General features: G+C 39.0%; 1 protein-coding gene, 3 long non-coding RNA genes and 1 pseudogene across 6 annotated transcripts; 2 read left to right on the top strand and 3 right to left on the bottom strand.

Annotated features, from left to right (window-relative positions):
* Positions 1 to 58,101: 58,101 nt before the first annotated feature.
* Positions 58,102 to 86,785, bottom strand: LOC105468510 (hyaluronan synthase 2). The gene is made up of 4 exons (XM_011718730.3): positions 86,160 to 86,785; positions 74,039 to 74,665; positions 63,086 to 63,187; positions 58,102 to 61,012 (listed from the first exon to the last, which is right to left on the bottom strand). The coding sequence occupies exons 2-4, from the start codon at positions 74,663 to 74,665 to the stop codon at positions 60,083 to 60,085; spliced, it is 1,659 nt and encodes a 552-aa protein (XP_011717032.1). The 5' UTR covers positions 86,160 to 86,785; the 3' UTR covers positions 58,102 to 60,082.
* Positions 86,786 to 114,472: 27,687 nt separating this feature from the next.
* Positions 114,473 to 142,884, bottom strand: LOC139355760 (uncharacterized). 2 transcript variants are annotated; one of them, XR_011606780.1, is made up of 5 exons: positions 142,833 to 142,884; positions 141,295 to 141,440; positions 128,925 to 129,044; positions 126,004 to 126,168; positions 114,473 to 114,750 (listed from the first exon to the last, which is right to left on the bottom strand). It is a non-coding gene; the product is annotated as an uncharacterized lncRNA (long non-coding RNA). The 2 variants fall into 2 exon arrangements; XR_011606781.1 differs by lacking the exon at positions 114,473 to 114,750 and adding an exon at positions 117,274 to 117,444.
* Positions 117,301 to 257,218, top strand: LOC139355759 (uncharacterized). The gene is made up of 3 exons (XR_011606779.1): positions 117,301 to 117,384; positions 152,770 to 152,899; positions 256,104 to 257,218. It is a non-coding gene; the product is annotated as an uncharacterized lncRNA (long non-coding RNA).
* Positions 195,480 to 196,071, top strand: LOC139355647 (interferon-induced transmembrane protein 3 pseudogene; annotated as a pseudogene).
* A 1,416-nt stretch (positions 257,219 to 258,634) lies between the features above and the next one.
* Positions 258,635 to 283,725, bottom strand: LOC105468512 (uncharacterized). 2 transcript variants are annotated; one of them, XR_011606460.1, is made up of 4 exons: positions 283,627 to 283,725; positions 278,045 to 278,092; positions 271,243 to 271,390; positions 258,635 to 260,152 (listed from the first exon to the last, which is right to left on the bottom strand). It is a non-coding gene; the product is annotated as an uncharacterized lncRNA (long non-coding RNA). The 2 variants fall into 2 exon arrangements; XR_011606461.1 differs by having other exon boundaries at positions 258,635 to 259,611.
* Positions 283,726 to 288,358: the final 4,633 nt, after the last annotated feature.

Raw genomic sequence — 288,358 nt, 5'->3', positions numbered from 1 at the left:
CTAAGTGCACAGTGGACAAAAGCTGGAGTTTGTATTAACCTTTGGCCAACGGTATTCCTGGCCTTTTGGCATTACTCATTTCAGGATATTTTAAGAAAGAGGACTGTGTTTTCTGACTGTAAATATGAGTGCAGCAGGTTGAACCAGGATACACCAAATATTTTTCTAACTGAGGGAGACCAATGTAGAATTTAGATGCCAACAAGATGACTAAACAGCCATTTGTCTCATATTTACTCATTTAAGGCTGATGGGAGTGGAAAGAAACAGCTGGTGTGAGCTATTTCTATTGGGAAGCAATAAGATACAGCATACCATAGGAGATTATTTTAAACCCAAGGTATATTATTGACACAGGTCTTTTATAGAAACGTCACATTCTGTCTATTCTGTCAGCTTTGTCAATAATGTACATGCACAAAACAGTTTAAACTGGATCTCCTTGGTGAAGAATTTGTTTGTTTGTTTGCTTGCTTGCTTGTTTTTCGTCAGCACACTTTACCTTTCAACCATGAAGTAATTTGTATGATAAAACAGAAGAGTTTGGCCAGCACGGTGCTTTACGCCTGTAATCCCAGCACTTTGGGAGGCCACGGCAGGCAGATCACCTGAGGTCAGGAGTTTGAGACCAGCCTGGCCAACATGGTGAAACCCCATCTCTACTAAAAATACAAAAATTAGCTAGGCATGGTGGTACACGTCTGTAGTCCCAGCTACTCGGTAGGCTGAGGCAGGAGAATCACTTGAACCCAGGAGGTGGAGGTTGCAGTGAGCCGAGACTGCACCGTTGCACTCCAGCCTGGGGAACAAGAGCAAAACTCTGTCAAAACAACAACAACAACAACAAATAAACAAACAGAAGAGTTTGTATCCAAAGTTAGAACTTAAGTTACTTTAAGAAGAGCAATGAAAACTTTTTTTAAAAAAGAGAAAAATGACAGATTATGTGATATTAGTCCTTAATGGTGACAAGAGCTCCCCCTGTTAGTTATAAAGTAACACCTTTACTTTTCATGTATGATGTAGAACTGTTACAGGAAAGAGGTCCCTATCCAGACCCCAAGAGAGGGTTCTTGGATCTCATGCAAGAAAGAATTCAGGGCAGGTCCGCAGCGCAAAGTAAAAGCAAGTTTATTAAGAGAGTAAAGTAGTGAAAGAAAAGCTACTCCACAGACAGAGTAGGACGTTCCCAAAAGTAAGAGGAGGAGCACATCCTCCCTAGGTACCATACTCATATGTGTGGGGAGATGTGCTCTGTCACAAGGGTTTGTGATAAAGGATCAATTTTTTTAATTACTATATTTTTCAAGAATCAATGTTATTATCTTTAAAGCAAAATTAGGAATGCCTTTGTTTTCCAGATTTCAGGATATCTGGATACTCCCAAGTCTGCATCTGTTTAGTAAACATTATTAATTTGTTCCCTTAACCGTAAACATCTAGAGGCTAAGGAATACCTTGTTTCTTGGAATGCAACCCAACAAGTCCCTGCCTCATTTTCCTAGTCCTCACTTGAGATAGAGTGGCTCTGGTTCGAAAGCCTCTGACAGAACTAGCAAGATGCCCTAATCTTTTGTTCACAAGTAGTTGGTAACCACCTCACAAAAACCTCCACGGACTGAATTCTTGAGTACATTTATTTTCTATTATTAACATTTCCAACGCACCTTCCAAGGCTAACTTTCTAGTCTCCCTCCATAGCAAATAACCCAATCTAGATAATCTGGAGTAATATATTTACATTTTATTTACCATTTTAGAAAACTCAATCCAGAAATGCCATTCTAAGGAAAGCTCTCTGTTCCCATAGCATAGCAGAGCCAAAAGAAAATTTTGGAGCACTTAAAGTTCAGCATTCCTTTTCATGGATATACCCTCAGCACCAAGCAAATTGTCTAACACATAATAAGTGCTCAATTAATGTTTTGTTGGTTGATTGATACTGATGACCTTTTATTCAGACTCTTATAACCTTTGTTCCCAGTGTGGGTTGTCATTATTCAAAATTTTTGCTATAGACATGGAAGGTCATTGTGAGGATAGTGAAATAAATAGGTACCACATATCTGACTTTTTTGTTGTTTGTTTGTTTGCAAAATCCCTGGCAGTTATCTTTTGTTGTAGTTATTGTAGTGGTTGTTCTGTTTGTTTGTTTGTTTTGTTTTGTGTTATCTGTTTCTTTCTCCAAAAAAGTGGCATGCAAAACACACTAGATACCCTTGCTTAATGGTTCCATTCTGAGTCCGCTTATTGCCAAGACACACACACACACGAGAGAGAGAGTGGGAGACCGAGAGAGAGAGAGACCGAGAGAGAGAGAGACAGAGAGAGAGAGAGAGAGAGACAGAGATTTGAAACTCATTTAGGAGAGTTCTCTCAGGATCTCAATCATCCTCAGAAGTTCAATCATCTGCTTTTATCTTCTACTACATTTTTCTCAAGGAAAAATTTGCTTTTTAAGTTAATTCATAAAAGCTGAAGTTTCTAGTCATCCCATCCTAACTTCCAACATGTCTTTAATGGTAGTATTTCAGTCCCGTGCTTGAAGCAATTTTATAGAGAGCCCATTCTGACCACTTACACACTACAACCTAGGGGAAATGTTTTAAAGTTTGAACAGGTCTCACATAAATTAGTTGCAGAAATAAGATGAGGATACATGTTTCCTGTTTTCCAGTTCAGTCTTTTTCACTATAGCCAGTCAAAGACTTTTATCCAGAAGACATTGTATTCTCATAGATAACATTAAAAATATATATAAGCAACAATAATCACATTGTGAAATGATTCCTCTAGTGTTATAAACCCACTATGCTTCTCAATGAAGCAGAATGGTGCCAAGTTAAACAGAATTAACTTGTGCCTAGAAGAATAAGAAGGTAATGATATAAATGATGCAATCTCAGGTAAACTGTAGAACAAGAAGGAAATTGATCAGGGGGCCCAGGAAATGCTAGAATCCTGAGAATTTCTAGTGGGAGAGTTTAATGAGAACTTAACAACTATTAGTTCTCAAAAAAAAAAAAAAAAACCCTACTCCAGCTGACAAATAGCTAATACTTTCCCATAAATACCATTATTTTTGTATCATAGCTGCTGTCAAAAATGTCCTTCCCTTTCTATCATGAGTCTTAAGTTCATTCAAGATTATGTCCTGCCCTCTGTAGCCTCTTCTGAGCCTCTTGGTCTGCAATTTTCTTACTTCATTTTTTTGGAGGGGTTGTTTAGTTTTGAGATAGAGTCTCACTCTTGTCACCCTGACTGGAGTGCAGTGGTGTGATCATGGCTCACTGCAACCTCCACCTCCCAGGTTCAAGTGATTCTCCTGCCTCAGCCTCTCTAGTAGCTGGGATTACAGGTGCCCACCACCACACCTGGCTAATTTTTGTACTTTTAGTAGAGATAGGGTTTCATCATGTTGGCCAGGCTGGTCTCAAACTCATGACCTCAGGTGATCTGCCTGCCTTGGCTTCCCAAAGTACTGGGATTATAGGCATGAGCCACCACACCCGGCCTTTTCTTATTTTGGAATCTTAGTCCGGGCTTTGTCTCCGCTGAAAGTCTTTTCTTAAAAAATATTCTGCATCTTGTTTCTTCAGATAAATGGAAAGTCTCTGCATCTTCCACTTATTTGTATTTCCCAAGCAGTTAAATATAAGTCAAATTATTCCTTTTAATTATTTAATTTTATTTTCAATTTACAAATAATTGTACATAGTATGGGGTATGTGATGTTTTGATATATATTTACAATGTTGAATGATTACATTACATTAGTTAACAAATCTATTACCTCATAGACTAATTTTTCTGTGATAAAAACATTTCAATACATTTCTAATAATAGACTGACTCCGTGGCGAGGAAACACATCTAGCAGTTACAGGAAGAGGCATGGGGAGTGATAGCAACAAGATGACTGACTAGAAGCTCCTAGCATTCTTCCCACCCCCACAACAACAACAACAACAACAACAACAACAACAAACAATGAATAAAGAGCTTCATTTCAATCAAAAACTAAAAGAAAGTTCCTGAAGACAGCAAACAAGCAGCAGAACTCCTGTAGAACACAGAAACTCAGGAAGGCCACATAGAGAAGGCAAGAAAATACCTTGCAGCTACCACCCTATTCCCCCAGTCAAGACCAGCTTGGAACTAAGGGGGACTCCTTCCTGCAGGAAAAAAGTAAGTAACAGAACCGCAGCAACTTCTCATCATTACTGCGGACACCTGTATCCTGCCACCAAAGACTCCGGCAGTCTTTGCAGGCTCTGAGCCCAGCTAAGGGAGCTCCCAGAGTTCACACAATGAGCTTCCCCCAGAGAAGGACACTGTGCCTCAACTCCTGTGGCCCATGCTGCTACTGCTCTGCACCTTCTTGGACTCAGAACTTAGATTAGATTATGTCCTGCTCTGAGAAGGCACAATCATTTTACTCCTTCATCCCTGAAGCTTTATCATCACCGCAATACATCCACTTGTTAGTGGACCATCCCTGAGTCAAGCTGCTGCTATACCAAACCCCCTAGGGCAGAGTTACCATGGAGCTTCTCCATCGCTTCCATTCCAGTCACTGATGCACCCGCCCCTCAGGACTGAGCTGAAGTGGAGTGCCCTTTGGAGTTCTCAGGCCTCCAGCACATTGGAGCAGTCAAGCCTCCTACATGTGACATAGGTGAGGCATCATCCTGTCCTCTGGGGACTTCAGTCCTCCAGGACACTGGAGCAGATGCACCTCCTTGTACCCCTACTGATGCATTGCCCTGCCTCAGGGGATTTGGAGGCTCTGCTGACCCATGTAGCCATGCTTTCTAGGAAATAGGGGAACTGTCCCAGGTCTTGACTGAGATGTGCCACCCAGCCTGCCAGGCCAAACAACTACAGTGCTGCACCTATGTGAAACTGGACAAGCCCCTAGTCTGAGCAGCTGAGATGACCCACCTCTCCAGGAAGTAGAAGTATTGCTGTGTTTCTCCTCTCTTCCTGTAGTCTAAGCCACAGCAACATCTCATCATTCTCGTGTTCTTGCTGCTTCTGCATCTGGCCCCACAGAACCTGGGCTACTGCCATGTTCCACCATCCTAAGGTCCAGAGTAATCACCATATGGCTCCTAATTCCCCCATGCCCAAACTGCTGCTGTATCCTGTTGGTTTTAGGTCCTGAATTGGAGCAGTGCCCTTCTTGCTGGGACCCAAGCATCCACAGGATGCTTCTTCCCCAGTGACATGCCAGTGCCGCACACTCTCTCCCAGGTTAATATTCACAGCTATATTGCAGGCCCCTGGGTCCAAGATGCTGGGGTGTGCCTTAGAGCAAAGAGCTCCAGCTTAGTGGGAGAACTATAACCACTCATGACTTGAAAAGTTAACCCATACCTCAAGTCCCAGGCATTACAGTAGTTCCACAAGACCTTGAGCCCAGGAACCTGGCTCTACAGCTTCTCTGGGCACCTGTTCCCTGAATCCCAGTTCCTCTGCAGCTGCCTATGGGTCATGTCAGATTTAACACCAAGAAATATCCCCCTCAGCTCAGATCCCCAGTGTGAGGAAGACATGAACAGAAAAATCCCTAGAACCCTTTCCCTAATAACCTATGTAGCATGTCACTGCCACAAATTCCTGCAGATGAGCCCAATGTGGGACCACTGTTGGCATTAGTCACAACTGAAGAAACTGCATGGAGACTACATCACTTCACCCAACAGAACAAGAGCCACCACAACCTAAGCAACTGGCACCCTCAGATCCATCTTCAGGTTAAAGCCTTCCCCTACAAAAGCCACTCTAAAGTTGTGACTGACCAGCAAATGTACAGACATCAATGCAGAGACATAAGACAAAAGAAAAATCGAGGAAACACCACCACCAAAGGAACACAATGATTCTCCAGTGACTGACCCAAAAGAAAGAAAAATCTATAAATTTCCTAAAAAGGAATTCAAAATAATGCTTTTAAGGAAACTCAGTGAGATACAACAAAATGCAAATAGACAATTTAATAGAATCAGGATAACAATTCATGATCTGAATAAGAAATCCAATAGTCAAGGACATCATAATAAAGAATCAAACAGGAATCTTGGAGCAGAAGAATTCAATCAGTGAAATTAATGATATAATAGAAAGCTTCAGTAGTACATTAGATCAAGCAGAAGAAAGAATCTGTGAACTTGAATAGAGGTCTTTTAAAATGACTCATAGGGAAGAAGAAAAAGTAAACAATGAGAAAAAGGAAAGACAGTCCATTGGACTTATAGAACACTGTTAAGGGAATAAATTTTTGCAATATGGGTGTTCCAATAGGAGAAGAAACAGAGAAAGAACTGAAAGTTTATTTATGAAATAATTGCTAAAACTTCCCAAACCCCAAACTTTCACAGAGATATGGACATCCAGATTCATGAAGTTCAGAGATCACAACACAAAGAGGTCCTCTCCAAGGCACATTATAATCAAATTGGCAAAAGTCAAAGAAAAAAACAATTTTTAAAGCAGAAAAAGAAAAGTATCAAGTCACATATAAAGGAATATGCATTATATTGTTAGTGGATTTCTCCTGGACCTTCCAGTACAGGAGAGAAGGAGATGATATAGTCAAAGTACTTAAAGGAAAAAAAAAAAAAAAGCTGATAGACAAGAATACTATACCCAGAAAAGCTGTCCTTCAGAAATGAAAGAGAAATAAAGTCTTTCCCAGACAAGCAAAAGCCAAAGAAATTCATCACCACTAGACCCACCCAACATGAAATATTTAAAGTGGTTCTTTAAGTGGAAATGAAATGGAAAAATTACCATTATGAATACATATGACAGTATAAAACTCACTGGTGGAAATAAATACATAGTCAAATCCAGAATACTCCAATACTGTAATGGTAGTATATAAATCATGTATGTACCTAGTATGAAAGTTACAAGTCAAAATGATCAAAAATAACTAAAGCTACAGTAAGTAGTTAAGGACTGCATAACAGAAAAAGATGTGAATTGTTACATCAAAAATATAAATTGTGGTCAGGCGCAGTGGCTCATGCCTGTAATCCTAGCACTTTGGGAGGCCAAGGTGGGCAGATCACAAGGCCAGGAGAATTAGCTGGGCATGGTGATGCACACCTTAGTCCCAGCTACTCGGGAGGCTGAGGCAGGGGAATAGCTTGAACCCAGGAGATGGAGGTTGCAGTGAGCCAAGATCACACCACTGCACTCCAACCTGGCGACAGAGCAAGACTCCATCTCTAAATAAATAAATAAATAAATAAATAAATAAATAAATAATAGTAGAAAGGAGAGTAAAAGTTTACAGCTTTTTTATGCTGTGGAAGTTAGATCTTTATCAGCTTAAAATCATTTACTATAACTATAAGATGTTTTATGTCTCATGATAAACACGAAACAAAAAACTAGAGCAAATCTTCAAACAATAAAAAAAGAATCAAAGCTTAGCACTACAGAAAATTGTCAAAGTACAAAGGTAGGCCATAGGAGAGGAATAAATAAACAAAGGAGCTGAAAAACAACAGAAACGAATAACAGTATTGCAATAGGAAGTTCTATCAATAATAAACTTAAATGTAAATGTATCAAATTATCCAATCAAAACATACAGAAGGGCTGAACAGATCTGAGAATGACTATACTCATAACTGACAAATTTCAAGTCAAAAACTGTCACAGGACACAAAGAAAGTTGTGATGCAGGGCTCAATTCATCAAGAATACATAATTTTAAATATACATGTACTCAACAATGGAGAATCTAAGTACATAAAGAAAATTTTACTGGACATGAATAAAGAAATAAACAGTAGGCAGGACTCAGTGGCTCACGCCTGTAATCCCAACACTTTGGGAGGCCAAGGCAGGCGGATCACCTGAGGTCAGGAGTTTGAGACCAACCCGGCCAACGTGGTGAAACCCCATCTCTACTAAAAATACAAAAATTAGCCAGGCGTGGTGGCAGGCGCCTGTAATCCCAGCTACTCCGGAGGCTGGGGCAGGAAAATCGCTTGAATCTGGGAGGCCATGGTTGCAGTGAGCCGATATCGCGCCATTGCACTCCAGCCTGGGCTACAAGAGCGAGACTCTGCCTAAAATAAACAAGCAAACAAAACCCCATAGGCATTTTGGCATTTCTAGAATAGCTTAAAGTGATTTATATCCAGTTTTTTTTCTTTTCTTTTTTTTTTTTTTGAGACGGAGTTTTGTTCGAGTTGCCTAGGCTGGAGTGCAATGGTGCGATCTCGGCTCACCACAACCTCCGCCTCCCAGGTTCAAGCGATTCTCTTGCCTCAGCCTCCCTAGCAGCTGGAATTACAGGCATGCACCACCATGCCCAGCTAATTTTTGCCCAGCTAATTTTTTTTGTATTTTTGGTAGAGATGGGGTTTCTCCATGTTGGTCAGGCTGGTCTTCAACTCCCAACCTCAGGTGACCTGCCCACCTCGGCCTCTCAAAGTGCTGTGATTACAGGTGTGAGCCACCGTGCCCGGCTATATCCACTTTTAAATTCAAAGGGCTAGATGAACACTTAATACTTTAGAATAAAAAGGTTTTGAAGGTCCTGCAGATTCCATTCCTGATGCAATGTTAAGCCCAAGTCATATGGAATTTAGAACTATACAATCTGGAAAGGAAAAAAAAATGAAAGTTCCGTTGGGAAGGGAGGGAGGGAGGGAAAGAGAGAAAGAGAGAAAGAGAGAAAGAAAGAAAAGAAGAGAAGAAGAAAGGAAGGAAAGAAGGAAGGAAGGAAGGAGAAAAGGAGAAAAAGAAAGAAAGGGAAAGAAAGAAAGAAAAGAAAAGAAAGAAAAAAAAGAAAAGAGAAAAGAAAAGAAAAGAAAAAAGAGCAGGTAATACAATGATAGTAGGTGACTTCAATACCCACTTTTAACAATGGATAGCTCAGGCAGACAGAAAATTAATAAGGAAATACTGTACTTGAACAACACATTTGACCTAATGGACATAATAGACATATACAGAACATTCTTTCTAACAACAACAGAAACCACATTTTTTTCTAGCACACATAGAACATTCTCCAAGATAGACCACATGTTAGGCCACAAAACAAGTCTTGACAAATTTGAGAAGATTGAAATCATATGGTTTCAGATTACAATTATATGAAACTAGAAATTAATAACAGAAAGAATATTGAAAAATTCACAAATTTGTGGAACTTAAGCAACATTCTACTGAACAACCAATGTATCAAAGAAAAATCCAAAGGTAAATTAAATGATATATTGAGAAAAATGGCAATGGAAACACAATAGACTAAAACCTATGGAATACAGCAAAGACAGTTCTAAAAGTGAAGTTTATAGTTATAAAAACCTACATTTAAGAAGATGAAAGATGTCAAATAAATAATCTAACATTGTATCGCAAGAAATTAGAAAAAGAACAAACTAAATCCAAAATTTGCAGAAGGGAAGAAATAATAAAAATCAGAACAGAAACAAATCAGAGAATAGAAAAATGAAAGAAATAATCAATAAAACTAAGTTGCTTTTTTGAACAAACAAAATTGACAAACCCTTAGCTAGTCTAAGGAAAAAAGAAAAAAGACTAAATTTTTAAAAAAACAGATAGTGAAGAAAATACAGGTGCCTCAGAAATAAAAAGAATCATAAGGGTCTATTATGAGTAAATTTATTTATTTATTTATTTATTTTTGAGATAGAGTCTCACTCTGTCGCCCAGGCTGGATGGAGTGCAGTGGCACGATCTCAGCTGACTGCAAGCTCAGCCTCCTGGGTTTGCACCATCCTCCCGCCTCAGCCTCCCAAGTAACTGGGACACAGGCGTCCGCCAGCAAGCCTGGCTAATTTTTTTTTTTTTGTATTTTTAATAGAGATGGGGTTTCACCGTGTTAGCCAGGATGGTCGCGATCTCCTGACCTCATCATCTGCCCGCCTCAGCCTCCCAAAGTGCTGGGATTAAAGGCGTGAGCCACCGCGCCCAGCCTTATTATGAATAATTTCATGATAAAAAATTAGATAACCTGGAGGAAATGGATAAATTCCTAAAAAAATACAACCTACTGAGTCAGGAAGAAGTAGAAAACTTTAACAGACAAGTAACAAATAAAAAGGTTGAGGAAATAATTTTTAAAAACTTCCCAATAAGGAAAAACTCAAGTTGAGATGGCTACCCAGCTGTATTCTACCAAACACTCAAAGAAGAATTAATACCAATACTTCTTAAAATCTACCAAAAAATAGAGCTAGAGGAAATACTTCCAAGCACATTTTATGAGGCCAGCATCATCTTGATACTTAAGTTAGACAAAGACATTACAAGAAAAGAAAGCTACAGACTAATCTCTCTAATGCACATTGATGCAAGAATTCTCAATAAAATATTAGGAAACCAGATCCACTAATATGTCAAAAATATTATATATGATCAAATAGGATTTAGCCCTGGCATGAAATGCTGGCTTAACATATACAAATTAATCAATATGATACATCACATTTAATAGAATGAAAGATAAAAACCACATGATTAGCTCCATTGACACAAAACAGCATTGACAAAATCCAACATCCTTTCTTGAAAAATCTCTCAACAGTTTAGATACAGAAGAAAAGATTTTCAACATAATAAATGCCGTTTATGAAATACCCATGGCTCACATTATAATCAATGGAGAAAAAGCTCTAAAAGCTAAGAGCCTGTAAAAGGTAAGGATGCTCACTCTCACCACTTCTGTTCAACATAGTACTGGAAGTATTAGCAAGAAAAATCAAACAAGAAAAAAGAAAAATCCAAATTGGAAAGGAAGAAGTAAAATTATCTCTATTTGCAGATGTCATGATCCTCCATGTAAAAAAAATTCCCGACAATTATACACATACACGAGTTAGAACTAATAAAATCATCAAAGTTGCAGGATTCAAAACCAACATACAAAAATCAGTAGGATTTCTATACATAAATAATGACCTAACTAAAAAGAAATTTTTTAAAATCTCATTTATAATAGTTTAAAGAAAATAAAATACTTAGGAATAAATGTACCTAAAAAGGTAAAAGATCTGTACATTGAAAATAATAAAATATTGATGAAAGAAATTAAAGAAGACACAAACAAGTTGAAAGATATCCCATGCTTATGGACCAGAAGAAATAATATTGTTAAAATATCCATCCTGCCCAGAACAATATACAGATCCAATACAATCCCTATCAAAATCCCAATAGCATTCTTCACAGAATTTTCTAATCCTAAAATTCCTGTGACATCGTGAAAGATCCTGAATAGCCAAAAGAATTTTGAGAAAGAAAAGCAAAGTTGGAAGCACCACACTCCCTGATTTCAAATCATGTTCTAAACCTGCAATAATGAAAACAGTATGGTACTGGCATAAAAACAAACACATAGACCAGTGGAACAGAACAGAGGGCCCAGAAATAAATCCAAACATATATGATCAACTAACTTTTGACATGGGCACTAAGACAACAAAATGGGAAAAGCATAATCTCTTCAATAAATTGTGCTGGGAAAACTGGATTTCTATATCCAGAAGAATGAAATCGGACCCTTATTTTACACCATACACAAAAATAAAGTAAAAATAGATTTTAAAAAACTTAAATGTAAGAACAGAAACTATAAAACTCTTAGAAGAGAAGAAAGTAAGAGCACCTGGACACTGGCCTTGGCAATGATTCTTTTGAACACTGTACCAAAAACTCAAGCCAAGAAAGCAAAATCAAATAAGTGAGACTACATCCTTGCACAGCAAGGAGAACAACCAACAAAACAAAATAGCAAACTATAGATTGGGAAAAATATTTGCAAACCGTACCTCTGATAAGAGGTTAATATCCAAAATTTATAAAGAACTCACCAAACTCAACAGTAGAAAAACAACCTGAATAAAAACTGAGCAAAAAACCTGAATAGACATTTCTTCAAAGAAGATATGAAAATGGCCGACAGGCATATGAGAAGGTGCTCAACATTATTAATCATCAATAAAACACAGTCAAAACCACTATGAGATGCTACCTCATACCTACTAGGATGGTTATTTTCAAAGTTAAAAGAGAAATTTTGGTGAAGATGTGGAGAAAAGAGAACTCTTGTATACTGTTGGTGAGAATGTAGATTGATACAGCCATTATGAAAAACTGTATGGAGGGCCAGGTGCAGTGGCTCACACCTGTAATCCCAGCACTTTGGGAGGCCGAGGTGGGAGGATCATGAGGTCAAGAGATCAAGACCATCCTGGCCAACATGGTGAAACCCTGTCTCTACTAAAAATACGCAAATTAGCTGGGCATGGTGGCAGGCACCTGTAGTCCCAGCTACTTGAGAGGCTGACGCAGGAGGATTGCTTGAACGCAGGAGGTGGAGGTGGTAGTGAGCTGAGGCACTCTAGCCTGGTGACACAGTGAGACTCTGTCTCAAAAAAAAAAAAAAAAAAAAAAAAAAAGAAAGAAAACAAAGAAAAACAGTATGGACGTTTTTAAATAGATTAGAAATAGAACACACATACACATACACACACACACATATGCTCAATGGAATATCATTCAACCCCCAAAAATAATGAGAACTCACCTTTTGCCACAATGTACATGAAGGTGGAGGACATTCATTATACTAGGTAAAATAAGCCAGACACAGAAAGAAAAACATTGCATGATCTTACTTATATGTAGAATATTTTTAAAAATTGAATATATAGAGAGAACAAAACAGTGACAGGCCTGGAGAAAGGGAGTGGAGAGGAAATGGGGAGATGTAGGACAGAGGATAAAAAGTAGTAAATATTTGAGATAAACAAATCTAAAGATCTAATGTACAACATGAGACTATAGGTAATAAAGTTGTACTATATTTGGAATTCATGCTAAATAAGTAGATTTTAGCTGCTCTTGTCACAAAGATAATCGAAAAAAATGGGTAACTGTGAGATTATAGCTACATTAATTTGCTTCCCTAAAGTAACATTTTTTTACTATTTATATGTACCCCATAATATCATGTTGTGTATCTTAACTATACACAAAAAAACTTATTTTTAAAATAAGAGACGTGGGGTCTGGTCTGGGCTGGGCACGGTGACTCATGCCTTTAATCCCAGCACTTTGGGAGGCTGAGGTGGGTGGATCACGAGGTCAGGAGATCAAGACCATCTGGCTAACACAGTGAAATCCCCATCTCTACTAAAAATACAAAAAATTAGCCAGGCATGGTGGCGGGTGCCTGTAGTCCCAGCTACTCAGGAGGCTGAGGCAGAGGAATGGTGTGAATCCAGCAGGCAGAGCTTGCAGTAAGCTGAGATCATGCCACTGCACTCCAGCCTGGGTGATAGAGTGAGACTCCATCTCAAAAAAATTAAAAAATAAAAAAATAAAATAAGAGACTTGGGGTCTGGATTTATTGTCTGGTTTTCCCCTTGTATTCCTCACCATTGTGATGAGTCTTTTTGAATAACTGTATTAGTCTGTTCTTACACTGCTGATAAAGACTTACGCAAAACTCAGTAATTTACAAAGGAAAGAGGTTTGACTCACAGTTCCACATGGTTGAGAACTCACAATCATGATGAAAGGTGAATGAGGAGCAAAGTCACGTCTTACATGGCAGCAGGCAAGAGAGCATGTACACAGGAAGTCCCCTTTATAAAGCCATCAGATCTCATGAGATGTGTTCACTATCACAAGAATAGCATAGAAAGACCCACCCCCATGATTCAATTACCTCCCACCATGTCCCTTCCATGACACGTGGGAATTATGGGAGCTACAATTCAAGGTGAGATTTGGGTGGGGACACAACTAAACCATATTGCTAACCTAGAAACTCATTCTACTATACAGATAAGGAGTTATTTTAATTCAGGTGTATGGATCTCAGTCAATACTGGGAAGCAAAAAAGTATTTACAATTATAATATTTAATGAGTCTGAAATTAGAATACAAGGTCAGGAAACCAATTTTTCTCCTAATTTTTAAGCATATGTTTTAGAGGAAGGATGCATTATTTTTTAAAGTTTTTTCTATTATAAATGCAATATATATTTATAGAAAAATTAGATGATATTGGAAAGGTAGAAAAGTAAAAAATACATATTTTTCTCGGTTTTTTCTATGCATAATTTTTTTCTTGTTTGTTTCACATAGTTGAACATGACTATGTTTAACAATATTTATCATTTTTCTCATTACAAAAGCAATAAATTGTCACTGTAGAAATTTAGAGAATATGAAAAACACTAAGGACCAATAAAAGTCAGCTATGGCTCCACACCCACATGCAACCACTTAAATTTTTATTTTTGTAGAAAAGCAAACAAAGATACAAACCTTAAATCATGCAAATCAGACCTGATGAAAAATAACTTAGAAAAACTTTCTCGGCCAGGCACAGTGGCTCACGCCTGTAATCCCAGCACTTTGGGAGGCCAAGGTGGGCAGATCACCTGAGGTCAAGAGATCAAGACCATCCTGGCCAACGAAACCCCCTCTACTAAAAATACAAAAATTAGCTGGGCATGGTGGTGAATGCCTGCAGTCTTAACTACTCGGGAGGCTGAGGCAGGAGAATTGCTTGAACCTGGCAGGCGGAGGTTGCAGTGAGCCAAGATTGTGCCACTGCACTTCAGCCTGGTGACAGAGTGACACTACGTCTTGAAAAAAAAAATAAACCAAGTAAATTTCTCAATTTCAGGTTTCTCTATTTAGACACAGGCACTCCTACTGAAGAAATACTTTTTCTCTCTCCTTGCTTTTGTCCATCATCCTACACGAGTTTTCTCTGGGTTCTCCTAGCGATAGAGAAGGCATCACCTCTCAGCTGTTGCCTGGAACGATCTCTGCTCAGGTTGGTCATCACCCCTCTTTGAAATAGTAGCTTTAAATTTAACCTGATTGGAGGCTCTTACAAAGCAGTCTCCTCAGTGGTGTTCCCCTCTCACCTATGTAGAGTGTCTCTCTCCTGAGTGGAATCACAGCTATGATGTGTAAAAGCAGTGCAATCTGGGCAAGTTTCTTACTTCAACTTCCTCAATCCTCGAGTAGAAACAATAATAGCATGTACATGAAATTGTGGCAAAGATTACATGATTCAACATACGCAAGGCTCTTACAATAGTGCTTGGCATACAGTAAACCCTAGATACACGTTACTGTCATATGGGGTTGCCCTTGACCTTCCAAGTGAATTTCTCCTTTTATCTGTTTTATTAATAATTCTGTGCTATTTTTTAGTTATTAGTGTAAAATGAGATGATGTTTTGAAATATCTGTGTGTACTATAAGACCTTGGTGTTGGCATTTATCTCCAGACTTTTTTTTTTTTCTCCAGACTTTTCAGAAGGAAAAATCCTGCCTTGGGGCTACAAGGGTCCCACACACCTGGACCCCACCTTCTCTCTCTAACCTTATCTTTTTATCTCTGTGGGCCCCCAGTTCCATCAATGTCTGCTCAGCCTGACGTTGTTCTCCAGTAAGTAAATCAGACCTTGCTAAAATCCCAAGCCTTCTTTCAAATTCTGCCCTTGCTAATCCCTCTAAAAACTTTCTGGTGGCATTGCTGATTTGTGGATGTTACTTTTTATACATAACTCTCTCTTTTTCTTCTACATTTGCCTTTTCTTGACTCAACTGAACTATAACTTGTTGAAGATAAACACCTAACACAAAAGGACCGATTTTTGTACATTTTGTTTTTGTTAGTATTTTTAGAGCCAAATTCATCTTGCGCAGAATCTATGAAGATGTATATACTGGTAATGTTTGGGGTTTAGTGAGGAAGAATTTTCCAGAAAAATTATAGTAAAGCTTGAAGTGTGAAAAGATGTTAAGTAAACAGAAAAAAAATGTAAATATCGTAAGTTGTCTAACCTTGTAGGTTAGTAAAGCTACCACAGCTTTTTTTTTTTTTTTGGTCCGTATTTCACTTGCTCCTGTGATAAATCACTTCAAAGAGCTGTTGCATTCTCCAGGGTTCCTGACGTCACTACTTTCTAGTCCTGTGCTAAAAACCATGTCCTACATAGGACAAATACTCTTCAAAATATCTATTCTTCCTAATAAAGTTGATTTACACATCTAATTTAGGTTTATTGAAGGCATTTTAGAAAATAAATTTTTTACTCAATAAATAAGTTATTTACTCAATAAATAATTATTGAGTAAATAATACAGGCAAATATCTTTGCTATATTAAATCCATTTTGATTTTGCTATTAACTTGATTCGTGTTGTGTTGTAAAATATGAAGTATACAATTTAAACGCAGTAAAATGCATCCATCAAACATATACACATTCATGAGCTTTGACAAATGCGCAAATTCATGTAACCACCACCTCGATTAAAATATGGAACTTTTCCATCACTACAAATGCTTTCTTAGCACCCTTTGCAGTCAGTTTCTCTCTACTCCCAGCCTCTAAAATCACTGATTTGCTTTCTATCACTCAAGACCTTAAATAGTACTAAACCCTAAATATACAGTTGACCCTTGACCAACTCAGGGGTTAGTGGCACTGATCTCACAGTAAATAATCTAGGTATAACTTTAAACTCCCCCAGAATTTAATAACTAACAGCCTATAGTTGGCTGGAAACCTTACCAATAACATTAAGACTCAATTAACACATATTTTGTATGCTATGTATATTAAGTACTGTATTCTTACAGTTAAGTAAGCTAGAGAAAAGAAAATATTATAAAAATCATAAGGAAGAGAAAATAAAAAAGAGAAAATGCATGCACTTCCAGCATCAATAGTGGCACTTTGTATGGGCCCGATGGTGTTACTCAAGGTTTACAGTATTGCACTAAACACCACGAAAAATAAAATTTGAGTACCACAGGATATCAATTTGTACTGGGATACGCAATTTACTGGAGAGAGACACTGCTCACACAGAGATGATTAGCGTCACATGCTGTTTTCAGCAGATACTCACAACACTTAAGCTCACCACAATAGTAACAGGAGGTGGCTACAAAATTGTTAAACAGTATTATAGTACATACTACGAGTTAATTGTAAGCATTTATGATTTAATACTGCATCTTTATGTTTGTTTATATTTCTCTGGACTACAGATGGTGCCATATACAATCTGTCAGTGTTTGTGTGCTAAGTTTGGAGAAATTTTAAGTTTTTGTAATAGACTTGTTTATATTTTATAGTAGTAAATAATAAAATAGACTAACATCTACATGCATTTCTTGAAGTCATGACCTACCTAACATTTTCTTAATTTTTTCTTGATACTTCTAGGCTGTGTGGTTTGTGAGTTTTTCACAAATTGTCACACATCTACAAAAGAATTTTTCAATATATGTATTGAAAAACATCTCTATATAAATGAACTCACAGTTCAAATCCATGTTGTGAAAAGGTCAACTGCACTGTTTTTTCCTGTACATAGGTACCTATAGTAAAGCATAATTTATAAATCAGACACAGGAGCAGGGTAACAAAAATAATTAATAATAAAATTAAATAATTATAGCAATATACTGTATTAAAAGCTATGTGAATGTGGTCTCTCTGTCTCTCAAAATACCCTATTATACTGTACTCAGCTATTTTCAGACTGCTGTTGATCTCAGGTAACTGAAACTGAGGAAAGTGAAACCATGGATATGCAGAGACTATTGTAAAAAGAATACAGTATACGTAAGTATTTTTAAAAGAAGGCATATGGTGTTGTGGAAACTGTAAGTGTATTCGACTCAGTCAGGGTGTTCAAGTAGGTTCAAGTAATGCATCTCTAGACAAGCTCCTCTCCCATTCCTCCCAGGAGGAATTTCAAATTTTTCTCCGCTTTCCTCAAGCATGTGAGTCTACTACCAACCTCCTCATTTTTGGTAGAGTTTTTCCACAGACTTCATTTTTTGTAGTCAACATTCCAAACATATATAACCAATAACACAATCCAAGTTCTCTCTCTTTTTTTTTGAGATGGAGTCTCTCTCTGTCGCCCAGGCTGGAGTGCAGTGGTGCAATCTCTGCTCACTATAACCTCTGCCTCCCGGGTTCAAGCAATTCTCCTGCCTCAGCCTCCTGAATAAGCAGGATTACAGGTACGTGCCACTATACCAGGCTACTTTTTGTATTTTTAGTAGAGATGGGGTTTCACCATGTTGGCCAGACTGGTCTCAAACTCCTGACCTCGTGATCTGCCCGCCTTGGCTTCCCAATGTGCTGGGGTTACAGGTGTGAGCCACCACGCCTGGCCTTTTTTTCTTTTTTTTAAATTTGTAGTCACTTTATTAACCTGCCTACACAGATATAAACAGCATGTAATCAGAAAGTTACAAGTAAACAAAGATAATACATAAAAATTTCTGTTCACAAAACTCACATATGCAAGTACATGAATTATTTTAAGTGTAGAATTATGGAAACTATTTTTAAAATGCAGAAATGTAAAATTACCTTTTGAGGATCTCCACCGACTTTTTTTTTTATGTTAAGTGTGCATATTTATTTTGTTTCATCCTTAGATATCACAGGTAGACTTTTGGCTCAGAAACATTATGCCCTGATTCCTGGGATATCTGGGATATCATTATGACACACATTCTCTGGCTGGTCACAAGCAGCACTTACTTTCTAGTGCGTAGCTTGTAAGTCTTGAAATGTTCTTGATGTTTTAATACCCAAAAATTATTATTAAAATACCATTTAAGAAATAGGGAAAAAACTGTTTACAGCAGATGTTACCTTTTGTTATATCATTTCTTAATTTGTTAAGGACTAGTCAACAATCTTCCTTTTTTTTTTTAAATTTATTTATTATTATTATACTTTAAGTTGTAGGGTACATGTGCATAACGTGCAGGTTTGTTACATATGTATACTTGTGCCATGTTGGTGTGCTGCACCCATCAACTCGTCATTTACATCAGGTATAACTCCCAATGCAATCCCTCCCCCCTCCCCCCCCGACTTTTAACAATATGTTTTTTTCTGAGAAGTCTTCCCTCAACCTAATGTTCTATTGACTGATAACATTATTTCTCTTTATCTTGGAGATGTGAAAGCTTGTTTAGGAGGTATATATGTGAGGATCTTTTAAAATTACTTTCTCTTAGAATATGATGATCTCTTTCAAACTGGTTATCAGCAAAGAAGTTTTTCTTCAATTATGTCATTGATTATTTCAACTCATCTAAAATCATTTTATTATTTTCAATGTTAATACCTGTAATTCTTAGGCTAGTTCTGTTTTCTCTGTCCTCCATAGCCATCATGTTCACCCCCACTTTCATCTTTTTTTGCCTTTTTTTTTCTTTTTTCCATGAGCTTTTCTCCATTTGTCCTGCTCATCACTGATTCATCCTGGTCAGAGACTCCTCATATATCCATATTACAAAATTGCACTTGTATATGCAGTGACTGGATGAGATTGGAGACTATTATTCTAAGTAAAGTAACTCAGGAATGGAAACCAAACATCGTAACTTCCTCCTGATACGTGGGAGCTAAGCTATGAGGACGCAAAGTCATAAGAAGGATACAGTGGACTTTGGGGACTTGGAAGAGTGGGAGGGGGCAAGGAATAAAAGACTACAAATATGGGGCAGTGTATACTGCTTGGCTGATGGGTACACCAAAATCTCACAAATCACCACTAAAGAACTTACTCATGTAACCAAATACCGCCTGTACCCTAATAACTTATGGAAAAATAAAACTTTAAAAAAATTACACTTGTACCCCATAAACTTAGATGAACAAAATAAAATTTTTTAAAAAAACCTCTCCAATGTTTATTTTACTCTCTACTGTTTCTGCTATGCATTTTAATGTAACTATATATATATATTTTTTTGTATATTTCACCTCCTTTCCTTATTATCTAATTTTGGAGGTTTTTTTTCCCTATTTTGTTACTTCTTTCTCTCAGGTGTCATTTCCCTAGAATCTTTGCTCCTATTTTATAAAAGCCCTCTTGTATTCTTGTAAAATTTTATGTCAAAATTTCCTTTTGCCTGCTATATAAAATATATTTCAGAAGTGGGTTCTTCCTGTGAGTCTTCAGAATAGCAGAACTTTTCCTTTTCTGCATATTTATTGGTCGTGTGATTTCTGATGTTGGAACTGTTGTCTTATTTTGTTGATACTAATTTTGAAAGAAGGAAAGATCTATCCAGACATGGTGTTTGACAAAAAATCTCTGCAAATTGCCCTTGGCTTTTCTCACTGTCCATTTGGCTGTTAGTTCAATCCTGTGTTCAGATTAATTGCTGGGTCAAGGAGGGAGGGTAGGAGTGAGAGTGTGATGTGTTTTATACGGACCCCATTTCTAAGCACGCACTCATTTGTTTTAACTCTTCTGACTTGAAATGGGATTCTCTCTAATTCCTAGGGTGTAATTCTTTATTTATCTAAACCTAAATTCCCCAGTGTTTTCACTAATCAGAGATCAGGGCTTGTCCTATCTCCGCCTTGCTCTGTTCCTTTCTTAGCCCACTTCCAAAACTGTTTTATTATGGAAACATAACTCCCACAATGTAATGCTTACTGCTTTGTGAGAAAGGGAGATAAGGATGTTACAGGTTCATAGTTATGTGTCTGGTAGCCGCCTATCTACCCCAATAGGGTAGACAAAAGTTTTTGGTTTGTTTGTTTGTTTGTTTGTCTTTGAGATAGAGTCTTGCACTGTCGCCTGGGCTGATGTGCAGTGGCACGATCGCAGCTCACTGCAACCTCCGCCTCACAGGTTCAAGCTATTCTCCTGCCTCAGCCTCCTGAGTAGCTAACATTACAGGCACCTGCTACCACACCCAGCTAATTTTTTGTATATTTAGTGGAGACGAGGTTTCACTATGTTGGCCAGGCTGGTCTCAAACTCCTGACCTTGTGGTCTGCCGGCCTCGGCCTCCCAAAGTGCTGGGATTACAGGTGTAAGCCACCGCACCTGGCTGAGAGAAGCAGTAGGAATTACTCTAACTCACAAACACAGGACTAAGCATTAGAGGGGAAATTGATGAATTTTCTTGTTCATAATAGCTTAATCAATATTTGAATTGAGGTCTGTTTGATTACATTGTCCAAGTTAATATAGTAGATACTGCTTCTTGAAGCCAATATATTACCTTAAAAAGATAGACCAGAACATTTTCTATCCCATGTATACTACCAGATACACAAAAGAGGACACTTTTCTAGCCCTCAGAGATGCAAACATCCACTCATAAAATAACATAGTCAGGTGGGTGCAGTGATGCACACCTGTCGTCCCAGCTACTAGGCTGGGGCAGGAGAATCACATGAGTGTAGGAGTTTGAGACCATTCTGAGAAACATAGGGAGGCCCTGTCTCTTGACATAAAAAATAGCAACACGACTTCTGTGCTAAATTCTACGGTAGCGATAAGGTAAAGGACAAAGCTTTCTAACACAAGTATTAGACAGTTGTTCCTATAAGACAATCACTTCCTGTTTGTATAGAACACTAAAAGAAATGGGGTATTTGAGGTAAACAAGAACTGCGGGACATTAGGTGTGGTCTGATTCGTGCCGAAACAGCAGGAGTATCACTCCCTTTGGTCTGGATACTACAGTCCTGTTAATTCAGCACCAGATCAAATTATTCTCTTGGCAGTCTCTACACTCTAGTGACTCATGTTGGGCTGGCAGTCAACTGAAATCACTAATCCCTCTCACACGTGCAGCTGTTCAGCTACGTCTCCCCATCCTGGCCTGTGCAGCTCTTCTGAGAGCCTGAATACTGTGTCTTCATATTGCATAAAATCATTTCATTTACTAGTATGGAAGATCCATACACTGCAAAATCATCATAACACAGGGATGAACTAAATTTCAACATTATTAATTTGCCCTTTAAGTCTACAGGACTAAATACATAAGAAAGAGATGCAAAGAATTAGGAATAAGATCACTTTTTTCCAAACTCTCACATCTAATAAATCAACAGTTTTCTTCTGTCCTCCTCCTGAATGGAGAAGAGATCCCACAAATTCTCTGAATTCATATATTCTCTGGAAAGGTCCCAGTGAGGAAGTTGGGGAAATTCTTAAAAGGCACAGAGGGGCCAGGTGCAGTGGCTCATGCCTGCAATCCCAGCACTTTGGGAGGCTGAGGTGGGAGGATCACCTGAGGTCGGGAGTTCGAGACCAGCCTCGAGACCAGCCTGGCCAACATGATGAAACCCCATCTCTACTAAAAACACAAAAATTAGCCAGGTGTGATGGCAGGCACCTGTAATCCCAGCTACTCGGGAGGCAGAGGCAGGAGAATCGTTTGGACCTGGCAGGTGGATGTTGCAGTGAGCCAAGATTGTACCACTGCACTCCAGCCTGGGCAACAGAGCAAGACTCCACCTCAAAAAAAAAAAAAAAAAAACGGGCACAGAAGGACTACAGCTCCCCTAGGATGGTTACCTATTTCACCTCAGACTTCTCTCCAAATGTCTGTATGTTCCTTTGGGAAGGTGGCTTCCCCCTTCCAAATGACTGGGCCATGCTAAAAGGAAAATAACATTTTCTGAACATTTGCTCTATTTATTTAGGTTTAGGCATTTTGTGTGTGTTATTTTATCATTGTGACAACCTTGTAAGTTATATATTAGTCCTTCTTTTATTGTGACAGAACCAGAAGTACAGAAAGAGTAAGGATATTATCCCAGGTTACACAGAAAGAAATTGAGAGAACCAGGATTTGAGCCTCAAAGTGCCTGGATTTAAGGCCTAATGTATTCAATGTACCTCACACACACTCCTTGTCGATGCATAGAAAGCAGCCAACCCTAGGAGAAAAGCTCTAGGGTGGAAAAATTAAATGAAAAACTATCCCAAAGGGAAGATAAGGAAGTAGTACAGTTACTTTGGTCTTAGTTTCCAGAGCAATGCCAAAGTCATAATAGGTACTCAACAAATCTTTGCAAAGTAATGAATGGCCAGGCAATGGTCAGATATTTTCAGTTTTGCTCATTAAACCTGTAACATTCAATTAATCAGCAGGAATTTATTAAGCTCTTGCTGCATGAGCAATACTTGATGGGGTATCACTGGATATGTGATAAATTAAGACAATCTAATTTTGGTGAAGCCCAATATACATAACCAACAGTGTTCAATTTAATCAAGGACCAAATTGCATGATACCAATTGTCTATGTCATATATTTGGAAACAATGCTCTAGGAGATTTTGGGGGGAGGTATCATGGAGCACATAATTCTCATAAGATATCATCCTTGAAGGATTCATAGAAGGTTAGTGCCTTCCATAGGAGGGAAGAGTCATGAGTAAGGAAGGCATACATACAGAATGTTTTTAGGAAAGGAAGAAAAAGAGATGTAGGAGTAATAGCGAATTATAAGGGTTATAGCAATGTTGGCTGCTGTAATAAATAAACTCAACGTTTATAATGTATGGAAAATCTACTGAGAAGCTCTCTAGAACTAGATCCAGTAGTGCCAAACATTTCCACTCACATTCCACTGACTAGAACTCAAATACATGATCACACCTCACTGGAAAGGAAGATGCCCATCTGTGTACACAGGAGAAGAGGAAGAGTTTTTGGTGAGTAGCTAATCAGTCTCCAACTGAAATGAACTAATTTGGCAAAAAACAAAAACACATAGAGCTGAAGGTTGAGACCTGCTGTCTTTCTGATCTCTTTGTGCTTCCGTTTTCTTATTTGTAAAATGGAGCTAATGGCCCTTGATGGCATACAAACAGGGATGTTCTTAGGAAGCCCAAATGAGATAATGAATATAACATTTCTTGGAAAATTTGAATGGTTTCTGATAATTTCTATGATATTGAGGTGACTTCTCAGACAGTAGGAAATTGCTATACTTTAGCTATATAAAAAGAATCGAGAATAGAAAATAAGTTCAAGGATCAATTTTAGCAAGAAAGTTGGACTGGGAAAAAAAAATAAGACACTGGCTGGGTGCAGTGGCTCACAAGTGTAATCCCAGCACTCTGGGAGGCCGAGGCGGGCGGATCAGGAAGTCAGGAGATGGAGACCATCCTGGCTAACATGATGAAACCCTATCTCTACTAAAAATACAAAAAAAAAAAATTAGCCAGTTATGGTGGCGGAGCCTGCAGTTCCAGCTACTTGGGAGGCTGAGGCAGGAGAATGGCGTGAACCAGGGAGGTGGAGCTCGCAGTGAGCCAAGATCGTGCCACTGCACTCCAGCCTGGGCGACAGAGAGAGGCCCTCAAAAAAAAATAAAAAATAAAATAAAAATAAAAAGACACTATCCTTTCAAGATTAATTATTGATCCAAAAATTCTACCTAAAATTTAGGCAAATTTTTGCCTAGTATTTAGTATCACGTCATACTAAATATAATGGTACCACATTTTTCTTAGTATCAGAAAATACATATCCAGGTCATACTTATGAAAGATAATTCTGGGAGCGAGCATGTAGGACAAAAGGAAGGAAAGGAGGAAGATAGAACAAAATAGGAAGATCCACTGTAGAAGGGTTGGAGCAGGCTATTTACACCAGTCCATTTTGTATGTTATGGTATTTAATTATGAAAAAACTTATGAGGTGGCCAGGCACAGTGGCTCAACCTATAATCCCAGCACTTTGGAAGGCCAAGGCGGGTGGATCACTTGAGGTCAGGAGTTCAAGACCAACATGGCCAACATGGTGAAACCCTGTCTGTACTAAAAATACAAAAAATTAGCCGGGCATGGTGGCACATGCCTGTAATCCCAGTTGCTTGGGAGGCTGAGGCAGGAGAATCACTTGAATCCAGGAGGCAGAGGTTGCCGTGAGCCAAAATCATGCCACTCTACTCCAGCTGGGACAACAGAGTGAGATTCCATCTCAAAACAAAACAAAACAAAAGAGAAAAGGGAAAAAATATGAGGTATTGTTTTACACATTTAGTAAAGTAGAAAGCAAAAGTTCATAAAAGTATATCAGTTGGACAATATTTCATTACCAGTGGCTAGCAGAACCAGAGTTTGAACCTGAATCACATTCTGAATTCATTTGTTTCTCCCTACTCCTCATTTCTGCCATTAATTAGTGAGAAAGGGGAACACTGGGGGACTTAACCTTTTTTGAATCTCTTTAGTAAAATCAGACTCAGAACCCTAGAGCTTACAGGATCATTAGAAACCAGCTAGTCAAATATCCTACTCTAACAGATGAAAAAATGAGGAACAGAAAGGGAAGGTGCCTTGCCCAGGATCAGACAGTATTTTAATGGCAGAGCCAGACCTAGAAAAACCCAGATCTCCTGATTTATGGTACATTACAAAAGTTTTGACTAGGGAACTATTTTTTTAAAATAGTGTGTGATGCTATAAAGTCACACACTGGACACAGAAATATACATCTGAAAATTTTCCCAGATTAATGTTTCCCCTGTGGGTTTTTGAGACAGGATTATACTGCAAAGTAGAGCTAAGTTAGTGGGTAGTTTCTGATTTAGGGTTCAGCAAGAGGGGTGGTACGAGAACTGAGCTGGCTGGAATTACAAGCAGCCTCAGTTGTATAAACGAGTCAGAATTATTTTTTCTTTTAACTTTTATTTTAGGTTCAGCGTATATGTGCAGGTTTCTTCTATAGGTAAACTCATTTCATGGGAGTTTGTTGTACAGATTATCTTGTCACCCAGCCTGGTACCCAATAGTTATTTTTGTCTGATCCCCTCCCTCTTCCCACCCTAAATTATGCCCCAGTGTGTGTTTTTCCCCTCCAAGTGTCCATGTGTTCTCATCATTTAGCCCCCACTTAGAAGTGAGAACATGGGGTGTTTAGTTTCCTGTTTGTTCCTGCATTAGTTGCTAAGGATGATGGCCTCCAGCTACATCCACGTTCCTGCAAAGGACATGATCTCATTCTTTTTTATGGCTGCATAGTATTCCATGATGTATATGTATCACATTTTCTTTATCCAGTCTACCATTGATGGGCATTTAGGTTGATTCCATATCTTTGCTATTGTGAACAATGCTGCAATGAACATACAAGTGCATGTGTCTTTATGGTATAATGATTTATATTCCTTTGGGTATATGCCCAGTAATGGGATTACTGATCAAATGGTAGTTCTATTTTTAGCTCTTTGAAGAATTACCACACTGTTTTCCACAATGATTGAACTAATTTACACTCCCACCAATGGTGTATAAGCATTCTAGAAAAAGCATTCCCGAATAAGCATTCCCTTTTCTCTGCAACCTCCATAACATGTTATTTTTTGGCTAGTCAGGGTTCTTTTTATTTCTTCAAATTTTATTTTAAATTCTGGGGTACATGTGCGGGATGTGCAGGTTTGTTACATTGGCAAACCACGTGTGCCATGGTGGTTTGCTGCACAGATCAACCCATCACCTAGGTATGAAGCCCAGCATCTATTAGCTATTCTTCCTGATGCTCTCCCTACCCCCACCCCAACAGGCCCCAGTGTGTGTTGTTCCCATACATGTGTCTGTTTTCTCATTATTCAGCTCTGACTTACAAGTGAGAATGTTTGGTTTTTGGTTTCCATTCCTGCATCAGTTTGCTGGGGATAATGGCTTCCAGCTCTGTCCTTGTCCCTGCAAAGGACATGAATAGCTGCATAATATTCCATGGTGTATATGTACCACATTTTTTTTAGTCCAGTCTATTATTGATGGGCATTTGGATTGATTCCAAGTCTTTGCTATTGTGAATAGTGTTGCAGTGAACATATGCGTGCATGTATCTCTATGACAGAATGATTTATATTCTTTTGGGTATATACCCAGTAATGGGATTTCTGGGTCAAATGGCATTTCTGCTTCTAGAACTTCGAGGAATTTCCATGCTGTCTTTCCACAATGGTTGAACTAAATTACAGTCCCACCAACAAGGTAAAAGTGTTCCTTTTTCTCTACAACTATATCAGTCCATTTTTACGCTGCTAATAAAGACACACCCGAGACTGGGCAATTTACAAAAGAAAGAGGTTTAATTGTACTTACAGTTCCACGTGGCTGAGAAAGCCTCACAATCATGGCAGAAGGTGAGGAAAAGCAAGTCACATCTTACATGGATGGCAGCAGGCAAAGAGAGAGAACTTGTGCAGGGGAACTCCTCTTTTTAAAACCATCTCATCTCATGAGACTCGTTCACCATCAAGAGAACAGCACAGGAAAGCCCCACCCCCATGGTTCAGCCACTTCCCACTGGCTCCCTCCCACAACATGTGGGAATTCAAGATGAGATTTGGGTGGGAACACAGCCAAACCATATCAGCAACCTTGCCAGCATATGTTGTTTCTTGACTTTTTTTTTTTTTTTTTTTTAGACCTGCTTTGTCTCCAGACTGGAGTGCAGTGGCGTGATCTTGGCTAGCTGCAACTTTGGCTAGCTGCAACCTCGGCTCGCTGCAACCTCTGCCTTCTGGGTTCAAGCAATTCCCCTGCCTCAGTCTCTAGAGCAGCTGGGACTACAGACACACACCACCACGCCTGGCTAATTTTTTGTATTTTAGTGGAGATGGTGTTGGCCAGGCTGGTCTCGAACTCCTGACCTCGTGATCTGCCCACCTTGGCCTCCCAAAGTGCTGGGATTACAGGCATGAGCCACAATGCCCGGCCTGTTTCTTGATTTTTTAAATCATCATTCTGACTGGCATGAGATGGTATCTCACTGTTGTTTTGATTTGCATAAGTGATGTTGAGCTTTTTTTCATGTTTGTTGGCCACATTAATGTCTTCTTTTGAAAAGTGTCTGTTCATGTCGTTTGCCCACTGTTGAATGGGGTTGTTTGGTTTTTTTCATGTAAATGTGTTTAAGTTCCTTGTAGACCAGATATGACCTATGTCAGATAAATGGATTTCAAAAATGTTCTCCCATTCTGTAGATTGTCTGTTCACTCTGATGATGGCTTCTTTTGCTGTATAGAAGCTCTTTACCTTAATTAGGTCCTATTTGTCAATTTTTGCTTTTGCTTTGTTGCAAAAGCTTTCGGAATTTCAAGATTCCATCATGAAATCTTGCCCATGCCTACGTCCTGAATGATATTGTCTAGATTTTCTTCCAGGGTTTTTATGTTGGGTTAAGAATGTAATCCATCTTTAATTAATTTTTGTATAAGATATAAGGAAGGTGTCCAGTTTCAATATGCTGATCAAGATTCTCAAGGGAGTTACAGAATAGACTACCTGGTGTGTTGAAAGGGACCCTGGGTTGAGAGCTAGGAGATATGATTCTCATGCTTGATTGCCCTTGACTACCTGTATGACCTTAGCCCTCATTTCATTTTTCTGTGCCACAGCCTCCATTACTATTCACTTTGTAAAGTAATCCTAGATAGTAACTGATCTATGCGCTGTCTTCCAGGCTACTTGTATTATCTAGAAAATTAATTAATGCACTGAAGCAAACACCCTATCTTTTATTACCACCACTACTTTCTAAAGTGTACACAAACACACATGCACACACAAAAAAATATGAAAGAATATTTACCTGTTTCAGACAGTTATACTTATAATGCAAATGTGCATTTTGGATGTGCTAACATTTTTTATTGTGAGAGATACACTAACAGATTTCATACGTGCTAAAGTGACTTTCCAAACAAGCTAGTAATAACAAAAATGATAAGAATGAGCTACAGTGTATTTCATGCTTTATCTCATTTCCTTCACAATAATCCTATGAGCTGAGTAGCTTACATTTTAGAAAACCAAGGCTCAGAGAGGTTATGTGTCTTGATGAATATCACACAGAGTGGAGACTAGGTTTGATCTTAACTATCAGCAAATATGCAAAACACTATGTGCATTTCCCCTCAGCATCCTAAGAGCTACCTAAGAGCTTATTAGAAATGTAAATTACTAGGCCGTGGGCAGTGGCTCACTCCTATAATCCCAGCACTTTGGGAGACCAAAGTGGGTGGATCACCTGAGATCAGGAGTTTGAGAACAGCCTGACTAACATGGTGAAACCTCATCTCTACTAAAAATACAAAATTAGCCAGGCATGGTGGTGCACGCCTGTAATCCCAGCTACTTGGGAGACTGAGACAGGAGAATTGCTTGAACCTGGGAGATGGAGGTTGCAGTGAGCCAAGATCATGTCATTGCTCTGTCTCAAAAAAAAAAGAAAGAAAGAAAGGAAGGAAGGAAGGAGGGAGGGAGGGAAGGAAGGAAGGAAGGAGAGAGAGAGAGAAAGGAAAGAAAGAAAGAGACAGAAAGACAGAAAAAGAGAAAAAAGAAAGAAAGAGAAAGAAGAAAGAAAAGAAAGAAAAAAGAAAAAGAAAGAAAAAAGAAAGAGAAAGAAAGAAAAAGAAAAAAGAAAGAAAGAAAAAGAAAGAGAAAGAAAGAAAGAAAAAGAAAGAAAGAAAGAAAGAAAGAAAGAAAGAAAGAAAGAAAGAAAGAAAGAAAGAAAGAAAGAAAGAAAGAAAGAAAGAAAAAGAAAGGAAGGAAGAAAAGAAAATTACTGGTCTTTTCATGGCTTTCCTAATCAGAATTTCTGGTCAGAGACTTGCATCCTGTGTTTTAAGAAGCCTTCTAGGTCATTCTGATTTGAGAGATGCTATGCCATAGTGATTGTGGCATGAATATAATCATTTGTTAAATTCTGTAAAGAAGGGAACTGAATAAATAGGCTAGTCTGAAAGGAAAACTTGAGGAAAAAACTAAATCAAAAAGATTTCTGTGATTGTGAGCCCAGGGTATGATGATGTGTGCAATAACAGATTCCAGAAACCCATTTTTAAAATTAATATTTAACTTTTTATTTTAAATAAGTATAGATGTATAGGTAGATGCAAAGATAGTATAGACAAGTCTCACTCAATTATTCCAATGGTTGCATCTCACATAACTATAGTAAAATGTGAAAACCAGGAAATTGACATTGATACAATGTGTATATATAGTTCTATGTCATATTTATTGCAAGTATAGATATATGTAACCATCTATGCAGTTAAGATACCAAACTATTCTATCTTACAAAGATCTCCTCAAGTTGCCCCTTAATAATCAAACCTACTCCCCAACAACACACACCTGGCAACCACTACTTTCTTGTCTAACCCCTGGCAATCACTACTCTGTTCTCCATCTCTCTAATTTTGTCATTTAGAGAACGTTATACGAATGAAATCACACTGCATGTGACCTTTTGAAAATGGCTTTTTTTCTACTCAGTGTAAGTCTCCCAAGTCATAGTGTTTATCAATTGTTCTTTTTTTTTTTTTTTTTTTTTTTTTTACTGCTTAGTAATATTCCATGGTATAGATATGTCATCCTTTGTTTAATCATTTACCCATTGAAAAAAACTTGGAGGGCTTCCAATTTTTGGCTATTGCTAATAAGGCTGTTATGAACATTCATACACAGGCTTTGATATGAACATGATTTTCCATTTTGGGGAGACAAAAGACCAGAAGTATAAGTGGTGTGTTTTATGTTAAGTGTATGTTTGGTTTTTGTTAAGAAACCGACAAATGTAATCCCAGCCCTTTGGGAGGCCGAGGTGGGCAGATCCCAAGGTCAGGAGATCGACACCATCCTGGCTAACACGGTGAAACCCTGTCTCTCTAAAAATACAAAAAATTAGCTGAGCATGGTGGTGGGCACCTGTCCCAGCTACTCAGGAAGCTAAGGAAGGAGAATGGCGTGAACCCAGGAGGCGGAGCTGGAAGTGAGCCGAGATCGAGCCACTGCACTCCCGCCTGGGCGACAGAGTGAGACTCCATCTCAAAAAAGAAAGAGAAAAGAAAGAAAAGAAACTGACAAATGTTTTGTCAAAGTAGTTGTGCCACTTTATGTTCCCACCAGCCATATATGAGAGATCAGTTTCTCTGCATCCTCACCAGCACTTGGTATTGTCATTGTTTTATTCTAGCTCTCCTTATAGGTGTGTAGTAATATCTCATGATGTTCTTAGTTTGCATTTTCTTAATAGCAAGTGAATTCATGTCCTTTGTAGGGAGGTGGATGAAGCTGGAAACCATCATTCTCAGGAAACTAACACAAGAACAGAAAACCAAACACCGCATGTTCTCACTCATACGTGGGAGTTGAGCAATGAGAACACATGGACACAGGGAGGGGAACATCACACACCGGGGCCTGCTGGGGGTGGGGGGGCTAGGGGAGGAATAGCATTAGGAGAAATACCTAATGTAGATGACCAGTTGATGGGTGTACCAAACCACCATGGGACATGCATACCTATTTAACAAACCTGCATGTTCTGCACATGTATCCCAGAACTTAAAGTATAATAAAAAATAAAAATAAATAAAAATAATGCTTATTTGCCATCTGAATATCCTTTTTGGTGAAATATATTGTCTTCTATTCATGTCTTTTGCCCATTTTCTAACTGGATTGTTTTCTTCTGTTGAGTATTGAGTGTTCTTTATCTATTCTAGATACAAGCCCTTTGTTGGATATGTATTTTGCAAAAGTTTGTCATCGTCTTAATAGGGTCTTTTCCAGAGCAAAATGTTTTATTTTGATGAAATCCAACTTATCAATTTGTCTTTTTAAGGACAATGATTTTGGTGTCATGTCTAAGAACTCTTCACCAAGCTCTAGGTTCCACATATTTTCTCCTATATTATCTTATACAAGTGGATCTCACTTTTGCCCAGGCTGGAGAGCAATAGCATGATCATAGCTCATTGCTGCTTTGAGCTTCTGGGCTCAAGTGATCCTCCTGTTCAGCCTACCAAGTAGCTAGGTCAAATTATATAATTTATAATTTTTATTATAATCTCCCAGGTGCACGTCACTGCACTTGCCTAATTTTAAAAATTTATGTTTTGTAGAGACAGGGTCTTGCTCTGTTGCCCAGGCTGGCCTTGAACTCCTAACCTCAAATGACCCTCCTGCCCTGGCCTCCCAGAGTGCTGGAATTACAGGCATGAAAGTTTTCTTCCTTAATGACATTATTATTACAACCAATAAAATTTACTATAATTATATCAACATCGTATAATACTGTCCTAGTTCATATTCAGCTTTCCCTCACCATCTCAAAAATATTTTTTCACAGTTCCTTTCTTTAAATTAGGATCCAAGTAGATGCTACTCATTGCATTTGATAGTTTGATGTTTACAGTATCTTTTAAATTGTCCCATCGCCCTGCCTTCTTTCACACCGTGATCTTCAAAGGGTGGCATAAAAGCTCAGTGATCAGATGAGATCGGGTGCGTTCAGGGTGTTATGGCCATGGACAAGGCACGGTTATCAAGTGAATTACGAGCCAAAGCTTGGGACAGACATGATTGAGAAAGTTAAAATGAAGCTAGCAGTGAAAGTCAGAGGAATTGAACTCCATCTAATGGATACTTACTAACTGATCACTTACTTCACACAGGGCACTGCTAACAGTACAGAAAGTACAAAGTAACAGTACAAAAGCACTATTAGTCATTTTGGAGAATCCAAAGATTAGTAAAGAATTACCTCCTCTTCGCCGGGTGCGGTGGCTCAGGCCTATACTCCCATTACTTTGGGAGACCAAAGTGGGCGGCTCACCTGAGGTCAGAAGTTCGAGACCAGCCTGGCCAACATGGTGAAACCACGTCTCTACTAAAAATGCAAACATTAGTTGGGAGTTGTGGCACATGCCTGTCATCCCAGCTATTTGGGAGGCTGAGGCAGTGAGCCAAGATCAAGCCACTGCACTCCAGCCTGGGCGGCAGAGTAAGAGAGACTCTGTCTCAAAACAAAACAAACAAACAAAAAAATACCTCCTCTCAAGGAGAAAACATGACGCTTTGAAAAAGTTACAAAATCATTGTAGAAAGGATCAGGAGAGATCTCTTGGGTGAAAAGGACCAGGATTTGAGCTGTGCCTTGAAAAACAGTTTATTTGTTTATTATCTATTTATTGTTGGATTATTATTATTGTTGGATGCTGACAAATTATATAATTTCTGTGTTTATGAGTTACAAAGTGATGCTATAGGTACACAGTGTGAAATGGCTGAATCATGTTAATTAATATATTTATCACCTCAAATACTTACCATTTATTCCTCCTGTCTAACTGAAAAATTGTGCTTTTTCACCATCATCTCCCCGAACCCTTCACTCTCTCTCCTCTGGTAACCACCATTCTACTCACTGCTTCTATGTGTTCATTGTTTGAGATTCCACGTATAGTGAAAATGTGAGGTATTTGTCTTTCTAGCCTCGCTTATTTCACTTAATTTAATGCCTTCCAGATTTATCCCTGTTGTCAAAAATGACAGGGTTTTCCTCTTTGTAAAGACTGAATAGTATTCCATTGTGTGCGCATACATCTGTATCTAGATAGATATCACATTTTCTTTATGCACTCATTGAGTGATGGACACTTGGTTACATAACTTGGCCATTACCTTCACTGAACTCTGATTTAGTACTGGGGATGCAAGACAAGTAGATGAGACATGTTACTTAGGTTAATAAAGTATATAATCTCTGACTCTGAGATCTGTTTTCTGTCTTAAATTAAGTCAGGCTTTATTCTGAGACTGACCAATGTAGTAGCTTCCTAGGGATGCTGTAACAAAGTATGAAAAACTGGGTAGTTTAAAACAACAGGAATTCAGTTTTGAACAGTTCTGGAGGCTAGAAGTGTGAAATCATGGTGTTGGCAAGGCTGTGTACTATCTGATGGATCTGGGGGAGAATACTCCCTTGTCTCTTCCTAGCTCTTGTGGTTGCTGGCAATCCTTGGCTTATAGACTGCAATCCCTGCCTCCGTCATCACATGGCCATCTTCTCCCTGCTTCCCTCACCTCTTCCTATAAGGATCCCAGTTATACAGAATTAAGGGCCCAGTCTGCTTGGGAATGACCTCATCTTTTATTTTTTTTGAGATGGAGTCTCACTCTTTCTCCCAGGCTCGGCTCACTGCAACCTCCACCTTCCAGGTTCAAGCGATTCTCCTGCCTCAGCCTCCCAAGCAGCTGGGATTACAGGCATGCACCACCACACCTGGCTAATTTTTGTATTTTTAGTAGAGACGGGGTTTCACCATGTTGGTCAGGCTGACCTCGAACTCCTGACCTTGTGATCCACCCGCTTCAGCCTCCCAAAGTGCTGGGATTATAAGCATGAGCCACAGTGCCCGGCCAGGGAATGACCTCATCTTAATTAGATCTGCAAGGACCTTATTTCCAAATAAGGTGCACATTCTGAAGTACTGATCATTAGGACTTCAACACTTTAGCTCATCTCTTGGGAGAAACGCAATTCAACCCGTAACAAACTGTGAATGTAAAGTCATTTACCTCTATACAAGTGTGCGTTGGCCTTAGCTCACTTAGGACTATTGATGGCCTTGCGTCAAAATCAATTTTCTCAACCTATGTTGAACTATACAATCTCTGGGGGAACATGGGATGCCATGACTCTGTGACGAGATTGATAGAGACAGTATTTAGTCCCTGAGTTTCTGTGACCAGTGTGTTATTCTCTTAATATTTATTATTAATAAATGTAATATTATTTAAACATAAAAATATAGTTTTCATACATGGTATTATGATGGGCCCATCTTATATTGTACAAACATAAGCTGAAGCTTTGAAGAGCAATCTTTCAGATTTTCGTTGAATTATAAATTTGTACATCTGTTTAGTAAGAGAGAACTTATTACTAGTTACAGGTTTCTTGGCAACTGAGCTATTTTTACCTAGAGGAGACTAAAGAGGAGGTGAGGGGTATTTAAATGACAGAGTCCCAACTGTTTGGAATTATGAGTCCGTGTCCTTGTTTAATGTCCTCCTGGACAGCTGCCTCCTGCTGTAATGGCTCTGGAGCTCTGCTTTTAACCCACCAGATGCTTTCTGAATGCCTGATACGCAAGGCCTGCGGAAGCTGTTGGGCAACCCGTGCCTTGTATATATAAGATGCTCAATAAATGTTTATCAGCCCAGGCGAGTTGCCTCACGCCTGTAATCCCAGCACTTTGGGAGGCCAGGGCAGGCAGATCATTTAAGGTCAGGAGTTCGACACCAGCCTGACCAAAATGGTGAAACCCTGTCTCCACTAAAAAATACAAAAATTAGCCGAGTGAGATGGCACGTGCCTGTAATCCTAGAGAGGCTGAGGCAGGAGAATCACTTGAACCTGGGAGGCGTAAGTTGCAGTGAGCCAAGATGGCACCACTGCACTCCAGCCTGGGCAGCAGAACGAGACTCTTTCTGTAAATAAATAAATAAATAAATAAATAAATAAATAAGTGTTTATCAAATAAGAGAATGCTTTGGAGAGGCAGGGGTGACTCTTTCCTTGAGGGCTCTGTAAAAGGAAAATAAATCACCAAGCCAAGGGAAAAGTCAAGCTGAGAACTGCATTAGGCAATGCCTCCCATTTCATTCCTAAATAAAATATGCTACAAAGAAGCTATATACCTCCCTCACAATTTGCCCACAAGGAAATTCCTTGTGAACAAAGGACAGACAGAACTCAAAGTCATTCCTCTGAGGTTCACCTGAGACAAACGCATATCTGATGGCTTCCTTTGCCCTGTTTATGTAGAAATGCAGATTCACTGAGCCAGACTGAATTGTGTATTCAGTGGAAGGCTGATCAAGGACTCAAAAGAATGCAACCTTTTGTCTTTTATCTACTTCCTACCTGGAAGCCCCCACTTCCAGGTCCTGCCTTATAGGACTGAACCAATGTATATCTACACATAATAATTGATGTCTCATGTCTCTCTGAAACTGTACCCTGACCACCTTGGGCATCTATCCTAAGGACCTCCTGAGGCTGTGTCACGGGCTGTCCTTCACAGTGGCAAAATAAACTTTCTAAATTGACTGAGACCTGTCTCAGATATTTTGGATTCACAACTCTGTGCAGTTTATTTCAGTTATTTTCCACAAACAAGGACTGAGTACCACCTTTGGTAGGGCACCATGGGCCTGGATTCCACTTTGGCTCAGTCAGGTAATCCTTTGATAGTGTTACCTCTGTAGTTATCTCAGCCTTTTTAATGCTGAGTTTCTTAGTTGGTAAAATTATAAAATAATACCCATCCAGCAAGTGTGTTGTGGAAATCACATGGTACAGGTCCTGAGGTTTGAGTCGTATTTGGGAAATGAGGGTAGAGATTTATTTTTTTATTATTTATTTATTTTGTTTTGAGGAGTCTCACTCTGTCTCTCAGGTTGGAGTGCAGTAGTACAATCTGGGGTCACTGCAACCTCCACCTCCTGGGTTCAAGCGATTCTCCTGCCTCAGCCTCCTGAGTAGCTGGGACTACAGGCGCACACCCCTATGTCCCACTAACTTTTGTATTTTTAGTAGAGACGGGGTTTTGCCATGTTGACCAGGCTGGTCTCGAACTCCTGACCTCAGGAGATCTGCCCGCCTCAGCCTCCCAAAGTGCTGGGATTACAGGCGTGAGCCACCGCACCCGGCCACGGTAGAGATATTCTTGGTTGGACTCTTTTCCGTTTTGTTTTTTCTTCTTTTCTTGCTTTCACACAGTCGCCCAAAAACTGTAAGGCCCTACATAGGGTTTTATGTTTAAAGAGGTGAGAGTTTCATTCTATTATCATCAGCTCAAAGTGATGAGATACCCCACTGTCCTGGCTCCTAGATTTCTGCCCTCAAGAAAATGACATACACTTGAGAAGGCTAGATAAACTTCATCATTATTATCATCATCACAGTCTTATAATTACAAAGTGGCATGACTCTTATCGGTAATAATTATAGCTAAGCTTTATTCAATGATGATGATGATCCAGGCATTGTGCTAAAAACATTTTATTTAGAGCTTATTTAAGCATCATTATAACCCTTTGAGTTAGGAACTATTCTTTTCTACCCACGTGGAAGAAGCAATAAAATATAGCAGTTAAATCCTAGACATAGTGGTTAGTCACTAGAACTGAACTTGCTGGGTTTAAGTCCTTGCTGCATTGTGTACTAGTTGCGTCATTTGGGGCATATTATTAAATCACTCTGTGTTCTATTATTCTCAATAAGATGGGGTGGTGATTATCATAAGATTACCCATTTCATAGGAATATTATGAAGATTAAATAAATTGAAAGGGTATAGGGCTTTGAACACATTTCACAGAGTAAGAACTCAACAAATGTCTCCTCTTTTATCTCCATCTTTTAGATAGCTCGGGGGAGTTAGCTGACTAGATTTAGGTTATGCAATCTTTAAACAGAGAGACTGAGATTTAACCGTAGGCAATTCAGTTCTAAAGCTTGCGTTCGGAACCTCTATACTCTACATTTAAATAGAGTTTAATCACTAAACCCATCAACTATAGGAGACCTGGCACAATATCATCTAAATCTAAGGGGATGGGTGGCACACTTGATAGGGGCTCACAGGACATCTCTATGGGATGGAGAGAAAGTGAAATACAACTCTGGAGATTTCCAAGACACTCTTCAAACAGGGTGGAGATACACTGATTTAAAGCCCTTCAAATCCTAGGGATTGAATTGCAGAAAAGGTCAAGAGCAGGGATATGGGAATCTCTCATTTTCCTTTTGAAGCGTGGGCTCAGCTGGAGTTTTAAAGGAAAGAAAAAAATGACGCTTTGTCTTCTCTTTTCTCTTGGGTTTGGTGGACCGGACCCGAGGACAGTTTGTTCTGAGTGTGGGTTGGGAGTAGAAGTTAGACACCCAGGGTGGTTTAAGTTGCTAAACTGAATGTGGAATCTATCTCTCTGTCAGAGACAGCCAGTGGATGGGCTGCCCTGCCTGGGTAATTAGCCAGGTTGTTGAAATAAAAAGCTACGTCAAGCAGCAATTCATATAATCCCAACCCAGATACTCACCTCCCAGGTATCTCTCAAATGCATATAGCAACAGCTGTGACTGAGTTTTGATACTGCAGTTTGATGATAAATAAAAACACTGACCCCACATTTTATAAGAACACACTCACACTTTTTTCCTCTTTGTTATTTTTCATTACGTGCATAGGCTTGAGCCAAGCTTTTCTGGCCTTCAAGAGTGTTTCTTGTTTTGCTTTTCTTTTTTTCTTTCCGCCCCTCCTCCCCCAAACCTGGCACTCTGAGTATTGCATGACAGAGTTGATTCAGAAGCAATCTCCAAGCCTTCTACTTGTGGGGCCTCACCAGGCCTAAATGAAAACAATCATGGCAAGCCCTGGGGGAAGCCGAAAGTTTGGGAACAAGCTTTGTAATGAGGGCAGGCCTCCAGGGAGCCTCCTCTTTGTCATAAGGAGCTTTGGGTACTCAATTAGGTGTCCCAGAATGCCATTTTCCCTGCTAAACCTCCAGAAAGCTATAGATGCTACATATGGCTTCTTGATTCTTCTTTTTTTTTTTTAATCCAGAGCTTTATTTTTATTCCAAAAATGAAGACAGTTAGATATCTTTAAGAAACCTCCTTTACCTGAGCAGTGAGCGCTGAACAAATGGAACTCTTGACTGCGGGAGCTAAGACAGACAGCGTTACTTCCTTCCTCAGATCATGCCTCACTCACTTCCACTGGCTCCTTTTTCCACAACTCCTTGGCAGGGACCAGCCTATTTGGCTCTCTATTCAGAGACCTGGCTTAGCGCTGATGTTTGTGTACTGCTTCTAGCCTTTTGACACGCAACTCATTTTCAGGATGCTTCGACCGTGTCTCAGGCCCACAAAACAGCTTGGCATTAATGAGAATTGGTTTAAGAAGACTCTCATAAAGATTTTATAGATTACCTCATTCATTTAACCTTGTATTCCCAAAACTCTCTATGTAATTGATAAAGACCTATGATTACAAAATGTCCTTTACAAGCCCCTTTTCTTGTCTGTTTCAGTTTTTCTTTTCTTTTTTTTCCCTCAAACACAGGTATTAGAGTCAATATTTCCAATGTTTCAATGTTTCTTTTTTGTTTTTGTTTTCGTTATTTTGTTTGGTTTGTTTTGTTTTTTTGAGATGGAGTTTTGCTCTTGTTGCCTAGGCTGGAGTGCAATAGTGCAATCTCGGCTCACTGCAACCTCCAACTCCCGTGTTCAAGTGATTCTCCTGCCTCAGCCCCACAAGTAGCTGGGATTACAGGCTCCAGCCACCATGCCCGGCTAATTTTTGTATTTTTGGTAGAGATGGGGTTTCACCATGTTGGCCACACTGGTCTCTTAACTCCTGACCTCAGGTGATCTGCCCGCCTCAGCCTCCCAAAATTCTGGGATTACAGGCGTGAGCCACTGTACCCAGCCTCAGTGTTCCTTTGAACCCTGAAATAACGTTTTTATGATTGATATTTTAGTGCCTCTGTCCTACAAAGGAGCTGATGAACAGAGGAAAATTCTGCCTGAGAATAGGAATAGAAAGAGAGAAAAAAATATTAAGAGAAGGTATCCTTCAGGTGAGAGCAATCTTTACCAAAATATAGATATGATACAAGCTATATATGAGAATATACGAGATGAAATATGTGAGAATCACGTGGGCCACTGTTAAGATGCACAGTTGCCTGAGCCCCATCTGGGATCTATTGACTAAAAAACTCTAAACACTGGAGAATTTGCACTTTTTTTTCTTTTTTGAGATGGAGTCTCACAGTGTCGCCTGGACTGGAGTGCAGTGGTGCTATCTTGGCTCACTGCAACCTCCGCCTCTCGGGTTCAAGCAAGTTTGCACTTTTGATGGGGACAGTATATTAGATGCAATGTCTATTTCACTGCTTTAGGACAGAGATGCTCACTCCTCTGGCTGCTAAGAGTTTGACTGTTTTTGAAGGACAGTTGAATGACTCCCCAGGAATTTCCCTGGTCTGATGAGAACTGTGTTGTTCACGGCTGAGTTTTTTCCCCTGCCCTCCACCTCAGAACAGCCTTTGTCTAATTACTGGTTGTTACAACAGGTGGGTACAAAGACATAGCACCCTTGTCTAAATTTAAGACAACTCTAGAGGGTGATTTCATCTCTAGGACCCCCGAGGGATAGGCTGAGGTCTCAGTTGCAACTGTGTTGTAGCTCAACTTTTTCCTCTGCCTGTTACTGCTTCTCTCACTATCTTAAAGGTGTTTTTCCTAAAAGCAATTCACAGTAAACCATCTGCAAGAGTCTCCATCTCAAAGTCTGTTTCCTGGGATACTGAATGCAAGGTACACTATAAATATTTACTACTATTGCAAGTGCTCATGTCTAGACTTCAGGAAAAAAAAAAAAAAAGCAATGACAACAAAAGGCCTTAGTTCTGGACTGCGTTATAAAAGGCATTTTTAAGCTACTTGGGCTGCCACCTACACTCTTGGGTTATAAAAAGGGAGCAGCAGCAGAGCAAGTAGAAAAGACCACAAGGAGCATGGTGCCTGCGCCTGTGACAGCCGAATGATTGGCTACAGGAAGCATCAGCAAGAGCAAAGCGACTGAGAAGGATGCTGAGATGGCAGCCTTAATTGAGCAAGAGCACAGCATCAGAGGTAGTCCAAGGGGCTGCCCTGCATAGCATCCACCTGACATAGGAGGAAGGGATTTGGGGAAAACCTGCAGGGCTAGAGTGCTATAAGGAGTAGAGTTAACGGAAGACAGGGGGAGTTGGCTTTCTAGACGTCACACTCACCGCTTTACCAAGAGACTCTTGTTCTTTTATTTCTGACTGTGGGTTTACCCATTGAGTCTGTGATAATATCTGAAATTGACATATATGCAATTGTCTGCTCATCCTACCTCATCTTCTATAATACACTCTGTTCTCCCATGGGGAAGAGGGTAATGCTACATCATAGGCTACATCTACCCAGATGGGGAGGGTTATTGAGCTGGGCCAATCACACTTTCCTCTTCAATGTCTTTAAAATAAATTTCCCTCTGTTGTGCTGAACCCCTGTTAACCTCAATAGGAAAGGCATCAGGTTTAACAGGCCAAAGAAGAGGTGCAGAGCCAGCAAACAAGACGTAGGGTTTCATTAGGGGCTTACATACAGAAAAGAGAGTCCAGTGGCAGCAGCTGGACAGGAGGACCACATTATGCACAGAAATTGTCTAGTGGCAACAGGCTGGACCACACATCTGTCTCCCTACAGTTCAGTGATGGCAGGCTGGACAGTATGATCGCATGGCCCAGTGGCGGCAGGCTGGGCAGGGAAACTGCAGTCACTTGCAAACAGCATGCAGTTTATATCATATTTTCACTTGATACCCTCCCTTTAACAACCTCCACCTGGCAACCTTCACTCATCCCAGCACTCAGGGCCCCAGTCCGCTGTATGGCCCATGTTCCACGAGAAGAAACAGCAGCTCAGGTGTTCCTCTTGGACAAGGAATGAATCGAATCCCCGGGTTAGCCCCGCCTGGATTCCCTAGATCAGAACACACATTCAAATACCTCTGCCATACAGAGTCATTTTCAGGGTATGTTCAAGCTATTGCTATCAGGTGCATTTACCCAACACTCTATATAAATTATTTGTGCTTTGTTTCCTCTAACTTGAAACCAAAGGAATTCTGATAATATGTTGGGGTCGAGATACAGAAGGAACATAATATTCATGGAGTACTACTGTGTGCCAGACATTCAAAAGGGATTAAATTTGCTAGCTAATTATAGTCTAAAGTAATACTAAGACATCTGACACTGAAAATAATCATATTTGGAAAACATGGTGAATGAGCAATACTAAATAATCCCAGCTCAGATAAACTCAACAGGGGAGTAAGCTTTCCGGATTTGTCATCCTCACTCATTAGGATGCATTTCAAAGCTCCAGCAAAGCTCCTCACTGAGGTTCTTTAATGATCCAAATGAATGATTGTAAACACCTGCTCTTAAGATTATTCAGACCCCAAACATCCTTTTAGTTCTTTGTAAAGTGAAACTTCGAACCTCAGTCTAATTGCCATTCACTTCTTTGAACAGATCTGCAGCACATTAAATGAGAAAGCTTTTGGTCCTACAGTGTGGCTCCTGCAGCTTGTTTTCTTATGGAAATGAAATTGTTGAAGTAACAAGTCTTATAAAATGTTAGCCTTGCCATTTAAATATCTGCTGTCTAAAATGTACTGAGCCCTTAACCAACAAGGCAGAATATTGTCATTTTGGGCACTCAATAGAAAAACACAGCCGAGAGGCTGGGTGCGGCTGCTCACACCTATAATCCCAGCACTTTGGGAGGCCGAGGCGGGTGGATCACAAGGTCAGGAGTTCAAGATCAGCCCGGCCAAGATGGTGAAACCCCATCTCTACTAAAAATACAAAAAATTAGCCAGGCGTGGTGGTGGGCACCTGTAATCCCAGCTATCGGGAAGCTGAGGCAGAGAATTGCTTGAACCCAGGAGGCGAAGGTTGCAGTGAGCCGAGATGGCATCACTGCACTCCAGCCTGGGTTACAGAGCAAAACTCCATCTCAAAAAAAAAAAAAAAAAAGAAAGAAAGAAAGAAAAAAGAAAAAGAAAAACACAGCCGAGAAATCCCTATGATCAAGACTTGACTAAATTTTATTTAAAATATTTAACAACAGTAACAAATCTTTATTTTTTGCTCTTTTGTAAAATAAAGGGTTCGGACCATTAGCTGACATTTACTGAGCACTGTTTACAAATCTCATGTAATTATTGTGGTAGACTGTTGAACATGTCAATAAACTACTGTACCCCAAACTATGCATATCCTGGGTGTAGTCCTTGCACATCAGTTCTGAACTTGGTCATATTAATGTATTTGGCTAGCTATACATGAGCAAGCCTGAGACACGCAGAGGCTTGATAATTCCTTGTGCACTAGGTCTTTTTCTCTTAAAATTTTCTGTCCCCCTCTGAGAGTCCCTCAAAGCAACCCTGTAAAGAAATTTGGCTACTGTGGTGTTATTATATGTTTGGAGGTTTTTGTCCACAGTTCCTGGCTCATAGCTCCCATAGCCCTTGTTACATTTGTTTGTTATAATGTTGGGTGTCTTAGGCCTCAAAAAACAGGATTACTCTGACCTTCCTCTATTTTCCTTTTACCTGCCCCAAGACAGGACTCTCAACTTCTCCCACTTTTCTGAGTATGGATCTTTTGAGTATGTTGATGACGCCTGGCTAAGAAATCACTGTGATCAAGACTTGGCTTGATTTGTTGTGAGAAATAATAAATTGTTTTTGTTTTAAGCCTCTACGTTTTGGCACAATTTATTATACACAATAAAGGACTCTCCTTAGAGAGAGTCCCGCCCCTATACACTGGAAGAAGGAATGCTGACATCATGAAATTTCCTTAAAAATCCAAGAAGACGGCTGGGCATAGTGGCTCACGCCTGTAATCCCAGCACTTTGGGAGGCCAAGGCGGGTAGATCACGAGGTCAGGAGTTCAAGACCAGCCTGGCCAAGATGGTGAAACCCCCATCTCTACTAAAACTACAAAAATTAGCCAGGTGCGGCGGCAGGCGCCTGTAATCCCAGCTACTCAGGAGGCTGAGCCAGGAGAATCGCTTGAACCCGGGAGGCGGAGGTTGCCATGAGCCGAGATCATGCCACAGCACTCCAGCCTGGGTAACAGAGTGAGACTCCGTCTCAAAAAACAAAACAAAACAAAACAATCCAAAAAGACTGGATTCAGAGAGCGTCTGGATAGCTGAGCACATGGAGGTTTCTGGAGGCTGGTATCCAGGGAGGGCATGGCAGATCTGTGCCCCTTGCCTCATACCTCACCCTACATATCTCTTTATCTGTAGCCTTTACAATATCCTTTGTAATACACCGATAAACATAATTGTTTCCCTGAGTTCTGTGGGCAGCTCCAGCAAATTAATAGAAGACAAAGAGGGGAGGAAGGCATGAGAACCCCAACTCAAAGCTGGTAGGTCAGAAGTTCTGGAGGCCTGGACTTTTGACAGGTGTCTGGGGGAGGGGAGGGCAGTCATGGGGACTGAGTCTTCCACCTGTCGGATCTGACACTATCTCCTGGTAGAAAAGTGTTGGAATGAATTCGAGAACACCCAGCTGGTGTCCACCGCTTGGTGTGTGCGGGAAAGCCCCCACACATTTGGTCACAGAAGTCTACTGTGTTGATTGTCGTCGTGTGAGAGCAGAGGAAAAACAGTTTGGATAGTTTTTCTCCAAACCAGCTACTCTGCTGGAAAGAGCACATCGAGGGGAGAGAGAGAAATGATGATGATGCCTGGCTAAGAAATCACTGTGATCAAGACTTGGCTTGACTTGTTGTGAGAAATAATAAATTGTTTTTGTTTTAAGCCGCTACATTTTGGCACAATTTATTATACACAATAGACACTTAAAATAACCTTCATCTTCCTTGAAACTAATACTTTTATGGTACCTTTGACAAATGCAGAAAGTGTAGCAGAGAGCTTACTTAGCTCGCCAGGGATAACACAGGCCATAGGTGAAACGACCAAATTTCACACACAGGCATTCTGCTCCAATCAGTGTGCTATATATTATTGATCTAAAATAAAGATATTTCTATTCATACTATTTAAAAAATTAGACATTTGTGAATACTTAACTATTAGCCAACGCTGTCATACATTTTCTAAAACACACTTAATCTTCACACTAACCCTGTAAGGGAGTCTTTTATAGACGTTTGTTGTTTTGAGACTCCCATTTTTTGAAAGCTTTTTTTTTTGGTAAGAGGACTCCTATTATCTTTTGGAGAATTGCTTCCTTTTTACTGTATACAGAATTGACAGCAATGGCTATTAAAGAGTCCCGCCCTCCCTTAGTCAAAGGTTGGTCACGTGACCTAAGCTGAACCAATCAGAATCTCCCTTGTAAGAATTTGAATCATGAGTGCACAACAGCACAAAGACAAGCATAGCTGAAGCTCATTCAGGGTAGGAGGCAGACATGGGAAAGCCCCCACATCAGAACACGAATCCTCTTTTAATTACCCACAGCTACAATGTTTCCAACCCTCTTAGATTTCTGCCTGGTTCTCTGATCTTTGCTCTTCAATACAACCCTTCTCTGCCTTAGCTAGTCAGTCTTGCCCTCTTACATTCAAGAAATAAATTACTTAAAGATGAGGAAAATTAGTCTCATTGAGCCTACATAACTTGCTCAGGGTCACACGTCTTATAAATGGCAGAGTTGGGATCATAATTCATATCTTAGCTCAAAGCCTGTGTGTTTAACCACGCTAATTTAGATGCAGCATCAGTCTTTCAGATTTTCCAAGCCACATATTGTTAGATATATAGATCTCTATGTTGTTTGATAATTGAAAAGTAACATAAATGAATTTCATTATTTTAATACCCTGTAAAAATATGTTTTTTGAGATATTATTTAATTTAATGTTAGTAGCATTTATTGAAGAAAACATTTGTTTTTTGGGGGGGGTGTGTGTGTGTGTTTGTTTTGAAATGGAGTCTTGCTCTGTCACCCAGGCTGTGCAGTCGTGCGATCTGGGCTCACTGCAACCTCTGCCTCCCAGGTTCAAGCGATTCTCCTGTGTCAGCCTCCTAAGTAGCTGGGATAATAGGCACCCACCACCGCACCCAGCTAATGTTTGTATTTTTAGTAGAGACAGGGTTTCCTCATATTGGCCAGGCTGGTTTCAAACTCCTGACCTCAGGTGATCTGCCTGTCTCAGCCTCCCAAAGTGCTGGGATTACAGGTGTGAGCCACCGCTCCCAGCCTGAAGAAAGCATTTGTAAAGATGGTTATGGGAGATTGGAAAAAGTGTCAGAATGAAAAGAATAAATCTTTTTTGAATTCTACCTTTATGTGTTAATGGACTTTGGGAAAATCTAATACTTCCAAATGTCAATTCCCTCATCTTAAAATGAGGTTATTTATACTTAACTTATAAGATCGATGGGATTAAATGAAGTCATGTATTTAAAATTACTTGTCATTTGGCAATCACCCAGCCTACCTGATATTTGCTTACTATTGACTCAGAGAGCATTTTTCTATTGTTTTGCTAATCATCATAAATGATAAGATCACTTATTCATTCAGTTGATCAACAAATATAGTCTTCACTCCATGAAAAAGCATTTCATGTTGATAAAATATGTTTACAAAAATGAATAAGACATAGACTTCTGCATTGAGCAGATCACAGTCTATCAGGGAACATGAGAAAGTTTTGAATAATTAAATATAATGTATTAAATGCATTACTGGAAAATACAAGTGATGTCTGGAAATAAAGAATGGAGTTACTGACTCTTAGTGTCCACCAGAAAAGCTTCTCTCAGAAGAGGTTGATGTTTCACCTGGGCTTTGTAGGATAATACGATAAGGTAAGTGAATCTTAAATAAATGAATTAACCAAAATCACATGAGTAGGAAGTGCTTGGATTAGCGTGATCAGCTACTAGCTAATGTTGACTCCAAATCTAAGCCTCCCTTCACTCTGCCATTCACATCTGTTGACTTAAACAGGAAATAAAAAAAACAACCAACTAATGTTTTATCAGTGGGTTTAGAGTGAAAAAATAAAAATAAAAATAAAAAGATACGTTCCTATTCACAATGGTAGAAGGGAAGAGGGAATAAGGCTATAGTTGTGAGGACCAGTATTTATCTAACTTCAGAAGTTCAGCTGGGTTAGATCAATTCTGGAGAAATATTTTAACCTTTACACATAGATTCTCACAGTCTGTAGACTATCCATTATCTGCTCTAGAAAGGAAATGACTCAAGCATGGGAAGAAAAGATGGAAAATACCTATGGCATCACTGGATTTGTCCCTTGCCAGATAGTATAATTTCTGTGGAGACACTTTCTTAATAAGACCTTGTTTAGGCTGGGCTTTTATCCATATAGTGAGATATGAGCTCTATATGCCCAGAAGTTCTGGACAGTTTGGAAGTTGGCCATCTAATGGGGTCATAGCAACATAAGCAGCCTCTGTCATGGTCCTGGAAGGTCAATGGAAGTTCTCAGCTCTCTTTGTACTTGCTAATCTCTAACTATGTTCCTTCTGCCAAATTCTTCTTAGAAAAGGTTATTGCTGGCTACAAATCACCACCCGGTGCCTAGGTTACTGGCAAAGTGAGGTGGGACTTCTCCCGGGTAGGACTTAAAAATGAGCAAGCAGTAACTGTGGCCATCAGTACACAGAGAATTAGTGTATTTCTTTCTCTCTCTCTCTTTTTTTTTTTTTTTTTTTTTTTGGAGACAGAGTTTCTCTCTTGTTGCCCAGGCTGGAGTGCAATGGCGCATCTTGGTTCTTGGCAACCTCCGCCTCCCAGGTTCAAGCGATTCTCCTGCCTCAGCCTCCTGAGTAGCTGGGATTATGGGCATGCGCTACCATGCCCGGCTAATTTGTTTGTATTTTTAGTAGAGATGCAGTTTCTCCATGTGGGTCAGGCTGGTCTCGAACTCCCGACCTCAGGTGATCCTCCTGCTTCGGTTTCCCAAAGTGCTGGGATTACAGGCGTGAGCCACCGCACCTGGCCCAAAATTAGTGTCTTTCTTTTCCTTACAGTATCTTCTCCCCACCAGATACTCAAACTTGAAAAATATTATCAGATATCAAAGAGAGTTACAACATTTAAAACCCTGGATGTGAGCTTAAATAAACATTCATGTAGTATTGATTAAAACATTTTTTAAAAAGAAGAGACAAAGCTCCAGTTCCACAGTCTGTACATAACTAAGCCATACATTTTTAAGTATTTATTATACTTGGTCTAACTTGTAGGGTAAATTGTTAATTTGTGGAAATGAATACCAGGGGAAAGGGAAAAAAAGGCTTCCTTTGATATCCTCTGTGACCTGTCTTATGATTCAATTTTGTGTAAGCAGAAACAACGCTTATTAAAGTGAGGTATTTGGCACCAATATTTTGTACCTGCATATATTCAGTCATATTCATTTAGTATTTTCTGTATGTGAAACAATGTTCTGGAGCTCTGAGATGTCCCTGTTCTCTGAATTTTATACTCTGGGTGCTCAAAGAGACAACAATCAAGTAAACAAATAAATAAATACACTAATTTCCAACAGCAAATGCTTTGAGAAAAATAATATGATATGGTAGAAAGTGAGTGGGGGACAGGATGTCACGTTAGATAACATGGCCAGCAAATAACTCTCTGAAGAGGTGAGCTCAATAACAAGAAGAAATCAACCGTGCTATGTTCTTGGAGAAGAGCACTTTAGGCAAATAAATAGCAATGGTTAATGGCCCCTGAGGCGGGAACAAGCTTGTCTTGGCTGAGGAACAGAAAGGATGCCAGTGTGTAATGTAATAAGGAAGGAGAGAGGTGCAACAGGAAGTCATGGAAACATACAGAAAGCAGATCATGTTGGACCGTGTGGAATACGGTATTCTAAGATAAGATGTTTGAAGGCTTCTGAGCAGGTGAGTCAGATGCTCTCACCCAGGCTGTTAGAAAGGTGCAAGAGTGGGAGAAAGGATAGACGTCTGACAATACACGTAAGATGCTGGTGGCTTGGCTGAGGGTGGTGACAATGATGAGAAGAGTCCACCAGGACTCAGGCCCTTATCTGACCCTTGTAAGGTAAAAATCTTCATGTGTCCTAATGCTCAGAACATATCAGCATAACTCAAATGTGCAGGGTTTTTCTGAATTCCCAATGGCCTTTTCCTTCTATTATTATTACTGATATTATTATTTAGTCTCAATTAGACTCCCTATGAAGTTTGTAGCAGGGGACCTCTTATGCTTTTCAAATTGAGAAATTGAGATATTCACCAAGAGTCAACCAGAACCCAGTGAATCCAGGACTGAAATTCAACTAATGTCAACATCATGCTTTTCCTACTGACCCACCTACCATATTTTAGACATTCCAAAGCGTTTATTTTATCAGATGTAAAATTTTCTGTATTAAGTGTTATTCTGGATGTCAGAAGATACTAGACAATTAGATGAGTTTACCAGTTCTGTGTCTGAAGAGGGTGGCCACCTATTCGGAAGAAAAAAAAATATCTTAAGTATGTATAGAAGCCTAGAAATGGGTGACTTAACATGCAGTTTTGAGGCATGGGCACGGTGGCTTATGCCTGTAATCCCAGCACTTTGGGAGGCTGAGGCGGGCAAATCACGAGGTCAGGAGTTCGAGACCAGCCTGGCCAACATGGTGAAACCCTGTCTCTACTAAAAATACAAAAAATTAGCTGGGCGTAGTGGCGGGTGCCTGTAATCTCAGCTACTTGGGAGGCTGAGGTAGGAGAATCTCTTGAACCTGGGAGGTGGAGGTTGCAGTGAGCCTAGATCACACCACTGCACTCCAGCCCTGGCAACAGAATTAGAGTCCGTCTCAAAAAAAAAAAGCAGTTTTGAGAGGTAAAATTCCTTAGTATTTGAGTTATATATCCAAGTACTCCGTCTTGTGTTTTGATAGTAAAGAAAGCATAGGAAGAAAGGAATATTAATGAAGTTAGTTGTTTATGAGAGAAGGAAAAAGTAAAATTTTATTAAACTCGTATGATATGGTAAGTATTTTTCTTATGTACTTTTCATAGGATATTTTGATTACACAATAACTCTGAAAGGTGAGTGTCATTTCCTTTATTATTCAGATAAAGAAAATAAGGCTCGAAGTGGTGGTGTAGTTTTCTCAAGTTTATACAGCTGAAAAATAGCAGAGCAGCAGTTTGAATACACGTCAATCTGCAACCAAAGCCCAAGTACACAATGAGTCAGAGCTCCAAACTTGTCTGGCCTTACACACTTCCAAAATGGGTAATATGGCAGCAATTTGTTTTGGAGCAAGAACTTTAGAATCTCCACTTTTTTTATATGTTATGATATTTCCTAATGGAGCTGAACATTTCAGGTACTGTGCTGTACTACTCAGAGTGGGCTTATATTTAAAATCTAAATATCAAAGACCTGTAATCCTGAGAGCTTATAATTTACAACTCCTTTTGAAGGGAATGGACTTGAGCATAGCCTCAATATGTCAGGTTTAAGATTAGAGAAGCTGCCCAGAAATTGCATATTAGAGGTTTTCTGCATTATAAAGCAGGCCTCAAACACTTATCTGGATGAAAGAGAGCCAGATGCTGTCTCCAGGGTATGTAACCCGTTGTGAAGCTAGAACCCAGGAGCTAAAAATCAAATGGATTGCAGTGTACTTACTTGAGATAAGGAGCTTGAACTTTTTCTGCTCTCTCTCTTTCTTTTTTTTTTTTTTTTTTTTTTTTTTTTTTTTTTTTTTTTTTTTTTTTTTTTTTTTTTTTTGAGACGGAGTCTCACTCTGTCACCCAGGCTGGAGTGCAGTGGCCGGATCTCAGCTCACTGCAAGCTCTGCCTCCCGGGTTTACGCCATTCTCCTGCCTCAGCCTCCCGAGTAGCTGGGACTACAGGCGCCTGCCACCTCGCCCGGCTAATTTTTTGTATTTTTTAGTAGAGACGGGGTTTCACCGTGTTAGCCAGGATGGTCTCGATCTCCTGACCTCGTGATCCGCCCGTCTCGGCCTCCCAACCCGTCTCGGCCTCCCAATCTCTCTTTCTTTATACCTTGCTTCATTTCATTCCTGAAACATTTGAAGCAGCTGAATTGGACCAAATGACTTTTAAGTTATCTATCTACGGTGATTCCACTAATAGCTTCATAAAACAGCCATTCATTTTTGATTCCCAGAGATCCTTCTTCCAGGATTTTTATTTTTGTAATACTTGCATCTGTTTTTTAAAATTAGAGACACATTACACTTTGTCTGGAGAGACTAATTGTTACTTATATGACATACCAGTGCCTCCGTTCATTCTGAGAGTAAGGCATATATACTGTGATTCTATCCTCACCTGGTTAAAAAAAAAAAAGACTGCATTTGATTTTGTTACTCAACAATCAACACAATTTAAGAGAATAAAAAGCAAAATTTCCCTTGGTTTATAAAGCAATAGTGCTTCCTTTCCGTCAGTGCTGTCATATATTGCCAGAGTTGTTTCAAAGACTAGCTAACCCACTAATTGTACATTTTCCCAACATATAAGGATTAAACTCCTTGTTGCCCTAAAAAGCAGAATTAAAACAAATCACTTAGATTTGCCTAAACCATAGTGTGGAGAGCTTTCTGACAACAGGTGGGTACATTGAACTCTTTAGAGAAGAGCCTGTTTCTGTAGCTGGTAGGCTAAGCCAAATGAACCTGAAGGTTTCTGTCTCTTAATCCTGTGATCCCCACACCTGGAGCTGATTACTCAAATGAGAAGGCGGTTAAGCTCTGAGTGATGTTTCTAGAGGGTGAGTGAAAACAAATTCAACTTGTGATGTCAGAAAATACATGCCAGTGTCGCCTGAACTATGTTCTGCAGAATAATAATGTTAATCCAGATGTTAACCGACATCCTGGTGGAAAGAGTATCATAGTCAGGGGATTTCTGTATGTGACGGGCCTTTCTTGTAGATTCATAAAGCTCATCAGCACATTAAGAGTTTCTGAGAATTTCTACAGCGAAGAAATACGGTGTTTCTTAAACATGCCTGAGATTAGAACTCTTTTAATTAATGAATGGTCTTTCAATACCTTGGAGCACTGATGTTGCAAGCACTCAGTGAAGCAACAGTTTTTCCTTTTCCAAGCACAAAACATATATAGTAGACACCTAACAAATATTTGTTGAAGATTAAATAACTGCATGAATGAATGAAATCGTATAAAGTAAGGATATATATTTATATGCATACACTTGTAGTGTAAATAATTTTTTTTCCCATAGAAACAAATTTAACATGATCCAACCCATGATTACTGAACTCCTCCTGCTTTTGGGGAGATCCTATGCTAGGTGTGGGGGAGCCCAGGATCTAGGACAAGATGATGATCACACCATGTCATATGTGGAAGAGAGATCACCAGAGGTAAAGAAAACATGCTATGCAATACAGGTGGGACAGGGGGGTCAGGGAAGATTTCTGGTGAAAATGGTATCGAATTGAGTCATAAATGACAAGGTAGAGTTAGCTATGTAAAGAGGTGATTCCATGAATGTATACGATATGCATGTATAAGAAAAGCTTCAGATGTACTGCATTGTAATACAGCTTGATAGCATATAAAATACACATTAGTATTTTATGATTTGAAGGTAAAACATTGTATCAGAAATGCCTTTGTTCAATGAGAAGGCTAGGTATTCCGGGAAACCAGATAATAAGAGAACATGTGTCAACGGTACTTGTCCAAATTACATCAAAGAAAAACATGAACCATTAAACAATATAGGAAATGTAGTACTTAGCATGTAACTTAGTAAGTTAATAAAAACAATTGTTTAGGGAGGGATCTGTGCATCCTCATTATAGGAATTCTAGTGAACTCTACTACTTCACCCTTCTCACAACTGAAGACCAGCCTCCTGCCCGTACATTTTTCTTTCCCAACACTGATGCATTTCTGTTTCTAGCTTCTCTTCGTATCTTAAGTTATAAGTCGACCCAGGGATGAGGGAGTTCCTTATAGCTAAAAAGCTAAGATTTTGACTTAAAAGAAAAAATAACTCTGACTCTGTGGGTGTTTCCCAACCTGTACTGGGAGCTTTATTTCCTCACGCTTTTATTCTGTTCACAAATTTATATTGAGTTCCTAACTTGTGACGTACTATGTGCTCAGATCAGAGCATGCAGTGCTGATACGATTGGACACGGTTCCTTTCTTTCTTTCTTTTTTGGAGACAGAGTCTCGCTCTGTCGCCCAGGCTGGAGTGCAGTGGCGCGATCTCGGCTCACTGCAAGCTCCACCTCCCAGGTTCACGCCATTTCTCCTGCCTCAGCCCCCTGAGTAGCTGGGACTACAGGCGCCCGCCACCACGCTGGGCTAATTTTTTTTTTTTTTTGGTATGTTTAGTGGAGACGGGGTTTCACCGTGTTAGCCAGGATGGTCTCAATCTCCTGACCTCGTGATCCACCCACCTCAGTCTCCCAAAGTGCTGGGATTACAGGCGTGAGCCACTGCACCCGGCCTCACACAGTTCCTTTCATCATCCAGCTTATCCTTTACTGAAAGAGACAGATGTTGAACAAGGAGCCATAGAAACAAAACTAAAAATATAAGCACTAAGAAATTTCATAAGAGAATATAATAGAGAAACAAACCTGGCAATGGTAGTCATGGAAGACTTCCCCGAGGAAGTGAGGATTGAGCTGAGGCTGAAGGGTAGAATAGGAATTCACTACACAAAAGTGGCAGTGGGAGGAAGTGGGGTCAGGAAGAGCTTCTGGAAACGACCACAGTAAAGTAAGAGCATGGCTTACTTTGAGTTCCTTTAAGTAACTTTTTGAAGGAAAGTATAATTTCTTATTTCTGATATCCCAGCAAAGTCTGGCAAATCATCACTACTCAAAAACTGTTTGTCGAATGAATGCTTTAACTTGATAGACAGTGCCAAGGTACTCTTTTTTTTTTTTTTTTGACAAAAGCATCAGCTCTCTGCCCAAAGCAAAAAGAATGTGTAGCCCTCACACCCCAAAGTTCATCCTGCAGCAAAATGCCTGGAATACTATCAACTTTCCTGAAAGAAGATTTATTACTTGAATCCATCCATCCTTCCTGGTTCCTTCATGTGTTCATGTGTTCATTTACTTATTCACCTTTTTTTTTTTTTTTTGGAGACTGAGTTGCTGTGTCACCCAAGCTGGAGTACAGTGGCACGATCTCGGCTCACTACAACCTCCGCCTCCTGGGTTCAAGCCATTTTCCTGCCTCAGCCTCTCAAGTAACTTGGATTACAGGAGCCTGCCACCATGCCCGGCTAATTTATTTTTTTGTATTTTTAGTAGAGATGGGGTTTCACCAGATTGGCCAGCCTGGTCTTGAACTCCTGATCTCAAGTGATCTGCCTGCCTTGGCCTCCCAAAGTGCTGGGATTACAGGCGTGAACCACCACCTGGCCTATTAACCAAATTTTAATGATCACATGATTATGCTAGTTACCATGGAGGATTCAAAAATGATAAAGACGAAGACTTAGCCTCAAAAACCTTTTCATCTACCGGGTTGTTATCATGTGCACTAATATTCATGAAACAAGACAGAAGAAAGCCTGGACTGCATGACAGAGATAAAAATAGAACACTAAGAGCGAAGATAAATAAATCATTTTAAATTGAGGTATTGGGTAAAGGATACACTAGTAAAATGAAGAATATGGAAACATTTTGACAAATATATATGGGAATGGGGGAAAGGTGAAAAGCCATTCAAGATTGAGAGCAAATACTAACAAAGGAGAAGGGCAAAGTGTACTCAAGAGGGAGCAAAAAAATCTAGTTTAGTAGGATATGAAAAATTATAGGAGTAAAGGACTGCAAGTGAGAAAATAGATAATCATCAGCCTTGAATAATTTCTTATATATTTAATGCTTTTATCTTGTTGACAATGTTGTATTCAGAACTGGGCCTTACAATGATAATTTTAACAGAAATGCAAATAATTCATTGGATAAAATAGAAATGGAGAGTAGAAATGTAGTCGGGGGTATTTTCTTTATTTTTTTATTTTTACATTTATTTATTTATTTATTTATTTATTTATTTATTTATTTATTTATTTTGAGACAGAGTCTCACTCTGTGCCAGGCTAGAGTGCAGTGGCATGATCTTGGCTCACTGCAATCTCCTCCTCCCTGGTTCAAGGGATTCTCCTGCCTCAGCCTCCCAAGTAGCTGGGACTACAGACGCCACCATGCCCAGCTAATTTTTGTATTTTTAGTAGAAACTGGGTTTTGCCATGTTGGCCAGGCTGGTCTCGAACTCCTGAGCTCAGGTGATCTGCTCACCTCGTTCTCCCAAAGTGCTGGGATTACAGCGAGAGCCACCGCGTCCCACCATCAGGAGGTGTTTTCAACAGTTCAGCTAAGAGATTTTTAAAAGTCTTAACAAGGATGAGAGACGAATTTGAATGACATGGCAAAGGTAGGATCAAATGACTGTAATAACTAGCTGGTTACTGGCTTCTTATACCAAAACAAAAGTTGAAGAGAGTGCTTGGGTAATTGGCAAGAGGTGATGACCTGAGAATGTAAAGCAAGAGGCAGCCTGGGAAGAAATACAATGAATGTGGTCAGGTGCCTGGGAGAGCAATACCAGTTTATTAGAAGCATGCTTAGGCCAAATTGTAATTATAGACACAATTTTTTTATGTGAGATCTTCGAAACCAAACCATCATAAAGTGCCTTATTTTATGACAATGTTAGAATCCTGTCCAAAAATTCCATGGGTGTGTCATCTATCAAAAGTAATGTAAATACCTCATTCTAGTATTTCTCCCAGTTGTATTATGGTCTTCTATTATCCATCTTCAAATTTACTTGCTTTTTTTTTTTTTTTGAGACAGAGTTTTGCTTTGCTGCCCAGGTTGGAGTGCGATGGCGCAAACTCGGCTCATTGCAACCTCTGCCTCCTGGGTTCAAGCAATTCTCCGGCTTCAGCCTCCCTAGTAGCTGGGACTACAGGTGCCTGCCACCACGCCCAGCTAAGTTTTGTATTTTTAGTAGAGATGGGGTTTCGCCACGTTGGCCAAGCTGGTCTCGAACTCCTGACCTCAGGTGATTCGCCTGCCTTGGCCTCCCAAAGTGCTGGGATTACAGGCATGAGCCACCACACCCGGCCTTCAAATTTACTATCTATAATCACGTCCCACTCTTGGTTAACTACAACCTCCATTTTAATTAAATTTGTTAATTCTGTTTAAAGCACCACATATTAAAATCACACCACTATCGTTGTATTTATGTTATTTCTTTTACCTGAAAAATCCTTAATTCCCATCCAAGTTTGCACATCTTTAAAGAATCAACCTAAATCCCAGGCTGTTTTAAAACCTGCCGTTATGAGGATAATTGTACATGTTCACCTTCACCTTCTTTTTACATCCCATGCCACTCTTTATACCTCTATTATCCTGTTTTGCATCAAATCCCAGTGTAACTACCCTCTTACTTACAGTGTAAATATCCCTCTTACTCAGTTGTAAGCTCTTTGAGTATAGACACAATGTACACCACTTCATTTTTTGCCCATGACAAGAACTTCTTTTTTTTTTTTTTTTTTTTTTTTTGAGACAGAGGCTCACTCTGTTGCCTAGTCTGAAGTGCAATGGCGTCATGTCCACTCACTGGAACCTCCACCTCCTGGGTTCAAATGATTCTCGTGCCTCAGCCTCCAGAGTAGCTGGGATTACAGGTATAAGCCCCCATGCCCGGCTAATTTTTGCATATTTGGTAGAGACGGGGTTTCACCATGTTGGCCAGGCTGGTCTCTAACTCCTGACCTCAGGTGATCTACCCGCCTCGGCCTCCCAAAGTGCTGGGATTACAGGCATGAGCCACAGTGCCCAGCCTATATATAACAGGTACTTAATAAACTTAGTGAAAACCAGGTATCTGCCAACACCCATAAATTATATTCAAGTAGAAAAGTTCAATGGGAGAATACAATATTTGAATGAATAACTATCTTAGAAATGACACGCGGTTTGAAGGGAACAATATAAAATACTAGATTAGGGCAATGCTCCTCAAACTTTAATGTGTGTAAAAGCCACCTGGGTGGGAATCTTATTAAACAGATTCTCCAGAGAATTTGATTCAGTAGGCCTGGGGTAGGGCCGCGAACTTCGATTTCTGATAAATTCCCACATGCTGCTGAGGGACAAAATACTGAGTAGCATTAGTTGAAGGGGCAAGCTTGATGTCATAATGCCTGGATCTAAATTCCACCACTACAATGTGCTGGCTTTATAATATTAAGTTACCAAATTTCTTTAAACCTCACTCAGCTTCCTCGCTTAAAATGGCAATAATAATGGAACTTCTTGGGACTGAAATAATAACTAATCCATAAAGCATGCTTCCCGTAGTGCCTAAAACATAGTATGTGCCCAAAAATTAGGTGTCAGTGTGAGTACTTAATGGTACAAATAAGTCAACAGATTCCTAAAGGGGTCATTAAACTATGGGCCGCAGGATGATCTGGCTTGTTGCCTGTTTTGGGAATGCTGGTGAATTCAGAATAGTTTTATGGTTGTTTTTTGCTTTTTTTGTTTGTTTTTGTTTTTTGAGACAGAGTCTCACTTTGTTGCCCAGGCTGCCGTGCAGTGGTGCAAACACAGCTCATTATAGCCTCCTCGACCTCTGGGGCTAAAGCAATCCTCCCATTTCAGCCTTCTGAGTAGCAACGACACTACATTGGACTAATTTTTAAAAAAAAATTGTTTGTAGAGATGGGGTCTTGCCATGTTGCCCAGGCTAGTCTCAAAATCCTGGCCTCAAGCAATCCTCCCACAGTGCTGGAGTTACAGGCTTCAGCCACCATGCCCAGTCCTAAAATGTATACTTTAAGGCTCTTTACGTCAAAAGATTGTCACCAAGTGACTTCATCAGTGAATTATTAAGATTAGAACCATCAATATTTCTGGCTTATCTGACAGTAATGTTCAGTGGCTGCAGTTTACAACGTAGCAGTACAAAAGTAATGAAGGATTCTTAGAAAACAGATAACACAAAAGAACTGGGAAATAAGATGAATTTGAGGGATAAGAGGTAGAATGAGGTAATTACTATCAAAGCTCCTCTGATCAGAAAATGCTGTTAATGTCCCAACCCACTTTTTAAAAAGTCGGTATTTATTGTCTTTTTTTCTGATTATAAAAACATATTTATAATATTTGGAAAATACAAAAACATACACGGAATATAAATCAGTCATTCCCAGTATTAGAGATAGTCATGTTTAAACATCTTCACTTTTATAAAATTGGGATGTTACTGTACAAAATGGTTATTTTTTTAATGTGACATTTCTCCAAAATCCATGTGTTCTCTGAGAACACTGTCTTCAATAGCCAAGGGTGTCCCATTTTATAGAAATGCCGTGATTTATTTATTTATTGCCCTCATCATTTGATTTTAGGTTAAGGTTTTGTTATTATTTCTGAAGAATGCTGAAATAAACAAGCTTGCTTATAATATTTCTGCATATCTGATTTTTTTTTCCTGCTATACGTTACTATAATAAACAAAATTGTCTAAATTTGTGCTGCTTTCAAGGGAAGCAGAAGAGAAAATTATAGACAAGGGTAATGATAATTAAGCAGTCTCTCTCCTCTCTCTGGTTTTCCAGATTTCCAAACCACACCAATTTTGGGGATTTCTACGTAATAATAAGTAACATTAAATGACGTATTATTTTTTACCAACAATCATTTTTTTAACCCCCCCTTCCTAAATTCATACCATTATAATCAGGAAAACAAAGTTCCCCCTTCCCTTAGAAAAAAAGGCAATTATCTTATCAAAAATATTTTATTTACAAAAAATTAATTATACTATACATCCTATACTGGAAATACATTGAATAATTGCTAAAATAAATACAGGCAATTAATTCAACTTTTTATAAGAATGAGAGAATTTGACATTTGAATGTTATCAAAGCTTAACTTAGAACATAAATAGTTAAAAAGGCAAACTCAAGTTTTCGTCTCATTTATTGGCATGGTGTGATTGTTTCCCACAAGCTCTCCAATCAGTGAGAGTCTTGAGTTTCAGAAGATGTACCTTTTTGTACTCTGAAGGTAGAATGTGCAGCTTTTTCTTAGGCAGGATAGATGTAACATAGATGACTGCAGAAAAAAAGAGGCAGAAAGGCAGGAAGCCCATTTTTTTTTTTTTAACACTTCTCCATGTGTCTCTGCCTCACCATAATGCTGTTTATTCAATTATTCATATATTCTGTTCAACACAGGTCTACACAGCACCAGCTACAATGCAAGGTCAATCGTGTAAAAAAATAAAACTGGATAACGGAGGCCTTGTAGTAACTATATTAGCCAAGTTCAGAGTATTTGGTTCAATAATTTTTATATGTGCCAATCATTGATATACTCATTAAACCTTGATGTCACTTTTACTGTGCAGACATTTTTACACAGGTCCAGAACAGGAAATAGGAAGCGATGATCTGTATAATTTAGAAAAAAAAATTCCTCATTTTAAAGTAAAAGAGGATAGATACTTGGTGATTCTATCTGCCAATTCTGAATTTATGTGTTTTATAATTTATCCAACTCACCTGTGTAAACATTATACTAACATGTAAAGTGAACTGGCAAGTTGAAAAAAAAAAAGACAGGCAAAACATGTTCAATGTATAGGTAGGACCCAGTAAATTCAGGCCACAGAACAAAACCTTTGATAAACTGCATTGTATGTGTCCAAATTATACAGATAATTTCTCCACTTTCCACTTGAGTTGGTCTGGGAAAACAATGCGAGAATCTCCAAAGATTATTCACCTTTGATACCCATGTTTCGTCCAGTGCTGGATGCCTACTGTTTTCTTTCAAAGACTATCATTCCCTTTTTAAAAAAATCTTATGAAAAAATTGCACTGCCTTTGGCCTTGATTTTCAATGATTTTTTTTAACGTACACACGAAAGTGTGTATTTTTACTTCCAAAGTGTGACAGGTATATTGGCCTTTTGTAAAAGAAATAAAAACAAAAAGTTAAAATGTTAAAAGTTTAAATACTTTTTTCACAGAAATAAACTATTCAATTTTAAAAGGTAGAGAGAGAGAAACATTTTATTCTTTCTATCATAAACATCAGTCAACCAAGCTTCACATTTTGGGCAGGATTTTTTAAGTATAAATTTTTTAAGAACTTACTTTATTTTAAAAAAGGAAGAACAGGTTTATTTTGGCAGAGAAGTAAAATATAGAATATGCAAAATTTGTCTTTAAGATTGGCATACAAAATTTAAAAACACAGTACAATTATATCAAAATACAGCACAGCCAACGGCCTTTAAAACTTCCTTTGGCATTTCATTTGGTAAAGTTAAAAAGAAAATTCTTCCTTAAAAAAAAATTATCTATCAAAACAGTCCATAAGTTAGGTTGTATAGGTTGAAAGAACTTTTCCTTGAGTTTCCAAAATCCTTTTCTTCCATGATAACCCACATAAAGCATGGCTAGTGAGGTATATAGGGCAAAACACTTTCAGGCGGATGCACAGTAAAGAAAAAGTGCATAAACAAAGAATTCATCCCATTTTCATAGAAATAACAGGTTAAATCTGAGTTTCTTCTTGTTGATGTATTGTTTTACTTTGGCAGAATGAAAATAAACCCACATAAATGTCTTTGTTCAAGTCCCAGCAGCAGTGATATGTCTCCTTTGGTGGCATTATCTGATGCCACAATACTATACAGCCCCTAGAGGAACTAAGGTGTTGTGTGTGACTGCAAACGTCAAACCATGGAAGATCATACATCAAGCACCATGTCATACTGTTGTCCCTTCTTCCGCCTGCCACACTTGTTGATGAGAACAACATACAGCGTCAAAAGCATGACCCAATAGCATGCATAGAGCAACGTTCCAACAATGAGAACTGTCTGTTTGGATTCTGAAAATGGCCTTTTAGATTCCTTATAAATGGTGAAAATCACACCACCCAGGAGGATTGTAAACCAAACTGACACTGGAATGAGTCCTATGAAATTAACCACAATGGTTTTCCTTCCTGATGTGCCCCACCCAGCTTTGTTTATTGTTGCAATTGCAAACATCTTGGCGGGAAGTAAACTTGACATGTATAACACTGAGTAGAGAGACATGAAGACCATGACGATATTTCCTCTAAGGCAGCTGGCAAAAGATGATTTTATGAGACCTACTAGCTGGACAGTTAACAAGAAGAGGAGAATGTTCCAAATTTTACCCCGGTAGAAGAGCTGGATTACTGTGGCAATGAGAAAGAAAGGAAAGAATCCAGTGATAATCGCTTCATAGGTCATCCACAAGTGATGTTTGTGAAACCACATTGCATTGTACAGCCATTCTCGGAAGTAGGACTTGCTCCAACGGGTCTGCTGGTTCAGCCATCTGAGATATTCTATAGGTGTTTCAGTAAGGCACTTGGATCGAGCTGTGTATTTTGTTGCATAGCCCAGACTCAGCACCCGGTTCGTGAGATGCCTGTCATCACCAAAGCTACACTGGTTGCCCATAAATTCTTGATTGTACCAATCTTCCACAAACTCATGCAACAAGGAGTTTCTGTACATTCCCAGAGGTCCACTAATGCACTGGACACACCCAAAATAAGACTGACAGGCCCTTTCTATATTAAAAGCCATCCAGTATCTCACACTGCTGAGGAATGAGATCCAGGAATCATACTTGTTTAAAATCTGCAAGAAGAAAAACATAAGTAAAAGGTAAGCTTTAGCTAAAAATTCCAGCAAAACCTGTTCCATCCTGAGGTAACTACCTGGAGTAAGATTTGTTATTTTATTCTCCTATTTTGGCATCCTTCCTCTTTTTGGTGTGGTTATTTTATGTTTTCTCTGATTCTCTGATTCTGTTACTAATTTGTTACGTTGTATGCATGTGTTGCGATTCTTTGATGGTGAATATCTTTTTCTATTTCATCCTCTATCCTCTTTCTGCTATTCTTATTCTGTTTGTTGTGTTATCATATTGAGATATTTATTTATTTAGAGATGGAGTCTCTATTTATTTAGAGACTGCACTCCAGTCTGTCACCCAGACTGGAGTGCAGTGGCATGATCTCGGCTCACTGCAACCTCCACCTCCCTGGTTCAAGCGATTCTCCTGCCTCAGCCTCCCCGGTAGCTGGGGACTACAGGTGGGTGCCACCAGGCCTGGCTAATTTTTGTATTTTTAGTAGAGACGGGGTTTTGCCATATTGGCCAGGCTCGTCTTGCTTCTGACCTCAGGTGATCTGCCCACCTTGGCCTCCCAAAGTGCTGGGATTACAGGCGTGAGCCACCGTGCCCGGCCAAATTGAGATTTTTCTTTAGGCTTTAGTTCTCAATTCCTAAACTCTTTTCTCCCAGGCACTCTTTCATAACATCTAAGATATGAAAGTTTTTGGGTCCCAGTTCCTCCTGTGCTGGTTAATTTCAAACTGATCCTATCCTTGGCTATTAATTTTCCTCTCCTTTATCCATGCTTTTTGGCAATACCAGCAATAGGAGAGTTTCCCATGGCCTTCCTGCAAAATTTGAATCGTGAAATAATGCTTTATATAAAGGCTATTGAAAATTATCAGCTTTTTTGGCAATATTTCTAAATTCTCTCCTCTGTCTCAATTTTGTTCAGTTTTCGTCTGGATTTTGTAAGCTTCCTTTTCTTTAAAATCACCAGGCTATTTTTATGTCCCTTCTAATGTAATTTCTTTGCCTTTGCTATCAAACTACATATCTAAAATGGGTTATACAGCCAGATAATATCTAAATTTTAAAGTCTATTTTCCATGTGCTTTCTTACCTTTTGCTAAAGTCTAACCTCATATTTGCAAGGCAATCTTATTTTAATCTTCACATATTTTCACATATTCATTTTTCCAAATGTCAAATTATCTCCATTAATATTTGTTTCATTGTTTCTTCATCAATAACAAATGATGAACAATATTGGAAAACCACTTATCCGTTCTTTGCCTCTCTCACTAGTATAAATTTGAGTCGCTGTTTTTTTTTATTCCTTTTTGACTCAGATTTTTTTTTTTAATCAACCACATATGGATCATCCTTTAGGTATATAGGTATAAGATATATATCAATTTCTTACCATACTTCTGTTTCTTTTTTCTTTTTTTTCCAGACCGAGTCTTACCCTGTCACCCAGGCTGAAGTGCAGGAGCATGATCTCGGCTCATTGCAACCTCCACCTCCCAGGTCCAAGTAATTCTCCTGTCTCAGCCTCCCAAGGAGCTGGGACTACAGTCATACGCCACCATGCCCAGCTAATTTTTGTATTTTTAGTAGGGATAGGGTTTCACCATATTGGTCAGGCTGGTCTCAAACTCCTGACCTCAGGTGATCCACCTGCCTCAGCCTCCCAAAGTGCTGGGATTACAGGTGTGAGCCACTGCATCTGGCTCATACTTCTATTTCTTAATCCTTGTAATGAAATAATTTTTAGCAGAACATGAAATATTAAGTTATGGCCCAAAGATAGATGGTGGAAATCATTACACATTTATTTTAACTTCCATATAACTTATCAGCTACTACAGAAATGGGTTATACCCCAGGACTAAGCAAGAAAGTTCTAAATTATATTTCAATTTACATAGGAAAAGAGGCAGTGAAGCAGATCCAAGGTACATTTCAATGTATCTCAAGCACCAAGAACAACACCTGGCACAGAGTTAGTGTTTAATAAATGTATGTTCAATGAGTAAAAGTGCTCTTAAAAGTGTTTCATGCAAAAAAAAAAAAAATGAAGCCATGTACCTGGACATCTCCCCCAACACCTCCAACCATAGGATCTTCTTCTAAAACTTTTACCATCTCCACAGATGAGGCTGGGTCAAGCATAGTATCTGAATCACAAACCTGCAAAGAAGAAAATGAAAAATGAGTTAAAGAACTATAAATACATGCCCTGTAGTCAAAATTTCGCATACATACTGTGTTCTCATCTTACTGTCACAAGGCCTCAGTAACAGACATATATGATGGTGATAACAGAGGCCTTGTTATATATCATGGCCAACACAAAGAGCCTATTTTTCAGCAAACTCAATATTTAAGTTAATGGTATTGCTGGGTAGAACAGCTGAAGTGATGTGCTAAGTATGACTTGTAGCGTGATCAACTTGTCCCAGTTTGCCATACATGCTCCCCATTTTGTCAATGAAAGTCTCACATCCCAGGTAACCTCCAGTCCTGGCAAACTGTAATGGGTGGTCCCCCTAGAGGTCTGTTTAAGGAAAAAAAAATGTTTTTTAGTTACCTTCAATAAGCCTTTTAGGCTTTTTTGTCTTTCAGGTCTGAATGGTAAGAAAATTCTATGACGTTATTGAAAGGGAGACATATTTAATGATTTTACCTTTCATTTTAATATGGTAAATAAATGACAGGACAGCAATTCTCCTACATAGGATTGTGTAATTCTAAAGCAATAGTATAGCTCTAAAGATTATATAGTTCTAAAGTTTATATGACCTGGGCTTAGCAAATGACACTGCATCAGGAAGGTAATTTGCAGGACCTTCAACACCTTTTTATTCTAAAGTATTAAGTGTTCGTCTAGCCCTCTGAATTTAAAAGTGGATATAAATCACTTTAAGCTATTCTGGAAATGCCCATTGTTGTTTTTAAACACAATCTTTCTATGAGCCAAACAAAAGCAAGTCTGAAACCAGACCAACCACAACTTCAAGAAAATTGTTGGAATTAGTTTATAACTGTGTATTCCTAACAGACATTTCTATTGGAGGCTCAAGGGCACAGGGCTATAAACTCTGCTTTTCTTTCCAGACCGATTTCCAAATCAATTGAAAAATTAAACAGAAGAATAACAAAGCAAATGGAAAACCAGACTATTACCTGTACACTTACAAAGCTGATATGGAGAATAGGGCTTTATATGTGGAAAAGTGGGCTTCATAATTCTATTTCCCAGAATTACTCAGTCCTGGAGACTTTACTCAGTCCCAGAGAAGCTCTCAGTGGGACTAGCCTCCTGCAGATACAGTGTATGGCCCTTCAAAAGGTACAGCTGATACCTGTTCCTGGGGGATTGTCCACTCCCAAAAGCCAGGCAGAAAGAGCTGGGCTTCCCCTTATTCCTTCCACACTCACTAATAAGATTAAGTCATTCCTTTTCTCTTAGGAAAGGAGTGAGACAGCTGGAAAAGGCTGGTGGGTTATACCTGCCAATGGAGCTTCCTCCATATGATCAGAGAAAATCAGAAATAGAAAAAAAGTAGGAAAAAAAAGTCCCCATCTCTCTATCCCTGCAACATTCACTAATTGGACATACTATTTTCTGCTGAATGCTACGAAGTCTTAACAAATATAAATTGATCAGAATTGTCATGTGATTAATCAGCCTGACATCCCCATTCAATGAATGGCATGATTGGCAGAGACTGAGTATTTATTATCTGCAATTCCCATTATTCTGCCATCAAGTCTGACTATACTGGTCAGACTGAATCAAGATTTAGCCAATTTTTAAAATATCAAAATAAATTATTTAACAGTTCTGCAAACTACTCTATAAACATAGTATTTCAGCCTGAGCAACAAAGTGAGACCCTGTCTCACAGAAAATAGTGTTTGATATGCCAGTTTTGAATTAAAAAAAAAAAGAAATTAACCAATTAGTTGAAGCATAAAGTCTCAGAATTAAAGGGGACTCTAGATAATGTAGCATGAGTCCCTCACATTAGTAACTAAGGAATCCCAACATTTTAAAAAGCATCTAGGCTGGGTGCAGTGGCTAACACCTGTGTTATGAAGAGCCGTGGGAAGCCAAGGCAGGGGGATTGTTTGAGCCCAGGAGTTTGAGACCAGCCTGGGCAACACAGCAAGACCCCATCTCAAAAAAATAATAAAATAAAATAAAAAATAAAAGTATCTACCTCAATTTTACTAATAGCTTTTTAATTTTTCTGAAAAGGTTTCATGTTAATGAAGAATGCTGGTGAAAATAGCAATTTAAATGCATTATTGGAAATTATAATGTGTGGAGTATATGGGGCATCAGAAAGTGAACCTATCACCCTTCTAGGTTTAATTACAGCAATTGTGGCGTTAACTTTTTAAAACTTTATTCTCCTTATTTAGAAGCACTCATTTTCTAAATGAAACCCTAATGATTATTTTTGTCACTCCATTTAGGTTCAGCATAGTCTCACTTATTTTAAGAAAAAAAAAAAATCAGGCAGAAGCTAGGCATTCGTTTTTCATTATAAAAAAACAGAATTTTACTGACACTTGGGTTTGTATCCAAGCATCCCAAGTCTCCAGAACCTAGAATAATTCCCCCGAAAGTAATGTTTTGCCTCTCCCATGCCCTGTCTATCCCTGGTTTGTATGTGGCTACGAGCTGGGCAGCAGGTCTGTGATGAGGCTAGAAAAAGGTGAAGGAAGAAAGTCTAACTCATCTTTAACCTCCAGCATCCTGATTTTTATGACCACACCCACCTCTGTTGACTCAAGCTGGAAAAGGTAAAACCAGGCTAAAATAAGACTAAAAACAACAGGAAGGGGGCAATCCAGAGTTAATGTTCAAATAACTCCGTCTGCTTGTGAGCACAAGCAAGCCAGGAGAACTACCTCTTTGAAATGACTACACTGGAACCAAATTTATGAGGTTCTGCATATTTAAATTGGTTCCTGCCCCTCCCAATTTCCAATAGCAGAGTGCCAGAAGTTCTCTGAGAGAGATTGTTCACATGGTGAATGTAGCTGTATCAGAAAGAAAAGCTCAGAAATCTCTTGGGAAAGGGTTTATTATCAAGGGATTGAACAGCTTTAAAATTTTTCAACTTCTGGATGCTGTTTGGTGATAGAATGCCAGCTAGAAAGTCATGGTCTTTGACAGTTTGTGAAAGCATGTGTATTCACGGACACAAGGGAATTTACTCAGTAGGGTGTAAAGAGCATAACTTTTGCCCTTCTTAATTCCATACAGCAAGAAGAGGCTTTCTAGCCATCTCCTCACTCATCAATAACAAGAATGTAGTTTCGTGAATGTCAGCTAGTTATCCCTGGATTAGAATCTGTGGGAGACATGCACCAGTTCAAGGAGAACTGAACCTCGCATAAGGAAAAACTACAGGACAGGATTTGCACACAGGAAAGAGAACAAACTGAAACATCTTTTTGGCCACACTAAGTGCATCAGTGTAATTTGTTGAAACCACATGATCCCTAGTTATAAGATTTCTCACTAGAAGATACGGAAATGAAGCAAGTCACCAACTTTTGAGTAAATGAAACACGTCAAGACGAGAACACATTATTTAGAAGAGCCAGCCACCTCAGTCTTAACCACAGAATCATCCACTAAATTGCATAAGACCATCACTCTTCGTGCCTCACTACTCCAGCCAAGAGTTAATTCCCTCCATTTCCTCCCTATCTAAAACAGGGATTGGCAAACCAAGGCCTACTGGTCAAGTCTAGACTGCCACCGGTCTTCATATGGGTCATGGGCCAAGAATGGTTTTGCATTATTCAATAGTTGAAAAAAAATCAAAAAGAATATTTTGTGACACATGAGAATTATATAAAATTAAAATTTTAGTGTCATAAATAAGCTTTTATTGGAATTCAGCCTTTCCTGCTCATTTACTTACTATTTATGGCTGCTTTTAATCCTGCAACAGCAAAATTGGCTAGTTACAACAGAGATCATACAGCCTGCAAAGCCTAATATTTACTATTTAGCCTTTTATAAGCAAAGTTTGCCAACCCTGGGTTCAAAATAACTGGTTACAGGAGGAAGGTTCTGCTTTCTTAAAAATAACAGTGAAGTTGAGATTAAATATGTTTGAAGCCCAATTTTAATTTAGTAGATTTTGCAAAAGCTGTCTCCATCTCCCTGTGTTAGGAAAAGCCTGAAATATAGGATATTAATAAATTAGATTTTCTTCAGCCAAGATTTTGCCTATTACAAGAGCAAGTACCACATGAACAAACTCAAATTTATCTGGAAGCCATCTATAGCATTCCTGTCTGTTCTAATTTATCTCACTAATCTTAGAGTTAATTTATCTCACAACAATCTAAATAAAAATCTCCTGCAGAAATACTATTATCTATTCCACCAGATGCCTTTCAAATTTTAAGATCCAAGTCTAAAATGCCAAATCTCCATGTTTTACTTTTAATGTCTTCTTTTTTCAGACTGATGGATCTCCTCACTTCCTCCCATACCACTTCAAAGGGCATTGACAGCTAACACAGCAAGAGAGAAATCTTAATTACTCTGGCTGCCTTCAATGAGGAAACAGGTTGAAAATAAATCAAAACTTTTTCTTTGGCTACTGGCTTCACCTTTTTCCTGCTTGTAAGGCTTAACCCTTCATCTTAACCTTCACCCTTCATCTTAACCTTGACCCAGTGAGACTATCTCTAGAATGTGTAGAATTTGTTCTTGGTTCCTCCCACAACTTAATCCAAAAGTAAATAGAAATTCTGCATTCCCCCCCCACCGCAGCCCAATTTCTCTAGTAAAAAGGGGTAATGGCAGGAACAAAAAATTCCACAAATACTTACTTAGTAAATACAAGATGTTACCATTCCCCCTGAACTCCTACCAGTACAACCTCAGAGCAAACATACTACTGAAACAAACAAACAAAAAAAGTACTATATAAGGCCTTGGAATCAAATTCATCTGGATCCCAATCCACCATTAACCAGTTATGTAAACTTGGACTGGTTTCTTCACTACAGACTCCTTACCTCCTGAGCTTCCATTCTGTAGGTGAAAAATATGGTTAATCATACCTACACCTCATAAGTTTGTTGTAATGGTTAGTTAATAAGATAATGATTGTAAAGCTCTTAATAATGGCTAGCTCATATAAATGCTCAATAAATGGAACTCATATATGCTAAAAAGTAGGCCACAATACATGCAAGATTTGGGGGAAACAAAACAGTGAGGACAGAAGTTGACTTTACAATGATGGAATATTATACACAATTTAACATTTCTCATACAACCAAAAAAAAAAAAATCCAAAGCTCTAGTGCATGTTCATTAATTATATTACAACAAACTTCTAAGACTTTATCAAGATTGTATAACTTTATTTTTTAATCTTGATTTTCTATTTATATGAATTCTAGATGAATAGAATTTACATATAAACATAGCTAAGTTAAGCAGCCTCAAATTAAGCAGCAAATGCAAAATCATAAAATCTAAACATTTTAGAGCTATAAATCTTTTTGAAATTAATGAATAAAACCATTCCAGAAAAAAAAAAGTCCTCAATGAAAATATCATCTTTCCTTTGTGAAGGGAACAGGGGATGGGGAGGAGGTTCTTCTCTTGTAGTAATTTGGTTTATGGTACAGGATCTCAAATCTAGCCAACAGAAAGCCTTTACGTCATAGACACCTATGCAGTTTGGTACTTCATTGTGATTCTTCTTAAAAGGAATTAGGAATATACAAGCATTCCTTAGTAGAATGAATTATCCAAATTATTATAAAATAATTCCTGCCTTCCGACAACCAATCTCTTCCAATTATTAAAGTGAAAAAAAAAGGAGTCATTTGGTTATTCTCTTTTCCTTTCTAGGAAAGTTGAAAATGAGCGAAAGTTATAAAAGGTGCAAAACAAAGGTGAGGAGCCAACTGGCAAAGTGAGAAACCAAATGCTGTCACCTCTAAGGCTTAAACCATGAAGGACCCTTATTCCAAATGTTTGAAATTCTCATTCTAAAGAAGAGAATCAGGAAAGCTCATAACGGTGCCCTTAAATCAAGATTTATATTCGAGAAGCAATCTGGGGGAAAAAGGCAGATTAAAAGTGAGAGTGAGAAACATAACAGTAACCGACAAATGAAAATTCTGATATCGCTTTTTCTTTTGATCTTGCTCTAGCAGAGCTTCAGGATGTTGCCAGATAGAATTAAGATGTCAGAAGAATTACACCAATACTGACTTAACAATCTTGAGCTGAAGGAGATCTTAGAGATCATCTGGTCTACTACCTCAATGGATGATTCATTAAGGCCAGGACCACAGCAGGTAAACAACAAAGTTGGGTACAGAATTCAGATTTCCTCATTCCTATTTCAGTGAGCTCTTAGCCTTATCCTCCAAAATGAAAGACACAAATAAACTTACTATTCTCAATACTGGCCCGCAGAATATTTCAGTTGCTCAGGCTTTCTATACAGAACAGAACAGGAACCAGTCAAATGTTATACACAGTTGATTATCATTATTTATGGTAGTTATATTACATAAAGTTGCCAGGAACATTGAACTGGAAAATGCTGAAAATGTGCTTCTAGCAGAAACACAGGGCTAGGTTCCTCCGAACCTCTGGCCACAACATTTTTGACAACACATAATCTTGTTTTACCTATGCTTCTGTTTATATGTACCTTATTTAATATACATATGGTTGGTTCATTAATATTGAACTCATGTCCAACAGCATGGTATCTCATGCCTAAAGGAAATTCATCTGCATGAGGTGTATCAGTCTTCTTGTGCTTAGGAGCGCTAGATAGCATTTCAGCATTACAGTTCGAGGCCATGTTAAACAGCTACACCGCCAAGGAAAAGCACAAAAAAGGGGAAAATGTGGCACTAAAGAGACCATGAAGAGGATAATTGTTTACAGTATAAAAGCTGAAACAAGAAGCCAAAGCATCACCTTGTTTGACCTCAGCTGGAACATGCACACTGGACAAGTCAAATTTTTTGCCATTGTGTGCTTGTTAGCAAATGATCACCTAATGACTGCAATTATTGATTTTAGGGTTACAAGTACATTTTACCAAGTAGACAAATTTACAAATACAGAATCCAGTAATAATCACAGTCAACTCTACTGTTATCAATAATAAAGCCTTACTTTTTTCCAACTCAGAGAATTCTGGATATGTAGAATGCTATGAGATTAAATCAATAATCACATTTCCTCCTATAATCTTCCAGCTTAGAAGATGTTCTTATTTGTTATATATTTTCTACCTAGGAAGTCCCTCATGCACACATCAGGGGATTTTTTTGTTTTCCTTTGTCTCATAGACTGGTGGCCACTTGAATTGTAATATGCATGTTCAGTAAGAGTTAGGAATAAAGCAATTATATAATCAAGACATCAATATATTTTAAGTTTTCTGATACCATTACATTAAAAAAGATAAAAAATTAACATAATCCCAAAGTGTTCTAAAAACAAGGGAAAAATAGAAAAATATACATTGGAAAGTGTCAATTGGTTGGTATTTGTTTAAGATAACTTTAATTTTGCTTATTGTACTTTTTTAATACTTTTGAAACATGCTGCCATAAGCCTGTGTTACTTTTGTAAATAAAAAAGCCAATATAAACACTACTTCAAAGAGGTACACCAAACTTTTGTCCAACACTAAGCCATACGCAGAACAGGTCAGAATCTACCCATTTTTTAAAACAAAGTTTCTCTAGAAAATACACTGACTATGAATTTTAAAAATCTTGCTCATTCTCCTTTAAAAAAAATTCATTCCCTTCAACTCTTTTTTTTTTTTTTTCCTTTTTTTGAGACAGGGCCTTGCTGTGTTACCCAGGCTGGCATGATAATGGCTCAGTATAGCCTCGACCTCCTGGACTCTAATAATCCTTCCACCTCAGCCTCCCAAGTAGCTAGGACCAGAGATGTGTACCACCAAGTCCAGCTAATTTTTTTTTTTTTTTTTTTTTTTTTGTAGAGATGAGGTCTCCCTATGTTGCCTAGGCTGGTCTCGAACTTCTGGGCTCAAGCAATCCTCCCGCCTTGGCCTCTTAAAGCACTGCCCTTATAGGCATGAGCCACCACACTGGCCCTCCTTAACTTCTTTTCTCAATTTATTTTTTCCCTTCCTGTTTTCTATCTTCATCTCTGAAAGCACCCATGAGCATCATCAGATAAATTTGCTACCACACTGGGTTTCTCCTTGACTACTGACTCCCTCACTGCTCTATGTCAGCATTAATTATTTGAACAGCTACAAGGCTGAGAGAGCAGTCAGTAGAGAAGACTAGAGATGAAAGCTGAGACAGATAGAGTTAGAGCTGGTAACTGAGAAAGCTTTATTCCTGAGGAGACAAGAGGAAGCAGGTCCAGTGGTCTCGAGGGCATAGATCAAAAGTATAACCTTGAAACAAGAAGTGAGGTTGGATACTCTTGAAACAGTTTAAGAAGAGAGTAAAGATGATCTTGACAGCATTCAGAATCAGTACTTTTGACTTTCTCCTTAATAAGAGGCAAGGTCATCTGTTAGTAGTTAAGCAGAGAGGAGTTTGGATAGGGTTTTGGGAAAGTGGTGAAGGTATGAAATAATAGGCTATGAAAGCAATAAGCAAGACATCTATTCAAGACCAAGTGAAAAGAGTGCTGAAGAGTGCCAAGGATTCGGCTGCAACTGGAAACCAATCCTTTTGGCCATCTCTCTCCACAGTTAAGCAGAATTCTCCAGCAAGTTTGTGAGCATGGTCACTTTCTTGCCCAGCCCCCATTTTCTCTTGCGTATTACCACCTGACCTTCACTTCCTTCTTTCCCTAACCAGCCTGCACTCCAAGTTCCATCACTTGTAATGCTTAGCAGCCAACATCCTCAAACCCTTTTTCCCTTGTCTTTCTGCGGTTTCTGCTTTGTAATGCTCAAACCCTGGGTCAGTCAGAATAGAAGATGGCAGTGTTTAGTGTTGTGGATTGAACCTTAGGAAATTGCCATTTTTACAGGTCAAATATGGTTAAATATCGGGGGATTTACTGAGGAATGGAAAGATGGAATTACCAGTTTCAGAATGCTAAGACATTTGTACTCCTGTGTGAGTGCTTGGAACTGGCTGAGAGTCCCAGAAGGCATCAGGGCCCAGTTAAGAGCCGCTGGTCGGGTCAGTGTATCTGGAGACTTCCCCTATCTCAGCCTGGAGGAAGAAAAGTTCTCAAGCCTAATTAGGGCCCTAGCAGGAGCCCTACTCTAATATTTCATATTTTGTATTATTTTTTTCCTGGACAGGCACAGCATAAAGTTGTCAAGGATACAAACAAATTCAAAACAAAAATGATGGGAGAAGAGGGTTTGGGAGGAGCAGGTTTAAAGAAAAGTAAGAAAAAACCCATACAATGAGGCCTTGATTAGAAATGACAAATGTGGCAATTGTTTTAACTAAAAGACAAAATATCAAAACAGATGTTTTCTCATTTAAAGCCCAGAACTTCATTTTTCATATCCTCTATAAGTTCTCATCATCCTTTCCCTTTGAAAATAGCCTATTATCCTCTCATCCAAGCCCAAAGTTATACTATGTAAATACCAAATGTCCAAAAATAACTCAAACTACCTTAGCTTGAAAGTTTTACCTTTGAGAAATTAGGAGAAACTTGACAGAGAAATGCTCCCAACTGTCTAGAAGGGAGATTAACATGCAGATTAACATAATGAAGAAATGCCTCTAAACTCTTCAGACATCAACTGAAATTAGTCATATGGTGGCAATTGACAGGTACTATAATTTGAGTAAGGACTAAATGGTAATAAATAACAATAGTAATATAAAAAGCTTTCATTCTATCAATGATAATATCATAAATAACTTTTGCCAAACTCTTGGAATACATTAATTTATTCTATCCAGAAAACTGAGACTCAGAGAGGTGGTCTGGCCCGTGGTCAACCAGCTAGTAATCTCTATGATTAGAACTTTGGTCAATTGACTGTAAAGCCAATGTCCATTCCTATCTCACTACGTGACAACCACTAGGCATGACTCTGTGGCTGTAAAGGACCCTAAAGAATAGGATGGGTTTTCTAAAAACCAGAATTTCACTAGAAATTCTTGAGGAGAGGAAAACCATCCCAGTGCCTTTCTTAAACCAGAGACATTTTTCCCCTCGCAATACCATCATGGCCAAAATCTAATTATTATAAAGTATCTGCAGAAAATTAAAACTAGAAACTCACAGGGACCCTACTAATGTTCTAAAGAAGGAAGCTTCAATGAGAACCAGGAGAGGAGAACCCCTATAGTGAGCTGTCAGGAAATTAATGGGAGACACAGCCTGCCTAATTTTCATGCAGGCAAACACCATCACAAATGCTTTCAAAGGTCAAGTTGCAGTGAGTGAGGTAATGCTGTTTGGAGAGTGAAATAAACATTACTTTGCTTTTGCTCTAAGATTTTTTTCCCCCATTTTTTGTTTTCCTTTTCCTTCTCTCAATTTTAATTTTTTTTTTTTGCTCTTTTAAATCAAAATTGTTCTCACCACCCTTATTTTGCCCAGTCTCTGCAAAAAAACATTTTATAGCCTCCCTTCAGCCTGCAGATTTTCTCAAGACCCTTCTGCTCAGGCAGACACTATATTCTTACAAAGCTGGAGAGTTTTAGAGTGTGGAAAATGACGTTGGATTTGACTTGGCAGAATCAAGGGGGCAAAGAAGGTAAGAGGGGGGAGAGAAGGGAAGGAAGGAAGGGTCTCCTGTCAAAATAATCCTGATTTTTAACCAATAACATGGCACAAATTAAGCATTTTCATAGTCTCAACAGTTTTACAAGATTTTTTTTTCTCTTTTTCAAAATGTGCTTTCAACAGTCATGCTATTTTCAAATGAACTGAAAGAAGTACTGTGTTCAGAAGGGACAAGGATGGGCTATAGCATATGACTGGACAGATACAAAAGCTGCTTTATTTAAATGTATGTTTGCCCTGGCAGTAATTTGGAGACCTACCTGTACATAATCCACACTTCGTCCCAGTGCTCTGAAGGCTGTGTACATGACTTCTCTTTTTCCACCCCATTTTTGCATGATGCAGATACTTTTGTTGGACAAGACCAATTGCGTTACGTGTTGCGAGCTTTCTTTATGTGACTCATCCGTCTCACCGGGACCCTTTTCGTGGAAGTTGTTCTTCCAGATATAAGTGGCTGATTTGTCTCTGCCCATGACTTCACTGAAGATGTCCATCATGTAAAGGTCATCTTCTGAGTTCCCATCTATGACCATGACAACTTTAATCCCAGGGTAGGTTAGCCTTTTCACAGATTGCAAACATTTTCTTAAGTAGTCTGGATCTTCTTGATAGGCAGCGATGCAAAGGGCAACTGTTTTGTTCAACTTTATGGGGGTTTCTAGGGATTTTTTCATTTTCCGGTGCTCCAAAAAGGCAAACAGGCTTTGGATGATGAGGTGTGATGCCAAAAAGGCACCATACAGTCCAAAAGAGAAATAGTAATTATCCGTTTGGATAAACTGGTAGCCAACAATATAAGCAGCTGTGATTCCAAGGAGGAGAGAGACTCCAAAGAGTGTGGTTCCAATTATCCTCAGGATACATAGAAACCTCTCACAATGCATCTGTAATATAATCAAATGATACTTTGGTTAACCATGATTGTCCCACACTTGTTATATACCTAGTATCATGGGGAGAGCATTGGACTAGAAGCATTCAGGAGTTTTAACACTCAGTTTTTCACCCAACTCATTGTGTGACTTTCTGCACTTCAGTTTGCTCATCTGCAAAATAGCAATAAGGATGCCCTTCTAGTATACCTCAGGGAGTTGTTTCAAGGGTCAAATGAGATGATGGTACAGGATACTACTGAAAACCAATGTATTAAACGAATACTGCATACATTGCTTTAATGTGTTAGATCACTTGCCTAAGGCTGTACTCTATATATGTGGTCATAGCCAGGTGTGGACCCTGAAGTTTCTAACACCCAAAGCAGTCATTTTTCTATATAGTCCCCTCACCCCTTGATACTGGCCAGTGAAAAACATCCACTGGAGATTTTGCTAAATTTCTCATGTGTAATTTAATCTCACCTCCAAAGCGTATTCCTCAACTTAAATCCTTTCATGCAGCCAGTTGAGATTGGAGATCAGGATACTGGATTCTAGTACTAGCTCATTAATTAACTGTGTGACCTCGGGTGAGTCCCCATACCTCTCTGGGTCTCAGTTGTTGTTTTGTAAAAATAACTGTTAAATGAGGGATTTTAGAATTGATTATTTCTGAAGTTCCCACTGATACTAAAAATCTTCCATCCCTAAGTACCTTGCATAGATATCTATCAAAGCCCTCATAATTCTGAATTGTACTCCTTTGTTCCAATGTCTATCTCCTCCATCCACCATCACCAATACTAGATGATTAGATCCGGAGCATCACGAACCTTACTAGAACACAGTAAACACAATAAATGTTTATAGAAATAGTGAACACATTAAAGGACATATAACATCATGATTTATTTCAGCAAGTGAGTTTCCATCCTGTTAAAAGCTATAGTACATTAGACCTGAAACACATTTCCATTCAATAATAGTCAGTATTGTAGTCATCCCTAAATTTTGTCTATCTCCTGAAAAATGTTTTAAACAACTCAGGGACCAAAGGACCATTTTTCCTAAAACATTTGTATTTCCCAAAGGATTTATATTTCCCAAAGCATTTCCGATGTTTACATTAAAGGGGTGGTTGGCAACCCTTTTTATTTTATTTTTTTCCTCCTGAAGTTTTATTTTCCTCCTCTTCCAAGGATGAACTATCAAAGAAGATATAATTGGTATAAATGTAACATCCTCATCTTTAGTCATTTGCATCCATTTTTGGCTTTTCTCATATTTGCACATTTTAGTGTTTAATCTTTTTCTTTAATTCAATTGATTTTTAAAAGCTAAGTAAATTTATTTCAAATAGAAACTTAGACTAAGCAATTACCTTTGCAAAATATTTTGCTTGATGTGCTATTTATAATTTCCCAATCCACGTGCCAACTTAACACCGACTGTTCATACAGTATCCTCTAGGCTATTAACAGCTGCATGGCCACCACATTGCTCAGCTCCAAGAGGCACCATTCACACAGTCACTTGCTATTCCCGGCAATTGTACATTGAGACGATCCTGAGGGGATCTGCACTGTACTTTTGGGAAACCTTAGTGTGGCTTCTTACCAATTGTGTTGCCTTTCCTTCCTGAGCGTAGACTTGGCGTGGCCAAGGCATTCCAGGCTTTGGAAATCTGAGATGTGCCACTTCCAGTAAGATCTTTTAAGAAGGATAATATACCCCCTCTCATCTCTCTGGCCCTTCAACAGGCCTGATACACATATCAAAAATGTTTTAGGGAATTGGAAAGCCCCAAGATAGATAGAGATTGGTCCTTGGATTGCCATATGAAAGGGAGCCACCCACCAGACAGGAATACCTGCCATGGACTCTTATGTTAGCACAAAATAATTTCTGGATTTTTGTTTGTCTATTATGCATTTGGGGCTCAGTGTATTCAACTAGCATAACTTAAATAATGCAAAGCACCCTGGAGATCAGGATTCTAGCTCGCAGACGTCACTTTATTGTTGTTAAATGGAAGTAACAGAACTTGTCAAAGACCCCACAGGGCTGTGGTGAGGAGCAAAATGGAACAGTGTTTATGAAAGTGTTTTTAAAAACCAGAAATGCATTGCAGCTTAAAGGATCAGTTAACTAGGAAGCGAAAAAGCAAACATAACAAAAAGAAAATTGGTGTTCCACTTCTAGCAACTATGTGGGACACCATAGCGTGTAATGTTGGAGTCTGATAAATGTAACCTTAACCCAAGTGGAAAGTTTAAACTGTTGGGGAATGGTGAAATGCTGAGTTTTCAGTGAAAGGCAGGCAAGTACAGCATCTCTTGTTAATTAACACAGCTGAGGGGATGCTGAAAACTCCCACGTGATACATTAACCGATGCCTAAAGGTGCTGGGAGCACCAGACTTGGAACTTGTCATTTCCAAGACGTGAGTCATTCTCACAAGAGTGAAAAATTTCAAGGGGACTAAATCACTTTGCCAGGGAGAAGCTTAAGTGTGTATTTAGCTTGTGTTTCAAATCACCATAGCCAGCAAAAGAACTGCCTGCCATTCTTTTCCATTATTCACATTTTCCTTGCTTTTATCAGCACACGTGGACACAGAGAGTGTTGACATAGCATCTGCTGGCCACAGCCGAAGTGGGAACACCCTCTTACATCATAAGACTCTACAGAATGTCCTTTTGAAGCTTGGGAAAAGTACTTTACTAGCATACTACAGCAACGTGGCTAGAAGTGAACCTTTATATTTCTGCGAGATATCTCAGTGTTGTCTAGTATTGCACACACAGCATCTTGGTACAGGCCAAAGGGCAAAAGGCACGTTTTAGAGCCAGCTTTGCTGAGGGAATACATTGATCTCAGGGAATGACACACAGGACGTGTTTCTTTCTAATTTCCCCTGGGCAACTGCACTGATATGGGCACCATATGTGTTAGACTTTCTGAGACAATCCCCAATTCAAATACTGTTTCATAAGCATACTCTCCTTGTCAGACATATGGCTTTATAGTTAAATTGGAAAACAGTTCAATCCTAAATTTTAAGTACTTGCTACTAGGTAGAAAGATGATTTAGAAATCTATACTCTCTGAATATTTAAAATTAAAAACTCAGATGTTTTTCCCCCAGTATGAGACTTTGGCCTATTAATTGATACCAAATATTTACTAACTTGTATTCTCTAGAGAATTAGGCCAAGTATTAAAGAACAGCTTGCTATACTATAATGCATATTATTATATATATCTCCAGAAAGTCAATGGAGATACATAATCTGTTTTCACTAAAGTGTCCCAAGGACATAAAACAGTGCCCTGCTTATAGCTGGTGTTCAGTAAATATTTGTTGAATGCATGAGTGCAAATATATTCATCATCATCTTCATTACTATCATTATTATAATGGCAGCTAACATTTATTCATCATTTATTAGGTTTCAGGCAGTGGGGCAAGTTTTTTTTTTTAAACATAATCTTATTTACTCTTAATGACTTTGGGTGGTAAGCACATTATTAATCTCATGTTACATATAACTATGCATATAATAAAGATACCAAGACTCTGGGTATTTAATTAACTTGTCATAGTCAAAAAACTAGGAGTTGGATCCACGCAGTGGCATAATGCCAGATAATTATTCTCAATAAATTTGCTGACTATATTTGAATCCTCATGACAAAATAGGTGGTATTCTTTTGTTTTTGGCTAATAAAATGTCATCGTGTAAGGAAAGATTAGAAAAAAACTTTGAATGTTGTTTCCCTACTTTTTTTTTTTTTGAGATCAATCTCACTCGTCACCCAGGTTCCCAGACTGGAGTGCAGTGGTGCAATCTCGGCTCACTGAAACCTCCCCTTCGCGAGTTCAGTCGATTCTCCTGCCTCAGCCTCCCGAGTAGCTGGGACTACAGGCATGCACCACCATGCCTGTGTAATTTTTGAATTTTCAGTAGAGATGGGTTTCACCATGTTGGCCAGGCTGGTCTCCAATTCCTGACCTCAGGTGATCTGCCTGCCTCGACCTTCCAAAGTGCTGGGATTACAGGCGTGAGCCACTGCACCCGGCCCAAAAATCGTTTCCCTACTGTGATAGAAAATGGGAAAGTGGCACTCACTCAAGTACAGACACAAGGCTGGCCAACACTGAGATTTCGGCCTCATATATTTTCTATGTGGGAACAACCTAAAGAGATATGAAAAGTGCTTGTTTCAAAGGAAGAGCCTGGTTCCATCTATGCAACGGCAATTCTGCTCCTAATGCCAACAGCCAAAATCCTGTCTTACCATAGAAAAGGCACTGGTGTTGCCACTTCTTCCACCTGTGGAGCAGATATACAGCCTTGCTGTTGGCTCATATACCCCAGTGGGACTCTACAGGTCACTGGACCTCGAAGCCATTTCCTCTCCCTTGACTTTTTTGTATTAAGCAGAGAGTGAAGTGCTGAATGAAAGGAGAATAACATCTACTCTCACTGCCCCAGTGCAACAGTGAGAGTTGAGTTCAATGGAGTTACCCTAGTTTTCTTTTTCTTTTTCTTTTTCTTTTTTGTTGAGATGGCGTTTCGCTCTTGTTGCCCAGGCTGGAGTACAATGGCACGATCTCGGCTCACAGCAACCTCCGCCTCCCAGGTTCAAGTGATTCTCCTACCTCAGCCTCCCGAGTAGCTGGGATTACAGGCATGTGCCACTACACCTGGCTAATTTTGTATTTTTAGTAGAGATGGGGTTTCTCCATGTTGGTCAGGCTGGTCTCAAACTCCCGACCTCAGGTGATCCACCCGTCTTGGCCTCCCAAAGTGCTGGGATTACAGGCATGAGCTACTGTGCCCGGCAGGAGTTACCCTAGTTTTCATAAAATGGTCCTTCCATTTTGGATCTGGGAGAAGCTGAAATGAATTCAAATTTATTGAGTCAACATCTGGGAAAGAATACAGTTAGGTCTGATGATACCTCTTCTGGGAGGCCTTAGCTTATCTGTCCTTCTAAAGCAACTCCTCCACCCTTGCCCTCTCTTCACCCCGCCATGCTCTCTCCCCTTAACCTGCTTGATTTTCTAAGTAGTATATACATATATATATGGGCATAGAGTATATATGTACATACTCTGTGGCCTTGGGGGCTTGTGTAGTTCAATGATTTCATTTGTCCTTGCATGAAAACCAGGGCTTGGCTCATAGCAGGGACTCAATAAATAGATTTTCAATAAATAAATAAGCCCATTTGGACTCAGGCAGTCAATGTAGACTGACAGATACAGGTTCTACCCCAATCTTTACTGCAGAGGCAGTGAATATGTGCTAGAGACAACCAAACCCTTAAGGGTACCCCTCAAATAGTCTTTTTTTTTTTAAAGAAATCATCTCCATAATTTTTCACCCAGATGTCTAAAGGCAATGGTTACAGGGATTCCCAGACCAGGTCTAGAAGGCCTTTGGAAAGCAAAGATAGAAAAGGCAGATGGTCCCCAAGAGCATTTACAGGGATTGTGAGTTGCAATCTGAGCTATCTTATGAGCTCAGGGGTCAAGTTTGGGGCATCAACTTTTATTATCTTGAATTCCAGTACCCTTACAGTGTTTATTGTCCATTAATCCATATGCTGCTCTATATTTTGGCTCTAATGACTTGTGAGCATGTGTGCATGTATGTCTTGTCTCTTCAACTAAATAAATTATCTAGTATTAACCAGATTAGTAAATATTTTGAAATCAGTTATACTAGTATTCAAATCCCAGCTCTGCCATCTACTATCAATTTCAGAGAATTTGACCTCTGGAACCAGACTGAGTTGGGATAGAATCCTGGCTCTTCCTTTTAGTGGCTAGATGACCTCGAGCAAGTTATACAATACTTGTCATCTTCAGTTTCTCCATCTATAAAATGGAGCTAATCATATTGACTCATAAAACAGATGAGATTTTAAAAAGGAATCTAAGTATATATTTTAAAAAGAAATTATCAACAATTAGATCTTGGTGATGTTAGCTTCCTGCCAGTAACTACCTAATAATCTTGACTCTCCTTCCATTTAACTCATTACTTATGGGTTAACAAGTAATAACTATGGCATGATGGAAAGGAGGACTGGGAATCAGAAGAAATGGATTCAAGTCTGCACTCTGCCTTATATTAGCAACCTGGCTCAGACAAACCGCTTGAGGGTTCTGTGAATAAGTCATGTGTCCTTGGACAATTCAATTAGTATCTTTGAACTTAAGTTGTAAAGTACACTTGTGTCTCTTCATCATTATATTTGAAAATCCACTCAAGACTAGGTTCAGTGTCTTTTTAACTTATAGCCAAGTATTTAAACACACAAAGGCACAAAAGATGATGCGACGTTTAAAGAATGTTTCTCTAATGAAGGCGTGAACTGGTTCTAAAACACAGGCTGTCTTTATGCATAAACTCATGTTGTATGGGAGAAGGGGCAATAGGCCTGAAATCATATGCATGATAATTAGAATAGGGAATATTAATCTAGCCTGGTGACACTAGCAGGGATAATAGAGATCTGCTTCTAAGCAGACATACTCAGGTCAGGTGGTAGCTATCTGCTGGCTAAGAGCGGATTAGGAAGGTATGGTGAATAAAAGGTTAAAAAGTAGTGGTTCCCAAATTTTGCTATATATGCAGATTACCCGCAAGTTCATAAAATGTACAGATCTGTGGCTCCCACATTTTGAGTTCATTGATATGGGCTGTGCCCAGGTCATCACAAGTTTTAAAATCTCCTCCGGCAATTCAACTATATAACAAAGTTTGGCAACTACTAGGTTAAAGTAAAATAAGACTTTCATGACCTCATTCACACTGATACCCATCCCTGATGTGTATTCCCTCTGCTACTGTCCCTAAGTAGAAATCTAAGATAGGAGGACCCAAATGAAGTCTCCCCCCAGCAGGCTTCACATTTCAACACATTCCCCCCTGTAACACAAAGGATAAACCCTCCCAACTCCCCCTCCCAACCTCCCTTCTCCCCTTCTGACCTTCTCTTCCTCTCTGGCTTTGAAGTCTGCCTTTTTCTCTCCAGTCCCACTGCAGTTATCCTAGCAAAGACCCTTGAGCCAAGCTTCCAGGGTTATGATACAAGCCTTTGTTACAGGACTTGTCACCCCAGCGGTGTCTGGGTTCAGAACTGTAGGTTTCAGATTTCTTTTCCTTTGCACCATCTATATTAATCAACTCTTTCTAGGATGGGTATTCTTCCAACTGCTCTACTGGTTCCTGAACTTCACCATCCTAAACTTAGCTCACAGTGTAGGGGGAAATAATTACCAAATGGCAAGGAATCTTAGTTTTATATGTACCTACATTGGCTCCTGGGAATTATATCTATAGGTCAAAACCCTACTTACAGAGCCAAATGTAGCACAAATGCCAAGTCTCTTTAAAAAATCTTTACTGATCTCTCTCAATCAGATGTGATTTCTCAATATGAACCCCCATAAAACTTGACTAGTGCAGCTACAGCATAAATTAGCATGAATTCAATTCAAGGGCATTATATTCCAAGAATTCTTGAATTAAATTCCATCCACACGTCTTACTAATTAATTTGAGTGAATTGCTTAACTTTTCTGAGGCAAAGTTCTTTTACTTACAAAACTTTCTTTGCAGATTAGGATCAGACAGATGTATGTAAACCATCTAGTTGAGTGCCTGAAACATACTAGACATGTGATAAACAATAGCTGTTGTTTCTTATGGGCCAGATCATACTTTGTCTTACAGTATATTTTTAAATTTCATTAAATAAACTTTTAACTAATTTTTAAATTATCTGCAGTATAGATGTATTCAGTTAAGAGGCATTCATCAATAAATTTATTTAATTTAAATAAGAAAATATTTAACAGTGTGACCTTGTTATATTTGAGTCTCATCAGTAACATTCTCCTAGATTGTGGGAAAGGCAGCATATATATGAACTCCACATGACTACCATTCAAAATACACTTTTTTTTTTTTTGAGATAGAGCCTCACTCTGTCGCCCAGGCTGGAGTGCAGTGGTGAGATCTCAGCTCACTACAACCTCCACCTCCCGAGTTCAAGAAATTCTCCTGCCTCAGCCTCCCTCAGCTGGGATTACAAGTGGCCACCACCACACCTGGCTAATTTTTGTATTTTTAGTAGAGACAGGTTTCACCATGTTGGCCAGGCTGGTCTCGAACTCCTGACCTCAGGTGATCTGCCCTCCTCAGCCTCCCAAAGTGCTGGGATTACAGGAGTGAGCAAAATATACTTAAATAATTTAAGGCTGTATGCAGTAGGATAATACTCTACATAGATCGCTGCTAGAGGGGAAACGATAAAACAACAAGTTGGGGTGATGGAAATTAGTTTTCTCTACAGGTAGCTGTCCCTCCACTCCGTTGATATACGAGCTGCCACCAACTCTGTCACTGACAGGAACACAGCCTGGGTTTGCATGGATAAAGAGGAGAACCCAGAAGGAGACATGGGGGTTATGCTCTGTCCTCCCGTAACTTCAACTCAGGGCTCACACTTCATACAAGAGCCAGGAAGCTAATAATGCAACAAACTACTTGTTCTTAGACTTTGAAAGTAACTGTGTAATATAACTTTGAAAAAGGGTATGTCTACCTTGATCCATTGACAAAGGACTTCCCCCAGAGTGCTAACAACAGGAAATAAATGAACCAGTGAAAAGTGTTTAAAATTTCAAGAAAAAAAATATTTAAAAAAAAAAATTCTTACCTGGTAAGGAAACCATGTATGGCAAAGTATTTATGAAATTCAATACTATGGGGCTATATTCTACAGACCTAACAAAAACGAGTGGTTCCAACTAACTTACTTTCTAGTAACAGTTTCTTACTCACTTGTTGCACAATTCCCCATTTCCAGGAAGGCAGCTGACTAAATATCTTTGCTCTGTGGAGAGTGACATTAGAACTTAATGCTAGTCACTGATTTGTTAAGTCCTTGAATTTTTATAAACTGCATAACTTTCTTTGATAAAGGGATTCGACTCTGGGTACAGTACAAGTAACTCAGGTAATACGCATTTGTCAGCACAAATGCGTATTACCTGATATATTTTTTTATTTTGCGTATTACACAGTATATTTTTCTATTTACCAGACTCAGGTGATATCTAAGAAAAAAGAAATAGGGGGGATGATACTTTAGCTATAATATTTTATTCTAGAAATGTCCACTAAGAAATCAGAATTATCTTCCCAGAATTGGACACATACAAGACATAATCTATCAATGCAACAGGTACCTTAAAGGGTTAAATTGTCATTGGAAATGTAAAAGAATCCTGAAACTATTGGCAAAACTTTTGGTGGAGAATGATGGTACTCAAAATACAGTACCTCAGCTGTACTGTAATCTTATTAAATCTAGAAAAATGTGGTGAAAACTAATGAATGAGTCAACTTGCACACATTGGAAGGAAATAAAAATTTAGAATTTAAAAGTTCTTCTCAATTCAGTAGTCACAGAACTATAAAACTTAAAATTGTATCTACGAAGAGGTTGACGGACTTGGATCTATAGAAATACATATTTTAATTTTAAATCTAATATCGTGAATGTAAATATGTGTTGACCGTTAAAAACTTTATTCTTAAAATAACCTTTTTAAAAAATAATAACCTGACTTAATACCGCCAAAAGTACTTATCATATGCCTTAACCGCAGTGAGAAATCCGAGTTAAAGTCTTGGAATGTACAATGAGCGGTGAAGTTGTCTCCCTCTTAACAAGCGGCCTCACTCCTCCAGCAAAGGCCATCTACCAACTTCCTTCGCTTTATTCTAACACTGAGCTGATGGTCTATATATACTCAGGCCTCCAGTTGGGGGAAGCCCTTGGTGGCCAATCGGGGCTTCCCTATCTATTGCGTCACACCTCCCCCCTGCGTGTGACGTCAAAGGTAATCCCAGCCCAGACACGTGGGTTGGAGCAGCCTCGCGTTTCTGGGCAATTGCTCCTGAGACCCAACAGGCAGCAACGGTCCCAAGGGTGAGGAAGTGGGCAGGGAGGGGCTGATGGGACTTCTACACGTTCCCTCCCGGAGCGCGGCTGCAGCAGCTCGTTCGTCCCAGAGGCGCGCGGTGTCCCTGAATCTAAGTACTCAGCGCAGGCGTTTCGGGGACGGAGGGAGAGGAACTGGGGGAAACTGGCACCTAAGACTGTGTAATAGGACCCGGGTCTTGCAAGCCCTCCTCCCCAGGCACCGCCCCTGTGCTCCCAGCGCCTCTTTGCAGCCTTAATTATCCTTTTAGCGCCGTTCCCCCGCGGCTGCGTTTCCGTGGTCAGAGGAAGAAGGCTTTCTCGCCTCCCGCTTCTCACCCTCATACAGACCCTCCTTTCAGACCCGCCCTCCTGCTCACAGGGACCCATTTCGGAGCCCTGGCTCACGCTGGGCGGGAACTGGCGTGACGAATTCCGCCCAAGGTGTTGATTATCCATCCCAACCCAGCCTCTGGCTTCCCTCCCACCTCCACCCCAGCTCCCGCAGGCCCCTCGCCCCCTTCCTGGGCTGGGCGCTCGAGATGGCGCCCCCAGATCTCCCACCGGGCAGTGTCCCCAGCTGCAACGGAGGAGAGAGCGCCGGCGTGCGCTGTGCCACGTCGGAATTGGCTCTGGGGACGTTGCAGCTGCCGAAGCGCAGCGCGCGGTCCCCACGCACGCCCTGCCCCCGGGCGGCCGGAGGGTGGCCCGGCGCGGAGAGGAAGGATGCGCGCCCTCCTCCCGCTCCCATCTGCGGGTGCCACTGCCTGAGTCAGGGACCCCTGGCCCGAGTAAAGCTTCCGGAGCCGAGCTGAGCCCAGACTGACGAGCCTGACACTTTAATGGGGTGCGGGAGGTGCAAAGGAGGGGAGGCCCGGGAAAGGGGGGAGTGGCTGAGAGGGGGCCGGTAGCTGCGAGGAGGTAGAGAAGGACCCTCCTTCTCCAGGGTCCCCGCTTGTCGGAGCTGGAAGCCCAGATTGCTTAACCCTTTGCATTCCCAGCAAGAAGCGAGTTTCTCACTTAAAAATAAAACGCTCTGGGCTATTTCAGTTTTTCTCCCCACAGTGTGTGTGGTGGGGGAAAAAAGGAAGGGAAGGGGTGGGGGCGGCTGTGCAGAATGCATTTTCCTTACACATTGGGAATTCTTGTTTCCTAACTCAGGAGCCCCTCTGCTGCTCCGGAAGATGCAAAATGGAAAAGTACATCTGGGGACGTGCAGCCTTCCCCAGGCAGAGAGGTTACCTGTGTCCCCAGAAAGGCAGCGGATTTCTAGCGAGAGCCTCAGAGATGGGAAAAGAGGGCTATGTTGCTAAGCCTGACAGTGACCTGAAATATTCCCTGATCTTCAGTCTGTTGGAAATTTTTAAACTTCCAACTTTTCTATCGAAACTGGCTTCAATTTTTAAAAAACAATTATATGGATAATTTCTTCCTTCTCCCTGGCCTGTTTGAGGACCTTCATCCTTCACCAAAACGCGCCAGTGTAACGTACCTTGTTCAGCTCTTGGTCATAAAGGCGTCCTCAGCCTGTCTGTGTGGTCCCGGAGGGTCGGTGGCGGGCAGTTTCCAAAATTGAGGTAATAAGAGATCAGATGAATTTGAGACGACCGGCCAAAAAAAATAAGAAATTTAAAAACAACATTTAAAAAGGACAGGGGAGTCTTAAATGATTCTCCCCCACTTTAAAAAATAATTTCACTAATATTCTCTTTATTTTTCCGTTGCACTTCAGTCTAATTCTTTAAAAAAAAATTATGCTTTAAAAATATATTAACTTTTTTTTTTTTTTTTTTTTGCTTCAGTCTTTCTGCCCCCGATAACAGAAAATCTCTTTTTCGCCTTACAGAAAAAAAAAAAAAAAAAAAAAAAAAAAAAGACTGTGGAAGACTCAGCAGAACCCAGGAAGCGCAGAATCGGGAGAAAAGTCTTTGGCTGGGGCTGTTTCAAGTCTCTGGTTCAATGGGCTGCTCGAAGCCAGGACTGGGTAATTCTTTCCAGACGTCTTGACTTCTCCTTCCTCGCCGTTGTTGCCTTTCTGCCTCCTCCAACTTAAGGGGGTCTTAACAAGTGAGCTGGTGGGTGTTTTAATAGGGCGGCGGAGGGAGTGGGGGGGTGAGGGAAGTGGAGAGGGAGGTGTGGACTGGGGAACCCTGAGGGGAGGGAACTGGGAGCGCGGGCGGGCGGGCGGGAGGCGGGGAGGGGGAGAGGGAGAGAGAGAAATTGGCCATTCAAAGCCTTCTCTGAGCTAGAGGCCGGTTCTAAACTCCAATGAATTCAATTAACTTGATTGCTAACGTGTGCAGAGAAATGCAAGACACATAGGGGGCCACCACCTGATTCCCTACTCTCCTCTGGCGGCGGCGGTGGGAGCCCTCGCCTCTTGGATTTCCCTGAACTCCCGCGTTACAAGTTCCCTCCAAGCGATAAACTCCCTGTTGCGCTTAAGTAATTTGTTTTAAAGCCAAATGGTGCCCTTCAGCTAAGTAACCGACCCGAGGAGGAACAGTTGGGAGGGGTGTGTGCACGTGTGTGTGTGTGTGTAAGTGTGCATGTGTGTGTGTACCTGGAGCCTTCGACAGCCGGCTGGGACTCTAAAAAGACCGCGCTGGTCCACCACTTGTTAACCCTTTCTTCCCGCCAACTCAAAAGTTTCTGAGCTGACGTCAAGTGTCAAAGCCTTTCTCATAAAGAGGTTTCTGCCGTGGGTGGGCGGAAAAAATAGAAAAATAATTATATGTGTATTTTTGCTCAACCTGGTCCCCTAACGTAAAAGTACTCAAACAGCGCGCATTAAAAATACAATAATAAAAATTGTGTTCTGGATGACTTGTATTTAGCCATCTCGAAGGAAATGGCTTAAATGGCTTTTGGTTCTTGCAAGCCTTCTGCAAAGTTAACGAGTAAAAATATGTCTTGCGTGGAGATGGCCTGTCCTCGTCGTTTTCACAATGCCCCAAGGCTGGGTAGAGTTCGTTTTTTGGTTACTCCTCCCCCCCCCACCCCGCCCCCTTTCTTTCCCTTGGTCCTTGCCAACAAGCCTGCTGATGACTTAAAATGGACAGTAGGTGGCACTGTTTAGGAAAAAATGAGAGTGAGTTTACAAATTAACCAACTTGGTCTTCGGAGATTGCACTGAAACTGTTACAGGATAAAACAGGTTTTTCTTTCTTTCCTTCTTCCCCTTCCAAGGATCTTCCGAGGGTTGGACTTCTTTGGAACTCGACAGGACTTTGAAGACTGGGTTTTTAGTTCTTATCACATATATGGGCTATAATGAATAAGTCGAAACAGAAAAGTCGAATAAACTGGAAATGATGCTTTCAGCACGTCGCACAAGGTGTAGTGTTGGGGCATGTGATTAGAGGTCAAGCATTTTACTGCAATACCAGGTAGTCAGCCATCCCAGTCCCCAGGGGCCGACCTGCAAAGTACTGCGCGTTTCCGCCCCCCTTCCCACCCCCACACACAGCGGTTACACCTCTGGGAAGCATTACCTTGGCCTGATGACTTCACGCTGCTCAGGGGAACCCACTGATTTCCCCCAGCAAACCTTCACGCTTCAGCCTTTGTTTAAACTCTGCCTTAGGTGGTTCAACGCTTCGAGAGACTGGCTTAAATTTCAGAGCACAATTTCATCCCACTTCATCAGACTCGAGCTTCCTGATTCAGTTTGTCGGTAGTTTTCAAATGCTAAATTATAATTTTAAATATATCACCTAACTTCTGTACTCTGGCGTATAACGTGGATTAAACTGATTTAGAGGTAGAGTGGAAATTGTGGGGTGCCAAGTGTCTAGCTGTGAGACCCCAGGGGGACACTTAACCTTCCAGCTCTAAACTTTCATGAATATGATACATAATGCGGGAATACCTATTATTGCTTACTAGCATTTAACTGTGCCTGTGCTAATAGTTCAAGCAAGAAGCACATTTGCTAAAACTGGGTTTCTTTATTATAGAAAAACACATTTGTTGTTTCTCGCCTCTTACTTGTAATTCATTACCCATAAAACAAAAGTAAAATGTTCTCTGACTGCAAATGGATGTAAAAGCTGATTATACAGTGACGCATTTCTGTCGTCCTCCCATCTCCACCCCAAAGAAAGAGGTAAGAGACTAATACAATGTGAAGCCAGAGGTGAAAGTTATTTGAAAGCAAACTTTCAAGTTTGAGAGAGACTTTACATTCAAATCCTATCTTTGATGTTTGCTGTTTGTGAGATCCTAGAAGCCTATTTCACCTCTCTGGATCTTCATTTCCTGGTTGATAAATGGAGAAAATAGCTACAAAGTGGTTTTGATGATATAATGTGTTAAATTATATTAAGAGCTTAGCTCAGTGCCTGCAACATTGTTGGTATTCAGACAAACATTAGTACTGCACTCTTTTCCTGGCCTTATATTCCTTAAATTATTCTTGGTGAGCATTAACCATGGTTTCATTCTAGGTTCCCTTATTTGACCTACTTCAGCTTTGTACTGTCCCCTCACTCTTTTATTTTTGTTTTTTATAGAGATGGAGTCTCACTATGTTGCCCAGACTGGTCTCGAACTCCTGGGCTCAAGCAGTTCTTCCTCTTCTACCTGCCAAAGTGCTGGGATTATAGATGTGAGCTACTTTGCCTGACCTCTTCACTCTTTTAGATTGACTTAGTCAGTGCCCGTGAATATATCCCAGACATTCCCATTTAATGCAACTTCTTTTCTGAGTCTCAGGCCAAACTATCGGTCATGGAGTACTGATTCACAAGCACCAAATTAAGAGACATAAGATCCAGTTTCACAAATAAGCTATGGCACCAACCAATTGAATAACATTGGATAATTCACCCTCAGCTTTCTATCTTACAGGAGCTGTTTGGATCAGAAGATGACATCCTTTCAGCCATCCCTTTCAGGTTTTGACATCCTAAAATATACCTTATGGAACACATACCTGTTGTGCTTTCACCTGTACAAGGCAACAGAGAAAACATGGTAGTCTTTACTTGAGTAGATGTGACTTAGCAGTATATTGTTGCTGACCTCCATCCCACAGCACAAAACGTATGTTTATATATCTGAGAGACAAAGTATCCAGAACAAGGATTTAGTACCTTCGTAATCCTCTGTATATGTGGTTCTAGAACTTTTGGTAAAGAAACTCTTTATACTCTTAATAATTATTGAGAACCTCAAAAACAGTTTATATGTTATGTCTATCAATATTTACCACATTAGACTTTAAAGCTGACTTAAAAAGTTTTAAAATACTTAAGTCATTTAAAGTAATAATAAATGCAGTTATATACCAACTTAATAACATTTTGTGAAAATAGCTATTTTTCAAAACCAAAAGTGAGAAAAGTGTCATTATTTTCCATTTTTGTAAATCTCTTTGCTGTCTAGCTGATAGAAGACAGCTGGATTCTCCTATTTGCTTTTGCATTCAATTGTTGTTCTGATTGAAGTATAAGAAAAAAAATCTTGGGCCGGGTGCGGTGGCTCAAGCCTGTAATCCCAGCACTTTGGGAGGCCGAGACGGGCGGATCACGAGGTCAGGAGATCAAGACCAGCCTGGCTAACACGGTGAAACCCCGTCTCTACCAAAAAAGACAAAAAAAAAACTAGCCGGGCGAGGTGGCGTGCGCCTGTAGTCCCAGCTACCCGGGAGGCTGAGGCAGGAGAATGGCGGGAACCCGGGAGGCGGAGCTTGCAGTGAGCTGAGATCCGGCCACTGCACTCCAGCCTGGGTGACAGAGCGAGACTCCGTCTCAAAAAAAAAAAAAAAAAAAAGAAAAAAAATCTTGTGTCATACACATATATAATTGAAAAATGGAAGCGTATTTACATAGGCTTTTAAAAGTATTCCTCCTTTATACTACATCAAAACTTGGTAAGTTGCAATGTTGTGAATTGGCCCAGGTCTTGGCCCTCTGAAGATTTGCTGAAAATCACTGACATGAAGTAGATTAATAGGAGAAAAGGCATATACATTTATTTAATGTGTATACATACACAGGGGCTTTTAGAATGAAGACCCAAATATACAGAAGAAATTGTCTGTTTTTATGCTTAAGTTTAACAAAGAATGGGCAGCCATGTAGAAATAGGACAAGACAAAAAGGGCATAATCTAATGCTAGCTGACTGAGTGAGGAAGCCCAGCAAGGCCTGTCAGTGTGTACTCAGTATGAGTGAATTTTGTGTACTCTGATAATACATTATCTGTTGTTCTGTCTTACACTGTAAATGCATCTTTTATAATCATTTATGAATTTGTAATATTGTGTATTGATTATCTAAAAAATACAGGTCCAATGAGTTATTTTATTTTTATTTTTTTGAGACAAGAGTCTTGCTCTGTTGCCCAGGCTGGAGTGCAGTGGTGCAATCTCTGCTCACTGCAAGCTCCACCTACTGGGTTCACGCCATTCTCCTGCCTCAGCCTCCCAACTAGCTGGGACTACAGGCGCCCACCACCACACCCGGCTAATATTTTTGTATTTTTAGTTGAGATAGGGTTTCACCGTGTTAGCCAGGATTGCCTCGATCTCCTAACCTCGTGTTCTGCCCGCCTCGGCCTCCCAAAGTGCTGGAATTACAGGCATGAGCCACTGTGCCCAGCCAGGTCCAATGAGTTATGCAGATTTTCTAAATGTTGACACATTTCATTTTTGATAACACAAAAGATCACAATCATTAATATTACCACCAATCCCATCCAGTGTCTTCAAATATTAAGAATCTGTCATGTCCATGGTGGCAAATACAAGTTTCCCAAAATTCTAGTTTTCTCTTGAAAGCTCACATATTATCATTAGCAATAAATACTGTCAGTTGCTTGCATTGTAGTGACAGGTTCACTAAGTTCAATTAAAAAAAAAAGGCTTCCAAATGCCCATACTTGAATAATAGTAGTTTGTCTGTTAATTATTCTTTCAAGTAAAAGTTATGTTCCATGATAAAAGTGGCCAGCGAGGCTTGCAACTCAATCACATGAAAGCTTTTCCTCCAGATAACCAGGGTAGCTTGGTGTGTCCTTTCTATTTCTTCACACAGAATGTTAAAAAGCCAAATACTGAAGGATTAAAATTTAATAAAATTAAAACTATTGGCTGGGCACAGTGGCTCACACCTGTAATCCCAGCATTTTGGGAGGCTGAGGTGGGCTGATCACCTGAGGTCGGGAGTTTGAGACCAGCCTGACCAACATGGAGAAGCCCTGTCTCTACTGAAAATACCAAATTAGCTGGGCATGGTGGCGCATGCCTGTAATCCCAGCTATTCTGGAGGCTGAGGCAGGAGAATCGCTTGAACCTGGGAGGTGGAGGTTGTGATGAGCCAAGATTGTGCCATTGCACTCCAGCCTGGGCAACGAGAATGGAAATCTATCTCAAAAAAAAAAAAAAAAAAAAAAAAAAAAGCAAAAAACAACTATTTAGTGCTTTATCAAGGATCTTCTTAAATGAAACTTGCTATTTATTTCCTAGTGAGGGCTTGGGGGTAAAGCATGTGAGAATGACTGCTGGTACAGTTTGCTCCTACTATTTTCCAGCTAAGGCACTATCAGTTTTGCCCATCATTGCCTCTGCATCATCAGTATAAATGTCAACAAAGTGAAAGATGAAAATGCCTTAGAATTAATATTAAAATCACTTTGATGCCCTGAAAGGGCTTCAGGTTCCCCCAAATATCTACAAACCACATAGAAAATACTGGTTTGTATTAAGCATACCAAATGCGGTAGTGTACAAATCTTTTACTTTGAGAATATAGACAATCTTTTGCACATTGAGAAGATACCTAGCAATAAGAACAGGAATATTGATAGCAACTCTGTTTCATGATGCATGGCTGTAGGAATTAGTAATGCTTAGTGTGACACAGAAGATTCAGAGGACGCAGGAGACACTGGGAAACTTATATGCCTTGGAAACACATACGAGCTTTAGCACATACCCTATGATCCCAAGACTGTCTGTATACCACTGGGGATTAAAACACATCGTATTTCAGTTCCACAAATGATGGAATTTCTTAAGAGTCTGACTGTGTAAAGATGGGAAAGAATTAACCTGAAATTTAGTTTTTTATTTCCAGTTTGCGTGAGGCAAAGGAATTTCCAGCATCTCATAGAAATTGGACTACTTGCCTTTTAATGTTAATTCCAAGCCTGAACTCCCATGGCTCTATAATTAATGCAGAGAAAATGTTGAAGATGGTATGGCTGTGTTAATGATGGTCACTAGATTTTAAAATGTGAAGAGATGGAGATCTAAGCATTTATAAGACACTCAAGAAATTGGAATGAACAGATTGGAAGAGATTAAAATACTCATTGATTGATTGATATAGGTAGAGGAAGATCATTTTATTTATCCTTGTAGTTTTTGAAGGTTTCACTATATCAGAGTAGTAATTTGTCAATCTTTGATCCTTTCAAATTAGACTCTGAATATTATTTGAGTTGTTTGTTTGTTTGTTTTCAATTTGAGATGAGTTTTACTCTTTTTGCCCAGGCTGGAGTGCAATGCCGCGATCTCGGCTCACGGCAACCTCTGCCTCCCAGGTGCAAGTGATTCTCCTGCCTCAGCCTCCCAAGTAGCTGGGATTACAGGCATGTGCCACCACACCTGGCTAATTATGTATTTTTTAGTAGAGACAGGGTTTCTCCATGTTGGCCAGGCTGGTCTTGAACTCCTGACCTAAGGTGATCCACCCACCTCGACCTCCCAAAGTACTGGAATTACAGGGGTGAGCCACCGCGCCTGGCTTGAGTTACTTTTTAAGGATTACCAAAGTGAAAATGAAAGGAACAAAAACCAAAAGTCATAGAAAACTCTTTATAATATCTCTCAATAGGCCTTTCCACAGATGAGGAAATTAGCTTTAAAATATTATATGACTAAAGCTGTACCCTAAACAGTAGGTAGGTATTCAAAAGTATTTAAGGTCAAAAACTGTGATCTGATTGGCAACAAAATCACCAAATATAGCCATCTGGATCACTTATTGAAAAAGAAAGTCCTATATTTTTGAACTTTACATGAGATCACTGAATAATTATGTAGGAGCAAAGTTTCATATTATTGAACTATTTAAAATTTAAGAATTATCTCCAGATTCATGTGTGTTTCCAGATCTAAGGGTAGAAAGTTATTTTACATAGCCTAAATAACATGTTTATTACTTGCATTTTTCTGGACCCAGATTATAGAAAAGGACAAAACTATCCTTAATTTAAATGTTAGCAACTTCTGTCAAGAAAAGTTTGTGCTTTACAGGACAAATCAACAACAGCAGAAAGTGCTACTCAGGGGGAAGGTTTGTAATCTAATCTTCCTTTGATATTTTAATGGCCTTAATTGTAATCCCTAAAGATTAGATTTTAAAATGTGTGTGTGTGTGTCCATAGCAATTGCTAATAATCTTGATGGGAGAAACAGATTAAGTATCTACATTGTAGAAATAATCTTCCTTGGAAACTACATGGCATTTTATCTTATTCCTGAAAAGCTTAACAAACTTACCAGCTTTTTATTTATTTATTTATTCATTTATATTTTTTTGAGATGGAGTTTCACTCTTGTTGCCCAGGCTGAAGTGCAATGGCACGATCTCGGCTCACCACAACCTCCGCCTCCCAGGTTCAAGCGATTCTCCTGCCTCAGCCTCTTGAGTAACTGGGATTACAGGCACCCACCATCATGCCCAGCTATTTTTTTTTTTTTTGGTACTTTTGTTGAGATGGGGTTTCACCATGTTAGACAGGCTGGTCTAGAACTCCTGACCTCAGGTGATCCACCTGCCTCGGCCTCCCAAAGTGCTGGGATTACAGGTGTAAGCCACCGTGGCTGGCCTTCAGCTTTTTCAAACCCCAAAAAGATGTGCTTAATTTCTGGAAACTGATTTGTTTCTTATTAGAAGGTGTAGTTGCTAAGCTTTTCTGGATAAAAGAATCTTTGATAATTTGGGATAAAAAGTGACTCTGTTCCCAAATTAATAAATATGCATTTGAACATTTTCTCACAATTGTGGGGACATTACAAACTGCTATCCCTCAGGCATGTTCATGGACAGATTAAAAAGCCTCTTGTCCGATAGAAATATTGTGTGGTCTTTGGAAAGACTAAAAAATCCAAAATTGTTAATTACAAAGTAAAAAGCTTAGGAAACTTGTATTTTCATCTACAACATCCATAAAGGAGAAGTTCCCAAGCTTCAAAGTACTTACAAATTTAAAAAGAAGACAAAGGGAGAAAGAAGTCAAGCCAACTTTAATTTTTTCTAATGATTTACACTAATTTTCTTTTGATGCATCAATTTGAGGGAGAGAAGATCTCAAACTAAAGAAATCTTAGTCATTTGGGAGAAAGCTAAGAAACTGGGAATATAAGATTTTTAAAGAATCCATTACATTTCCCTTTTCCCAGGTATTGACACCTGATTTTATATTTTTAGGAGAATAAGGAAATCCAAATTCTATTCCAAGTCTTCAAATTAAGAAGCCTGTGTTCACACACACAGGTGGCTGAAATCCTTGTCAGGATGGAGGGGACCTAAAGCAATTCAGTAAATTGAGACTTCCTACCTTTATCCAAGAGAGGTGTTAGCTCCAAGACCCAGTTAGTAGAATTATCATTCCAATTGCAAATCCAGGGCTCGTTCTGTCGCTCTCAGTCCTAATAATGCAATTATTCCAATTCAAGGGCTGGTACTGTCACTAGCAGTCCCAATAATGCCATTAAGAAGTGTGACTCCAGGTATTAGTCACATCCTGCCTACCGTAGTAGCCATAGCAGGGTAACTTGAGGATGAAAGCAAGCGATTGAGAAGCTTACCAAATAAATTATATTTTTGTGAATTATAGGTGTGTTCTCTATCATAGCATTTTCTTTCTAGTATTTTAGGGTTTCCAAGTTCAACCCAGATTAGTGCGGGATTGAGAACTTAGTGCTCAGTGGTTCTAGCTATATATTATGTGTAGGCAGAGAACCAGGACTTAGTTTGATTTTGTTCCTGACTCATCTCTTGCAGACAGCACCTGTTGTTTGTTCACACCAAATTCATCAGGCTTCTAATTAAGCAATTGTTTGTTTTGAAAATCCAGGTGGCCTCAAGAATCAGAGGTGAAAAGGAATGTAAAGCTGTACTTCTCAAAGTGGTCTGAGAGTGGCCTCCATTGCAGTGAGCTGGCTGCTGTTAAAAATATAAATTTTGTGTCCAAACCCCAGACCTAGCTCCTCAGAATTTATAGTAATGGGTTCTGGGCATATGTCTGCTTTGAAAAAACTTCCCCAGGTCATTCTTATATAAACTCTGAAGCTGGGGACTTTTACTTTGGGGGGTGTTGTAGATGAAAACACAAGTTTCCTAAGCTTTTTACACATGACTCTTTACAGTTATATTTGTGTCCTTAACTCTAATTGGATAACAAAAAAGTAACAATGCCTATTTTTGCAGAATAGGATTGTAAATTCCAAATTTTTTTCTCTTTAATGACAGTATGTTTGTCTTGAACACCCTGAGGCTTATATAATCAATAGGTTATCTGCTGGCACATTAATCCAGTGATTTCTATCACAGGTGAGACAATATCAAGTATAAAATAGAGGGTTTTAGACTTGAACTACTGATTGGGGGCACCCTCACACTTCTGTCTGCATGGTCTTGGGAAAATTGCTCAATCTCTCTAAGCCTCAGTTTCTCTGTATTTATATTCTCTGTATATAAAATAGACATGGTAGTAAGATCTTACTTAGAGTTCATTGTGGGGAGTAAATAAAATTATCCTTTGAAAGCTCTGATAAGCAAGAAATAAATGTTTGCATAATCATGGGTGTTGTTGAAAACACTGTTAGGTTGAAAGATGATACGTGTACTCATCCCTAAGAACTTGCTCCTTGGTTGCAATGAAGATTTTCAATTTCCCCTGTTCTGGTAGGCTTCCTGCTATTGCATACTTCTAGATTATGCTCACAATTTAAAAATGTAAAAAGCTGGTCAAGACTTTTTGAAGGCTTAAAAGCTACAAATGTTATTTTTAATTCCTAAAGAAAATCCCTTTAAAGTACTAATTATCAGGCGTAAGTATGTAGTTTAGAAGGAATTTACTATAGGCGTTATTAACCATGTCTACTTAAATAATAGGAAACTCCATGTTCAAAAAGGCTTAAAAGACAAGTTTAAAATACTTCTTTGAAATAGTTGTTTTTGGCTGGGCGCGGTGGCTGACACCTGTAATCCCAGCACTTTGGGAGGCCCAGGCGGGCAGAGCACGAGGTCAGGAGATCGAGACCATCCTGGCTCACACGGTGAAACCCTGTCTCTACTAAAAATACAAAAAATTAGCCGGGCGTGGTGGCGGGCGCCTGTAGTCCCAGCTACTCGGGAGGCTGAGGCAGGAGAATGGTGTGAACCTGGGGGCGGAGCTTGCAGTGAGCTGAGATTGCGCCACTGCACTCCAGCCTGGGCGACAGAGCGAGACTCCGTCTCAAAAAAAAAAAAAAAAAAGAAAAAGAAAGAAATAGTTGTTTTCTTTCTTCCCTATTGTAATTTACCCAGTGAAATTAACAGAGTTCTCATCTGGTTTTCAGCACACCGTTGCTTCATCGCATGCCTCCAGCTGAACGATCTGAGGTGCGAGGAGGTCAAGCGACCCCTCCAGGTAACACACAGTAAGTCCGAGATTCAGGCCAAATTCAATTTTTGTGCCAGGGCTTTTGACAAGTTTCTAGAAGTGTCTGAGAATAAATAGTTAGCTAAAACTGAGTCTTTACACCTTTGTTTTAGAGCAAAGACAAAGGATACCTTTTTTTCTTATTGTTTTCATTCAATTCAAATTTCTAAATAAAATTTTAAAATTTTCTAAATATAATAATTCAGACGTGACTTATTAACTCTCCTCCAAATAACTGAATTTATACTGCTATCACATTAGAACCCTAGCAGAAGACTTTAACTCTTGGAATTTCTGGCCAATTTGATCTACTTTCGGCCGTCTCTCCTTATTTTGAGCCATCATGTTCACTGTTGCTGCATATTCATTCACCAAAAGTTTATTAAGCATCTATTATAGTCCAGGCACAAGTCTTGTCATTAGCATTTGCAGGACTCTGCACAAGGATACTTATAGTGGCTCATATGCCATATGTCTACATGCCTAATAGTTACAAAACAAGTTGGCGAAATATTTGCTAAAATTAGTTCTTTCTACCTTGACAAAAAACTTTGCAAGGCCAATTTGAAATTTAGAATTCTCAAATGCTTCAGCATACTATGCCAGAACCACAGTGCAAAGAGAACATACTAGCAGCCACCAGCACCTAGGTACCAGTCTCCTGCATCTGGCCCTCAGCCCATCCGTCTTTTTTCTCCACTTATGGCCACATCCCATAACATGATGGGCTTTGCACACATGCCTTGAATATCCTGCCTTGCACATTGAAGCTCAGTCACAACTCCATCTATCAGGCCCCCTTGCACCATTCTTTGTGGACCCCTGTCCTCCAAACTCTTTAGTCTGATCTGACCTTAAACTTTCCAACCTAATTGCAAACTTTTTTGTTTACAGTACATTATATTAAACAAGTTAGTGCACATTTTCATTACAATACCTCTCAGTCCCAAACTACTCTTTCTGTCTAAACTACTTTTTTCCATCTCTGTCCACTTCAGTATTCTAACTCATCTGTCTGTCTCTTAGCTGTGACAGTACTCCATGACTTTCACATCATAGTCATCATCTTTTATGTGTATGTACATATGTATATCATTTTGCAATTGTGTGTATGTATATATATGTGACATATATGTGTGTATATATATGTGTCAAGTTTGCAACATATGTGCATATGTGTGTGTATGTGTATACACATATACATATATATACACATGCACACATATATATGTACACACGCACATATATTAAAACATATATATATATGCCATGCACGGTGGCTCATGCCTGTAATCCCAGCACTTCGGGAGGCTGAGGTGGATGGACCACCTGAGGTCAGGAGTTCAAGACCAGCCTGGCCAACATGGCAATACTCTGTCTCTACTAAAAGTACAAAAATTAGCTGGGCATGGTGGCACACACTTGTAATCCCAGCTACTTGGGAGGCTGAGGTGGAAGAATTGCTTGAAACCGGGAGGTGGAGGTTACAGTGAGTCGAGATCGTGCCACTGCACTCCAACTTGGGTGACAGAGTGAGACTCTGTCTCAAAAACATAAAAAATAAAACAAAAAATACATACACACACACACACATTCATACGTACATATATATATATTTAGGGACAGGGTTTCGCTCTGTTGCCCAGGTTGGAGTGCAGTGGTGTGGTCATAGCTCATTGTAATTCCAAATTCCCACAGAGAGGGACCTGAGGGGACAGTACTTGTACAGAGAGGAATGGGATATTTGGTGTAACTTTACTTCATTTATTGTATGGTGCCAACCTTTACTAAGTTTTCCCAGCTGGAGATTAGCTTCTCGTCTGCTACTTCCCTCATTCAATTACCAATCAAATCATTTTAATTTTACCTTTAAATATTTTTCAAATCCAATCTCATTTCAAATATCATTCTTTTGTTTCGGTCCTCAGTATTTATAAACACGTCTTCTGGTCATAAATTCATTTCAAATGAGCCATCAATATGAGGTATGTGAATTGCACAAATCTAAAATGTCATTTTTGTTCCCACAAATATAATTGTATGATAAATAGAATATATGAAACCAGAAGGTAAAAGTAAATCCAATTATAATGACAGTTACAATGAATATAAATGTGTCAAGCTTACTTGGAAACAAGAGACAGAATTTCATTCTGACTAACACAAATACAACACACTCATGAGTCTATTTTTTTTTTTTTTTTTTTGCTAAACAGATTTGTTTTAAGCCAAGCAAAAAATAATGAATTAAGAAAAAACTAGTAGAAATTTGGAAATGATAGGTAATATACACCAAGGGAAATCCAGGATAGTAATTTAATATCAGTGTTACCTTATTCTACCACTGTTACTACATAGTAGATGCTTATGTGTTTCTTATACTTATTGATTTGTTATTCACTTTGCCAATTAGCAACATCTTTTTTTGTCTCATAGGCATATACAGTCGCAAACTAGTAGTAGTAGAATGAAATAGCAACTAGGATTATAAGACCATATATATAAGAAAACCTAAGTTAATAGCTAGGTATTTTTTAAAACTCTCATAGCTTTTTAGACATTTCCCCTTTTCTGATGTAAGTATGTAGCCCAAAAGTTTCCCTCTCAGCACTGTTTTAGCTATATCCCACATATCTTGATATGCTGGGATTTTTGTTTTGTTTAGTATTCATTCAGTTCAGTGTGTTTTTAAGTGTACTTTATTACTTTCTCTTTGACCCATGGATTATTTTAAAATGTAAGTGTTTAATTTCCATATGTGTGGTGACTTTCTGCCCTTTCTGTTACCAATTTCTAGTTTGATTTCATTGTGGCCAGAAAACACATTCTTTATAATTTCAATTCCTTTAAATTTTTTGAGGTTTGTTTTATAAACCATGATATATCTTTCTAGGTGTTTTTTTTTTTTTTTAAACTATGTTGCCCAGGTTGGAGTACAGTGGCCTGACCTTGGCTCACTGCAACCTCCGCCTCCCAGGTTCAAGCGTTTCTCCTGCCTCAGCTTCCAGGGTAGCTGGGATTATAGGCACGCACCACCATGGCCAACTAATTTTTGTATTTTTAGTAGAGATGGGGGTATTGCCATGTTGGCCAGGCTGGTCTTGAACTCCTGACCTCAGGTGATCCACCCGCCTCAGCCTCCCAAAGTGCTGGGATTACAGGCGCGAGCCACCACCCCCGGCTCTAGGTATATGTTCTGTGGGTACTTGAATGTATTCTGCTCCTACTGGATGGAGTGTTCTATAAATGTTGATTAGAGCCTGTTGGTTAATGATGTTTTTAAGTTCTATTGTTTTGATGTCTTTTAGTTCTATTATTTTGCTGATTTTTTTCTCTAATTGTTTTCTCAGTTGTTGAGAGAGATATGTTGAAGTTCTAACTATAATTGTGAATTTGTCTATTTCTCCTTTCAATTCTGCCAGTTTTGCCTTCACAGATTTTACAGTTTTGTTGTTTGATGCATACACATTTAGAATTATTGTTTTCTTGGTACATTGACCTTTTTATTATTATATAATGTACTTCTTGGTGTATGGTAATTTTCATTGCTCTGGAATCTATTTTAGGTAATATTAATACAGTCACTCCTGTTTTCTTTCAATGTTTGCATAGTATATCTTTTTCCATCCTTTTATTTTCAACATGCCTGTATCATTATATTTGAAATGAGTTTCTTATAGACTACATATACTTGTTTCATGTTTTTTATTCAAATGTGCTTATCTGTGTCTTTTAATCATTGTATTTAGACCATTTACATTTAATGTTATTATTATATTAGGGCTTTAGCCTGCCGTTTAAATTTTTGTTTTCTGCTTGTTCTCTCTGACTTCCATTTCTATATTTTTTTCCTTGCTTCTGATGGGATGCTTAAACATTTTTAAAAATTTCATCTATAATTTTTTTCAGTCTATCTCTTGTATATACATATACCTCTTATATATATTTCATTTTATATACCTAACTTATCACAGACTACTAGTGTTGAGAGTCAATCAACTTGAGTAAAATGTAAAAACCTTACCTCCCTTTAACTCCCTTTAGCCTCCACCTTTTATAATTGTCTTAAAAATTTCTTCTCCATATATTTAGAATCATATCATGTAAGTTGTTACTTTTATTTCCACTATCAAACATAATTTAGAAAACCCAAGAAGAAAAAGAAAATGCATTGCACTTGCTCACACCTTTACTCTTTCTCTTGTTCTTTCTTCCTTCCAGATTTTCTAAGATTCCTTCTTTTATTATTAGTTTTCTATTTAGAGAACATCTTTTGCCCATTGTTTTCGGGTGGGTCTGCTTGGTGACAAATTCTCTAAAATATTTTGTTCGGAATGGACTAAGAGTGCTAATATCTTGTCTAACTTCCTTCTTCTTCTTCTTTTTTTTTTTTTTTTGTCTGTTGAGATGGGGTTTTACTCTGTTGCACAGGATGTTGCCCAGGCTGGAGCAGTGGCACAATCACAGTCAGTGCAGCTTCAAACTCCTGGGCTCAAAGGATCCTCCCATCTTGGCCTCCTGAGTACTTGAGACTACAGACATGCATCACCACACCTGTCTAATAAAAAGCAACAAAAACAACAAAAAGCAATTTATAGAGACGGGGTCTCACTGCATTGCCTAGGCTGGTTTCAAATTCCTGGGCTCAAGTGATCCTCCCACCTTGGGTTCCCAGAGTGCTGGGATTATGGGCATGAGCCACTGTGCCTGGCTAAAATTCTGATTTTAATTCTTTTGCATAAATACCCAATAGAAAGATTGTTGAAATACATTAAAGTTTTATTTTTTTTTGGCAAAATCTCTGCATCTATTATACAGAATAGGGGCTTACCCTAGACAGCAAAGACAATTTGTATTCATTTTTGCATTATTCATGGTGCCTAAAAAATGCATAAATAGGAGTTTAATAAACATCTAAATTATATTGAACCATTGTCTCAATAAAAGTTTGTACATAAAAATGTTTTTCTTCTAAATTCCAAAACACATCTGAGTTCCAATAGTTTTGATTAAGGAATGATAGGTCATTATTATCACATCGTTTTATAAAAGCAGAAACCAAAAGTTGGAAATTTTAAGTTACTTGTTTAAAATGACACAGCAGTGACTGAGTGTGGTGACTCATGCCTATAATCCCAGCACTTTGGGAGGCCAAGGTGGGGGACTGGCTGAGCTCAGGAGTTCGAGACCAGCCTGGGCAACATGGCAAAACCTGTATCTACAAAAATACAAAAAGTAGCTGGATGCAGTGGTGTGCGTCTATGGTCCCAGCTACTCAGGAGGCTGAGGTGAGAGGATCTCTTGAGTCCAGGAGGCAGAGGTTGCAGTAAGCCACGACTGCACCACTGCACTACACCCTGGGTGACAGAGTGAGACCCTGTCTCCAAAAGAAAAGAAAAAATAAAAAAATGATGTGGCTATCAAATAGTGGAGCTGATATTTCAATCTATGTCTGGCTGACTTAGAACCCAAAACTTTATCTGCTTGTCTTGAAGATATTTGCAATTGTGAGTACAATATTAACAAATAAGTCATCTTGATTTAAAAAAATTCTCTGTAATAAATTAGTCAATGTTACAGACATGTAAAATTTTCTAATAGAGTTGGAAGTATTTTCAGTTTGGGGGGTCAGAACATTATTTGGTTTACTTTCTTCTCTTCAGAACCTACCTGTTCTAAAGGAATACTCAAAACTATTGAATTTTTATTATTTTTCTTTAACTATTCTCTTTAAACAGTAAGAATTGTGTTATTAATCTGTGAACTAAACAAAACAGTCAGAAATAGATAAGCTAGTAAAGAAAATACACACAAAAGAAAACAAAAGTGTTTATCATCAATTCCGTTCTTCTCTTTTTATAAGGCACTTTAGCAAATTATCTCCCAAAACCTATCTTAGCATGATCCAGTTGGGTCCTTTGCCACAATGAGAAGCCACAAGATGAACCATCAGATTTAAAAGGCAATAAATATACTACAGTCCAGTTTCCTGGGAAAGATAAAATGTTTTGAATTTGACTTCCTCTGTATCCCTAAAATTACTTTGGAAAGAAAATACTGATGAATTCCTCATTGGTCTTTTTCCTTTGTATGTTTTGTTAGTTGTTTTTTTCTGAAAAAGAAACAAAAAAAGGAGGCTGTGAAAAGTTGTTGTTCATTAATGAAACTCAAAAAGTAGTCAAATACCTTTGAAGTTTAAGACAGCATCTGTTCCAGTGTCCAAAGAGACTAGAAAATTAACATCTCTATCACATGGCTTTGAATGTCAAGTTACTGCCACCCAGAAGTTGCAGGTGCAAGGATATAGTTTTGTTTTATAAAGCATATTTGTGTGTGTGTGTGTCTGTGTGTCTGTGTGAGTGCATGTGTACAAAATAAGGACCAGGTCTCAAAAAAATTCATGTTTTTAACTAACTTGCAAATATACTGAGACTTATTAAGCTAAAATTGTCTTCAGGTGGATTTTTCTCAGTTATCTGTCAAAAACCATTTAGAGTTCAGTCAATAATGATCTGGGTCCTATTGTAGAAAATGAAAACTTTCTAGTGGACAACTTCACTTTACCAGTTCAGCTAATTGAAAGAAATATATTTAATAGTGGGAAATCAGATTTAAGCAGCATGTAGAAGATGCTTATATCTCTTCTCTTTCTCAGTCAAGGTTTTTAAAAATTCCATTCGAATATTATAAAAATAATGATAAATACCATATTTTATTTTTATTTATTTATTTTTTTGAGACAGAGTCTCACTGTGTCGCCCAGGCCCAGGATGGAGTGCAATGGCACTGTCTCAGCTCACTGCAACCTCCACCTCCCAGGTTCAAGTGATTCTTGTGCCTCAGCCTCAAGAGTAGCTGGGATTACAGGCATGTGCCACCACACCTGGCTAATTTTGTGTTTTTAGTAGAGATGGGTTTCTTCATGTTGGCCAGGCTGGTCTTGAACTCCTGGCCTCAAGATATGTACCTGCCTTGGCCTCCCAAAGTGCTGGGATTACAGGACTGAGCCACCGCCCCAGCCCCATATTAACTTCAACTTTATATATATATATAATATATATAATATATAATATAATCTATTATATAATATATAATATACAAATATATAATATATAATATAAAACATATATAACTTTATATATTATGTATAAATATATAACACATATAATGTTATGTATATTATATATAATATATAACATATCTTTATATATTATATATAACATATATAACATATGTTATATATAGCACATATAACTATATAATATATAACATATATAACTTTATATATATACAACTTTATATACATACACAACTTTATATATGTTATATGTAGGCATTAATTTGTCAGTAGCTTTTTTTTGTTTTTTTAAGGTATAAGGTTACATCATTTATTTGTGACCTTTATTCTGTTATAATGTAGACATTTATTACTATGAAATTCTCTAGTAGTATTCCTTTTGCTGTATCCCATAAGTTTTGGTAAGTTGTAGTTTCTTTTCATGGGTCTCAAGATATTTTCTAATTTTCTTTTTGATTTCTTATTTGACCCAATGATTATTGTAGACTGTGTTGCTTAATTTATACATATTTGTAAATCTTCCAGTTTTCTTTCTTCTTTTTTTTTTTTTTTTTTTGAGACAGTCTCACTCTGTCACCCAGGCTGGAGTACAATGGTGCATTCTCCACTCACTGCAAGCTCCACCTCCTGGATTCACGCCATTCTCCTGCCTCAGCCTCCCGAGCAGCTGGGACTGCAGGCGCCTGTGACCATGCCGGGCTAATTTTCTGTATTTTTAGTAGAGACGGGGTTTCACCATGTTAGCCAGGATGGCCTCGATCTCCTGACCTCATGATCCGCCCACTTTGGCCTCTCAAAGTGCTGGGATTACAGGCGTGAGCCACTGTGCCCGGCCAAGTTTTCTTTCTTCCATTAATTTCCAATTTCATTCCATTGTATTCATAAATGATATTTGATATGACTTTAGTCTTTTTACATTTATAAAGACTTGTTTTATGACCTAACATGTAGTATATCTTGGTGAAAGATCTGTGAGCACATGAGAAGAATGTGTATTCTGCTGCTATTGGGTGTAATGTTCTGTACAGGTCATTTAGGTCCATTTAATCGATAGTGCTATTTAAGACCTCTATTTCTTTATTAAAAGCCCAGGGCTGGACAGCTCCAGTGATGATTTATTCCAAATATTTAAAGATAGATTAATGCCAATTCTTCTGAAACTCTTCTAAAAAATTGAAGAGAAGGGAACACCTTCAAGCTCAGTTTGTGAGGCATTACTCTGATACCAAACACAAAGGAATCACAAGAAAAACAAGAACAACTATAGACAAATATCCCTGATGAAAATAGATGCTAAAATCTCCAACAAAACATAGCAAACCAGCCAGGCGTGTAATCCCTGCACTTTGGGAGGTCGAGGCGGGCGGAACACCTTAAGTCAGGAGTTTGAGGCCAGCCTGGCCAACATGGCGAAACCTCATCTCTACTAAAACCACAAAAATTAGCCGGGCGTGCTGGCATCCACCTGTGATCCCAGCTACTCGGGAGACTAAGGCAGGAGAATCACTTGAACCTGGGAGGCAGCGTCTTCAGTGAGCCAAAGTCACACCACTGCACTCTAGCCTGGGCGACAGAGTAAGACTCTGTCTCAAAAAAACAAAAACAAAAAAACCACAGCAAACCGAATCCAAAAACAAATTTAAAAGATTATATACCATGATAAAGTAGGATTTATCCCTGGGATTCAAGGATAGCCCAACATACAAAAATCAATTAATGTCATTTACCACATTAACAGAATACAGAAAATAAACCACATGAGACAAATCACATCATCTCAACAGATTCAGAACAAATGTCTGGCAAAATTCAACACCCTTTTCACAATAATAAGTCTCAACAAAGTCGAACCAGGAGGAAATTACTTCAACTTAATAAAGGACATTTATGAAAAACCCAAGCTGTCACCATACTCACAGGTGAAAAATTGAAAACTTTTCTGCTAAGATCATGAGATCAGGAACAAGCCAAGGATGACTGCTCTTACCACTCCTATTTAAAATAGCACTACAAGTCCGAGCCAGAGCAGTTAGGCAACAAAGACACAAATGGCAGCTAAATGATGAGAATTTATGGACACAAAGTGAGGAACAACGGACACTGGGGTCCACCTGAGGGTAGAGGGTGGGAGGAAGGAGGAAACCAGAAAAAATAATATAACTATGGCGTACCAGGCTTGGTATCTGGGTGACAAAATAATTTATACAACAAACCCTCGTGACATGAGTTTTCCTGTATAACAAACCTGCATATATACCCCTGAATCTAAAATAAAATTTTTTTAAAAAAATACAAATCAGAAAAGAAGAAGTAAAATTGTTCCTGTTTGCAGATTATGTGGTCTTATATATACAAACTAAAACCTCCATTAAAAAATCTGTTAAAACTAATACATAAATTTAATATAGTTGCAGGATACAAAATCAACAGCAAAAAATCAGTTGTCCAATATACTACCAATGCATTACGTGAAAAGGAAATTGAGGGGGCTGGGTGCGGTGGCTCACACCTGTAATCCCAGCCCTTCAGGAGGCCACGGTAGGTGGATCATGAGGTCAGGAGTTCAAGACCAGCCTGGCCAAGATGGTGAAACCCCCATCTCTATTAAAAATACCAAAAAAAAAAAAAAAAAAAAAATTTGCCGGGCGAGGTGGCAGGCGCCTGTAATCCCAGCTACTCAGGAGGCTGAGGCAGAGAATTGCTTGGAGGTTGCAGTGAGTTGAGATCGTGCCACTGCACTACAGCCTAGGCGATAGAGTGAGACTCCATCTCAAAAAAAAAAAAAAAAAAAGGAAAAGGAAATAAGGGAAATAATCATATTTCAAATAGTACCAAAAAATAAAATAGCCAGGCATACTGGCTCATGCTTATAATCCCAGGACTTTGGGAGGCTGAGGCAGGAGGATCACTTCAACCCAGGGGTTTGAGACCAGTCTGGGCAACATAGCAAGATCTTGTCTCCACTTAAAAAATGTTTTTTAAATTAGCAGGGAATTGTGGTGTGCCCCTGTGGTTCTAGCTACTTGGGAGGCTGGGGCAGGAAAGTTGCTTGAGCCCAGGAGGTCAAGGCTACCATGATCATGCCACACTGCATTCCAGGCCTGGGCAACAGAGCTAGATGCTATCTCAAAAAAAATGAAACAAAACATAAAAACCAATAAAATATCTAGGAATAAACTTAACTAAAGAGGTGAAAAATCTGTATACTGAAAACTACAAAACATTGATGAAATTGAATTTAAAAGATAACAAACAAATGAGAAGGCATCTTGTATTCTTGGACTGGGAGACTTACTATAATTAAAATGCCCATACTACCTGAAATGTTCTACAGATTTAATGCAATCCAATCAAAATCCCAAATGGCATAGTTACAGAAAGAGAAAAAAAAAGGATCCCAAAATTCATATGGAACCATGAAAGACCACAAGTAGCCAAATCAATCTTGAGGGAAGACAAAGCTGGAGTCATCACACTTCCTTATTTCAAAATATATTACCAAGTTACATAACAAAACTGACATAAAGACAGACATATAGACCAATGGAACAGAATAAAGAGCTCAGAAACAAATTCACACAAACACAGTCAACTGATTTTCAATAAGGGGGTTAAAAATACATAATGGGGAAAAGATAGTTTCTTCAGCAAATGGTACTGGGAAAACTGGATATCCACATATACAAGAAAGAAATTGGACTCTTATACTACACACAAAACTATACTGAAAATGGGTTAAAAATTTAAATGTAAGACCCAAAACTATAAAACTGGAAGGAAATTTAGAGAAAAAGCTTAGTTTTGAGGATATCATGGATATAGCACTGAAAGCACAGGTAAAAATAATAATAAACATATAGAATTACATCAAACTAAAAAGCTTCTTCATAGCAAAGGAAACTAACACAGTGAAAAGGCAACTTGTGGAACAGGAAAAAATATTTCCAAACCAAATATCTGATAACGGGTTAATCTTCAAAATAGAGAGAGAACTTCTACAACTCATTAGTAAAAACCTAAAATGCCAATTAAAATATTAGCTAAGGACTTGAATAGACATTTTTCCAAAGACACACAGGCTAACAAGGATATGAAAAAAATGTTCAACATCACCATTCTCCAGGGAAATGCAAATCAAAACTATACAATAGCATCTCATACCTGTCAGAATGGCTATTATCAAAATAACAAAAAACAAGTATTGCAAAGGTGTGGAGAAATTGGAATCTGTGCACACTGTTGTTGGGAATGAAAAATGTTGCAGCCACTGTGAAAAGTAATATGGATGACTGGAATGAGTTACTCAATTTCATTATAGAGATATACAATTCTGTGTAAGTTCAGAGGGAGAAAATGAATTCTGATGGAGTGGGATAACTCAGGGAAAAGTAGGAAAGAGATGATATTTGGACTTATACCATCTTATGCCATTTTGTTTCTTCAATTTCATTAATTTTTCACGTTCCTTTTACTATTCTTTTTAGAATATTTGTCTTTTCTTCTCTCTTTTGTGAAAATTGTAACAGTAGTCCCATTCATGTCATTATAAATTCAAACCCTGGATGGATGGCATTAAAGTATTTGTATCAGCTAAGCCCTGCTTCAGGCTAAAAACATTAAACATCACAGTCAGTGGTAATATTAAACTTGAAAGGTTACAAGTGTACCTGATTAACCTTATTATTCTTAATAATTATATATGTTTTCCAATTTAATGGTCTCATGAAGATAGCATTATTAAGGTATAGTTTACATACCATAAAATGTATTTGTTTTAAGTTGATCTTTAGTAAATTTACAGATATATAGCTATCAGCACAACCGAGTTATTAAACATTTCCCTCATTCTAAAAAGAGAGAATGTTGAAGTTTTTTTGTTTTTATGTTTGTTTTTGTTTTTTTGTTTTTGAGGCGGAGTCTCGCTCTGTCGCCCAGGCTGGAGTGCAGTGGCGCGATCTCGGCTCACTGCAAGCTCCGCCTCCCGGGTTCACGCCATTCTCCTGCCTCAGCCTCAGAGTAGCTGGGACTACAGGCGCCCGCTGCCAGGCGCGGCTAATTTTTTTTTTTTTTTTTTTTTTTTTTTTTTTTTTTTGAGATGGAGTCTCGCTCTGTCACCCAGGCTGGAGTGCAGTGGCCGGATCTCAGCTCACTGCAAGCTCCGCCTCCCGGGTTCACGCCATTCTCCTGCCTCAGCCTCCCGAGTAGCTGGGATTACAGGCGCCCGCCACCTCGCCCGGCTAAGTTTTTGTATTTTTAGTAGAGACGGGGTTTCACTGTGTTACCCAGGATGGTCTCAATATCTTGACCTCGTGATCCGCCCGCCTCGGCCTCCCAAAGTGCTGGGATTACAGGCGTGAGCCACCGCGTCCGGCCTGAGAATGTAGAAGTTTTGAAAGAAAGTCAATGAGGTGCAAACACTGTATATTATCTGTATCTGTCCATTCTTACATTGCTGAAAAGAAATACCTGAGACTGGGTAATTTATAAAGAAAAGAGGTTTAATTGGCTTATGATTCAGCAGGCTATACAGGAAGCATAATGCTGGCATTTGCTTAGCTTCTGAGGAGACCTCAGGAAACTTACAATCATGGTTGAAGGTAAAGTGGGAGCAGCGACATCACACTGCTGGAGCAGAAGCAAGAGAGAGAGGTGGGGAAGTGCTACACATTTTTCAAAACCCAGATCTCATGAGAGCTCACTCATTATCACAAGAACAGCACCAAAAGGATGGTGCTAAGTCATTCATGTGAAACTGCCTCTGTGATCCAGTTACCTCCTACCAGGCCCTACCTCCAACATTGGGGATTACAACTGAACATGAAATTTGGGTGGGGACACAGATCCAAATCATATAATTATCTAACAATGTAATAATGCGTATTAACATTATCAGGTGATTTGAAACAGTATTGCATTATAAAGGATATTGCTCTCATCTGTAATTCCAGCTACTCCAGAAGCTGGGGAGGTAGGAGGATGGCTTGAGACCAGGAGTTCAAGACCAGCCTGGGTAACATGGCAAGACCCTCTCTCTAAGAAAATTTTAAAAAAGAAATTAGTAGGGCATGGTGACCTGCAGCTGTAGTCCCAGCTACTCAGGAAGCTGAGGCAGGAGGATCGCTTGAGGTGAGGAGTTTGAGCCAGCAGTTATGATTGTGCCACTGCACTCCAGCCTGGGCAACAGAGCGAGGCTCCTATTTCTAAAGAAAGACAACCAAATATATCATTAATAATATTTCTATAGTGAATCAGATAAATATTCACACTAAATGGAATAAAGTATGTCTACAAATAGCTTTATGTCAATCAAGGCAGATTTTGCCTCTAGGGGAGTTCAAGTCATCCAATGAATTTTGAAGTACTTTTGGTGTTTGGAGCTTCTTTGATTTTGAAATTGCACCTAAGGTATCGTGGACCTGTAATATTCACATTAAAATCATTGTGACAGTTAAAGTGCTTAGCACAGTGCTGCATACATAGCAGGCTCAATCTCCCTGTATGTATGTATATGTTTGTAATTAATTAAACCACCATATTGGAGAGCATGTGGTATAGTTTCAAAAGCACTATCTGTGTGGTGAGGAGACTAAGTTCCAGGACCTGCTGTCTTATAAACTGGTGTGAGATATCAGGGTAAGATGAAAGCTAACATTTAATACTTATGAATGAATCAGCACTTTGCATGTGTTAGTTTAATCTTTATATGAAGATCATATGCCATAGATACGCATTATTATTACCATTTTATAGATAACGAAACAGAGGCACAGAAAGTTTAAACAACTTGCCTAAAATCATAGAGCAAGTGATGGAGGAGAAACTCCAGCCTAGGCATTCTGATTCCAGAGCCCATCTCTAAAATGCCAGGCTCTATTTACTAAGGCCTATTAACATCGCTGAAATTCTCTGAGCCCTGGTCTTCTAACTCTTGAAATAAAGAGGTAACAAAAATGCTGATTTTAATTTACTTAATGCTACAAACTCATAGGGTTCTGGAACTGAAAGGGATCACATGGCATATGTAGTCCAAATTAACATTTTAGACGAAACTAAGGTCTAAATATTAAGCAGCCTCCTCATGGTGACACAATTAATGAACAACCTAAATCCTAGGTCCTCCAGTTTCTTGGAAGACAATCTTTATTGAATCTCCGAAACATCATCTAATAAGGACATACATATTAACATGGTCAGATACAATAGTCCTGCTTTCATGTTTAGAAAATAAATAATGAGGCCAGTTGCGGTGGCTCACACCTGTAATCCCAGCACCTTAGGAGGCCGAGGCAGGCGGATCAGCTGAGGTCAGGAGTTCGAGACCAGCCTGGCCAACATGGTGAAACCCCGACTCTACTAAAAATACAAAAATTAGCCAGGCATGGTGGCAAACACCTGTAATACCAGCTACCAGGAGGCTAAGGCATGAGAATTGCTTGAACCCTGGAGGCAGAGGTTGCAGTTAGTTGAGATTGCACCACTGCACTCCAGTCTGGTTGACAGAGTGAGACTCTGTCTCAAAAAAATAAAAAATAAAGAGCACATTAACCTCTATACTAATAGAGGCATATTGTAGATGGAAGTAGGTATAGAATAGATATAGTTGATATATAGTAGATGAAGGTCTAGAGTGCAGGAGGTATGGAGTAGTATATAGTAGGTAGAGAGAGAGTAGGTTCAGAGTAGATAATACAGAAATATTAAGAGAGCGCAGTGGAGACACTGAGACAGGGTCATTCATCCTTCTGAAAGTGTGTGGGGCAAATAGAAAACACAGAGAGGAAGTAACTTTTGAACTCTTGAAAAATAAATAGAAGTGGCTTTGAAGACAAAGAAGCAGATCAATTGAGACAGTGAAAACTGGTTGTTCAAGTTGCAGATCCAGGATAGCCAGCTCAAAGCCACTGTCCACCCTCCTGGTTGATAACCTTTAGGCCACCTGAGCGCCAAGCTGCAAGTTTATGTGATCAATGTAAGACTCCAAACTCCATTTGGGAATTAGAATCGTTAGCCTTTTAAGTGTCAAAATTAATAGAATGTTTTGGTTAACTGCAGTTTCAGAAACATAACAATTTTTATTTGCTTTGAGTGGCCAACTTCCTGCCATCAGTAGTTAGAAGGTATTTTTTAATTCTTCCAGCTCTTTTGGTTTCTTCTAAATAAAGGAGGAGAAAGGATGGCACCCATTTCTTTACATCAAGAAAAGAGTGGAAACTTAACATATTTTTTAGCAATAAAAAGAAATGTTTATTGAGTATTTGTAGGAATCAGGCACTGTGCTAAACCTTTTATGTGCATTTTCTTTTTTTTTTTTTTTTTTTTTTTTTTTTTGAGACTGAGTCTCACTCTGTCACCAAGCTGGAGTGCAGTGGCATGATCTCATCTCACTGCAACCTCCGCTTCCTGGGTTCAAGCGATTCCCCCGCCTCAGCCTCCTGAGAGCTGGGACTACAGGCATGCACCACCACGCCTGGATAATTTTTTGTATTTTGAGACACCTGAGAATGTCTCAATCACCTGAGGATTGTCTCAATCTCCTATCCTCGTGATCTGCTCGCCTTGGCCTCCCAAAGTGCTGGGATTGCAGGCGTAAGCCACTGCACCAGGCCTCATTTTCTATTTTAATTCTCATGTCCACTTTATGAGAGAGGTACCAATAGTATCCCAGTTAACTGGGAAGCACAGAGAGACTGAGAATACATTCAGTTGTGTAACCCTGAGAGGTTGCTTAATTTTTAGACCTCGAAGGAGGCACAGACTCATGCAGTGCACTAGCTGATATGGTTCAGCTGTGTCCTCACCCAACTCTCACCTTGAATTGTAATAATCCCCACATGGCAAGGAAGCAGCCAGGTGGAGATAATTGAATCAGAGGGGTGGTTTCCCCCATACTGCTCTTCTGGTAGTGAGTAAGTCTCATGAGATCTGAGGCTTTTATAAGTGGGAGTTCCTTGTACAGGCTCTCTTGCCTGCCACCATGTGAGACATGACTTTGCCCCTCATTTACCTTCTACCATGATTGTGAGGCCTCCCCAGCCATGTGGAAATGTGAGTCTGTTAAACCTCTTCCCTTTATAAATTACCTAGTCTTAGGTATGTCTTTCTTAGAAGTGTAAGAACAGACTAATACACTGGTCTTCAAAACATGGGGCATTTTCAAAATGTGATGAGTTCATTTACAATTATTCACACAATGTTAATATGGCTCATTATTTTCTCATTGTAACATGTATTTTATGTCAATTGAGGTATTATTTCAAAATACTGCTTTATATGGAATAAGAGTGTTTACTTTCAAGACATTAAAAATCAGAAAGAAGTCCATGTGCTTTTAAAAAAATTAAAATATAATACCAATATGCCTGGAGTTTTGTTTTGCTTTGTTTTGTTTTGAGACAGAATCTCGCTCTGTCACTTGGGCTGGAGTGCAGTGGTACTATATCAGCTCACTGCAACCTCTGCCTCCTGAGTTCAAGGGATCCGTGCCTCAGTCTCCTGAGTAGCTGGGATTACACCTGCATACCACCACACCCTGCTAATTTTTGTATCTTTCCTAGAGACGGGGTTTCACCATGTTGGCCAGGCTGGTCTTGAATTGCCCGCCTTGGCCTCCCAAAGTGCTGGGATTACAGGTGTGAGCCACTTCACCCAGCCCACATGGAGATATTTTAATTGTGCAAATATTTTTTAGAAATGTAATGAGAGGGCCGGGCATGGTGGTTCACACCTATAATCCCAGCACTTTGGGAGGCCGAGGTGGGTGGATCACCAGGTCAGGAGTTTGAGACTACCAACCTGGCCAACATGGTGAAACCCCGTCTCTACTAAAAATACAAAAATTAGCTAGGCATGGTGGTGGGTGCCTGTAATCCAAGCTACTCGGGAGGCTGAGGCAGAGTAATCGCTTGAACCCAGGAGACAGAGCTTGCAGGGAGCCGAGATTGCGCCACTGCACTCCAGCCTGGGTGACAGTGAGACTCCGTCTCGGGAAAAAAAAAAAAAAAGAAAAAGAAATGGGAGGCTCTTTTCTCTAAGATTTTTTTAAATCATTAAACATTTTCTTTTAAGTATTACTTTTACAAAAGAGTTATATTAAAAGGTTTTTTTTAAAAAAGTTCTTTAAAACTTTTAAGTGCACATAAACTAAAGCACATGTGAACAACACAGACTTATTTCCATTCTGCTTGCTTTCAAATCCATACTTATGGAAAAGGCTAAGCTCTCCCAGAAGATGCTTTCAGAATTAAAGGCATCCATAAAATTAGGGGAGTTCATGCATATTCCAGGCAGCTTGTTAATTACACCAAAACTTGTGTTCAGTTCATCAGCTCCTAAAAAAGAATAGAGACTTTACAAGGTGAGGTGGAATCTTAGTACTGATTTGCATGTCTCTACAATACTGCTTTTAAATCCCTTTATAATCACTCTTAAGTCAGCCCCACCCCATTCAATCCTATTTATTGTTTTAATTACGAATTTCTAGAAATGAAACTGACAATACACTTCCAGTAAGATGTAATCAGAGTAAATTGTCAAATTAACAAGGCAATGAGACACAGCAGAGGCCAATGATTTCACAAACTGCTGTCAATTCCAACTAAATCAATCCAATGTATCCAATGGAATGGAACAGAGGCCTGCTGTGTTCTCTACTCTGGGAGATAAACAATGAAGATGACTTGGCTGGCAGGAAGTCTCTAATCTAATAGAGATAAGTCATAGAAGCCAGCCAAGTAGTTATGTTCAGCGCTGCCAGGGAGGTGTGAGCAGGTTGTCACAGAATAGTGGAAGTTGGGGAGATGGGGAGACTTGCGTATTTTGAAGGGAGAGAAGGGGACTGTGGGAGGCAGGTGGCTGGAGAATCCAGGAAGACATGATGATGATCTTTGTATTCAGTTTGAATCTTGAAAGGAAGATAGGATTTCTGAAAGTTGAAAAGGAAGTGGCATTCAAAATGAAATAAAGTGCCTGTACAAACGCATTGTTATAACAGGAAAGTGTGGTTTGCCTGGGGTGCCCTTTTGTAAAGGGTCAGAGGAGGGAGCTGTCCATCTAACCCTCTTTGTAAAAGCCTTGAGCTAGCTGTTCATCTAATCCTTGATCTAGAGGGTAAGTAATATGAAATTACCTGTGCATTTTCTGCCAATTATGTGTGATACTTTAATAGTTATTTAGTTATAATGACTGTAAATATGTAAAATTTTTACATATGCAACCTGCTAAGCATTTTGTATTTTATCTTATTTAAAAAAAAATGTGACTGGGCATGGTGGCTCATGCCTTTAATCCCAGCACTTTGGGAGGCCGAAGTGGGAGGATCACTTGAGCCCAGGAGGTTGAGACCAGCTTGGGCAACACAACGAGACCTATCTCTACAAAAAATTTAAAAATTAGCCAGGCATGGTGGCATGTTCCTGTAGCCCCAGGTAATTTTGAGGCTGAGGTTGGAGGATTAGTTGAGCCTGGGAGCTAGTGGCTGCAATGAGTAGTGATCATGCCACTACACTCCAGCCTGGGTGACAGAGTAAGACCCCATCTCAAAAAAAGAAAAAAAGTAAGAAAGAGAGAAGGAAAAAAAACTACACACATAAAATTTCAACAAATTGAATTTAAAGATCTAGTTGGCCTTTGTTAGCTATTTATGCACTGGGCAGCATTTCATCTAAGATTTAGATAAGGAACTCCTATGGCCATGGCAGAATGGTTGGTTTTTATCAGATAGCTTGAGCAGGAATAAAGAAATGCATAATACAAAAAGCAGATTGGCTGACATCAGGTTGTTTCTGGTAATTTTCCTTATTAGTGTTAAAGCAGAGGGGATTTCCTCATTCATACTGGCTAAAACTGGCCTGTGTGGGAATTTGACTATGATCTGTCTCCTGATTTCTCAGAAGATCAGATAAACACTGTGGTTTTGGTTTGGTGATGTGGAATCTTAGCATAAGTGGCTCCATTTTGATTTTGTCCGTTCTGTTGGGGCTCAGCCCAAAATAATGACCTCCCATAAATTTCAGTTCACAATCCTCAACACAGCAGGGAGGAAAGTTCCATCCTTATCTCTATTGTCCACATAAGGAAGTCGAGATGAAAAAGGTTAAGTAACTTGTCTGAAGTTCAAAGCTGGCAAGAAGATTTCAGATTCTAAAGTCACATGCCTAACTCTTGATACGCACTGAATGCCTATTACATGTCTGGTTTTTTGCTCAACGGTGGAATTATGTAAATGACTAAGACTGACAGTCTGTCCTCTCTGGGATCTTTTCTTGCGTACCTAATGATTTAGCAGTTTAGTTCAGGTGGTGTAATAAAGAGAAATAAAACCAGTAACAAAAAGCCAATAATAAAAGGAATCTTACTGTTTGCTAATTACAACTGATTAAGTAGTTAAAAAGGAGAGGGGGAAAAAAACCTGCCTGGAAAGACAGCAGAGAAAAGAGAGGTAAAAATATCTGTGTCTATGATAGGATGAGTTAACCAGACTAATGGTAATGTAGTGTTTATGATAGGACATCCTGGGGAATAAAGAATAATCATATGTATTAAATACCTGATACACTGAAAGCTACATGTTATAACATGTATTAGTTTTTGTAATTCTCATGACAAACATATGAAGTGGGCATATAATGGTCCTATTTTATAAATATGAAGAACATGAGGTGGGTATATAATGATTCCATTTTATAAATAAGAAAAATATAAGGTTTGATTGGTAATTTGTGACCAAATATAAAACAGTAAAATCTGTCATGATCATGTCTCTTCCCTCCCTTTAACTAGCAAACTTAGTTCAAACTTTCTGCTGCAGATTAGAAATAAGTATTTGAAACCATGGCAACCCCAGAAACATTTAGAACACAATAAATGTATGTGGGATGCAAGTGTATCCAAGAACACAGTGTAATTCAGGACAAGAAGGCTTGAGCAGCATTTCGTTGGAGGATTCAAGAGCTTAAGTGAAGGCTTGAATATGAGCTCCCAGGTAGACAAGCTAGGGTTTCTTCAAAAATGGAAAAAACAGTTTCTCTGTAAAGTTGGCAATCTGTAGAGAAAGGATTCAGCGAGTTACCCTCTCAACTTCAATTTGGCAATTTGTCTTTCTGGTGCTTAACAACAACAACAACAATTACTATTTATTGAGCACAAACAGGGCGAAACGCTATGTTGACTTCTTTTCATACCTCATCTGGAATCCTTTCAGTTCAGGTGCGAATTATCTTCTGTTTTGTAGGTGAAAAAGCTGTGACTCAGAGGCTTTATGTGGCTTGCCCAATTTGCTAAAGGTTAATAGAGCCAAGATTAAAGTCATATTTTTTCTTCCATCAGACCATCTTATATTCATCTGATTCTTATTTCGTCTTACCATGAGAAACTAATGGACCATGCTGAGCTGATGTGATTCCAGTCAAAAGCAGATAAACTGTGTGTCAGTTGACAGGTAGCCTTGTTTATGCTAAAAGTGGCAATAAATAGCTGGGTTTCCTGAGGTACTGAAATTGGTGTTGGATCTCTGTCCTTCTCCATTAGCGATTTATATTGGGACTAGATTTTAAACATTTCTCTGTGTCCTGATTTCATCATCTGTAACACAAGAATGTTGGATTAGAAATCTAAAATCCGTGACAGCTCTGTGATGGTTTGACGGTTAGCTTCTGTCTTCTGTTTCCTACAGGACTCAACACCTCAACAGCCTAGGTGTTACAGATTTTAAGTTCTGGGCTGGTGATTTTTGGAGACCTACCTAAAGAAAAGAGTATCTTCTGTTCTTAAGGGCAGCTTGTCTCTTTCCTCTCTCAAGATGTTGTGCTTTAAGTGTTTCTCATGCTGCAGAGATGAATGAGCAACTCCTAGTTATCTTTAGGTTACCTGACTTTGTGAGCTTATCAGTTTGTCCTGTTTGATAGTTCCACTGTCCTAAACAGTAAGTTGGACTTCGTGACTTTGTAGCTTCCTCACAAATCATCACATTTGACAACCGGAAATATAATAGAAAAAAATTATCTCTTATTCCCAAGAGACAAGAAAAAGCTCTAAGAAGCTTGTTTGTTGAAAAGCACTTAAGAACACATTTTAGGGATCCTCAGAAATCCACATTCCAGCCTGACTCCCCACGTCTACCAAGCAGAATCTGAAGGAGTTCAGTCTGCTTTCTCTCCTCCACACTCAACTGATAATGCAGAAATGTCGGAGTTGAAGCAGCTGGTGGCATGCCTCTATCAAGCTGTCTCGGAATTAGAAAGTGGGAAGAGGCATTTCAGAGAGTCAAGATATAATCTAAGGTTCAAACTGAACCAGGTCTCCAGCCAGATCCCGACTTGGTCAGTGTCTGAACATGGCAGCCAAGTTTCCATCAGCTTCACTATAATTAACATCTGTATGGAGAATCATTTCTTAGTCACAGAAAATGAAACAAAATAGGAAGTTAACTAGCTGTTAGAGCTTGGATTTCATTTCTGGGTAAATCAGTAGTCATCTCAAAGATTCTTTTTGTGTATAATCTGAAACCAGCTAAAAGAAATAGGATGAAATAAGAGAAGGTCTGCTAGCAGCTGCTCTTAAATTTCCCCGTGTTGTCAGGACTTGTCTTAGTTTGGGTTTTGAACTCTTTTAACTAGTGGTTGCCATTTTCAACTTTAGATAACCCCATAAATCTGGAAATAGTTAATGTGATTCATCTGGGAATCAGTTATTATAATGACCTGTGTCCAAATGTTGGTTTTATAGTCATACCTATTCCAAGAGCTGTGTTCTGTGAAAGGATGGCAAGTCATGGTTTCTGCAAACCTGAGTCACTATTTCTACCCACATAAAGCCTATGATTTCACCTGAGTTTGAATTTGGCTTTTCTTTAAGGCTCCAGGCTACGTTAGGACTGCTGGGGTGGAGATTAGGGTTACAGTGGGGGAGGAAGGACTTTTGCTCATTGAGATGAGTAAAAAGTGGATCAACCATTAGTAAGAAGACATTTTAATTGTTACAAGGTTACAAATGTTTCCAAGAATTATTTTTGTAAGCTCCCTTTGTGATATGAAACCTGAGGCATTTTTTTTCCCTGAAGATAAAAGACAGTAAGAGTTTTAGCAAAGCTGACATACCTTCTCCTCTTCCTCTTCAAAAACTTCATCACCTTCATCTCAGTTCATCAAAAATAAATTGAGGCTCTGTTTTGTAAAAAGCTCCCCTCTGAGAGGTTATAGATATGAAGAGGATATAGTGCCTGCTCTCAGGGCTCACGGTCTTGTGGGGAAGACAGACATGTATACATGTAATTCTCAGAGTGAACTAGGACGAGTGCAGAAATCATATCCTCTTGGAATCCTTCTCTGGCTTCCCAAATGTGAGTTTTTGACCCCATAACACTATGCTTGTGGCCAAGAATGCCTATTGCCAATGGGTATCCATTCTTCCCTTTTTTTAAGAACCAGAACTTCAATTTTATTTGTGGTCACTTTGTACATACTACAGTAATACATCTGCCAGTATCTTTTGCAACTAGATGTGGCCATGTGACTAATTTTTGGCCAATAAAATGTAAGTGTAAGTACCGTATGGGAGCCACCAAAGGGACCTGGCTCAGCGAGGAGGACTACCCCTTTTGTGTTCCTCCTTGTGATGGCCTATCCTGTAAGATGTGTTGGCTAGGTATCCACGAGCTATTATAGCTTGGACTATGAGATGACCTTAAGCATGGAAGCCATGTATTGAGGATATCAGAGCAGAAAAACAGGAATGTCATCTGTAACACAGAATGTTGGATTAGAAATCTAAAGTCCATCATAGCTCTGTGATGCTTTGACTCTTAGCTTCTATCTTCTATTTCCTATGGGACTAAACACCTCAACAGCCTGTGTTATGGATTCCTGAGAACTTAGTGGAGATGCCCTATCAGACCAGAACTATTCTACTGGCCATAATTTTTTACATGGGAGAGAAATGTATTTATAGGTTTTATAAGCTATGTTGGGTTTTCTTTTCACTGCAGCTGTGAACCCCAAATATCTGACAGATCTCAATCAGTTTAGGAAGTTTATTTTGCCAGGGTTAAGGATGGGCCCATGGCAGAGCTTCAGGTGGTCCTGATGACATGTGTCCAACATGGTTGGGGCACAGCTTGGTTTTATACATTTTAGGGAGACATGAGACATCAATAAATATGGGTAAAATGTACATTGGTTCTGTCTGGAAAGGCAAGACAACTCGAGGCGGGGAGGGGGCTTCCAGGTCATAGGTAAATGAGTGACAAATAGTTGCGTTCTTTGGAGTTTCTGATTAGCTTTTCTAAAGGAAGCAATCAGATATTCATTTATCTCAGCAGAAGGATGATGAGAGTTCTGTCTGTCCTCTCTCTGTCTACAAGAAATTTCCTTGTGGGCAAATTGTGAGAAAGGTATGTGGCTATCTTTATTAGGCACAGAATGGGAGGCAGGTTTGCCCTAAGCAGGTCCCAGCTTGACTTTTCCTCTTCATTTAGTGATTTTGAGATCCTGAGATTTATTTTCCACTCACATGGCCAAACCTAATCATAACTCATACCTCTGACATAAAACTGAAGACACTGTATTTGCTTATTTGGTTTTCTAATTCTCCACATAGAAGGACTTTATTTTTACATTTATTTATTTATTTTCAGACAAAGTCTCACTCTTTTGCCCAGGCTGCAGTGCAGTGGCATGATCTCAGCTCACTGCAACCTCCACCTCCCGGTTTCAAACAATTCTCATGCCTCAGTCTCCCCAGTAGCTACATCACCACGTCCAGCTAATTTTTTATATTTTTAGAAGAGATGGGGTTTTACCATGGTGCCCCGACGGGTCTCAAACCCCTGAGCTGAGGCAATTCACCTACCTGGGCCTCCCAAAGTGCTAAGATTACAGGCATGAACCACCAGGCCAGCTGGGACTTCAATCTCATTCAAAGAATAGGCCTTATTTTTTTAGTCCTCTTTGTGAAGGTTTATAGATTAAATTAGCATGTACAAGAGTTCACTCTGAAAGTATAGTGGGTGAACAGGGCCAGGAAAGATGATCTTCAAAATTGGGAGGACCGTGTTACGTACAGAACATTATCTGAATGGGGACTTGAAGGGTACACTGGATTGTAGGAAGTCGCCGGCAGAAGGCTAAGGACTCCTAAAAGGAAGAAACTGCACCAACAGTGGCTGAGAGGCAGGGTCAAGTAATCAGTTAAATTTGAGGAATAAAGAATGATAAGAACTTGCTTTAAGAGAGTATGCAAATTATTTATTAATTTGCTCTCAGCTTGATTCCCTTTATTCTGTTCTCTGCTACATATTTTAGGGAAGTTTGGATCCTGTAAGCTGTATTTTCAAAGTGCTTTTTCTGGAAAGCACCGGAAAAAGATTGAAAGTCAGAAGGAGGAAATAAGAAACTCTCCTCTTTATTCTGGTTTCTGGCCACAACTCTTACAGTAGTGGCAGTGGCAAAGCAAAGAGTGGTGAAAGAGTTGGTGCACGCAACAGAGGTGAAGGTGCCCCTGCAGAGGCAGTGCCACCGTGGTGGTGACTCCGGTGTCAGCAGCAGCCAGAGAGAAAGATTCTGGGTCCCCACTCTGGAAGCTCAGAAAAAAAACAAGAGGCCGGGTGCGGTGGCTCACGCCTGTAATCCCAGCACTTTGGGAGGCCAAGGTGGGCGGATCACGAGGTCAGGAGATCGAGATTATCCTGGCTCACATGGTGAAACCCCGTCTGGACTAAAAACACAAAAATAACTAGCCGGGTGCGGTGGCTCACGCTTGTAGTCCCAGCTACTCTGGAGGCTGAGGCAGGAGAATGGCGTGAACCCGGGAGGCGGAGCTTGCAGTGAGCTGAGATCCGGTCACTGCACTCCAGCCTGGGCGACAGAGCGAGACTCAGTCTTTTAAAAAAAAAAAAAAAAAAAAAAAAGCAGACTCAGCAGCCCAGAGCCCTTTGGCTCTGGGTTATGTACTTTTTCTGCAGCCAGGGTAGTAGCACTTTCACCAAAAGTCTAACTCATGAGTGCCCTAACCTTTTTTGCTTTTCTTTCTTTTTTCGAGACAGGGTCTTACTCTGTCACCCAGGCTGCAGTGCAATGGTGCAGACATGGCTCTCTGCAGCCTCCCTCTCCTGGGCTCAAGCAAACCTCCCACCGCAGGCTCAAAAGTAGCTGGGACTACGGTGTGTGCCACCATGCCCAACTCACTTTTATTTCATCTTATTTATTTATTTTTAGTAGAAATAGAGTCTCCCTATGTTGCCCAGTCTGGTCTCAAATTCCCAGGCTCAAGCCATCCTTCTGCCTTGGCCTCCCAAAGTGCTGGAATTACAGGAGTGAGCCACTGTGCCTGGCCATTTCTTCACTTTTAAAAATGGAGTTTATGATGACTGAGATCCTTAGTTTTAACGTAATCAACTTTATCATTCTTTTACCCTTCAATAAAAGTCTTTTGATAATTTTTTGTGAAATAATTTTCTACACCAAGATGGTAAAGATAGTCTTCCATATTTCTTTCTAAAAGTTTTATAGGACTGTCTTTTACATTTGGCAATAAGTTATGAACGCTGACTAAATTGATTTTAGTTAAATTCAAAATTGATTTTTTGATTGGATGAGATAGGAATTCAATGTCATTTTCAGCCATATAAGTTTAAACTTGCTCCAGCATACTTACTAAAAAGTCTTTTCTTTCCCATGATTCTATAATTTCATCTCTGTCATATATTTAGTATCCATGCATGTATGGGTTTACTTTTGAATTATCTGTTCTACTTGATATTCTTTATCTGTGCTAATACCACACAATCTTAAATATCATAGTTTTATAATAAGTCTTGTGTATTAGAGCTTTCCAGAGAAATAGAAGCAACTGTGTGTGTGTGTGTGTGTGTGTGTGTGTGTGTGTGTGTGTGTGTGTGTATCGAGAGATTTTAAGAAATTGTGAGAGCTGACAAGTTTAAAATATGCAGGGCAGGCTAGAGATTCACGATCCTGGGAAGAGCTGATGCAGCAGTCTCAAGTAGGAAGGCAGTCTGAAGGCAGAATTTCTTCTTCCTTGGGAGTCCTCAGTCCTTTTAACTTAAGGCCTTCAACTGATTAGATGAGGTTTACAAACATTATGGAGAGTAATCTGCTTCATTCAAAGTCTACAAATGTAAATGTTAATAATGTCTAAGAAAATACCTTCACAACAAAATCGAGACTCATGTTTCTTTGACCAATCATCTGGGCACCACAGCCAAACCAAGCTGATACAAAATTAACCATCACAATCAATCTGTGGTAGAAAATTCTCCTCACATTGTTCTTCTTCTTTGAGAATCTTGGCTACCCTTAAACTTTTACATGTTCATAAATAATTTAAAATCAACTTGCCAATCCCAGAAAATACCTTAGAAATATTTTGGAAGAGATTGTCCTGAATCTGTAGTTCAATTCAGATTTATTGAAAAGCAGATGTGGGATACGAGAGGACAAGGGGAGTCAAGTAGGACTTTAACGTGTTTATCCTGAGCAAGTGAAAGGTTTAGGAAAGAAGACCTACAGTTTGGTTCTGAACATACTGAGTTTCAGTGAGACATATAAATTTGGAAGTTGTTAGCAAAAAATGGCAGTGAAAGTCAGTCATGAAATTGGATGGGATCTTCCAGAAATGGATGCAGTAGGGATAGGATTAAGCCTTCAGCATTCAATATTTAGAGATCTGCAAGATAAGGAGGACCTAAAAAAAGAAAACCAAGAACAGTTACTGAGTTAAGAAAACCAAGAAAGTGTGATTTCCTAAAAAGCTGTGCTAGAAAAATATTTCAAAGAGGGGAGAGTGACCATTGATTCAAAGCCTACTGATAAATCAAATAGGCTAAATACAACATCATTGATTAGGTTCAGGGCAGTGCAGATCATTGCATATTTTGGTCACGTGGTTGGGGCTGTATCATCTGACTAGAGTGAATTTTAGGAAAAGTGGATTGAAGGGAATTATAGACTACATTTTCTATAAATTTTACACTATAAAATCACAAAGTGGTGCTTCAGGAGATAGCAATATCCTGGAAGAATGGTTGTTTTGATATTTGTTTAGATGAAAAAAAAATTACTTTATATTTCTAGACAGACAATAGCTGATAATTCACGAGAGAGGGAAGAATTGATAAAGCATGTCTACAGGTAGTCTTGTAGCTTTTAATATTTGCCCTATTTATTTTACTCTCATAAAGGAATTTTTATAGCAATAGCTTTCTATGTAATTTATTATCTGCATTTACACTGTAAACTCTTTGTAGGCACAAATGAGGATTGAACTTTATGCTTGGTGGTCAGTAATAGGAGTTTGTAGTTGATTGATTACTATCATAAAGTGTTAATGATTATGGGATGCCTAATGAATTAATGACTCCCAAGGGCTTTGTAAAGCTGAAGCTAGGAGCAGGGCTAACTTATTCTTAAATACGAAGGGATGGTGCTTTTTTTTTTTTTTTTTTTTTTTTGAGACGGGGTCTCATTCTGTCACCCAGACTGGAGTGCAATGGCATGATCTCAGCTCACTGCAGCCTCCACCTCCCAGGCTCAAGTGATTCTCCTGCCTCAGCCTCCCGAGTAGCCGGGACTACAGGCAAGCTACCACCCAGCTAATTTTTGTATTTTTAATAGAGATGGGGGTTCACCATGTTGGCCAGGCTGGTCTTGAACTCCTGATCTCAAATGCTCCACTCGCCCCAGCCTCCCAAAGTGCTGGGATTACAGGCATAAGTCACCCAGCCTGGCCCAAAGGGATAGCTCTCTAATGATGGGATTTTAGAAACCTGTAGCAAGGGATTAGGAGAATAGGACAGGAATTCATCCTAGTCTTTACCATACATTCTGACTAAAATAACATGTTTCCTGTCATTAATTCAAATAACTACTAAGTTCCCTTGTGAATCATTGAATGATAAAACTTCGCATTGCTATTCATGAGCATAAATAAGCAGGCATGCAGTATACCAGAGCTTCAATGACAGATTTGTCAAGCCTACTTGCACATTAAGAAAGCAACATCCACACCTCTATGCCCTGGGATGATTCATTTCCTAAACAAAGTTGCCCTGAAATGCTTTCTTGAAGAACAGAGCTTTGTCACTGACTTACAATTGAAGAGGTAGGCCCTGGGTAGTCAGAAATTCCTTCAGTTTACCCATGACTAAAGGAGAGGTCATGATAGTAGCAAGGCTCTCTTCCACTCCCTTCTAAAATAAATTTTCTTCTTACGGGGTCTCCATTGATTGAGAACTGACACATTCAATCTAAAAATAATCTGAGTAAAACCATCATCTAGTCACTTTCCTTTGAGACCCATTTTTTTTTTTTTTTCCTCATCCACATCCTACCTGTAAGGTAACAACCATCTTTAAACAGTCTGTTTTGCAGCTTGTTAGGAAACAAAGTGAAATATTGCTAAGGCGGAAGGGAAAGTTAAAAACTAAAAAGAAAGTCTAAGATTTTGTGAAAATGTACACATTTCATTTCTGCTCTAAACATGAAATGTCCTGTGAGAATATTCTGTGTAGGATATTGAGCCATGTACTGTGGAGTGCTTCAGACATTATTTCTTCCAAGGTTTATTTAATAAGCATGTCTTGATTACCTACTTTTATGAGTTTATGCATGGGTGAATAAATATTTGCCTTCCTTTTCCCACCGCCATTGCCTCAACAGAAATGCTGATAACTGCTCCTGTGACTGAGAGTAGTAACCATTCAATTAAACTTCCTTCTTTAAATCCAGTGCCATTCACACAGATTTGCTGGCATGACCTACAAAAGAATTTTGGAAAAACTTTTTTATCCCTTCATAAATTTCTAAACTGACACCTAGACATTTTCATTTTAAGTTTGTATAATTGCAAAACATGTAATATCTCACCTTATAAAATGGACATTAAAGATTGTTATATTGCTTTAAAGAATACCTTATGGAGAATACTTCTGGGAAGTTTATGTTCAATCTTTGGAGAAACCAAAAATAATGCTGTTTTTCAAAGCAGCCGCACCATTTTATATTTCCATCTGCAAAGTACAAGGGTTCTAATTTCTCCATATCTTTTCTAATATTTATCTGTCTTTTTGATTAGAGGCAGTTCAACGAATGTGGAAAAGTAACTCAACTCATTGTGGTTTGGATTATGTGAAAACTAATGATGTTGAGCATTTTTTCATGCATATGTGGCTCACTTGTATATCTTTAGAGATATGTCTATTCAGATCCTTTGCCAACTTTTAAAAATTGGGCTACTTGTCATTTTATTACTGAGTTACAAGTCATTTATACATTCTGGATACCAGTTCCTTATCAAATATATGCTTTGCTAGTGTTTTCTCCCATTTTGTTGTCTTTTCAATATCCTGATGATACAGTGTGCAACACAAAATTTTTGTTTTAACCAAATGTATCTATTTTTTCTTTTGTTGCTAACGTTTTTGGTATAGCATGCAAAAATATATTGCCAAACCCAAGGTCATAAAGATTTTACTCCTACGGTGGCTTCTAAAGTTTAATAAATTTTAGCTTTTACATTTAAATCCATGATCAATATTAATTCTTGTGTATGTGTGGCGTAGAGGCTCCCTTCCATTCTTTTGCATGTGGATATACAGGTGTCCCAGCACCATTTGTTGCAAAGACTTTGTTTCCTATTGAATTATCTTATAATCCATTGTTAAAAGTCAACTAACAAAAATGTAACCAAATGTGAGGTTTTTTTCTTTTTTACTAGACTTTTAATTCATTCTATTTAAATAGCTATTCTTGTGCCAGTACCACTATTCTTGATTAGTATAGCTTTGTAGTAAATTTTGAAATTGGGAAGTGTGAGTCCTTCAATTTGACCTTCTTAGTAAACATGCTTGTGGCTATTCTGGGTCCTTTGGATTTCCATATACATTTTAGGATCAGTTTATCAATTTCTGAAGAAATCCAGCTGGGATTTTGATAGGGATTATGTTAAATCTGTAAATAAACATGTGGAGTATTGCTATATTTTCAATATTAAATGTTACAATACATAAACATAGGATGTCCTTCCATTTATTTAAAAGTTTAATTTCTTGCAACACAATGTTTTGTTGCTTTAAGTATACAAGTCTTACACTACTTTAAGGTCTTTTCCTAATTATTTTTTATGCTATTATGAAAGAATTTTTTCTTTAATTTCATTTTTTATTCATTGGTAGCCCAGAGAAATACAGGTAATTATTATATATTGATTTTATATACTACAACCCTTCTGGTTATTAGTTCATTAGTTTGAATAATTTTTAGTGGATTCTTTAGAATATTCTATATACAAGATCAAGTCATATTCAAATAGAGATAGTTTTCTTTCTTTCTTTTCATTTGGGATGCTGTATATTGCTTTTACTTACCTAATTTCTACAGGTAGACCCACCACACAATGTTGAATAGAAGTAGCTGGGGCAAATTTCAATGTCTTGTTCCTGATTAAATGTAATATTAACCTGCATGTCCTTCATGAGATTTAAAATTTTTTTCTTCTATTTCTAGTTTTCTGAATGTTTTTTTAAAATCATGAAAGGATGTTAGATTCTGTTAAATGTCTTTTCTATGTCTATTGACATGATCATGTGGTTTTTATTCTGTATTGTATAATTAAGGTTTTGCATTGATTGCTTTTCAAATATTAAACAACCTTGAATTCCTGGAATCTCTCCATGGTTTTCAAAATTGTATATGGGGCCGGGCGCGGTGGCTCAAGCCTGTAATCCCAGCACTTTGGGAAGCCGAGACGGGTGGATCACGAGGTCAGGAGATCGAGACCATCCTGGCTAACACGGTGAAACCCTCTCTCTACTAAAAAATACAAAAAACTAGCCGGGCGAAGTGGTGGGCGCCTGTAGTCCCAGCTACTCGGGAGGCTGAGGCAGGAGAATGGCGTAAACCCGGGAGGCGGAGCTTGCAGTGAGCTGAGATCCGGCCACTGCACTCCAGCCTGGGCGACAGAGCGAGACTTCCTCTCAAAAAAAAAAAAAAAAAAAAAAAAAAATTGTATATGGCTACTCATGGCCTAAACTTTAAATTAACATGACATTACAAGGTTTATCACAAATAAACTCTTCTCTAGCTAACAGTTAGCTTCTCCCTTTTTGTTCCTTAGAGCAGTCACAGGACCACTGATTGTTTTATACTACAAAGACAGTTTCAGTTTCCTTTTCTTTGTTTGTGCTACTCCTTCTGTCTATAAAGCCCTTCCCATGCTTCACTCCAATTTTTTTCAGTATTATCTATAATTCCTTCATATTCTCCCTCCTCTGTAAAGAATCTCTCCACCATTTCTTAAATTTCTATGCTCTTACAGCGTGATGTATGCATCTCTAATTTAGTTCTTATTTTATGACCCATAATGTGATTTGCTAATTGTGTAACTGTGTCCCCTTCCAAATTGTAAACTTGTGAGCTTGGATTATATCTTCTTTCCATTTCTAATATCGGCTAGAGAGATTCAAAACCCATTACCAAGTTAATTTGCGTATTTAGATTTCTCAAGACTACTCACCATGATCTAGGTGGGTTCTACTATCTCCTAAACTCAGGTCACTCCTCTCAAGACTTGTAGGGTCATGGATTATCTTCTCAGAAAGGGAAACAGTATCCCCCTTGAAGAAAGAACTGGGAACTAATTTTTGTATGAAAATAATATCAAGAAGATCTGGACTATTAAAAAATATTTCTCACCCTAATAAAATAGAATAAACTCTATGATTCCTTCAAGCCATTTTCCACATGTGTATACATTTTCACATCAATGAAACCATAGAATACACACAATATGAAAGTCTGCTTTTCTCAATTAATATAAGAAAATTTATGTTGTTTCTTAAATATCATTTACAGCTGTTAAATATCCTGTTGAGGATGCCACCTAATTTGATTAACCATTCTCCTGTCCTCAAATATTTACTTCCTCCTTCTTTTGGGGTTTTATAAAGAACAATATGGTAAACATCTGTGTGCATGTAAGTTCTTGCTTTCATTTGGATTATTACTTCAGGCTAGATTGATTTCTCAAATTAGTGGAATTAAGTAGGGTCAAATGATATAGCTTCTTTTTTCTTAGTTAAATTACCATTTTTTACTTTTTTTTCTAAATTTCAGGGTCATAGATACGGCTAGTAGGACATTTAGAAATTCTTCATTTATTAGATGAGGAAATTGAGAGTCTCAGAAAAAAACTGACTTGTTCAGTGTTGTACATTTGATGATACAATAGATTAGGATCGAGATTATATTACACAATAAAGTGGGACAAAGACCAATTTGAGCATATTAAACAACTTGTTTTGTTTTTGTTTTCTAAAAATCCATTCCAATCTCTTTAAAATATAGACACTGAATTAAGTAGGCACTAAAAGTATCTTGACTCTTGGCTGTTATTTTTATAGTAAGCATATTTTGGACGAAGAGGTAAGGTATATTTTGTACACTTTAGCAAATTAGGGCTGGACAACAGAAGAGAAGGACATACAAATATAAGAGAAGACAGAAATTATTAATTTTTTAATTTTCTAAGTGAAAAAGGAAGTAGAATATTTGAGTCATGTAGAAAATGATAGATGATATCCTATTTGGTATTATGGCATATTTTGTTAAAGCTAATTTTGGTCAAAATTTAGCAAATCACTTCTCATATACCTTTTGTATGTCTAGTGATAGAGGGGACCAAGAATCGTTGTTGTTGTTGTTTGTATGTAATGTCAGAGTGCCATGTACTTCTTTTCATTTATTTATTTATTTTTGAGATGGAGTCTTGCACCGTCACCCAGACTGGAGAGCAGTGGCGCGATCTTGGCTCACTGCAAACTCCGCCTCCCAGGTTCACGCCATTCTCCTACCTCAGCCTCCCGAGTGGCTGGGACTACAGGCACCCGCCACCACGCCCAGCTAATTTTTTGTATTTTTAGTAGAGATGGGGTTTCACCATGTTAGCCAGGATGGTCTCGATCTCCTGACCTATGATCTGCCTGCCTCGGCCTCCCAAAGTGCTGGGATTACAGACGTGAGCCACTGCGCCCAGCTCCAGAGTGCCATGTACTTCTTGATATGCAACAGTGAAATCAGAGTCAAACTATATGCCATATTTTATCACTTATATGTATACATAATCTTTATAAAATGAACTACAGATAGAGAATGGACAGATACATACATACCGGCTTTATGATAAAGTTGTGACTTTTGACCAGAAAATCTCTGGATAAATATCTGTATCATAAAAAGAAATTAAATCAGAAGACTGGGTCAGGTATTCTCTTGGCGGATTGGATAGTTGTGATTGGGAAAACTTGGAAAAAAAGAAGACATTGTGAATCATTGAAAACAAAATGAGAAAGACTATATAACTTTGCAGGAGATAATAATCATAAGCATCCATTCATATGTTCAGTCATGAAAGTATATACTAATTAAATGTATCAATTTATAGCCTTCTAAGTGCAATGTTCTGTGCTAACTCTATAGAAGCATGTTAGGAGATATGTTGAACTGATGCTCAGAGACTTGTTCTAGATTACCTAGTTTAAAGTAAGAATTAAAGCAGCTACTGTGATGTAGAAAAAATGCAACAAAATCTATTTGGATCTCCTTGTTCTGAGAGACCCTTCCTTACTCATTTTTCAAAACTTATTTCTTCAGAGCATTACATTCTAATTCTTGTGATCGAGTTGCTATTTTTGTTTGTTTTGTTTTGTTTTCACTTTGTTTTAGGATTGGGAACATATTATGGCCACTTATCTGTATACCAGGTGTCGTTAGAAAACATTAACCTACTACAACTTAGTATGGGATTATATGCCACTATAATCCCTATTGTCTGAATCTTACTACTTCACACACCCTACTCAAACTTCTATGAATAGGCAGGTGATAGCACAGAGAAGAGAAACGAACTAGGTGATTATACTTGATAAGTGAGCAATAAGATGCTCAAATTGATTAATGCACTAATAAGAAGTATATATCTGATTTAGAGCAGAGACTTCCTGTCAAATCCTCACTTCCTGCATCATCCATCAATGCTTTTTGTGAGCAATGGTTTCATACCCTAGACCTGCAGATAGGCAAGTGAAGATGGAGTAGTTATATATTAGCAAAGGAAAGTAACTGAGAAAAAATCAGCCAAGTCACAGAACAGGAAAGTAGGTTTGCTACTGCAGGAATCCTACAAACTTCAGGGAGAGAGAAAGACACAGAGGAGGGTGGGAGGGGGAGAGAGAGAGAGAGAGAATAACTAGGCTTAGAGATCAAGCAAGGAAAGGTTTTTGTTTTGTTTTGTTTTTATCAGTAGGCCTCTGTTAGGCAGCCCTCTTCAAGACAGAAAACCCAATTCAAAACTATGTAAGAAAAGAAAAATTTCTGGTTTATATACTGGCAAATTTCACCTAGGATTTTCTTCATGATGGCTAGATTGAGAGACTCGAATGATATTATTAGGATTCTGTTTCTCCTTTCCTATTTTGACTTGACTCAGTTGACTTCTTTTGAAGGCAGTCTCTCCCTTGTCCTGAGATATGGAGCAAAATGGTGAGAGGCATTTCCCTATCACAATGGACAACTGGCTGCCTCTATTCCAAAAGTTATTTAGAAATTTTTAGAATTTAAACTCATTAGCATGGCTTGGAACTTTCTCCTCCTTAACGCAATCTCTGTGACCAGAATAATGATGGTAATACTAAGAGTAAAGGGGAGAGACAGATCCTACTGATTATTAAAAATTATAGTCTGATGATGAATGGCAAATGAGTGTTGTAAGGAATAGAGATCAAGATGGCTGACTAGAGGCATTTCAAGCACATCTCATCCACTTAGAAGAGTCAAAATAGTGTGTAGACAATCACACTTTCAATACATTATCCAAGAGGGACAAAGAAATGCAACAGAAATGCAACAGGAAACACCCAAAAATGAGGATGGATAACAGGCAGCCTGCTTCGCCAAAAACAATGAGGAGTTGGGAGTGACTCTCCAATCTGGAGAAAGGGTGAGTGAGAGTCTTTCAGTGGTCCACATTCCCACTGGAGGATTGTGCAATCCAGGCTGTGGGAGAGCATCTTGGCTCTCCCTAATCCTAAATATAATTTAGGGAGCTGCTGGGAGACTATGAGAAGGAACCGCCCCAGGGAGGAAACATACCTTAGGTCTCACTCCCTTTATGAAACCTAAGCAGCTGTAGCAAGACACCATTTTCTGTTGTAACTTTTTAACAGACTGTGCGCTGTCCTGTGATCTAATAGTACTGGTCCTAGGCGTTAGGGAAACTTGGTCTACTGCTTACAGAACTGGGCACTAGGGCAGAGTGAACTTCTGCAGCCAGAACTGTGGTGTGGACAGCAGCCACCAGATGCTGGGAAGTGGGTCCCACCGCTGAGACTTGAGCAGGATCCAGTTGCCATGGAAGCTTGGTCTTGAGCTGGGCAGGGGCTCCTATGGCTGAAGGCTGAGTTGCAATCTAGGAATGGACTGGGGGGTCTGATGGGTAATCCAGGTCTGTTGCAACAGCCAGGACTGAGGAGCAAGCCCCATCAGGACCAGGACATGAGAGAGATTCACATATCCCACATACTGCTCTAGACTGTGGCCACTGGGGATGGCCCCATCTTCCCCTTGCCAGGACCTCAGTGTAGCAACTGTCAGCCGCACCTGAGCTTTCTGCCAAGTACCTGATGACTGTCCTTCCCTTGTCTGTTACCGCTGGTGCAGGCAATCACCATTGGGAGGTCTGAGCACCAGCCTGCCCAGTCTGGCTCCATCTGGCTTTGCTCCCACTTGGAGACAAAGCACAAAATCCAGGGTCCTGAGCATTCCACAAGTGAATCTGCCACCTGGGACAGCGAAGCACTTCTTCCAGAAGACTGAGATTGGGCCTAAACACCTTGCAGCTACCACCACAGTTGGCTCCTACCTGCGAGCGCCACCTGCTGGCGTGGAAATTGGCCCACACCTCCAGTAGTTGCCTAGTCCAACCACTGTCAACACAAGCACACAATGCTTGGAACCAGAAGAACATCTTACCACTGCTACTGCCATCACCTAGACCATATAGGCTGCCCAGGGACTAGAGAGCTCACTCATCCTCATATTCCACCACTACCACAATTGGCATCTGAGAAAGCCACCCAGAGACCCAAGAATCAACGTGCCTGAAATTGCCAACCCAGATGTCAGCATACACCACCCTGGGGCACAATGATAGGCATGTGTAGCCCACCACTAACAGTGAGGTCTAAAGATGTGCCAATCTGGCACTCCAGGCCCCAGCACAACTTCACTATAACCTCCACTAATAACTGTTCCTAATGCACCGAGGAAATCATACATCCACTAATACTGTTTATAGCCAAAGAAATCAGACTTCACCACCGCACACTCAAAGAAGTAAAGCCAAAGAGCACTACCCAGTCAATACCATGAATGCACCCTTAAGAAAAAGCCTCCCCCAACAAAAATAAATGTTAAAATAGGAAGAAGTGACTATTACACCAGATGCACAAATATCAATGTAAAGACACAGGAAACATGAAAAGCAAGGAAATATAACACCCCCAAAGTAACAGTAATTCTCTAGCAATAGATCTTAACCAAAAGAAAATTCTTGAAATCCCAGATGAAGAATTCAAAATATTGATTTAAAAGAAGCTCAGTGAGACACAAGAGAAATCTTAAAACCAAAGAATTCAGAAAACAATTCAGGATATGAATGAGAGACTTACCAATGAGATCTAGAAAACAACAGAAACTCTGGAACTAAATAATGCATTGATGGAAATACAAGATACATTAAAAAGCTTCCACAATAGACTAGATCAAGTGGAAGAAATAATTTTAGAAGTTGAAGACAGGTTTTTTGAAATAACCTAGTTACATGACAATAAAGAAAAATGAATAAAAAGAATGAACAGAGACTTTGAGGCATCTGAAACAGCATAGAATGACTGAATTTATGAAGTATCAGTGTCCTAACCTGAATAAAGATAAAAAGTGTAGAAAAGCAATTTAATAAATGATAGATAAAACCTTACCAAGTCTAGAAAGAGATTTAGATATCCAGGTACTGTGCAAAAAGGACTTTGCCACAGCACTTTAAAATTAGACTGTCTAAAGTTAAAATGAAAGAGTTAATTCTAAAAACAGCAAAAGAAAAGCAGCTAGTATCTACAAAGGAAACTCCATCCTTCTCAGCAGAAACCTTGTAGGCCAGAAGAAAATGGGATGATATATTAAACATACTGAAAGAAAATACCGGCAGTAAGGAATATGACATCCAGTGAGGCTAACCTTCGTAAGTGAAGAAGAAATAAAGTCCCAAATAAGCAAATGCTGAGGAAATTAGTTACCACTAGTGCATCTCTAAAAAAATGCTCAAGGTAGTCCTAAGCTTGGAATCAAAAGGACATTTACCATCATGTAAACACATGAAAGTATAAAACTCACTGGTAAAACAATCACACAAAGGAAAAGAAAGGAATCAAATGGCACCACTATAGAATATGAAACCACAATTACAAACTGTAAGAGAAAAAAATAATTTATAAGACAAATAGAAAATGATTAACAGTATGAAAGGAACAAAACCTCACATAGTAATAATAGCCTTGAACATAAATGGATCAAATGCTCCACTGAAAACATATAAATTGGCTGAACAAAATAAAAAATGATTCAACTGTATGCTGCTTACAAAACACATCTTACCTGTAGAGACCCTTTTAGACTGAAAGTAAAGGGGTGAAAAAGTATATTTCATGCAAATGGAGACCAAAAGTAAGCAGGACAAGCTTATATCAGATAAAACAGACTTTAGGTTAAAAAAAAGACAAAGAGGGTCGTTATATAGTGATAACAAGATCAATTCCGCTAAAGGCTATAATAATTCTAAATATATATGCATCCAACACTGAAGCACACAGATTCATAAAGCAAATATTACTAGAACTGAAGAGAGATATCAATACAAAATTGTATTTCAACACCCCATTTATAGCATGAGACAGTTCATCTAGACAGAAAATTAGCAAAGAAACATTGGTTTAAAACTGGACTTTAGACAAAATAGATCAAACATAGACCATCCTAACCAAAAACTGCATAATATACGTTATTTTCATCAGCACATGGAACATTTTCTAAGACCATGTCTTAAGCCACAAAATAAGTCTCAACAAATGTAAAAAATCAAAACCATATCAAGTATCTTCTCAGATCACAACATGAAAACTCTAAGAATCAATACCCAGAGGAACATTGGAAACTACAGAAATACATGGAAAGTAAACATACTCCTGGATGACTATTGGGCCAACAAAGAAATTTAGATGAAAAAAAATTTTTTTTAATTGGAAACAAACAGAAATGGAAACACAACAAAACAAAAGTTCTGGGATACAGCAAAAACAGTGCTAAGAAGGAAGTTTATAACATTAAATGCCTACCTCAAAAATGTAGAAAGATTAAAAACTAACCATCTATATACCTATGTAACAAACCAGCACATTCTGCACATGTATCCCAGAACTTAAAGGCCGGGCGCAGTGGCTCACGCCTGTAATCCCAGCACTTTGGGAGGCCGAGGTGGGCGGATCACAAGGTCAGGAGATCGAGACCATCCTGGCGAACACAGTGAAACCCCGTCTCTACTAAAAATACAAAAAAATTAGCCAGGCATGGTGGTGGGTTCCTGTAGTCCCAGCTTCTCGGGAGGCTGAGGCAGGAGAATGGCATGAACCCGGGAGGCGACGGAGCTTGCAGTAAGCAGAGATCGCGCCACTGCACTCCAGCCTGAGAGAGCGAGACTCTGTCTCTAAATAAATAAATAAATAAAAATTAAAAACTAACCATCTAACAATGCACCTCAAGGAACAAACCAAACCCAAAATTAGCAGAAGTGAAATAATGATCAGAGCAGAACTAGATAGTGGCAACAGCAACAAAAACAGTACAAGAGATCAACAAAAAGAAAAGTTGGTTCTTCAAAAAATAAGCAAAATAGATAAACTGCTAGCTAAACTAACCAAGTAAAGAGGAGAGCAGATCAAAGTAAACAAAATCAGAAATGAAAAAGGAGATGTTACAACTCCTACCACAGAAACACAAGATTTTGTGAACAACTCTATGCTCATAAACTAGAAAACCTAGAGGATAAATTCTTAGAAGCATACTGCCTCCCAAGATTGAATCAGGAAGAAATAGAAAACCTGTACAGATCAATAATGAGTAGAGAGATTTAATCAGTAATAATAAACCTCTCAACAAAGAAAATCTCAGGACCAGATGGATTTACAGTCAAATTCTACCAAATGTGCAAAGAAAAAGTAATACCAGTCCTCCTAAAACTGTTCCAGAATGTCCAGGAGGAGGGAATTTTTCCTAACTCATATGCTATGATGCTAGTATCACTCTGATACCTAACCCAGACAGGAACACAAGAAGTAAAGAAACTATTTTTATCTCTGATGACCATAGATGTAAAAATCCTCAACAAAATAGCAATCCTCTCAACAGCACATCAAAAAAACATATATAATATGGTCAATGAGGTTTTATACCAGGGAAGCAAGGATGGTTTAACACATATAGGTCAATAAATGTGATACTTCACATAAACAGAATCAAGGATAATAATCATATGATCATATCAATAGACTCAAAAAGAATTTGATAAAATTCAACATCTCCTCATGATAAAAACCCTTAGCAAACTAGGCATAGAAGAAACATATGTCAAAATAATAAAGGTAGTGTAAAACAACCCCATCACTAACATCATACTGAATGGGGAAAAGTTGAATGCATTTTCTCTATGGACTGAAAAAAAGACAAAGGTGGTCATTTTCACCACTCCTATTCATCATAGTATTAAAAGTCCTAGCCAGAGCAATCACGTAAGAGAAAGAAATACATGGCATCCAAATTGTAAAAGGGAAGTCAAATTATTCCTCTTTGTTGATATGATCTTATATCTAGAAAAACATAAAGTCTTCACCAAATAACTCTTTGGTTTGCAAAATGAATTCAGTAAAATTGCAGAATACAAAATCAATGTACAAAAATCAGTAGTATGTATATACACCAGTAACAACCTAGCTAGAAAGAAATCAAGAAGGCAATCACATTTATATTTCCAAAAAATACCTAGGAATAAACAACCATGAAAGTGATAGATCTCTACAAAAAAAAAAAAACAAAAAACCTATAAAAATGATTAAAGAGATTATATATGACACACACAAAAAATGGAAAGACATCCTTTGCTCATGGATTGGAAATAACGTTAAAATGACCATACCAGGCCAGGCACGGTGGCTCACACCTGTAATCCCAGCACTTTGGGAGGCTGAGGCCGGCAGATCACCTGAGGTCAGGAGTTTAAGACCAACCTGGTCAACATGGTGAAACCCCCTATCTACTAAAAATACAAAAATTAGCCGGGCCTGGTGGCAGGCTCCTGTAATCCCAGCTACTCGGGAGGCTGAGGCAGGAGAATTGCTTGAACCTGGTAGGCAGAGGTTGCAGTGAGCCAAGATCACATCGCTGCATTCCAGCCTGGGTGACAGAGTGAGACTTGGTCTCCAAAAGTAAAGAAATAACCATACTGCCCTACAGATTAAATGCAATCCCTATCAAAATACCAATGTCATTTTTCAAAGAATTAGAAAAAAAATTCTGAAATTCATATGGAACCAAAAAAGAGCTTGATCAGCCACAGCAATCCTGAACAAAAAGAACATAGCTGGAGGCCTCACATTACTTGACTTTAAATTAAAAGGCTAAAGTAACCAAAAAAGCATGGTCCTGTTATAAACATAGACATATAGATCAATGGAACACAATAGAAAACTCAGAAATCAAGCCACATGTTTATAGCCAACTGATCTTTGACAAAGCTGATAATAACATATTGGGGAAAGGAAACCTACTTCAATAAATTATGCTGGGAAATTTGAATAGCTATATGCAGATGAATGAAACTAGACCTCTATCTCTCACTATATGCAAAAATCAACTCAAGATGAATTAAAGACTTAAATGTAAAACCCGAAACTATATATATGAGAAGAAAACCTAGGGAAAAGCCTTGTAGACAATGGGCTAGGCAAAGCATTGATGACTAAGACCTCAAATGCACAGGCAACAGAAAAAAAAAAAAATAGTCAAATGGGACTACATTAACCAAAAATCTTCTGCACCACAAAAGAAATAATTAACAGAGTAAGGAGACAACTTGCTGAATAGGAGAAAATATTTGCAAACTATTCGTCTAACAGGGAACTAATATCAGAATATAAAAGAACTTAATTCAACAACAGCAACAGCAAATCATGATAATCCCATTAAAAAGAGGGCAAAGGACATGAATAGACTTTTTCCAAAAGAAGACCTGCAAATGGCCAACAGGCATATGAAAAATGCTCAGCATCCCTAATCATCAGAGAAATGTAAGTCAAAACCACAATGGAATATCATCTTACCCCCATCAAAATGTCTGTTACCACAAAGAAAAAAAATAACAGATGTTGATGAAAATGTAGAGAAAAGAAAACCCTTATACACTGTTGGTGGACGTGTAAATTAGTACAGCTCCCCTGAAAAACCATATGGAGATTCCTCAAAGAACTAAAAATAGAAGTACTATTCATTCTAGTAATCCCACTACTGGGTATCTACCCAAAGGAAAAGAAATCAATGCATCAAAATAATACCTACACTCACATGTTTATCACAACGCTCTTCACAATAGCAACGATATGGAATCAACCTAAGTGTTCATCAACAGATGAATGGATGTATAAAATGTGGCATATCCGTGGAATATTATTTGGTCATAAAAAAGAATAAAATCTTGTCTTTTTCAACAACTTGGATGGAAATTGAGGTTATTAAATGAAACAAGCCAGACACAGAAAGACAAATATTGCATGTTCTCACTCATAAGTGAGTGATAAAATATGTTCACATTTGTGCAGAGAATTGAATGACAGACAATGGAGACTTTAAAGGGTGAGGGGGCAGAAGGAGGGAGGATGATGAGAAATTAGTGAGTACTATGTACATTACTTGGTGATGGATTCCCTAAAAGCCTTGACTGCCATGAAAATGTACACATGGTCAGGCGCCATGGCTCACACCTGTAATCCCAGCACTTTGGGTGGCTAAGGCAGGTGATCACAAGGTCAAGAGATGGAGACCATCCTGGCCAACATGGTGAAACCCCGTCTCTACTAAAATTACAAAAATTAGCTGGGCGTGGTGGTGTGCACCTGTAATCCCAGCTGCTCGGGAGGCTGAGGTAGGAGAATCGCTTGAACCAGGAGGCAGAGGTTGCAGTGAGCCGAGATCACACCACTGCACTCCAGCCTGGTGACAGAGAAAGACTCTGTCTCAAAAAAAAAAAAAAAAAAACAAAACAAAAACAAAAAATCTATGCATGTAGCAAAATTGCACATGTACCTCATAAATTTGTATGAATAAAAAATTCTTCCCTAACTCCCAATTGTTCCATACCTTTTTGTTTTGTTTTGTTTTGTTTTGTTTTGTTTTGTTTTGAGATGGAGTTTCGCTCTGTGGCCCAGGCTGGAGTACAGTGGTGCGATCTCAACTCATTACAACCTCCACCTCCCAGGTTCAGGAAATTATACTGCCTCAGCCTCCCAAATAGCTGGGACTACAGGAAACTGCCACCATGCCCAGCTAATTTTTTGTATTTTTAGTAGAAATGGGGTTTCACCATGTTGGTCAGGCTGGTCTTGAGCTCCTGATCTCAAGGGATCTGCCTGCCCCGGCCTCCCAAAGTGCTGGGATTACAGGCATGAGCCACCACGCCTGGCTTCCATTCCTTTTTATAAGTCTATATCACACTATATTTGGAATTAAATTGGGTAAGAAAGTAGGGCATGTGTCTCTGCTACTAGACTCTGAATCCCTTAAGTCCCTCACACAAGACATGACACAATAAAATTTAAAAATATTTATAGTATATTTTAAGAAAAGAATCAGGGTATGTAGGCCATGAGTATTTCTTTTGAGTTATTAGAGATCATTCTCAGAATAATCTAATAACATTTATTTCATATATATATATAAATGTATATATAATATATGATAACTGTGTCAAAGAGTAGTCAGGTCTTACTCTTTTGCCCAGGCTGGAGTGCAGTGACCCAGTCATGGCACACTGCAGCCTGGACCTCAAAGGCTCAGGCAATCCTCCCACCTTAGGCTGTGAGTGGCTTGGACTGCAAGTGTGTGCCACCATACCAAGCTAATTTTTTTTATTTTTACTAGGGATGAGATCTCACTACATTGCCCAGGCTGGTCTCCAAGTCCTGAGCTCAAGTGATCCTCCCACCTCGGCCTCCCGAAGTGCTGGGATTACAGGCATGAGCCACCATCTCCTGCTAGAATGATGATATTGGAGAGGATAGAAAGCAGTCAGGATAACCATTTCTCTTGCCACCCTCTCCTCCTACGCTTAAACTTTGGTCATTATGGTTCCTGCCAAATGTACTTTCTATATGATTAGACTTTAATATTCCTGAAGTTATTTGTACTGTTCTTGGATAAACATATGCTCTATATTACAACTAGATTTTATTATACTGACAGAGTTCAAAATAGTATAAGCTTAGGTGCTCCTGGATTATTGACCAAGGGCAATATTCACTGACTTCTTGCTATATACGCAACATCATCCTAAGTCTTTTGCATGTATTGTTTCATTGAATCCATTCAAAAATTCCAGATGTATGATATTATTAGCTTCATTTTGCAGATGAAAAACTTTAGGCAAATAGATGTTAAGGAACTTGTCTGAAGTTGCCATTTTAGTAAGTGGAGGGACCAGGATTTGAATGCAGGTAACTGGCATCGGAACTCACATTGTTACACTATTGCCGCTCAGTACGTCTTGAAAGCCCACAAAGCAGGACTTGACTGCAAGAAACTGAGGCGGCAGCAGGCCGGTGAAGAGTTTCTAAATGGAGGGAAGGACAAAACAATCTGCCCTTGAGTTGTATATTGGTCACTGGAGAGAGAAGAAAAAGAGAGATCCTTCGAGACATAAGATCAAAAACCATCTGGAGAGCCAGAAGGGGAAAAACCAGCAGGGAACAAAGTGTTTCCAGTATTGGGAACATGTTGAGTAAACCATCAGATGAGCATGGGAAGTCAGCCGGGAAAGTCAGGAGGGCTACCTCAGGAGAGAAAGGCAACAGCTTGTTATGGATTCCTGGAGACTACATGTAGAGCTAGTCTCAGTGAGCAGGCAAAGTATATTTAATGTCTGACATGTTTAGGTTCAGTCTGAACAAAATATCTCATTCCAGCACTGAAGATTACAGACCTAAATGTCATTCAATGTGAAACAACAAGCATGTATTTCCTTGTTGCACTTCTAATTCCAATAATGTACCTTCTTCCTTTAAGCTCTATACTTCCTAAACTGCACCTGTCTTTGAAACAGCTCATGCTAAGGTTTGAAGCTTGCTGCATCAGTTAAATGTGTCCCTAAGCATCTGACGGATAAAGGAGGACAGTAGAAACCTCAAACAAAACTGCTGCCAATAATCAAAGGATACAAAACAATAAAACATGTATAGCGTTCTTCCAAACATCAAGGAGGCTTCTTTTCTCTTTAAAGCTTGTAGTGTACACAAGATACAAAATGTAACCTCCCCAAAGAAGAAAATTTAGGTCTCTGGAAACTATATGGGAGGTCAGCAGAAAAGGGAATCATTGCTCCTCAGGCACTGCAATGACTGAAAACAGTTTATGAGGAAAATACATTTTAATCTTTTCCCTGACATTTAGTAATTGAGTATGTACACAGTAGCTGCACACACACACACACACACACACACACACACACACACACACACACACACACACACACAGAGAGAGCTTAATTTACACGGAACTATTTTACAGTATATAATAGGACCATAGCCCTTCCAAAAGTCAGCTTAATTAAAAGGTATATTCATGAATTTTCAGAGAATTGCCTTACATAATATTATTAGTGTCATCAATATCACTTGAAATGCTGTAGAACATAACCCAGGGTATACAATTAACTTTGCATTAAGATTTGAAGTGAGACAAGCACTGTCTGTGAATATCATCCCTCAATTTGTAAATCACCAGAGCATGGTGACAATTTGGCTTGACTACAACTATGCCCGAATGAAGTACTTTTCCTTTTGAGAAAAAAGGAATCGACGAGCACGAGGACTCCCTTTTCTCCTTTTAGTTTATTTTTTAAAGTCATTTATTAATTTTCCCTTTTGTAAAAGTAATTCCAAAGTTTGCCTTTTTTCTTTTGAGGGGAAGGGGTAACTTTACAGGCAGTTTCCTTAGTCATTCTAGGCAGCCAGCCAATGAAATATAGACTAAACAACGCAGAGGATATTAATTTTACTTCACTATACATGCACACAGCTAGTGATGCATAAAGTCTTCATTCCAAGACTGACATTAAAAGGGTTGTGCAATTGCCTGGATTCCAGCGTCACTAACGGTTTTCTGAGGGAGTTGGAAAGAGATAAGAGAAGAGACCTTGGGGAACAATTTTAAAGTGGCTCAATAGAATCGCAGAGCCAAACTCATACCTACATCAATGTGGTGCAGAGAATCTCTTAAGTATTTTTAATGCTGAATTTGAGCAAGGAAACTTCAAGTATGAACCTAAAAAGAAATCAAAACGTATTTCACAGATATATTAAGAGTTTTCTGGCAACAGAGAAGCTGGGTAAAAAGAATTGGAAAATCAAACTTTTTATTGAAGTATGACATGTACAGAAATATTCACACATCAAAAGTCTAGAGTGTGATAAATGTTTACAGCATGAATATACTCCTGCAAACGATTCTGAGATCAAGAAACAATATCACCCATACCCCAGAAGACATGTCCACACCCCCATTTAGTCACTATCTTCTCTCAGGGTAATTCATATCCTGACCTCTAATATTGTTAGTGTAGATTAGTTTTGCTCGTAAACATTACATAAATGGACAATTCAGTGTAAATCCTTTTGGGATTGATTTTCTTTATTCTGCCTTTTGTTACTTGAGTGTAGTTGTAGTTCATTCACTCTCACACACAGAGAGTATTTGTAATGTGTGAATACACCTCAATTGATTCGTTCTACTATTGAGGGTATTTGGATGAAAATATTATATATTTTACATATCACTGAGTTTGATTTAGGACTTTTATAACATATTAATGAGAGGGGTTAGTCTGAAACTTCAGTTTCTTGTTGTACTTTAATATAAAGATTATCCTGGCTTTATAAAAATTGCTAGAAAGTATTTCCTCTGTTTTCTTTCTCTGGAAGATTTTGTGTAAAATTTGTATTATTCTTAATTTTTTGGAAGAATTAACTAGTACAAATATTTTCATCTTCATTTGTTTTAGGAAGGTTTTCAATGACAGAATCAAAAAATTTTAATATACATTGCAAGATAATAATTACTATATTGATTGCCTTGTATTAATTATTAATAAATATATAATATAATTAGTAATTATATATTAATATATACAACATACATGTATATTTAATGTAATTTACATTTAAATATACATAGTATCAGTTTCAGAAAGTTGTGTTTTTAAGAGATTTGCCAATTTAATCCAAATTATCAAATTCATTGGCTAAAATTGTTAATAGTAGTCCTTTGTTACAAATAATGATGTTGCTTTTTTCATTTCTGATGTTGGTATTTTGTGTTGTCTTTGTGTCTTATTTATTTTTGCTAAGTATATGTTTTATAAATCATTTTAGTCAAAGGCTTTGTTGGGTTTTTTTTATTACACATTTGTTTTCATTTCATTAATTCCCATTGTTATTGCTATTATTTAAAAATTATTTTGGTTTAATTTTGTTATTACTTTGTTAAAAGAAAAACTTTAGACAAATTAAATTTAGCAGTTTATTTGAGCAAAGAAACATTCACGAATTGGGCAGCACCCTGAACTAATAAAGCCTCAGGGAGCTCCACCCAGCAATGTGGGCAGGCAGTATTTATAGGCAGGAAAAGAGAGTGACATACAGAAATAGCTCAATTGGTCACAGCTTGACATTTGCCTTATTTGAACATGTATGAGCAATCTGTGGCTGTGATTGGCTGAAAGTTCAGGCTACTGTGATTGTCAAAGCTCAGTTACTTGTTAGAAGAATATACTCTCAAGTTAGACTGCAGTTTATTTACAAATTATATTAGGATACAGTTCACTGCATACAGAGGCAGATTTAGGCCAAATTTAATTTGATTTAACAACCTTTTGAGATAAAAGCATATTTATCATTTAATTTTAGTATTTATTCTTCCACAATATTTTCATTCTGTGATATATATTACCCTCTCTATATTACTTTTAAAGCATATCACATTTATTTTATGTTATACCTTCTTTATGATTCAGCTATAATATCTTAAGATTTTCATTGTTAATTCTTATTTAACCCATGGATGGTTTAGAAGTACATCATTTCCAGGTAGTCGGAGATGTTTTGATGGCTTACAATTTATTTCTAAGTTAATTTTGCGATCAAAGAATATACTCTGAATTATTTTCATTTGTTGATATTTCTTGAGGCTTTATGATCCAACATATAGTGTATCTTAGTCTAAGCTTCTATGCAAAGTCAAAAATTATGTGAATTCTGTCCTGTTGGCAGCAATGTCAGCTAACTGTGTAAATTATGAAAACTTTGTATTATTCAGTGTGTATATGTGTGTGAGTATATTTTTGTGTTTATACACATATACATACATATATACATACATATATATAATATGTATACATTTTATATGACATGTAGACATGTTTGTGTCTGTGTGTATATATATGTGTCTGTGTGTATACATATATACATAAGTGTATAATGTATATTATTTGCAATATATGTATTACATATTACATGCAATAGTATATGTAATATATTACATATAAACTTTATATGTGGTGTGTGTGTGTAACATATATAAACATATATGTAGTAAATGGTTCTCAACCAGCAGAGATTTTTTTTAATATCTGGAGACAGTTTTAGTTGTTATAATTGGGGAATGGGAAGCACTACCAGCATTTAATGAGTAGAAGCCAGGGATGCTACTAAACATCCTAAAATGAATAAAACAGTTCTTCACAACATATATATCTTGCCATCTCAGCTACCTAGAGTGGTGTATTAAAGTCTCTCTCTTTGATTAGATTTTCTCTATTTTCCCTTTCTGTCTTCATATTCTCAGATATTGTTATTTGTCATGTACACTGATATCTATTAGATTAAACCCTTTATCTTTATTAAATTTATTTAACAATGCTTCTTGGCTTTATGCCTACTTTGTTTAATATTAATATGCTAAATCTCTTTTCTTTTGGCTAGTGTTTGCATGGTATCTTTATTTCTATACTTTTATTTTCAACTGTATTTTATACTTGAAATTAAAAGTTTGTTTTTTGCAAGAAGGCTAGAGTAGGTAGGCATTTAACAATTGATTTTGGTAATTTTAGGGTTTTTTTTTAAATGTAGATTTAGTCCATTTATATTGAATGTAATAAATAATAAATATGGATTTTTAAATTTTTCTTACTATTTTTTTCTATTTTAATCGTCTTTATTCATTGCTTTCTCCTTTTCCTTTTAAATTAATGAAACATTGTTTTATTATTGTATTATTCATCTGTCACCCTTTTCTAAAATTTTTACTTCCAACAGTCTTAGATTTACAGAAAAAAATTGCAAAGACAGTATAGAACATTCTCACTTCCACTACATCTATTTCCCCATGTTACTAACACCTTATATAAATGTGGTATATTTGCTACAATTAATGATTATTACTAACTAACCTCCAAATAGATTCAGATTTTCTTTGTTTTGCTTTTATCTAATGTATTGTTGTTGTTGTTGTTGTAGTTCCAGGATCCATTCAGGTGTCACATTGCATTTAGTATTCATGACTACTTAGGATTCTCTTGGTTGTGACAGTTTCTCAGACTGTACTTGTATTTGATGAGCATAAAAAGGACTTTGACAGTTTTAAGGAGTACTAGTCAAATATCTTATACAATGCCCCTGCCTGAGACTTGTCTGATGGTCTTCTCATGATTTTATTGGAGCTAATCTGTTTGAGAATGACCCCAGAGGTAAACTACCATTTTTATTTCACATAAAAGGTATATTCTGTCAATATTACTTATCATTGTTTATGTTCATTTTCATTATGGGACTGAAGCAGTGTTGGTTTTCTGTACTGTAAAGTTAGTTTTTCCCCATTTTCATACTGTATTTATTGTAAGGAAATCACTAGGTGCAGCCCACACTTAAGGAATGGGGGGTTATACTCTGCCTTTTTGAGGGTGAAGTATCTACATAAATTATTTGGAATTCTTCTTCATGAGATAGTTGGTTCTTTTCTCTTACTCATTTTCAATCATTTATTTACATTAGTATGGACTCATGGATATTTATTTTTATATTTGGGGTTATAATACCACATTATTCAATTCCTTTCTTTTTTGCTCAAATTATCCCAACTATAATATATACCTGTTTTTCATAAAATAATTTTACTATTTTTATAGATTAGCTAGTGATTATAACATGAATTCTTAACTTATTATAATCTAGTACAAACTGTTAGCTTTACTATTTTTCTCAATATTGCTAAAATCTTAGACCTTTTAAACTCTAAATTCCTTCTTGCCATTTGCAATGTTTTATTGTGCATTTCATTTTTACATATATTTTAAATTCAATGAGGTATTCAAAATATCACTTTATAGGGTCAATATTTGTTTATATTTGCATACATATTCACCTTTTCCATTGCTCTTCATTCCTTTCTGAACTTCCTTGTTTCTATGAAGTGTAATTTTCCTTTCACCTGATAAACTCTTTTATATTTATTTCAAAGAAAATCTTTTGGCATTAAATACTTGACATGTTTTGTTAATCAAAAGTGTTTTTAAGCTTAGTCACATTTTGGAAATTTTTTTCCCCTATGGGTACAATTCTAAGTTGATGGTTACTTTCTTTTAGCACTGTAAAAATGTCAATCAATTGTCTGTTGGCTTCTATTATTTCTGTTTTGAAGTCAGCTGTCAGAGATTTGGGGTATATTTTGAAAGAAATTTGTATTTCTTTTCTCTGGCTCTTTTAAAGTTTTTATTTTTATCTTGGTTTTCAGTAGTTTGGCTGCAATATGACCAAGTGTTTTATGTACTCTTTCAGTGTTTTATATACTCTTCAGTAGGCTTCTGAAATTGGTGAGTTGGGGTTTTTTTTCATCAATTTTGGAAAATTATCAGTGCTTAGCTCTTCAAATTGTGCTTCTATCTCATTCCTGTCTCTTCTTTCTTGCAATCTTATTACACTTGTGTTATACCATTCAAATGTGTCTGATATTTTTTTTTACACTTTGTTCTTTTCCTGTCATCCTTTTCTTCCTTTCCTTCTTTACTTAAGTATATACATTTTCTATTCACCTGTCTTTGAAATTACTAGTCTTATCTTCTACTTGCTATTTGTCTTACAAGTATGTCTACTTCCTGGTAAACCTACTGCATTCATCCATTTTGCATTGCTATAAAGGAATACCTGAGACTGGGTCATTTAAAAAGAAAATAGGTTTATTTGGCTCATGGTTCTACAGGCTGTACAAGCATGGCACCAGTATCTGCTTGGCTTCCGGTAAGGCCTTGGGAAGCTTTTACTCATGGCAGAAGGTGAGTGAGGAGCAGTCATCTTGCATGGTGAAAGAGGGAGTGAGGTCAGGGAGGTCCCAGAATTTTTATCAATGAGATCTTGTGTGAACTCATTACCATGGGGAGGGCACCAAGCCATTCAGGGGAGGGATCCACTTCTATGACCCAAACACCTTCCACCAGGCCCCACTTCCAACATTGGGGATCACATTTAAGCATGATATTTGGAGGGAACAAACATCCAAAGTCTATCACCTATGCACAGCCCTTAATTTCTAGAATGTTCTTGTGATATTTGTAAATTATAATTATTTATATATACTACTATTTGTTGAAATGTTCTACCTTTTAATTAGTTTGATAATCAATTCATCTACTGTCTTAAACTTTATGATAGTTCTTTCAAAATCTGTGCTAACTGTAATGTGTGGTTCATCTGTGGATATGCTTGTGTGTGTGTGTGTGTGTGTGTGTGTGTGTGTGTGTGTGTGTGTTTGGATGTCAATCATATAGTCCTGTTTATTTTCTTAAAAATGATTGAATGCTAACATTTTTAGTTGTTTTCTTTCACCACACAAAATTTGCTCTTTCCTCTGCTGGATAAATAGACAGTTGTGTATATGCATGTGGGGTGGAATGGGATCCAATTATAAACTGAGGTGGGGAGAGGCTAGTTGCAATTTTAGTAATAAGCAGTCTAATTCTGATTAAAGCATGGCCTTACAGTGCTTTCTAATTGGGAGCCTAGAAGGTGTTTTTCTTCTTAGCTCTGAGTGGTCATAATAATTTCTACTCTGTCTCTGAGAGGCAATTGGCTTAGCTTTCTGGTATCCTGACCCTATAACTTCCAAACATGGCAGAGTCCTAAGAGGGACACAGAGTCTGTGGTTAACGTCCTTTAATTCTACAATTTTGGCCCTTCAGTTCTATGCAACTCTCTGAAGTTCTCCTTGTTACTCTGTCCTCCAGTAGGATGCTTCCTGGGTCAAGTCCAGATTTCTAACGTACAGTGCCTTCCAGGATCAGCAAATGCTTTCAAGGAGAGCTAAAGATCATCAAGTCACTTTTGAATGGTTCTTCTCTCTTTGGATGCTTCTGCAGATTTCTGATTCTTCAAATATGTGAATTTATCAGGTGGTTTTGATGTTATATGAGCATATGTTGTTCTTCCATGAATTAAGCATCTCCTTCAGAAGTTGAAGTTGAAAGGAAGATTTTAAAACACTTCTTTCATATTTGCTTTGTGCTAACGGATTATAATAAGAAATTCGGGTACTTTTTTTGGCAGCTTACAATCTAATGTGGACAACAGAGAATAAACAAACACACACCCAGACAAATTTTAATTACAAATAGTAGGATATGCTTAACTCCGTCATCTTTAAAAATGATAACTCTACTTAATTTACTGCTAGGAACCTTTACGGACATCTTTGCACGATTCTAAAAGATAGTAATCTTTGGAATTATTAATTAACCTCACTTCTTTTTTTTTTTTTTTTTTTGGTGGGGGGGACAGTCTTGCTCTGTCACCCACGCTGGAATGCAGTGGCACAATCTCGGCTCACTGCAAGCTCCGCCTCCCAGGTTCACACCATTCTCCTGCCTCAGCCTCCCAAGTAGCTGGGACTGCAGGTGCCCACCACCATGCCCGGCTAATTTTTTGTATTTTTAGTAGATATGGGGTTTCACTGTGTTAGCCAGGATAGCCTTTATCTCCTGACCTCGTGATTTGTCCACGTTGGCCTCCCAAAGTGCTGGGATGACAGGCATGAGCCACCGTGCCCAGCCTAATTATCCTCACTTTTTAATTAAAAGTTGTTTTAAAAAAAGATAATCTACTGGAGGGTATTTAAACATCTAATGCAAAAGAGGATGGAACTTCTGGAAAAAATTACTAAATATTTTGAAAAGATTTGTAACAATGTATTTGGATGTTGCTAATGTAGTTTTGAATGCACACACATTTGCACTTTTATTTATGCAAGTTACCTGTGAATATTAACATCACACAGGACTATCTTATTGCTGTGTATGTATATTCTTCTTATTGATACCAAAAGCCTGAGAGGGCTATACATAAGACTGCCATTGTTCTACCAAAGAACCTTGACTAGTAGATTATACACAATTCAGTGATTTTCTTGGTTGCATAACATTTTCTTATGTACATGTGATTTCTTGAAATTTGGCCATTTATTCAGCATTTATTGATCACTGTGCCAGGCACCATGCTAGTTGTGAGGTATTGAAAGAAAAAAGCTTTAAAATGTGTCTTCCCTCAAAAAGTTCACATTTACTGGAGTGCATAGAAACTTGAGCATGTAATGTAGGTCTTTAATGTTCTCCAAAAGGATAAGTAATTGACTGAATTATAGAGGTAAGAACATGGTGCTATTATAACCTTTCAGAGAGCCGTCTAAGTCAGACAAGGAGAGCGATCAGAAAAAGTCTTTGGCGTATACGAGAGATGGTATTTGAAGAATGATGAAATTGCCCAGATTGGGTGAGGATAGGATATGGGTATGATGTCTCAAGTCGGGGAATAACATATGGGAAAGCACATATGTGAAAGAATGCTTTTGCAAAATGTAAGAGGTTGAAACATGGCTATGGTAGTAATAAAGTAGTAGAAATCCCAAATACTCCTCTAAGAAGTTATAATTTGGTCATCAAGAGACTAGAGAACAGCAGAAATATTTTAAGCAGAAAGTGACATATGTGTTCCAGAAAGATCAATCTATCAGTCATAATTTAAATAGGGGAGGAGATAAGATTAGACAGAAGTGTTAAACCCTGAGCTATGGTGGTGGTAGTATGGTTTGAGAGATGGGGACAGATTGAAGACATTAAAATAAGGTCCATTATTACTATTGCCATTAATAAATATAAATTAAGTACTGTAATCATCAAGCAAGATTTAGTCATTGTTGTTTTAACTTCCTTCCAGAAATTCTACAACACACACAAATCAATATTGTGAAAATCGAGAATATTATCTAATTGTTTCCTTGCCAAGATCATCTTTTTTCTTATTTAATAGTTTAAAGTCAAAGCCCAGCAAACTCTAATGTCTAGACTTTATAATTTTATAACAGTATGAACATAACCTATATAGACTTTAGATAGATGCTTCTAGAAGGGCCTTTTCATTTAAAATCAAGACAAGTTATAATATAGCAGATATGAAAAGGATGTGCCTAATAAAACATTTTATTATCAATCTAATTTTTGCACCATTTTACAATGAACTGGTAACCAATGTGTGATTTTCCTCTTTTAAATATGCTTTGTAAATCTTAGTTGGGAATGAGGTACCAAGTGACTCAACTGTACTAACTGTTGAACAGAGAGGTCTGGAGGACCATCTAGTGATGCATGCAGAGAGCTATGTTGCTCACCATATATGCAGGAAATGCAAGTTAGAGAGTATAGGAAGATTGTGGCTGGGTGTGGTGGCTCACATCTGTAATCCCAGCACTTTGGGAGGTCAAGGTGGGCGGATCGCTTCAGGTCAGAAGTTCGAGACCAGCCTGGCCAACATGGTGAAACCCCATCTCCATTAAAAATACAAAAATTAACTGGGCGTGGTTCTGCGACCCTGTAATCCCAGCTACTCGGGAGGCTGAGGCAGAAGAATCACCTGAACCCGGCAGGCAGAGGTTGCAGTGAGCCGAGATCATACCATTGCACTCCAGCCTGGGTGACAGAGTGAGACTCCATCTCAAAAAAATAAAAAATTGAATTTTTTTTTTTTTAAAGAGAGTATAGGAAGATTGAAGAGAACTGGTTTTAATTTAATTTAATTTATTTATTTCCACTTTCATTTTTCTTTTTAGAGACAGAATCTTGCTCCGTTACCCAGGCTGGACTACAGTGTTGCAGTGATAGTTCACTGCAGCCTTGAACTCCTGGACACAAACAATCCTCCCACTTCAGCCTCCCAAGTAGCTGGGACTCTAGGGGTCTGCTACCACGCCTGGCTAATTTTTATTTTTTAATTTTTTGTAGAGATGGTATCTCACTATGTTGCTCAGGCTGGCCTCGAACTCCTGGCCTTAAGTGCTCCTCCCACTTTGGCTCCCAAAGTGCTGGGATTATAGACATGAGTCACCGTGCCTGGCCAGGGTGTTAATTTTATTTTATTATTTTATTATTTATTTATTTACTTTTTGAGATGGAGTCTTGCTTTGTCGCCCAGGCTGGAGTGCAATGGTGCGATCTTGGCTCACTATAAGCTCTGCCTCCTGTGTTCACGCCATTCTCCTGCCTCAGCCTCCCGAGTAGCTGGAATTACAGGTGTGTGCCACCATGCCCGACTAATTTTTTGTATTTTTAGTAGAGATGGGGTTTCACTGTGTTAGCCAGGATGGTCTCGATCTCCTGACCTCGTGATCTGCCTCCCAAAGTGCTGAGATTACAGGCGTGAGCCACTGCACCCAGCCAGGGTGTTAATTTTATAAGACATGAATGTGTATGAAAATATCTTATTAGTGCTATTGTCCTTAGTTGGCATAAATTATTTCCATATTTTTGTTCAGATTTGGCATGAGTTAAATAGATTAGTTATATAAACATGTAACTTAAGTTCCTCATCTGTGAAGATTTTAAAATGAGATTAATTTTCACTTAGGGAGGAAGCAAAGTGAAGAACACAGATTTCACAGATGGGATGCCTGGCTCAAATTCCAGTGACCGCTGGTAGCTGTGTGACCCTCGGCAAGTGACTTGACCTCTCTCTACTCAGTGTCCTCATCTGTCAGGTAGGGATAATAATAGCACATATTTCATAGGGTCGTTATATGATTAAACAAGTTATTATTTACAGAGTGCTTAGAATAGTACCTGGCGAATAGTTAGTGCTGTATGTGTTTAGTAAATAAATAAAATTAGAAATGGAGGGGATAAAAAAGATAATTTGGTCACAATAAAGGCTTATTTCTTTCCTTTCCAAATGCTTACAAACAACACTTTTAAAAATTTCTTTTGATGAAATAGTGTTTGATTTAGTTTTTTTTTAGATAACACTTAAAATAGTTTTTCACATTTTTCTTTAAAGTCTCTCTCAGATATATGCATACATATAAATGTTTATTTACATGAAAGTGAATATGTATATAGTATAAAAATGTTTATCTACATAAGTAAATATATATCCAAGGACCTTTGAGTCTAATCTTCTCTTATTGTATCAGCTCTGTAATGACATCAGTTTCTGACAGGCTGGTCAGGCAATACGTTCTGGCCTGGGCCTTTTTTTTCCCCCTATTGTTCATTGAAAGATTAGAACTGAAGGCAAAAGCAATAATAGTCTGATCTAGTTCTGATCCAACCTGCTTTCAAAAAGGGGGCAGTGTTTACGTTAGAGTATTTGGCAACTGAGAAGTAGGTTTTCGAAGGCCTGTTTTTAAGGCCAGATTTGCTCAGGGTGGGGCCCTGCTCTTGGCTTAGAAGCCACATTCACCACTGGCCCCTTAGCTGAAGAAACAAATGGCTAATTATGCCGTGACCAGTCGCTAGACTGTTAACAGAGTGCAAACAGCGGAGCTCCAAAGTCAGAGAAGGTTCTCAGCAAACAGCCTTTAAAATGCTAGAGGACTGTGGGTGTCAAAGGATCTTCATCCGATGGAAGCCATTTTATCAGAATGCAAATGTTTTCTGGCTTTTAAATTGGAAGCACTATGGTGACTATTTAATTTGGCAGTCGCTTAGGATGATCTTGCATAATGAGAATGAACTATCCTGTAAAGAAAAAAAAAAAAGTCATAGGCATTTTTATTGACTATTTAAGCTCCTGAAAACTGGTAGTCTACCATATGACTCCAGAGATTCACCATAGATATTAGTCTAGGGTTTTCATTGTCCTCAACTGGGGGCCGCAGTGATTTGGCAGTCGACGGTAATCTTTTTATTTTGGTGCTCTTATTATAACAGCCAAGGGAGGTGGGAAAAGGCTGTATGGGAAGTGCCTGAAAAAGAAGTGTGCACTGTACTTTAACTTTATTTCCTTTACCTTAAGACACTGCTCCACATTTTACATTTTCTGAAATCAATATGTGCAACATGATCACCATTCCATGAAATGGGGTGTGTGTGTGTATTTGTATTTCCTGCAGAAAGCTATTTGTGTTTCCCTTTTTTTTTTTTTTCTCCAATGCCTCTCCCTCAGGCCTAGGGGCTCCTCTCTAAATTGTCACTGGAAACTGTCCAAATCAAAGAGGATGTGATTACAAATGATCCCTCACCTACTGAGTGGAAAGGGTTTCACAGCAGGGCTGAGTTTACTCTACCCCCATTTCCTTTATTTCTCTTTCCCGCAATCCCTTCCTCTGTGGACTGGGAGCTTTGCATGTATGTTTTCTTCCTTAAGATTACACTGTGATGATGGTGATGTCCTGTGTTGTTAAGAGGTCTGTTGGATGTTTTATTATTACTCTGAGAAGAAATGCACCAACACTCCAGATGTACTTCAGTTATTTTCTTGATCTAATTGCGGGCTCACCATCTCTTTCCACATTTTTAGAGCTCCTATTTTTCAGTAAGCACTGATAATTTTTCTCTACCCATCTTAGCACACAAAAACTGTGCAGAGACAACTAGAGCAATAGCTAACTCTATTATTATTCTACAAGAACCTGTTAAGCACTTAACAGATACTTTCTAAGAATTCTACCACTTAATTCTATTCTATTAAGGTAATTGAGGTTAAGGTAAACTGCTCCTCCATTTGAATATTTGAGAAATATCTTGGCAGTTAATTGTATTACTTTTAAAATTTGTTTGATTTGTTGCAAGAAGTCCAGTGGCAAGGATGGTTTTAATCATGTCTCTTTGTACACATCCCTTACCTTAGTTTCTATAGTTTGAAAAGAAGAATGCTATGAGTGTGCAAAGATTCAGCCATTTTACTTGCTATTGTGAAAACCTAGGCATAGGTGATGGTCAGTAAAATATTAAACTGGAATTGATAAAAATAAAACTCACAAGCCTGCACATATTCAAGTTTGTTAACTGTGAGGCTTAAGACAGGGGGCCTAAAGCCTGTGGTGAGAGCTGTTACACTAATTACTTTTAAAATTCTCTTCCTGGGGCATAGGCTTTGGGCAGAGGTACAACAAGAGTTTTCATGATTTTCTTACCATTCGGAAAGAATAATTTAGGGTTGCAATGGTGATGGCCTTTCAAATCAAGGAAAGGAGGCTTAGGAAGGCTATTATTAAATAAGTCCCTAATAATAAAAACAATGCAAATTTTAAAAAACACATTCTCAGAGAATATGCAGTGAGTGTTGTTCTTACAAAGCCTAAGTACAATCAGTGGCTGGCTCTGTTTCCAAGTAGTGACTTTGTGTTAATGATGAATTTCCAGACTGCGATCAAGATTAGAGCACTGAATTGAGAGACTGTTGTGCCAAATTTTGGGTTGCTTTACAGTTCACTTATTGTTATTGTTACTGTTGTTGTTTTTATTTGCAAGACAACTTAGTGTAGTAGATTGGTGAATCAGACAGGCCTTAATTCAAATCCTGGGCACTTAATTATTTGACTTTAAATGAAGTTTGGCTTTAGTTTTCTGTCTTGTAAATAGGAATAATAATATTTACTTCATGGAGTGGCTTTGAGATTTCAATAAATCTATAAAATAGGCCTAGCACTAAAGAACATGCTCTGCTCTTTCCTTGCCCATTTTCCTATCTTAGGACCTTCTTAAAAACTTACTACCCTCCACTTAAAAATTAAAGCACTTTCTATAGAATTAAAGGGATTTGTCCTTTAAGTACTTGTTACATTCTTTAAAATACAGATGTGTCATTCAATATTTGATGATAATAGAGAAGTGATTAATGCCATGATGAATTGTTTTGAATGGGTAAATGGTAAATTAAACATTAAGAACACCCCAAATAATAGCATTATAAACTGCAGAGACTTTTAAAAAAATTATTCCAACAAGAGTTTGCATATATCTTTTAGGATTATTAGTGATTTAATGGTGAAAATATATGTGTTGGTTATTTCTTGGTGAGAAAGATGTTATTTCCCCTACTTCTTGAAGAAGCAAAGTCTAAGGGAAACTTTCAGATTTGAGGAGTCAAATTCCACTTCAGCGTTCTGGGCTGATCAGTCTTTGTTTAGCTTAGACCTACTGAAACACTGCCTCCTAGTGGTTGAGAAAAGAGAGGGTTTTTTTTTTAAAAAAAACAAATTAAAAGGTATGGAAGGACTTGGTTTAATTAAATGGCAATAATAAAGGTTCCAAAGGAGACTGAAATTCTGAGAACCAAAATGGGAACAGAATCAAATCAGGTTAATATGTTTCCTATGCTGAACAAGAAACTGTTAGTTCCATTATGGGTTGGATTTTGAGAACACTTTTTATAAAAGATGAGCAATGGCTTTTCCTCTGGCAAATGATAGATTGTGTGAGGAATAGTCATGAATTGGTTGAATGAAGGAGATAGGGATTATTTCATTTTAAGTGTTTTTGGGAGGAACACTGTTTTTCTCTGTAGTCATTATAGTAAACTGGTGAACACCCAGGGACTTCAGTCAATGACTAGTAAAATATCAGAGCTGGAAAAGATCTTGGTGCCCTTTAAGTTCAAATCCCTTAATGTATTAAATGACTATCCCAAAATCACACAGGCAATTAGTGTCAGATATTAGGACCTGGAATAGTCATTACGTATGGAGCTTTTATTACGTGCCAGCTACTGCGTTAGAGAGTAGGGTGCAGTGATGTGCAATTAAATATAGTCCCTACCCTGATTGAGCCATTGAGCCATTAACACCATACCCATTGTTGTCTGTTGTGAGCAGACATCTGTAAAAGGAATGACCTTCAAAACTGACATTTGATTGTTTGGAGAGATCATAAGCTTGGATAGTGAAATTTCTGAGAATTTAGATTCCCTAGAGTAGGCAGAATTCTGCCCCTGCTTAATTTATAATTGTCAAGGCAATGATGTCAAACCCTTGTAGAAGATTTTTTTTAAGCTGAAGGTTAACATTAAAGTAATAGTGGATGGATTCCATTTTCACATTACTGGTATATGTCTATAGAAGTTTGGGTGTGTCAAGAATCTGTGATCCCCGCAGAGGAAAATCTGTACTTACTCATTTTTGCCAAAATGGAAAAAGTTTACCTGTCACTGTTTAAAATCATTACCCTATGCAGCAATGTAATCGTCTAAGTATGAAATTCATGAATTAGCTCACAACATATTTCATCATAATGATTAATGTGGTTAAATAATAGTAAATGGACTGTATGTTTTTCTAATAGCATAACAAACTCCCAATGCATTTCAATATAGAGGCTTCAATTGTCTCAAAAATCACTGGTGATAGTTTTTACTTTCATGTTTGCCTAAATAGAGAAAACTCACTTTGTTTTTCCTCCTCACAACCCCACATCACTTTGCCAAAGTGAAACAATATGTCCCAAAGGAAGAGCTCTTATAACTTCTTAGTTCTTATCTAATTTTCCTGGATGATTAAGGGGCAAGTCACTACGAAGCATTTATTTAGTTGGCAATTTAAGGATTTATGGTTTTTATACATGCATTATAAGGATTTAAAACACATAGACCTTCATTTTCCATTAGGTAAAATATTCCTGCCAAGTTATTTTGAACACATATCTCTTTGCTTTTACATATTTGAAGACATATCCTGCTGGCCCACATTTAAGTGGAATCAGTGGTATCTGTGTCTGACAGATTTTTTTTTTTTTTCACAAATGACTCTTTCATTCGCCCATTCCTAATCCAAGGGTAAAAGACATTCAAGATCCAGAGATTCAGATACATGGTCCTTACAGGGATATTTTAAGAAACAAATAAGATAACTCAGCTAAAGTGCTTAGCACAGTACAAGACACTCATGTGCTCAAAAATGGTAGCAATTTCTTTTATTATTTAACAAGATAATTGACCAATGAGCTGATAACTGGTAATCAACAGAAGTTCAGGTAGGCAGGTGGTTATCAGGGCACACATTGTAAACATCACAGACCCAGTCATAGAAAGATTTGTATCCAAGGTATAACATTGTGTCCATGGTTGGGTGGGTAAGATATATAGAAATCACATAATTATAGAGAAATTGTGACATGAGATGGACAGCTCAGTCAGTGAAGACTTTGGGGACAAAGTAGGCCATTTAGGGCATGATTGATACATAAGTAAGAGAAATCCAGCTCTAGAGACAGGGATCTCAAATCAAAGCCAACCAGTTGAAAGTGATCCTTGCATTTATTCATGTTTCCTTAGGGCACAGGAGCCAACACACCTCCTACATCTTCATCAATACTTCACACCTACCTGCTTTGTCAGGGCTCACTAGCAAGGACAGAGGGAAGAGAAGAGGGACAGTCAATTGTTTCATTTCTCTAATCAAAGAATGAAATTGGTTAGGAAAAGGGCTGAATTGATATAGGATCCAGCAAAATGGTTATCTGTCCACCTAAGAAAACTGACTAATGAAAACCCTACAAAAATATTAATCTCTAAACAAAATCTGTAAGTCCCTGTGTACTAGGAAACAAGAAAAAACAAGGATTTGGAATTCTGATATTTTATTTGTTTTTCCACTCAACCTGGATAAACCTCTTAGCCCCTCTGAGTCTTAAATTTTTTCCTGTGTAAAAACAGTACATCTTTAAAAAAATGGTGCTGGCATGGAAAATGAAAACATGCATGCAAAAGATTGCTGTAGACTGTAAGTCTCATAAGATGTTTGTCATTATTTTTAACATTTCTTTCTTACTGTATCTTTCTTGATCCCTCCCCCTCTCTTTATGACCAAAGAATACACATTCAGAAGAGGGTAGGTTAGACCAACACTCTCTCCTCTCCTGAGTCTTGGCAATTGTAGCATGGGAATGCCCCCTGACTTGGAACAAGAAACTAGTTCACCTGACCAGAACTCTGAATATCTCTTAGACCACTGATGTCTGACTGCAGTTCTTGGAAAGGGGCACAGAATATTCTTTTGACCAATGCCAATGGGGAGGCAACAGCACAGGCAAATGGACAGAGGTCCTGGCTGAGTGGCAGTAACCTAGAAGCCAGAGAGCTCAGATTCAAACAAACCCATTGACTCTTGACCTCTCATTCATTGCTGTCAGTGGAATGAAGACAACACCTGCCACATACTACTTCCCAGAGAGATGGGAAACCCCAGAGAAGCACTCTCTCTCTCTCTCTTTTAATGGGAAGTTCTCTTCTGCCTGTGGATCCCATTAAGTTATTCACCATCTTCTAATTTTATGGTTTGTTTGCAGATTTATTATTGTGATGTACTTTCCATTTAGAGCATCAACTGGCTTCCTTTCTGTAAACTGTGTGGGGCCTCTTCAGCCATCCTGAACCTATACAAATGAGAAGAGGGAGGCTATCTTATTTCAGGGGCAGGGAAGGGCCCCTGAGAATTATACAATGATTTCTTATGAGAAGGTAAACACACTTGTGTGATTTTGATGTGTAAAATTCCATCCAAAGTTGTAGAATCAAGGGGCGTTGCAGAGGAATTTGAGATTATTCTCTGATGAGAAGAGAACCATGACATCACAGAGGAGGGATGTGCATCCGTTTCATTGGAGTTTCATTGAAGACAGAAACTGTGGCCTAATTTCACTCTTAGGTGGAGTTAAACAGTTTAAACTTACATCTGTCTACAGGTCTTGCTGCTGACAGTTTGTTGTAAGATAGAACACAAGGTATAATCATCAAAATAAATTTATGGAGGAACCATTATTTGTTATTGGTGGTGTTTTAATAGTTGCTTTGGGATTTGTATTTTTCCCTTTTCTAATAGTGACTTTTATGATGCTGAGCTGAAAGCCTTTCACTCTTCTCTGAAAGACAACATATTTTTCTTGCTTTCACAAATGATTATCACAGAATTCATGTAGTTTTTCTGCACAAAGGAATTACTATGTCGATGTGGTAAATTTCTAGATGGCTCACATCTTTATCGTCCTGACCCTCTGCAGTTCTGTCCTTTTCGTTTTTGGCAGAAGTTTCTTAACATCAAGCCCAAGGCAAAAATGGGCTTTTTTATCTTGTGCATTCCCTTCATTTCTCAAGGGCTGGTAGAATTGTTGGAAACACATTTTTTTCTCCAGGAATGTACTTTTTCTATATTCAGGAAAATGTTTCATTTTTCATCAATCCAGACTGAGTAGTACTAAAGGCCTCTATCAAACAGAAGAAATTTCTGTATTTGCCTAGTCCAACTTCTTTACTTTTTGGTGACAAAGTAAAACTACAGAAAAAAAATTATTTGAACAATATTATTGTTACTGTGAACTATACAAATACCTAGTCTGATCACCTTCCACTTGGTTAATTTGCTCCAATCTTTCCCCTGCCAGTAATAGTATTATAATTAATCAAGCCAAGGATTTTATTTACCTGTCTTCCTATCATCTAACTATTTATTGTTAGTGATTTTATTGTGTTTGACCTTTTGGAGAATGCTAGGATGTCAGATAAAATAAATAAAATAATACCTTCATTTCTCCTCCCAGTATGTTCTATACAGTAGTGATTTGTAAATTTGTTGGGGAAACCTTTACTAATTTTTGCGAAGTTTAAAGAATTTGACTATTTATATGTAAGAGGGACTAAGAAAATATTTCTCTTCAAAGTGAGGTCCAGTTTGCATTTTTAGCTTTTCCTTCCATTGATTGGACCCTGGTAGGTTTGTCCCGAAGTAAGATCTCCCCTTCTGTAAAGCTCTTTCTACATATACTTTAGACTAGAGGTTCTGAAATGAAGGTGGAACTCTCTTCCTCCACCCAAGGGACATTTGGCAATGTTTGGAGAACTTTTTGTTGCTACATGGAGGGGTGATACTGTCATCTAATGTATAGAAGACAAACAAACATGCTGCTGCTAAATATTCAACAACACACAGATTCCCCAACAAAGCTATGCAGTCCAAAATGTCAGTAGGCTAATGTTTAGAAGCTCAGATCTGGAAGACTGACTGTCTTTCCCGATGTGCCTGTAAGAGCTGGGCCTGGTAGTTGCAATGCCAGCATAGGTCTGAAATAGAGTATGTTTTCTATTATTCCTCCCAATGACCACTTCCACAGGACACCTGAGTGAGTAGCAGATGGCACTGAAAGTTTAGAGTCACAAAGGGAATTGAATCACAGGCTGTCCCTCCTCCCACTGGCAAGAAACCAAACAGTTAACTCAAGATATCTCTCTCCTCCAAGTCCTTTCACCTATGTGATACTTTTATTCACCACATTTCTCCATAGATATAGCCTCTTTCCTGGTGTAAGCTCCTTTTATGCAGGACTCCTCACTTTCTTCTTAGCCAAAGCCCCTTTCTCCGAGCCCCTTCTTGGAAATCTAATTCCTCTCACTTCTTTAAAATGGAGAGTAACTTTGCTTTCCCTAACTGTCTGGTTGTGTATATTACTCAGGGTTTTCCAGAAAAAAAGAACCAATAAGATACATATATCCAAGGCAGGTGGATCTCTTGAGGCCAGGAGCTTGAGACCAGCCTGGCCAACATGGTGAAATCCTGTGTCTATCAAAAATTATAAAAATTAGCCAGGAATGGTGTTGCATGCTGATAGTCCCAGCTACACAGGAGGCTGAGGCATGAGAATCACTTGAACCTGGGAGGTAGAGGTTGTGGTGAGCTGAGATTGCACCACTGCACTCCAGCCTGGGTGACAGAGCGAGACTCTATCTCAAAAAAAAAAAAAAAAGATACATGTATCTTATATAAAATATAAGATATATATAATACATGTATCTTATATAAAATATAAGATATATATAATACATGTATCTTATATAAAATATAAGATATATATAATACATGTATCTTATATTAAATTCATTATATAAAATAAGGAATAGGCTCATATAACTATGGAGGCTAAGAAGTCCCAAGATCTGCAGTTGGCAAGCTGGAGACCTAGGAGAGGGTTGATGGTGTAAGTTCCAGTCTGAAGGAAGAAGATTGATGATGTCTTCTTCCTTCAAAAGAAGGAAGCTCTAACGTAGGCAGAGAGAGAATTCTTTCCTACTTGGTCTTTTATTCTTTTCTGGCCTTCAGGGGATTGGACGAGGGCCACCCACATTAGTGAAGGCAATCTGGTTTACTCAGTCTACAGATTCAAATGTTAATCTCATCCAGAAACACCCTCACAGACACACCCAAAATAGTGTTTAACCAAACATCTGGGCCCCCTGTAGTCCAGTCATGTTGACGTATAAAATTAACCATCACATCGTTCCATATCCAAAGATTCCATAATGTGCTTAGCTAAACAATGAGCTTGCATGTTAACCTTCAGGAAGAAGGGATCCAGGAGATGACACTATTTTTCTTCTTTTCTTCTGTTACTTCTGTCTTTGTGAGTGAAAGAGAGTGGTATCAGGATTTGTTCCCTTAATGTAGAACTATGCTCAAATCTTCAGGAGGCAGTGATGGCAAAGTTGAGTTTTTCTTTAAATAAAAGGTTTATTTTGCTTATCTCCTAGTTATAATTATAAGTGAGTTTGGTTGGGTCACATCCTTTAATTCTGGGGTCCCATTCAATTATATTTTTTACATGGAAACCAGGACCATTAGTTGTAACCTTATTAGCTTTATTATAAATATTTAATGTCAGTGTGTTTATTTTTTTCTTTGAAAGAGCTCTATACTCTCTCATGCCATTGGGAACTGGACAGTTGCTATTTTATTCTATTACTTTATAATTATATAATTTATAGTTAATTACATCATTTAATCCAGTTACAAATATTTAACTCATATCCCATCTCCATATTTGCCTCTGACCCCAGCAACCAGAAGCCAGGCATGAAGAAAGATACAAAAATCTACGAGTTTTTCCATTTGGCCTCATATGCTGGGTAAATATGTATTATGTGAATACATAAATGGCCAGGCATCCTGGAGTGTGGCTGGCTCATTTGGAGGTGCTGTGCATTCGAACATAAAAACTTCAACCTTGCAAACACATTCCTGGAGTACCTGAGGATAGGTATGTAATTGAGAGTGGGATCCTTCTCTAAAGACCATAGTATTCAGTTCCAGAAACTGAATCAGTGGGTGCCCCTCTTTATGTGTGACTCTGTCCAACCATTTTTTTCCATCTCAACTTTAGAGAATATTGAGACTCAGTAGCAGCTGTGGTCTGGTAAAGTTTTATCTCTAACTCGGCATGGCTGTAGAAACCTGATTGATCCTATCTTTTAGACTGTACGCAATTTTAGAATTCTTTGGGAATTCCAAGTAAAGCTTCAAGAAGATGTTGGAATCTTTCCTACCAAGAAGACATATCTGTGTTTCTTTGTTATTACATAATCAATGAAAAGAATGGAGACTTCATTTGTGGTCTGAGTATGTCGAGCAGTTCTTATTGATTGAATAAATGAATAAATGAGACCAAGTTGGTAATGAGGTATAAATCCCAGGCCACCTACAGTAATACCACTTATTTTCTAGTGCTATATATTACCACCTTACATCACTCCTTTGTTCAAGTAGCGATGTAACACATATTACCCAGAACCTTTAAAAACAGGCTAATATGGCCTGGCGCAGTGGCGCATGCCTGTAATCCCAGCACTTAGGGAGGCCAAGGAAGGCAGATCACCTGAGGTCCGGAGTTTGAGACCAGCCTGAGCAATACAGAGAAACCCGGTCTCTACTAAAAATACAAAATTAGCTGGGCGTGGTGGCCACATGCCTGTAATCCTAGCTACTCTGGAGGCTGAGGCAGGAGAATGGCTTGAACCCTGGAGGTGGAGGTTGCTGTGAGCCGAGATCGCACCATTGCACTCCAGCCTGGGTGACAAGAGCAAAACTCCGTCTCAAAAAAAAAAAAAAAAAAAAGGCGGAAACAACTGCCAAATTCAATGAGATTAAAAACATGGGGAAGTGGAAAGAAGACTGGATTGCGCTCAGGCCACCTGGCCTCTAGACCTTGCAGGAAGCTTTGCCATGTGGCCATCATGCAATACTGGGCAAGTCATGTCACTCTCAGATTCTCTCCTCTCTTCTCTGAATGCTGATGAGGGCAGACTAAATAATCTTTTCCTTTCAAGGTTTAAGATTTTTTTTATCCCCTGAATGGGATGTTTTGTTAAAGAGCTTCTTCCATCTTGGCTTTAAGAGTAACATTTTATAAGCTATGCTCTGGCAAGTTAGAAACTGACAGACGGGATTAGCAGTACTAAGACCAAAGTGGTTTATGGGCTTTAAAAAATAGTGTTGCTCAGGATGCTTTATTCATAGAGCAAAATCTAATGATCAACTTAGCATTTCCATTGTAAATTGAATATTTCTTGGAGTTTGTAAGTTGACTCGAACATTTTGCTTAGAATTGCATCTTGGCAAGATGTTTTCCAGCAGCTTTTACCAAAAAAGTGATAATCTACTGTTAGGGGATTTTTGGGGTGTCACTGTTCTGGCTGGAAATTGTGGACAGTGGCGCCTTTGCTTGACTTTTGCCCGGGCCTACTCAACTAGTTTCACCTACTAAGCCTGGCAGGCTGCTCTCGGCTCACGCTACTGGCCTGGATCCCATGCGTGCCAAGGGCAAGCCAGGCGTGAAGCAGCGAGAAGTACGTGAGTGACTGAGTGTGGGGTCGGCCCACTGCACAGTCAGTAGTGGCTCCAGGTGCCAGCTCAGGCACCAGCTCTCTGCAATGCTGCAGCTAGACCAGGTGCACTGCCAGCAGCTTCCTCAACTGTCACCAGGAAATGCGGCGGCGCCTGGAAGCTTGGAGATGACAGGAACTGCAGGTTCTCAAAAAGGGAGTCACAGCCCTGGCTCAGGGAGCTCCCAGGTCTGGGGTCCCCAAAGGGCTGCAGCTCTTCTTGCCCTCTCTTTGCCTGCAACATGGTGAGCAAGGGGTATGTTTCAGCTTTGTTTGTGTTATAGCTCTTTTAGCCTCTCCATTTGGCAGGTCCCAAGTTCTTGTCCTGTGACCAGGAAGAATGAGGTACGTGGACAAGTGAAGAGTGAGCAAAACAAAGAGGAGTTTACAGAGCAGTAGAACAGCTCAGAGACCCACTGTGGGTAGCTCCTTTCTGCAGCCAAGGTGTCCCAGTGAATGTTCAACCCTTGGCAGAGAGGAGGAGGCCCTGGAGTGGGTTGCTCCTCTCCACAGGCCTCAGAGGGAGGAAGTCTGTGATTGGTCCATGGGCAGGCCCAGGAAGAAGCACCATGAGTTCCCCCTGTGGTCCACAGGACTGGCAGCCTGGCTCCCAGGCTTCAGGCCTTCCCTGGCCTGAAGATGGGGCTTCACTGGGGACTTGCTCCCTTCCCCCCAGGAGCCTGCCTGCCTCCTGCAGTCATGCATGGCACCTAGGCTGCTGGCACCAAGGGGCACCAGCAGGTCAGCACAGAGCTGTCTTCAGCCCACACTCAGCTTTCCCTTCCACGTTTGTCAGCACCAAAAGCCCAGAGGGGGCTGAGGCAGCAGGGGGACAGCGTGTCAGTGCTGCCCTGAGTGTGCACAAACCCTGCTTGGTTGTAACAGCTTCCAGGCTCAGTCCAATCACACTGAGATTGGAGCGGGTGCTGGGAGTGGAGAGAGGCCAGGCAGTGGGAGCAGACACCCCCGAGCCTGTGGGCGGGAGGTGTGGGGGCCCTTCCCAGGCCCCCGAGGGTGCAGATTGGAGAGACACCCAAGTCCTACACCTGGGAGGGCGATTGTAGCAGCACCTGGAGAGGCAGGGCTCCTACTTGCTCCATGGAGTGGGAGGCCTGGGCCCGCCTCCCCGCTGCAGCTGGCATCGTGGCAGGGCCACTCTAGATGGGCTGCTGCTGTTATCACTACCTTTAGGTGAGAAGCCACAGGGGAAAAATACATAGAAAAACAACAGGGACTTTAAAACCATATACATATCTTCAGAAGTCATTTAGAGAATCTTTTCCTTCTGATCATGTCAAAGGCTGATACTAGAAGTCGAAGGAAGAAAACTGAGGATCAACTGTAAGGAACAAGGGTAGCCATGATCAGAAAAAGTACACAAATGAGAAAAATATTAACTTGTGTTAATTACGAATTTTGGTTGTGGAGAGAAAATGTCCTTCTGGGTTTGAACCCCAGTTCTGCCAGTTCATAGTTATATAATTGTCAAAGGAAAAAACTGGGGCAGAGTTCTCTAGACTTAGTGTTGAGGTTTGCATTACCAAAAATACTAGACACAGGAGAAAAAAAAAAAAAAAAAGACATGTACTGTTATTATCTACCTAAATCCCAGTTCCTCCAAAGTAGAGAGTGAGGTTTTATGGCAAAAATAAAAACACAGTCCAACTTTACAATCAGATTTTGGCCTAATAGGTAGAGAAGGGTGGAGAAGAAACACAGGCCATGGCAGGAATGGGCTCCCAGGACTCTCCAAAATTGGATTCCATCCAAGGAGAGGACTGGCGTAACTGGATGGAGTTCTTTGGAGATTGAGAATCGTAATGGGAACTTAAGGCTCTGTCAGGGTGGTCCCGTTTTGATGAGGGCACAAAATTCCATTTACAGGATTTGGATGTTTATGATATGAACTTCAAAATCTCACATAGACAATAAATCATTTTAAAAGAAACACTCTTGACTTCCAGTTACAGAATTATGACAAAGTTACTCAAAAATACTTTAATAAAAAATTCCATAAATAATGGATAAAATATAACAAACATTTCTTTTCAATGTGCCACTAAGCTCACAATAATGTAAAGTTATGTCCCCCAGGGGTTAAAAACAAAGCAACACTAAAAAGCCAGGTTGTTGGGCACACCGCAATGACAATTTCTTTGGGGTTTAGGGGATGGGGTAACTGGTTTTTTATATACAACCAGTGATGGGAGAGAAGCCTTGAGCCTATGCTTCACTGGATGTTGGGACTGATATCCCTCATTTGGATTCTGAACCCACCAAGGTCTGTATCCAAAGTAAAAACTAGACTAGTGGAAAAATCTACTCACCGGCATAGGCTGATAACAAAAAACTCTTTTCCCCTGAGCTCTATACAGTATAGAAAAAAAAAATTCACTGAGAATTTATGCTATAGACCTATTCCTCATGTAAGTCTGGGAATCAAATTCATACAAATTTCACTTCAGAAGTCTCCAAACTAATAAATTAAGATTCAAAGTGGCCCTCAGCTACCAATGACTCCTGAGGTTTTTATATAAGAAACATTTGTTTCTACCAGAGAATCAAATGTAAAGAACTACAGAAAGACTTCCATGTTATCTTATTCTGCAGGAGATTTCCACAAATTAAACACTAAGGACAATGAGCTCACAATCTGAAATTCCAAAGCACAGAAACAACCAACCATGAGAGATTCAGCAGAGGTAGAATTAGCTCCCTGCTCCCTGACTCCCAGCAACCACTGGCAAAATAATCTCAGTAAACATACTGACTAGAGATTATAAAATCATTGCATTTAAATAAATTAAAATATAGAAATGGAAACACAAAAGGAAACTTTCCAAAAAAAAAAAGTCCTAAAACCAGTTAGATCTAGAAACAGAGTTGAATGGGATTTCTTTTATTGCCGTAAATATTCGATTAATAGTGTGACACAGACTCATAAAACCCTTGCCTTACCTCCTGCTTTTTTGGTGCTCTCCTTCTTCCTAATGAGAATCCTGGGGAATGCGCCCAGCTATAAAAACAAAAGAAAACAAGGAAACAAAGAAACAAAAACATTCCCAGCCTCCTAGGGAGATGCAGCCGTGTGACTAAGTTTTAGCCTATGAGATAAAAGCAGAATTTATTGGCTAGCTTTCTAGGAACTCTGACTTTAAGATAATATCCATGCTGGGCACAGTGGCTCACGCCTGTAATCCCAGCACTTTGGGAGGCCGAGGCGGGTGGATCACCTGAGGTCGGGAGTTCAAGACCAGCCTGACCAACATGGAGAAACCCCATCTCTACTAAAAATACAAAATTAGCTGGGCCTGGTGGCACATGCCTATAATCCCAGCTACTAGGGAGGCTGAGGCAGGAGAATTGCTTGAACCTGGGAGGCGGAGGTTGCGGTGAGCCGAGATCGTGTCATTGCAATCCAGCCTGGGCAACAAGAGTGAAACTCCACCTCAAAAAAAAAAAAAAAAGATAATATCCAAATGCTAAAGTTCCCGACTTCATAAAACTCCCATATTAGCTCTAGAATGCACACTTCTGGATATCTTTTATGTGAAAGAAACAATAAACATGTTATTAGCCCACTGTTGGTTTTTTGTTTTTTGAGTTCTGTTTCATAGGCAACTGACTCTTCATTTGTCTGGGAGTTGATAAATGTACAAATTTGAGGAAGACTGTTACAAGAATACATTTCCCAGCTGGGTGCGGTGGCTTACGCCTGTAATCCCACCACTTTGGGAGGCCGAGGCAGGCAGAGCACCTGAGGTTGAGGGTTCGAGACCAGCCTGACCAACATGGAGAAACCCCATCTCTACTAAAAATGCAAAATTAGCCAGGCGTGGTGGTGCATGCCTGTAATCCCAGCTACTCAGAAGGCTGAGGCAGGAAAATCGCTTGAATTCGGGAGGCAGAGGTTGCAGTGAGCCAAGAACGTTCCATTGCTCTCCAGCCTGGGCAACAAGAGCAAAACTTCATCTCAAAAAAAAAAATTTCCCTATAGTACACATCAAAATAATAATTAATAATTGAATACCGGGGCAATGGGTAATCAGAAAAGACTAATAATTCAAGTACTTTTTAAAAAATTCAACAAAAAATAGGAATGGAGAAGAAATGAGACAAATATAAAACCAATAGGAATGAGTTGATTTAAAAGCAAATATGTCATTAATTATATTAAATAAAAATACACTATTTTATAAATCAAAGGTAATAAAACTGGATTTAAAAATAATGTTCAATCCTGCTTACAAGCAACACACCTTAAATACTGAAACCTAAGGCCAGGTGCGGTAGCTCACACCTGTAATCCCAGCACTTTGGAAGGCTGAGGCGGGCGGATCACTAGGTCATGAGATCAAGATCATCCTGGCTAACACGGTGAAACCCCGTCTCTACTAAAAATACAAAAAATTAGCCGGGCGTGGCAGGCGCCTATAGTCCCAGCTACTCGGGAGGCTGAGCTTGCAGTAAGCTGAGACTGTGCCACTGCCCTCCAGCCTGGGTGACACAGCAAGACTCCATCTCAAAAAAAAAAAAAAAAAAAAAAAATACTGAAACCTAGAAAGGTTGAAAGTAAAAATATGAAAAAGGTGTCATCCAAAAATTAAAATAAAGTTGGCATAGCTATATTAATATCAATAAAGTCACCTTTAAAGCAAGAATTACTACTGGAGAAAAACAGAAATATTTCATAATGATAAAGAAGTCACTTGAATCAGAAAATAATAATACCAAATTTTAGCACCTAAATTTTTATGCATCTAATGACATAGCCTTAAGGCACATGAAAAAACTGATTTAACTAGCTAATTAGACAAATACACCATCATGATTGGCAATTTTAATCTTTCATTAACTCATAGAAAAAGACTCTTTAGGATTTGAAAGATCTGAATGCTAAGATTGACAAATGAGCCATTGGCATATCTAGAATAATCACATGTCAGAGGTGACCTTCCATCACTTTTTTCATATTCTACTGGTCAGAAGCAAGTTGCAGGTTTCACATGGACCCAAGAAGAGGGGATTAGACAATATGACTCATTGGGGGTCACCTTAGGGTGTCTCTCCCACTGCCATTCTTATACCTTTGATAGCCATTTATTTAGAGTGTCCATTATGTATCAGATACTATGCCAGAGTTAGGATTAGTGAGGTAAGTAAGCTGTAGTTATCTGCTCTCCAGCAGTTTTTAGTCTAGTGGGAGACAAAGACTCATAAACATTTAATAAACAACATGTATGGGCAATGAGAAAGGTATGAACAAGAGATATGAAATAGAAGCACCGACCGGGCGCGGTGGCTCAAGCCTGTAATCCCAGCACTTTGGGAGGCCGAGGCGGGCGGATCACAAGGTCAGGAGATCGAGACCACGGTGAAACCCCGTCTCTACTAAAAATACAAAAAATTAGCCGGGCGCGGTTGTGGGCGCCTGTAGTCCCAGCTACTCGGGAGGCTGAGGCAGGAGAATGGCGTGAACCCGGGAGGCGGAGCTTGCAGTGAGCCGAGATCGCGCCACTGCACTCCAGCCTGGGCGACAGAGCGAGACTCCGTCTCAAAAAAAAAAAAAAAAAAAAAAAAGAAATAGAAGCACCTACCCCATCCTCGTGGTTGGTGGCAGCAGTCAGGGAGACTGCATGGATAAAGTCAAGCCTGAGATGATTCGGGAAGAATAATTTCTAATTATTTAGGTGGTGAGAGTGGGGAAACACATCGGAAGTAAAAGGTATGACTTCAGTGAAAACCCTACATATGTGTGCAGTGTTGCTGAAGGACAAGAATAAAGTGCTTTTTAAAATCAGCAACTTAAGACAAAGGGGAATGGAGGGGCTTATATACCTCTTTCAAAGGGTTCATCACCTTGTGTTGTCGGTTGCCATCCTTCTCTGACATTTTTGTCTTTCCAGTTGGACTATGAGGTCCCTGAGGATGCAGACCATTGCTTACACATTTTACAGCACCCTTTACCACCTCTCCCACCCTTTGTAACACTGATTTCTCTAGGACCTAGCCCTGTGTCCAGCACATGTTTGTGGACTGAATCAACGAACCAGCAAAATCACTGTTTCCTGGGAGTGGATGTTTATGGCCTGAGACTCTTGGTTTCTTTCCAACCTAGGGACCACCTGCCACCCCACCCAGACCTCAAGTGTGCTGTTGTGTGGCCTTTCACAGCTTCTGCATCCACCCCACCTCAGCTGTGTCTGCGTCACTGGGCAGATGTAGGGATCCCCGTGTACCATGCGCACATGGCCTTGTTTGTGATTAGTGGGGCCCCGAGGGAAAGTAGACTAACCATGCAGCTTTGCTGTTCAAATTTCACGTTGTGTTTTGTAGGAGGGCGGAGTGTGTGGTGAAGGGAAAGGGTTCGGGTGGGGGAGTCCTGTTTGCAGAGGGATGACTTGCCTGCATACTGCTGTGCTCCCTGCATTGTTCCCCAGGGGGCAAGGGAGGGGGCCTGGGCTGTTCTTTTCAGTGCAGCCAGGTCACTGAGCAATTGGGGGAACACCCCCTCTCCCTGCCAAGTGGCAATGTTTAGGCTGGGCCTGGCTGAGAAAGCCTGCTGAGTCACTTGGGACTGAAGTAGGCGGCAGGGGGAGGGTACAAAACCCCCAAGCCCGAAGCAAAACAAACAAATCTCCTGTCTGCAAACCTTGAACCACGAACTGTTCTTATGAGCAGAAGTGTTTTCATCCTCACACTCAGATGTAGCTTCGTCTGCGAATAACAGGAGGTAATGCCCATGCCACCCTGAGATCCAGGTCAGGAGGGCAGCCAGATTTAGCAGGTCTGGAGCAGATCTGGGGGGAAAAAAGCCAGCTATCTTGTTCCAAGATATTTCTTAGCTCTCTGCACTCCTGCCCATTTTGAATTACACTTGCCTCCTCCCCTCACCCCCCACCTCCCACTAAAAGTCCGTTAGATCTCGGTCCTAGGATATGTCTGTAATTTTAAACATTCTGTTTTTAAAAAGGTATGTTGTTGTGCTACAAGAAAAACCAGAGCAGATAGATTCAGGCTAAAATAATAAAACAAGGCTTCATTAAAAAGTTTTCTCTGCAGGTAAAAAAAGGATGTAAATGGAGCAATATAAGTTGCCTGGGGTTAAACTTCAAGTTGAAGAAAAAAAGTATGAAAGGAGCATAGCAGTGGGTGTTGGGAGATAGCAGCACTTCTCTGCCCCCTGTGCCTTACAATGTCCTCGTCTGAGATAGGAGAGCCTATACCAGGACATCTGTAAGTTTCTTACTTACCAGTCTACAAGTCTAAGCTGCTCACGATTGCTAAAATGGTTTGTAGTGCTGTATCTTTAATCACCTCTCCCAGATTTTTTAGCATGCAGTCAGTGGAGTAAATCTGGCCAGCCTTCACTCTAATCCCAAAAGGGAAAGCTCTAAATTAAAGAATTGGAGCGCTGAATGAGTTTGGAAAGGCAGAAGGGCCTCAGGGAGTAGGTGTCTGCAGTCTTGGAAGAGGCAGGGAACAGCAAGAGTTAGGCTCAGATATCTGGAATCTGTTTCATGGTTTGTCTCTAGTTCTGAGGATTTGTCCCTCCCTAGGTTTGATTTAATGATGTTGTAAGAGGATCAGTTAACACTGAATGTCCATGTTGCAGATGACTATGATGAGCCCACAGACTAATTGTGCCAAATTTTACTCCTAGCAGGGCACACTACTTCCAAAGGACAAATAGACACTGGCTCTGTTAGTGTGGACGGGAGAGAGAAGAGACTGAAGCAGGTGCAGGGAAGAATTGGCTGCTTAGTGGCTTACACCCTGGCCCTTAGGGGCTGATGATAGAATGGGGTTTGCTGTCTTACCCTTAACACCGTCTCAGAGTATCGGACAATTCAGCAACAGGTGCATCCGGAGTTGCTTTGTAGGACAAAGTTACATGCTAGGATTCTGAGACTCACCGGATATGATTCTTGACCTCCAGGCAATTTAAATTGCATTCAAGAAATGAGTCCTTTGCACATGGAAATCTACCACATCAAAAGGCATGGTTGCTTTGTAGCTAAGATCATAAGCTCTAAATCAACAGACTTGAGTTCAAGTTTCAGGTCTGGTACATTTTACTTCTGTATGCCTGCAGAGCTGGTGGGTGTACTAGACATTCACTGCCCAAGGGTGTCAGAAAGTGTGTGAGTTCTAAAATCCAGCTCTCTCCTATTTAAACTAGTACCCTGGCATAGAAACTGCTTCTACTTGGAAGAAAAAATAGATTTATTTTTCTTATTAGCACAGAGCTATCAATCACTTCCTAAACCATAAGTTTTTGGGTTGTATCCACCTGGAGAGACCTTATCTTAATCTGTTCAGGCTGCTATAACAATATACTGTAAATTCAAATGATGGAGCCTTGGGGGATGAAAAATACCATAGACTGGTTAGCTTATAAACAACAGAAATTTATTTCTCATAATTTTGGAGGCTGGGAAGTCCAAGATCCCGGGGCCAGTGGGTTCAGTGACTGGTGAAGGCCAGTTTTGTGGATCATATACAGCACTGTCTTGCTGTGTCCTCACCTGGTGGGAGGGAATAGCTAGCTCTCTGGAGTCTCTTTTATAAGGTCACTAATCCCATTCATGAGACCTCTGACCTCATGATCTAATCACTTCTCAAAGACCCTATGTCCTAAAATCATTACATTGATGATTAGGTTTCAACATATAAATGATGGGGGGCACAACATTCAGACCATAGCATTTCTCCCCTGGCCCCCCAAATTCATGTCCTTCTTACATGCAAAACTCGTTAATTCCATCCCAATAGCTTCAAAAGTTTTAACTCATTCTAGCACCAACTTTAAATTCAAAGTCCCAAATTTTATCTGAATGTTATCTAAATCAGATATGGGTGGGACTCAAAGTACAACTCATGCTGAGGCAAATTGCTCTCCAGTTGTAAAACTGAAATCAAAGTTGTGTGCTTCCCAAATACAATGGGAGAGGCATAGGATAGACATTCCTATGCCATAAAGGGAGAAATAGGAAATAATAAAGGAATAACAGGTCCCAAGTAAATTTGAAGCCCAATGGGGAAAACATTAAATCTCAAACCTGCAGAATAAGCTTTGACTTGATGTCCTGCCTTTCAGACACACTGGGGTGTGATCTTGGCCCCAAAGTCTCCAGGTGACTCCACCACTGTGGCTTTGCTGGGCTCAGCCCATACCATAGCTCTCACTGATTGGAGTCAAGTGCCTGTGGCTCTTCTTGGTTGGAATTGCACAGTGGTGGCGTTGCTGGTCTGAGGTGGTGGGGGCAGCTCCACCCTCTCAACTCTCCTAGGCAGGAAGCCCTCTGCCTGGGGTTACATCCCAAGACAATGGGTGGCTCCATCCTTTGAAAACTATGTAGAGGTAACTACACCCCCCATGGCTTGTGCATTCTGTGAACTGGCAGAGATGGCATCATTCAGACACTGCCAAGGTTTACTATGGTCACTGCAACTCATGTCACACAACAACCCATCGGAGCCACACCTGGGGGAACCTGGGGCAGCCAAGGAGCACTGCTCTGGAATGTGGGGAGTGGAGCTTAGAAATTGTTCTGCCCTCAAGGCCCTTGCACTCTCAGTTTGGGTTGGGAAAGGCAGCCCTAATCATCCCTGAAATACTTTTGGGCTCATTCTTCCACTGTGTTGAAGCCTGGCTTCAGTTTAGTGGTTGTCTTGTAATCACAGACACTTATCTTTTATGATCCTCAGTCTCCTCATCTGGGAAGTAGGAAGAATAAAACAGACTTTATGAAACTGTGTAGTGATATGTATAAACAAGCAGTCCAGTAAGTGCTTAGTACTGAATGATGGAAGTTTGATAAATAGCACCTTTATTATCAACCCTGTAATACCAGCCTCAATGATTTACTCTGATTAAAGAGTCAGAATAGGCTGGGCTTGGTGGCTCACGCCTGTAATCCCAGCACTTTTGGGAGGCCAAGGCGGGCGGATCACGAGGTCAGGAGATTGAGACCATCCTGGCTAATATTGTGAAAACCCGTCGCTACTAAAAATACAAAAAATTCGGCGGGCGTGGTGGCGGGTGCCTGTAGTCCCAGCTACTCTGGAGGCTGAGGCAGGAGAATGGTGTAAACCCGGGAGGCGGAGCTTTCAGTGAGCCGAGATCACGCCACTGCACTCCAGCCTGGGCGACAGAGCGAGACTCCGTCTCAAAAAAACAAAACAAAAAGAGTCAAAATAATGTGATTAAATGAGTTTTGTAAAAATCATGCAACAAATGGCCTGTGCTCAATTCATATTAGTAGGACTTTTTTTTAGTTCTCTTTTTTCCCCCTAGAGTTCAATAATGTTACAATAAGTAGCAGAAAGCATGGGTGAGATGGAAGGCAGATCTTTCAAGTCAGGGATCAAGAAACTTCGTAATAGAGGTAGAATTTGAGTTGAGCATTCTGTGTAAAGATGCTTGGCAACAGGAGATGAAATTTTTTTTTTTTCTTTTTCTCACCATGTCTTAACCCATTAACTAAATATCTGCAAAAGCACTGAAGAAAGAGGATAATATTGGACAATTGGGGAGCTTCTTTTGGACTGGCAGTGGGTTGAACATTCTTTAGCATAGGAGTCCTTATCTAGCTAGCCATAGTGGATTACTAAAGGCTTGGTAACTATTCCTTAAGGAATGTGTTTGGCTTCTAGCTGCACTGAATAGAGAATATTACTTCTACAGTTATGCTGATGACATTTCAGCTAGTGAAAAGAGTCAAAAGGAGTAATAAATGGATCTGTCATTATCAACTGATATCCCATCACACCCATTCTGTAAAGACTGGCTGCTGCTAATTGCTGTGAAGAGACCGACCTCTTGTCTCCATCCCATATTCAAAAGCCCACTTAGTCTAAGATGACAGAAAGTGAAAGGATGCTGGGTTTGGTTTTTTTTCTTCCATCTGTTTTAAAGGTAGCAAAAGCCTTGCAATTTTTCAAATCATCAAATGCAAACATGAAAATTCTTATTTCTCTTTTTCTTTGAACTGCTTTGTGGACTGGATCTTGAATCTAGGTCTGGTTCTGCCTGTAACTGCCTATGTGACCGTGAGCAAGTCACATCATCCCTCTAAATTATTTTCCTTCATTATTTAAATGATAGAATTTCATCCTTTCTAAAGTAGATCTTTTCACTTTGTAATTTTTATAACACCACCATTTTAATTTTCTTTCTAAGATTTATCAAAAGTTATAAGTACTTTATATATTTATTACTTTTTATTTTTTAATTAATGTTAATATATTTTGTGGTAGAAGTGGTTTTTGGTTACATGAATGAATTATTATATATAGTGGTGAATTCTGAGATTTTAGTGCACCTGTCACCTGAGTAGTGTACATTTTACCCAATGTGTAGTTTTTTATCGCACACCCATTTCCCACCCTCTTCCTTCTGAGTATCCAAAGTCTATTGTATCACTCTGTATGCCTTTGCCTACTCATAGCTTAGTTCCAACCTACAAGCGAGAACATACAGTATTTGGTTTTCCATTCCTGAGTTACTTGGAATAATGGCCTCCAGCTCCAATCAAGTTGCTTCAAAAAACATTTCTTTTTTAATGGCTGAGTAATATTTCCTTGTGTATATATACCACAGTTTCTTTATCCATTCATTAGTCAATGGGCACTTAAGTTGATTTCATATCTTTGTGATTGTGAATTGTGCTGCAATAAACATAGGTGTGCATGTGTCTTTTTCATATGATGATTTCTTTTCCTTTGGGTAGATACCTAGTAGTGGGATTGCTGGATTGAATGGCAGATCTACTTTTAGTTCTTTAAGGAATCCCCATATTGTTTTCTGAAAAGGTTATACTAATTTACATTCCCACCAGCAGTGTGTAAGCATTCCCTTTTCACCACATCCACACACACATCTCTTGTTTTTCTGACTTTTTAAATAATGGTCATTCTTGCAGGAGTAAGCTTGCATCTCACTGTGGCTTTAATATGCGTTTCTCTGATGATTAGTGATGTTGAGCTTTTTAAAATGTTTCTTGACCATTTGTATATCTTCTTTTGATAAATGTTTATTTGTGTCATTTTTTGACGGGATTATTTGTTTTTTTCTTGCTGGTTTGTTTGAGTTCCCTGTAGATACTGGATAAGAGTCCTTTGTTGGATGCATAGCTTTGCAAATATTTTCTCCTATTCTGTGGGTTGTCTGTTTACTCTGATGATTATCTCTTTTGCTTTGCAGAAGCTTTTTAGTTTAATTAGGCCCCGTTCATTTATTTTTGTTGTTGTTGCATTTGCGTTTGGGTTTTAGTCATGAATCCTTTGCCTAGGCCAATGTCCAGAAGAGTTTTGCCAAGGTTATTTTCTAGAATTTTTATGGATTCAGGCTTTAGATTTGTCTTTGATCCATCTTGAGTTGATTTTTTTTAATAAGGTGAGAGATAGGGATCCAGTTTCATTCTACTTGTGGCTATCCAGTTTTCCTAGCACCATTTATTAAATAGGGTGTCCTTTCCCCAATTTATTAAAAACTCTGCCTTACTGGTCTAGCAAAGGCTATGTCTATCTTGTACACTGACATATCCTTAGCTTACAAAATAGACCCGTAGTAAGTAGAAGGTGCAATAATAATTGATTAGCAAATGAATAAATTATATTTGTTGAGTATGTGGAAGGTTTTTTTTTAAGAATAAACTATTCGGCTGGGCACGGTGGCTCATGCCTGTAATCCCAGCACTTTGGGAGCCTGAGGCGGGTGGATCATGAGGTCAGGAGTTTGAGACCAGCCTAGCCAAGATGGTGAAACCCTGTCTCTACTAAAAACTATAAAAATTTAGCCGGGTGCAGTGGTGGGCACCTGTCATCCCAGCTACTTGGGAGGCTGAAGCAGGAGAATCGCTTGAACCCAGGAGGTGGAGTCTGCAGTGAGCCGAGATCACGCCGCTGCACTCTAGGCTTGGTGACAGACAGAGCAAGACTCCGTCTCAAAAAAAAAAAAAAAGAATAAACTATTATATAAGTTTGAGACATTATTAAAATTTTTATTTGCCATTTAGTATTTATTTTCATTCTTGTTTTTTTCTGCTAGTTCACTCTTGGGTTAAATATAAAATCAGGAGGAGTACTCTGAATCATTCATGTCACAGCCACCATAGATTGAGAATCTCTGACCAGTTTTACTAGAAGGCTATTTTGTGTGCTTTAAGGGATTTTTACTCCTGCCCTTAGGACCCTTTCTGTGCTGGCAGGCACAGAGCCCTAATTCTACTCTGATACATAAGCTTATTTTGTTAAGGTTTTGTATTTCAAATGTAAATAACATGCTAATAGTATAAACTCATTTCTATACTACCAGGCATTAATGGTTTTCATTAGAATAAGAAGCACTGCCATTCAGTATAGTCAGCAGCAGGGATCTGATGTAAAGGAGTCCCACAGACACATATATATGGACACATTTCCTTATGAGGGCAATAAATGAAGCCATTGGGCCATGTAATGCCATTTACAGAAAATTGTCATTTTAAGGGAAACCGTCTGCAGAGATGTAGCTCTACTATCACTTAACCTGTATCATTGTCACACTACTCAATATGAAGCTATGAGAAATACAGACATACCTCAGAGATATTGCAAGTTCAGTTCTAGGCCAATGCAATAGGGCAAATATCAAAATAAAGCTAATTACATTAATTTTTTGGTTTCCCAGTGCATATAAAAGTTATGTTCACACGATAGTCTCTTAAGTGCTTGACAGCATTATATCTAAGAAACAAATGTACATACCTTAATTTAAAAATACTTTGTTGCTAAAAAATGCTGACAGTTATCGGAGCCTTTGATGAGTAGTAATCCTTTTGTTGGTGGAGGGTCTTGCCTCAATGTTGATGGCTTCTGACTCATCAGGGTGCTGTTGTTGAAGGTTGGGTGGCTGTGACAATTTCTTCAAATAAGAAACAATGAAGTCTGCCTTATCAATGAGTTCTTCCTTTAACAAAAGATTTTTCTGTAGTATTTGATATTGTTTGGTAGCATGTTTTCCACAGTAGAGCTTCTTTTAAAATTGGAGGGAATCCTCTCAAACTCCACCACATTTTTATTAACTAAGTTTATGGAATATTTTAAATCTTTCATTATCATTTCAACAATGTTCACGGCATCTTTACCAGGAGTAGATTTCATCTCAAGAAACCAATTTCTTTATTTATCAACAAGAAGCAATTCTTCATATGTTGAAGTTTAATAGTGAGATGCAGCAATTCAGTCACAACTTCAGGCTCCACTTTTAATTCTAGTTTACTTGCTATTACAACCACATCTGTCATTATTTCCTTCACTGAAATCTTGAACTCCTCAAAGTCATCCATGAGGGTTGGTATCAACTTCTTCCAAACTCCTGTTAATGTTGATATTTTTACTTCTTCCCATGAATCACCAATGTTCTTAATGGCACCTAGAATGGTGAATCATTTCCAGAAGGTATTCAATTTACTTTGCCTAGATCCATTAGAGGAATCACTGTGTATGACAGTTATAACCTTATGAAATGTATTTCTTAAATAATAAAACTTGAAAGTTGAAATTGCTCTTTGATTCAAGGGTTGCAGAATGGATATTGTGTTAGTATGCACAAAAATATTAATCTCCCTGTACATGTCCATCTGAATTCTTAGGTGACCAAGTACATCGTCAATGAGCACTAATATTTTGAAAGGAGTCTTCTTTTCTGAGCAGATCTCAACTGTGGGCTCAAAATGTTCAATAAACCACGCGGTAAACAGATGTGCTGTGCTTTGTTGTTCCATTTATAGAGTACGGGCAGAGTAGACTTAGTAACATTCTTAAGGGCCCTAGGATTTTCAGAATAGTAAATGAGCATTGGGTTGAACTTAAAGTCACCATCTGCATTAGCCCTTAACAAAAGCCAGGTTGTCTTTTGAAGCTTTGAAACCAAGCATTGACGTCTCTCTAGCAATGAAAGTCCTTGATGGCATCTTTTTCTAATATAAGCTTGTTTTATCTACATTGAAAACTGGTTGTTTAGTGCAGCCACTTTCATCAATAATCTTAGATCTTCTGGATGACTTGCCGAAGCTTCTATATCAGCACTAGTTGCTTAAGTTATACCTGTATATTATGGAGATAGCTTCGCTCCTTAAATCTCATAAACCAACTTCTGCTAGCTTCCAACTTCTCTTCAGCTTCTTCACCTTTCTCCACCTTCATAGAATTGAAGAGAACTAGGGCTTTGCCCTGATTATGTTTTGGCTTAAGGAAATGTTGTGGCTGGTTTGATCTTCTATCAGAGCACTCAACCTTTTTTCATATCATCAATAAAGCTGTTTCATTTTCTTATCATTCATGTGTTTGCTGGGGTAGCATTATTAATTTTCTTCAAGAGCTTTTCCTTTGCATTCACAACTTGGTTAATTGACTGTTTGGCGCAAGAGACCACGGTTGGGCCTGTGAGAGGCCTAGGTTTGGGCCTATCTCAGCTTTGACATGCCTTCCTCATTAAGCTTAATTATTTCTAGCTTTTGATTTAAAGTGAGAGATATGCAATTCATTCTTTCATTTGAAAACTTAGAAGTCATTGTAGTCTTCTTAATTGGGCTAATTTTGACATCGTTGTGCCTCAGGGAATAAGGAGACCCAAGGAGAAAGGGGGACAGGAAAACAGCTGGTCAGTGGAGCAGTCAGAACATACACAACATTTATCAATTAAACGCACTATCTTCTATGGGCATAGTTTATGGCACCTCAAAACAATTATAGTAGAATCAAACATCACTGAACACAGATTTTCATAACACATATAACAGTAATGAAAAAGTTTGAATTATTGCAAGAATTACCAAAATGTGACACAAAGACACAAAGTGCCTTTAACGTACTGTTAAAAAAAAATGGTGACTTGCTTGATGCAGAGTTATCACAAACCTTCAATTTGCAAAACACACAGTACCTGTGAAGCACAGTAGAGCTAAGCACAATAAAATAAATTAAAAAAAAATAGTTACATAACTAAAAAGCTTTTTCAGGCTTTGATTTCTACCCCCAACTCAAGAAAGAGTCTGCTCCCAAATTCATCCTTCTGCTTCTTGAAAAGCAGAAAACTATTTGCATCTGTAAATTCACAGTATTTTCACTTTCAAGATTAACAATAACCACAAAAATCTAAGAATCTCATCCGCAGCCACAGTATCCCATATCATATAAATCCAATCTATTCGCAGTCCATCAAATGTCTCAAATAACAAACTAAAAATAGTTTTAATGTATTACACCTGTATTATTTAGACATTATGATATGTGTTTGCAGGTATATATATTTCTTAATCTTTCTTCATAAGGTTATGCTTGAAGATTTAACTCAGATAATACCATGTAAACTGCTGTTATGTAAACAACTAGCTGTTTACTAAAATCCATGCTCTCCTTTACTTAAGTAATAGAACTGTAGCTGTGTTCTTCCTCTCCTGCTGAAGAAAAACGTTTTGATTTTGGACTTACTGTTTTTCTTTGCTTCCTGATGAAGCACATGATGTTGGTGACAGCAAACACAGAGGCATTGTCCTAAACATGATATCACAGTTGTGATCATTGGTCCTTAAATGACCTCAAGGAGGGGAATATTGGATTCTTGCATGTGTGAGAAATAGCTTATTTTGCTTGAATTACTGAATTTTAGGGACCCTTTCTTAACAGCAGCTGACATTATCCTAATATAAACATTAAGAAAAATTCCTTGAACATAGAAACAGCTATTATTACCATTTTTGTTGCTAGAAGTCATTATCCATACAACAGGCCTGTTTTTTTTATGAGAATTATGGTAGATGATATAGTGAGTATAGGAAAACTATGTGCTAAACAAGTCAGAAATTAATTTCTAATGAATGAAACAAGGAGGCTCAGTGGAGGAGAGGAACTTTCTCCTAGTTGTTATTTCAATTACTAATTTGAAACCTGGCTTATTTTTGGTAATTATATTTTTTCCTTGTTCTGAAAATTTATGATAAGGGGAAGCTGAAAATAGCAAATGCCAATACAAGTAGAGAGATTCAGAATAAAACATCTACAAGAAGGGAAGCTGGTCCAGCACATAACTCTCCCCGCAGATGAAGGATTCCATAAGTCTAAATTCTAAGGGAATGGGAGAAGAAACAACAACTCGCACTTTTCAGTTCTTATGGCAAGTATTGACTCTTTGGAAAGCACACTATTTCTAAGGGGGCCATCCCAGAAAAAGTCATGAACAGTTCTGATTGTGGTGTGTATGTGTTGGGGCCAGGATATGGAAGAAGTGTTCTGTGCTCCCTGTAAATATGGGTTTTTCTGTCCATATATCAATGAGACATTTTCTCATATCCCACCAGCTTTCCTCATTATTCCTTTGTTCCAAAATTATCTAGGCTAAAACTGCTTAGACTAAGAAAAAGGAGAAAAGTAAGCAATTGGGAAAGCCTCCAAAAGGAAGAATTTGGGCATGGCTTTGGGGAGCAAGACTCCTTTTTTCTGTTTTTTTCTCTTCTCTACAGTGACATTACCTTGTATGGTTCCAACAAGCCTTACATGTACAGGAAAGCCTGCATCTCATTTCTGCTGAAATATGTTTTCAATTTAGGATTTGAGTTTCCAGATTGATTTGTTAACATCTAAAGAACTCAATGTCACTGTGACATAATGTTCCCCCAAGGCCAGTTGGCCGTCAGCAGAGAAATGGACAGTGATTAGATAGCTGTCAGTGGTCAAAGGTGCTGATGTGACTGCGGAAACCAACGTGGGAAAATGGAGAAGAAAGTAGGGAAAAACAGAGTTTCGTGGCGGGGAAGGAGCTGAAGGATTTGTTAAAAGATAAAATATGGGAAGGGACTAGATAGAAAAAGATGCAAATATTACAGATAATTTAGAATGTGTTTGAAAAACAACTTTCAATAGAAAAATAGTTTCAGAAATACATTTTCAAAATAAAGGGGTAGGAACCAGAGCAAAAGGAAAGAGTAATCTACATTTGAAGAAATTATATTAACTAAATTTCTAGGTGCTAATTATGATGTAATTATTTTAAAATATCATGCTAATCCTAGCAATTACAATAAAAGCAATTCCAACAATTGCTACCTCTATCTGTGAAGACCTGTTTATATGCCACTCATGTGTCTAGCATTTAACGTAGATCATCTCATTTAAGCATTTATGGGATTATTAATAGCCCCGTTTTACAGGAGAAAACAAAAATCAACAGGAAAAATAGGTTTCCTCTTTCCCTGTATTCTTTCTTCCCTAAAACAATGGTTTGATTGAGATGGAGTTAACTGTATTTGAAAGGGAAAATTATATCACAAAAGTATATTTGAAGTCATGTACAGATGGGAGGAGGGAACCATCCCATTATAATTGTTTTGCCAATGATGAAGATATTGTTAGTGAGATTTGTTTAATGTATTAATGTGTACATATGAATTCTGTCTGCCCCCTTCCATATCACCCCTGGAGCCACTTCATTTGTCTCCACTGCACATTCTGTGACCTCTGATTGAGCCTTCCTTGAAGCAGCCATTTCTGTTACCTCCAAAGAAATGCTTTGATTCTGCATGACTTGTTGTGTCTTAGGGACAGTTGCTCCCCAAATTTCACCCCTTACTTAATTGAGAACCATAAGAGAAAGATTTCTCTTGGAGTCCATTTCTGTTAATGGAAGAAAGGCTTGGAGGGCAGACAGTCCCTTTCCAGTGTTTGGCTTGAGAGCTATCTGGCAGAAAAGGAAATATCATTTGCTCAGCAGAGGTTTCTGTTCACTATATTGAGTAGTCTGTACCATGGAATTTGTCTTACCGTATAGATACATTTGCCCTTAAAAATTGTGTTGAAGAGGCCACTCTGAAAAATTAGAAAGTTACAAACTTTATTATAGGTGCCTTCACAATTTTCTTTAAGTCCCCTTTTCTCCTTTATCCCTTACTCCAATCCTTCTCTATTTCACTGTGATTTAAGTTTATTTATGAGTGAGTTTGTGTTTAAATAGAAAATTAGGTGAAGAGGGCAGAAAATTTGAATCGAAGATCAAGTAGCTCTGGAATCACATATCCAATACTACTTCTTAGTACCTTTGTGACTTCGGTCTTATCTCTGAGTTTCTTAAAATGAACTCTAAAATGTGGAAAATAAAGCCTACCTTTCATAGTCATCATGTAAATTTTATGAGATAGGCTGTGAACAGGTTGCACTTTTTTGCAAATAGCGACTTCTCAATTAATAGTAGTTTACATTTTTGAACTCTAAAAAACCTTTTAAAGTCAAAGGATATAGTTATTAAAATGGACCACTATTCTGTGGAAAATGCATTTGTGGAATTTCTCAACTAGAACAAATTCTGCTTTTTCTGTGCTCACAGTACTTTCTTCAAGTCAGTAGCATAGCACTTACTATGCTCTATTAACTGTTAACATGTATGGTTTCTACTAGATTATCAATTTCTTTATTATTAGATGCTTAATACTTATTGGCTGTGCATTAATTTACTTAGTGTTACACATTCTTATCCTTTATAGAAGCCAATCTTTTATCCAGGTCCATGGCTAAGTTTGCTTTTTGAGACTTGTAATGAATACATTCTTCTAAAATATTCTAGTCTTCCTCTTTCTTCATAGAGTATCTTTCTAATGAAAAATGACCTAACCTAGATGGCACAGGATACCAACACTGTGTGTGACATGTGGCTGCTGGAACAGTACTCTATCAATCATCTGCACCTTATTATATTTTGATTTTTAACAAAAATGTTTTTTTGAAGGAATTTATTAGAATAAGAAAATGAGTTACAAAAAAAGTAAATGTTTTATCACTGTTGCTCAAAACTTTTAGTTCAGTTTTGGATTTTTCTTTATCATTTGGCAACAGAATGGTAGGAAATTAATGAGCTCAACCTCCGAACAAGATAAAATCGGTTGAGTCAATTTTCAGCTTGTTCTAGTTGGGATAATTACTGTGTGGAGTGATAATTACCACTTAATTCCATATTTTACTGCCTGAGATTTTAGCTGCAGTTAATTCTATTTTCTGCATCTGATATCGGCTTATAAAATCTTCCTCAAAAAAAATCCTGACAATGGACCAATGAGTTCATTTTATCCACCTTGCTTACTTAGCTTTATAAATTTGAGCATTTATATCTGTCAAGTTTTGATTGTTATAACTTTAAAAACATCTTTAAGCTTTCTGAACAAAAAATGCAATAAGGGAGTTATATTTTGTCTAAACAAATTTTCTAACCACAAGGTTGCCCTGCCATCTATTTGGTATGGAGAAATCTCAATGACTTTTCCTAATGTCTTTTCATTATCTGAAATCAACTGAATATTTATGGTTACAGATAATTCTTTGCGCTTAGTCTCATAACGCAAACTTTATATTAGGAAAAGGTATTAGTATACACTTTTAAAAATTATCTGTTTCAAAATATTATTGTATCTCCTGCTTTTTAAGACCTTGAAGAAGACACGTTGGGATGTTGGATCTGGATGAGTTGAGTGGATGTGAGAATATATTTAATTTATAATAGCATGACTTTTCAAAAGACTTCTTCCATTTTGTTTCTCTTTTTTCCTCATAGCCCTAATGAATAGAGAAATGTTTTGCTTTTTCAAAGTTCATAAAACCTACTCCTATTCTTTTGGTTTCATGTTCTCTCTGGGTGACCAAATTTTGTAAACGTTGTTGAATAATTGGCTCCCTTCTGAGGAAGTTCTTCAGAGGTCGGAGGCTAATGGTATCAAACATCAGGCTGCCTGGTTTCTTGTAAGGGTGTTTGGTTAAGATCAAGATCTCAGATAAGAGTGAAGTTGCTGGGAAAGGAAATAGCTTCAAATACAGCACAGCAACAGTAGGGAGCTGAGAGAGCAAGATCCACGGAACACATGATGAGTAGTGGTTTGTTTTTCTCTCTAAAATCTTTAGATAATCAAAGTACCTTCATTTAACACAAAGAGAGCTATCTTTCGAGATATGAGAAAAAATAAGAAAGATTTGCCTTCAGATGTGAACTATCAAGATTAGCAGCAAATCAGATGACTAGAAAGAAACAGTGAAGCGAAACAAACGAGTTTCCAGTTCCCTCAGTTTAAAACCAGCCTCCCTGGATTTGGAGGTCAAAGCTCACAACTCAAAGTGACACCTCCTATTTAAGTGCTTTTCTTCTGAAGAGTTGAAAGCACCTGACAGACATTAACTATTTCGTGCAGTGAAAGAAGACAAAGATATTATCAAGTGAAGAGCTACATTCAAGGATCTGAGTCCTGTGGTCCAACCACTTTGATAATATCGATTTTATATTCACATTCTTTTCTTCCTATGAACACTTTCAAGGTGATATGCCACTTTAGCCAGTCCCTTGCTTTATAGGAAGATAGCTTTATCTACTTGGAATTTTTTTTCACAAGAGACTTTAGGGTTTTCTCCGTGTCACATCAAAGTCGCTATGCATGAGACCGTACGCTCTGCTAATTATACATCCTCATTTTTTTTCTATTTCTCTCATTTTTCTAATTATTTGTTTCTCATATTTTCACTGATCAAGGACTGTCTTAATAATGTTCAACAATCAATTTGGGAGAAAATGCTCAGAAGAACATGAAAAATAATTAAAATGTGATGAGGAAGTGAAGGAGAGTGTTTATAGTGACATTGTAGTTCAACGTCTTCATTTTACTGAGGAGAAAATTAAAACCCAGACAATGCCAAGACCTTCATTACCAGAAGAAAAAAAAAATACTTTTGTTTATGGCGAAACTTTCCTTTGAAACTCCAACTTTACAGGAAGTCCTGATTAGGGCAGTACCTAGCCTGGGAATGGCTGCTCTCCTAGATCTGCGGCTACATAATCTGCACAGTCATGAGTAGCTATGCCCGCTCAGGACTTGCGCTCTTCCTCCGGGAAAGGAGAATCATACCTTAAATGACGGCCGCGTCTTTCAGCTCTAAATGACTAGACTCTCCTGGTATTTCTCCCTTGGATACTATGATTACACTTTGTTCTGCAGTAGTTATGACCTCAAAGCCCATGGCTTATATAGAATCGGTGAGTCACATCTGGCTCACTTTGTACACATCAACCCAGTTGCCACACTGGCTGTGTTTCTAAAATGCCAGGTGCTATTCTGGAAAACAAATGAAGACCTTGGTGGACTAGTTGTTTCTGCCAGCAGATCATTCTACTATCCAGCTCTACTGTCTCTGCAATACTAAGGACACATCACTACATTCCTCTACTGAGATTCCTCTGTATCGAACCATCCTTTCAGCAGCAACTGGGGTCCATTTCCTCCATGTAGCCTTGCCTGATTCCCTATACTTCTTACCATGATATAACCAGGTTATGTCATGTCGTTGGGCATAAAAGTAGATGCCTAGTAAATTCTTTAAAGTTTTCTCTTTTAAAAGATTTTTGGTTACAAGAAAACACTTCTTTCTGATTTTTAGCATTTTGTTCACTTTCTCCCCACCCACTGTGACAATGGTTGCTTGAGTGTGACTAATATTAGACTAGCTTTACATATGCTTATTCATATACATTGCATTTTAATTGTCACAATTACATTGTTAGATAGGTGTCATTATCTCCAATTTTCAAATGGGAAAATGGAAGCCCAAAGAGATTGAACAAGTTGCCTTTGGTTCACATAGACAATGTCAGAGTAGACATTCAAGGCCTCTGTCTAGGGCTCTAGACAGAGAACAGCTGCCCTCCTCTGTGATGTCTCCTTTTCCTAAGACAATGTAACAGTGATGCTTTATACAAACTCTTCCACACATTAAAAATGCTAAGATTGGCTGGGCATGGTGGCTCACCCTGTAATCACAGCACTTTGGGAGGCCGAGGAGTGCAGATCACTTGAGGTCAGGAGTCCGAGACCGGCCTGGACAACATGGTGAAACCCCGTCTCTACTAAAAATACAAAAACTAGCCAGGTGTGGTGGGGCATGCCTGTAATTCCAGCTACTCAGGAGGCTGAGGCAGGAGAATCGCTGGAACCTGGGAGGTGGAAATGGAAGTGAGCCAAGATCATACCACTATACTCCAGCCTGGGCAATAGAGTGAGACTCCAACTTAAAAAAAAAAAAAAATGCTGAGATAAGTTGTTTATCTTTGCTACTACAGCTTTACTCTCAGGGACATCCCCCTTAGTGGTCCTCCTTCTCTGAAAGTGCTCAGGATTTCTCATTGTCCTCACACTCTCAGCTTCCTCCCATATCCCTCCTATCGTACATATCCGAATCCTTTAAGCTCATTCACACTGAAGTAGAAATGACTGCTAAGGCTTAATGTATCATTTCTTCTTTCATAGGCACTTGCAATTCCCAGGTGGCAAATGTTAAGTCAAAGAGGTGATTTTCGACTGGGTGAGGTTCAGACATATACCAGAGAATGTGGGAGTCTCAAAACACACTGCCTGACTCATATTTTCTCTCACAAAGGGTCACAAGATAAAAATAAATATTTGAGAGGAGAACATTGTCTTTCCCCTAGGCAGATTCCAAAATCATATCCTGGTTTTCCAGGTCTCAGGATCATTCCATCACAGCAGTGGTCTTTGTAAAATGTACAGATGTAAAATCTACAGGTTGAGAATAAACCAGGTTAGTGTCCCAATGTGAGTATAATCCAAAGTCCAGATGCTCTCCTCAGAGCAGCTCTATAGTAACAGTGAAACAAACAGGTGCAGGGCAGGTGTAATGGGATGAAGACAGCCTCAACAAGGGACTTTTACGTAGGTGTCAAAAAATACACATAAAAATAACAGCTCATACCATGGCAATATTTTATGTTTTCCCTATTAAATCATTTTATTGAAACTAAAGGTAAAGTAAATCCATCAGCATTTTCTGAGTACTGTACCCAATTCCAAAAAATCCTTTTTTCTTTCTTTTCCACTTGATTACTCAACTTCAATTATTTTTTCTTACTTATCATATTCCTCCAATTTCATCTGCTTTGTGAAATTTGGTTGCCGCCACAGCATCTACTACACCCTTTATACACTCTGTAGCTGCCGTGAGATTAGGGCAGGATTAGCCAACCTACTTCAAAAAGTAGGAGAGGTTGACATGACGTTCCCTCCTTGCAATCCTGGTTGGCTCAAAGATGAGCATGTAACCCAGGCCTATTTCAGTGATTGTCTAGGTTTAGGATCTAATTTAGGTCCAATCATAGTGAAACTCATGCTTTTGTTTGTTAGTCAATGGAAGATAATTTACATCTTTCTCTGCATAATGTGCAGAGCTAAGACCGAAGATAATTGTAGCCATTTTGCCATTATGAAAAATGCCAATCTGGGAAAAACACCTACTAAGACATAAGAAGAAAAGCCAAGAAGAGAGAATTGCAGAACAGTAGAGCTAGAGAATTGATCAAACCATGCCTGCAACTACAAATGGTCTTTTCATTTAAAAGCCAATAAATCATCTTTATTATTTAAATCAATTGAGTCATATTTATCTACTTCTTTCTATAAAAAATGCAAAATGACAAGCCAAATATCAAATCACACTATATTGGTACTTGTACCTCAAGGCACATATATATTTCTTTTTTTATATTTAACATTCGCTTATATACAGTAAAATGCACTAACTTTGAATATCCATTTGGACAATGTGTACACTGTCACATAGATAACATCTTAATTAAGATCGGAATAGATTGAATGTTTGAAGGGCTGAAAATTCTTTCCGTCCCTTTATATTGCAGCTTACTGATTGAAAAGGCAGAATGTATTTTTTCACTATTGAATCCTAAGCTTGTTCATATATTTTGCTTTGGCAATAGGACACGTACATACATGATGCAAGTAAATATTTGAAAAATGCATGGGCGGCCGGGCACGGTGGCTCATGCCTATAATCCCATCACTTTGGGAGGCCAAGGCGGGTGGATCACCTGAGGTCTGGCATGTGAGACCAGCCTGGCCAACATAGTGAAACCCTATCTCTACTAAAAATACAAAAAAATTAGCTGGGCATGTTGGCAGGTGCCTGTAATCCCAGCTGTTCGGGAGGCTGAGGCAGAAGAAGTGCTTGAACCCAGTGGGCAGAGGTTGCAGTCAGCCGAGATTGCGCCATTGAATTCCAGCCTAGGCAACAAGAGTGAAACTCCGTCTCAAAAAGAAAAAGAAAAACGCATGGGCATTGGAACATGTTCTATATGGAATCCTGAAACTCACAAGTGAATGAGGCTGAGCTAGACTGCTGGAGGCTGAGAAGTCATATGGAGGAGGACCAGGGTAATCCAGTTCAGAGCCCACCCACGGCCAGATATATGACAAGGGCCATTCTAGATCACAGATCATCCAGCCTCCAGATGACCACAGATGTATGAGAGATACATAAGGTCAACTGGGCTTGTCCAGAGAAGAAAAACTACCCAGCTTACCAACAAAAGCGTATGTTAAATAAAGTGAATGTTGCTTTAAGTTATGAGGTTTTGTAATGGTTTGTTACACAATAAAAACAAATGTGAAAAATTTAGAACATTTATCTTTTCTCAGAAAGTTTCTTCACACACATTTCCAGTCAGTTTTCCCTCTACCATAAGGCTCCACCACTCTTCTGATTTTTATTTCACCATATTTTATTTTTGCCTGCTCTTAAACTTCATAGAAATAAATTCATACATAGTATGCTTCATTTCTGACTCCTCTTGCTCAGCATGCTGTTTTCAAAATCCTTGTTTTTGTGTGTATCAGTAGTATGTTCCTTTCATTGCTGAGTAAGTGCTTCATTGTGGTAACTACATGACAATTTGTATATTCATTATCTTTGATAAACTTTGACTTGATTCTATTTGGGACAAATGTAAATATAGTCTTACCATACATTTATGTACAAGTCTTCTTGTGGTCATATATTTTCTTTTCTTTCAGTCAAATACTTAAGAGTAGAAATTTTGGGCCGTTAACTTTATCAGAAAACATCAAAGACTTTATCAAACTTGTCAAACAATTTTTCATTATCACTAGTGTATGTGAATGTTCAGTTACCCAAAAACTTGTCAACACTTGAAATTGTCAGGCTTTATAATTTGAGCCACTTGAGTACCTATCTCATCATATTGCATTATGGCTTTAATATGCATTTCTCTAAATGATAATAATGAACATTTTTCATATGTTCAATTGGCCATTTGTGTGTGCCTTTGAAGGAGTGTCAGTTTAAATCTTTGGTCTAATTTTCATATACTTAAACTGTCAACTGTCTTTCTTTTAAATTAAGGAATAAATATATTATCCAAATACTTGTATTGCTTTTTTCTCAATTCCTTCATGTCAATCAGATATTCCTTTGCCTATGTATCAGTTTTATTTAGCTAAGAACATCTTTTAGCATTTGTCATAGTGGGGTCAATTTGTGATAATTCTCTCAGCTATCATTTATCTGAAAATATTTTTATTTCGCCTTATTTTAAAAGGACATTTTCACTAGATAAAGAATTTTAGATTACCTTATTTTTCTTTCAGCACTTTGATATTATTTTATTTTTTCCTTGTTTGTGTTGTGTCTTGTATGTTAGCTGTTATCCTTAGTATTGTTTCCTGTATTTAATGTCATTTTTTTTTAATGTGTGGCTTATTGTGTTTTTCTTAATATGTTCTGCTTTGGGTTCACTGAACTTCTTAGATTTGTGGGTTTACATTTTTGACCAAATTTGGATAATTTATGGTTGTTATTTCCTCGAACTTATTTTTCTCTCCTAATAGTTTCTGCTTACTTCCTCAGATTCTAATTCCATGTGTTCGGCTTAATATTATTCCTTGGGTCATTTAGGCTCTGTTCATTAAAAAAAAAAAAATCCCACTGTTTCTTATTAATTTCTGTTGAGCTATTTTCAAGTTTTCTGATCTTTTATTTTCTTGTGTCTTCTTTTTCTTTACTCCAAATCTTTCTAATACATATTTTTAAATATTTAAGCCCTCAGGCAGGTCCAAAAATGGCTTTAGAGAGCAGAGAAAGGGAAATGGCTTGTCTTTTATCATGATTAGAAGGTGAGGCTGGGATGAGGGCTCCTGAGTGTTGTGCAGGCCATGCCAAAGGAGGGGAAACTCAACTTTCTTATCAGTTTACCCAAATATGGGAAGCAGAAAAAGAAGGGGAACTGATGGGGCTTGGAGGCTGTCACCAAACATCAAAAATGACGACAATCCTCCTATTATATACCTTCTGACTCTAATCTCTACACATCCAATCCACTCCCATGTTTTATTTTACTTCCTGGCACTTACTGCCATCCTTTGATTATGTATTTACTTGTGGATCGTCTCTCTATCACTCACAGGATGAAACATGAAAAAGGAAGTTTTGTTCACTACTGTGTCCAATGTGCCTAGAAGAGTACTAAACTGAGTTTCATAAATGTTTGTTTGTTAAATTATTTGGAGAAAAATGTAATAAGACTGACACTTAAGCTTTATGGAATATCTTTCCTATAGCACTGCACTTGATTTTATTAAAAGGAGACCTTTAAGAATATCTTTAACTCCTAGTCTTCAGGTTATAAAACCTTCAGCAACCTCTAAGCCAGCAAATCTTCCTGCTTCATCCATGAGTTAGGAAGTTCTGTCTCACTGCCTATTTACATTTACATTCCATCAGCTTGTTTTTCTTGTTCTGTATTGAACTTCTTGTCAGCACCATAAGAAAGAATGCTCAATGAGAAAAGCAAAAGCAACAATGTGGTTGAACTATCATTCCCATTTCTCTGTAGGGTCAAGTCCTACATCTCCTTTGGAAGACATATTCCTTTTACTTATTTATTTACTTTTCAAACCACTCATTTCAGTTCCCTCATTTCAGCTAGCTCCTCATCAAGCAAAGGGTATTCTCACCTCCTTGGATGAATGTAGATACTCGAGTTAATCATTAGAACCCCTTTCTTAATTTATTTTAGCAACTCCCTAGCAACTGGTTTCTTTGTAGTTACATTTACACCAGAACTATAAATTGCACAAATGGCTAGTGGTTTTATTATCCAATTCTTAGTCAGACTTTCTGTTGGTTTCTCTTGTGCCACCATAACATGAATGGTATGAAGATAACTCAGATGACAAATAAGCAGGAGGGGGAAGGGGAGCACTGAGATTTTTCTCATATTGTTTCTCCACCTGTTGTTCATACTGAAAAATCTCTATTTTACTGGATAATCCTTCTTTCTTTCCTCTATGCCATTCAAAAGTTATTGTTTCCTTATAAAACTTTGATAGAAAATATTTAGTGAGCATCTTGATTATAACCTAGAATATGTGTACATTAGTAAAATAACCAGATACACTACAGAACTCTCTATTGGCTCTGTTATTCCCAGGACAGATAGCAGTCATAGTGCATTAGAATTTAATACGAAAAACAAAACTGTAAACTTTGAGAAATTTTAAAAAGCGTAGTTGAGGCATTTTTTTCATAATTATATACTTATCTATTTATTGTCCTTGAAAAAATACATGTTTTTCTCTTGTTATTTGTTGTTATCTTCTTAATTTGTTCCAAAGATCATACCGCCATACTGCATTTCCTCTGGAAGAAAACAAACAAACAAAAAAAACTCACTCAAAACCAGCAATGCTGCTATCAGATAAATAGATATTAAGGTATGATATGTATGAGGAAAAACTAAAAAATGTAATGTGTTTGTTAATTTCACCTTTTTCTATGTAATATTTCCAGGTCAGACTTTTTTACCTTCCTGGAATTCAGTTTTATATACCAAAAGTAATAATGATAAAATATTTGCTTTGCTTACTGTGGGGGAGGAGGAAGGATGAAATACTCAATTGTATTAAAATAAACACACTTCTCAGAGATACTGGTTTCCTGTCCTTGAAGGTTATAAAGAATTTAGAGCTATTGTATTTTTTTTCTTAAATTTTGCCCACGGTAGCAATGAAATACCTGGTTTGGGTACATAGGAATTTGATAGTAGTATATTAAAGTCTTTCCTTCACAGTAAAAAATAATAATAGTAAAGTTATTGTCTCTGGAGAGCTTTACAATTCAAAGCTTTGTTACTGTGCTAAATTAAATAAACATTATATTCTTTTACTGAGAGTATTTATTTATACTCTGTAAAATTTTACTTTATAAAATATGTGTTGTTCAGGTACTAGTAATGCTTTATTCTAGAAAGAATACTTTATGTATAAAAAGCTTACGTGGTGCCTAGTGCCTTGGTTAGTACTTGATTATATATTACTTTGTTTTCTTCTTTCTTTTGGTAAATGTAAAGGCATATTTGAGGATCAGTGGACAGGTTCATAGGACATGTATATGGCAGGAATAAAGATACTTCTCACTTATGTTCAAGTAGGGCAAAGGTTGAAGAAGTAATGTCAGCTCTTACACACATCGGTCATTAGCAAACAAGTTGGCCAATTCTGCAAAAGCTGAATGAATAGAGCTTATTCACACTAAACAAAAAGCTTCCCTCTATGGCCCATGAGCAATTTTAGGGAGTTCTGACTTCTCACTCATTTTATTTATCTATAAGTTATAATTCTAAGGAACTAATATATTTGAATGCAAATTCATTGACATAATTCCCCATGGGAGGCAAGAAAATAAACATACCCTGGCTATAAAGATTTCTTGAGGAATAATAACCAAAAATTATATTGAGGTTCAGAGTTCTTTTACTCTGTCACTTTTTGGACGACTGAGAAATTTCCTACCTTGAACATCTACAAATTCTTCATTGTCGGAGCAGAAAGTTTTATCTCTTGTGTGACCTTTCCTCAATCTAGAGAATGAGGGCTATCACTCCATTGCTGAAAACGAAAAAGATTTGAGGACTTATTGGAGTGGACTGTAAATGTGTATAAATACAGAACAGATTTGGTGGTTGACTCCTAGTTCTCCCAAATATCTGAGTCTAGTGGTACTCTGCCATGTATTAGTATTTCCCTGTTAGACTTGACTGCTGTCCTCAAGACACGTCTGATAGGAGGTGAACTGGGAAGACTCTCTCTTTCAGGCCTTTGAATTGAATAGAGAAAACCTTGTTTCTTTGCACAGCATTGGGCAACATCACAAGTGAGGATTTGAAATAAAAAATGAAGGGAGGTATAAAAACAAACCATCTCTCTGATTGGCTGAGCTGTGCCACTATTGAAACACACAAAAAATGAATGCCCAAAGTAAGGTTAATATCAGGTAAGTTTTCAGGATGGACACTTATTTTGAACAGCTGCTTCTTTCAAATTTGCTGTTAAAGTCTAAATGATTATTTTGATATGAGTAGGCTTTTTTTTTTTTTCCCAGAGAGAACGTCCCACTCTGTCACCCATGGTGGAGTGCAGTGGCACGATCTCAGCTCACTGGAACCGCCACCTGCCAGGTTCAAGCGATTCTCCTGCCTCAGCCTCCCAAGTAGCTGGGATTACAAGTGCCCGCCACCACCTCCAGCTAATTTTTGTATTTTTAGTAGAGATGGGGTTTTACCAATTGCCCAGGCTGGTCTCCAACTCTTGACCTCAAGTGATCCACCCTCTTCGACCTCCGAAAGTGCTGAGATTACAGGCATGAGCCACTGCACCCAGCCATAAACTAGGCATTTTCTTCTTTGTATAAATTCAAATGTGTTAAAGTGTATTCGTATCATAGAAGAATGATCTAAGGAAATATGGTATATTCTCTCATATTATTAATGTAAGAGCTAGTAATACACCTTAACAAAGAGTGGACAGCCCACTAACCCGACCACCGCTGGCCTTCACAGGACACCATGAACCACACGGTCCAAACCTTCTTCTCTCCTGTCAACAGCGGCCAGCCTCCCAACTATGAGATGCTCAAGGAAGAGCATGATGTGGCTATGATGGGGGCGCCCCACAACCCTGCTCCCCCGACGTCCACCGTGATCCATATCCGCAGCGAGACCTCCGTGCCCGACCATGTTGTCTGGTCCCTGTTCAACATCCTCTTCATGAACCCCTGCTGCCTGGGCTTCATAGCGTTTGCCTACTCCGTGAAGTCTAGGGACAGGAAGATGGTTGGCGACCTGACGGGGGCCCAGGCCTATGCCTCCACCGCCAAGTGCCTGAACATCTGGGCCCTGATTTTGGGCATCCTCATGACCATTTTGCTCATTGTCGTCCCAGTATTGATCTTCCAAGCCCATCAATAGGTCAGGAGACATCATTCAGGCCAGGAGCTCTGCCCATAACCTGTGTCCCACGTGCTCCACCTTCCATTCCTCGCCCTGCCCCCAGAGCCGAGTCCTGTATCAGCCCTTTATCCTCACACACTTTTCTACAACTGCATTCAATAAAGTGTACATGTTTCTGGTGAAAAAAAAAAAAAAAAAAAAAAAAAAGAGTGGACATACTAATCAACCTCCTCTTAATAGAGTTGCTAGATTAAATGATTCTATCCATTCCCTCTCTTGACCATACTGCCTGAAGCCCACAGTATCCTGAAAGTTCATGATTAGCAGGCTCTTTTCTAGTATGTCCAAATACTTCTATTCCCATTGGATGAGTTGAATTCATATCAAGAGTAACCTAAACCAGTTTATGTCACTATATTTTAGAGTCATTATGTCATTCACTTAAATATTAATCAAATCTATTAAATATGAGCACAAAAGAATTGTTTCTAAGAAAAAATAAGCAGTGTGCTTTGCAAAAACGTGAATGGCTTACAACATAAAAATTGCTATAGAATATAGATGGACAAGAAAGATGTGAAAAAAAAGATGTTACAATCTGTATATACTCTCTGCACTCAGGTTGCTTCTCAAATGTCTTCACGGATTCTGCTCTGACTTGAAGAAAGCAAATGTGGAAATTACAGATGCATTGTGGGTATGATTTTCATAAAAGAGATTTAGATTTAGAAACCTGAGATACAGATTTATAATCAGTAGACTCATACTAAAAAATGTCTTGGCCTTACTTCAGATGTTTGATCAATAAATGTACTTTCACAAGTCTTAAGTTAGAATATTTATGTATTGTTGGCCAGGCATGGTGGCTCATGCCTGTAATCTCAGAACTTTGGGAGGCAAAGCAGGCAGATCACCTGAAGTCAGGAGATCGACACCATCCTGGCTAACCCGGTGAAACCCCGTCTCTACTAAAATATACAAAAAATTAGCCGGGCGTGGTGGTGGGCGCCTGTAGTCCCAGCTACTCGGGAGGCTGAGGCAGGAGAATGGCATGAACCCAGGAGGTGGAGCTTGCAGATTGGGCCACTGCATTCCAGCCGGGGTGACAGAGTGCGACTCCTTCTCAAAAAAAAAAAAAAGAAAAAAAAAGAAAATTTATGTATTATTACATAAAGTTACATTAAATATTTATGTATTGTTCGTCTCTTTAACTGACTTTTTGATTAATTTACCAATTATAGGTTTGAAGCTGAGGAGTCTTCTACTGTTCAGTAAATTATTTTTTGGCCTAATAAAAATGCTGTGAGGAATATAACACAAAAATTATTGTAATTTAGATATAAGTTGGAATTCCCCCTGTTCCGAAATCTAGCTAAAATTTGCTTTAAGCTTTACTTTCTATGTTCTATGGAAACTCAAAGCAGTCTGTCCTGTTTTTCATAATTTATAACTTTTCTTGGCTATGTCTGTTTGTGGCCCCTGAATCTACATGTAGTTCTGGTGTCATAATCACCCTTCATTCTATAGATATTGAGGACGTTAAATAAAATATGGATGCAAAGGCTTTAGCACAATTCCTGGTACTTATTCAAAGATAGCAGCTGTTGTTGCATTAATATTTTTATTATTTTAAACCATGAAAATAACTGTGCAAAATGGCATCATCCCCCACTGTATCTATTAAAAGCTAAGACTTGGAGAGGTTGTGTGTGTGTGTGTGTGTATGCATATGTTTGTTTGTGTGTATATGTGTGTTTTCACCCAGGTTGCACAAAAGTCAGTCCAGAATTTTAACCTGGGCATTCTCTCTCCAAAGCCTGAGGTTTTTGCAGTGTGTCTATAATGTGATGAGGGAAATCAAGACTTCCTTCAGCACACACAGAAGGGCCACATATCCCCGGCTAGGGGAAAAATGTGTTTCCAATCTTCTTCCCAGCACTAATAGAGTATGAGTTTTATGTTCCAGTCTCAATGGATAGTTATTTCTTTCTGACCTGCATGTCTTTGCTGGTATTTCTTTTTTCTTTTGTTCTTTCCCACCCCACAACAGTCCATTTTCCATTGTAGAAATCCTATGCATTTTTAATGGATCCACATAGTCGCCCCAAATCCTCTTTGTTTAAGCAGTTATTTTATAATTATTGATACTGAGGATAGTCATAGTAATACTTAAATTAATGATCTCCTCTGTACTAGGCAGTTTGCTATGTAGAAAATGTGGTGCACAGGGTCCTCCATGAGGTTGTTGCATGGATGAAAATATTAAGAATCAGGAATGTTAAAATCCTAAGGCCACACAACTGTTAAGTGATATAGTAGAATTTGAACCCAGAAATTCTCACTCCGGAGTCCAGATTATTACCCACTGCATTTCATTTGGTGGAGGAATGTGCTCAATATAGCTAGCATTTATTCACAGGAAGCCTGGGGCAATTTATCTTTTTTCTAGGACTAGTATATCCATAAAGCCCAATGTGAGGGTGTTTCCTTGAAGGTGAAATCTTTTAATAAAGCAAAAGAAATAATTTTTGAGCCTCCAGACTCAGGGAGGTTTGATTACAAAACTAGGATATTCTTGGCCTAAGAAGAGAAACAGAAAATAATAACGAAGTTGTTATTAATTGCAAAAGAAAACGCCCTTGGAAAGACAATAACCTAGGCTTCAGAGACAGAAGAAAGTCAAAGGAAATTTAGAGTAAAATAAATTTCAGTGGAATCTTCTTCCCTTCTCCCAAACAATTGCCATATACAAGTATATTTCTTAAATACTCAAGTCACAGAAAGCTATTTTTGCCATGTTTTTGTCTTTACAAGTAAGTAGTTTTCTTTGATCTATCTTATTTCTTATTTTAAAAATAGTGAATTAAATACATGTAAAGACATCTTCCATAAATCCTCCACAAAATTTTAGACAAGGGCAAAAGGAAGACAAATGTGTAAATTACTATATTAAACACAATTTGTTATTAAGCTATATAAAAAGTCTTCTTCAATTGTATAAAAGATCTTTGGAAATATTTCTGCTGTCCTTGTTTTCCAGATTGTATGAGTAGATTCTTAACCATGAATGCAAAAATTCAGAGAATTGTTTAGTAATGTCTAATAAAAATTCCAATAGAAATTCCTGCCAATTTCTATTGGGTAACTGATGGATTGATGGATATTTAACAACTTGAAGTGTTAACACATTTTGGCATTTAATATTTTTTCTGACACAAAAATAATTCTTTTTTACTAATTGTCTTCTTTCCTACTCAGCAGTCATGAGAATATTATTTTAATATTTATGATTTGATATTTAATAAGTTCATAGAGCTATTATAAATATCAAATTCAAAATACAAATTTCATGCCAGACAAATTCAAGAATGGAATACAAGAACAGATTGCAAGCCTGATATCCTGAGTGTGTAGTATAATACTTGGTACATAGTAGATGCTCAAAAACTATGTCAAAGGCAAAGGAACTGAGTGCAAAGAGTAACAATACAATATATGTGAAAGAGTTCATAGTAAGCTTATATTGAATATGTTGTCAAAGTATGGAATTGTTTACCAAAATTGGTTTAGAATTTATATGACTACATGATATGGTTTGGCTCTGTCTCCCCACCAAAATCTCATGTCAAATTGAAATCCCCATGTGTTGGAGGAGGGGTCTGGTAGGAGGTCATTGAATCATGGGGGCAAACTTCTCACTTGCTATTCTCATGACAGTGAATGAGTTCTCATGACATCTGGTTGTTTAAAATTGTATAGCACTTCCTTCTTGACTCTCTCTCTCTCTCTCCTGCCGGCATGTGAAGAGGGTGCCTTGCTTCCTCTTTGCTTTCCACCATAATTGTAAGTTTTCTGAGGCCTCCCAGTCATGCTTCCTGTTAAGCCTGTGGATTGTGAGTCAATTAAACCTCTTTTCTTCATAAATTACCCAGTCTCAGGTAGTTCTTTATAGTAGTGTGGGACTGGATTAATACACTACAATTTATCCATTTTAAGTACATTTTTTCACAAGTAATATTCAGTGACAATATATGTAAACTGTAGGGTAGTGTTTTATGGTATGTCAAAGGAAAGTTTCTGGATTAATCCTGTGAGTCTGAATCACCATTCTCTCACATCGTTAAATTATACAAGTTAATCATTGAGTCTCATTGGGAAAATGGCTCTGTTTCTCACATTATCTTCACTGTAAAATGGGAATTATCAAAGTATTTCTTCACAGGGTTGTTGTGAGGGTCTGATGCCTGGTGCATAGTCAACAATACATAGATGCTAACCATTTAAATTTTACATTATTTCCACCTTCTTGCTTAGTGCCATGTTTACCTTGAGATCATTAAACTTTTTGAAAACTCAGGGTAAACAATGCTTTTAAGGTCTATCTATTCATGCTTGAAGTTATTTAAAGCTCCTTAGTACTCTAATAAGAGAAATTTAGCTGAACTTTTGTGTTCTTATGTTTGTAGTTTTAAAAATAAACTTTTTGATTCATCTATAGTTCTCATTTCTTCTTCTTATGGAAATTCTCTCTTTTTTTAAATCAATACCCCCAATAAAGGAACCAACCATCCTGAAACCTCAGTCTATATATTTCAATTAAGTATACATCCTACCTCACCCCCAGCCTTTTTTTCTTTTGGCCGTTGTCTTTATTTCATATCTCTGTCCAGGGCCAACTAGAGTTAAGAACAACCACTGAGGCTTATTTTTTGTGTGAGGTTTGGGGAGGGGGTGGTAAAGGCAGTGAGGAGGGAGACTTTTTCTTGCTGCTTTTATCGAAATTGAAAAATGCAATTGAAGCCGTTCTTGAGGTTACCACCTACAAGCAGAAAATGAAGATGGAGAGAAATTGAATCCTAGTTTCATGCTTGAGCCCCTGGAGTCCCCCTATATTGAGATTCACAGATATATGGGTTAAGAAACAATAGATTCTCTGTGTTTAAATGAGTTTAATTAGCTCTTCTGACACTTGCAACCAAAAGAAAGTGAGGTGATAATCTACCTGTGGTTAGGCTACCAGTGACTCTTTCTGATTTGATCAGTGTCTTTGCCTTTCTCACACAACCCTCCAAACATCCTGCTAATTTGCTGTCACTAATCTGCTCTGGGTTTAGATGTGAGATAACCTAGTCTGTGAGGGTTTCATCCTAAGAGGAATAAATATACTCTGAGAAGCTTAGAAAGAGTTTTGCAATATGTATATTTAACATCTTAGAAACATTCATTTTTAAACCTTTTTTCAGAATCTTGGCCATATTTTGGCATGTAATCAGCTTTTAATAGGTAATGCTGCTTGATAGGAATATATCGCTGAAAAATGTCACTGAAGCCATACAGCCTCATGTCATGTCTTAGACTTACCACTTGTTAGTGCTATATATTTGAAAAAGTTATTTAATATTGCTCAATTTCAGTTTCTTATTTTGCAAAATGATTATAATAATACCTGACATGGTTGAAATGAAGAGTACATGTAAAGCATTTAGAAAAGGGCAGGACATATGAGGCCTGCTTGTTGAATGTGCTACATGCTTTTTAATTTTTAAGTTGATGAGATACTTTCAACTATTCAAATTATAATTATTAATCCATGTTACTCTGGATTAATAACGTAATCCATGTTATTCTAAGTTTTTTTCCTCTTCCTAAATATTTAATTCAGGGTGTTTCATTTTCCCCTTTTACTGCAGAAAAGAGAAACAGCAAGAAGAGAAAACGGTGTTAAGTAAATATTACTCTTTGTGGCCGGGCGCGGTGGCTCACGCCTGTAATCCCCGCACTTTGGGAGGCCGAGGCGGGCGGATCACGAGGTCAGGAGATCGAGACTACAGTGAAACCCCGTCTCTACTAAAAATACAAAAAATTAGCCGGGCACGGTGGCGGGCGCTTGTAGTCCCAGCTACTCGGGAGGCTGAGGCAGGAGAATGGCGTGAACCCGGGAGGCAGAGCTTGCAGTGAGCCGAGATCGCGCCACCGCACTCCAGCCTGGGCGACAGAGCTAGACTCTGTCCCCCTCACCCCCCCCCCAAAAAAAAATTACTCTTTGTTCCTAGTTCAGTCTCAGATATGACAAGAAGGCCCATAAAGACTTTCACATCAAAAAACTTTAAGAGTTTTGATTTCTGGCAGCATATTCCTTTGTTCTTATGCTTTATGTTTAAAACTTTATTTTTCTGCACATACTATCCTTCATAATAGTATTTTACTGAATATTTTAATTTTCTAGAATGATGGTGACTGAGGTAACTCCTGGTTTCATTTCCATTTAGACACACCTGTAATTTCAGAGGAATTATTACATGTTTCTGTAGCATTCTAATCGTTTAAATGTGCCTTAAACACATAAGTGTTTATTGTCAATCTTCCTGCTTTACAGTCTGTCCACTTCAATCCTACTTTCCCCACAAGGAGGAGAGCTAAGAAACCTGCTCAGATTTCCCTTTTCTGACTTTCTCACCGCCAGGTTTCCTTTTTTTTTCTATCCTGAAGGAAGCCCGGAGACTGCTCAAATATCCTTTGTGGGGGTCTGTGTCCCACCTGGCTTCTTCCTCTCCTGCTCAGCAACAGGTGGTTGTTTTTTTACTGTCAGCACTCCCTCCTCTTGGCTGTCAGAATTCATCCCAATGGAAATGTAGACATCTGAGTTTCTTGCAGACTTCAATGGGTAAATTGCCAGTTTCCATTTTATGAAAATAATTCTCCTTTCATGGAATAATCTTGCTCCTGAACCATTCCTTTCAACAAAAACAAACATACAAGCAACAAAAGGATTTTAGCCATACTTAAAGACTGAATCAGTGATCGATATGTCCATTGCCTCTCTTCTGATTTCTTTTGAAAGGCCTCCAAGCATGTGGATCATATCAAGTTAACCAATGAACAATGGAATCAGAATTTTGACAACCCGCGTCTTTAGCCATGTTGCATGAAAGATTTCAGTACATTTGTCTTTACCACTATTTTTGGGTTTGAATAAAAGCTAATGAATTAGAATATCTAAGGATAAGACACAGCATTATATACTTTAAAAATGTTGCCCTGGTAATAGTGAATGTCAGTCATATTTGGGAGCCACTGGACAAAACAATATCTTAACAATGGAAAATGAAAACATTTAATATGAGCTGTATTTTCCGCCATAAGAAGAAACTGAGAAACTGGTGCCTTTTTTTTCTCCCCAAAATGAGAAAATGAAGGCTAAGGGGCAATATAATCAAAGTGATAAATGGCCTCATCATTTTAGTCTAGGTATGAATTTTTCCCAGTGGTCTCAGAATGTGAGAAAAGACGTTTAAAGATTTATCAAATTTGTTATTCTGAGCCTTCATTCTGCTGATCTATGCAGAAGTTCAGCCTCTGTCACTATTGGGATTACTACCATTTCTTTCTCATGGGTCATGCAAAGCCTCATATGATCTGATACAAAGCAGAATATTCCAACAGGCCCTCTCATTCCTGGTCCATGCTGGGCATTGCTAATGGGCTCTCCATTCTAGTCCACATGGTGACTTGGAGTCAGGAAGCATCCGACTTCCCCCTGCACTTTCGGAAATTGGCTTCTTGGCTTTGCCTGGAGGTCCAGTGTCTAGGGGACACCACATTCTTTTCTGAGAATGTCAGTCAAGCTCTAAGCCTTGACAAGAACTGGGGCTTGCAGCATTGCTCCTCACAGTTCCAGCAGATGTCTGTCCTCTCACAGTCTTGGGTCATCTTTCTGTTTTTAATCGTTTGTGCTTCAACCTGTTGATTGGTAATGCTTTGCAGTGTATTAACCCCAGGTGTGGTATGAAGTCCATGTCAAATAAGAATAAAGGAGGTTTCATCAACCTTTTCATTGCTAAGAAAATAGGGGAACAGGGCAAGGAAGTGTAGGGGAAAGAACATCTACTACATGGTGATGGTGGAGAGTGGTGATGTCCGAGCAGAGGGATCACCTTCTATCTCATTGACTAATTGACTATTCATTGTTTAGCTTTTTTTCTAGAGGTTAAAAAAATCATAGTTACTTCCCTCTAATCTTGTCATTTTATTTTTTTTATTTTTATTTTTTTATTTATTTATTTTTTTTTTTTTTGAGACGGAGTCTCGCTCTGTCGCCCAGCCCAGGCTGGAGTGCAGTGGCGCAATCTCGGCTCACTGCAAGCTCCGCCTCCCGGGTTCACGCCATTCTCCTGCCTCAGCCTCCCGAGTAGCTGGGACTACAGGCGCCCACAACCGCGCCCGGCTAATTTTTTGTATTTTTAGTAGAGACGGGGTTTCACCGTGGTCTCGATCTCCTGACCTTGTGATCCGACCGCCTCGGCCTCCCAAAGTGCTGGGATTACAGGCGTGAGCCACCGCGCCCGGCAATCTTGTCATTTTATAACACAATAAGTGCTTTTGAAAAAATTCTGTTTCCTTCACTCATTTTCATTTAGTTGCATTAGATAAAAACAACAACAACAACAAAATACCATACTGATATCAACACTGATAGTGTCTCATATCTTTCCTTCTCTTAACTTGCCTGTTAAAAAAATTAGGGTAGCGATATTCTTTTCGTTTCTCTTTCTCTCTCTTTTCTTTCTTTCTCTCTCCTTAATTCCTTCCTCTTCCTCCTTCTCTTCTCTTTCTCTCTCTCTCTCTCTCCCCCCTCTTCTCTCTCTCTCTCCCCTGCTTTCTCCATTGCTTTCTCTCTTTTTTATTTGAGACAAGGTCTCACTTTGTCACCCAGGCTGGAGGGCAGTGGCGCCATCATGGCTCACTGCATCTTTGACCTCCCAAGTTCAAGCGATCTTCTCACCTCAGCTTTCCAAGGAGCAGAGACCACAGGCATGCCACCATGCCTGGCTAATTTTTTAATTTTTTGTAGGGATGAGGTCTTGCCCTCTTGCCCAGGCTGGTTCTTTTCTTTTTCTTGTTTCAACTGGTAAACTTTTCTTCAAACAAAAACCTTACTGGGACATTAATAATTTAAAAGATAAAAAGATGTGTTCTGTTGACCAAGAGCTTCTCAAACTTTCTCCACTCTCTCCCTATTACTCCTCTTTCCTAACATCCCAGAAATACCTCTATGGAACCCTAATCTAGATATGGTAACACAGGTCTAGGGATACACCAGGTATTCTGGAAATAAATTATAATGAAGAAGTGATTCAGACATTGCTATATCTGAAATTCAGGAGGATGATCACTATGATGTTTCAGATTATTTCCAATGGTAAGATACTATAGTTAAATGATGCTTTATTGAGAGCTCAGCACCTTTAACTCAAACAGTTTATCTTCCATTTCAGTGGTGATTTCCAGGCCATAAAAATTAAAAGCCTAACAGTGCCATTGGAAAGCAATAGAAAATGTCTCATACTGAAACATCGCCAGGCGCAGTGGCTCATCCCTGTAATCCCAGCACTTTGGGAGGCCGAGGTGGGCAGATCACCTGAGGTTGGGAGTTTGAGGCCAGCCTGACCAACATGGAGAAACCTCGTCTCTACCAAAAATACAAAATTAGCTGGGTGTGGTGGCACATGCCTGTAATCCCAGCTACTAGGGAGGCTGAGGCAGGAGAATCGCTGGAAGGTGGAGGTTGCGGTGAGTCAAGATTGCACCATGGCACTCCAGCCTGGGCAACAAGAGCGAAACTCTGTCTCAAAAAAAAAAAAAAAAAAAAAAAAAAATGAAGATCTTCTCAATCTTATTTTCATGAAGACAAAGTAAACTGTGTTTTCTCTTTGTGTTTATTCAAAATTTAAAATCTCATTCTTTTTATTATATCAGGATTTTAAAAGGTCAATATTCAGTAAGAGGAGGAAGATTTGGCCATATTTTATGAAACCCTTGGGAGAAAGACAGAGAACAAGAAAGAAATTTTCCAAGCAGTTGTATGGAAGAGGTATTATTGTGTGGTGTGCATACTTGCAGCTGGTAGTAATCACTCCCCAACATCATATAGTTATTTCCCAGTATCAGATGTGAACACATGTGAGCCTTTTCCTTCAAGGGCACTTTTTGTTCGTGTTCTTGAATATAGGTTATCATTGTGATCCTAACCCACTTTTATTAGAGTCTGTTTTTAATCAAATGAAAGGTCTTACTGGACTTTTCTTGTGGGTAAAAGAAATGAATCCATTGAAAATATAGTAACAGAAATTTCTTCAGTAATTAATTTAGTTATTTTTCTAAATTTTTGGAAATACGACTTTGGTAATGTGTCCCTTTAGAAGCTGTTATTTGTTCACATGGATTTACGTATCTATTTACTGTAATGCAGTTAGCAGCTCAAGAAAGTGTTTTGGAGAAGACCATCATTTATCTCACATTAAAATAATCTTAATTAGCACCAAGGTGAAGGGTATTTTGCCCTAGCTTTGATTTTTTTTCCAGAAAATTTAAAAGTAATTTTAAGGTATATTTCAGCTTAGTATCATTACTGTGGTAGGCTGGAAAAATGGTCCTACAAAAATATATTCACGTCCTAATCTGCAGAACATCTGTGAATATTAACTTATATAGCAAACAAGTGAATGTTACATTATGCAGCAAAAGATGTGATGATGTTAAGGATCCTGAAAGGAGGGGCTTATCCTAGATTGTCGGGGTAAATCCTAAATGTGATCATAAATGTTTCTATAAGAAAGAGGAGATTAGACAAGGATATACAGAGGAGTAGATGATGTAAAGATGGAGCAGAGAGAGATGCAGCCATAAGCCAAGGAATGCTGACAGTCACCAGAAGCTGAAAGGGGCAGAAATGGATTCTTCCCTATAGCCTCTAGAAGGAGTGCAGCCCTGCCTAAACACTGATTTCAGGCTTCTGCCCTCTCCAGCTATGAGAGAATGAAATTTGGTTTGTGGTAATTTGTTACAACAGCCAGAGGAAACAAATATTGTTACCTTAAGAAATAAAACATAATAAATGAGATTACCTAAAGGAAGGAGTTTAAAATTCTATTTCTGTGAAATGTTGACTGTTTTATATTTTTCAGGCTTTCTATACCATTGAATCCACTCTCGTCCCCAATCCCATATTGCATTTTTTGTTAAAATATTTCTCCTATTTATGGCCATACATGAAGAATAATTCTAATTTGCTTGGAAAGATCTGGATCTGTGCTTAAAATTTAAGGTTGTTTCTGTTATCTGACTTATGGAAGATTCTTTCTTTCTCTTCATTCAGTATATGTATGTTTATGCCCAAGAAACAATATTAAACCTTGAAAGATTAGTGATTAGTTAACAAGTTAAGCATATCTTTTGCCTTCAAGAGATTTACAGACAAAGAGAAGGGTAATGAAAATAAAGAAACAGTTGCAAAACAGTGGGAAAATATTTACCCATTGCAACTAAAGATGTTGCTATTTTGATCAAGTTTTGTGATAGTAAGTATTTTATGGAATTCTTAAAAATAGTTTAACTTCAAGAAATTATTGATTCGATACTGGATTCTTAATATGATTTTTTGTTCTTTCACTGAAAAGAGAAATAATATAATTACATAACATTTCTGGTGCTCTGAAGTTGCATGTGCTAGCAACTGTAAGATGCTAGTGTGAGAACGAAATCCTATTTTCTTTTTCTTTCTTTATTTTTTCGAGACAGAGTCTTGCTCTGTCACCGCTGGAGTGCAGTGGTACCATCATCGCTCACTGCACCTCGACTTCCCAAGCTCAAGTGATCCTCCCACCTCAACCTCTGAAGTAGCCAGAACTACAGGCACACATCACCATACCCAGCCAATTTAAAAAATTTCTTTTTTATTTTTTTTTATTTTTATTTTTGTAGAGACAGGGGTCTTGCTATGTTGCCTAGGCTGATCTTGAACTCTTGAGTTCAAGTGATCCTCCTGCCTTGGCCTCCCAAAGTGCTAGGATTTCAATTCTTATGGCAAATTTACCTTCTGAACTGTCCTGGGCAAGGCACCAAATTCTAAGGAATGCCTTAGCATTGAACTTCTCCCTTAAAAGTTTCAAGTCCTAGTACCCTTTCTTTGCTACATTATTCCAATTGTAGAATTTTTAGAAGGAACTTTAACTTATTGTTTGATTACTAGGTTGTCAGCAAACATATGCTATACATTCATTATGCTAGGTGCTGGGAAATTAAGGAAAATCAGGTGCAATGCCTGACAGAGGAAAGCTGATGAAAATGCATATTAAAACAAATTCCTTTCTTTATAGAGCATCTTATGAAATCTCAGGAACCATATAAAATTGACAATACTTAATTATTTTTGACCTAAAAAAACTGTGATTTCATATGTTCAGCACAATAATTAGTGGTGATTTGGCAGCTCACTGGTGAATTTAATTTGACTTAATGCAGTGTGCCAAACCTGGTGAATTTATTCAGGCGAGTTTTCAGTTTGTTTCAGTCATACTCAGCAGAAATAAGTGGTTCTCTTTTACTTCCTAAAAGGTCCATACAGACTGAACTGTACTTTTTGCAAATACCTCCGAGAGATATTCAACTTTTAGTAGGCTGCAGTTTGAGAAAAATAAGATGGTCATCTCACTGAGTTCAGTTTCTTAATGCTATAGACCAGAGATGGACAAACGTTTTCAATAAAGGGCAAGACAGTAAATATTTTAGTGTTGCAGGCCATATGGTCTTTGTAGCAACTGGTCAGCTCTGCCACTGTAACACATAAGCAACCTCAGATCACACATAAGCAAGTGAGCATGGCAGGATTTCAGTAAAACTATTTATTCATGTGGAAATTTGAATTGAAATATTATTTTTAAATTCTTTTTCAATACTAGGTTCTAAGAAATTAAGCAAAATCTAAGAATCTAACTCTAAGAATAGATTATATACATACATGTATATGTATATATAATATATATTCAGTGATCGGTTTTATGTCGTATGAACAAAAAGGATTACTTATGAGGTGGAAGTAATTGGGTGTGAGCAATCCCTATTGTTTAGGAAAAGGAGCATATCCTTCTGAGTTGGATATTGGCCAACCAAACGGTGATGTGGGAAATCTTTTTTATTTTTTTCCTTCTTAAACAACTGCTTTTTCCATACGAGATAACTGATGTTTTCTCTTAAAGTGAATAGATGTTATACTACACATATAAAGCATGGACAGGGCTTTATGTACCCAGGGCTGTTTACTGATTCCTGTTCTAGAAACACACTTACTGAAATGTAGAGGGAACTCCCTGTGATCTTCTTTGGGGTCCATGCAGAAGAGCCAAGAGAATCTTTTAAGTTGAAATTTCCTAGAATCCTACCCTTTTAAAATTCTACTTGGAAGGGCTGCCACAAATGTTATTCTTTTAATATTCAGCAGGTTTTGTTCTTAGAAAGAGATACCGTTTATTCTCTATGAGATATTCTCAGCAGTACTGTCCAGTAAGTGGAGAAAAGGTAACTGAATCAGAGAGGAAACTAAATCAAGGGAAATTTCATTTCCTCTCAAGCAGAGAAATACCAGGCAGTGTCAGGTTTTTCGCCTCCATTCATCAACACCTGTTCCAGATGAAGGTAGTGCTTTGAAGGTCAAATATAACAGAGGACTGGGCATCCCCATTGAGATCCAAGGACTTCCTCATACGTTGGTTTCCTCATTCTGGAAGCCCTAAACAAGATTAACTTGTTTCTTCCCCCCCGCCCCCCACTTCTGTCGTTTTAACTATTAATATCTACTGAACAATCTTTCATTTTGCCAGCTATAATCACAAACAGCTACAAGGTTGGACTGTTTATGCCCCTAACTTACAAAGATTTCATTCAGTGATTGATTTCATGTCTCATGAAAAAGAAGGATTACTTACAAGGTGTAAGTAATTGGGTGTGAGCAATCCCTGTTCTTCAGAAAAGTGGGCACTTCATTCTGAGCTGGACATTGGCCAACCAAACGATGACTTGGGAAATCTTTTTTATTCTTTCCTTTCTTAGATAACTGCTTTTTCCATGCGAGATAACTGGTGTTTTCTCTTTCATCCCTGCCTGAAAATCAAGCCATGTGCAAATTTATGGCACTTTATAGATGCTGGTTGGGGAAAGAAGGCAATAATGTCATTTCATCCTACTTCAAACAGAATAATGTGATTTCAGTAGGATGGACAAAGAACTCTAAGTCACACTCAAACTTTTTCTCTTGAATGTGTAAAAAATCCTAAATGAATTATTGGTTTGAGAATCATGAGTGGTTAATGTTATGGGTGGGGTCCTTTTCTTTTTTTCATAGCAGTTGGTTGCTGATTTTTTACATAACATGTTCTTTGGCACTACAACACCTGTTCTGAGTCAAGACTTCATCATTTACTCTGAATGACTTTCTTTATCCCACTGTGCCTCAGTTTCCTCACCTGTAAAAAGCGGCAATAGTAACAGGCTGTTCTGAGGACAAATGAGTTGATTAATGTTCTTTGTATAGTTTGCTGTTAATGATTATTGCCCCAAATATCAATATCTTTGAGTATTATCTAAATTACAGTCACTAAGTACATTCTCTTGGGAATGTAAGAATGCATATTGGCCCTTGATGAAACCCAGATTCTGCTCAACTCTTTTTACTTTTCCACTTAAATCCTATACTCTGGTCATAGAGGTTACTTAAATTGCTACACATTTCTGTGCCTTTATATTACTTGTATATTATTCCATTGGCTTAGAGACACACTTTCCTTTCTTCAACTTGCCTAAAAATCTAATTCCCAGTTGCTTAGATAGCTTCTCTTTAAGACTGACATCCCAGCCTTTGTCTTTTGTCCCCCATTCTAAACTAGGTGTTCCATGCTCTGTGTAACTTCTACAGGAGCACTAATCATATTGCATTATCTATGTATCGGTTCCTTTGGTTTCTATACTAGGACCTCGTCATAGGAAAGGGCTGCTTTTCTTTTAGCTTTAATCCCTTAGCTTCTTAACATTAAGTCAAAAGTAAGAAGTTAATCTTATTACAGAAATTGATCAGTAAAAGATGATTCAATATAGGGCCAGGTGCAGTGTCTTACGCCTGTAACCCCAGCACTTTGGGAGGCTGAGGCAAGTGGATCACGAGGTCAGGAGATCAAGACCATCTGGGCTAACACGGTGAAACCCTGTCTCTACTAAAAATACAAAAAATTAGCTGGGCATGGTGGCATGCACCTGTAGTCCCAGCTACTTGGGAGGCTGAGGCAGGAGAATCACTTGAACCCGAGAGGCAGACTTTACAGTGAGCCAAGATCACGCCACTGCACTCCAGCCTGGGTGACAGAGCGAGACTCTGTCTCAAAAAAAAAAAAAAAAAAAAAAAAGATTTAATATAATAGATAAAGTTTAAACTGTAAATAAAAGCTTGGAGAGATTCCCTCTTTTTACTCTTAGCTTTTGTACACTTATTCAAGGAAAAAAACAAAACAAAACTACAGTCAGGAGGAGATATACAATCAACCATGTTCTGGTTATACAATCTGTCCAGAAATTCCTGTAGTCTGTTAGTTTCCAACTACATTGGTTCCATCTTTTTCCCTGTTACTGCATTCAGTGGTATTACATGCCTGGCTTTGTGTCACAAGAAAGTGAGTAAGTGCTGAGGAAAATGTGGGTATAAGGTAGCTTCTCTGTACAGCCCACTTCTTGGCACTGCCTCAATTATTTTGTTAGAAGACATCTAAGAGGCAGCAAGAATCAGAAATGAGGTAACATGAACAGATAATTAAACCAGAGAATTCATACTTGTCCTTCTAACATAGGCAAGTCAAATATCCAAGTTATATGACCTGCAACACACAGGCATAGCTATGTGTTATTGTATCATTATGAACCAGAAGTGAAAAAGCTGGTTCTTATCCTGGCGTTGTCACTTCCCAGCTGTATGGATTGTACAATGTTGTCCTTTTACTGCCAATTTATTCTCTTTACAATAGGATTGATTATACTAAGATCTGACATGCCTTTCATCTCTTTGTCAGAATGTCTAGATAAACAGACCTGGGTCAGCTCTTTGATAAAAGGTCTTACTCCTACCTAGTGTGTTCCCAAGCTAAATCCTTCGTTTCTACCCTGCGTCCCCAGGGGAACTCAGTCTGCTTGGGAAGCCGTGAAACAGTACATTTTTGGGACAGCACTTCAATCAACAGGACTGTTTCTAGCTTTAAAAAGCCCATATGAAACATAAAGGAGGCCCTGGATCTGGGCACGCATTATCCAGGACAATCTGAATTTTCAATTTGTATGCATTTCATTTCCTTAATCAAACAACTATAGGATGGGATCTATAGTAATCACTCCTCAGAAGGAAATCCCCCAGGCCTTGTTTCTAACTATGAGAAAAACAGGTCCACAGCAAATAAGCCCACTGTGCTTCCACAAGCAGAAAAGTGGTAGAAAGCTGTTGCTAAAACCCTGGGCAATCTATACAAGTACAAACCACTGGTGTAAGTAAGATCCAGAAAGGGAGCTGAAATGAGTCTAATTAAGAAAGAAATTTCCTATCTTCTAACAGAAATACTCTTGTTCTTGATGAACTCAGTGTTCCTTGCTCCTCCTTTCTTAATTCTGGGCCCCAGAAGCCTAGGCGTGGTGGAAAAGTGTATATGAATTAAGAGATGACGTTTGTTGTCTATTCAATCAAAGGTACATTTTAGAACCACACTTATTCCTTGTGTTAATTAGTGGGTGCTGCTCCTTCCTTTCTCCTCCACTCATTTTTTTTCTTTCTCTCTCCTTCCATGGTCCATTGCACGTGTGTATCTATCTCTCCCATAGCTCTAAGGGACTGTTATACTCTTTCACTCCCAACTCTGAACACCCACTAAGTCCCCAGTTCTGAACTCCACCTATTCTATGTGCTAGATATGAATGATTCAATAGTACAGCTGAGGTTAAATTGTCAATGGTAGATAAGAGTCTAAGGCATCACATTTTTCAAATATCAATAGCATTTCAGTGAGAATAAGTCATGACTATAATCTGTGGGGTAATATTTGCTAACATCCAATGATCAAATTGGCAGGTCTGTATCCTGCCTTCAATAAACCTGCCCTGCCCCTGTGTTCTACCCTAGAGACCTGAGGTCTTCATTATTTCAGATCACTACGGGCTGTCATCTACCATTGTAGACATTTACTTCCATATCAAGGAAGGAATTTTTGCTATAAACTATATTATGTGAAATGGCTCATACTGATAATAAATTGACCAAATACAAGATCTTCAATCCTTCCATCTCATCCTTGCTTCCTTCTTCTCTGTGCCCTCCCTCCTCCATTTCTGCAATTTCTTGGCACTGTGTTTAGTGAAAACATTCCTTCTACTGGACGTGTTGAGAGAAGGATGAAGATTCATTCCAATCTGGCTCCCAATGTTATTAACAACCAAATTGTCCCTAAACACCCTCACTTTCCTGCTCTGTTGGTGATTATCAAAATCATTGACAAACATTGGCTTAGAACATCTTCATCCCATTGGACAGATCCAAGAGGTGCATCAAACAAAAATAAAACTTCTTGCTTTTGGCAGACTCAAACCTATTTTGGAATTTTCAAAATGCATTAATGTGTATAGGATTTTTATTTTAAAAATACTACTTATGCTCTGTTCATTCTACATGGTATGAAACTTTGTTATTACTGCTCTGGGGAAAAGGATAACATGTTGAACTTAGTTTATTCCTAAGAGAGTCAAATCACCAGACAGATAGTAAAGGAATTGATTCAAATATATTTGGCGGAAAGAAGACCTTTGTAACCCACCTCCCCCATGTGCCTGCAGTTGCGAAATCACCCAGCCAGAATGAATGGGAGGACTGCCTCTCCTCTGGGTGAGACATCATCATGGTGATGTCTGGATTATATTAACTATTCCAAGAGAACATTCACTCCCTGTCTGAAACAGAAGTAGGAGCATGGTCAGATTGTAAACACTTAGCACAGGAGAAAAGTCCAGAGATCCTTAAGCCTCCAGCCACCCTTTAGGAACTCACTGTCTGGCCACAGTGGGATTGATAGGCAAAGTGAAGAAGTGTGTGTTACCTTCCTTACTTTCACCCTAGGGTGGTGTCCTGTCTCTCCTGCTGGCTTATGCCTGTAGAAAGTAATGAAAAAATGTGTAACGGCAAAGGGACCACACCCTGACATTTTATTTCACCATAATTTCATAGCCAACTTGGGACGGTGAAAAACTTAAAAAAAAAAAAAGTCAAATTACATTACACTCTAGGTCATTTTGTGGCTCTTTGTCTCTATGCGGCAAATAACTAATAGGAATGTGAGAAGCAACATGTCTGTTTTTTTTATTTTTAAGATGACACACACAAAATAAACCAACATTTTGGTCAACATGAACTTTATTGGGGTCAACTAGTTTTGTTTCCCAGGGGAGGCTTCAATAACACATCCGCTGCTAGACCTTTAGCCCTCGCTACAGATTGTCAGGTTTTCCTCAACCTTTGGGAAAATACATGTTTCTCTAACAATCTACCTTATTTTCATTAATGTATTGATGGAACTAGGTAATTTCTATGTTGGCTCCAGACCTAGAAAATTATAACATGTTTAAGTAGTATACATATGGTTAAATTTTTTACCCTAACTAATAATTTAAGAGATTAATCTCATTTATATTCTCTCCTTCATTTGGCTTAAATAAAAATTATAACTAAATTAATATTTGTTTATTAGAAAATTTTATTTGAAGTTCTGTACTCTCTATAAAAAGAGTTAAGCTTTGGGAAAACTAGGTCCAGATATCAGAGTCTCTGTTTCCTAACATCCAAGATTTGTAGAATCAGGTTGTTTATAATGCAGGTAACGATAATATATTTTTTAAATTTCTGAAATCATGCAAAAAATGAGAGAATGGAAAAAGACTCCATTCTCGAATGACCAATCATAACCATTAAAATGGAATAATCATCGAGGAAATCAGAATTTAAACTGGGATTGTAAGATTTTATAAGATTTTAAACATTGGATTTACTTCAACTATAAACAAGCAGTATTGGAAATACTAGGAAGCAGACTTAGTGTCAGTAGTATTATCAGGACTTTGAAATACCAGTCAGATAGTTCCTGTGTATAATTCATAGTACTAGGCATAGATTTTTAAATACAAGTTTTGGTCTTTATATTGTAAAAGCATTTGGCTAGGAAGATAAAACATACTTATAGAGTATATCTATATCAATCTATCATATCTATATCAATCTATTATAGATAGAATAGCACTGCAAAAGTTCTCAATGAATAGTCACAAAGTATTGTGGGAACTGAGGAGGAGGAGAAACATTGCAATGTGATGACCTTAGCAAGGAGATATAATTTGAATTAGGCTTTGACTGTCTGGACTTTGAGAAGAGAGAAGGAGAGAGAACGCACCAGGCAGGGAGTAAAACTTTGGAGACTGTAGTGAACACAACATAGTAAAGAGACAATAAACAGCTCAATATTACTGGTGACAGAGGTCAATGGAGACTATGGGAACCACATCTAGAGAGATACTTTTGGAGAGCCTGCAGTACTGGGCTAAGAAATTAGACTAGAATATTTACTTAATAGAAAATGAAGAAGCATACTCAACAGTACCAGAATTATGTGCACCCAGATCAGAGGAATGTAGATGCAAAAAGCATGGGTCAGATTCTCGGGAGAAAGATCTCAGAAGTATCATGAACAAATCTTCACTGATATTGAACCTCCCATTTTTTAATTCATCTTTTTGTCCTCATTTCATCTGAGCTGACCCTTTGCTGGAGTGTAATCCACAGCTTGCAGTCCATGTTTCCCTTTCTAGACTGAAAGCTCTTTGTGGCTAAGACTCAACATCAGTTTTCTTTGTACTGCTAGTTTGTAGCATGCTGACACACGTTGCATACTCATCCATTTGTTAAGTGAAGGATTGACTGAATGAGTGAACAATTAAATAGGGAAATTCTAGATATTAACGATTTCAGTTAATAGAACTAAAATTCCATTTTTTACCTATACAGAAAATGGCAATATCTTTGATTCCTCCCTTTGTCGTGTTTCTCACATCAAATCTGTCGCTAAATCCTGTCATTCCAAGCTGCCTGTCTTAACATCTGCCCTCACCTCACCATTGTAATTGCCGATCTCCCAGTTCAAGACTCACTTTTACTTCCTGGTCTGTTGTTACTTATTAGAGACTTCTCTAACATTTAGTGGTGTGAAACAAGAAACATTTTGTTCTCCGCATGATTTTGTAGGTCAAGTATTTAGGGAAGGGCTCAGATGGACAGTTTGTGCTTGGAGTCGCTCTGTCATTTGGTGCTGTAGTCATCTAAAGATACAACTGGGTTGGACCTTCCAAACAGTGCACTCACACAGCTGACTGTGCCCAGGAAACTCAGCTGGTGCTAACAACTAGATCATCTGCACAGCACCTCTCCAGCGTGATTCGAGGCTTGCCAGAATTCATACAGGATTGCTGGCTTTCCTCAGAGCAAGTGTCCCTAGAGAATAAGGCTGAAGCTGCATGGCCTTTGATGACCTTTTCTTGGAAGGCTCACAGGATCCTTCTGCCATACTCTATTGGCTGAAATGGTCACAAGCTGCCCTGATTAGAAGGAAGAAGACAAAAGACTCATTGCTAGATGAGAGAAATGTCTACGAATATTTAAGCCATATTTTAGAGCAGCCACATTGTCTATCGTGACATTATGCTCTGCTGACTTCTTTTGCAGCCTATTCTATTTTTATTTATCCTGTATGCTGCTATTACTATTACCTTCACCTTTAAGTTACTTTTAACAGTGTTATTTGCTCCTTAACAGCCTTCAGTACATCCCCATTTCTTCTGAATAAAGAACCAACTCTTAATTTCAACTCAGCTTTCCAGTGTTTTCTTCCACTTTTTAAGGCATTCAACCTGTGCTAGGCCCAAACTTGCTGCTTCCTAGAAATACATTCGCTTAGGCTTCGCGGTGGCTCAGGCCTGTAATCCCAGCACTTTGGGAGGCTGAGGCAGGCGGATCACCTGAGGTCAGGAGATCGAGACCAGCCTGGCCAACATGGTGAAACTCCATCTCTACTAAAAATACAAACTTTACAAAAATTAGCTGGGCGTGGTGGTACATCCCAGCTACTTGGAGGCTGAGGCCTGAGAATCACTTGAACCCAGGAGACAGAGCTTGCAGTGAGCCGAGATTGTGCCATTGCAGTCCAGCTTGGGCGACAAGCAAAATTCTATCTAAAAAAAAGAAAAAAAGAAATAAATATATTTGCTTTCCTGCTTTTTTTATTTTTGTGGATTTTTCTCTTCCTCCTTAGAGTATAATTCTTTATACCTTCAACTGCTGACATTACATCTACTCTTCCAGACCTAACTAAAAAACCCACTGCTTCATAGAAAACCTCCTCAATCTACTTCCAAATTGAAAAACAAAGCAAAACAAAACAAACAGCAAACCTCTTCTTTCATCTACTGTAATATTTTTCTTAGCCTCCCTTTGAGCACTTTCTACTTGCACCTAGCATTGTTGTTCTTTTCGTACCTGTCTTAATCCTCCTTATTAGATTGTGATCTGTTTAAGACAGAGATCTTATTCAAATTTTAACAGTAACTGAACCGAAAGTTTTGTCTTAAATGGATAATCCTTAAAGAAGTGTTCATAATAAGTGCGTGCTATTATTATGAATAACAGGAAAACAAATGCAATGGGGAATATAACTGTAAGGTGAATTCATCTTTTCAAGTACTAATTATATATTAGTACTGCAACTGTTGATAATTTTTACAACTGTTTCATTGATATCTAGGGATTCATTACTTATTCTCTCTTCTTTTGCCTAAATTTAGAAGTTTTTCATAATGAAAGGTAAACAGTAATCAATGTTGTGCCAAAGGAACATCATATGTGTATGAATCCCTTTAACACTCATTAATTCAGTGCCCACTGCGTGCCAGAAGTGTTTTAGACACCAGGGATATGGTGGCGAAGCTTAAGTTCTAGTATGAAATAGCAAACCATAAGAAATAAAGCAAATGAAGAAAAACAAAACCACTGTGCTTGAAGCTTGAAACAGGAGAATATGAGAAAGAATGAGTAGGTAGTCACTGGGTAGTTAGGGAAGGCCTCTCTCAGATCTGAATTACAAGAATTACAGCCATGTGAAGAACATGCTTGGCAGAGGACACAGCTACAACCAGTGACTTAAAGCAGGAATGGGTTTGATGTGTTGAAAACCCTGAAAGACCATTGATTTGGAAAGTATTCGATGACAGGGAGTGGCTCTAAGATGAAGTCAGACAGACAGGTGCCAGGTCATTTGGACCTTTGGGAGGATAATGATAAGGAGATTGGGTTTATAAGGGGGTTTTCAATTTATAACTAAAGATTCATTGTTCTGAACATCATGAAGAATTATCTGTAAGACATAATTCTGAAATATATCCTCCATCTACATAGAAAGAGGTTATGCATGTAAGTTTAATGCCTTCTAATTAAAATATTAAAAATGGGAGAAAAAGTCTATTTTTATGCTTTTACATGAGCCTAAGTGTTGGATAAGAGGGAAAGAATTAGGAAAAGCAATATATGTGAAATAGAGCATGTAAATAATCATTCTTCATTCTTCATGGATCCAGAGTCATGTAGCAGAATTGGAAGTAAAAACCTAAAATAACAATGGATAGAAAAAGAGAAATTGGCAGCCAGGCGTTTTGGCTCACGCCTGTAATCCCAGCACTTTGGGAGGCCGAGGCGGGCAGATCACGAGGTCAGGAGATTGAGACTATCCTGGCCAACATGGTGAAACTCCCGCTCTACTAAAGTACAAAAAAAAAATTAGCTGGGCGTAGTGGTGCCTGCCTGTAATCCCAGCTACTCGGGAGGTTGAGGCAGGGGAATCTCTTGAAACCAGGAGGCAGAGGTTGCAGTGAGCTGAGATTGCGCCACTGCACTCCAACTTGGCAACAGAGCGAGACTGTCTCAAAAAAAAAAAAAAAAAAAAAGAAAAGAAAAAAGAAAGAAAAGAAAAAAGAAAAAGAAATTAAGCCCAATGTCCAGATGTTTTATCAACATTACACCAAGCAAGCAGCTATTGTGAAACAAGTTATAATATATACTCCAGTAACCTTCAAGGAATTGTAGGCACTAGGTTTCCAAGAAAGTGGGGAATTTTAAGTTAATAGTCTTATTTATGAAGGGTGAAGTAAGCTGGGGGAGCCTCAGATATTGAGTGATTTCCCTTGTGATTTCTCTTAAGTAATTTCAGATTTTTAAAGACGTGTTTCCTATTTAGTAATTCTTTGATCTGTACTTAAATTTTCACCATCATCATTCATTTTATTAACTAACTGATTAATGAAAGCACATGGTAAATGACAGATACTCAGTAAATGTTAGCTTCCCTCCTTTCTTGCTAATCACATCATTTGGTTAATTTGGAAAGCCATTGAGTGTAATGTAGGCAGATAGACTTGACCTTGAATTTTAGCACTTCCCCTTCTCACTGTGATATCCTGGCAGTAATTGGTTACTCTGCCTGCTCGCAGCCTACCTAGCATTCACTTATGAAAATGTTCTGTATTGAAAGTGCTCTTTCTTTTTACTTTTAAACTAAGTCAATTCAAGCAGCAATCTAATTACCTTTGGTTTACTTGGCATAAACTTGAATTTATTCATTTACAACTTCTCATTTTCTCAGTTACTTTCTTCTTCTTCTTCTTCTTTTTTTTTTTTTTTTTTTTTTTTTTTGAGATGGAGTCTCACTCTGTTGTCCAGGCTGGAGTGCAGTGGCACGATCTCAGCTCAATGCAACCTCTGCCTCCTGGGTTCAAGTGATTCTCCTGCTTCAGCCTCCTGAGTAGCTGGGATTACAGGCGTGTGCCACCATGCCCAGCTAATTTTTGTGTTTTTAGTAGAGACATGGTTTCACCATGTTGGTCAGGCTGGTCTTGAACTCCTGACCTCAAGTGATCCACCCGCCTTGACCTTACAAAGTGCTGGGATTACAGGCATGAGCCACCACGCCCAGCTTTCAGTTACTTTCAAGATAAATAACTTAACAGAAGCCTGAAAACAGTATTATCAGACTTCATTACAGTTAAAATGAATAAAAACTTCTTCTTATTTGTTTCTGTGTAGAAAATGGATCTCTTTTATGTTTTAACATAGTTGATTTCTATTTCTTACATTGTTTGTCATTCAAACTGAAACATGCATAAAAAACACATCTCCCATATCCAAAAAGGTTGATCTAAATGATAAATAAATTGCTTTAGTCCTCAACTTCACTTTTCTAGTAGCTAGACATAGAAAAAAACATATCTATTAAAAACAAATAAGCAAACACATTTTACTTTCTATTGTAGTGGTGCTTAATCATTGGGCCATGAATTCTTAAAAAATACATTGCCAAATTATTATCACTTGATGCATTTATTTTTGCTGTAACTAAAATATATCCCATTATGGCAATATTTATTAACTGGAATACAGAGCTGAATGGGAAAATGTCGGTGTTAGAAGGTGCAAACATTTTGTTTCATGAATCTGTATGAGAGTACTACTTGCCAAAGCAACAAAAATTCATGCTCAAATTGTGATGTATATTGAGCAGTGACCAAGCAAGTAAATGAATACATTTATAGATTTTGGTCCTTTGTTTTTAACTGTAAATTCTTTTATGTATGCTCTTCAAATTCCCTGTGTTGGAAAATATTCCAGGAACACACAAAAGGTGTAACTCCTTGCTTTATCATTATACCCTTGGTGACATATCAAATCTTTGCTACTTGATCCAAAAGGCCATCTCTCCATATAGATAGATGCAGTAGTCTCCTCTTTTCCTCGGTTTCACTTCCTACGGTTTCAGTTACCCATAGTCAACCATCATCTGAAAATGTTTAATAGAAAAGTCTAGATTCCTGAATTTTGAATGCATATCATTTTGGGTAGTGTGATGAAATCTCACGTTGTCACACTCCATCCCACCCTGAATGTGAATCATCTCTTTGTCCAGCAAATCTACATTGTATGTTCTGTCTGCCAGTTAGTCACTGGCATTGTCTGCTCTTGACATCCAACCATCAACATCATGGTTGCTCAATGATTCAGGATCACCTGAAACAAATGATGCTTCTTGTGAAGTACTGTCGGAAGGTCAATCATAGCCTAACGCTATGGGTCAATAGTAGCCTAACACTACATCACAGTGCCTATGTCATTCACCTCACTTCATCTCATCACTTAGGCATTTTATCATCTCACATTATCACAAGAAGAAGGGTGAGTATAGTGCAGTAACATATTTTAAGAAATATAAATAACATACACGTAACTTATTACAGTATATTGTTATAACTATTCTAAACCATTATTATTATTGTTAATCTCTTGTTGTTCCTAATCTATAAATTAAACTTTGTCATAGGCATATATGCATAGGAAGAAACATGGTGTATGTAGGGTTTGGCACTATCTGTGGTTTCAGGTATCTTCTGGGGGTCTTGAAACATATCCTGCACTGATAAAGGGGGACTACTTTAGTCCTTTCATCACTTTAATGAATAATCATACTAAAATTCTAGTAGGCCAGGGGCAGTGGCTCACGCCTGTAATCCCAGCACTTTGGGAGGCCGAGGTGGGGGATCACCTGAGGTCCGGAGTTCAAGACCAGCCTGACCAACATGGAGAAACCCCATCTCTACTAAAAATACAAAATTAGCTGGGCGTGGTGATGCATGCCTGTAATCCCAGCTACTTGGGAGGCTGAGGCAGGAGAATGGCTTGAACCCAGGAGGCAGAGGTTGCTGTGAGCCGAGATCGTGCTAGGGCAACAAGAGCGAAACTCAATCTCAAAAAAAAAAAAAAAAAAAAAAAAAAAAAAAAAAAAAAAATCCTAGTAAAGCAAAAGTACATTGCTATAGTTAAGTGCAGACTCATTACATACATCAGTATGTATCAATAACTAATAATTTAGTCATTTTCTTGATGTATTCCCAAAGACATAGTTACATATTCCTAGAGTGGTGATTTTTGTGCTTTCTTCTGTGTGCATGGAATGTTTCCATAGATACAGCCCAATGTGGTCATCTCTTTTACTTCCTATGTTCTTCCATTTTCTTGTGTACTTCCTTTTAAATAAACTGTGCCTAGTTTATTTAGAAAAATATGTATTCCACTTATTTCATAGTATGCTTTTTGTCTTCATAAAGCAAAACATTCATGTGCCCACCAGGACAATCAAAATTTTCCTTTTGTTATTTTTATTTGCCGGGAGAATGGATTTCTTAAATTTAATTTTCAGATGATGATTAGCTTTTTCAGCAACACAATCACCAATTCAAACTGCCACTATTTATTGAACACCTATGTACAGTCCTATGTGCTAACCTCAAATCTTCACTGTTCTTACAATAGACATGTTTCTCTTATTTTACATAGGATGGACCTTTGTGCTAAGAGAGGAAGTAAATGCACCTGAAGTCAGAAAGTTGATAAGTGGAATTGGAATCCAGGTGTCTCTTGCTTCATAGCCTATACTTTTGCAGTATGCCATACTTCTTACCTGTAATATAATATGAATAGTTAATAATTATCTATTTTGTATATTGTACTCTATATTCTTCACTGGATTAAAGATTATACTTGGACCTATTGGGTTGATTCAAATGACACATTTCGGGAGAGAAAATTTAATATGGAAAAGAAGCAATTTCAGTTGCAATTTTTGCAATTTCATAAATCAAGAAAATGTTTCGTAATATGTAATCACATGATGAAAGTTACTTTTTTGCCAAAATAGATCATCTAAGTGTTTCTCTCCTAATTTTTTTTACTCATCACCTATTTGTCACATATCTGTAGATATGACCAACAGAATTTTAAAAGCAGCATTTAAAACATAACTTACACAAAGATGCTTATCTCCTGATGACTGTTACTGTCATTTTTACTGAATAGACAGGTAGCATGGAACTATTTCAAGGTTGAATATAAAATAGAGCCAAGAGCTTTGTCATATACTTGATTTTTTATAATAAAGCATATTATCTATTGTGAAATAACCTCAAACAGTCTACATTTTAAAATCTAAATGCAAAATGGACAATTCTCCCTTAAACTTGTTTCATTATATTTCAAAGAGTTTAATACAAAATTCTATAACAGGCTGAGCGCGGTGGCTCAGGCCTGTAATCCCAGCACTTTGGGATGCCAAGACAGGCAGATCACCTGAGGTCAGGAGTTTGAGATCAGCCTAACCAACATGGGGAGACCCCGTTCTACTAAAACTACAAAAATTAGCCATGCGTGTTGGCATGTGCCTGTGATTACAAGTACTCAAGAGGCTGAGGCAGGAGAATCGCTTGAGCCCGGGAGGCGGGGGTTGCGGTGAGCGGAGATCGCGCCACTGCACTCCGGCCTTGGCAACAGAGCAAACCTCCGTCTCAAAAGCAAACCAAAGCCGGGTGCGATGGCTGAGGCCTGTAATCCCAGCACTTTGGGAGCTCGAGGCAGGCGGATCACAAGGTCAGGAGATCGAGACCATCCTGGACAACATGGTGAAACCCCGTCTCTACTAAAAATACAAAAATTAGCTGGGCGTGGTGGTGGGTGCCTGTAATCCCCGCTACTCGGGAGGCTGAGCCAGGAGAATGGCTTGAATCCAGGAGGCGGAGGTTACAGTGAGCCAAGATCATGCCACTACACTCCAGCCTGGTGACAGAAGAATACTCCGTCTCAAAAAACAAAAACAACACAAAACAAAATAAAACAAAATTCTGTATCTTTCAAAATTCAAGCTAAAATGCCAGGGTTAGATAATGTTTCTTCAGCATATAACAAAATATACAATTTACAACATACAATATACAATTACTTTTCTAAAAATTAAAACAATCAGTAAAAGCTAGAAAGTATGTAAAATACAATCATTCTAGTAAAAGTTGAAAAATTGAATTTGAAGTTTCAGTCCAGTGCCTTTCACGCTGATTGTACTTTTTGCCAACTACAACTAAATTGTTTCTTTTTTCTATATTGGAGATTAAATCAAACAAATCTTTAAGTCTTCTCTTAAGTTCTGAAGAATTGTGGTACAAACACATAAACTGTACACTATCTCTATGACTGTTACACATACACATCTCTATGGTTTTGTACAAACACCCCTTCCATGGCCTGGTCTTCTGCCTTTGGTTTGCTCAATATTTGGAGAAGGGTCCTCCCGTTCATCTTCTACTAATAGAACCAGTCAAGCCATTTTGTGGTGATTTCTAGCAATAGACTATATAGTCTCTTCTTCCTTACCTACAGAAGTAAGAAATTTGATGTTTATTTAAGAATTATCATCTAGATAAATAGATATTTTTCTTGGTGACATAGATATATCTCTTGAATAATTACGAAACAACTAAACAACCCAAAAAATAAATGTATGTGATTATATGATTAATCTTACCACTTCTATAAATGGTAGGATTTATAAGTGATTAAATCATTGTTTTAATAAGTGATGAATAGCATAAACTCACCATTCTTAGCCAGACTAAGAATATATTTATATATTTACGTCGTAAGTAAGACAACTTAAGAATTACCATGAATGCCCATTCTAAATATTAGGAGTTCATGGTAATTCTTAAGTTGTCTTACTTAAGACATAAATATATGAATACATATCTTACGTATTTATCTTATCTTATACCATGGCCCTTTTCCATACAAAGCTCTCTGTGTTTCATTTTCTGGGTGCAGAACTTCTCCAGGAATGGAATTGAAGTCTATTTCTCTCCAAAGTTCTGATCACAGTGAATGTAATAAAAAAAATAAAATTATTGAACACATGGATCTAATAATGAAACACTTGACAGGCATTATAAAATAGCATGAACGTATATGAATGTTTCATTTTGCTAATGAACTAGATTTCTGAAAGATTCACTAGTACTTCTTTAAATGTGGATTTAGGCTACTACATTGGTCGGTTCAAAAAAATTAACAAGATTACATTTGTTAAAAAAGTAATTCTAAAACCTTACAGAAGAAAATCAGGAAAAAATAATAAGAGAGCAATCATACGCTGGTTAAATAAATTATAGAATAACCATAAAATAGACCACTAAGAAACTGTTTAAAACGATGTATTTCTATGTGACTGGACATGGAATGATGTTCATTATATACTGTGAATCAAGGTTAAAGTTTCAGGAAATTATACTTATTGCAAATGCTACCCTTTCATTTTCTCAGGCCTTGGGATTGTCCCTGAGTCTTCTCTTTCTCTCACATTCTGCTTTCAGTATTTCAGGAGGGAATCATTTTCTTTGGTTCTACTTACTTTTTTTTTTTTTTTTTTTGAGACAGAGTCTCGCTCTGTCGCCCAGGCTGGAGTACAGTGGTGCAATCTCCGCTCACTGCAAGCTCCAACTCCCGGGTTCACACCATTCTCCTGCCTCAGCCCCCCGAGTAGCTGGGACTACAGGCACCCGCCACCACACTCGGCTAATTTTTTGTATTTTTAGTAAAGATGGCGTTTTACTGTGTTAGCCAGGCTGGTCTTGATCTCCTGACCTCGTGATCCACCCGCCTCAGCCTCCCAAAGTGGTGGGATTACAGGCGTGAACCACCGCGCCCAGCCACTACTTTCAAAATATATCCAGAATTTGCTGTTGTCTCACACCTCCACTGCTACCACTCTGATCCATGAAACCACCCCTCTATGCAATAGGCTCTTAACAGTTCTCCTTTCCTTTGTCTCTCTTTAGTCTGTTCTCAATTTAGCAGTCAGAGTAATTTCTTTAAAACAAAGGTCATTATCATGTTTACTGGTTTGCTCAAATCCTCCACTGGCTCTCACCTTATGCAAAACTAAAGCCAAAGCTCCTACAATGGAGTACAAGTGCTTCCATGATCTAGTCTCCTATTATCACCTTGTACTTCTATTCTTGTTCTATTCTTCTAGTCTCAGTCTTGCTCCACCCGTTTCTTTTCTGGCCCTAAAATATGCCAGCCATTCCACCATAGGCCTGTTTCATATATATGGAATGATCTTATACCAGATATCTATGTGGCTGGCTAGCTCACTTCCTTTACGTCTTTCTTCATATGTCACCTTTTCAGTGAAGCCTACCTCAATCACCCTGTTTTAAAATTGCAACCCATGTTCCCAGACTCATCCCTAACAGGCCCCTTACTTAAATATTGATTCTTTAGTTTCCCATAGTTTTAGCCACTCCTTATTAATATATTATACATTACCTTTTTATTATATTTATTATTTAGTGTCTTTTTTTCTCTAAAGAAAGTAAGCTTTAAGCCAGGCATGGTGGTGCATACTTGTAGTCCCAGCTACAGGGGAAGCTGAGGTGGGAGGATTGCTTGAGCCCAGGAGTTTGAGGTCAGCCTGGACAACAGTACAAGACCCTAGCTCAAAAAAATAAAATAATAAAAAAATTAAAAAAACAAAAAAAAACAAAGTAAGCTTCATAAGAGGTTGGGTCTTTGTCTAGTAGTCTACTCTTATATTCCTAGATCAATGCCTGACATATAGAATGTATTTAATAAATATTTATGGAGTAAGTTTTCTTTACTTTTTTTTTTTTTTTTTTTGAGACGGAGGTTCGCTCTGTCACCCAGGCTGGAGTGCAGTGGCGTGATCTCGGCTCACTGCAAGCTCTGCCTCCCGGGTTCATGCCATTATCCTGCTTCAGCCTCCCGAGTAGCTGGGACTATAGGCACCTACTACCAGGCCTGGCTAATTTTTTGTATTTTTAGAGAGACGGGATTTCACTGTGTTAGCTAGGATGGTCTCGATCTCCTGACCTCATGATCCACCCGCCTCGGCCTCCCAAAATACTGGGATTACAGGCGTAAGCCACCGCACCCAGCCTCTTTACTCTTTTATAACTTACAACCTAATCTCAAGGGACATATATCAACTGACTGGAAAATATAGAAGGATGAGTAGAGTGTTTGCCCTTTACTTTCTATATATTTATGTACTTTATATATGTATATATATTTCTATATATCTATATCCTTTCTATATATCTGTAATGTTAGAATGTTTTTAAAACAGTATCATTATTATCATAACTGCATATCTAGAAACAAAAAGAAAAAAGGCATCCTTTATTCTACTATTTAACACATTATGTGCTAATTTTCACTATGTAATAAAATAAATTTGTGAACAAACTTAAAATAATTTTGCATCTACATCTTTTGGAAACTTGATTCCAATATAGTCTTCCAAATTTCTTTTCATTGCAAAGATTTTTTACATGTGTTCACTATGAGTTAAGAATAAGATTCAAAATGCGGAAAGGAACTTTTAGTGCCATCCATCTTTCAGACTGCATTTTATCCATAATTTCTGATGAAACTATACTTTAACTTAGCATAATTCAATGACTGGGAAATCTGTGTAGACATATGTGCATGATAATTGTGTATGTACTTACATTCGAAAAGTTCATCATGCCGTAGGTAATATTTATGATTCCTCTTCCAAAACAGTGGCAGCCTTAAATGTAAGGGAGAAATATAAGTAGTAGATAGATTGAAGGTGTCATAAGAATCTATCTTTGGCAAAATATGTTTGTATTGGCTTATCATAGTACCCCAAATAAGCAGAGATAAGAACTGTCTGCAAGATTACTGTTAAAATTCATTTGTATTTTCTTGGAGGGTGAATCCTGGAGCATATCAGAGTTGCATTTTATTCTGATCAAATAACTAGCTATTTCCTAGCATTATCTTAAAACAATAGCTCATAAAAAGGGTAAATGTTATGGATAAAGAGAAGAAAATTTAGGAAGAAAATGTCAGGCATTTGGAAGATGGCAGATAAGAGTGAGGCTGGTGGGGGGGTTGTGGAAGAGGAATAGTGATGCTGTTGGGGAAGAGGAGAGTAGCTCAAAGTCACTGGCTGCAAAGAGCTTGTTAAGAAAAACCCCAAATAGGCCAGGCGCGGTGGCTCACGCCTGTAATTCCAGCACTCTGAAAGGCTGAGGTGGGTGGATCACCTGAGGTCAGGAGTTCAAGACCAGCCTGACCAATGTGGTGAAACCCCGTCTCTACTAAAAATACAAAAATTAGCTGAGCATGGTGGTACATGCTTGTAATTCCAGCTACTAGGGAGGCTGAGGCAGGAGAATCGCTTGAACCAGGAAGGGCAGAGGTTGCAGTGAGCTGAGATCACGCAGTTGCACTCCAGCCTGGGCAACAAGAGCAAAATTCCATCTCAAAAAAAGAAAAAAATAATAAAAATAAAATAAATAAAAAAAATAAAATAAAATAAATATTGTGCTTTATTATCAGCCCTCCAAAAGCAAACATGATTGCATTTCTTTCATTCAATTCATTCATTCATTCATCCATCCACTCAGCAAAATTTCACTGAGCACATACTGTGTCTAGAGCACTGGAAGACAAGAGTACATTTGTAGAAGATTAAGACACAGCATGTGCCTTTGAAAGGAACCAGAGTTGGAAATTCAATGAGTTCAAGTGTCTGTTGCTTCCTGCCCCCAGAGCAGTCCTTGTCAAGCTTACTTGGAGCTCTCCCTTCATTTCCTGAAGGGACTCAGCCAGTCCCAAAGCTGCCAGGAGCATACAGTGGTTTACACAATCTGACTCCAGCCTGCTGGAGCAGCTCACGTGCCCAGCTGCTTGGACGGCGACACACAAGGCAGCTGTGCAGGCCCACAGGCCTTGCTTGGCCACCCAGGAGCACTCCCTGGAGGGGAGAAGCCAGAGCTGCAGCCCACCTGGCTACTGCAGGACACTGAGAGGTCAAGCTGGGAAAGGTCTGGAGTCTACAAATCATCACCCTCAATGCTGAAGTGCACGAGACAGGGCATTGGGGGGGGCATTCTGAAGTTCAAAGCTAAACAGTGTTATGGGCTAAGACTGGCATTTAGCTTCTTCAGTCCTGTTGTTTGGCATGAGGAGGTCATTAAAAGATTGGCTTTGGACAAACATAATGCTCAGTTCAAGTAGAAGCCACTGCGCAGCTTAATATCTGTGTGACTGTAAGTGAGTTACTTAACATCTGGGGTTCATTGGCCATATCTGTAGAATAGGGAAAATAATAAAACCAACCTCACAGAGCTATCAGGAGGATTAAAGGAAAAACATGTATATCAAGTAATCACTGTATTTCACAGAATATAGTAAGGTTCAATACTACTGACCTTATTGATCCAATTTTTATTCTATTTTTTTCTGGTGGGGGGAGAAAGAATCTCACTTTGTTGCCCAGGCTGGAGTACAGTAGCATGATCACAGTTAACTGCAGACTCGAATTCCTGGACTCAAGGGATCCTCCCGCCTCAGCCTCTGAATAGCCAGGACTGCAAGTGTTTGTCACCACACCTGGCTAATTTTTATTTTATTTTTTTAGAGATGAGGTCTCGCTATGTTGCCCAGACTGGTCTTGATCTCCTGGCCTCACGTGTTCTGCTCACCTCAGCCTCCTAAGCACTGGGATAACAGGTGTGAGACACCTCACCCAGCCTATGTTTTTATTTTAAATCTTCTAGTTTCTATACCTGCTCTCCTCATTCTCCTGATTTATCCTAATGTTTATTAAGGACCTATTTCTTGCCAGACATTTTACAGGATACTGAAAACTACAAAGGCAAAAGGGGTATTTCTCCTTCATTCTATGGGCTCTCAGACTATTGAGAAGAAAAACACCCCATGTTTATTGTGTGCCTACTATTTATTAGGATTCAAAAGGACTCTTACGAGACTATCATATACATAGACTTATCCAGTGTTCACAGCAACCTCATATATAGGTAAAGGTTATTGACAGTTTACAGATAAGATGGTTGAGCCTTGCCCTCAGCTAGTATGGGGTAAAGTGGGATACAGTAGAGCTTTATAAGCCAGAACAGTGTAGAATTAAATCCTGTCTCCTCCTCCTCCTACTAAGTATATGGCCTGCTGTGACCTCATAGGTACTCTAAGCCTCAAGTTAATTGAATCTAAAAGGAGGATAGTAGCTAGTTCATTAGGTTTTTCTAAAGATTAAATGGAATCAAATACCCAGTACCAAACCCAATTTTCAACACAAGGATGACACGAAATAAATACTATTGTCATCACATTGTGAGAACTGACATTTGAATGCAGCTCTGACTTCCAAACCCCAAAATGTACCCTCCTATGTTTTAGGTGTGAGTTCTTTCTGCAACTAAAGTGTGTGTTTTTGCTTTTAAAACTCAGTTTTGATTTCTGACAAGTGGGAGGAGAGATACATGTGTTCACTAGGGTACAGGCTATATTGCTGTATCAAACAGGTACAAAACACAGTGGCTTAAATAAGATAGAAATGTAGGTCAATGTTGGGTCACTTTTTGCTCTAGGTTTCAGCCCACAGGAAGACAAAAAGAGGACAAGTAGAGGGCAAACAGCATTCTTTAACCAAGAGACATGAAAATTGCATACAGCCGGGCTTGGTGGCTCACGCCTGTAATCCCAGCACTTTGGGAGGCTGAGGCGGGCAGATCACAAGGTCAGCAGTTGGAGACCAACCTGAACAATATGGTGAAACCTCATCTCTACTAAAAATACAAAAATTAACTGGGCATGGTGGTGGGCACCTGTAATCCCAGCTACTCGAGAGGCTGAGGCAGGAGAATGGCTTAAACCCAGGAAGTGGAGGTTGCAGTGAGCGAGATTGCACCACTGCACTCCAGCCTGGGCGACAGAGTGAGACTCCGTCTCAAAAAAAAAAAAAAGAAAGTTGCAAACAATACATCCACCTGCATTCTAAAGGTTGCATTAAGCTGCAAAGGAGGGTGAGAAATGCAGTCTCCAATTGGATAGTCTAATATGTCCAATAAACCATATCTATTCAAGGCAATTTGAGAGGAAATAAATAATAATTATATCTGGGGAAATATAATGCTGATTTTAAGTTATATTAAGCATATTACACTCCTCTAATTATTTGTTTGGCTTTCCTTTTATATATAATTAAATGAGTTGACCAGCAGGGTTACAGGCTTGGCAGTGTTTTTCTAATTTAAGTCTATTGCATGCACACTTTAAGACACAGTTTGGATTGAATCTCCTGGAGTCCATGTTCATCTACTACTGCAGATATAACTACTGTCTCTCTCTTCTATTTTTTTTTTTTTTTTTTTTTTGAGACGGAGTCTCACTCTTTCACCCAGGCAGGAATGCATGGTATGATCTCGGCTCACCACAGCCTCCGCTTCCTGGGCTCAAGCAATTCTCCTGCCTCAGCCTTCCGAGTAGCTAGGTTTATAGATGTGCACCATTGCGCTCAGCTAATTTTTGTATTTTTAGCACAGACTGGGTTTCACCATGTTGCCCAGGCTGGTCTTGAACTCCTAACCTCAGGTAATCTGCCCACTTCAGCCTCCTAAAGTGCTGGGATTATGGGCATGAGCCACTGCACCCAGCCCTCTCCTCTATTTTTAATAATCATTAATGTTTTTTATTGCAGGTATCTACTTAGAGGCTTTATTAATCCGTTCTCATGCTGCTATAAGGTCATACTTGAGACTGGGTAACTCATTCAGGAAAGAGGTTTAATTGACTCACAGTTCTGCAGGGCTGAGGAGGCCTCGGGAAACTTACAATCAGGTCAGGGGGGGAAGCAAACATGTCCTTCTTCACCAGGTGGCAGGAGAGAGAAAAATAAGAGGCAAGTGAAGGAGGAAGCCCTATATAAAACCATCAGATCTCACAAGGACTTTCTGTAATAAGAAGCATGGGGGAAATCACCCCCATGATTCAGTTACCTCCCAACTGGTCCCTCCCATGACACATGGGAATTATGGGAACTACAATTCAAGATGAAATTTGGGTGGGGACACAGCCAAACCGTATCAGAGGTCTATCTTCTCTCCTTGAATCTCCTCTTTACATAGGTCAAAATACTGCTTTACATACCTTATTATCTCCAGGCCAAGTAGCAGGTCTGGCATACATAGAAAATCAATGCTAAATAAATTAATAAACTAAAAAAAATGCATATAGAAACTTCTGAAATGGTCCTTGATGTATTGATTGAGTACATGTTAGGGGGCATTGTTAGATGACAGTGGATGATAAAAGAACAGATGACGTCCCCCTCTACTCCTGCAAGTGTGGACTGTAAATATATTCAAATGTATTTGTTCCCACATTGGGTATATTCTTGATTCTATGAGATGGATAAAAGCATTTACTAAATTACACAGCAAATAGTAATCCTTGAACAACTTCAAGGTCAAGAAATGTATAGTTCTTGGTGATATAAAAGGTTTTAATGAAAGACACGTTTCCTTCTCTTAGATATCTGCCACATTTGTTCTTATTCCTCACTGAATCTTTGACAGGTCTGTAATTCAAGTAAAGCTTGATCTTCCTGAAACCGTTTATGAGAACTTAAAAGAGGTTTCTCTCCACTCTCAACAAAATGAGCTAGATTGCTGATTTATTGCACTTCTCTCTCTTTACCGGAAATTTCAATATTTATTTTTAAGAAGCCTCTTTTAATATTTTATTTCCCTGGCAACCTGTCTTAATGTTCCTTTCTTTTCATTTTTCAGAAACATCTCTTTTCTTCACTGTCTCCCAGCCACCCCAGTTACCACTTGTTTGAGTTTCTTTTTCCCAAATTGCTGCCTTTTGTCTTCTCAGCTACAGTATAATGCAATGTCTTCTTCTTTCAAACGTTTTGACCTCAAACCAAATAAATTTCAGAGAAAGCTCACATGTTCCTCATCCTGTTGTAGTATTAACATATTCTAGATCCATAGAAATTGATGCATTACGATTTATTTACCATAGCCTGCATATTTAACAAATCTAGCTAAGAGTGCTTAACACATCTTAAACAATTTCAAAGGAGACATAGAACACATAAAATCTGTCAGCTGTTTGTAAATCTGGCAACTTTATTGGTTTTGATGAATGCTACTTAACATAAAACATACACATTCTGCTCAAGTCAATCTTAAAACAAACTTGACTCATTTATTCTTAGTGAAATTTTCTAATCAAATATATGCTCTTCAGCAAATAGCCTTTCTAAAAATGACTACTATGCAGTAAAGTTCAGTAAAATGTTCTATGTGTCTATACATTGTCTATCAATTTTGCTATGTGTTGTCTACATTCAGACATTACATGTATCTCAACTGTGAGTTACTGTGCCCTTTTTTTCTGTCACTGGAACCTAGAAATATTACTTACAACATATATCCTCAATAGAATAAAAAAAAATTCTTTTACTCTCTCAACTAAGCATCCACTGCATGGCAGCATTATGCCAAGCACTGGTAAACAAAGGTGAATAAAATGCCACCATCTTTGCTCTTGTGAAAGGGAAATTAATCTTGGGACCCCCAAATCACTAAGCCAAGGGAAAAGTCAAGTTTGGGTTTATGTCAGGCAAACGTGCCTCCCATTTTATTCCTAAATAAGTTAAGCTACAAAGGTAAGAGGTTACGTACCTCCCTCACTATTTGCCCACAAGGAAATTCCTTGTGGACAAAAGACAGACAGAACCCAAAGTCATCCCTTCGAGGATTACCTGAGACAAACATATATCTGATTGCTCCCTTTGCCTATTGCTTATGTAAAAATGCTGATTTACTGAGCCAGACTAAATGGTGTATTCAGCGGAAGGCTGATCAAGGATTCAAAATAATGCAACCTTTTGTCTCTTACCTACTTCTGGAAAACCCCACTTCAAGTTGTCCCTGCTTACTGGACCAAACCTACGTACATCTTACACATATTGATTGATATCTCATGTCTCCCTAAAATGTATAAAAGTCAGCTGTACCATGACCACCTTGGGCTCATGTCACCAGGACCTCATGAAGCTGTGTCACAGGTGCGTCCTTAACCTTGGAAAAATAAACTTTCTAAATTGACTGAGACCTGTCTCATACATTTTGGGTTCACACTCTCAAGAAGTTCACAGTCTAACTGGGGAGAGAGAGACAATTGCAGTCATTGTCAGAAGTTGCCTAAAAAATGTATTAAAGTGAGCCGATCCAAGACTTAGATGGCCTAGGCACACATCTAGATCTGGGCAGTAAATGTTTTATATATATATATAAATTTTTTTTTTGAGACAGAGTTTTGCTCTTGTTGCCTAGGCTGGAGTGCAATGGCACGATCTCAGCTCACTGCAACCTCCACCTCCCAGGTTCAAGTGATTCTCCTGCCTCAGCCTTCCCAAGTAGCTGGGCTTATAGGCATGAGCCACTAAGCCCAGCTAATTTTGTATTTTCAGTAGAGATGGAGTTTCTCTGTATGGGTCAGGCTGATCTCGAACTCCTGACCTCAGGTGATCCATCCACCTCAGCCTCCCGAAGTGCTGGGATTACGGGCGTGAACCACTGCGCCCAGCTCCGGAGAGTAAATGTTCTTAAAGACAAGTAGTTGTTTTCTAGGCAAATAAAAATAGTATGGAGTTGAAAACAAAGTACAAGTCTGGGAGTCTAAACACTGTAAAAAATGTAAACAACATTTTTTGGTAATTTAAAAAGGTCATAAACATTTAAAAATATCATACCATTGATAATTTAAGGCTAGTTTGCTAAAGTGGGTAACATGTTGAAGTTGTGAAATTCAGTGGGTAGCAAATAAATGGCCAGAGTTGATTTTATACTTTTTGCTCCTGAAGCAAAGTTTTTCATACCTTAGATAATCCTCAAAATGTATGCACTTCCTTGACATGGTGTGTAAATGCAGAGAGTTCACCATAACCTGACTTGGTGCTATGGAGTTAAAGATGCTTGTAATAACCCCTGCCTACTTATCTCCCTTTATGTAACGAGTATGGACCCTGAAATCAGACAATTCCAAGCAAATATAGTGTACTTTTATCAGAAGAGTAATCTTGGGTAAGTACCACAAAAGCACTGAGATCCAGGGTCCTCAAAGTTGAGAGCGATCCAAGAGTAACCATTTCAGAGAGTTATTGTGAGAATTAGATGAAATCAAATATCTGGTGGCTCATACCTGTAAAACCAGCACTTTGGGAGGCTGAGGTGGGAGGATCACTTTAGGTCAGGAGTTCAAGACCAGTCTGGCCAACATGGTGAAACCCTGTCTCTACTAAAAATACAAAAATTAGCTGGGCATGGTGATGCACGCTTGTCATTCCAGCTACTCGGGAGGCTGAGGCACAAGAATCGCTTGAACCCAGGAGGCAGAGTTTGCAGCGAGCTGAGATTGCACCACTGCCCTCCAGCCTGGGTGACAGAGTGAGGCTCTTTCTCAAAAGAGAGAGAGAGAGATCTGTATTAGCCAGGATTCTTCAGAGAAACAGAACCACGAGTGGAGACAGCTTTACTATAAGGAATCGGCCCATGGGATGATGGTGGCTGACAGTTCCCAAGATCTTCAGGGTGAGTTGGCATGCTGGATAACCATGAAAGCCAATGGTGTAGTTCTAGTTCAAAGGCTAGCAGACTGGAACTTTAAGAACAGCCCACGTTTCAGTTCCAGTCAAAAGGCAGAAAAACTAATGTGCCAATTTGAAGGCAGGCAGGAGTAATTCTTTCTTACTTGGGGGCGGGTCAGCATTTTTGTTCTATTCAGACTTTCAAATGATTGGGTGAGGCCTATCCACATTCGGCCCACCCACATCCATCTACTAATTTAAATATTAAAAACAGCCTCACAGGAACACTCAGGATAATGTCTGACCAGATATCCAGACACCTTGGGGCCTAATCAAGTTGACAAATAAAAGTAACCGTTATAATAGCTGGGGTTCATTTCCTAATGATTGAAATGAGGCTTCATAAAAATCTCGAATAAATGAAACCATAATATACACAAAGAAAAAATGGCTTCCTCAATTAGCAGAACATAAATAATTATTTCCGGAGAAGCTGAGGATCATTATGGCAGAGTGAGCTACTAAGAGTGAAAAGGAGGAGGTGATTTCAAAAATTCACAATAAGAAAAATACAGACTATTAACACACTTTTCCCAAAAGTGAATAGAGCACACAATCACCACTACAACCACAAAATGAGAAAATCAGCTTGTGGCCCGCTCAAAGGACAACTTTCTAACCACATACTGGGATGCCTGATGAGCCATAATTCTAGTGGTAATCCAACATGGAAATGAAGGAAAAAATCCTTGTGTTTGATACTGTATCTCTCAGTAGACTGCATTTAACAATTTCTGTAAGGGAGCAGATAAAAACAGAAACCACAGAGGAGTGTCAAAATTTAATTTTCCTCAGAGAACTAAAGGGAACTCTTTGAGAAAAAGAAGCTATAGACGTGAATGTGGCGTGAATTATGTTTTCTGATAAATCCCATCACTTTGACTTGCTTAAGTCTGAATTTTTTTTTTTTTTTTTTTTTTTTTTTTTTTTTTTTTTTTTTTTTTTTTTTTTTTTTGAGGATGGAGTCTGGCTCTGTCGCCCAGGCTGGAGTGCAGTGGCGCGATTTCGGCTCACTGCAACCTCCGCCTCCCGGGTTCAAGCGATTCTCCTGTCTCAACCTCCCAAGTAGCTGGGACTACAGGCGCGTGACACCACGCCCAGCTAATTTTTTGTATTTTTTGGAGAGAAGGGGTTTCACTGTGTTAGCCAGGATGGTCTCGATCTCCTGATCGCGTGATCTGCCCACCTCGGCCTCTCAAAGTGCTGGGATTACAGGCATGAGCCACTACGTCCAGCCAAGTCTGAATAATTTATACTTATTGAGGGCCTGCGAGTGCCAGGCATTATGCTGACTGCTGTCTCATTCATATAAAAACACTGTAAGGTCCATGAGGGTATATCTATCTTACAAATGATTATGCTGGACCTCAAAAATGAAGGTTAATATCACATATCTAGAGAACACTGCATCTGGGATTCAGACCCAAGTCCTCCTATTCCAAAGTCAGAAGACTTGATAGCCCTAGGTATTCTTCACAGTTGAGGCTTGGTTCTTGCATGGAGTAGGAAAAATCGAGGTAGCAATCAGCATAATGGGCCCACCAACCCTCACCCCAGAAAACTGACTACTCAAAAAATTATAATTATCTAAAAATATGGTGGTTGTAAAAAATATATATAATTGTTGTTAGTAAAATTACAATAAATAATAATATCTACTGATACTTCTTTCTGCTTTCAGGTAATTTGAATTACTGTATGATTACATTTATGTAACACTCTTTAAATGACTAAATTATAGAAATAGAGAAGAGATGGGGTTGCCAGGGTTAGGGCTGGAGTTGAGGTGGGAGTGGAAAAGGGAGGTAGGGGTGGTTATTAGAAGGTCAACATCCTGTAATCCCAGCTACTTGGGAGGCTGAGGCAGGAGAATCGCTTGAACCCAGGAGGCGCAAGTTATAGTGAGCTGAGATCGTGCCACTGCACTCCAGCCACTGGGGTGACAGCGCAAGACTCCGTATCCCTCTCAAAAACCAAAAAACAAAACAAAGCAAAACAAAAGGTCAACATGAGATATCCTCTGGTGGTGATGGAATTGTTTTGTATCTTGACTGTAATGATAGATACATGAACCCACACATGTGATAAAATTGCATTGAACTAAATGCACACATATACATGCACACACAGAGACAAGTGAGTACAGGTAAACTGATACAACCTGAATAAATTATTGGATTTTATCAACACCAAATCACTGGCTGTAATATTGTGCTGTAGTTTTGCAAGATGTTACCACTGTGGAATACTAGGTAAAGGGTACATAGGATCTTTCTGTATTATTTCTTCTAACTGCATATGAATCTATAATTATCTGAAAAAAAGGTTAATTAGCAAACGTGTTACTGAACGTCCATTATCTACCTTGATGACTAGTATAACCTCGTGAGATAGAGATACTTTTCTAAGCCATTTCACGCATTTTTAATAACACTTTGGACTCTGACCAATTTCCAGATAGACTCTTCTGCCTTTTAGAAGGCCAGTAACTACTCAGAACTACTGGCTCCCCTATGCCGAGATAAACAAGTTAAGCAAATGTGGATGTATTAGATTTGTCATTTGATGAATGAAGAAAAACTTCTCCAGGAAGAATAGGAACAGCTTGAGTGAGTACAGTTTCTTGAGCATGCCCAGGGGGAAAATGAAGCCATTGTTATCTGATGTGACACCTAGGGCAGCCTGCCTGGCAAGCCCACCACCAACGAAGACTGTCCTTAATGAGAGTCTGGGATCAATTAAGGAAAAGTGAACTTCTAACCTATGTGAACTGTCAGGGTTGAGGCCTGGCCTGGCTGATCTCTGTGTTTCCAGAGGTTAATCACAGCGCTCCGCGCTGACAAGGGCTTCCCTTCTTTTCCTACCTCTAGGTACTAAGTTGTGCCCTCTGAGGCCCCAGAGAGGAGAAAGTTCCCTTTCCCTCTATTTCTAAAGTAGGAAAATAAAAAAGATAAGTATAGTTTTGTGCAAGAGTGTTTGCCTCATATCTAGAGCAGTGACTGGCATGTAGTAGGTGTTCAAGACATTTTTTATCAAATAGTAATTTCAGATAAACCTTAAGAAAAATTCCAGCTCACAGCTCCTGATCTATAAACCAGAAAAAAATCAGCCATCTGTTCAATGTTGACTATGTATCAGATGCTGTCTTTACATATTTAAGTACCAGTCATTCCTTTCAAGTATTCTATACCATAGATGGTATTTTTAATGTCCATTTAATAGATGAGGGCATTGAGGCACAGTCAGATTGAATAACTACCAAGTCACACAGCTGATAAGTGGGGGATGTGGGAGGATATACAGCCAATACAACCCCACCATTTGTAGTTAAATCACCAGCCTCCCTTGCCTCATAATTTACAGAGAGTGAATTCATTAGGCAGAAATATGTATTCAAAAGTGAAGGCATCCTTCTTGGTTTGGAGCTTAACCAAAATTCTCATATAGAATGTAAAAAAGCATTCTAACAGCTCTTTTAATGTTTACAACAATTCTATGATGTGGAAGTTATCAACCCTCGTTTATAAAAGCAAATGGGGTCAAAATGGTTAAGTGGCTTGAAGTGGTAACCCATTTAGTAAGCGGTAAATTCTGTCTCTTGAGTTTTATCTTCTAAACCCAGCTCTTGGGTTTACTATATAACTATTGAATCTTGCATTTCAGCATCAACCTTGCATCAGCAAGAATTCTAATTCAGTTGTAAGAGCTGACTCCAACTAGTTTAATTAAGCTTGTTGAGGGATAATTTGCTCGTCTATAATATGAAGCTATTATAATACCTGCACTTTCTGTCTCAGTGGGTCGACATGAAGAAAAGATGAGATGATGCAAGTGAAAACGTTTTGTCAACTGTAAACTAGAAGGCACTTTCAGTTGCCACTATGATTATTATTTTTCAGAATCATTTTACTTCCAGGAAACAATGCCAGAATGGGAATCTCATTGGGTTTTAATGTTGGGGTATCACACATTCGATTCTGAATTTATTTATTTTTGTTTCATTCATTCACTTGTTCAACAAGTGGGTTTGATCAGTTATTTTATGAGACACACTATACTAAACCCTGTAGAAAAATGGCTGGGCGCGGAGGCTCACACCTGTAATCCCAGTGCTTGGGAGGTTGAGGCGGGCGAATCACTTGAGGTCAGGAGTTTGAGGCCAACATGGTGAAACCCTGTCTCTAGTAAACATACAAAAATGAGCCGGGCGTGGTGGCAGGTGCCTGTAATCCCAGCTACTCGGGAGGCTGAGGTAGGAGAATTGCTTGAACCCAGGAGGCAGAGGTTGCAGTGAGCTGAGACGGTGCCACTGCACTCCACCCTGGGCAACAGAGGGAGATTTTATCTCAAAAAACAAAAACAAAAACAAAAAAACAAGAAGAAGAAAAAAAAGTAGTAGCACTGTAGATAAGTATTATCTGTCAAATTTTAATCATACAGAAACTATGTCTTATTCACTGTTAGTCCTTTCCATCATGATGTCAAATCTTAGCTGGTGCCCAGTAAATGTTGGTTAAATGCAGAAGAAAGTGTTAAATCTCAGGTTTTTCCCCCCCATTTGAAGCTTATGATGCTGTTAAAAAGTAATGAGAAAATGTCATAAGTTAAAAGAGAGGTACACATTAAAAATTTGGTGGATTAGAGTTATCCAGTTGATTCTATGGAAAAAGTTATATTTACCCTAGATAATAAAGACCTGCCTGATATCCTTAGTTAGCCAAATAGCATTTTAGAAAGGTGATTTTCAAACTTACTTTCATCAATATGCCCCTGTGCCCAGAGATTCTGTTCTGACTCCTTAGGCCTGGCAGAGGCCAGAAAAACTGTGTTTTTAAGAAGCACTGCAGGTAATTCTTAAAATCAGGTAGCTCTGAAGAACAATAAAGTAGAAAAATAAAGTTCTTAAATTAGGTCAGGTAAAATTGTTGAAAAACTTTCTCTAATTGTAAGATTTAAATTCTTTTCTTCTTCCTCTCATTTGCAAAGGTAATCTTCTAGAGACTAGAAACATTTGCGGTAGAATCTTCCAACATTTACATAGGTTTAGGTATGCAAGGTTAGTATCAGCACTCATCCAATTATGTGCTGAGTTTGACTCGGTCATTAATTTCTACTTCATAAACATGATTACAAATGATACCAATGATTACTTACTATTATACCTACCTTCACCTCTATCTATGTGTTCTGTCCCAAACGTGCACACACACACACACACACACACACACACACACACACTCTCTCTCTCTCTCTCTCTCTCTCTCTCTCTCTCTAACTAGGCAGTGTGCTAGGCTGTGGATATTAAGAGATAAAACAGTCTCAAGGATTTCACAATCTATGCATGAAGTCAAACAATTTAAATCAATTACTGTAATTACAAGGACAATGATGGGGTTATGCAGAGAAAGAAGTCTGTGACTTCCCAGTATACTACTAATGCATGACCTTGTAAAATCACTTAACCTTTGTTTCAGCATCTCTGCCAGATTGGGTTGGAAGAAGAAATGGGTCCAAAAACTAGAATATTCTGTGTGATGATGTTTTAAAATGGCTAACAATAAGTGGTGATTTGGAAACAAGACTAAACGTTTTCTGTTTGGTCCTACAGATGTCATTTTACAACCACTGCATGGTGGGCACTGAATTTCTTGGCATCTTTGGAAACAACCACAACTTCTCTGTAGGCAGACATGTATTCCCTAGCGCTGTTTTTTCAATAACATTTATTTTAACAATAATATGCTTAGTCTGCTGTGCAAGCACAGCTTCACTGATTAGGCAACCAGCCCAGTCAAACATTGTTTGGGGATATAATTATAACTACTTAATTGTTGGACAATCTCATAATAGCTACAAAAGAATCCCAGTTTGTTTACACACAGCAATTTAAAACTTGTTTCTTCTGCTTATCCTTTTTCCTCTTTAAAGGAGAAATCTGGATAATTCAATTCTAGCCTGAAACCCCGGAGTACAATTAAGGCCCCTACAAACACATCAGGACTAGGAGACTCCCTTTTGGTTAAAGTTAAGAAGCTGTTGCCATGATTTGTTTTAATTTGATAAACAGAGAGAGCTGTTCTGTTCTGAGACCTCTTTCCCCTCACTCAGAAAGGGGGTGTTTATGTACAGCTGTGGGGAATTACTCACAGGAGGTTTAAACAGTGGAAAAAGAAAACATCCTGGTTTTTTTTTTTTTGGGGTTTTTTTTTTTTTTTTTTTTCTGGACCCACCCAGCCCACCAAGGTTTACAGACTCAGCCAATGGAAAGATAGATTATGGTTCACTGAAAACTCCCCTTGGAAAATGGAGACCCAGCCTCTATCAAGACAGCTACAAGATCTGAAGGACTGACAAAGCAGCATTTGCTGCAACGGAGAGATGGCAAATCAGAATGCTTCTGAAAGAGCTTTGCTTCAGAGATAGCTTTCAGATTAGATACTGCCACAAACAGAGCCTCAGTGACCAGGAGTGTGTTAAAAATGTAGGAGGGGGATGAAAACATAAATTGCACTGTGATTTCTGCAGAGTCACTAAACCCCGTCTTGTCCAACAAAGAACAAAATCTAGATTTTTATTTTTATGTTGTGTGGTTGTTAGATAAAAGATAATATGGTCTCTTTTTTCACGTTTTTCCTCAACTCAAGTAATCTTTTTCCTTGCATTTTATTTAGTTGACTTTGTGCAAAAAGGAAGCAGTGACTTCAACCGAATCAGAAATTTAGCTTAATATTGGCAGAGTAACTTGTTGAACAATATGAAATAAGTGGTTAAAATTGTAATAAGTCAATCACGAGTTATACTCTTATTCTATCAGATTAAACATCAGAATCGTGATTTGTTGGTTATTCTTAAATATAGTAGATTGTGTCCCACTTGAGAGAAATCACATTTAATATGAACAGAATGGATTTTGAGCTTTATATGTCTTGAGAAATGTATGTTTCTTCTTTCTGTCTGTATTACTTTTCAGTTTTCATGACTTTTTTGAGAAGTGTCATGGGATAGAGTTATAAGATGATTTAATAAATGATAAATACATTAATAGGTGTATATATTGAGAATAAAGAATTAAATTACATTGTTTTGGCCAGGCGCGGTGGCTCACACCTATAATCCCAGCACTTTGGGAGGCCAAGGCGGGCGGATCACAAGGTCAGGAGATCAAAACCATCCTGGCTAACACAGTGAAACCCCGTATCTACTAAAAATACAAAAAATTAGCCGGGTGTGGTGGCGGGCACCTGTAGTCCCAGCTACTTGGGAGGCAGAGGCAGGCGAATGGCTTGAACCCGGGAGGCAGAGCTTGCAGTGAGCGGAGATTGCACCACTGTTCTCCAGCCTGGGTGACAGAGCGAGACTCCGTCTCAAAAATCAATCAATCAATCAATCAATCAATCAATTACATTGTTTTGTGGCATCATATTTTAGTGACTACGATTAAAAAAGCAAAACCAACAACAAAAAGACAATAATTAGAAAATTTTATGTTTGTTTCCTGAAGCGAAATTCAACAAAGTATCTTCTATCAAAATATGCTTATGCAGCCGGGCGCGGTGGCTCAAGCCTGTAATCCCAGCACTTTGGGAGGCCGAGACGGGCGGATCACGAGGTCAGGAGATCAAGACCATCCTGGCTAACAAGGTGAAACCCCATCTCAACTAAAAAATACAAAAAATAACTAGCCGGGCGAGGTGGCAGGCGCCTGTAGTCCCAGCTACTCGGGAGGCTGAGGTAGGAGAATGGCGTAAACCCGGGAGGCGGAGCTTGCAGTGAGCTGAGATCCGGCCACTGCATCCCAGCCTGGGCGACAGAGCGAGACTCCCTCTCAAAAAAAAAAAAAAAAATGCTTATGCAAAGCTATCCTTTCAGAAAAAAAGTATTTCAGAAAAACATATTTAAAGAAGATTCCTTTATGCATAACTTAATTAAATTGAGCTTTCTTTAATCTACATTGATTGAATGTAACAGTTCAATAAATGATATAACTTATAACTCTTGATCATTAGTGTACCAGCTTAAAATATTTTCTTCAAATTGTCTCCTATTTGAAGCCAATAGTTTAAGGACAAAATTCTTAATTCGTCTCAGTCTTTCAGCCACATTTGACTCATCAAATAACCTGAAAATTCATTACTGTTCACTTGCATGTTTTTGTAGAGTGGTGTGAAAATAAACTTAAATCAATAATATAAAATCAATTTTATTCACCATTTAAAATTTTCATTGAATATTGGAACCAAATACCATGACTCTACTTATTAATAGTAAACTCAGTTGCTAGGCCATATATACATGATTTGCAATTTTAGGTTCTAAAATGATACAAAAGAAATTCTTGTATTGAACAACTGTTTTTTTGAATAAGTCTCCCAGGATTAACCTGGGTGTTTTTTCCTTAAAACATAACTTCCAAAAATAGGACTATGCCTATTTCACATGAATGGGTTTTCTTCCTTAAAGTATATGCAATCATTAGGTGGAGATGAACTGAAATCAAATGTAATCAGCAATAATGGTTGTAGAACACTCATAAAGTAATTAGGACTATCCATAATCCTCCACTTAAAATGGATTGCTCTTCATGTAATTCATATTTTTTAAAAAAGAAAATATATGCATTGACACATATATATGACACAATTGGAGAAGCTCATTTATAAAAACAAAAGTTATCACTGCCAAGAGATTTTTCCAGAAAAAAAAAGATTTTTTTTAATGTAAATTAGCCAGTAAACAGGGAAGATGCTTACTCAGTTTTCTAAGGGAAATAAAATCAGCACCTTAACTTTCAATTTTTGGGTCTTTTGCAAATAAAAACAAAATGACTTCCAGAAACAATTCTTCTCCTTTTTTTCCTTCTTTTATCTCTATCTTCCTTTCTTCTTAATTTCTTGATAAACTTGTTTTCATATTTGTATATGCCATTATTAAGTTTATTTTATTTATTTATTTTATTTTTTGGAGACAGAGTTTCACTCTTGTTGCCCAGGCTGGAGTGCAATATCACGATCTTGGCTCACGGCAACCTCTGCTTCCCAGGTTCAAGCAATTCTCCTGCCTCAGCCTCCTGAGTAGCTGGGATTACAGGCATGCACCACCATGCCTAGCTAATTTTGTATTTTTAGTAGAGACGGGGTTTCTTCATGTTGAAGCTGGCCTCAAACTCCTGACCTAGGTGATCCGCCCACCTTGGCCTCCCAAAGTACTGGGATTACAGGCGTGAGCCACCGCACTGGGCTCGTTAAGTTTATTTTTATTGCTTTAAAAAAAAATGTCATTTTGTTGTTTTGTTTCAATGTTATATTTCCAGGGTCTAGACCACCTGGTATCTAATAGCTGCTGAAAAATATTTGTTGAGTGAAAATGAGTAAATTAAGTAATACTTGTTGTAGAAAATGTGAAAAATACCTCCCTCCTCAGAAGAACTATAAGAAAGAACAAGAAAAGCCAGATTTTTGTTGTGCTGGACTTTCCCTTGGTTTATCAATACCTGCACAAAACCTGCCCTCGAGGTTGTGACTGTCCTTAAGCAGTTTTGCATCTAGGTTTGTCCTTCTTTGAAGTCCACTAAGGAGCTGAGCAGAGCTAGAAAGGCTAACAGAAGCAAGCCAAGTAGAGGCAGGCTTCAAAATGTAATTATCCTGGACTCCACGGGCTTTAAAAAAGTTCTTTTGTGGCTAGAAAATGAACGTTATTTATCCAAAAGGTTGCAGCTGTTAAATTCTCTTGAGAAAACACAAAGTCAAACCTATCCATGCCAGTTTTTTTTTTTTGATTGCCTAACTTCAATGATTCAGAGATAAAATCCCAAAATAGGCATTTATAAAGGCAAGAGTGAGAGAAGTGAAAGGCTCAGAACTGGGGTTGGTACTCAGTGTTGCTTGTTCTCGAACTACAAACCGCCAAGCTATTCTTCTTCTCATTTCCCTAGTTTGCCTGAGTAAGAGTCTTTTTTCCAGTCAAAACAGTGACAGACATTTTTGTATATTCTACTCTGTTCTGTCTCCATTGGTGGTAATTTCTAAAAACCAGAATAACGAAAGCCCTAAATCAAATAATGCAACCAAAAAACTTTTAAGCCCTCCAATAAAAAGAGAAAACAAAAAGTAAGAAGAGAAAATGTATTTTCCCAGGAATGTCCACATCTCCACAGACTCCGTTTTCAAAGTGGATTTTCTTTGAATAGGGTTTGGATTTGGCAACAGGCTATTAGGATATAATGCTCTACTCACAATTCTTCAAGAAAAGATCTAAGGTTTTATAGTTTTCCCATTTTTCCCAGAGATGGGTAGAGCCAAGAGGAACGGGTGAAGGAAAGTGGGCAAAAGATTGTGAGAGTCGGAAAAAACTTGCTGGAACCTATCCAGTCATCTTCAAAGGATAACCTCTTCCAAACAGAGCAAACCTTCAGGGGAAGATTATGCAAAGCCCCTGCCTTCCAGCACCCCTGAAAGCCCACCACCCTAGTCCATTCAGATTTGAGGATTAAGAAAATTAGGGGAATGAATGCATCTATTTATCCATGGTCCATGTCAAGAATTGTTTCTTCTGGGCCATTCTGGTTTGGATCCTGTGGCTTTTTTGGTGGTGTGATCGTTGCTTTTATGTTTTTTTCAGGGGTGGGGGTGCATCTGCATTATCTGATGGTTCTGTGTTTATTTTTTTCCACAAAGATGCTTAATTGTGTAACTCCTGGCTAGGTTTCCCTAGCCAACATGATAGAAATCAGAGTTGGAAAAGACCTATTAGGTCATTTTTACCCTCACTCCTGCCAGTGAGAATTTCGTCTCTAATATGCCAGATGAAGTGTCCACCCCTTCCCTTGGGAGATTAGATTCTACAATTTAATTAGTTCACACTGCCAACATATTTTCTCTGACATTCCATTTACAATTAATATCATTGTTTTTCTTAATTCAGTTCTCACAAATTATGTTTTTACTTTCTCTTATTGTCTTGCAATTTTAATCACTGATAAGCTTATTTTCTTATTTCTCCCCAAATACACTCATTTATTAATTTTTTCTAGAATGTTCAGTTTATTTGTTAGCATTTGTTATTTTTTGCACAACTCTGTATCTCTTCAATACAAAGATAACGACGGCTTCGAATTTCCCAACATGGCACATTAGCAGGGATGTGTACAGTACTATTAAGCAGAAAACCAAGACATGTTAATTTTTTCTTAAAATTCAGGCTTCGTCAATATTTTGTTTCTATTTTCTGTAAGCTCCTAGCAGAGCGGTTAGTAGCCTGAGATATGTTGGCAATTCTCAGTGTCTTAGCTTTTCAGTTGTGTGTGTGTGCACACGTGTGTAGTGTTTGTATGTGTCAAATTTTCTGCTGTGAAAACCCTAGCTCAGATAATCAGATAAGATAAGGCAGGCAAAGATAAGACTTAAGAGGGGAGGAAGAACACTATAATAATGAATTTAGGGACTGGAGAAACTCAGCTACCCACCAGGAAACTTTACTCGCTGACAAGATTAACCCTTTTCAGGCTGACGTGAATCGTTGTGGGCTGAGGCTGTCCAGTGTACCTATGTAGCAGACCTCTTGAGTAGGTAGCTCTCTACAGCAAGGCATCGTCCTCCTGGGATTTCACATTTTCATTGCCTAAGTTCCTGGCTCGATTCCTGCCTTGCCTTGTCTCTCTCTTTTGACTCTTGGCCAGCAGATCTCATTTCCTTGTCCAGTGCATCATGTGAAATCAAGCCCCTCCTCATGACCTTCTTCCCACCTGCTGGTCTCAATGGGAGGAGTCCCTGTTTCTTGAATCTGCCCTCTGACTAAACTCTCTCTTGTGTCTCCACCCTTTCCTGATGATTCAATACTAACACCTGCCCAGAGTCTACTTTGTCTCCACATCCCTAACGATTTGGGTGTCAAGACAGTCTGTCCACTCAAATTTACATTCAACTCTATCAGAGACCACAGTCCTAACTCAAAGTAGCCTACTTATGTGGTTCTTTACACGAGTTTTATAGAGAAGTGTCTCTCACAAACATAAGGTAAATATATAAGACCCTTTAAAACCCTTGCTTAGCCCCATAGCTCATCATGAACCATTGACCCTCTTCTTGCTCTGGGAAAGCCACATTGGCCTCTCACCAATTAATTTACTGGGATAACACCAATATCGCTTCCACTGTGGCATCTTCAGCCTCTTGTTTCCTCTACTTGGATAAATTTTATCTACGCATCAAGCCACGGCTGACATGGAACTCAGAGAGATTGCCCTGAAATAGCCTTCCCTGGGCTGAGTAAGGTTTTCTATGTTACTCTTCATCATTTGCCCTATATTTTCATTGATAACACCAAAAATTGTGAACACATATTTACTTACTTGTTAAGTTATTTGAAATTTATAAAACTCAATGATGCATGAACATAGGGTCTTGTTGATTGTACATTTCTCCTTGTATATAGTGTATTACAGGTGTCCAAACAGGTGAGGACTTCGACCATGACAGCAAAAAGTAGATAGAATAAAAGTTACCAGAGTCATCCAGTCCATTGTTGATAACCAATTAATTATCTTAATCTATATGATTCTGTTTATGCTTCATATTTGTAAATGTATAGTATGTCAACTTTGTAAAAAGTTGACATTGTGGAAATCTGTATAGGTATTGTATAAATAAGTTTTCTTCACTTCAGACAAGAGAGAGCAACTACTATTTTGAAAAGGGACTTAATTGTGAAAACTAGGGAGCTCATATAATTGATGCGAAAATGGAGGAGTAGGCTTAATGAGGAGACAGAAACCAGAAGATCATACAAGTCAGGCAGTAGGAGCAATGCTTTAAAGATTCTCATTGACACTACACCATCGCTCCCAGACCCTACTGGAATCTCTAGGCACTATCATTGTCTCTCACTGCAGGAATCCTGCAGTAACTGTCATGGATGACCTCTTTCAGTAACTGACTTTAACTTCAAAGTCCTGAATTAGAGGGCTGCTTCATCAAGGACTCATTATATTATCTAGCCCTGGTCTCTGGATTAGAAAGAGAAAGAACTGCCCACCTTTTGCACAGGCATTTTGGGATAGAGAATCTCATCCCACACAATGAATTATTGCCCCCAAATATGAAAGAGAGATAAATGATGGGCACCTCTCAAGCAACTGATCAATCAAACCAGCCAAGCAACATACCTTCCAACAGCAATTGTTAATCTTTGATCTCATGCTTCAGGGCTGGCTGTGTCTAAAGCTTGTGGTAGTATCTTCCTTCTTATTATCACCTTATTCCTTTCCTTATTATCAATTCTGTGGATCTTCTTTCTTAAGAGTCTGCATTTCTGAGATGTATTGCTTCTCAGAGGGATTAAGTTGATATTTTCAAAGTATTCTGCAAGTTACTTTGATCACATATTGTTGTAACATGGTCTTAGGCTCCCTAGAGGCTGAGTGTGAGACCTGAATTCCTGTGAAAGTGATACATTAACAGAAAAGCCCATAAGGAAAGGAGTGAAGCAGGATAGAGAAAGCGAAGATGCTGAGCAAGACAGTGGTCTCATGGCGGGGCACGGTGGCTCACGTCTGTAATCCCAGCACTTTGGGAGGCTGAGGCGGGCGGATCACCTAACGTTGGGAGTTCGAGACCAGTCTGACCAACACGCAGACACCCAGTCTCTACTAAAATTACAAAATTAGCCGGGCATGGTGGCACACGCCTATAATCCCAGCTACTAGGGAGGCTGAGGCAGGAGAATCGCTTGAACCTGGGAGGCGGAGGTTGCAGTGAGCCGAGATGGTGCCACTGCACTCCAGCCTGGGCAACAAGAGTGAAACTCCATCTCAAAAAAAAAAAAAAAAAAAAAAAAAGTGTGGTCTCAGACAAAGTCTAGCCTGGGCCAAGTCCCTAAGGGAAGGTCTTTGAATCACTAATCACTTAGTTCTGTTGGCCTGCCTAAGGCGAGAGAGTAACCCTTTATATACCACATTCATCAGTCATTGGCTTTGGACTGCTGCCCCCAGGGCATGCACATAACTCTCCAGGTAAAGTAGCTGGCAGCTGGGGGACATATTTACATATTTTCCAGAGAAAGGGGCCATCTGTGAGCTGTTAGCAGCTGATCCTCGGAAGTTGGGGAAGTTGCTTTCACTTTACTCTAGGGACTCGCCCTGAATTCTTTCTGGCTCCGAACCAGAGTGCAAGCCAGACTCCACCCGGCCTGGGCGGGCCAAGTGGGCGGGCCATTTCCTGCAGCAGGTAGCATGGCTGAGGGAGGCGCATGTGGGGTGTTACTGGCCGGAGGCCCCCAGCTTGCAAAGTGACCAAGAAGAAAATTCTGTGTTAGCAGGACCAGTTAAGTTTCTTCTCCAGAATTCTACAGTTGAAGTTATTTGAACTTTCCTCTGTATTTATGAAATTTATGAGAATATTAGCTCTGAGCTGTCTGTAGTCTTGGTTTTAACTTTATGAGAATGGTTATCTTGAGATAACATGGCTCCATGTAAAAAGAGAAAGGTACAGAAGATGGAATGATAACATAATGGTTTGAATCCACATCTATAAAATCATTGATGGTGTTTTAAAATTGTTTTTTGGTTACCTGGAATACGTTTTGTTTCCTTTTTTTTGTCTGAAGCTTTCTGTTTCTTGTAGTCAAAGTGTTGTGTTTAATATACATATATTATCACTGATTTACTCAGAAACCCCCTGAGTTAGATATTATTATCTTTATTTCACAAATATGAAAATCAAGGCCTGGAGCATTGATGTCTTTGGCCAAATTTGCACAATTAGCTAGAAAAGAGCAGATGTTGGGTACTATATTTTCTCACTTCCAAATTATTAGCTAGATGCCAAAACCCCCAGAAAAAAGAAAAAAATGATTTTAAAAATGCAACAGTTTATCAACACCTACGATGTTCTACATGAATCGCAATAGGGATTTTACACATGTGATAATGTATATATTTTACCTCATGATTGTTTGTTTCTTGTATTTCTTCCAGGAATTTTGGCTACATATTCTTGTCATTCAAGATGGCAAGCATAAATATAATGCTTGGGATATAAAACAAAGCAATCATAACGATTTAAACTTGAAGAAGTTTTTTTTATCATGTATGCAATACCATATAGTATTTCATTCAGAGCAAAGAAACAAAAATGCTGCCTGAAATACATCCTTTCTTATAGGGTTGCTTACAAAGCAGAAAAACTCAGGAAATTGACTCTTATCTACTAAGTTTAATGATGTAGTCAGAAACAAGTGTTATTAAATGGTAAGACACCTCACATGCTTTATCATGTAAGAAAATCTAGATGATGTATTTTTCATTCTTTTAGTATAGGAAGAAATCAAATTTTTAAATTATAGGATAAAGACGTAAGCGACATTCTCGGTGTCATAATTATCTCACACAAGTAGATAAGAACTATTTGTATATATTTTTATCTTTACCTTGTATTTGCATCTTTTTTTTTTTGAGACGGAGTTGTATTTGCACCATTTTTTTAAAGCTTGTTGGAAGAGCCCTTATGAATACTTTAAGAACCAAACTTAGTTTCACAGTCTCTGAAATGCCCTCCCAAAGACCTCAGGTATTTGGTTTCAAGAGTTAGTTGAAGAAGTGGAAAACCAGGGAAAATACTACATATTGGGAAAGGTAGTGTGAAATGTAGAGTGGGAAAATTCTAGTCATTTAGATCTTATTAATTGTTGTAATTTGATCTTCTTAATTGTTGTAATATTTCTCCCATTTATTCAACTAGTATTTATGGAGCACCTGAAAGGTACTAAACATTCCGCTGAACACTAGAGCTGCCACAGTGATATAGCAGTGATGACAGCCCAGGAATTATCTATAGTAATGTGAGAAGATCCTTTTTTTTTTTTAATTGAGGAGATCATCCATATACATCACTATATATGCAGAGACACAGTCATTCATCTTGACGGTGTCGCTGTTATCCTATAAACAGGCTCATGGGTGGGGTTTTTGGTTTTATAAATGAATGACTGTAGATACAAATGGCTTCAGAGTGTCTGTAAAAGGACCATTTGTTCATGGGTCACAGGGCTACTCTGAAACTGTCTCTGTGATTCAGTGTTAGAGAAACTTCCCATGGTGGATGGGAGTCTCCTGGTTAAAAAGGTCACCATGACACAGAGGGAACTTCCTGTGAAGCAAGTGGTGTGTGGCCTCGTAGCCTAAACTCAGCACGAGGGAAAAGGCTGGAAAAGAAAAGTTACTTCCAGCACAACATGTGATTGCATTTGGGGAAGACACCTGAGCATGTGGATGTAAAATAAGTGATGTGCCCATAACAGAGATGCAGGGTAATAAATTATACTTCACATCAGTGGACAAGTTTCTATTAGTCTGAGCAGGACCTAATCTTCAACAGCTGCATCATATGGCCATGAAGAAAGCATGGATGCTGGTGAACTTGGAGTTTTTTAGTGTGGTGTTTTTTGGTTTTGTTTTGGTTTTTGTTTTTTTTCCCCCCTCTCTGCCTAGAGGACTGGTCTTTCTTGCACAAAGCAGATTATATTGCCCAGGGTTTTTGAGTAATTAGAAGAATGAGAATGGGGTTGAGAGTAAGTCCTCAAAAGGAAGAAACTAGGCTTCCCTAATGGTTAATGGCAGAGCGATGACCAAGAGATTAACTAAAAGTGAAATAAAATAAAATAAAGTAGAAATGACGATAACTACAAACTAATGAAGTTGAGTTTTACTAGTGACATGTAAACTTCTGCTTATGTGATTTATCACTTAGCTTTCACTTTGTAATGCTACAGGAACAAACAATCTCCAAATTTTGGTAGATTACAGCAATTAAGTTTCAGGTCCCTTTCACATTCCATGTCAGCGTAGGTCAGCAGAGTCAGCTGCCACTATGCTTCGATCTGTGGCTTTGAACCCTCTTACTCATTTTGGGATCGGGCTGTAGGAGCAGTTTCAGTCTGAGTTAAGTGAACAAGTTACAGTTCTTAATGTTTCTGCTCCCATGGCACACAAGCCACTTCTGCACGCAATTCATTCAGTGATGAAAAAAAGTCACATGGCCGAATCTGCTTCCGTAGATTGGGAAGTATGCTCCCCTCACAAGGAGGCCACACAAGTCTCATAGGATGAGAAAGGGATGCATAATCTTCTTAAGGAGAAGGTAACACACAAGGGGAATAAAGATATACTCTACTGCATGTGGCGTTCTTTACTTGGATAGCTCAAATACACAATTTTTGTTTCCTTTTTGCTACCTTGTATTGTTATAAAAAGTAGAAAATAGCAGTAAATCTCCTCAAATTAAGAATATAGCATTTGTAATGAAATCTGTAAGATATGTTTTAGGAGAAATGTACAAATACAGCCTTATCTCCACAACACAGTTGGATGACCTCAGAGCCATCACGCATGAGCTGTTTGATGATGGCCCTCCTAGACATTCCAAATCTCTGCTTACGGTTGCCACTGCCCACAGTGGTGAGAGAGAATACCCATTTGTGTGTTTGCCAATGAAGATGAGGTTTAGTGGAACAGGCGTCTCCACCACAGATGGTTAAGAGTGATTCACAAAAGAAATACTTTGGCCTGTCTTCTCTTTAGTGAGTCAACACCAACCATTACAATCAGATGGTTTTTAAGAATATTGCCTATAAAGGAACATAGAAAAACTTTATAACTATATTTCAGGCACCTAGCAAAGTACTTGGTACATTGTGGGTAGCAGACAAATTTTTATCAAAATAACTTGAATTGTTCTTAACTCTGATTTTTTAAAAAAACAAACAAGGACTATGTAAATTCAGTAACTGACATAGGTGAGTGTTTTATGTTTGGTGAATGGATAACCATATAAATGGAGATAAAAGTCTTTTTTTTTTTTTTTTTGAGATGGAGTTTTGCTCTTGTTGCTCAAGCTGGAGTGCAGTAGTGTGATCTCGGCTCACTGCAACTCTGCCTCCCAGGTTCAAGCAATTCTCCTGCCTCAACCTCCTGAGTAGCTGGGATGACAGGCATGTGCTACCATGCCCTGCTAATTTTGTATTTTTAGTAGAGACAGGGTTTCCCCATGTTGGTCAGGCTGATCTCGAACTCCAGACCTCAGGTGATCCGCCCATCTCAGCCTCCCAAAGTGCTAGGATTACAGGCATGAGTTACAGTGCTTGGCCCGATAAAAAGAGTCTTAATTAATTTACTTAAATTTATTCTGATCGTACTGGTAGATACTCTCCTTACATCAGAAAACATTTTAGAGAGTAGCAACATTGTTCAAAGCTGTAATAATCATGAGGTAGAAATGTCATGACTTTGAAAATCTCTAAATACTTGAAACAAATATTAGCAAGAAATTTACAAGAGCTGTTTATACTCTTCATGATTATATATCTATATATAAAATGTGATTACCTTATTATATATGGTTTTATACATAATAATTACATATGTAACCATTTATTTTAAAATATTAAATCTACCCCTAAGTCTCATTTCCATTAAAAATAGCCATGAAAACCAAATTAGTTAGCTTTTTAGCTTTTGCTAAAATATATTCCCTGAGTGAGAAAATTTTGCATTGGCCAAATCATTTACTAAAACAATTTTACACATGAATTTTCTTGTTTTTGGAAAGAATGTATGGTAGACTCGTCAGAGGCATTTGGACCAGAGCAACTCCGTCTTGAATAGGAGCTGGGTAAAATGAGGCTGAGTCTTACTGGGCTGCATTCCCAGATGGTTAAGGCATTCTAAGTCACAGGATGAGATAGGGGGTCAGCACAAGATACAGGTCATAAAAACCTTGCTGATAAAACAGTTTGCAGTAAAGAAGCCAGCCAAAACCCACCAAGACCACGATGGCCACGAGAGTGACCTCTGGTCGTCCTCACTCCTCCACTCCCACCAGTGCCATGACAGTTTAAACTGCCACAGCAATGTCAGGAAGTTATCCTATATGGTCCAAAAGGGGAAGACATGAATAATCCACCCCTTGTTTAGCATATCATCAATAAATAACTATAAAAATTGGAAACCAGCAGTTCTCCAAGCTGCTCTGTCTCCGGAGTAGCCACTTTTCTTTTTTCTTTTTTTTTTTTTTAGACAGAGTCTCGCTCTGTTGCCCAGGCTGGAGTGCAATGGCTCAATCTTGGCTCACTGCAACCTCTGTCTTCCAGGTTCAAGCAATTATCCTGCCTCAGTCTCCCGAGTAGCTGGGACTAGTGGCTCACACCACAACACCCGGCTAACTTTTATATTTTTAGTAGAGACAGGGTTTCACCATGTTGGCCATGGTGGTCTTGAACTCCTGACCTCAGGTGATCCACCTTCCTCGGCCTCCCAAAATGCTAGGATTACAGGTGTGAGCCACCACGCCCGGGCTTGGAGTTGCCATTTTTTCTTCCTTTACTTTCCTAATAAACTTGCTTTCACTTTATAGACTTGCCCTGAATTCTTTCTTGCATGAGATCCAAGAACCTTCTCTTGGGGTCTGGATCAGACCCCTTCCTGGTAACAGACTTACTCTTGTTAGAGATCCCCATTATTACCACGTTGACATCAATCTCTGTAACTTATGTAAAACCTCTATTTTTCTTACTATGAAACTTCACTCGCTAGACCTTCACTTACTCTTCATGTTTATATAAATTGTTTGATTTTTTGCCTCCTAACTGTCAGGGTCATGTTTTGACATAGAAAATTATATTTTCCTAACTTCAGAAATTCTGTGGCATTGGAATTGGAAATGGAAATGGACAAAGACAGGCAGAAGTGAAGGACTCTGGCTAAGTTAAACTCACTTTCTAGCAAAGTGACTGATGGTTACACATCCACCTTTCTGCTGACTCACAGCTGCTTCACAGGACATGTCATTAAAATTTGCATCCCAGTGAAGAGCTAATTACTTCATCATAAGGTTACTAAGTAATCATTATTATATTCAGTGTTCAATATGCACACAGCCAAGGCCACATGCTGTCTAGGTATCCTAAAATCTTTCTAATAATGTGAATAATGTGTCTGAAGAGACACTAAACAAGGTTTCAACATGAATTTGCCCACACACACACACACACACACACATACACAGACACAGTGACAGTTGGAAAGCCTCTAGCACAATGTCTGGCATGTAGAATGCATTCAATTTCAGTAAGTAGTGGTGATTAAAAAATCACAATTCCTGTAACTTTCTTATATTCTATGTATTTTATCCTACAATTCCTATAACTTGCTTATAGTCTATGTCTTTTATCCTTTATTCTGTGTCATTATCAAGCTAAATGATAGTGCATAAAAAGACAATTATTATGGATCTTGAAGATGTAACACATTAAAAGAAATAAAAATAAAAACTTTGGTTCACTTGCTTTACATTAATTATAGAAATTTATGCAAATAGTTTACTAGGTTTCTCACTATCCTGCAGCATCATAACTAGCATGGATGCATTTCAAAGTGCCAGTGTCATTGGTTTGCAGTGGTATTTGATGATAGTCTTCATACTTTGCCTGCCCATAAGTCGTGATATTTGCTTATCATTTTAGACAATTAGAAAAGCCATTGTGTTGAAGTTTATTTTCTAAATTGCTAGAAGCAAAGGAAGACAGGAAGAAGAAGGTGAAGGAAGAGGAGGAGGGGGAGGAAGAACATTACGCTCAGTTCAGTTTGGGATCTAGATGCGTTGAATTCTTTAAAGTATTGGCAAGTTCTCAGTGATGTGTAAGGCAATTCTTCATAAGCAGACGGTTCAAATATTTGGAAGCTCCCTAGACTTGAGAACAAAATAGCCCTCAGCATTTTTTTTTTTTTTCCATCTGTGTTCTTTCTTCTAGCCAGAAGCCAACTACTGGGCATCTTTGGAGGTAAACCATTTTCTGATAAATTGAAGGCTGAAAACGATTTGTATTTTCATTTCCAGATTGCTTGGCATCAGGGCTCCAGTTGCATTGAACTGATCAATGGCGCATATCTGGGAGAGTCCTGAGTGCATCCAGTCTATCGTCACCAATCCTCTGTGGTTTTGCCCTGACGGCTTCTATTTGGGCTCCAGAGAAGGGCTGGACTGCCAGAGGATTGTAAATATGAACCTGGGGTGGGGCCCAAGTCTTCCAGATGTGGCTGCTTTCGTAGTTTCAGTGTGAATTCAAGGGACCTACCCTCCTCTCTGACGGAGATAACAAGTGTCAAATCTCATAATCAGAAAAATGTGGTCATTTGAGTGAGAGTGTCTACAAACAACTTTTCTTTTCACCTCCTCTGTGGCTAATAAATACCGTAAACCTGGGCTCCTCTTCTCTCTGGTCAATTTGGGCATTCTAAGGCCATGCTTGAGCATTGATGAACTGTGTGAAGTCATGAGTTTTGGCTCCTCCTTTTATGTATCTTTCTAGGAGAACCAATACAGTCTTTGACTGGACAAGAAAATTATATGAGGAAGTAATATATCAAATGAGTCAATGTGTGTCTGACCAGAACTTCCTCATTCTGTTGGCTTTCCCTGCTCTGGCTTAGTGGTGGTAGGAAGTATTTCAAGTTAAATTCCTGTGGTCACTTTTCCCATTTTCAGGCAATGGGTCATGTGCACTGGGATTAGCCAAGCATTTTGCTTCTCTGTCTACATCATTTAAGTGTACTTTTCATAAGGCACATTTCTTATCCAAATGGAAAAACAGAAAAAATGTAAAGGACTATTTGGCCACTTGCTGATTACCGTGATGTTGAATTCAGTGGAGAGCTTGCTGGAATAAGGGGAATTGGTGGAATTATCCTTAGTTCTTTCTTTACCTGAAAATACCTTTACTGCCTCTGAAATGTAATGTATAAAAACCCCAAATAAGGCCAGGCGCCGTGGCTCATGCCTGTAATTCCAACACTTTGGGAGGCCGAGGTGGGTGGATCACCTGAGGTCAAGAGTTCAAGACCTGACCAACATGATGAAACCCTGTCTATACTAAAAATACAAAAAATTAGCCGGGCATGGTGGCAGGCACCTATAATCCCAGCTACTTGGGAGACTGAGGCAGAAGGTGGAGGTTACAGTGAAACAAGATCGTGCCATTGCACTCCAGCCTGGGCAACAAGAGCGAAATTGTCTCAAAAAAAAAAAAAAAACCCAAAACAAACAAAAACTCCAAATAAAACACGTAACAGCAATTAGTGGAAGCAGTAGATAAACTGATGTCTTTACTTTGTTTAGTGTGAAATGTTTTAAATATTTTGAAGTATTTTGATGTGTTCAGTCTTTGAATCCAAAGGAAGAAAATCTGATTTCAATTTTGAAAGCTGTTAATAGATACATCTCAATGAACATTTTTTTTTTCCAAAGGCTATAAGCTTATTTTGACTATGTCACCATTGCTCAAGAGATAATGCTCCTCTTTTTGTATAGATCTGTTGGTTCCGTATATGCTCCTAATGAAACACACCTGAAGTATATATAGTTGACCCTTAAACAACATTGGTTTGAACTGTGTGGTTCCACTTATATGCAGATTTTTCTCAGCCTCTGCCACCTCTGAAACAGCAAGACAAACCCTTCCTCCGCCTGCTTAACGTGAAGTTGACTAGGGTAAAGACCTTTATGATGATTCACTTTATTTAATTAATAGTATATGTTCTTATTCCTTATGATTTTTTAAAATAACATTTTTTCTGTAGCTTACTTCATTGTAAGAATACAGTATATAATGCATAGAACATGTTCACTGACCATTTCAGTTATTGATTGGGCTTCTAGTCAAAAGCAGACTGTTTTAGTTAAGTTTTTGGAGAATCAAAAGTTGTACGTAAGTGTGTCGATGCCTCTAACCCCTATGTTGTTCAAGGGTGAACTGTAATTAAGTACTCCCCACCACCCTCAGCCTATGGGTGATTATGGCAGTGAGTCTCAAATGGGGGTGACCGCAAGTCAGACAGTCCTCTTAGAAGGGAGTATCGAAATGTTGGGGGACACAAAAATGTCTATGTTGGAGTTAGGGAAATATGTTTATTTCCGTATTTTATGTGATTTGTAATTTTTTTTTTTTTTTGAGACAGAGTCTTCCTCTGTCACCAGGCTGGAGCGCAGTGGCATGATCTTGGCTTGCTGCAAGCTCGGTCTCCCGGGTTCAAGCCATTCTCCTGGCTCAGCCTCCTGAGTAGCCAGGATTACAGGCGCCCACCACCAGGCCCAGCTAATTTTTGTATTTTTAGTAGAGATAGGGTTTCACCATGTTGGCCAGGATGGTCTCAATCTCCTGACCTTGTGATCTGCCTGCCTCAGCCTTCCAAAGTGCTGGGATTACAGGCGTGAGCCACCACGCCTGTCTATAATGTTTATAGACAAAAATACTCCTTATTGAGGATACAATTAAGAAAATTACAGAAGATCTATACAATTCTATAAATTATGAATATTACTGTTTACTATTAAAATGATACCTATAAAAGTCTTGCCACAACATGGAACAAGAGGCTAACAATATAAAGTTCAACAAAGCAGGATAAAAAAGTAGGTATAAAATAAGGATATTTTCGTATTTTTAGCCTGATGTCATATGCATAAACACAAAAGAATGGGAACAAAACTGGAAAGAAATGTGCCAAAAATGATAACAGGTATTCCCTGTGTTCACTAGGATTATAGATAAGTTTCTGTTTCTTAATGCTTTTATTTGTCTAGTTATTTGCCATAAGCTGATATTATTTTTGATAGTGGAATAATGTTTAAAATGAAATAAAAGAAACAAGAGTGCCTGAGGCAAAAGTAGAGCTCTTATATTATGTCTCCCAAGTTAATTCCCTCCTGGATATTAGGGAATTCTCTCCACATTTTGAGTAAACAGGGCCATTCACAAAAAACAGGCACCCTTGTATCCCTATAGCTTCTTGAATTGTTTTCACCATGCCATTTTATTAAGCCTCCCTTTCAAGGAGGCTTCCTGTGTCAAGTAGACACAGCTCTGCTTTCAGTTCAGTTTACTTTCATTGCTATATGTGAGAAGAACTCTCTTGCTGGAAGGAGGTTTCGAGACGCCTATGGGTATCCTTCATGTTCTCACAGCCTCATCTTGAGCTGTTCTTTAGGCATTGCCTATTCATTGCATGGGGCAGAATACTTAAAGATAGCTTTGTCTGCCTGTTCCCGTTGGTTGGCAGATGCCTCTGAAAAAAGACAGAAAAGCCCATCCACTCTTGGACCGTAAGCTAGCCATTCATGTATTGAAGTCACTGGAGGCTGATGTAATGATAGCAACCATTCATATTGGCAGACAAGAGAACTCTGTATGTAAGACAGAAGACTGGGGTGCTTTTAACTAGCCATTCCTCACACGGAAATGATGATGGAGGGCTCTGATTGGCTGGACTTCGATGCATTTTGAAGGGGGTCTGAGGTGGTCTTAAGTAGTACAATACTTCCAGAGGGTGAGTCTCCTTCCTTCTTCAGTCTGATAAATAAAAATATGTGGAATATAATGAAAATAAATCACAATAGCAATTCGTCAATTCGATAAAACTTCATGAGGGTACTTTTTTAAAGCCCTGTGGTCAGTATCCCTGAATACATCTTTTTCCCATACAAAACTAAAATCACCAATAAAGAACAGGCTACTGGCAAAAATGTGAGTACTGGGCACTGTTTTGTGCCTCAGAATGAAAGGCATACAATGAGGTGATTAAAAACATGCTGACTTTAGAAATTTGGGGCTTAATTAATGAGTTAATGATGGGAATAGAGCTCCTTTTCTTCAGTATTCAAAATTCCAATAATAAATGGTTGTGTTTTGGAAGTTCATCCGCTAAGATTCTTGGGTGAGTAGGGGGCTGTTATTAATGGCTGAGTTACAATAACACTTGGGATCTGTAGACTGTCCAAAAAGGTAATAGGAATGCAGGCTCTCATCAACACTTTTATGAGAGAGATTGTATTGTAGGTCGATACTTCTTTTCTGAAGAAAATTTTTCAGTTCTGTTTAGCAAATCTGTTATCTACAAAGTACAAAAGAGATTTGAACCTTATTAGACAATGCATTCAGTATGTGAGCCAAAGTATGAATTCCTCAAGCAGTACTTCTATGACAAATTCTGCCCTCAGAACTGAGGAAATTTTGATTTAAATTGCCCAGGTATTTTCTAATCTCCATTTTTTATTCAGTAGCTGAATGGAGTTATACAATTTCCTGAGATTATGGGTGATATGTTAAACTTCACAAATCTTTGTTTCATTTTCTTTTTCTTAGAGTTGATTTTGTTGTCTCATTGTCACGCGTGTCCGTGGCAAGAGACCACCAAGCAGGCTTTGTGTGAGCAACAAGGCTGTTTATTTCCCCTGGGTGCAGGCGGGCTGAGTCCGAAAAAGGAGTCAGCAAAGGGTGGTGGCATTATCATTAGTTCTTATAGGTTTTGGGATAGGCAGTGGAGTTAGGAGCAATGTTTTGCAGGCAGGGGGTAGACCTCACAAAGTACATTCTCAAGGGTGGGGAGAATTACAAAGAACCTTCTTAAGGATGGAGGAGATTACAAAGAAACTTCTTTTTTTTTTTTTTTTGAGACGGAGTCTCGCTCTGTCGTCCAGGCTGGAGTGCAGTGGCCAGATCTCAGCTCACTGCAACCTCTGCCTCCCGGGTCTACGCCATTCTCCTGCCTCAGCCTCCCGAGTAGCTGGGACTACAGGCACCCGCCGCCTCGCCCGGCTAGTTTTTTGTATTTTTTAGTAGAGACGGGGTTTCACCGTATTAGCCAGGATGGTCTCGATCTCCTGACCTCATGATCCGCCCGTCTCAGCCTCCCAAAGTGCTGGGATTACAGGCTTGAGCCACCGCGCCCTGCCCAGAATGCTTCTAATCAGGCAGCAGGGGTGAGCACTCAGATGTAGGTTACAATAATCTAACTACATTTTGGATAGGACATGATATAATGAGATCCCTTCAGGATGCTATAGCTGAAAGTGACAGAAACCCAATTCAAACTGATTTAAGAATGAAAGAAAATTATTTGGTTTACAAAGCTGAAAAATATAAAAGTATGTTGGTTGGATAGGATATGGACAGGAGGCAGGGAAATACTAGGTAGAAAAAAGTAGGGGGCCGGGCATGGTAGTGTTATGCCCAGACCGTTTATTCCCCGAAGAAGACCACCAGAGTCCAGAGTCAAAGCTAAGCAGCAAGGATCTTTATTACAGGTTCGAACCTGGAGCTCTCACTTGCTCGTGAAACGAGACGGGCAGGAGAGCTCCCCTACTGAGCTCCGAACAATGTTATATAGTCTAAGGAAAGTAGGCATAGAATCATTATACAAATTAGAGGTATGATTGGCTGGAGTTTGAACAAAGCGATTTGGCAAACTATGATTGGTTCCCGCCATTTCTGATATTTCAGTACAACCCTTGAGGCAGAAGAGCAGTTTTACACAAAGGCAGTTAATTATATTGCATCAGGTTGCACGACCAGTTTATGGCTATCTTGCTTAAACACACCTTGTGACCTGGCTATCTTACTTAAACATTCCTTGTGACCTGGCCTCAGAAAGAGAAACATGTACTTACAGAACTTACAAAACCTCTGGTACGTGCAAAGATTAGAGAGCAGAACAAGGGTGTAGCGGGTGGGGGGCGGGTACACATCTATCTTTGTGTCCTTTCATTTCTCCCTTCTCATAAGTAACTGGATGTCCAATCTTGGATTTCCAGAGTCTTATAATATAGCCTCACTTTCTGGGTGCAGGAGAGGCTGGTGATGGCTACGGAGGACCATTAGTTGGATGGTATCAAACCTTTCTCTGACAAATTGTAAAATTTTATTTACCACACAGGGGCCTATAGTGAATAGAAGTAGTAAAGACATTAGGGGGCCTAAAAGGGGTGCCAGAAGGGAAAACATTGAAGAGCTCCACCAATTGTTAGCGGCTGTAGTGAATTGTTGCTTTTTCATTTCTAAGCTTAGTTCGTGTAGGCGTTGGACTCTTTCCTCAACTAACCCTGACTCATTTATATAGAAACAGCATTCTTCTTTGAGGAACATACAGGTACCTCCTTTCTCAGCCGTGAGTAAGTCTAAGGCTCTGCGGTTTTGAAGGGTGACCTGTGCTAGGGAGGTGAGCTGCCGCTGAAGGGAGGCTAGGGAATAGGCGGAGTCTTCCATAGCAACAGAGAATTGTTGTAACAGCTTGTCGTTTTCTATCATGGAGTGTTGTAGGGCCCCTCCTGCTAACCCCGCTGCGACGACAGAGGTGGTTAAGGATATTCCGGCAATTAGTGGTAGAAAAACTGCTCGTCTATGTCGCGCAGTTTTAGTTGGGGCGGTCCCTGCCCAGCCTATGAACTCTGCCGGGGTTAGCAGTGTCAGTCGGGGAACTAGGGTAACAGGGATACACAACTGTCCGTCAGAGATGCTTTTGGACAGAGTTTTTAACAGAGTCATATTACACCAGAAGAACACACCAGGGGGAGCATATATGGGACTATTAGGGTATGTAGCCGATTGGTTGCAGAGGCTGTTGCTAAATGCCGAATAACAATAGGGGTATTTCTCTTGGTATGGGTCACGGTACAGGGCTACATCGGGTATCGTGACTATCGATGAGTTAAAACCTGTATAGTTTGTGGGAGGGGAGGATAGAGGAACAGCCGTTAATGGTGGTCTTCCTAGGGTTGCACACATAAAGCAAGAGGACAGGTCGCCTAAACCAGTGAGGTTGGCGAATGCTAGCCCTTCCCGTAATAGAGTTAGCCAGGAGAAGGGCTGCAAGTCTTGTGATAACTTGGTTTCTTGCCTGTGGATTTGTGTGTGGATTAAGGGTTGAATCTGGACTAGACTTCTCCACAGATATAAATGGCTACTGGGCCAGGTACTAGTTGATGAGTAATATACTCCCCCATGTTGTGGGGTTGTCCACCGAGAGTCCCATGGGTCTCTAATTATCCAAGTGTAAGTGACGGGAGACTCAGTTTTGTAAAAATACCACCCTTGTCGTTCTCTCCAGTATCGGACAGAGTGCGTCTTACAGTAGCTATATGGGCAACCTGCACTCTGGTGCCACCAATAATTTTTACAATTATATTCAGTTTGATCATATTCAAAACAGATCATGGGTGTTGCTGGTTGGGCAATCTGGAACCTAGTGAAATTGAGGTAAACTATAGTATTACACCCTGAGGGGGGGCAGTCTGCGCTAGCTAGCAGTTTACCCGCTTGGGGGGTTTCCCCGGGGTGAGTTTTGTTTTCATAGAGCCAGAACCTCCAGACATAGGGATTAGACGGCGCAGCAGTGAGGAGAGTCAGATGCATAAGGCATAAAAGCATAGGTAAGCTAGACATGGTTACGGCTATGGGGATGACGGCGCAGGGTTAGCTTTAAGGGATTGTTCTTAGCTTTGTCTACAGTCCATGTAACCGGTGCTCCAGACGGCTCGAGAAGGTCGGATGTTGGGTCCACTGGTTTGACGTGTGTGTAGTGGATCCACGAAGCGATGCCTTCTACTTTGAGAGCGGTGGGAGTAGTCAGGAGTACTTGCAGTGGTCCTTTCCACCTGGGTTGAAGAGTTTCTTGCCGGTGGCGCTTGACTAGGACCCAGTCTCCCGGCTGGAACGGATGAGGCGTCGGCGGAGGTCCTGCCTCGTACAGTTCTCGTAGTCTGGGCCAAATTTCCTGGTGAATTTTCTGTAAGGCTTGTAAGGAGAACAGGAGCTCAGAGACATTTTCAGTTTCAGGTTTGAGTAAGTCATCTTTTAGACTGGGGACCAGGGGTGGGGGTCTGCCATACATGATTTCATATGGTGTGAGGCCTAGTCTGTAAGGGGTATTTCGGGCCCGGAACAGAGCGTAGGGGAGAAGTACTACCCAATTAGCGCCAGTCTCCATGGTCAATTTAGTTAAGGTCTCCTTCAGAGTCCGATTCATCCTTTCTACCTGTCCTGAGCTTTGGGGCCTATAAGCACAATGTAATTTCCAATTTGCCCCCAGAATGGAAGCCAAATCCTGACTTACCTTAGCAACAAAGGCTGGTCCATTGTCTGACCCTATTTGGACGGGAAAGCCATACCTGGGGAGGATTTCTTCCAAAATTTTCTTTGCTACAACCTGAGCAGTTTCTCTCTTAGTTGGGAACGCTTCTGTCCATCCTGAAAAAGTATCTACAAAGACAAGTAAGTACTGATACCCATATTTTCCAGGCTTTATCTCAGTAAAGTCTATTTCCCAATAGATACCAGGCCTAGTTCCTCTACACCTAATTCCTGTGGCGGTCTGGGTTTGGGGGCAAGCGTTGTTTAGTTGGCAGGCTTTGCAATTTGTTGTGACATCGCTGGCCAGTTCAGCTATGCGCCTGATTCTAAACTTGGCGTGCCTGATTAAGTCCATCATTCGCCGGGCACCCAGGTGGGTTGTCCGGTGGATGTGTTCCAACACCTGCCGTCCTAATTTTTCTGGTAGGATGGTTTGGTCATTTATATCAGTCCACCACCCATTTTTAACCTGTTTTAGGGGAAGCGTGTTCATCCATTCGCGATCCTGTTCGGTATAGTCGGGAAAACATGGCAAATTTCGCGGGCCAGGATCGGGGAGCTGGAGCGCGAGGAGCTGACTGGGAGCTTTTGCTATGCTCCTTGCGGTTTGGTCGGCTAAGAAGTTGCCTCGAGCAATTGGCGTAGTTGGTTTCTGATGCCCAGGGCAATGTACAATAGCCAATTTCTTTGGTTTCCACAAAGCAGTTAATAGAGCTAGGATCTCTTGCTTGTTTTTTATTTCTTTGCCTTCGGCTGTTAATAGTCCCCTTTCTCTGTAGATGGCCCCATGTATGTGCGCAGTAGCGAAAGCATAGCGGCTATCCGTGTATACTGTTAGTTTTTTCTCTGCCCCTAGGGTGAGGGCCTGTGTAAGGGCTATCAGTTCGGCTCTTTGGGCCGATGTCCCTGGAGGCAAGGGTTCCGCCCAGATTACCTCAGTCTCTGACGTTACAGCCGCTCCTGCATACCTCTGGCCTTGGTGGACATAGCTGCTGCCATCAGTGAACCAGGTGAGTTCTGTGTCGGGGAGCGGACGATCTTGCAGGTCCTCCCGCACCCCATGCACCTGAGCCAGTATCTCAGTGCACTCATGGGACGGGGCGTCCAAGTCTGGATTTGGCAGCAGTGAAGCAGGGTTTAAAGAGGTTGGGGGCAGAAAAGTTATTCTGAGGGGGTTTAACAGCAGTCCTTGATAGTGGGTGAGCCGGGCGTTACTCATCCATCGGTCCGGCGGCTGCCGGAGGACGCCTTCAATGGCATGCGGGGTTATAACGCGCAACTCTTGCCCCATGATAAGTTTATCAGCGTCTCGGACCATTAGGGCGGTCGCCGCGATTATCCGGAGGCAGGGTGGCCAGCCAGCAGCCACTGAATCTAATTTTTTTGACAAATAGGCAACTGGCCTCTGCCAGGGGCCTAGGTACTGTGTTAACACGGCTTTTGCAACACCCTTACTTTCATCCACGTATAAGTGGAAGGGTTTGGAGACATCAGGGAGCCCCAGCGCGGGGGCTGATAACAAGGCAGTTTTGATTTGCTGAAAGGCCAGCTCAGCCTCTTCCGTCCAATTGAAGGGCTGCCGTTCCTTTGTTGCCTGGTATAGGGGCTTGGCTAACTCAGCAAATCCGGGTATCCATAACCTACAGAACCCTGCCGACCCCAGGAATTCTCTCACTTGCCGTGTTGACTGGGGTCTAGGGATGCGTAGGACTGTTTCCTTTCGGGCTTTGGTTAGCCAGCGTTGCCCCCCTTTTAATAGGTACCCCAGATAAGTTACCTCCGACTTGCAGATCTGAGCCTTTGTTGCTGAGGCTCGGTAGCCTAGCTCCCCCAGAGTCTTCAGGAGGTCCTCAGTCCCTCGAACACAAGTTTCCGGGGACCTGGCCGCTATTAAGAGATCATCAACATATTGCAAAAGAGTTATTTCAGGGTGTTGCCGCCGGTACTCACCCAGATCTTCATGAAGGGCTTCATCGAACAGAGTTGGCGAGTTCTTGAACCCTTGTGGCAGTCTGGTCCATGTTAGCTGACCGTTGATGCCCCTCTCAGGATCCGTCCATTGAAATGCAAAGAGTTCTTGACTTTTGGGAGCCAGAGGAAGGCTGAAGAAAGCGTCTTTTAGATCAAGAACGGTATACCACTGTTTTTTGGGATGTAAGGCACTCAGAAGGGTGTATGGATTGGGCACAGTGGGATGTATGTCCATGACCCTTTTATTAACTTCTCTTAAATCCTGTACTGGCCTGTAGTCCGTACTGTTGGGTTTACGAACAGGTAACAGTGGAGTATTCCAGGATGAGTGGCAAGCCCGTAGGACTCCCTGGTCTAGGAGTCGGCGGATATGGGGCGTAATTCCTTCTCTTGCCTCCAGGGGCATAGGATATTGCCGAACCCGAACGGGGTCCGTCCCTGGCTTAACTTCCACAAATATGGCAGGTCGATGTTTAGCTAGCCCCAAGCCCCCAGTTTCTGCCCACGCTTCAGGGAAACGCTGGAGCCAAGAGTCAATTCCCTGATCGGGGGGCTTTTGCTCTTGATGGAGTCGGTACTCATCTTCTAAGGTGACAGTCAGGATAGATATTGGCCTGTTTTGGGAATCAGTTATCTTGGGCCCTTCTGGCTCAAAGTGGATTTGGGCCCCCATCTTTGTCAGCAAGTCCCTCCCTAGTAGAGGGCAGGGGCTCTCTGGGATGACTAGGAAGGAATGGGAGACTTTTCCCGTTCCTAAGTCTACAGTCCTCTGGGTTGTCCAGGGGTATTTTTTGATGCCTGTGGCCCCGTGCACCCAGGATGTTTTCTTAGACATTTTTCCAATTGGTTTGGTTAGGACTGAGCGTTCCGCCCCAGTATCGACCAAGAAGCGAACTGGGGACCCCTCCACTTGCAAAGTTACCCTGGGTTCGGGGAGGGGGTCCGAACCCCGTCCTCCCTAGTCAGAGTCCTGGGTAACAAGTACGGAGGTAGGGTTAGCTGGTCTCCGTTTCTTTGGGCAGTCTTTAATCCAGTGGCCACGTTCCTTGCAATAAGCACACTGATCTTTTTCTAATCCTTGCCTAGGGCCTTGCTTTTTCTGCTTTCTGTTTTGGCCATTTCCTGCCTGGGGGAAAGCTGCTACTAAGACTTTGGTCATTTCTTTGGTTGCCTTGTACTGTTTTTCTTCTGGAGTATCCCTATTATTATAAACTCGCTGGGCCATCTGAAGGAGGTCCTGAATCTGCTTTCCCTCTAAACCTTCTAATTTCTGGAGTTTTCTTTTAATATCTGGTGTTGCCTGGTTTACAAAGGACATTACTACCGCTGCCTGATTTTCCGGTGCTTCCGGGTCCATAGGGGTAAACTGCCTGAAGGCTTCCATTAATCTCTCTAAATACACAGCGGGGCTTTCTGTCTTACCTTGTAACACAGAATATACTTTAGCCAAATTGGTGGGCTTGCGAGCTGCAGCCCGGAGACCCGCCATTAGAGTCTGGCGATAAATGAGCAGTCGTCCCCTACCTTCTGCCGTGTTGTAGTCCCATCTGGGCCGGGTCAAAGGGAAAGCCGCATTAATGAGGTCAGGATTTGCAGTTGGCTGGCCGTCATCTCCTGGAACCAGTTTTCTGGCCTCAACTTGGATTCTTTCCCGCTCCTCCGTTGTGAACAGGATTCGGAGGAGCTGTTGACAGTCATCCCAGGTCGGCTGGTGAGTAAACATGACACTGTCTAACAACGAGGTTAGATCTTTGGGATTATCTGAGAACCGAGCATTTTGGGACTTCCAATTGTATAAATCACTGGTGGAAAAAGGCCAATACATGAGACGGGAGAGCCCGGTATCATCGAGCGATCCTATTTCTCTGAGAGGCAGGGCTACAGTGGAGTCAGGGAGTCGGGAAGCTTGGTCCCGCTGTACGCGGCCTCGTGTTCGGCCGGCCGGCCCCCCCAGGTTACTTTCACTCTCGGCTGCTTCCGCTTCTCGGTTTCCCTCTACGGAAGCACCACCCTGGGGGACTGGGTCCTGCGGGATAAGGTGCTGATATGGTGGGGGAAATGTGGGTTCTAACGTTAGGGGGTCCTGGCTGTCCGGCAGCACAGGGGCCGAGGGAGCAGAGGGAGTCTTTTGTCTTGTAGGTCGCGTTACTAGGACTTTGCAGGGCTCAAGGATGAATGGAGTTATCCAGGGTGGTGGGTTTTCCACAAGATCCTGCCACACTAGAATATAAGGAATTTGATCAGGATGTCCTGACTGCCCTGGCAGGAAAATCTTAGTTTTTACCTTAGTAATAATAGAGAGACAGAAAGTTCCTTCAGAGGGCCACCCTACGCCGAAAGAGGGCCACTCCGAACGGCAGAAAGTAACTAGCTTTCCCTTCTTTAGTTCTACGCTTAAGTTACGCCCCCGAGCCTTCACATCCTTAAAATTGGTAACAAGGAGTGAGAGCGGCGTGCTCTGGTTGTTGCCCATCTTTGGACTGCTCCTACAAAGAGAAGGGGGGACGAAAATGAGTGTGAAGCAGAGGGGAGTATCCGACAGGTCCGGTCCTGGAGGGGGAAGAAAAGGTTTTATGTTTCGTTTTGGGCTTACACTTAACACTTAACAATAACGGACAGACAGTAATAACGATGAGCATTCGCGAGCGCGTGTCGGACTTCCGACCTGAGTCAGACGGGGCAACCAAGGATGGAGGCCCCCAGATGGGCACTGGGGAACGTCTCCCACCAGTCCCGAGTGGCTGTCTTCTAGCGCGTCCGCCAAGACCGTGCCACTTACAGAACAGACCAATACAGATTACAGATTACGGATTTCGCGAAATTTCAGGGAGACAGACAGAGACAAAGACAGAGACAGTGACAAAGCCGGCTTACCTACAGATTAAGATCCGTTGACTTGGGGGTCTGGTGGGCTTGGGGGAAATCCCGGACGAGCCCCCATTTGTTATGCCCAGACCGTTTATTCCCCGAAGAAGACCACCAGAGTCCAGAGTCAAAGCTAAGCAGCAAGGATCTTTATTACAGGTTCGAACCTGGAGCTCTCACTTGCTCGTGAAACGAGACGGGCAGGAGAGCTCCCCTACTGAGCTCCGAACAATGTTATATAGTCTAAGGAAAGTAGGCATAGAATCATTATACAAATTAGAGGTATGATTGGCTGGAGTTTGAACAAAGCGATTTGGCAAACTATGATTGGTTCCCGCCATTTCTGATATTTCAGTACAACCCTTGAGGCAGAAGAGCAGTTTTACACAAAGGCAGTTAATTATATTGCATCAGGTTGCACGACCAGTTTATGGCTATCTTGCTTAAACACACCTTGTGACCTGGCTATCTTACTTAAACATTCCTTGTGACCTGGCCTCAGAAAGAGAAACATGTACTTACAGAACTTACAAAACCTCTGGTACGTGCAAAGATTAGAGAGCAGAACAAGGGTGTAGCGGGTGGGGGGCGGGTACACATCTATCTTTGTGTCCTTTCAGTAGCTCATGCCTGTAATCTCAGCACTTTGGGAGGCTGAGATGGGTAGATCACCTGAGGTTAGGAATTCGAGACCAGCCTGACCAACATGGTGAAACCCTGTCTCTACTGAAAATACAAAAATTAGTTGGGCATGGTGGAGCGTGCCTGTAGTCCCAGCTACTCAGGAGGCTGAGATAGGAGAATCACCTGAACCTGGGAGGCAGGGGTTGCAGTGAGCTGAGATCATGCCATAGCCCTCCAGCCTGGGTGACAGAGCGAGACTCCATCTCAAAAAAGAAAGGACGAAAGAGGAGAGGGGAGGGGAGGGGTGGGGAGTTGCTGGCAAGAGTTCCACCCTCAAGCCTGGGCCCATGAGTGAGGCTCCATCTAAGAAGAGAAGAGAAAGAAGGGGAGGGGAGGGGACAAGAGGGAAAGTGGGATATGATAAAGTTTCTCTTCAAATAACCCAATCAATCTTTTATTCTTTAATTCATAGTACCCCCCACCCCCCGCTTTTCCTTTTTTCTCCTTTTTTTCCTTTTTGCCTTTGTTAGATGCCCAGGCATGCCTCAGTACCAGGCATTGTCAGTACTAGCTCACATTCCTTTCCTTATTTGGAAAGAGGACTAACTTTCTAGTTCATTACAGATACCCCTTCCCCTTTCCTCTCCACTTGCTTTTATGTGCCCACCTTATCTAAAAAATCAAATGTTTAGCCAACCAGGATTAGTTTAGATTATATGGCCTGACTCCGGCCAATGGGGAAAGGGTACAGGGGCAGGACTTGCGTCAGGAATAAAGGCTTTCGTGCCCCTTTGTTCAGGTGTGCTCTCATGGCCACTGGCCAAGGAGGAACTCCTCTGTGCAGAAGTAAAATCGCTTTGCTAAGAAGCCTTTGTTCAAGTGTTCAGTTTCCTTCGGATTTTGAGCATTATTCCTAACAAGAAGAGATGAGAGAAGAGAAGAGAAGAGAAGGTGGCAAGGTTTCCACCCTCAAGCCTGGGCCCATGGCCCTAAATGAGAACTTTAAATCCCTGTTTTCCCATCCAAATGTTGCCTTTTGGCCCACCATGCTCCTTACTCTGTGCCCATAGAAACCCCAAGCTCCACTGGCAGAGCAGCAGAGCCGTGTGCCAGAGAAGGAGAGGAGAAAAGCGTCTGAACGTCAAGAGGGGAAGAGGCAGCTGGACACTGGAGACTAGCATTGGAGAAGAGTTTGGCCGGGGATGATTGGAGAGGAGTTTGGCCAGGGACAGTCAAACGCTAGGGGAAGATTATCTTCCCACTCCATCCCCTTTCCTGCTCCCCATTTCACTGAGAGCCTTTCCACTGCCCAGTAAAATCTCTGCATTCACCATTCTTTAAGTCCGTGTGACCTGATTCTTCCTGGATGCTGGACAAGAACCTGTGTACCAAGAGAGCAGGGTGTAAAAGGCTATCACCCGGATCCTCCCCTGAGCTGGTTTTAACACCTAGCCATCTACAAAAGGAAAATGTTAAAAGAGTATTGTTTGTAACACACAATCACTGGGGCTCCAGAGGTCGTGGGCAATGCCTAGACACTGCCGGGGGCAGTATGGGTTAGTTCCTGCAGACACTTAGTTCCTAAAGGCACTTGCCCCAGCTCCTGCGCCCACTCACCTGTGTGCGCCCCCTCCCCCAAGAGGATTGAGCCAAGTAAATGAGCCACCCCTGTTGCAAGTCCTGCAAGAGGATCAAGGGAATTATCCCATCTCAGATGCAGGGGCTCAAATTCCGTTGCGAGAACTCAGACTCTGTCTGTCTTCTGCTATGTAGATGAAAAGAGTCAAACTGTAAAATATCTGAAGAGATTTATTCTGAGCCAAATATGAGTGATCATGGCCTGTGACACAGCCCTCAGGAGGTCCTGAGAACATGTGCCCAAGGTGGTCGGGGCACGGCAGCTTGGTTTCATACATGTTAGGAAGACATGAAACTTCAATAAAATACACTTAAGAAATACATTGGTTTGGTTCAGAAAGGCAGGACCATTCAAAGCAAGAAGGCAGGGGTAACTTTCAGGTTACAGGTAGGTTTAAAATTCACATTTTCTGGTTGACAATTGGTTGAGTTTATCTGAAGGCCTGGGATCAATAGAAAGGAAATGTCTGGATTGCGATAAGAGGTTCTGGAGGCCAAAGTTTAATTATGCAGATGAGGCCTCCAGGTAGCAGGTTTCAGAGAGAATAGATTGTAAATGCTCCTTATCAGACTTAAAGGCCTGTGTTGATGTTAACACTAAAGAGGTATCATGAAGCATATTCAACTCCCACTTCCTGACGTGGCCTGAACTAGTTTCTCAGTTTACATTTTAAAAGTGCCCTGGCCTAGGAAAAAGTCCGTTCAGATGGTTGAGGGGGCTTTTGAATTTCACTTTTGTTTGCATACCTTACTGAATAGCTCCTAAATTCCCTTTTCCGTTATGCTAATGTCCCGGCTCATATGCTTTCAAATGATGGAGAACTTCTTTATTCTCTATAGTTTTAAAAATAGAGAATTAAAATTTATTGGCACTAATTAGCCAAATCTAAGTCAAATGCTCACACATTGAGTTCAGAAAACAGTAGGCTTTATCCTAATCCTATAGACTAAGAGTAGGGACTACATTTTTTTCCCAAGGAAAATCAAGATGCTATTATCATAAATAAGAGACACGGTCAATGCATAGGAAAGCAATAATTGTTGTCACCACACAGAGGACACAGAGACATGTTCTGGGATATCCATTCCACTAATGAAAAGATCTAGGACAGTTTTGATAATCACATCTCCAAGAAGGCTGATGAAAGAAGGAGGCTGCTACTTTGGGTTTAAGTATCAGCCTCTGGTGATCAAAGAATTATGATCATTTCCCTTTGGGAAAGATATAATGTCCAGTTATTTGTTATTTCTCTAGTACCCACAGTTTCAGGGATTGTCCAAGGTTCCTAAGATTAAGGTGAGGATAGAGTCAGATATACAGTAGATCCCAGATTACTAGATTTTAAATTCTTCAGAGAAAAATGAAGAAGAGAATAACACTAGGGAAAAGTATGCCTCCAGAGGAATGGGAAATAGCTAAGACGATAAGTTTCACTGGCCGGGTGTGGTAACTCATGCCTGTAATACCGGCACTTTGGGAGACCAAGGCAGATGGATCATCTGAGGTCGGGAGTTCGAGACCAGCCTGACCAACATGGATTAAACCCCATCTCTACTAAAAATACAAATAAAATTAGCTCAGTGTGGTGGCGTGTGCCTGTAATCCCAGCTACTCGGAAGGCTGAGGCAGGAGAATCGCTTGAACCGGAGAGGCAGAGGTTGAGGTGAGCTGAGATCGCGCCATTGCACTCCAGCCTGAGCAATAAGAGTGAAACTACATCTCAAAAAAAAAAAAAAAAAAAAAAAAAGTTTCAGACTACCAGTCCAAACAAGTTTAGTATTAATCAGCAAGTTGATGAGTTCAGAGTTAAGGTTAGGAGAACTGTGGGAAAGATAGAATGTATCTATCCTTAAATGATTCAGCTGGGCACATGTTCTCAGACTTAGAGTCTCAGATGTCCACCACCCATCTTTAATTCAGCTATCTTCAAGCTTAGGTATCAATTATGGCTAAAACAATTATATTGTCTACATTAATGTCACTATTGGAAGTTGTGAGCCCTAGAAACAAAATCAAGTGCATTCCTGTTACCCCTTATTTTTGCTATTCAGATGCAAACTCCAAGCATCAGTGAACATGAGCCTATGGATCACCCTAATTTGACAACCACATTGGCCTAAACCATAACCCTGAGTATCTGCCTAATTTTCCTCCACTCAATTTCTGGCTTTTGTCTGTTTGTTTAGAGGAAAACCATGATCTAAATACTAGCTGTTCTCTGGATTCTTAGCATCCAGATTTGAATTTTGCCTCCTTAATCCACGATTTAAAAAAGGAATTAGATGCATAGAATAGAACCCCAAACTTAACAGGTATGGTAGATAGAATAACGTCTATCCACCAAACACACACAAAAAGATGTCTATGCCGCAGTCTCTAGAAACTGTCAGTATCTTACATTACATGGCAAAGGGGAATTTGCAGATGTAATTAAGGTTATGAAACTTAACAGAGGGAGGTTATCCTGGCTTATCCAAGTGGCCCAATCTAATCATATGAACTTTAAGAGCAGAGAAATTTATCTGAGTCAGAAAGGCAGCAGAAGACAAAGGCAAAAGAGATGTAACAGAAGAGGAAGCTGGAGAGATTTTAAGTGTGAGAATAATTAGAGGCACTGTTGCTGACTGTGAGATGCCCACCTACAAGGACTGAGGAGAAACCTCTAGGAGATAAGAGGCTCTCTGGCTAACAGCACACATGGAAATGATGAGTTTAACCCTACAAGTGCAAGGAACTGGAGTCTGCCTGAAGCCTGAATAAGCTTGGAAGCAGATTCTTCCGAGATCTCCTCTGTACTGAGAAGGATTAATTGATTAGGATCTCACTAATAAGGGTTGGGCAGACTGACACCTTGATTTTAGTCTTGTGAAACCTAGAAGAGAGAAACCATAGAGCAAATCTGGATTTATGATCTATAGAGCTGTGAAATAAATTTGTATTGTTTTAAGCACAAATCAGTGGATTGTTTAAAACAGCAGTAGTTGGAAACTAATATAGTATGTTTCCAGACAAGGAAGGAAAGTATGAAATAGAAGGAGAGGAAATCATGGCAACTAAAAGAATTGATAGATTAAAAAATGGGAGAGTTTTCTACTGATTCTCAGTAAGGTTCTGATTTTAGTCCTATGTTGCTGTAAAAATATGAGTAATTGTCCATTAACTGGACAACATTTGGCATAAAATCTTTGTTTCTTAAAGGGCTCAAGTCAGTATCTGCATTATAGGCATAGTCTGTGGTGACATAAAGAAATAGTGAAAAGAGGTAAGAAATGAAAAATATGAAAGCAGGCACATGATTCCTCATCAATCCTGCTACCATATGTCTAGTCCTAGAGTAAGACATAGATCTTTTATGATTTGAAGACAAGTCTGTATTTTTGGAAACCTCATTTTTATGTCAAAGCTCTCAGATCTGTTGGAAAAAATTAAAAATAAGAATGGCTATGTATTCCAGAGAAATAAAGCCATTGACAGACTTTTAAAATTCTTTATTGTTGTGGATCCCAAAAAAGGGACCTCTATGATATGTTATGTATCGTTACAATATGGTGCATGGCTTCATCATCTGTACTGAGAAAGATTAATTGAATAGGATCACACTAATTTACAAGCAATTGTACTACAGGATGAACATGAAACAGGCCTGCCAAGAAAAGTTTTGTCACTTGCACTAGACATTTTTATCTGCAAAGGATGTTTATATACACCTTGGGTTATTTCCAAGATTTTACTTTGGGTATGGATCTAGGCCTTCACTTAGAGAACTCCTTCCTCCTTAAAAAAGCAAGTGAAATTCTTGCAACATAGATAAGAAAATCGCCAGTGCTACTTCATGTGTTTTTAATGATGCCCTGAAATCATCAGGCAACCACCAACCCAGGGCCCGGAAATGAAGAAAGTACGCTCTGTCTCAGAGAAATATAAATTTCTAGGAAATAACAAGCAAAGTGTGTTCATATCTTGAAACTCAGGAAACCTCAGCTACTGAGTTCCAAATATTTCTCAGATATGTAAATAATACCAAAGGAGATGGGAAATTCCAGTTGTCGTTTATAGTATTCTTCATTTCATGGGGATTTCCTCAAGAGGTTATGACTGTCAAGGAGCGCAGACAGTCTTTTTTCTTCTAAGACTGATGACAGCTCCTTTTCTTCACAGACAAAACCTCGAGAAGCTTCTCAAGTTATGACCAATGTTGACAAAAAGAGTCAAATCTGTAACATATTTTTAGAGACTTATTCTGAGCCAGATATGAGTGCCAAGGTGGTCGGGATACAGCTTGGTTTTATATATTTTAGAGAAGCATGAGGTATCAATCAAATACATTTAAGAAATAGGGGGGCAGGGGCTTCCAGGTTGTAGGTAAATTTAAACATTTTCTGGTTGGCAATTGGTTGAGTTTGTCTAAAGATCTGGGATGATAGAAAGGAAATGCTCAGGTTAAGATAAAAGATTTTGGAGACCAAGGTTCTTTTGAAGTCTTATAGTGGGTGCCCTTGGAGACAAGAGATGACAAATGTTTCCTATTCAGATCTTTAAAAGGTGCTAGACTTTTAGTTAATCTCTTCAGGATAGGGAGGGCCTGGAAGAAAAACATCTAGCTATGCTAATAGAGATTGTTTACAGATGCAGATTTTCCCCCAGAAAGGATGGCTTTGCAGGCCCATTTCAAGATATGGCAGAGAAAAATGTTTTGGGGTAAATTATTCTGATTTTCTTCCTGGTTATGCCAAAGTCAGATTGGAAAGTAAGTTACAATATACAGGGTTAAATAAAACCCATCTGATGAGAATTTATGGTTTGTAGGGCATGACTCCTCAGACCCCTTAGATAGGAATTTGGGCAAGATAAAAAAAATCAGAGCTTAGTCCTCACCAAGTATCAAATGCTTTGGAAATGTCTGTTCTCTGTCATTCGCTTCCTCTTTGGAGCATATTTTACCCACCATTCCTTTCATTCCAATTGATTTTATATATATATATAATTTTTTTTTTTTTGAGACGGAGTCTTGCTCAGCTACCCAGGTTGGAATGCAGTGGTGCAATCTTGGCTCATTGCAACCAATGTCTCCCGGGTTCAGGCGATTCTCCTGTCTCACCCTCCCCAGTAGCTGGGATTACAGGCACCTGCCATCATGCCTGGCTAATTTTTGTACTTTAGTAGAGACAAGGTTTCACCATGTTGGCCAGGCTGGTCTTGAACTCCTGACCTCAGGTGATCCACCTGCCTCAGTCTCCCAAAGTGCTAGGATAACAGGTGTGAGCCACCGCACCTGGCCAAATTGATTATATTTTAATGAAGGTTCCATAACATATTTGAGTCCACTTAAAACTGAAAAGAACCATAACATAAAGGAAGACAAATGGGAAAAAAAAAACCCCAAACTCTCATACCTCTCAGATCGATGCCCTTATTTGACTTATCATCATACGTTATATAAACTGTAGGAAGCTATATATTTGGGCATTCTTATTCATTCATTCATTCATTCATTCATTCATTCATTCATTCAAACAGCTGTCAGTCATGCAAAGAACTAGATGTCATGTTCAGCCAAGGGAACAAACAAACAAAGAACAAAGTTCTAAGACAGGAAAAGTTTTAGTAGGCTTTAAACACCCAGCAAAAGAGCAGTTGGCCCTCACAATACCAAACATACAGAGTTTTTCAAATATCCAAATGCCCTAAAAATACTATGACACTTAAATATGCATATATTTCTGTGAATTTAAATAAAGTTTTTATAGTTATCTCTCATTGACTATCACTTCCCCTTGAAATTGTAGTTGGTACTATTTTGTAGACATCAAAAATGCTAGATCTGGAGTTATGCATTTTAGTTATGTAACCAAACTTACTTTTCCCAAAAAAATAAAACTAACGTACACAAGAGAGCTGTGGACTTATCTGCTGTCATCCACCCAGTTGCTCAAAGCAATAGTCTAGGAATCATAGTGGAATCCTTCTTTGTTTTCTATAGCTACACCAACACTGATCCCATTCTGTTAAGCTGCATCCACTTATCTCCATCTCTCTTTAGCACAAACTATTATTAGCTCTCAATTTACCTGCTGCAATAGCCACTCTTGTCTTCCTGCAAGCATTCTCCACCCAGCAGCCCTAGAATAATCTTTAAAAAATTGTCCAGCCAACTTTATGTTTAAAACCTGGCAACAGCTTTTCCTTAAATTCAAACTCCTGGACCCTACAGGATCTGTTTCCTACCTCCCTCCCTGATTTCATCTACTGCTATTCATACTCTTGCTCACCACGTTTTAGCCACACAATTCTTTTTGTTCCTTGATACAAAACGTCTGATTCTTGACTTGGGGAAGATTATTTCCCTTTCTTAAAATGATTTCTGCTCCCAGATTCGTCCTTGGTTGGCTGCTTGTCATTTACTCCTTAATTAGGTCTTTCCTGGCCAACCAATCTAATTAACATCCCTCCGCCACAACTCCAGACATTTTCTTTCATCAGCTCTTTTTAAATACAATTTAATAAAATATTGTTAATTATATGTGTTTCGTGTTTATTTTCTCTCTCCTTGTACTTGAATATAAACTCCATAAGGGCAGAGACCTTATTTATCTTGTTCTCCAGTTAATCTCCATCACTGTGAATAGTGCTTCACATATAGTGGGCACTCAATGTTTGTTCCATTCATTTGTTCAAGATTATACAACATCACAATTCAGAAGCAACATCTCCTAACACTCATTCTACCGGGCCATAGTTAGAGACACTAATGGCTTACCACCTTGAAGATATATGGTATACCTTTTGTGTAAGTAAGATCAATCTTCCTCATTTTAGCACTTCCTAGAACTTACAATAAAAAAAGAGAAATATTAGATGACCAGTTAATGGACATATTTTGATTGACCTAAACAATGGTTCATTCAAATACGCAAATACCCAAGTATAGCATATCTTAGCTCCAAAATTCTTCCCAATGACCAGTTGGAGAGACAACCTGTTTATTCGGCAAATATGCCAGAGGTAGTGATTCACATGGTCTTACAGCACTTGCCCAAGCCGACCTCCATCACCCTACCCTGGAAGGATGTGCCTGGAGGTGGTTTCCTGTTTGATTAGCCAGTCCCTGAGGCATTATTTCATGTGTCAGTGCATTTAAAAGGGGTATCTCATCCCTCTTTTATATTGCTATTGGCACTCAATAAAATCCAACAAGTTTTCAAACTTACATATTTCAGCATCTCCCAAATGTTACCATTGGTTCTGAACAATTTAGTTTACTGGAAAAAAACAAAGAACAAAAAACTATATTTTTCTGTCTCTGTCCACTGAAACAACCCAGAAGCAATGCATTTCTTTTTAGAAAAAGGAGAAATAGGCCGGGCGTGGTGGTGGGCACCTGTAGTCCCAGCTACTTGGGAGGCTGAGGCAGGAGTACGGCGTGAACCTGGGAGGCAAAGCTTGCAGTGAGTGGAGATTGCGCCACAGCACTCCAGCCTAGGCGACAGAGCAAGACTCCGTCTCAAAAAAAAAAAAAAAAAAAAAAAAAAAAAAAAAAAAAGGCATACAATTTCCAGTTCCCAAGATTAAATGATTTTTAAGGCCCTAGTGTTATATTTGTATCTCTTTTTTTTCACCGAAAATCTGATTCTTAATGGTGGCTGATTCATGAACTTATTTATTGTGTGTGTGTGTGTTTCAAGATAATATTAGCGATATTGTAACTAACAATGAGATTGCTGAGTGCAAAGTATGACTCCTTTGTTGTATTTTTTTTTCTTTTAGATATACTTTTGTGGAGATGTACAGTCAATACGCTGTCTTTTTAAACCACTATGATTACTTTTTATTTGATGATACGAGCAATTTGACAAAGCATTTTTTTTCTTTCAGTTTTTTATTTTATTTTCTGATATAACTTTGGTTTAACTAGGTAAATATTCCCATGGTTTAACAGTCAAAGCTGTAGAAAGTCTGCCTTCTTTTCTGTTCCTTCCCCCTCTTCTCTAACTTCTCCTATAGGTAACCTTTTTTTTAATCTTTTGGTTTATTTTACAATGTTTATTTTTAAAATTGCAAACAAATATGCATATATTTATATAGATATAAATACGTATTTGTATGTTTCCCTTACATAAAAATTAACATACACACTTCTCTATGCTTTTTGTTTTTTCTCTTAATGACATATTCTTGTGAAAAAACAATGAAGATATAGGCCTCATTCCTTTATGTAGCTGTATGTTGTAACATTGTGTGGAAGTATCATAGTATATTCAATCCAACTCAGGCTGATTGCTGATGTACTGTTGGGTGATTTCCATGTTTTTACTTTTACTAATAGTGCCGCAACATGTATCCTTGGGCATGCATCCTTTCATAGGTTTGCCAAAGCATCTTTGGGATATGTTCTGAGAAGTGGAAATTCTGCATCAAAATGTAATTTTGGCAGATATCGCCAAGTTTTCATCATTGAGTTGTGTCATTTTTCAATACCATCAGCAATGTATGAGTGTCCATACCCTACTGCCTTGACAAATATTATGTCTTCAAACTTTTGAATGTTTTATCTGATGAAAGAGAAATGGTATCTCAGTGTAGTTATAATTGAATTTCTCTTATGAATAAAATTGACTTTTAAAAATATTTCTGAAAATAATTTTTGTGAATTATTTGCATGTCTTATTCATATCTTTTGCTCACTTTCTATCAGATTGTTAGTTTCTCTTCTCAATATTTAGACGCTCCTCATATATCAGTGAAATACCTGTTTATGATATAAATTGCAGACATTTGTTCTCAGTTTGACATTTGCTGGATGGCAAATACTTAAAAAATTCCTGGATGGCAATGCAAATTACCCTGATATGATCACTATACGTTGTATCTATGAAACATCTCTACGTACTTCGTAAAATATGTACAATTACTATGGGTCAATTACAGAAAAAGACTTTTTTTTTTTTTTTTTTTTTTTTTTTTTTGGTGAGATGGAGTTTCGCTCTTGTTGCCCAGGCTGGAGTGCAATGGTGCGATCTCGGCTCACTGCAACTTCCGCCTCCCAGGTTCAAGCGATTCTCCTGCCTCAGCCTCCCGAGTAGCTGGGATTACAGGCACCCGCCACCACGCCCGGCTAATTTTGTATTTTTAGTAGAGATGGGGTTTCTCCATGTTGGTCAGGCTGGTCTCTAACTCCCGACCTCAGGTGATCCGCCCGCCTCGGCCTCCCAAAGTGCTGGAATTACAGGCATGAGCCACTGCGCCCGGCCGAAAAAAAAATTTTTTTTAAAAAGAAAAAATAAGTGTCTCTCTAGGGCATTTGGAGCTTGGTCACATCAACATCATGTTTTATCTTCCAGATTACAAAGAAAAGCATCCATGTTTTCTTCGAGTGTCTGTATGGCCTTAGTTTTACACTTAAATACCAAACCATTCGGAATTCGTTCCCTTTATAAGGTATTAAAAAATCCAAATTTATATGTGCACTAATGGCTAATCAGTTGTCTGCCCAGTTATTAAAAGTCCTTATTTTTCCCCAGTGATTTGAGATACGTTCTTTATCATGTACTAAATTTCCACATGTATTTTTTTTCCTTCCTGGATTTTTCATTCCATTCCATCAGTCTACTTGTGCACCAGTATCACACTGTTTGAGTCAAAAGGCTTTATGATATGTTTCATGAACCGTAAGAATCAGCGCCACTTCTCATTACTTCTCATTTTTACAGCTTTTCTAGCTAGTCTCACTTTTTCTTTTTTCTTTAATTCTTTCAAATGAATGTTATGATCAAGTTCTCTTATTCCAGGAAGGTAGGGGAGAATATTATCATCAAGATCAAATTACATAGAACAATTAATGTAGGGAGAATTGACATTTTTATTGACTTCTACTGAAGAATATAGAATATTTTTTCTTTATTTAGCATGCTTTTCATCTTTTAAGCATGTATGTGTCTAATAGAGGTTTTTTACATTTCTTTTTAAGTTTATGCACAGTTTCTTTATTTTACTTTATGTTGCTATTATACTTTATTTTGTGTTGCAATTTATTATAAACTAGGTTCGCTCTTCCATTATTGTTTCCATTAGATTATGTTTGTATATCTGAAAGTCAATTCTCTATGCTAATTTTATACCCTCTATTTGATAAATTATCTTATTTTACTAGTTTTTAATATTAATTTATTTAGGTTTTCCAGAGTTATAATTTTATAATCTGTAGATAGAAATTGTTTTATCTTTTCTTTTGCCTCTATTTGCTTTTTAGGACTTTAACATTTTAGTTAATTTATCTGACACAATATTAAATAGTAGAGGAGATAATGGACATTTCTTCTTGTTCCATAATCAATATCCTGTTGTTTAATCACAACATAGCTTTGACGAAATTGAAAGAGCAGAGCTTTTGGAGTCAAGCAGCCATGGCTTTGAATTATACTTTCACCACTTACTGATCTTGTGACTTTAAGCAAAGAGCTTAATGTGCATGAGTTTTATTTTTCTCATCTGTAAAATGGATATTTATGTTTGCAATGATTAACACAATGACTAACACATGGTAGACACTCAATACATTTTTGCTCATTATTTTTCCTTCTAAATGAGCACCCTGTCACCTGGGAGTCCTTAAAAATGCAATGGGCAGTAGAAAAGCCAGACTGAATAAGGTAGCACAGCACCAACAATCACTGAGACTGGCCTAAGATGGAAACAGAGACCAAACACCCTGAGCTGAAACTTTTAGGCAGTAAGTCATCACTTAAAGCGGCAAATAGGTGTACCTAGCTTAAAAGAGAAAGAAATCTAGCTGTTATCTATGCAGTGCCCTCTGGTGGTTAGGATACATGGCTGTAGTTTAAAAAAAATCTAGATCATGGAACAGAATAGTAATAAAAATAGCCAACATTTGGTGATCTCTTTCCATCTTCCAGGGCTTTTAGCAAATCATGTGCAAGTATGAAACCCTGTGAGATATGCATATGCTCTCCCTTTCTACAAAGGAGGACGTCAATACTTACAGAAGTTAATGAACTCAACCCAGACTGCATAGCTGATTACTGGGGATGCTAGAATTCTGTGATTTAGATATGTTTGATTCATATCTGCTGTGCTATTCTGTATGTATGCTATAAGTGTATACAATGTAAACAGAATAGTTTACTCAGAAGGGTCCTAGAAATAGGCTAGTAGACACCACATTTGACAGATGAAAGAATAAAATCCCCAAAGGAGAATTGTACGGTTAACTATTAAACAATTTGAACTAGACTCCTAGGTCCCTGACTCCCATTTTTTTTGTTCTTGTTATTGCACAAAAGTTATTTGATTTAATTTTCCTTTCTTGCAATTGTTTGACATTTCCCCAGGATAGTAGACAGCCCTCCATATCTTTACAATTAAAAAAAAAAAAAAAAAAAAAAAGACGGGGTGGGGAATAATCTCTACCAAATTTGACAACTCATTAACTACACTTTATAAAAGAGATTTAATTGCTTGCCTTGTATCCTGTTTTCAGCTTTCGTCTCCAGTAGCAAATATCAATTAAATTCTAATAACAAAGAGTCTTACCACAGTTGACAAATAATCCCTTTCAGGAGAATTGCCCTCAGTGACTCTCCACAGGCAAAATTTACAATTCTTTCAGCCACAATTCTTTGCTGCTGTTTCCTCTAACATCAGATGTGACAGGTCTGCCAGGACAAGAAACAGACTTACCCTTTGAGGGCATTTTCCCATATAATGAGGTGGCTCCTGCAGAAATCACACTGCTAGTGGTGACAGGCCACTATAACTCCTGAGTGCTGACCATACAGAGACCTATAATTTACCCAGCTGACCAGCATCAGCGTGAGGCCAATTTTCTAGAATGATGTTCTGATTTTGCAGTTAAGTTGTTGACAATAGAATAGTTTATGAATGACAAGGAGGAAAACTAGGTTCTCTCAATAAAAATCTCAGGGAGACAATTTTCACTCAGTCGTAGGTAGCACTTTGTAATAACCAGAGCATATAAATCTGCTGCAAACTGCCCAGAATACAATCACCTCTGATCATGAGATTCAAACAGAGGCTGGTTCAGCATTTGGCCAGAATGTGGTGTAGCTCACTCAAACAGTAGATTGACTAGATAATTTTCAAATTCCCTTTCCAAACCCTAGGTATGTTTCCTTGACATAATCGTAATTTTTTCTCTATTGCTTTTAATTTGATTAAGCAATAATGTGCTGTAATTACATAGCCACATTCTTTTAAAAAAACATAAAACAATGAATCTCTGCCATCAGATGGGTGTACATAAATCAGAGATGACCACTTATTATGTAAAGCATGATGTCTTATACTTTCGTTGTTAGCTAAAGAATAGTAGTAGAGATCATAGTTACAGGGAATTTAGATGCATTGTTGTCAGGAACACCAGCTGAGTTTCCAGGTGAGATTAGAGGCTCACTATCTTGTGATCAAAAGATACGGAAAAAATTAGATTATTTCTAATATCTCTTTTAATAATAGTATTCCAACATTCTAGAAATAACTTTAAGATTCTCAGTTGCTAAGTGAGCAAAGGTAACAATAGAATCTATACTACATTAAGAGCTATGAAATTGTGTGTTTGGTTTCCTTCTTATTCCATTATATGTACATCTTAATTATATGGTTGAATGTTTTATATGTATATCACATTATATATGTGACTTTTAAAAAAGAGACTTATTCATGTCATATGAAGAACAGTGGACTCAGCTGAACTTTTAAATAAAATGAAAAAATTTATGGATTACATAATCAGTATCTTCAAATAATAAAGGTCTAAAATGGGCTGTCATGTCAATGTTACCTGAGTTGTTTTACATGACTCAAATGGATACAAAGTTAAGAGAAAAAAATTCTACATCAATGAACTAACAAAATTGTTAGCAAACAGAGCTGTTTGAGGAAAGAATAATCTACCTCATTTTGTTGTATTCCATATCACCACAAGTTTCAGTATACCTTTGATGTTCTCTGGATAGATTATTAAATAGTGATTCAAATATTATTTCTCTTGCCATCCTGAGATTTTTGTCACCCTATGAATCCAGTTCTATTGTCTTATTTATGAAGCAGCATCAATAGGTTCTTCTGTAATCACTCAAATCCTTTCAGGAAAGTTCGTTACTCTTGGATAATCTCTACAAGCCAAAGAGATTGGTCATGGTCTTGTCTTTGGTCATTTGTAATTCTTCCACTAGCTATTTCACATTGCAGAAAAAGAAATGTTTTCCCCAAAGAAAGTCCCTTTGCAATTAAGTTACACAAAACATGGCGCTCACAGCCCACAATCTTTAATTCACTCCTCCTGGGTAGAGTCAAACTTCATCATGCCACTAAGTGAAGGGATACCTACCACAGTCAGGAAACTAACTGAGAAAGTATATCTGTCATAGCCTGTAGCCACCCAGAAGGAGTTCCAAGAATCTTAATCCTTAGTGAACCATGAAACTTCAGGGCAGGCAGTTTGCAGCTGGGGATTTGTTTGCCTATGCAAATTCCATCATAAATCACCTCATCCTCAACTAAAAGGCTAAGGCAAAGGCCAAGGTGCTGTGCAGAGTTATCACTGGGTCAAAGGCTCAGGATTTAACCAGCCCTAGATTGGTCTAGTCTTTTATTAAGGTAGTTACTTTAACTCCCATTTAGCAGATGAAGAAACCAAGATTCTAAGTATAATAGACTTTCCTTAGTTCTAAGAGTTTATTAAGATCAGAAATTTTGCCATCTGGTGCTCTATTTCCTCTCCAACCAATCTGCTTAGGTCAGCAACTTCAATTCCTGTTAATGTTTCAAAAGCCAATTATGGCGGGAAGTATGCTGACACCAGGCCAGTGGATAACTCAACATTGCTCCTAATGGCTGACTCTGTAGTTGTGTATCAAAGGCTGTTACTAAACAGTCATAGGCATTCCTTCACTCACGTCATCAATTCCGTGTTGCCTTGGTGCAGAGTCACAACATGTGTTTTTTGACAAGATGCTTTCTGTTCTAAGGATATTTAATGGTCTCTCCCTGCTGGCTCTGAATAGTAATAGTATCACAGTGAAGCCAAAGGGATAGAGGATTTTAAGAGCGATGGGAGTAGTCCAAGAAAGAGGAAGAGAGATAAAATGCAGAAGACACTTAACTATAAATTTCATCGGTAACATCACAGCTCTGAATTTATAAGCTTATGACTGGATTTGGAGTTGAAAGATTTGAATTCTGCCTGTCTCTGATGCATTCTAGTTCTACAGGCTTAAGTAGAACATAAGAACTAGTTCTACAGGCTGGTTCTATAGGCTTAAGAACATCATTTACCCTTTGTGAGGCTGAGTTTCCTCATCATCAGAAAAAAATAAATAACACTCCTTGCCCCCAACATACATGCATACACTCTAGGCGCATGTGAGGACTGAATTTAACAATGTGGCATATGGAAAAGTTCTTCTGAAAATTATCAAATAACAAATTGCAAAAGAGATAATGACACCTGAGGTTGCCACCAGGTGTCATCTGATGATGACTCTGAGGGCTGTCACCACCTCAACCGAGGCCTACTTGTTATAATCTTTTTTTTTTTTTTTTTTTTTTGAGACACAGTCTTTCTCTATCACTCAGGCTGGAGTGCAGTGACCAGATCTTTGCTCACTGCAACTTCTGCCTCCTGAGTTCAGGCGATTCTCCTGTCTCAGCCTCCCGAGTAGCTGGGGATTACAGGTGTGCACCACCACGCCTGCCTAGTTTTTGTATTTTTAGTAGAGACAGGGTTTTGCCATGTTGGCCAGGCTGGTCTTGAACTCCTGACCTCTAACAGTGTCTCTGCAATATTTCTTGCCAATCTACATATATTGAATCCCACTAATTTTGCCAATACCCATTTCTCATATCTATTATGCTGTAGTTTCACCAATTAAACTCCATTTTAACAGCCATTAGATAAACTAATATGCTCTTTGTTCTTGAATGGAGATGAAAAGAGCTGACACCTTTGTGGTAGCTGCCTCTAAGGTAGGGTTTATGACCCAAAGTCTTGGGCATACATTTCCAATTAGACCAAGTAGTCAACCCTAGGGTGAAGATCAGAGATTAAAATTATCATCATCCTCCAATCACTCCCCCACATATATACTGGTTAGGCTGTAGTAATTTTCTAGGGTAAGTTATAAACCATAGAACAATTATAGTGGGAGCAACTAATACAGTTCAGAGAATGGTACTGCATTTGAATCATTCTGTTTAAGAACTTCTCAAAACGTTTCTTCTAGCTTTTTGGCCTCATCGTCATCATGATCAAAGAGATGTTTGGAATAAATTCAAATTTTTAGACAACTTTCTTTAAATAATTGTGAGTCATTGTTCTCCTTCAAGAACCATTAGCTCCAGCCAGACGGCTGCTCATATAAACCTGATGCCTTTTGATTTTTTTTTTTAAACTTTGTCTCCACTGGTACTTTTATCTTTTTTTTTTTTTTTTTTTTTTTTTTTTTTTTTTTTTGAGATAGAGTCTCACTCTGTCGCCCAGGCTGGAGCTCAGTGGCGCGATCTCGGCTCACTGCAAGCTCCGCCTCCCGGGTTCACGCCATTCTCCTGCCTCAGCCTCTTGAGTAGCTGAGACAACAGGTGCCCGCCACCACACCTGGCTAATTTTCTGTATTTTTGGTAGAGACGGGCTTTCACCATGTTAGCCAGGATGGTCTTGATCTCCTGACCTCGTGATCCACCCGCCTCGGCCTCTCAAAGTGCTGGGATTACAGGCATGAGCCATCGCGCCCAGCCAGTACTTTTATCTTGAATGTCCCTTCCCACTCACGTAAACATGCTAATATCCATCCCTTTGACAAAGCGTCTCTGATTCTTTCAATATAAGACTCCCACTTTCATTATAACCCTTACCATTCTAACTTCTAATTTAATTATGTGAGTATTTGCCTATATTGGACTTCAGATTCCTACAGGCAGTAGATATGTCTAATTCATCTCTGAAGTCATCTAAAAAACACACAATGCCTTGCTCAAATTAGTCAACCAATAACTACTTATGGAAAGGACCCATTTCTAGTGGAATAGAAAAAAGACCTGAATTATTTGAGTGTCATCTTGCCCATTCTCAGGTATGTGAACTTGTGAGAAACTCTAATTTTTCATCTATAAAACATTAACAATTATTTCAGGGTTGTTATAAGAGTTAAATGAAAATAAAATAAAACGGAAATGCCTCATTCATTGTGAATATAAAATATTACTTATTTTCCCATTCAAAGGATTCTGCAATTCATAGAATTCACAGAATTAAAGACTATTCAATGAAAACAAGAGGGCTAGGAAGAACAAATGATTTAGATTAAAACTAGCATGCAGCTTCCATGACTCTCCATTCCATGTTAATTTCCCACTTTCTCCTTTCGTGATCTAGTATTTTTAAAACTACATGCTGTTCTGGAAAAGACCCTGAGGTTTGTAAACAATCACCTAAATATGTTTTTAGTTTGTGTTATATTTGAAAGAAAACGTGATTCTTTCAAAATATGGCTTTAATGCTGATCACTGCAGATGGGTGATACGGTTTGGCCATATCATCCATTTGGGTTTGACCCAAATCTCATCTTGATTGTAACTCCCACAATTCCCATGTGTTGTGGGAGGAACCCAGTGGGAGGTGATTGAATCATGGGGGTGGGTCTTTCCTTCTCTGTTTTCATGATAGTGAATGAGTCTCACAAGATCTGATGATTTTAAAAATGGGAGTTTCCCCACACGAGTTCTCTCTTGGCCTGCTACCATCCACGTAAGATGTGCCTTGCTCCTTCTTGCCTTCTACCATGATTGTGGGGCCTCCCTAGCCATGTGGAACTGTAAGTCCATTAAACCCTTCTTTTGTAAATTGCCCAGTCTTGGGTATGTCTTTATCAGTAACATGAAAACAGACTAATACAATGGGGTATTTTGATAGATTATTCTTCATACTAAGCATTTTGACAGTGAATGTGTCAATATAGTAAAGCTTCTGTAGAAAAGGAAGAAAGCTTCCTCTTGATCAGATTTTTTTTGACTTTTTTTTTTTCTCTCTAATATCAATGTTTACATCTCATAGATCTGCACTGG

This window comes from Macaca nemestrina, chromosome 8, assembly GCF_043159975.1.
Source record: "Macaca nemestrina isolate mMacNem1 chromosome 8, mMacNem.hap1, whole genome shotgun sequence".
NCBI classification, from domain to species: domain Eukaryota; kingdom Metazoa; phylum Chordata; class Mammalia; order Primates; family Cercopithecidae; genus Macaca; species Macaca nemestrina.
The sequence above is the reverse complement of the archived record's forward strand: the minus strand, read 5'-3'. Positions and strand labels throughout refer to the sequence as shown.

Excerpts from the sequence above, each read along its gene's own strand:
- LOC105468510 (XM_011718730.3), bottom strand. The coding sequence starts at position 74,665 with ATGCATTGTGAGAGGTTTCTATGTATCCTGAGGATAATTGGAACCACA. Across the intron at positions 63,188-74,038 it reads GAAGTGTGGATTATGTACAG|GTTTGTGATTCAGATACTAT; the intron begins GTAGGTCTCCAA and ends TCTTCTTTGCAG. Across the intron at positions 61,013-63,085 it reads GTGTTGGGGGAGATGTCCAG|ATTTTAAACAAGTATGATTC; the intron begins GTACATGGCTTC and ends TTCTTCTTGCAG.